This window comes from Argiope bruennichi, chromosome 4 (assembly GCF_947563725.1).
Source record: "Argiope bruennichi chromosome 4, qqArgBrue1.1, whole genome shotgun sequence".
NCBI lineage: Eukaryota > Metazoa > Arthropoda > Arachnida > Araneae > Araneidae > Argiope > Argiope bruennichi.
The window spans coordinates 46,244,530-46,483,036 of record NC_079154.1 but is presented as its reverse complement, the minus strand read 5'-3'; the positions used below and the strand labels follow the sequence as shown (position 1 = coordinate 46,483,036).

The 238,507-nt window shown below is 29.3% G+C and overlaps 4 protein-coding genes and 1 long non-coding RNA gene across 5 annotated transcripts; all 5 read left to right on the top strand.

The window, feature by feature from the left end:
• The first annotated feature begins 53,585 nt into the window (after positions 1-53,585).
• Positions 53,586-61,990, top strand: LOC129967028 (protein ATP6V1FNB-like). The gene is made up of 4 exons (XM_056081661.1): positions 53,586-53,720; positions 53,812-53,929; positions 58,365-58,617; positions 61,800-61,990. Exons 2-4 carry the CDS (start codon positions 53,867-53,869, stop codon positions 61,988-61,990), a joined length of 507 nt encoding a protein of 168 aa, XP_055937636.1. The 5' UTR covers positions 53,586-53,720; positions 53,812-53,866.
• Positions 61,991-74,677: 12,687 nt separating this feature from the next.
• LOC129967029 (uncharacterized) lies at positions 74,678-159,149 on the top strand. The gene is made up of 3 exons (XR_008784340.1): positions 74,678-74,750; positions 156,944-157,051; positions 159,052-159,149. It is a non-coding gene; the product is annotated as an uncharacterized LOC129967029 (long non-coding RNA).
• Positions 159,150-231,650: 72,501 nt separating this feature from the next.
• On the top strand, positions 231,651-234,648 carry LOC129966240 (uncharacterized). The gene is made up of 3 exons (XM_056080654.1): positions 231,651-232,800; positions 232,902-234,462; positions 234,552-234,648. Exons 1-3 carry the CDS (start codon positions 231,651-231,653, stop codon positions 234,646-234,648), a joined length of 2,808 nt encoding a protein of 935 aa, XP_055936629.1.
• A 181-nt stretch (positions 234,649-234,829) lies between these two features.
• On the top strand, positions 234,830-235,645 carry LOC129966239 (uncharacterized). The gene has a single exon (XM_056080653.1). It carries the CDS (start codon positions 234,830-234,832, stop codon positions 235,643-235,645), a length of 816 nt encoding a protein of 271 aa, XP_055936628.1.
• LOC129967027 (ATP-dependent DNA helicase pif1-like) lies at positions 235,630-236,276 on the top strand. The gene has a single exon (XM_056081660.1). It carries the CDS (start codon positions 235,716-235,718, stop codon positions 236,259-236,261), a length of 546 nt encoding a protein of 181 aa, XP_055937635.1. The 5' UTR covers positions 235,630-235,715; the 3' UTR covers positions 236,262-236,276.
• Positions 236,277-238,507: the final 2,231 nt, after the last annotated feature.

Genomic DNA, 238,507 nt, shown 5'->3' with positions numbered 1-238,507 from the left:
GAGATATATTAGAGTGTTGTTTTTCCACCTGTACAATCTGATTCGATGTTTATATTTAGAATCAGTCCACGAGTAGTTTTATAAATAGTTCGTTTGGTGTTCGAAATCTACTTTTTTGCAACAAGCGTTGATTTGATGGCTTAAAATTGAAATTAACTTTTCAGTAATTGCAGAGATAAATTTGATAAATTCTGAAATACAAATAATTAGTAGTAACGCATGCTTATTTAAATCTGCGTTTGAAAGAATAAATAGCTCACACTTGCTGATTGAAACGTATTTTTTTAGTAAAAAGCGTTGATTTGGTAACTTGAAATTAACGCTTTTATCTTAACTTTTCAGTAATTGCACAAATAAATCTGATAAATTCTGAAATGTAAATAATTAGTAGTAACGTATATTTATTTAGATGCTACGTTTGTAAAAATAAATAGTTCACGCTTGCTGTTTTAAACGTATTTCTCTTGCAAAAAGCGTTGATTTGATAACTTAAAATTGAAATTAACCTTTTCGTCCTGACTTTTCAATATTTGCAGAAATAAATTTAATAAATTCTAAAACGTAAATAATTTGAAATGCATGTTTTATTTAGCTGCTGCATTTGAAAGAATTTATGACGCTATAACAAAAGTTCTGAAAAATGTGATTATTTTTTATACTTTTTGATATATCACCAAACATGTGATAGTTATATTATTTACAAAGAAAAAAATAATCCAAACAGAAACATACTTAGAAAGATAATTGTTGTTATTTTGATGTTATTTGAATTTACAAACGAAACTTATTTGAGTTTGTTTGAATAGAATATCATTTCTAAAGAGATTAAATTTTGGAAATTTTGTTTCATGCTTTATAACGTAAAGAGGACCTACATGTAATAAAGCGAACCATTTCAGTTTATATTATATATAATTATGTTATTTATGTACTATAATTTATAATAACAATTTAATTAATATCCATTTTTACTACGGTCAATTGAATATATTTCAAGAACGGATTTTCCAAAATATTATAGTTTGTCTAGATTTATCTTTTTATTACGTTAACATCACAATTTTAAACTAAATGATAGCAGCTTTTTTTTAAATGTCATGATTGTTGTCCTTAATTAAATAACAAATATCAAAATATTAAATACTAATTATCTATTTTTAGAAGTTTAACAAGGTCAGTAAAGTTCTCGTACAACTGAACCGCATACACGATTTTTATTTAAGGATATACGTCTCGAATCATTGATCCTTTGTAAAAAAAAAGAAACCTAATCTACGCGACAAATCACACTTCACGAGGTATTTTGATATTAAGAATTGAAATATGACTTTTTATTTCTTAAGTTTTTCTTAAGTTAAAAGTAATTCAGTGTAAATAAAGATAAATCTGTAAATAATGTTTCCCTAAATGAGGCATCTCCAACTTTCTTAATATACGGAATATGCACTGGTGTGCAAATCTTAAATAATGGGTGCTTTTTCTGCCATAACTCCAAGAGAAATCATCTGAGAAGCATAAAATTCAGAAATGAGAGACAGTATTTTGTATTTAAATGATGACGAAAGCATGGTTGCTAAAAAATGAATACAATACATATAGTATTAAATGAAACAAAAAAAAACTGCTTTATTGAACTCATGGTACCGTTGCACATGATTGTCTGTCCAAGAGGAATAACAACAAGCAGATGTTTCTTAGTGTGGCTTATTCTCTCCCATTACTGCAATGATTTCTTCGCACCATTTCTCCATACTCTAAATGATGACGAAAGCATGGTTGCTAAAAAATGAATACAATACATATAGTATTAAATGAAACAAAAAAAACTGCTTTATTGAACTCATGGTACCGTTGCACATGATTGTCTGTCCAAGAGGAATAACAACAAGCAGATGTTTCTTAGTGTGGCTTATGCTCTCCCCTTACTGCAATGATTTCTTCGCGCCATTTCTCCCTACTCAGCACCAGATTGTCCAACAGTTCTTGAGGTAAGAGTGCCCATTCTTCAATCAGCATCTGTTTCAGTTGTTGGGTGTTCTCTGGAGAATGTAATCGTGCTGCAAGGCGTTCTCTCCAAAGCATGCTACACATGTTCCAGGGGATTTAAATCAGGGAGAATGCTAGCCGATCCATTTGAGTAATATCTTCCTTTTCCAGTAGTTGCTGAGCATCAGCAGTCCGATATGGCCGTGTATTGTCATCCGTAAAAACGAAGTCTGGTCCAATAGCACCTCGGGATAGACGCACATGGGAAAGGATCACCTCCTTACAATAGCAATCTCCGGTTACAGACCCTCTGTCATTCAGCATAATGCTTCCCCGACAACTCCAGGACCACCTTAGCGGTCTCTTTCCGTGATGTTACTGGGATGAAGCCGTCTCCCGATATCTCTAAAAAAAATTGGCATTGAGAATCACTTGTGGTGCTGAAACTACTCTCATCTGTAAAGAGGACACGACTTCATTGCTGAGATGTCCATTTCTACTTACACCACTCTAAACGGTGCCACCGATGGCCAACTTTCAAAGGGATGCAGCGTTCAGAACGGCGGGCGAATAAGCCACATTTGTGAAGGCGTCCACACAGTAAATCGCGACACTTGCCGTCTTATTGCTGTACGCAGTTTCAGAGCAGTGTCACTTGCTGACTGGTATCACGCTCTTTTCGCCGGCAGGACGATATATCGGCCATCCACTACAGTTTTTGTCCTAGAGCGGCCACCATCAACTTTTCTAACAACTGTACCTATAATTTGGAAGGTTTTCCAAACGGAAGAAACGACACTCTTGTTGATTTCGAATTCTTCAGTTACCCTGGTCAAACTGCATCCCTCCTCAAGTTTTCCGATCATTCTTCCACGTGTGAAATCGTCCAGGTGATTTCTTCTAGCCATATTTCACGAAAGAAATCACTTGCACTTTTAGCGAATGTCTTTAATTCCGCATCTATTCTTCCTTTCCTTGTAGTCTTGGGCTGCGTGCGCCGACTGTACGTATTTTACGTACACTCTCGTCGCCTATGATGTTTTGTTCCTGACATTTGCATACGCATTACCTTTCTACTGAATTGCGTGTTCATTGTACTGATTGCAATAGTACTTTTTCTGCAATTTCATGGCTACCTGCTTAAAATTTACATTGTTTCTAAAGTTTTGCATACCAGTGTAGTTTAAATATTTTCATTATTTTTTAATTGTTTTTATGTTTACCAAAAATATTTCACACAAAAATACTTTTTTAGATTTGTGCTGTTTGATTGATTGTTAGAAAGTTTTCTTTTTTGATCCAAAATATAGGCTCTAGGTACAATTTCAAGAAACAAGATGTAAAAAAATAAGGAATAAATTATTAAGATGTTTTATTTATAAAAACTTCAAATATATATATATATATATATATATATATATATATATATATATTATTTTACAAATAGAAAATTGTCTTTCATTAACAATTGACCCTCATTATCTGTTATCTTTATTGTTTCGTTGGAGTCCATTTTCAAACAAACACCATTTCACTTTCATTTGGAATATATATATATATATATATATATATATATATATATATATATATATATATATATATATATATATATATATATATATATATATATATATATATATAATATATGATGAATGATAATGTAAAACATTTTTAATGGGTAACAAAAAGGTAACAAGATGTAAGTAACATAGAATCTTCACTTATCTTGATATAAATTAGCAAAATAAGCAGCTCCATTTCTTTAGCAATTCGAATATTAATTATTCAATCTGCATCTTTCTACCAGCAAACGAAAAAACGTTTTATAAACTTATAATATATATATTTCAAAACACCCCAAGCACAAAGAATACAGAAACAGTAGTAAATATATTTAAAAAGTGGAGAATTACTTTCTTTTATCTCTAGAAAAATAAATTAATTTGTCATTTGAAATATAAATAATCTATGCATTAATTTTATAATATAATGTAATTCTTTTATTTACATAAAGAGCAAAATTTACATATTGCGTATTATTTCTCCTGAATAATGATATTTCAATAGACATCGGTAGACATTATATTTCAATAGACATTATATTTTCATCACATCTTACTCATTTTATAGTTAATTATTAATATAAAAAATTATATAAATATTATTCAGACACATAAGCTTATTAAAATATATTAAAAATATATTTTAATCGAAACGAGATAAATATTTATATTATTGTATTCATTATTTTCGGTAAGAAGGGACTTTAGAAGTATTAAATTTATAGGATAGATATAGGAACATTAAGTAAACAGAATTATAAAGTGTATTTTTGAGTGGATGACGAATTGGATTGGTGAATTGATGTGCGATGCGATAAAAGTTATATACGTTATATACCTTGATGCCTTTATATAATAACGATAAAAGTAACTTGATATAGTAGTCCCGAAAGGTTTCATCGCCTTTATATCTATTTAAAGGTATTTTATACCATTATATCTATATAAAAGTATAAAATACTGAAGGATTTTAATAAAATAATATTAAAAAGGATATTCCTATTTCTGGAGAAAAAATAAAGTATAGAGTTCTTAAAGAATTCTTGGATCTTAAATATTTATATACAAAATTAATTTTTGATGCTCTTGAAGTCAGATGTATAATAAAGCTTTATAGGTTATTAAATTTCTTTTAAGAAATGAAGTTGATTTCATTCAACAAATAAATGCAGTTATTAAATAAAGCTAATTAATTTTTTTAATTTGATTAATTAATGATCAATTAACGAATCAAAAGGTTTCATTGTAGTTTAGGTTAAGAAATTGAAACATTTTGATTTTTATTTCATCGAAAAATTTAACAGGAACTTACTCTAACCCACATTTCTGTGTTAAATGTTCGCGCATTACGTACGATCTTAAAATAATGATAGCTAATTACCCCTGCTGTTCTGTTCACATTTACATAGTAATCTGTTCACATTTACATAGTAAATGTGAACAGAAAATTTACAATGTTAATATCCACATTTACAATGTAAATTTGGAATTCGAATCAGTGTGATCTGAAATTTAAATACTAACTCTCGGAAATTATGTTCTCCATGTTTTTGGAAAATATATTATATTTGGAGAAATATAGGTATTTTTAACAGAATAAACTTAATATAATTGAATGATAGTACAATAGCTATTTAAATATAAAGCTTGTGCGTCTGAAAGAAAAAAGTGAAATAATGTTAGAGTAATATTTTAATTTATTTCTTTTTTTATTGGGATTTTGAATCAAATATGATGCATGGATCTTGCTGATTTGCTTTTAAATGTAATTCTTGGTCAAGATATTACATTTATTATTATTTTATATAAAAAATGAAGCAATTTAACAACTTTAATGTGCGCAACTATTTCAATGTGCCTATTTTAGATCATAATCTAAAAAGCGGACATTTATTAGTCATTCGTAAATTAATAATGGAATTGATGATAAATTTTCTCTTTTATTCTGTCATCCTCTGAACATATTACGTGATTCTTCATTTCGGGTGTGTTGTTTTCTTGCCGGATGCTTTTTTTATTATTAATTACCCAGTTCTTTTAAAATCAGCTTTCTTTTCGTCAAATTGTTTTTAATCCATTTGATATTTACTGATGTTGAAAAAATAAATGCATTTCAAGCAAAACTACCAGAAAAACTGTTATAAAATACAATCATGAGTCCGCGATTAGTTTTCCTTTTATGAAAGTATTTATTTAAAAATTGATCAATAGAATCCGTAGATCTGTTTTTATATTGTAATCTATTGGAAGTGTTTTTTGATGGTAGGTTACTAATTGATTTATTATGTTCCAATTTGTTCATAATCATAACATTCTTGTGCTTTCTTGGGAATGGGATGCATAGGGATTGATCATCTGTGCAATAGATTCTTGGTTATATATCTCTTTGTTTGTCATTTGATTAGAAAGCTCTGGTTTATATTTTTCTCTTAGCACGAGAACGGTATTTCATTTTTCATTTGAAAAAATAACCCTGTTTGTAAGCAGAGAGGTTATGCCATGTACAGTGATATCTTCTATTTTTATATAATAGACCATTTACAGTTCGTTTGATTTGTTTTTCTCTGGTTTGACATTGATATTTTTGCTGTGTAAATATGCACCACAAAAACACATGAAGTTTTACTATCTCATAAAGAGAATTTTCTAATACCATATTTAAACTGAACATACTATTCAATGGTTATTGAAGAAACTATTTGTTCATGTATTGTACCTTTTTGTTGTAGATAAAAGGGATTTGCTGAAACGAGTTTTTTTTTTTTCCCCTAAATTTCCCGAATGATGAGAGTTTATCTATGCCATGTCTTTATTGATACATTGCTATATTATCAAAGAAATATTTGTTTGGAATTTATTTTTATCCTTTATAATTAAGATAATGATGTGTAGGATAAAATTGTAAATATAAAAATAAAACAGAATTGGGTCGTATTGATCCGAATGATTCATTAATACAGCTAGAAAACCTATTACAGAAAACATAGAAATAAAAGAAAAATCTTTTTCAGAGAAGTAATATAACGCCCTCTCTAACAAGGTTACAAAACATGAAAGATAATATTGATACTAACTTTTTTTAAAGAATTCAAAACCTGTAGCAGAACATAGTGGTGAATAATAATTTAATAGTTACAACAACATTATTAGGCGAAGATGTTTTTTTTGTACGACTTCTGAAATTATTAAAATACTAGAGCATTTACTTTAATCATATTTAGTAGCCTGTGATGACCATTTGGTACTTCAGAGTTATTGGTTATATTTAAATTTAGTCAAATAGTTTAGATTAGACTTCATGTCCATAATTACATTAAACTGTCAGATATTAAAGTTGTGTTATTTTAATAAGTTGGCATATATTCTGTTCCTTCTGCATGCGACCTTTTCTAATGGACACTACCTCCATGATTCCATAATGCAATTATGTCTTATTCATTTCTAAATTTATTTAATGGTATCATATGCTCATTTTTTTATTCGCCATGCAAACTACGTAAATGTTAAACTGGATTCTTCTTTAACTTTAATCAGTGAAAGGAAATCAGGCGATCAAATATTTGATGAGACAATGAAAATGATTTCGATTTTACTTAAAAATATGTTTAAAAGTTCATTAAATTTAAACTAAAGGTTTTTACAGGAACTAAATTAACATCCTTGAATAGATAATTGTTTGAACTTTAAACGATATAAAATTATTTTTGTGAGGAAATATTTTTGGTAAATATAGAGAAAACACATCAAAATCTAGCGTATTTTTATTTATTTATTATTTTATTAATTATTAATTTAAATTTAACTAATAATAATTATTATTTAATTAATTTAATTAATTAATTATTAATTATTAATTATTTTTTATTAATTTCATTATTTATTAATTTAATTATTAAAGAGGCTCAAGGTGCATTCCTACTCGCCAAAGTATGAATGGATGAAATTTGGAAGCTCTAGGTCAAAACGTTTGGCCTGCAGAAAGCAAACACACACACTCATTATTATTATTATAAGTACATAAAACAGATCTAAGAAGAAGCGTGGAATTGCATACAATGGATAAGTAAATTTTTGTGGTAAATATACTTTAGAAATGGCTAAAATTATATTTATTTGCATTTTAACTAATATTTTTAGCTCTGCCCGGATGAATTTATTTTTGTGTTTCTTTATCAGTGAAAAATTATTTGTTCTTAATTAATTGTCATAAAGTCTTCAATAAAATTCATCTTTTAATTCAATATTTGTGAGAAAAATATGAAATTCTTATACTAAAAGAAATATTTTAAGGAAATTAGATAGTAAAAATTATTGAATACATAAAATTTCAAAGTTATTATAAGTGAAACGAATCATTACGATTTATTTTTTGAAAGTAAAAATTTGAGAACACAAGATTGAATGCAAAACTATACTTGATATTAAAACTCCAACGCAATTCCTGTGATCATAAAAAATGAACTTTAATTGTGTATAATAATTTTAATGTAAAATATTACTTTATCTGTAAATTTCAAATAACTGAGGAAAGCAAAAAACTAGTAGAAATTTTAAGAACACTACTTTACTACACATACCATGTGTAAAAAACAAAACAAAAAAACCCTTAACAGAAGCCCCTATTCGCAATTACTGTATTGACTTTGATATTTTATATTACATGTGATAGTTCATGATTTCTAAAAATGTTACCATAATAGCACTTCTCTTCCTTAACTTTCTGCAGTTTCCAGTTATGTTGCAAAATAAAATTTTCATAGAGCTTCTAGTCTCAAAAACTAGACTGATTTCTCCGCTGTGCATGCATATCTATCCAGTCAGAATGTTCTTTATTTATCATCAAAGTATAATTTAAAATAATTTCTTTGTTTTATTTGCTTTGGTTTATTAACATTTACTTCATCGAAGTTAACTTTAATGATTAAATTAATATAATTAATATGATTTCCGAACAGCTGGTCTGCAAAGGCGACTAATAAATTATTAAAATGCATGTCATTTTAATAGCATCTATAATTTTATATTAGGATAATATAAGAAAAGCTGTTACACTAGAGGGGAATTTTAAAATCTCCAAGATTTAAAACATGCTGAAAGCTAATTTTTTTCATATGTTGAAAATGTAAAGAATGCTATGAAATTTTATTGCTATTAATAGTAACTTTCATTTACAGCATGTGAAAATAATTATTTTCAACAAATATTTCAATCTACATGGAACTTTAAATTGAGTAATCAAAGAACGAATCATTTCCAATAAACAGAAATCCTCAGAAAATTTTTTTTAAATAAAATAAAGTCAATTAAATATTATTTAAACATCTATTTTCCTGTGCTAGCTGTCTTGAATTCAGTTTATTAAATAAATATTGAACGCTGTCATGTAGTTTGCTTTCGTCGTGCGGTAAAAGTAAAAGGATGACAGTTTTTAACTAATTGTCACTAATTTAATTAATTTTAACTAATTTAATTAATTTTAACTAATTTAATTAATTGTCACTAATAGCTACATTATTCCTTATTAATTTTAGTGATGCATCAATTCTTATATACAGATATTTATTAAAAATTTAATGCTCATTGGTTTCAATTTTTAAGCATAAAATAAACAATTCAATTTTGTTTACATGATTTTAACAATTTTGTAAATTTTTTTCAATTATATGACAGAAAGAGAGATTACTTTTAGATATATGGAAGGTACTAAGGAGTAATATCCGGATATTATTAAATAAAATAAGAACATAATGAATGATAACGGAAATAATGACTAATAAGACAAAAATTGAGGATTAAATGTATTTTATACAGTTCTATTATTTAGATATTTATTTAATTCAAATTATTCTAAGAAATTTTTTAAATAAGCGTTTTTTTATTCAAATTTAATTAGGAATTGTAGAAATTTTTATTATTTAGTTTTTTTTATTCAATTAATATAAATTTAATTTCAAAATTAATATTTTAAAAATTCTTTTTCGTTTTCTTAAAATTTTATTTTTATAGTTGTACGTAACATATTCAGAAAATAAGGTAAAAGTAGTTTATAGTAAAATAAGCTATTTTACAATAATTTGAAATAGAACAATTAGTCATTTTACATTCCATGAAATAAGTATACATGTAATCGCTGTGCAGTAGGCGCTAAGGGAGAAATGTTTTTAAATGCATAAATTTATTAAAGCATTACATTTTATCTGTCTATTTAGAATTAAACTATTTCATTGACTACATAATAGTTTGAGTAGGAATTTGTGAAATCTATATTTCAATATAACTTACTCTTTATCAATTTATAACTTACTCTCTAACATAATTTTCATTTCAATATTATAAGATATTTTTGTTTATGCTGAGTAAAAGTTTCTCAGCGAACTAATTAATTTGTCTATCCCCTTTTTCATTCTTATTAGATTCGTACACTATAAAGTTACAATATTTCATTTTTTTAAATTAATTACTTTTATATACTGCTATTTAGATTTTAAATTTTACTCATAAGCTTTCATATTAGATAGTAATTACAAAACACTGTTTTAATGAACCAAAACTTAAACATAATTAAACTTTAATAGAGTGAGTATTGCTCTGATAAAGAGATTTATTCTATACTAGCCACCTTTGGCGACCAGTCGGTTCGCCAATCTTAATGTTCGTTTAAATTTTAATAATTAAATGTTTTACGCAATTCCAACTTTAATAGATTCTTCATCAAAATATATTAAAACTTCAAATTTTGATAGTCATATAATTCCCTTATAATATTATAAAGGCCTTCAGTCATAACGTAATATGTATCTCTCTATTTTCTGTTACCTCTCTTAGAATTTATGCTTTAAATCAAAATGGAAAGAATTAATCTGCAATTAATATAATAATATTTTTTACTGGAACAAAGCATTTTTTTTATAATATGATTACTGATAACAGAGTCACTGAGCGTTTAAACTTTATGGGCACTAAAGAATATATTTCTTAATTTATGTAATATCTCAAGAATTTGTCAACAAAATTTTCTCAGATTCATCAGGAACAGATCGATTCATTAACAATGTTTAATTTTAAATGCATCAAACACTAAGAAAATAAAATGAATCGTTTAAAATAATCGGTCGAAAACAGGTTTAAAAAAACGATGTACTTAAAATTATAAGCATATACAAAAAAATATATAACTAACATAAATACAATTTAATTACAAAAGCATGCAACTAACCTAAAAATAATTTAAATCATCCGTTGAAAGTGGTTGTCATGACAACAATCAGAACAATGCGCATGCGTGAATTTTCTTCGCCAGTTAGGTAACGCACATGCGTGAATTTTTCTACGCCAGTTGGGGTAACGCTATGCAGATTATACATTTTTAATTTCCTTTATTCTGTGTTATTTTAAATCAAAAGTACTTCAGAATGAATCTGAAACATGGATTAATTAACAATCTTTAATTTTAAATGCATCAAACATTAAGAAAATAAACAGAATCGTTTAAAATAATCCGCCGAAAAATATTAACCCTAGCCTCATTACTGTTGGGAGAAAAAAGAAACTGGAGCCTTACTCATTTGGCGGTGGGGAAAATGGAAGATTTTTTTTGGCGGAAAAGTTGGCGGTGGGGAAAATGGAAGATTTTTTTGGCGGGAAAGTTAGTTTTTAATTAATAATTAAAATTCTAATTAAAATTTCAAAAAAAGGGACCCCAGGTGCACATTCCCGACCTCTAAGTTATACATGTACCAAATTTGATAGCTGTATGTCAAATGACCTGGCCTGTAGAGTGCCAACACACACACACACACACACACACACACACACACACACACACACATTGAGCTTTATTATAAGTATATAGATTGCATTTGATAAAAAAATAGTCTATGTAGTTTTGGAAATTTACCTCAATAATTTGTTTAACAATAGGTACAATAAATTACTACTACATTTATTTTGTTCCCATTTCCTTAATATTTAGAGTACATAAACAATGTATCATTTAAAATGCTCCTGAAAATTCTCGAATGGATTAATGATAGTATACATTAATTTTTGTCAGCGAAACAATTTCGATTACATACAATCGTTAGAGATGATTGAGATTTAAGTAAAATGGAGAAATATTTTTTTCCAATTTTAATGCAAAATTCCGAGTTTTAGAAGCATTATTTGATTCGAAATATTTAAGGATGTCAATAAGAGTACGAGTTTGCTTTTTTTTTTATTGAAATAACATCATATGAATTTTTCACTTTTGTTTCTTATGTAACATATGAATGTGCATATTTTGAAATGTGCATTATGTGACTTACGCTTTTACACGCTTAGACCATTCATTATATTTAAGCATACACACATGTTATTAATACTGTCATTTTAATAAATATTTATTTTTTCATCCTTTAGTTTTTCATATTTGTAAACGTCTTCATTGGTATTAAAAAATTAATATCTTAAATTAAAAATTAACAGCTGTATCATCCGAAATTTTAGGCATACTCTCAAACGAAAGTGTTATATTCTACTATCCAGCACACATTACAGACTTTGGGAAGCTGCAAGCCTCACAAGTACTCATTTTGCGCCTTAATTTCATTCATGAGAGCTATATGCTTCATACTTATCAATACTTATGCATTACCTCAGCGCCATTATTAAAAAAGAGTTCGTAAAAAACGAATTTTGTCATGGATCTATTGTGTGATCTGGGGTAGTATTTTTTTATCGATTAATCAATAGTATGGAATTAATACACCAGAAAATCGAATATGTGCTTTAAAAGTTCTTGAAATTAGAATTTGATGTATAATTACAATTGTAGTCATAGGATGACATACCGAATTTCATTTATTTATGCCTTTGAGTTTTTCAGTTCTCATTTACATGCTTGGGAAAGGACAGATTGACAGACTATCTAGCCCTTGATGGATTTGGCCCCAAAGTTGATACAGATATGAATTTTAGTTGCGAAATCTGTGTGCCAACTTTTATATATCTAGCCCTTTATGTTTTGTAGCTTTGTTCATTTGAACTCGGACAGAATGCTCTGAAGGGATTTCATAATTGGATAGAAATCTACTGAAAACGTTTTTGAATTGTCGCATGTATGTAGCTAGAGAGGCATACATAATTCCAAAAAAAGTGTTTTTCTTAATAGGGAATTTTATCATGTAAAGCTTCGTCAAAATCTCAAGTTGGAATTTTCAATAACTGCAATATTTTATCATTGCATACAATACTACAAAGTAAAGAACATAAAGGACAAAGAATATTGTTACGAATCTGTGATGCGGCTTCCCAGCATAGTTGGTTCCATAGGAGGTCCCAGAGCTTGGCGACCATTTGGCGACTTGGCGAAGAATTTGGCGACTTTGGCGCCAAAATAGATTATACCCGAAACATCGAGAATTTTCCCGATCCGTCCATTAGGAACCGAGATACGCCTCGAACGTCCCTGATTGGTTGAGAGGCTTCTAGAACCGACTCCTGAGACCTATAAAAGGAGGAAGCCGCAGCTACCAGAGTAGTGGTAGTCGGAAGTGATAGAGAAGAGTGGTCGGAATCGACGATAAAAAAGAACTGGCCTTCCAGAGAGCGACGGTGTCAAGCTAGTGCTCAACTAAGCTGTGCGCTACTGTCTGCAGTAGAGTCTTGTTGTATGCTGCACGTCTCGGCTAAATATAATCGTCTTCTATGCTGTATATAGTTGACGTCTTTGTGCTGTCCTGTGTGTCTTCGTGTAAATAAACGTCGTTGGTTTATTTTCTACTGCCGCCTGCTGATTGAGCACTCCCCACACCATATAACTCCCACTATCCAAATGAACCCCGGAAATTTCGTAACAATATTAAATAAAATAGCTTTTAATTTTGTGTATCCAAACATTATCTACAACTTTAGAAAGAGATATTATTTATAGGGAAAAATAATTTTCATATTTCCATATACATTTTTATTCACAAATAAATGTATGCATATTTACATATATGAAGACATTAAAACCCGCCCATAATTTGAGAATCATTCGTTTTTTCCATCATTTTACCCATTCACATCAAGCGTCGCATTATACAAAAGGCGCAAACATCTTTTCTTAAAATATAATTTTCATGTCTGGCGTGTAATTGAAATTTACTGCTTTTATTTTGTTACGATTTTATTTTTAGCAATAAAATAACCAAGCGCTATTCTGCATCGTAAATCATTATAAATTATCCTCATAATGCGATGTGAAATAGTTATTCATGGTATATCATATATAATACCATTTTATTAAATTGATATTTAAATGAAAGCAGCAATTATTTCATAAATGTATCGCAAAATTAAATTATATAGTGATAAATGGTGATGAACAAAATTTTATTAGATTCAGTTTTTCATTAAATACGCAGACAAACAAGATAATAAAATATTATACCAAGTAATAATAAACAAATAATAAATAATAATAAATAGAAATTGACGTGTTTAACGTTGTGTTTCCTCGTTTTTTAAATCTTTTAACACTTTGTGGAAAAGGATATCAAAGAAATCAATGAAAATAATTGAAACATATCTTGAACAGAAATATTTGAGCTGTTTGTTGAAAATATAAAATTATGTGAAAGTAAAATTAAAACATGTATTTTTTTAAATTTCCCACCCTAATAAAAATGTTTCAATTTCTTAATATGCTAAGATGTTTCTAAGGGAAACCGTTAAAATTATGATTAAGTTTTGATTAAAAAATCAAATTAAATTTTTGAAAACCTTTACTTAATGGATACTTCTCATATATTTTGAACAAAAATAAAACCTGGCTTCCAGATTTGTTCGTTCTAGGTTCAATACTTTGTTCTGTAAAGGGTTTGGGAAAATTTTTCCGTCTTTCATATCACAATTTCTAAATAGCAAGACAGCCCAAATAAATTTTATCATTTTAATTTAATCTAATGAAGAATTTCGACAATGTCATTTCATGAATTTCTGATGATCTTTAATTGACACATCTAGGGTACTCTACATCTTTCAAAGCTTTTTTGCGACCAGTTTGCATATCTAATTTTCGATGTAATTTTTAATGAATAATTTCGAAACTCATCATTTGCATGATGCAGAATGATGAAATGTTAATTATTTGCTTAATGTTGTATTAATAATAATAAATGTTGAGTAATGAAATGTTAATTATTTGCTTAATGTTGTATTAATAATATTAAATGTTGAGTAATGAAATGTTAATTATTTGCTTAATGTTGTATTAATAATAATAAATGTTGAGTAATGAAATGTTAATTATTTGCTTAATGTTGTATTAATAATAATAAATGTTGAGTAATGAAATGTTAATTATTTGCTTAATGTTGTATTAATAATATTAAATGTTGAGTAATGAAATGTTAATTATTTGCTTAATGTTGTATTAATAATAATAAATGTTGAGTAATGAAATGTTAATTATTGCACAATTATACCTCGATTAATGAGCATTACATTCGATTAAAGCAACACAAAATGTTAAAACTGACTGTTATAACAAGCGATGTTTCATAGAACGAGTGACAAAGAGACATCGTGATGTCACATGTAGGAATGTGATGTCACACGTAGTCGCATCAGTCAATGTTGAATGTTTATTTGAATCCTTATTTCTGCCTGTTTTCACTGTTCTAACAATGTTTCGTAGAACGAGTGACAAAGAGACATCGTGACGTCGCATGTAGGACTGGGATGCAACATGAAGTCACATCAGTCAATTTGAATGCTTATTTGAATCCTTATTTCTGCTTGTTCTGACTGTTCTAACAAGCAATGTTTCGTAGAAGGAATGACAAAGAGATATCGTGACGTCACATGTAGTCACATCAGTCAATATTGAATGCTTATTTGAATCCTAATTTCTGCATGGAGAAAAATACCATGTGTAGACGGTATGGTCAAACGCAATTTCGAGGATTTGTGCGAGTGTTTGAAACTTTAATCAACGAGATTGCATCTCTGTCCAGGATCAAAAGGTTAAAAAAAAATTGCAATGGTATCGATGAACTGGTAGAACCAAGACTACCAAAGATCTTTTTGAGCTGCATTATGTATTGCAACCAAAAAAAGTTCATGATGAGATTTGGTCAGAAGTGGTGGAAATAACAGCCTCACCAAGGCAACAATTTTTCAGAGAAACAGAGATGTTGAAAGCCTGAGATGCCTTTGCATCGTAAAGTGAGGAGCATTACATTTAATCGGGCAGTAATGCTGTACATCATTTTTGCCCAATTTTGTATATCTACAGGCAAAAGTCTTTAAATAGCTTTCTTATAATAATAATAAAAAAAAAACAAGCATTATAAATATTAAATTACATAACTAGAAATTTGAATTCTTGTTTTCGGAATTGAACACATTTTTTTTTATTTTATTTTACCAGGATTTCTATGAAAAGAAAAATGGTTTCATTTAACTTGTGTTCCTCATTGAGTAAGACTCACAAATGAATCTTCTTCATTAAATGATGTTCCACTGCACATTTTGCTCAATTAAATGAATTAAGAGAATGAATAAATTTTACTCAATTAAAAGAATTTAGCGAGGTTTCACTGTACATTTTACTATAAATTCCTTTTAAAAACCTAGGAAGTTCTGTACAGTATTTCCATGCTTTAATGCTTTTCTTTGGGATTCCAGGCGTTTCATTTTAAATTCTTAGGCATAAGCTTCATATAAGCAGGTTTCATTTTCAGAAACCCCAACAAAATAGCCTCTAACAGGCTGTTTTGATCGCCTAGCCCCACGCTTCCTCGCATCGATTAATCGTTCCATCGGCAGCTACAAGTGACAAAGACGTCACCGACACCTGCTCCAATTCTTACAAGAAGACGATCACAACAAGGCACCAAACACAATATGTCAGCTTGTTATCACTAGTTGATGCAACTGATGAGCAAACGAAGAAAAATTCACCCAACGTTTTGATGCCGGTATTTAACGCCAGATGAAGTGATGATAATTTGAAAGAACTGATTTTTCCGCGTTTCTATGGTAACAGGAGTCATGATATTGTTGAATTACGACGATGGAATGTCGTTAAGTAGCTTTCGTTTGATCTCAGGTCGTATTTTATCTTTTTTTGCTTCGTCATAACGTTTTCTATCATCCTTTTCTGAGATTTTATTCATCGTATCTACTTATTTCTCATTTCCGATTCTTCGGAAGTAAGTGTTTTATTGAGAAGACTTTGAGGTAATGCTCGCGTTTATTCACTTTTGATGGGTATTTTTGGCTCATTTGGTAAAATGGATTTGCTAATGATAATGTTCATAGAAAATACATATATGTGTGTTGAAAAATTCTTCGTATGATATTCTGAAATTCGCCAAATTAATTTTGGCGATACTTTTATTTATAATTCTATCATTACATACACCATTGATTCTTTGAAATTTTTATTGTAAAATCCTTCGTATGATATTCTACAATTCGCCAAATTAATTTTGGCGATACTTTTATTTATAATTCTATCATTACATACATTATTGATTCTTTGAAATTTTAATTTTTAAATCCTTTTTAGTTATAAAAAATTAATATATGCATTTAATAAGAAATCCTGAAATTTTAGAGTAACAACTTGTTCATTCCAATATTTAAAAAGTAATTATTAGTCATCTTCGTCGACCAGCTTATCATCGACATGTTAAAAGCATTCTTTGAAAAATGTCAGAAATTCTGATCAATTATTTCTTATCACACTATACTATTATAAAAAGAATCACAATATACTACTGTAAATTAGAGTATCCTGAATTTTTTTAGCAACGCATGCCAAAATGCGAAGTAAATCGGCAAATAATATTAGAAAAATATGCACATTAGTTGAAGCTAATGCCTCTATACAGATTATATTTTGTGATATCTTTCAAAAATTCGAGATTGAAGGGAATTGGTAATCATCGATGACGTATGTGGGGATCACAGGCTTTTTATAAATAAAAAAATTGCAAAATCGGATCCATAGGTATGATTGGGGGATGGATTCTTATATTTTCTTAATTTTTTTCTTAAAACGTAATATTTTTTTTTCAATCTAGAAAAATTCCAAAATCTACTACCTTAGAATTTGAAAACAGTAAGAGTAAATAATATCTAATATAAGTTTTAGAACTTACTGAATTATATAAGTGGTTCCTATTTTTTTATTTAATAATTTTCTCCATTTTTGAAGAATATTTAAAAGATCTCATTTTGTGATATATCTCAAAAATTAAAGACAGAGAAAAATAGGTGATCATCGGTGATATATATAAAAATCGAAGGCTTTTATATAAAATGAAAAAAAAAACAACTGAAAATCGGATCCATAGGTATGAGTAGGGAATTGGATTTTGTATTTTCTTAACATGCAGTATTTTTCTTTCTTTTTTTTCAATCTAGAAAAGTATTCAAAACCAACTACCTCAGAATTTGTAAACATTAAGTGTAAATTTAAGGTAAAATATTTTTGCAAACGCAATTGAATTATATAGATGGTATATATATATATATATATATAATATATATTTAGAGGTTGGAAAAATATATCATACTTGAAATTTTCAGAGCACATAGCTGTTTCTTTACTTTCTCAATTTCAAGATATCTAATAAATTTTAAAATGTTTAATTTTCGGCAGAAAATATTTTTTTTACTTTTTAATACTGCTTCATTTGTTAACGATTTTAAAGGATTTATAGGCTATCTCTGAATTGCACGGAAAAAGTTTTATAAATTGCAAAAAAAAAATCTTTTTAATTTTAAAAATTTGTAAAATTGGATTAATTTGAAATTTATAATTTTTGACTTACATCTATGTTTATCATTGAAAATTCATACATCTACAGTATCTCGTATGGCAATTAGCAGGATATACTTACGGGCAAAAATTGATTCACAAAACCGAATTAATTTTATCTGCGTAATTACCAAATTTTATGTATTAAGATATTACTTCTCTTCTGAGGGTTTAAATAAGACCAAGCATATTTCCATTTCCAAAAAATATTTCTCATCTGCAGACAAAAATCAAAATAAACGTTATATCCTCAGGCAAAGCTGTCTTTCCTTTTGTTCTAGAAATAATTTTTATAGTATTCCTGCTTTTTGAGAAATATAATAACCAAATGCCATGCATTCCCTCCAGACGAGAAAGAAAAATCACGTGATATTGATAAAAATATATCCAAATAAGGCTAATTTCTCCTTTTTATGTTAATGTGCTCTCTATTTAAACATTAGCAACGATGTCTCGCCATTACAATATTTTTTATATCGGGATATTTTCACCTAAGGCCAGCAGATTGTGCGGCGCATCTCTGACACCTGTTGTAGAACATGCCAGGGATTACAAAAAGGATAGCAGACTCAACAAAGGCTTGCAGTTGACAGGGCCTTTAGAAGGGACTGCCCCAAGTCTTTGGAAGTTGCCAGATTAGCTCTGACACCTGTCAGAAGTTTCAGGCCTCTACGTGAAAGTTTTTCCTTAACTAAAGAAATTTCGGTCCTGGGAGTAATTTTCCTTTGCAAATGGTTGAATCGGAAAATTATCGTTTTCTTTCTTCCTCTTACAAAATTAAAATTGTGTAATTATTTCGAAGAATTTCCGTTTACGGAAGTGAAAATCACTTCTTTTATTTCAAGAAACTGATGAATAGAGTTTAAGAAAATTACCTGAAATATATTAAATATTTTAAATGAACAATAAAAATAAATTAATTAATTTGCTTTTGTTATTTTTAATAAATTTTGATAGTTAAAATTTATTTATTTGAAATGATTTTATGAAAAATGGGTTCAATTTTAGCCTCAGTATATACTTTAATATTTTCAGTATTTTCCAAATGAACAATTGTTTTCATGAGTAGAAAGAAGAAAGTATTGAATTTAGTGGTAGACGAAAAGCATATTAGCAACGAATTTTCAAGCTCTATGCTGGAATTTATTCTGATTTCCCTCCAAGAGAAGCATTAATGTGGTTTAGTTTCCCCTGTAAATACTCGAAGAAGGTAATTTGATTCAATGCTTTTTATATTTTGGGGACGCTTTGACTATAAGAAGATACTAAAAATTTTATTTATTATAAATATTTGACCCATAGATTAAGCTAGTGTTTTTTTCCAAATGACATTAAGCCCATGGAAACATTTTTATGTTGGCAATTAATGTTTGTCGTTTTCTTAAAAATGAAATGTTTGGATTTTGCTCTAATTTTCATATTCAAAACTAATTACTTATCTTTTCCAAATTTATAGAAAACTCGTGGTATTTCAGACCAGTTATGAAATAACTAAAGCAGTTACTAAAAATTTATCTTAACATTTTCAATCGATATCATACATTTTTTCTTTCGTGGTTAGAATTTATGTAAATTACAGAAATCATAATTTAGTTAATTGATGCGATATCAATGGCTATCAACGATGTATTCTATGTGCCTGTAAGGATATCAGAAATGTTATCATTTGTTCATAATATCCATGTCTGCTTATCTAAGATCTTTGCATATCGAACTCCATATTCAAAGATTCCCGAGAGTTCCAGGCAGTTTATCTTATGCTGCGACCAAACATATCTATGGTCTAGTTTGCTTATCTATTGCAATAACGTTTAATTATATTATTCAATTAAGTAATTGCATATAAATAAAGGTTCGTTTTGCGTCTACAATATTTGAATATCTGTTTGTAAAATTTCGTCTAAATACCGTTTTCCAAAAATATTGCAATTAGATAATTAAAATGCGAATCAGTATCTTAGCAAATATTTATAAAATTCAATAAATTCTATAATTAACTGAGCAAAAATTGGATAATGGATTAAATGATCTTTCTTTTCTTTATAATATTATACAGCTGAAATATATTAATAAAGTGTCTCATGTAATAAGCAATTAATTTCTATGCAAAAGTATTTCGAACTACCAAGGACTGCTTCTAAATAAAGATCAGATGATGACCTGAGTTTTAGCGAATAAATTTAGATACAAGTAAATAGAAGATATGTGGATTGCCTATGAACGATAAGCTAAAACACTTTAGCTACAAACACTTTCACTGCTTTGTATTTTTAAATATTTTTAATTTTAGAATTTGTTTCTTTTTAAATTTTTCTAGTTTGTTTTCCTATGTAATTCTTACACTCTAAAAATTTTGCCTTTTCCAAGAATTCGTTTATATAATTCATTACTCTATTTTATCACTTTAAAAATGCTAAGAAAGCTTGAAAGCAATCTGATTTGATTATTTTTTTTTATTTAGGGTGAACCAGGTTTTTTTTGTCAGATGTTTTTGATTGGAAAAACATTTTTTTGAATTTTTACTTTGATCGTTAGCGGATATCAGTTGATAAATATTATTAAAAATTGCAATTCGACTTTTTAAAATGAGTTATTAACAATCAAAATTTATAAATAAGGTATCATGCTCACTTCATGCCAACTGAAAAAGATTAACTTTTATTAAGAAACTATCAATCTAAAAATAATCAATATGAAAATTCACCTATACATTATTTCCTAAATCTGTATAATAAAATATACATTGTATTTAGAGAGCGCTAATGCTGCTACAACTAAAACACAAATGAACTTATCCAAATTAGAATTTTTAGAAATAAATATTAAATTTACAACCAAAAATCAAAAAGAAAGATAAAATGAATCCGGCCTGAAGACTTTCTCAAGGGTCACCATCAGGCAAGGATTCAAACCAGGGATTTTTTTCTGTGAGGGGTCTGACTTTCGTCCAACAAACTGATCCCTCGTGACCCGAAAATCCCAGGAAATTGAGGTTTTGGAGATAAAATTAGTATCACAAAAATTAAATTATTATTAATCCTATTAATTATTATAAATCCTTATCAATCCCTCAATTTCCTGTTATTTTTCGGGTTACGAGGGGTCAGTTTGTTGTACAAAAGTCAGACCCCACACAGAAAAAAATCCCTGGTTTGAATCCTTGCCTGATGGTGACCTTGAGAAAGTCTTCAGGCCGGATTCATTTTATCTTTCTTTTTGATTCTTTGGCTCTAAACTTAATATTTATTTCTAATAATTCTAATTTGGTTAACTTTGATCAATGTATTATTTATAATAATTTAATGGCATTTAAATTTGAAACCTATTCTTATTAATACATTTTTTATAATAATATACAAGCTTTTTTTTGGCTTTACAAAAATAAAATTTCAAATTTTTTACAATTTTTCACATTTTTTTTAATTGAGTGATAATGTAGAAATGTAAATGTTATTTTTTAAAGACACTCAAAACATTCTTATACATAAAAAATCCTATTTCAAGCTTTTTATTGATTAAATTTAAATCTATTTTTTTATTTATTTCGTAAGAAACTTTTTATCAATGCAAGAAAAATAATGATTATCTGAATTTTGAAATGCTTCATAAGTTTCAATTTTTTTCAAAGTTCCTATATTATTTTTCAAACTCTTTGAAATTTCTTTTATTATTTAAAACATTTTAGGGAGTAGATTTTGACATTAATATAAGAAATAATTTGATATCAAAACACATAAGTTACTTTTCATATGTATCCATATTGTTACATATCGAGTATATTTTTTACCAAAATCAATTGCTTAGCATTATTACAAATATTCACGTTAAAGTTCTATTCTTAAATTGAACATTTTATAACAATTATTGTTTCTAAATGATTAGTGAAGTTGATGAAAAAAAATCAGATGGCTTAAAGTAATTTTAGTGTGCTTGGAACCATTATTAAAAATATTATCAATTGCTATTTAATATTCTTAAAATTAACTCATATGTAAATAAAAATATTACAATAAAATTTTTATCCTGTTTTTTATGTATTCATCATAATACCAACAAGATTTTAAATATATTAGTTTAAAATTTTAGAAAATTATTTTGGAAGTCCCTGGTTAGCTTCAAATTAATTTTTGATCATCAGGAATTCATACTTTGTACTTTGTATAGTATCCTTTACAATATACCATTCATTGATTATGTTTTTTTCACGTATTGAAAACATAGCAATAAATAGTTAGACGCCATTTGAAAAAGAAAAATCTACACTTTTTTTATTAACATAAAAAATAAAACTTGAGTGATGATTTGAAACTTGAGTGATGAAAAAATTATGAGTGATGATTCTTTAAAAATATTTCAGTTTGATAAATTTTTCAATTGTGGACAGAAAATAAGTTTTGAAAATATTTCCACTTCACTTTTTAACATCATTTTCATTTCTTCATCATTATTTCATCACTCTCGTCCAATCAGTAGCGGAAATGCACCAAACAAATAAGAGGCCCCTGATTAAATTCTTGTGCGCCAAATCTTCTCTTCCGATTAATCTTGGCGCAACAAATACCATTCCTGTCACCTGTTCAGTCTCTCTCCGTCGGAAGTGCGGACTGACACTCCGCAAAGAAAAGCGGCAAAGATGATAGGTCATTAAATCTAATTGGCTCTGCGCTCGGCGGGGTGGCCGGGATTAGGTATGACACCTGTCCATTCGCTTGCTGAAGGATTAATGCGAGGGAGCCAAGGAAAAGGTTTATTTCCGTGCGAGACGACGCTAAATAATCCTCTTAGATGGAACATCGAAACCTCGCTCTCTTTCGGAAGCAGGTGCGGATGTTTTCTTCGCTAACTACCAGTGCAGTTTTTACTTCTAAGAAAAAAAAGTGCTTCGTACGTTTCTTTTCTTTGTCTTAGAAAAGAAAACACGATGTAGCATTTTACACGAAATTGATTGATAGAGTTTTTTGCTGAGAAAAATTCCTCATATATGGATGAACACATTCGTTAGCTTATTTGCGTATATTACGAATTGAAACCGATATGTAAATTATAAGGATGATGGTTCTAATTTCACATGCTCTGCCTTATTCAGTCAAATATTTAATCAGTTAATTGCGGAGTTTCTTTTTTAAAACCTTTTCACGACGAGCGTGTCATATATGCATCACCTCCGAAGGTCTCTCATGCTGGCGTCCTGGCTTAGGGGTAATGCTTCTTCCTCGTCATCTGGGCGTTTCGGGTTCGAGTCCTGGTTCGGGCATAGTTGTTCTTTACCCTGTTTCCAATCTGTAAGGTGTGTGAAAGAGCCCTCCTGTAAAAGGGGGGAGTGCCATCTTCATATGAGCTAGATGTCAGACTTATGCCCTCGGGTGCTCAGGAGTCTTTAGCTTCAGAAGCTACTGTACAAACTCGACTTAAAATCGCTGACTTAGTCAGAGATTTATCTGTGGCAAGTGCCATAAGTAACAACAACAACGTCTCTCAGAGCCTAGCGTACTACCCGTGCAACGCTGAAAGTTGAGACCAGGGGACGGAGGATGCATACTTGCATTTTAAGTTGGGATAATTTTTAAAGGTCATTAGATGGCTCCCTGTGTCCATTACTTTTGAAATGAACATATTTTTAGTATCCTGACCTTCAGTTAGGTCAAATTCTGCCTCACTTTAGTATTTTATTCATCAGCTGTTGAATGGAGGAGGGTAACATTAATGTAAATAAACAGAGCTGGGTTCTTTAATTTTAAACGGGATAGAAATATTCACGCATTTCTGGTCTTCTTTCAAATTTTATTTATTTATTATTATTATTTTTGCTACTATGCAGGGTCTGTTTGGGATTTGCCGTCAGTTTTTCTTACATTTAGTGTAGCATTCAGATGCATTACGGCTGATTCCTTTTTTATTTTCTTTATTTTGGAATGCCTTGAATTCGATTTCTTATGGTAAGAAAACGTTATTTATCAAAGGAAGAAAGTCTCATGTTGTGATTAAGGCAATTTGTGGCGCATATTCATGGTCTAAAGAAATAGAAATGAAGATTTTGAATGATTCTGATTTGGATATTTTATCAGAATTTGAGTTCACTGCGTACCTGCCTCAACTTATTTAAAAAATTCAAAAATACAATATAAAATATAATATTATAAAATGTTATTATTATTTTATATTGTATTTTTGAATTTTTTAACATTTATTTTAAAGTTTATTAATGTATTTTGTCCATTAAAACTTTAGAATAATTTGAATAAGACTTTTGAAAATTATTTCACAACTTAAATGAGTTTTTAAATATATATTTCACTGTAAATTAAAAGAAAAAGATTACTAAATGCTAATTTTAAGATATATGAGAACTGATTTAATAGTCTAAATATGAATCGAAAATTACGATGCTAGGATTTCATTTTTGCGATTTTTTTTCAAAGTTGGGCTTAGCGACGCAGAATTCCGTCCTGTGAGATGATTCCTTTCGCGTACGCTCCGTCCCGAGCGAACGTGAATACAGACATCCCGTCCCGAAAGGGTTAAAATTCCTTATGCCCTCCTTTTTAAAGTCAAGCGATGATGCACATGCACGCCGAACTCAATGCAAATGATTGCACATTATATTTTTTGCATAAAATCATAATAAAGCGAATAAAATTTTATTTCTATTAGAAAAAGAATCACACTTCGACCCTGACAAAATGAAGATTTACGTTACCATGTATATACTTGAATGTATTTGACTCATTAAGCGATTGATTTTTGATAAAGAGATGCATCTGCTGCTTATTGTGACTCTAGAGCTCTTGGTCATTCCCAGAGGTAAATGGCTGGCTTAAATCCTTTATATAGAGGTAGACTATTTCCTAGAATATATATCTCTTCAATGTGTCTTATTAAACCATATACCATTTACCATTTATATATGATCTGGTTGCATGATATGTCTGGCACAACCACAATATTCATATATTCTTCTCGCACATTGTTCTGTCAGGATGCCCTATTATAGTCAAGGATAACTCAAATTGATGATACTATGTGAATTGATTATAGAATTATTATTCTTAATTAACACTACTCATTGTAATCTAAATATAATGATAAGCAATTCATATATTAGATCAGGATTTAATATGGAGATTCTCATTCTGTACAGCGGAATTCTGCACATTGTTCTCTCAAGATGTCCTATTATAGTCAAGGATAATTCAAATAGATGATTCTATGTGAATTGATTATAGAATTATTATTCTTAATTAACACTACTCATTGTAATCTAAATATAATGATAAGCAATTCATATATTAGATCAGGATTTAATATGGAGATTCTCATTCTGTACAGCGGAATTCTGCACATTGTTCTCTCAAGATGTCCTATTATAGTCAAGGATAATTCAAATAGATGATTCTATGTGAATTGATTATAGAATTATTATTCTTAATTAACACTACTCATTGTAATCTAAATATAATGATAAGCAATTCATATATTAGATCAGGATTTAATATGGAGATTCTCATTCTGTACAGCGGAATTCTGCACATTGTTCTCTCAAGATGTCCTATTATAGTCAAGGATAATTCAAATAGATGATTCTATGTGAATTATTATTCTTAATTAACACTACTCATTGTAATCTAAATATAATGATAAGCAATTCATATATTAGATCAGGATTTAATATGGAGATTCTCATTCTGTACAGCGGAATTCTGCACATTGTTCTCTCAAGATGTCCTATTATAGTCAAGGATAATTCAAATAGATGATTCTATGTGAATTGATTATAGAATTATTATTCTTAATTAACACTACTCATTGTAATCTAAATATAATGATAAGCAATTCATATATTAGATCAGGATTTAATATGGAGATTCTCATTCTGTACAGCGGAATTCTGCACATTGTTCTCTCAAGATGTCCTATTATAGTCAAGGATAATTCAAATAGATGATTCTATGTGAATTATTATTTTTAATTAACACTACTCATTGTAATCTAAATATAATGATAAGCAATTCATATATTAGATCAGGATTTAATATGGAGATTCTCATTCTGTACAGCGGAATTCTGCACATTGTTCTCTCAAGATGTCCTATTATAGTCAAGGATAATTCAAATAGATGATTCTATGTGAATTGATTATAGAATTATTATTCTTAATTAACACTACTCATTGTAATCTAAATATAATGATAAGCAATTCATATATTAGATCAGGATTTAATATGGAGATTCTCATTCTGTACAGCGGAATTCTGCACATTGTTCTCTCAAGATGTCCTATTATAGTCAAGGATAATTCAAATAGATGATTCTATGTGAATTGATTATAGAATTATTATTCTTAATTAACACTACTCATTGTAATCTAAATATAATGATAAGCAATTCATATATTAGATCAGGATTTAATATGGAGATTCTCATTCTGTACAGCGGAATTCTGCACATTGTTCTCTCAAGATGTCCTATTATAGTCAAGGATAATTCAAATAGATGATTCTATGTGAATTGATTATAGAATTATTATTCTTAATTAACACTACTCATTGTAATCTAAATATAATGATAAGCAATTCATATATTAGATCAGGATTTAGTATGGAGATTCTGATTCTGTACAGCGGAATTCTGCACATTGTTCTCTCAAGATGTCCTATTATAGTCAAGGATAATTCAAATAGATGATTCTATGTGAATTATTATTCTTAATTAACACTACTCATTGTAATCTAAATATAATGATAAGCAATTCATATATTAGATCAGGATTTAATATGGAGATTCTCATTCTGTACAGCGGAATTCTGCACATTGTTCTCTCAAGATGTCCTATTATAGTCAAGGATAATTCAAATAGATGATTCTATGTGAATTGATTATAGAATTATTATTCTTAATTAACACTACTCATTGTAATCTAAATATAATGATAAGCAATTCATATATTAGATCAGGATTTAATATGGAGATTCTCATTCTGTACAGCGGAATTCTGCACATTGTTCTCTCAAGATGTCCTATTATAGTCAAGGATAATTCAAATAGATGATTCTATGTGAATTATTATTCTTAATTAACACTACTCATTGTAATCTAAATATAATGATAAGCAATTCATATATTAGATCAGGATTTAATATGGAGATTCTCATTCTGTACAGCGGAATTCTGCACATTGTTCTCTCAAGATGTCCTATTATAGTCAAGGATAATTCAAATAGATGATTCTATGTGAATTGATTATAGAATTATTATTCTTAATTAACACTACTCATTGTAATCTAAATATAATGATAAGCAATTCATATATTAGATCAGGATTTAATATGGAGATTCTCATTCTGTACAGCGGAATTCTGCACATTGTTCTCTCAAGATGTCCTATTATAGTCAAGGATAATTCAAATAGATGATTCTATGTGAATTATTATTCTTAATTAACACTACTCATTGTAATCTAAATATAATGATAAGCAATTCATATATTAGATCAGGATTTAATATGGAGATTCTCATTCTGCACAGCGGAATTCTGCACATTGTTCTCTCAAGATGTCCTATTATAGTCAAGGATAATTCAAATAGATGATTCTATGTGAATTGATTATAGAATTATTATTCTTAATTAACACTACTCATTGTAATCTAAATATAATGATAAGCAATTCATATATTAGATCAGGATTTAATATGGAGATTCTCATTCTGTACAGCGGAATTCTGCACATTGTTCTCTCAAGATGTCCTATTATAGTGAAGGATAATTCAAATAGATGATTCTATGTGAATTGATTATAGAATTATTATTCTTAATTAACACTACTCATTGTAATCTAAATATAATGATAAGCAATTCATATATTAGATCAGGATTTAATATGGAGATTCTCATTCTGTACAGCGGAATTCTGCACATTGTTCTCTCAAGATGTCCTATTATAGTCAAGGATAATTCAAATAGATGATTCTATGTGAATTGATTATAGAATTATTATTCTTAATTAACACTACTCATTGTAATCTAAATATAATGATAAGCAATTCATATATTAGATCAGGATTTAATATGGAGATTCTCATTCTGTACAGCTGAATTCTGCACATTGTTCTCTCAAGATGTCCTATTATAGTCAAGGATAATTCAAATAGATGATTCTATGTGAATTATTATTCTTAATTAACACTACTCATTGTAATCTAAATATAATGATAAGCAATTCATATATTAGATCAGGATTTAATATGGAGATTCTCGTTCTGTACAGCGGAATTCTGCACATTGTTCTCTCAAGATGTCCTATTATAGTCAAGGATAATTCAAATAGATGATTCTATGTGAATTATTATTCTTAATTAACACTACTCATTGTAATCTAAATATAATGATAAGCAATTCATATATTAGATCAGGATTTAATATGGAGATTCTCATTCTGTACAGCGGAATTCTGCACATTGTTCTCTCAAGATGTCCTATTATAGTCAAGGATAATTCAAATAGATGATTCTATGTGAATTGATTATAGAATTATTATTCTTAATTAACACTACTCATTGTAATCTAAATATAATGACAAGCAATTCATATATTAGATCAGGATTTAATATGGAGATTCTCATTCTGTACAGCGGAATTCTGCACATTGTTCTCTCAAGATGTCCTATTATAGTCAAGGATAATTCAAATAGATGATTCTATGTGAATTATTATTCTTAATTAACACTACTCATTGTAATCTAAATATAATGATAAGCAATTCATATATTAGATCAGGATTTAATATGGAGATTCTCATTCTGTACAGCGGAATTCTGCACATTGTTCTCTCAAGATGTCCTATTATAGTCAAGGATAATTCAAATAGATGATTCTATGTGAATTGATTATAGAATTATTATTCTTAATTAACACTACTCATTGTAATCTAAATATAATGATAAGCAATTCATATATTAGATCAGGATTTAATATGGAGATTCTCATTCTGTACAGCGGAATTCTGCACATTGTTCTCTCAAGATGTCCTATTATAGTGAAGGATAATTCAAATAGATGATTCTATGTGAATTGATTATAGAATTATTATTCTTAATTAACACTACTCATTGTAATCTAAATATAATGATAAGCAATTCATATATTAGATCAGGATTTAATATGGAGATTCTCATTCTGTACAGCGGAATTCTGCACATTGTTCTCTCAAGATGTCCTATTATAGTCAAGGATAATTCAAATAGATGATTCTATGTGAATTGATTATAGAATTATTATTCTTAATTAACACTACTCATTGTAATCTAAATATAATGATAAGCAATTCATATATTAGATCAGGATTTAATATGGAGATTCTCATTCTGTACAGCGGAATTCTCTATATGAAATTAATATTTCTTTTTTCTTTTTTTTACAGAAATTTTATTTTCCTATATGTCTGTTTTGTAAAAGCATGTATTATATCATTTATCAATAAATTTCTATATGATGCTATATTAACCTTTTGTAGTACGAGCAGTAATAAAATTCATAATTACACGTATGTGAGTGTAAGGATTTCTTTAGAGCTTAGGTAAGCCCAAACACTTAGTTATAGGTTTGTTATAATTCTTAAAAATAAATATCATAGTACAGCTTTTATAGCAATAATCATCTAACAAGAATATGAAAAAGGTTCACACCTCAGAATGTGGAGTCGGATTCAACGTTGGACTCGAATGTCTAACCCTTTGCATCGGAATGTCTTCTCTCAGTCATCATTCAAGATGGTACCTGATTTTGAGAGTTTATTTATTTATTTTTCAATTTTAACTGTTAAAATACCTACAGAATGTTAAAAAGACGTAGATTTATTTTTCAGGGAAATTCAACTTAAAATAGTTGCATGTATTTATTTTTTGGTGTAATAAACAGGTCCATGTATTAAGTGAATAATCATACATCGAATTACTTTTCCGAGTGCAATGGGTTAAATTATTATTAATAATAGAATTCATCTATATTTCATATTAGTTATTCCAGATATTTTGTTAGAAGTTTTAAATTTTATCTGTTAAACACCACAGCAAATATTAAATATGCTAAACTATGAGCCAGACACACTTATTTAAATTCGTAATCACTTCACAATCAGCCCCTGTTGGGCAGACATGTAATGCAAATATAAAAGTAAGATATATATTAATGAAATATGTCAGAATCTGATTCAGTCGAATGTGGCCAAATTTGAGTGAGTTGTTGCGAAATTCTGTGCATCCTGTTTTTATATATTTCAGCGACTTGTTTTCATGGATGTTATTTAAAAGATTCTAGATTATTTATAAATTTTTGTGCATAGCGTTTTCCTTGAAATTTACTTTATAGAATAATATATTCTATATCATTATTATATTTTGGTGATTATAATCTATTCTCTTTTTATATTTCGTATAAGAGAATGTAAAATGATGTTATAATAATCATGCGACTTACTTGAAGCAAAAATAATCTACTATTGTACAACTTTGACTCCAGAAATATGCTTATCGAATTTATATTAATAATAATTTTGGTCCGCAATATATTAATTTTATAAAAATAGATTGCGATTTTTGATGGGATTTTTTTAAAATTATTTTTCTGTAATCGGCATTGGAAAAGCTCATAAAAACACCATTTATTTATGCACGAAATATCGGTATGCGCAAAGAATTTAAAACGATGGTTCTTATAAAAGAGGGAAAAAAATTATCCATGTCAAAAATGATACACTCTTAAGTCCTGACCATTAGCTTAAACTAATCCTTTTTTCCCTTATCGTTTGGTTAAAACGATCTTCATAAACTCTTCTACAAAGGCCGATATTTAAAGAGAGATGAGTTATGCGTGAATCATGACAATTATACGGAAACATTTGTGTAAAATTGATCGTATTTCATTTATTTATTTATTGCTCCTCTTTAACATTTTCTAATGAGTCAAATTACATACACAGAGCCAATTTATTTTGAAAAATCGTAAATTTTTAATGATTCCTTGTTCGAGAAAATTATGCTTTTCCTTTTTAAGACATGTTTCCCAAAAGATCACATTATAATAATAGAAATTATGGCTTATTATATACGACTATATTCTTTAAAAGTAAAAATTTAATTTCACAAATTTTGCCACCAAATTTTCGAGAGAAAGTCTTTGAAAAGGCGTCTTTTTTAAATAATAGGGGCATGCTTAAAGATAAGCAAAAAAGTAAACAATCTCATTATTTTCCTTTATTTGAATATGAATTGTAATTCATTTCCTCTAACAATAACACAATTCCTCTAATAACTTCCTAATTCCTCTAAACAATATTATACTTAGAGATCCTGAAAACATGATACATTTATACTTTATTTAGATATCGAGATCTCAGCATTTTTAATATCTTAAACATTTATTCATTTCGAATTTTTAGAATTAATGATTGAATGCATTATCGAAACATATTTGATACTTAATTTGTTTTATATAACTAAATGTGGAAATAGGAATAAAATTCTAATTAGAACTGGATTCATTAATTTTTGGAAATTTCAGCTCACTATCTATATTTTATAAAGAGATACATAAAACGGAGAAGACTTGAACTTTCCAACTACTGGCTATACTGCACAAAACGCTGGAAAAGCGAAACTGAAGGTGTGTTCATCACATTTTTTTTTATGTTATTGACAATACAATAAAAAAAAATGAGGGACGAAATCTCTCTCCGAGAGTGGTTATGGAGGGCGTCACGTGATGTAAGTAGCCACGTGTCAACATCCATTAGCTGCACAATAGTTCCCACGAGGTGGGAAACCCGAAGGGGAGGGAGAAGGTACGCAGCGAGATAGCTGTGCACCACCAACTGTTGACTGATGCACCCCGGGGAGCAAGGGGCACGAATTAAATCTGTGAGCGGAAGGTGTTTGCTCGAATGACAAAAGTCACGGTTATGAGTGCTTGCAATCTTGACTAAAGAAACTGTCCAAGTACACGAATTAAAGTTTTCGATGCATGCTTTTTTTATTTCTAAAATGCTCAGGGCAATACAGTTGAGAATGCAATGACTTAAATTTTTCCTAGTCATAGTATATTAAAGTATTTTTAGGATTGAGATTGGCTTACGGAAAGTAATTAATTTAGCTTATAAAATAAATTTAATTCGTTGTGGTAATTAATTTGGTTAATAAATAATTAAGTAACAAATTATGACATATCATTTTGTGTGAGATTTGGAACTGAAGCATCTTTGTTTCAGACTTATTGAAAAATTTGTTTGAACTTTTTGTGTATTGAGCAATTGTATTGAACTTTTTATGTCGACTTACATAACTTCATACAAAGATTGATGAATTTGGTAGTAAGCATACCTCCCATGGCTCTAGAAAAGGTTTAGTTGTAAAAATAAATAAATAAAATACAAGTATTTGAGAAGAATGTTTATGGAGCAATTCTTTTGGATTACCTAGTATGGTCAAAAATGTATTTAAATTTATTCATTGAATAAGCTAAGTTAAGAAAGGAGGAACTTTCAGTCAATCATAAAATATTCATGATTTAGATTTGGTAATAAAATTTTTTGAATTAAATGCTACAATATATATTTGACCTTTTAAATATTTTGATACGCAAAGATCACAATAATTATACGCACGTTTTATGTGTAATGCTGTTTTTAAAGAATTACAATATTTTAGTATAATCCCTATTTGAAGTAGACCAAGTTCCATTTATTTAATAGTAAAGATTATAATTTATAATAAGGTTACAAAATAGCTGAGGTTTTTATTACGTAGGTCATAGCCTGGGAAAAAATACTTTGACTATAAAAACATATATAATATACCAAATATATTTGTTTATATATCTTGATAGCTTAAGATGATTGAATTTTGCAATATAATAAAATTTACTTTCGGTTAAAGAAGAAAATTGATTTAAAAGTGTCAAGTTGTAATGAAATAAATCTACCCAAATTTTATTTTAAATAAAACGCATTCATTTTATATTCCATATTTAGCGAGTGATACGTGTTAAATTTAAGAACTGTCGAAAAGTGCACTCAAAGAAATTAGAATATAATTAAACAATCAAAAGGATATCTTTCCCATTTATTAAATTTATATTTACATATAAATGACATACCTTTCGGATTTATATATTTATATTATTTTCTATTTCATTTTCTCAGAAAATTTGGAATTGCGCCCATTGCTGCTTCACTGAAACTACCCAACTAGTATAAACATTCAAAATCAGTAGTAGGAGTATTTTCAAAACAACCGTTATCACTATTTTATAACAAAATCCATGTTCAAAGAGTCGAACTCAAATTAGCAACGTGCTTATGTAGGGAGAATTTTATTTTTATTTTGTGTGAACTAAATTTTTGAAAAATATGCTTAAAATATTTTTAAAAATTTATCAAAAAAATGTAATATATATATTGAGAAAATGATTTAATGGAACATTGAAATTGAATTGTAGTAGAACAATGAAGCATATTTTTGTAAATAGCTTTCATTTTCTTTAAATTTGGTAAAATTACATGGAATAATTGCATACGGAAGATACAATATCAAGATATTCTTCAAATTTTCAGATGATAATTTTTTTTAAAACCAAAAACCATGTACTAATTTCTTAAATAATAAAAGTACTAATTAAATTTTTTTAAAAAATCTTTCTGATGCCCTCACTACTGTTCAATGTCCATTCTAGGAAAATTTGGTTATTCTTCTACTGCCATTATTAGTTTTGTTAATCAGACTCGCCATTTTATATCTGACAGAAAAACCTGAAACTTCACAACTGACCTTAAACCTAAAACTTATTGTCTGACTTCTTAACTTCAACCTGAAAGTGGCGAGAAAGTCGAATTATCAGAAAGAATGGAAAGTAAATTTTGTCTTTGTATTGTAAAATAATATTTTTACTCTATTTCTTCTCCAAAATCGTTGGGAGTAGTCTCGCCTAAACTTTCTCGTATAATCTCTAATAAAATTGTCCCCACACCCTTCGCATAAAATTGAGAACTTCAGATGAATCTGTGAACGTCATAGAGGACACCTATTGTTAAAAAAAAACTCGAAGTATGTATTTTATGTTAATTTTTTTTTCAAAAGACTGAAACCAATATTTCATGTAGAGTTGTAAGATGTTAATTAAAGTTGTAAGATTAAAATTTCATGTAAAGATGTACTCACAAGATGACATGCTAAATTTCATTTGTTTAAGTCACAGTGCGTTTGATCTGTCGGGTTTACATGGATGCGAAAGTACAAATTGACAAACAGTCAACTCTTTGAAAGATTAGGTTCAAAATTTCAAGGGGATTTATATTTTAAATATTAGATTTGACCACAAATATCTATCATAGTACTATTCTTAACCACTTTGTACCTTTAACCACCTATCATGGTAACTTGCACTCGTGCAGATAGCAGATCAAAGCTCCTTTCAATATTTGATGGCTCCAAATCAATGATTAGATGGTTCCATTTAATATTTTATGGGGGATCTACAAAAATGGTATGCATACCAAAATTCATCTATCCTGCTCGAAGTGGTTCTGAGCTTTCGTGTTCATAAACAAACTGGCATAATTCAATATATATATCTGAAACACGAAATTCATCAGAATTTGAAGTATGAATTTCTTGACGACTACAATGTTTTATTTTTTTATACTTCGCATGTAGGAACATAAAAATCATCTGCATTTTTGTACATCGTTATAAAAATTTCTTTTCTACTCTATAATCGTAGAGAACACCTCTACGAAGGTATTCTTTCTTTCTTTATCTGCGACATATGAAGATTGGAAATGAATAAATCTTTTCTATCTCCACAAGTGTGTTTACTTTTTTAATACAAGTTTAGCTGTCTTAATAATAATACTGCATATAAATGACATTTCGTTTCGTTTCAGGCATATTTGAATCTATTTGCAGACATTGAATCTAAATGGCGGTTTAAAAACTTGCAAATATATGATTAAAAATCTTCAATTCCCCATCTGCAAAAATGAATAATAATAATAAAAGCAACAAATCATTGTATCATAGTTTTACATTTCCATTTAGAGTCGCAGAGCATTTGAAAAAATGATAAATTCCGCGGAAGTTATATTTTTTTGCAACATCAATCTTTGATTCCAAAGAAATTCCATAAAGTGTTCCATGAATAGAAATATACACTGCTTCTAGTATATGAGTGACTTCCTAACCCCAGTCCGAAAGCAATTTTAAAATCGACTGTTTAAAATAGAAAAGAGGATTTTAAGCAATTCTTTAGGATTTGTAAGAATCACCATAAGAAACCAATAACAGAGCTCTGAAAAAGAGAAAGAAAAGCTCGGTTCAGAGCTCAGTTTATCGCTGAGGAAGAACCGTTTCCTAAATCCACACATTTTATAGCTTTAAGAATTGGAAATATTACGCATGCGCGTCGGATGGCTGTAGGTACGGAATAAGATTCGGATTTGTCATTCTTTTCTTCTTATTTCTGAGGAGTGGAGAATATAGTTCGTTTAAAAGTGGTGTGCGATTTTTAAGCAACTGTGCCGAAAGTGGGCCTCCAGGGCTAAAAGTTCGCTTGGGAGAGAAATGCATCTGAAATACTTTACTGCATAAACCCTTTAAATATCCATCAGTATTTTATTTAGAATAAATACTTCCCATTTTAAAAGAGATCGGTTGCTTGTTGTTTTTGAGAGTGCATGGATGTTTCTGAACAGCAACTAGTTGTATGAGAAGTAGAAGCACTCAAATTTTGAAACATTGCATATTTGCATACGGAATATGCAGCAATCCTGTCCTTAATAGTTCATTTAATTTATTTTTTGTCAAACTGGTTTATTTTAAAGGAAGTCTTAAGCTTAGAATATGATTGGGTCCCCCCCCCCAACAAATATATTTTCAATGGTAGTGTGTAGATATGCAAGGTGTTCATTTTATTAGTGGTCCTGCAATTAATTTCTAAATCGTTAGAGATATGCATGCATTTCAGTTTGAAAGAAGGTTTTAAAATATTTTATATTGATTAAGTCAATAAATATATTTTTAAGTATCTATACGTTTTTTACTTTTTCATATACGTAGGACAGAGAAAGTATAGTAATCGTCAAAAAATTCGGGATTTTGACAAATTTCCACATTTTATTGGGCCGCGGTGGTCTGGTGGTAAGGTCTCAGCTTCGGAACCGGAGGGTTTCAGGTTCGAGACCCGATTCCACCGAAGAACCGTCGTGTAAGGGGGTCTGTTGCACGTTAAATCCGTCCTGGCCAAACGTCCTTCCGCTGGTGTGCTGTGGTGTGGAGAGGGGGCTGCCAGCTCAGGTGTCGTCCTTGTCATCTGACCGTGGTTCAAAATGACGAGGTCCGTCCCAAAATAGCCCAAGTGTTGCTTCACACGGGACGTTAATATAACTAAACTAAACCAAATCAGACCACATTTTATTCTTCCCTAAGTTCGATGAACACATTTTAAAAAATGTCTGTCCGTCCGTTCAAGGATAACTTAGAAACGCTTTGAGCTAGATGGTTGAATTTTGGTGTATGATCTTTAAATCAATTGTATATTTCTAGTAAATTTTGAGTAAAATATGAGTTTGAATATAATTAACACAATAATTACAAACTGAAGAAGAGCTAGATATATGAAATTTTATACTCAGGTTTAATATCTATAGCGTAGAAACCTGCCAAATTTTGAGTCATTTCCAACTACGACTTGACTGTCCTTAGGTCTATAGTTTCAGAAACATGCAAACGCGACACTGAGATCTGTGATTCAATCAGTTGAGAAAAACTTGTCTAAAAATTTAATTCGATTTTTGGATTCTATTGGCGCATGCTAGTGATTAATCGCCAAATAACTCGCTAAACCTGATACGATAGATTCAATAGAAATGCTGAATTCACGCCAAAAGTTAATACTTTGTAACTATTATATGACAGTGTTGAGCAAGACATTCTCTGGCATGTCAAGTTTATTAGAGAGTATACGAGAAAGTTTTAGGGAGACCATTCTGGCTTCTTATAGTTTTAATTATGTAAAATAATGATAGCCAAAATTTCATTTTTCTGACAATGTTAGTTGCAAATGAAGTGGAAAATGTTTCTTAAAATGTCAGAGTGGCAAACATATTTTTATGGCTATGACTAATATGACCAAGAACTGTATAAAATGCTGGAATTTGTTATTTTTGTCAGTATATTTATTTACTCAAATCCTTTGAAATATAATTATCTACATCATTTAAATCATTTTTTGGAAGTGGAAAAGCATGCCTTAAAGGTTAGCGGTTGGATCACGGTTAGAGGAAGTGGTAATGTTTATATTTTTAAATACATATTTAATGTGAGACGATCATTCAGTTTTCTTTTACATTTGTGATTGTCAATAGTATAAAAAAATCTTATTTTTTTCTTTAACCATTCTTGAACCAATTGGTATTACCTCTGGTGGTCTTAAGATGAGATTCTATTGCATTAAGAAAAGAAACAAACTCGCCTAGGAAGTATTGAAAGATGTCCAAGCATACATTTACTTAATAACTATCAACTAACGGACATCCCTTGAAAATATGCGCTGTCATTGCAGATTTTGAAGGAGATAGGAAGGGTTTTTTTTTGGAAGAAAATCTTGACAGTTTCAGCATTTCGAAGTACCTGAATTTGAGTAATCTTTAGAATAATAGATTTAATGAAAATTTCTGATTTAAGTCATTTTTTTTCAAACAATACGAAATGCGATCATGCAATACATTATTATATAATATCTAAATTATATATATATTAAAATTAAAAGTCTTTGTAAATGTAATTTCGTTTAAGCTTTCATTATTCAGTTACTTACAAACATCTTTTTTTTTTGTTTTCAAGAAAATGCAATAACTTTCTAGAAATTTATTTTTCATTAAGTAGTTTTTGACCTACACTATTACAAAACACTTATTTTGGAGTCATTTAATGAACTCCAATAATAAAAATCAAAATTTAACCCTAATAAAGCCAGGTTTAAGATTTTTTCTTTATATTGCCTTCACAGAGTAATTGAATTTCATTGGGAAAAGCCATTAGCCATTAGTTACCATTACTAAAAGCCATTAGTTACCCATATTTTCATCGTCTTCTATAGCTTTTTCAGATATAAAAAGTAAAAACCTCTGAAAGTATTGATTAAACTACATATTACACATTAATTAAAGGTGATGTTGCTTTTCGCAATGCGATTTAATGACAAAATTCTAAAATCTAAAGTATTTTTGACTTTTCTTTCATCTATCATGGAAGATGTAATTACGACAGTTATTCAGTTCGAATTCTCGTCGGTTCTTGCCACCCGTGGTATGGGGTCGACTACCCCCTACCGTTGACGGAACGTGCTTCCTATGGGAAGGGTTATACCGAGGTCGTGATGGCCTTTAGGACAAACAAATGTCTTTTCAACATGCGGATGATATATATAAAAACAGGCAGTTTATCATTTCGCATCGCTGTTGCTAGAGGCTTCGATTAAGGCTACGATTCCATGAAGTACCTTACATACCACCCTCTCTAAGATATTTCTTTTAGCTATAAATGTTCATTCGATATTGAGTACTCAATAATTTTGAAGAGTTTCGCTACCATTTGTATATTCATTTATTATATTAATATTTAATAATTTTAATTAAAAATACTACATTTTTGCCTATAAATTTGTTTAGTGCAAGCATGTGCTTAGTATCTATAAAAAGTTCAATGCTTCAAGGTTGAAGCTGTTATAATATTTTTAAAAAAAAACTAGGAATCTGCTATAAGGAGACTAAGTGACAGCGGTTACTGTGAGAAAAAGTTTCTGAAATACTTTAAAAATTTGCAATAAAAAAAATTTCATTTTATTTCTTTTATTCTACCTGCTCTCTGTACTTTTTACGTTTTATATTTCTTTAAATTTTTTAATAGAAAAATATTTTTTACTTTCAAGAACATTTATAAATATGTGTCGAGAAAATATTTTTATTATTATTTTCGGATTAAACTCAGGTTATTTTAATGAAGAAAAAGGAATTTCATTCTCAAACAAAAGTCACTTCCACCTACCGAAGCATAAAATAACTCCCATGTATATAACATCCCACCAGTTGCTCACCCCACATCCTTCTTAAGTCTCCCACCACCCCGTCTTTCTTCCTCTCGAGGCCTCAAACAAAGGAGAAGAACAACGCAAAGAAGAAAGGTGTGAAAAGTTTTGCCAAAGAAATCAAACCCATCTCTAAGTAAGCCAGAAAATGAAGTGGTCCAGTTCCCTCAGGTGTCTCTGAGGGAGCGGCGCTCAGAAGAAATTCCTTTTCTTCTTCTTCTGTGAGATATTGGACTCTGATATCGATGAAGAAGAAGCAAGAGTGTCTACGCAGAAGGCACAACGCGAGAAGAAAAGAGCCAAAGAATGGTGCAGAAAAGTCGATATTGGGCAAGACGGTATCAACAGTTCGATGTGCTGCTATACGCCATCAAGTCCCTCGCCTGCTTCTTAACTTCAGTTTATTCAACAGCTGCGGACTTTTGCTTTTTGGTGAAGGGGGGGGGGGGTAGATATATCTGCTAAAGTCGAGATATGTTTGGCTGGGACCATTTTCTCAGATGAAAATGGCATTCGAGCACATTGCGAGATGGTATTGGTGTGTGCAATATATCATGTGTAGGCATCGAGATTTATAGAAGAATAGAACAAATATATATTGTCTGAAAATTTGTTTATTAAAATGGGCTGAATGGGAGAAAGGGTTTTTTAAAATAGTATAGGAATTCGAGAATAGTTTGTAAATATATAAAAGTAGATACAGTATAAAAAAGGATAGTTCGTTTAAAAAAATATATAGGAAAAATCTATATTCATGGTATCAAAAATATTTCGATTTATATTACCATCATTGATTCCCTCGGTAAACATAAAATGTAATTTAAGCCGAATTGTTACTATCTTCACTGAAAATGTACGAAAAAAATTTCCAAAATAAACAAAAACTTGTTTATTTTTATTCTTTCGAGTGGAAAATTAGTTCTATATAATGAACATATATTTTTAACATGATAATGATTATAACCTGGAATATTATTTGTAAATTATGACTTAAATATAACAATTATAAAGATAAAAAATAATGCAAAATGACGCTTTATAAGTCTGATCGTTTTTATCTAGAACTACCAGATCCGGGATTTAGTAATTATCAATACTTACCAATCTTCATTATTCATTAGTGCTGAGTAAGAAAGATTAATTGTAGGAAGCTGTCTATTATCTCAGATTGTATAGTATAATTTGCAATATTATATGCTATTACATTACAATATTCATTATTCAATACAATGAACATTGTTTAATATCATATAATCTATCTATATAAAAAGCTTACGTAGACGCAAAATCAGACAGAATTTGTTAGTCGCCGTTTGGCAAAACTTCGACCTTGCCCGGGAACATCAACAAGCGGTTAGATAAAATTTCAAGCGAACGCTATTCTTGCATTGGTTTGAAAAATTTTTTAAACAAGAAATTAATGGTCAAAAAACAGACAAAATATTTTACGATGAGTTTAAGTCGTGCCGTATCTATTTTAAAACTAAATTGTCGAAAAAGAGAAGACTGTTCGAATGAAAATGCTCAAGTATCGTTCATAAGAAGATCCAGTCGTAATGAACGAGATAGGGTTAAATGCTTATGTGTACGGAGCGAAGTTTTCGAAATACAGGAGCATAGTTCTGGGACTATGTCAGAACTCTGTTATTTTTGCCAGTTGAATATTGAAAGACTTGCTGATCAGTGATTCAACCTAAGGAAGAAACTATCGGAAACATATAAGAAAATATAATTCAATTGCCAACATATTTCAGGACATATTCTCTTCCCTAACATGTCCTTTTGTGTTTTCTGCCGTTGATTGTTCATGCTTCAGGCCACCCTTTCTCTAATATTTTTTGTAAAATTTATTTTTTTTCTTCTTTTTCTATGGTATAGTTCCCATTTTTGTGGGAACTATGCCATATTTTCAAATACTATAGTATGGTATTTGAAAAATTGTGAGAAAAGCAGAATTTTTTTGAATTTGCTTCTGTGGTAGATGTATATAGTTCCTAAATGAGAAGTTATTTGTGTTTACGAAAAACTTTTCTAAAGTTCAATTTTCGATTCAATTTCTTTTAGCCTTACATTTTTTTATTTCTTTCATTGTTTTATCTTATTTTGGAATGGACTGAATTTGAATATAGCTGCTTTGAGACAATTTATTTTTTCTGTAGTGTAGCTTCCAAATTTGAACAACTGTGAGAAAAGAGCAATTTTTTTAAAAAATTGTTTTTTTGTAAATATCAATTTTTTATTCTGTTTCTATGGTATAGTTCCCAAATTCGAAAAATTGCGAGAAAAGCTCAATTTTTAAAACAATGTTTTTTTGGTGGATGTATATAATTATTTAAATGAAAGGTCATTTGTGTTTACAAAGAACTTTGATACAGATTATTTTTGCGAGTGTACTTTTTGCTTTACATTTTTTTTTTTTATTTCTTTCATTGTTTTATCATATTTTGGAATAAATTGAATCTGAATATATCTGTTGCTAGACTAAAGTGGTTTAGCTGATGGCGAGAGAGAAAAACGAGCTTGGATCGCTAAGCGATCCGAGAGGAGCTGCATTAGAAGTTACTGGGGGTTGGCGAGCATAAGCGAGCTGGGGGTGGAGCCCCCTAGTATTATATAATATACGAATGTCACTGGGAATGAAAGGAATTTATTTTAAATTTTGATTAGACTTTTTATTGAAAGACTAAATAAAACATTGATTTTCTTTTCTATGTCTTTTGAGAATATTATTGCACAAAAACTACTTTGCACTAAAAAATTCAGAAATTAATGTGGCATTGACTTTCTATTTTTACAATTTATTTCTTATTGATAGTAAAAGTTGAGGTTAAGGTTTTTAAAAATATTCTCAAGCATAATTTTTTTCACAACAATACTTTTTTTTATCCCTCTGGGGAGGACAGCTTAAAAATGAGAATGAGAAGTTTCTGGTATGGTGGTTAGTTCTCGCCCCCTAGTGGGTACAGAAAAAAGTAGGGGTTGGTCTCGTACTTTTCAAGGAAAGGGTTGCACCGTGGACGGTGTTGGCCCTTAGGACTCAACCACAGTTCCCGCCGTTGTTACTATCCTGATGGTCCGGTCATACAGTTTTATCCATGTATCTTAGAGCGGGTCAGAGTAGTCAGTTTGTGATTACAACCATGTTTTCCGTTGTTTAAATTACTGGATCGCGTTTCGCCGATTCATAATACATTTTGTGCATTTACGTTTTTGATGTCACATAATTAAGAACAAATTTCATAAATGATCATTATAGACGAATCAAATTTAAAGCATAATTATATCATTCTAGTATATTTTGAACTCCATGTTCAAATAATTTTATTTTCTATAAGAAAATCAAATTTATATTTATAAAAGAATAGATTACAAAATAGCATTATTATCCCACTGGAAAAACATTCAAAAATTCTAAGCTCAAAATTTACTGATTTGTTTCAGAAAATTTTACTATCAGTTTTAATAAAAAAATATGTATATAAGAAATTATAGTGTTTCTACTAAAAATATAAAATAACTCATTGATAGCAATTTGAAGACAACTTTCTTCATAAAAATGATCTATCATTTTTTCCAATTATATTTACGTATAATTGAGTTCCGTCACCCAAACAATCTTTTTCTGATTAGAAACCCGCTAAAAGTGCACTCAATATCTTTCTTTACGTTAGCTGAGTTAATATCATGGGATTTTAAAATTATTTATCGATATATTTAAAAAATTCTGCTATTAAGAGAGCTTCCCGATTTCATGTATTTTATATTATTTTAAGTATTTATAGATATATTTTTTCAAATGATTAAAAAAATTGTTATTTTAAACGCAACAATTTTTTTCAAATAATTTTTAAAAGGAGATGTGACATTGAAAATATTAGTAACTGAGTTCAAGGTCAACCAATTATTTCGATTATTTAATAAAATTAGAGAATATTGAGTACATTTTTAAAAAAAAATTCCAACGCCAATATATACAAGAATTCAATCATATATACAAGGCATCAATCATAATTCTATAGCTGATTTCTGAAAAGTTAAAGATAACTTGTGCGCTCCTTTTTGAAAAATTCCTAAATGATGCAAAAAATTATATTTTATATTTTTATATCAGTAAATGATACTCTGGAAAAATTATGGAGTTTAAATTTTTATATAATCCTATATAAAAATATTTATTAAATATTCTAGACATGCTAATATTTTTTGCCAAAAAATTCCATACATCTGCGACTAAAATTGATCGAATAAAGTAACTTTAAATATCACCTTTTATAAATGATTTTAAACTATTTCAATAGCACACACACTTCAAGAAAAGTCGATAGTAAACCGATGTCACTATCTCTCGGCTGCTAATTGAACTTCATACTAATTCTATCACAAAAGAGTAGAATATTAACTTTTACAATTGTTTTGTGTTATGAATATTTTACCAAATATGACTAATAAAACTGGAAGAATAAATAAAATTTTAGATTCCACCTTTTTTCGCTTGTGCATGTATTGTTTCAAAAAGCATAGAACGAAATTACTTATTTCATTTAGAGCGTTTTTCCAGCTGGAAGCATACATTTATCTCTACCAGTTTAAAAACGATCTATTGGACAAAGATTCGAAAAGTGCCCTATATATTCCTTTCCAAATAGAATGATCTTATAATTGCTTGTTAATATTAAATATATTTAACATTTGGGTATCAGTTATAAGATGTTTAATATCTGCCTTCAAAATGTTAATATTAAATATATCTCTGCCCGTTTAAAAATAATGTATTGGACAAATATTCGAAAATGCAGTTGATATATATCTTAAAAATTGAATTATCTTATAATTGCTTTTTAATATTAACATTCGATATTAACCTTTTGATACCAGTTATTAATGGTTTAATAACTGTCATCGATATTCAAATATGTCAAATTTCCTTTAAAAACCTTTCTAAAATATATAGTTAATGAAAATGTGTTCCAATTTACTGAACGTATTAAAAATACTCCGGCGTTAAAGTATAACCTGTCTGGCATGGAATTACCTGAGAAATCTTCAAAGAAAATACAAACATAGTGATTTTAATCCTACATCTATTTTTCTAATAAATTTAGTTACTTCCATATATAATCGGAAATATCCGAAAAAAGATTATTTTTCTCAAAAATATTGCTGTACTTGTGAACCTTGTTGAGTTTTGTGCTTTGATTTATCTTATCTTAAAATCGAGAGATGATGTTGAAGATTCCCATAATTATGTTCAAGCTGAACTAGCTACATCCGTATCTCCACTGAGCCCAGTGCATCTCGAGATCTTCTCATTAGATGTCGAATTTTCTTTTCATGTCCATACATACCCCCTTCCCCTTTCCAAAAGCCAACTCCACTAAGGACGACTCGTTAGTCTCTCCATGTGCTCCAGCGCAGAATGCAGATTTCCAGAGAATTTATCGGCAGGGGCCTTGCAACGATTATGAATCTCCTGCGTTCTCGTTTCGGCTGGAAATTCCTGAATGGCGGATGGAGGCGAGGTGTAACTAAAGGCTGCAAGCCCATTGTCGGAAATTGAAACGGGGCTCCCCTTCAAATAAAGGCACGCAGGGAATTAGACATCCTTTTAACAAGATCGGCAATTTATTCGAATAAAGGAACAGAATTTAAGACCATTACCTAAATGGCCCGCCTTTCATTCTTCTCGTTTCCTGCTCCAGTCGTCCACTGAACCCACCCCCTTCCTATGCCGATACAAACAGTGGCTCGCCTTCAGTGATTAGTTTTAAATGTTTTAAAGTCACCTTTTGTTTCCACGATCGTTGCAGAGATGCGGGCTGTCTAAAGTTTGGCGAGAAATCTCTTCTGGAAGTGCCAAACCGAAGCCAATGAAGACAATTAAGTGTTAAAAAGCAAACGATCTGCTAATTTCTAATGCATATCTCTTATCAATGATAATATCAATATTAAAATTATGAGCTTACTATATCGAGAAAAAATATCTTTTGAAATAAAATCTATAATGATTTTTATAATCTATTCATGTATTTTCAAATAATACATTAGGAAAAAAGCCTTAGTTTAAGTTATTTTGTGTAAATAATTGAATAGACTGGTTAGTTTTCTTACACACATTCATGTACTTTTGATGCTAAGAACTGAAAGTATTTATATGAAAAATATAAGTCGCTTGTTAATTATATTTATTTCCCTATATTATGTTATTAGCCATCTTACGGGACCAACTGAATATCGGTGCGTACCAACCTTGAATGTCGGTTGCATTTAATTTCAAATAAATATTTTATATATATCTTAATATTCATAATTCTTCTAATAAGAATTTTGTAGCATCAAATTGTGATATACATTAGTGTTGTCTTACGAGGGGGCAGCTCGTAGTTGAGGATGGGAAACTTCTGGCATGGTGGTTGGTTCTCGCCACCCCTGGGGGTATACGAAAATGTGTGAGTCTGGCTCTTCCCACATCGATGACGGAACGTATTTCCTTAGAAAAAGGTTGCGCCGTGGGCGGTGATGACTCTTAGGACTCGGCACAGTTTCCACCAACGTTGCTGTTGCGGCGGCCTGGTCATTCAAGTTTTTCTGTGTGCCCTCGGGCGGGTCGAAGTAGTCAATTTATTATATACATTAGTGTCGTGTAGTTTTATTAATCTTAGAACTCTTTTGATAATTTTCTACACGAACCTTCCTAATGGAGTAATAAACACAATCTTAAGTATTTAGTTTTCTCCTACGGAAGAAACTTATACGAATAAATATTTAATAAAACAGTGAAACGATATGAATTTCATTGCAACAATTAAATTTATTGTTAAAAATTATGCAAAATATTATATTACAAATAAGTAAAATTCAGAATTTTTTTTTATTATCACAGATGTCATTAAAAAGATAATTTGATAAATTTTAAAATAATCATTTTTTGCACTAATATTTTTCAAAAGTTGTTGCTGGAAAATGCTGAAATCCCAATTTTTAATTGATTAAAATTATAAATAAATATAAAAGAATTGACATGAAATCGCGCATGTCAATCTTTCAATCTTATATTTTTAACAATTTTTTTAATTCTAGGAGAAAGCGGTTTACTTTAAAGAGTGCAAAATTAAGCCCACACAATCTTGCTTTTTAATTTCTAATTGGAATTCTATCAGTATGCAGTATGCTTAAGGTATATGTGTGGCTGGATGTCTTCTGAAATAATTTATTTTTTTTACAAAATTATTATTATTCTTTTTATTAAAAAAAATAAGTTTGTCTGCATCTGACTTTAGAACATTGAAATTCAATATTTTTAAGAATGACAAACTTTTTTAAAGTTTAATAAGGAAGGATTGCAAAAAGATGTTCTTTTAAAATATCGATTGTAGACTTTCAAACAATACGCATTGATTATTTACTTCAAATCAAATTTTCGCAGCTATTTCGAAGGGAGAGAATATTAAAAGTTAATTGAATTTATAAAAATAGGTAAATTTTCCAGTAAAATAAAATTAGCTTTGAATAGAAAAAGAGTAGATTGAATATTAGATTATAACAAGTAGACTTTGAATTGTAGATTATAATAAGAAAAATATTTCTTAATCAGCTTTATTTTCCTTCTTTGAATTTCTTAAAATCTCTTTAAAACTTGTCACGAAGATGCAAAGAATAACAGGTCACAAAGAAACAATGTATCAAATTTATTAGCTTTAAGCAACTCGTAACATGCAGGCGAAGAATTGATCCAACTGCTTGTGGAACTCAGAATTTACACATTTACAGAATAATCTAGAATTATAAAGAAGATTGTAGAAAGTTCTAGAAGCTTCTAGAACATTAACAAATGAATAATAAGAAATTCGAATTAAAGTTCATCCTTTAAATTAATGCGATGCATGCGGCTGGGATTTGAATCCTTGACCTTGTGCGTTGCAAGTGCCTACTTTACCTCTCAGCCACGCTAACTATGTGCAGATTTTCATTTTGCGACAAATGACCTAAAAGGCTTTAAACACCATGAGATTATGCAGGGAATATGAAAACTATAAAATCGAACATTACCACCAAATGATGAAAACTTTTCAGCGAATGCTGACTATACTTTTTCTCTTACCAAATAGATATGGGTTTCCAAAAATTAAGAAATAAAGAATATGTTAGGATTAACATATGAACTCTTGTCGCTTTCTTCAACCAGCTGATCGCCTGCTATAAATGCATTAATTTAATTAAGTCAGCTAAATTTGATAAACTGCATTTAATTGCATCTAAAAGAAATTTTATTATAAATTATATTTACACAATAAACATAGAGCATTCTAAATTATTATGTTTGAAAGGCGGTGAAATTGGTAAATAAAATTGGTGAAATCGCTTTATTTGTTGCAACTGGGCTCTACCAAAATCTTTACGATATATCTAGAAACTGGGATATTTTACAATATATCTCAATATCCGGAGGAGGTAGTTTAGTGCAGAAGGCCATTCATTACATAACCGAGAGTTATAAATATCAGTATAAAATAAAAGTTGGCGAAATTGACAGAGTGGTGATGGCTGGCATCTCTGTCAAGGTATTTTTCAAATAGAAAATGTGCATTTATGTAGTGATTTCCGATATCCCTTGAAATTGGAGAATGGTGATTACTTGTCTATGTATCTAAAAGTATTTAACCCTCTGACAGCGTAATCTTTTAAAAGGACTATTTAGATGCAATGTTTGCAAATACAAATATTTTTCAAACAAAGTGAACTGATACTATATGTTAGATAATAATATGATATAATAAAAATCTGTAATCTTAAATATAAACACACTGAACTTCAAAAATTCGCGAGATGTGATAGAAACTGGACTGATTGCCAACCCGCTGAAATCGCGAGATAAACAGCTGGAGGGTTAAAATTAATTTTTAGGAATTCCTTGATTCCACGAAAGATGGTGCAATATGTAATTTTGATTAAACACAGATATTCGTGTCAATTTTTTTTTGCAAGTTCTTGCTTGGTTAATGATTTTTTTAAAAATATTATAAACTATTGCAAATTTCGTAACATTATTTAAAATAATCAATGTCTACTAGATCCCTTAAAATAATTAAGATTTTTCATCTATTTCCATATTCTGAAATTAGCAAGAAAGTTGATTTGTGGAAGCTAATTATAGATGATCCTAAAAGAGATAATTTATGTCTGAAATTAAACATGACACTCGTAACTATTAATACATATCCCCAAGTGAATGACTGCGTTAAAAAGATGCATCGTTCAATCCATCAACCATCATTAACTACCGCCAATATTAACCAGTTGCATTCTTTATTTTTGGCGATGTACCACTCATCGTCGCCAGACAAATAAATAGATGCGTTGGGTTACGGCAGCCCTGTTGCTGCACTGATGGTGTATTGTGAGCTCGCTATCCGGCCAATTCATGCATAGTAATTAAATAGGGGACTGTTTTTGGCTTCTCGGCTCCGCTTCATTAACGCTAATTGTATTCATTACCAGATCCCTAATCACTCGCCCAAATCACCTCCATCCCCACCCTCCGACTTCGCGCCAAAAGAGTTAAATAGTCATCACCATCTTAGGGTTGCCGAGTTGAAGAGACGTGCCTCGAATCACATCCGAGCACCAAATAGTGTCGGGCAAAAAAATTAGATCTTCTAGAAGTCCATTTAAATGGTTGTTGGATAGAGCTTCATGGACTGACGGGAGAAACCAATACTTAAATTTAAATCTTTCGGCCTTGTTACTTTAAGTTGAAGCAATTGGGGATTCATGAGGATTGCGTCTCGGGCTCGGCCATAGGTTCGATTTTTCTCCGTCGAATATTGGAAAGTTTCGGTTAGTTCTTGGTTTAATAGCACAATTCTTGCACTAGGTAATGTCTGAGGCCATTTTAGAGGTTTTACTATTTCAATACTAATCCTTACCTTTCAAAATCAAGAATTTTTGAAAAGAATATTACTATAGGAACAATTGTACAAGATATGCGATATGGAAACAGCTATTAATTTTTGAATTTCGAGTTTGTATAGTCAGAGAGGTAAGTGTATTTATCTTGCTAAATTTATTGAGACAGCGCCATCAGCATCAAAATAATGAAGTTTCAATAAATAAATAAAGAGATTGACCAGAAAGTCCAGTTAGAAAAATGCACACGATATCTTAACGGGAAAAAACTTCATGCACTTATCAGAAAAATTGGCGGATACCTTTGCAATAAAAATTATGACGTATGAAAGCCTCCGTTTTAGATGGTTCCTTCATTAGATTCTCTTCCCCCTCTCGAATGCGCTTTTAATACTTTTTTAATTATTATTTTTGTTTACTCTCTTCGTTGCTTAACTCGAGAAAACTGTATGATAATATGAAAGAATACATTTTACAATTTTTGGGTGAGCTATTTTTCAAGTCACTGAATATTCGTTATTTATAATTGCCAATATTTCTGTGAACTTTGCAGATTCCATGAAACTTTTTCCTGTCGTTTTACTATGGTATAGAGTAGATTTTTTGATGGACTTTTTGATCGATATCTACATTTTTTTAAAATTTTGTTTTGTTACTTTTTAATTACACAACTAAATTTGCTGTAATATGTCTCAATAAATTCGGCATAGTCACTTTACCATAGGTTACCTTTTATTTTTTTGACTATATGAAGCGGGATGTTTAGAACTTAAAGATCCTTAAAGAACTTTATCAATCTCCATGTATACATAAATAAAAATAAAGGTAGAAACTAAACGTACAACAAAAATCAAGGGAGGACGTACAATCTAAACTTACAATCAAATCAATCATTACATGGTAAATCAAGGGAGCTAAAGTATTACTTGTTCATTAATGAATAAAATTAACGTATACCAAAAAAGATATTTTAGTATTTTCTACATACTCTATAGAATAATTAAGTAAAATATGCAGTTTTCACCCCACACGCAGTGGTAGATGAGTGCTGTTAAGTGTCAAAATATTGTGCTAATTGGAGATGCAGTAAAGAAATTAAAAGATTGATGTAATTCAAATATTAATAGAGATACAATAAGAAGAAATTAAAAATTTTAATCACAAAATAGGAAAGAACAACACTTAAGAGACAAACTTTTTCAATATTAGATGAATGTTTTTGCAGTTGTTTAAGGTCAATGAAGTTCCAAGACATTGGAGATTTTTTGTGGATGTTACCGGAAAAATGCTAGCAAACTGTTGATTGTTTAAGAAAGAAGTAATTGAATGAAATTAAAGAATAAATAATATTTAAAATAAGAACACAGGTGATTTGGAATGAAATGCAAAAAAGGAACATGTTCAAACGAGTCATTTTTTATATAAAAGAGTCGAAAACTTTTGAAGACAAGATATTTGGGAACCATTTGGGACAATGTTTATATTAGATGATGTACGCTACAATCACTCTTCTGCAATATGCAATTGAGTTAATATAATTCTCATTTATAATCCTTCATTTGTGTTTTAAAGCCATTGAATCAAAGGTCGAAACCACAGGTGGAGATATTGATAAAAAAGCTGCTTTTTAAATGCTTGATTACTTTTTTAAAAGAATTGGATTCCTTGCATATTTTATTAATTCTTATAAGTTGATCTATGATAATATTTTTGTAAGTTTTTTATGAGATAATAGAATTCTAAAAATATATCTATTAACACTAAATTTCAATTCGTTCCTTTTACCATAAATATCAAATTTTTAAGTTGTTTCGTTCTTCCATAATTAGATTTAAAAACATTGTAAGGATTTGACAGTTACTTTTTTATTAGTTTTATTTCGTCTCGATAAACAGTTTTGCTGAAAAAGAAGATATATTTGAAGTTAAAAAAATTAAGATATCAATGTATTAGAAAGAACATTAATATTTTGAATAAAAGTCATTTCAAAGGTGAGGAAATAGGCTTACTATTAGAGATGAATAGCTGGTTACCTATGAGATGACTTTCATTTGTTGTAAGATATTTTATCCGTTCAAAACATACTGTAAATACGATAGGTGGTAAGATATTTCTTATAAGTTATTGTGATGCTAAATAAGTTTTTAAAATTATGGAAATGGTTTATTAAAATTTCTTGGAACTTGTCTAATGGCGTTCTTAAAAAAAGATTAGGAAATCGTATGTTACTATTCAATGCATTAGCTTTTGTATTGTTTTTTATTTTCCATGTGTAATTTTCTTGTTTAATAAAGTTGTGGATGATATTCAGCAGTTTTGAGAAATCGTATCATGATTTTGATTCTTTGCTACAAAATATCGAGAAAAAACTTTTGGTAAAATATTGTGTTTAATTTGTCAGTTGCTTTATCTGTACGGGTAATGATTCATTTCTTTTTGTAGAAGTTTGATATTATTTTTAATACTTTTGTGGTTATATAATTCGTAATTTGAATTAATTAATCGGTAATTATTTCTTTAAAAAATGTTAAAATTAAAATGTGTTCATGTCCTTTAGAATAATTTAGATCCAAGAATTGAACTGGTATATTATATTTAGCAGTAGTTTTTAAGCAGAAATTGTCTAAATAATATATACCCAATCCTAAGTCTACAACTAATTAATTCCTACTAGAATCAGTTTGCGTTGATAAAAATTGCTTATTTTCATTTTTTGCTGTAAAAAAAAAATCAGTGTCTCATCAGTTTCTTTTCGGCAAATGAAAACAGTGCAGGGAAAAATTTATAAATTTCATTGTTTTAAAAATAAGTTAGATAAATGTTTGCCTCACAAATATGTTTTCTTAATTTAAAATATGTTTTTAAAATTTAAATTTATATCCATTTTTTTGTTTACTATGTAGACATCTGCTGAAGTTATAGCAAATTAATTTCTAGATTTATGAAGTCTTTTTTTTTCAAAAAAGTTGTAGTTTCTTTAATTATAGTTGAAATCGTCTGCTAACAGCAAATAAACTACGACACAAAATTGCTATTATCACTAAAATAGATATGTGTGGAATTTGCTCTTATGTATAGAATTATCCACTCTGATTTTGATCAAAGAGTTAATTTATAAGCCACAAAAAATATAAACTAACTATTGAATATGTAAAACATAAAGCACATTTTCAGTTGGAAAAAAAAATACTTTAAATGCCACAAAATTTAATTTTTTTCTTTTTATTAAATAAATGTGCTTCTGAAAAGAAATCCAAATTCTAAATTTTTATACACTTGATAGGTACGATCCGTCGTATTGATTAAAATATTGCAGACGTAGTAATATTTGAAACAAAATCTTGCAATATTCTGCGATTAAAATTGAACAAAAACTAAGATTTGAATAAGCCGATATTAGAAAATTTCATGGCCATTTCAAAAAATAATTGACTCATCATCGGTGAAATTAGAAGCAAATGTTTCTGGTTCAAAAGAAAGATATTGATAATTTCACAATTCTATATTTTTTTAGATTAAGAAGAGGGGAGTAATTTTTATTCAAATTCTATATGTTCTAATTTTTTAATTAAATATAACTTACTTGAATATGAGACAATTATAAAAAAATAATTAACAATTTTAATCACTGCTTTTATTAACTCAAATGAAATAATTTTGCCTTATTTAATTTCATTTTCATACTGAAAGTATATGTCCATTTCAGAATGTTTTGAAATTAGCTACAGCGCTACGATAAAAGTAAACATCCTGTGTATGTATATGCTGTATCTGAAAATATTTTTATAAAAAAATCATATTATATTGTTAAGTGTTTTTTCAATAGGTTTATTTTTATATCAAGTTCTGATGATATTTGCAAATTCTTTTGTTTTAAAAATGAATAAAATAAAATTCTAACTGCAAAATTATAGCATATTTTGAGTGCACAATGCTTCTAATCTGGAATGTTTTAGCTTCCCAGCTACTGGTTGCTACTCACAGACATCTATTGGTCTTTATTATAGGTTAACCTCGATATCTAAGACAAAAGATTGCCTGAATGAAAAAAAATCAAAACGTTGCCAACGGTTATTCAGTACAAACACTAAGAAAATCGTTGCCAATATCAAAAACTTAATTCCATTCCAATCATAAAAGTGAATGGATTCAATCTTTTGTCTTCACAGGAAACGCTAAGAGAAATCTGAGTGGTGGCATGTTCCAAGACAGTTCTCGAAGAAGATTTGCGTGCAGATAATCATTCCCTTGTAGATTTCCGATATTTTCTCCGTCACGGAAACTTCTGCTTCTCACTAATCTTACAACATCTCTAGAAACAAAACCAGTTTCCCATCAGAAAAGCGTGAGTTTTAAAATTTTTTTCCCCTCGATCTCTCCGCTTCGAGATTTCTGGACACGTGTCTTTCAACTAATTTTTTGAATCTAAAAATTAGAGATGTGGTGAAGAAAGAAGCCATTCAATCGCTCGTTGGTATTAGATGAAGTCTAATGGATTTATTTGATCCAAAAATTTACAAGGCATGGAATGAAGCAATTATTAAAGAAAAGAAAGTAAAGTATCTTTTATTTTTAAATTTTTCACCAAATAAAATTGATATTGTAGTAAGATTAATGTATGGTTTATCGCCTAGTACGCCAAAATAATGCCAATCGTACACAGATTCAACTAAAATTCGGCATCTTAGATGGATACCAGAAATGGTAACATGGATTTTAGGGTTGCAATAAAATCACTACGATTATATTTGATGAGAAATCTTCCGAAAAGAATTCAACTTTAGTGAACGTACATTATTATTAAGTCTTGTTGATATTGTTTAAATGTTTTTTGGTGTTTTCTTTAGAAATTTTTATATTAAACAAGAAAAGATAAAATTGGTTCCTCTGAAGAATAATGCATAATCTTCAAAGTGTAATTATTTTGGCGATTTCAGGCCAAATGTATCGCATTGCATATATACATATATATTACATATATATAATTTATAAAAACAGCTTTTTACTATTTCTTGTAGCTATGAGAGATTATGGTCGTTTTGCGACTTATTTGATAACTGGTGCAATTTTATTGGATTTAGTTTAAAACCGAAAATTATTCTTAAGTCGTAGTATAAAATCTTCATATCTGTCTATTCCGTAACAAAGTTATATCTATTTAACGAAGTATCAGATTTTCATTAAGTATTTAGATTATAAAATAAATTCATCTGGTTTGAAGTATATATACCGTCGGCAAAATAGAATTTTTCTACGGCGATAATATACTTAATGTATACCACTTAAGATTAAATTTGATTTTTGTTCCAACTCGAAATTTCTTGACAAGTTTGGCACAGTTTTTCCCGTATTGATGTTAAACAGGTAGAGAATACTTTCTTTTTAACAAGGATTTTAAAGTTAGAAATTTGCAAATAAAGTAATGACATCGAGAAGCACAGACATTATTTGCTCACAATATCCCTTTTATTGACATTAACAAAATTCTAAACTGTAGGAATGTTTGTAATTATATTTCGGTCTTATTTTAATCTCCATTCGCCAAAGCTGAAGATTTTTGAGGATTTGGTCGGATGTAATACTGACTATTTTATATTGTAACCTAAAATGCTTTATCAAATCTTCCAAATGACATCCAAAATGTCAGACTTTTGGCGGGTTTTGAAAGGTGGATTGAATTGTGTTACGTTTCATGAGAAACCAGACATTAGTCAATTCATTTCTCTTTTTGGGGGGCAAGTTTATTGTAAATTTTTAAATAATTATAACATTAAATGATACCTTCTATTCGTTTTGTAAACAAATACTGTTATCCTTAATAATTGCGAATTTTTAATAACATTTTTACTGTCATTTTTACAACCATTGTAGTATCTTAATTACTTTCACAATTCTTTGCAATATGTCATGGTGCAACATAATTTAAGTAACAATAATAACTTCATCAACTTTTAGAAAATTGAAGAACTTTTACCTTCATCCATATACTTCAGATTTTGCCATTTTTTAAGACAGCCACTTTGGCTGATTTTTTTTAGAGTTTCGGTAAATGAAAAGTCGTGAAGCATTGAAAAAAATAGCCGGGAAAATTTAGCCAGAAAAATAAAAACATTTTAGAAAAAGAAAAGCATTATTAATTTTGGCCCGTTTTGAGATTAAGGTTAGTTCGCTAAAGCTGAATTTTTCTAGGGGCGATTTTAAGCCAAATGTAATACTGAAATTTTTTATTGCAACCCTAACATGCATTTATCCTTTTTTGTAGCCATTCAAAATTGAGAAATTCTGGCTTATTTATGGATGAATGTTACAATTTTGTCATTCTTGGCAAGAAACTGTCTACTAATCTTATCTAATTTTTTTAAGGAGTATCCTTTAATATCCTTAATAGTAAATATCCTTCGAAGTATAGATTCTGTGAAACATTCCTTTAAATAGAAAACTCATTAAACAGAGATTTCCCTTTATCTCATATAGAAGCTTCATATTTTTATAAAGAATTAAAATTAATGATTTAATTTTTATCGTTATCAATATAATAAATGCATCCTATGAACAATTTAATCAAGAAATTATTCACAAACTTCATTTATCTTAAATATTACGTAATGCATTTATACAATTTTAATCTTTATCCAGTAATCCTTCAAATAAGTTATATCAATTTAAATATTTTTATGATGGACAATTAAGTAAACATTATGAACGTATTCATTTTAAAGTGATAATAATTACAGATTGAGATATAATAACTTTCTATAAATATGTTATTGGCTATTCAAGCTAATATTTTATCTAGCATCTATTTTTCTTTCGAATCCATTTAATTTTAGTTAAATATATAGTAATTAATCTCAAGAAGGGCTCTTTCATTACTTCTTAATTTATTAAAATTAAAATTGTTATTCGAAATTTAGAGTACACTTTCTAAATATAGTTTCAGAAATAATTATTATCAGGATTTTCATATTAAGAATTCTTTTGTTTCTTTTTTTGTTTATTTCCTTTACAAATGAATGAATTGAAATTGATGCAAATTATTTTCTGCTAAAATCTGTTTCGGATTTAAATTATTAATAACCTTTTGTATTCATTCGTACTTCCCCCGCAATAAGCATTTATTTTAAATCCGTTCAAAAGACTGAAAGGCCAGACTTAAGAACCCGGTACTGTTCTAAAAATTATCGATTTTTTTCAAATGATAATAGAAAATTTGGTGTTAGATTTTACATCCTTATGATTTAACTGCTATCAATTTTGGAAACTGAACGCAAAATGTTGCAGACTAGGTGAAGGAGTCATACCTTGTTTTCAGTTTAATAAACAACCCCCACGACCCACTTTTAAAGAATATTCAAATTTAAAAATTAATGTAGATAAATTCTCAGATTAAGCGAAATCCATGTTTAAAAGCTTCCAAAAAAACTTGAAGGAATGTAATTTATCATCTAACTTTCTATATTTTACCAAAGTGATCGAAAATTTAGATAAATTTAAAGAGTAGTTTTTACAAATATATATATAAGATATAATACCAGATATGATTTCACAAATAAAAAATTAAAAAAAAAAATGAAAAGAAAAATTTTCAAACCTTGGCGAAATACCATAAATTACATATGAAAATTGAGACATTTGAATTACGCCAAATGTATTAATAATCCTTTTAAACCTTTTCACTTTCGCATATATAAAGTATAGAAAGAGAAGGAAAAGCAATCGTCAAAAAGTTTCAACACAAGATTTTGACGAAACCCTACGTTTCAGCCATTCTTGAGTTTGAAAAACTTAATTTTGTAATTATTTCTGTCTGTCTCTCCTACTATTTGGTTGTAAAAAAAATATCTGAAAAGTGCTTTAAGTAAAACAAACGAAATTTGGTACGTGGCCTTTAAATTAAATTTATTGATTTCTATCAAATTTTGAACACAATTCATTCTGAGGAGGTCTTTTTGTCTGATTACCCGAGCAGAAAGGCATATATACGATTATAACAGAAGGTAAAAAAAGGGAAGAATCAAATTTGTCACTCAGATTTAGCAACTAAATTGTAGATCTGTATTAGATATCTGTTCCTTTAGACGCTAAACCAAAATTCAAATCCGTTAAGAGATTAACTCTCTATTGGTTTGATTAGATGCAGATGTTTCAATTTATTCAGAAAATGCATATGCATTCTTAATTATTCTTAATCGTACTTTAATGTTAAATCCCCACATTCTTGTAATAGGACAAAAGAATGCTCTAAGTACGTTTATAAATTCTGAATGTAGCAATAAAAATAAATCATACTAGAAATGCTGAATTACCCTATAATTTTTTTTAATCTTCTTTATTCGTTTTAATACTTGTTATTAATAATCTTTCAGATTTATTTAAATGATATAAGGAAATACATTTTTATATAATCGCCGATTTTACAAATGGAGTGTTATATAAACTTAATTGCAGCCGGCTACTCCGAACCGCCACTAAGGCACATGGGTTAATCTGTTTGACTGGACGGTCGCGACAGCAACACTGGCGGGAACTATAGTGGAGTCCTAAGGGCTTTCACCGGCCACTGTACAAACCTTTACGTGGGAAGTAAGCTCCATCATCGGTAGGAGGTAGCCGACCCCAAACATTTATCTACTCACCCAGGTGGCGAGAACTCACCACAATACCGGAAATTTGTCATCCTTATCTTTGAAGTGTCCCCCGGTGAGAGGGACTCTACACTTATATTGAAAAAAATCATAATTGTTTCATTGAAAATTTTAACACAGAGAAGGTTAAAATGCCACCAAATGTCTTATATGTAGCTACCTTACCTCTTAAAACATGAAAGTAGTAAATAGTATTGGACGTATAGCTTCTGTATTTTTTCGCAGTTAAGTGATTTCAGTAACGATAGATTAGTGATATTTCTTAGTATTTGTACATGACAGTAACTGAAAAATATTTCTGTTAAGTTTTTCTTGAATTGTTTATTTGCTTATCTTTCCATCAGATTCGAGCAAAATGGCATGAGCAGTATGGCACTAAATTAGATAAATTCGCCGAAGATTTGGATGAAGAACAAGTTGAGGATACCGAGTTACCATGCACCTGTAAAGACAAAGAAAAATGGGATAAACTCTCTGAAATACAATTCGATTTTCCTAGAAAAGGAGCTACTGGTACAAATACTCTAATCAGGATTGCAGATACTCCATCGGAAATGAAAATACCACCACCAATTGTGAAGAGCAAGCTATATGAAGGTTGGTAATTAGAGTTTAAAGGAGCATTAAGAGATGTTTGTATTTTTCCATCAACTCAACAATAAAAAAAGAAACACGTTCAAAATACATACATCATAAAATGTGCATTTTTTTGGCAAATAATTTACTTAATATTGATCTATTTGATCAATTGACAATACCTATGGTGGTAACGGAAATAACGAAAAAACGGTCTTCTCAGTAAATGCCGCTCCATAAGCAGTCGGATTCTTTTTCAGAATCCGCAGTCATCATTTTGAGTTTCACAGCATATTTAAGAAAATCGAGATTGCATTATGAAAAACTTTTTTTTAACCAATTGAAAGTAAAATTTGACACAGAGTTACCTGAATAAGTATTAATACAAAAACTTTGTAGAATGAAAATACAGAAATTTGTAATTTTGTTTAAAAAAAGGTAAATTTTTGTAATTTTTATTTATGTCATGACCTAAGCACGCTTTTCTTTACGTTTTTACATATAAAAGAATGTCGAGGCATTGGTTTGATGTTGTATTTTTGAAAGTAATAAAGTAATTCTATAAATAAATAAAGTTTTAAGAAAAGATTAGTATCTTTTAAAATTTGCAATCTAAATAAAACGTGGAGATCACTTTTATTCTTGAAAAGTATAAGCTTTAATTTTTTGTATTTTATCAGAAGAATTATTGTCTAAGAATAAACAATTCTGATTTACGAAACGCAATGCAAAGAAGAATTATATTACATTCATTATATGTCATAAGATAGCGGAATGGGGCTGTTAAATCTACCATTAACTTTAGTCCCATTTTATATTAGCAGATTCTTTAAGGTTTTGAATCGTGTAATTTTATTTTTCTTACAAAACTCCTTTCTATAATTCCATCAAGCACTGTTACTTCTACTGTTGAAATAAATCTGTGTTTTAATGAAACGAAACGCTATATGAATATCCAAACGATATCCAAATTAGATATTGTTATGGAAAGTTCGTCCGATGAATGAACAGAAATGAGTCTTGCAATTCTGATAACATAATGCTTTAATCCTCAAGAAAATGAAAAACATAGATACTAAAATACAGTAAAATACATTTGCAAAAATCAATAGCAAACACGCAAGGTTTGAATTATTAATTAAATAACAACACAGTACAAAAGCATTCTTATTCTGCCCTCCCCACTTTATACAGAGAGTTAACTCAATTCACATTACTTTCTTTATATAGGTTTTCCGATATAACATTAAATCTTCTAGACATTCTTGGTATCTCCATTTTTAATGGCGATATCATCTTAATTCCTGTACTTTCGAGAAATGTCATCTTTGTATCAAAGTCGCCAACTATATACCAAAATTGTTGCCTGATTCGGAAATCATTGATCTGGCATCCATTCAGCATCCATTAAAATATCTGTAAAACTCTCTTTCATACTATTGAGATCAGCAGCGCAAGCAAATAATATTACATTTTCGTAATCATACATTTATTTCTGCATCAATATATTTGCTAAAGACTTCCTTAAATGAATTAATTTGAAATTGCTATGGTTATTTGCTCTGAAAAGCACATAAACGATTCCAACCTTACCCTTTTTATATTATCTGCACAAATTCATAAGATGTGAAAATTTCTTAAGAATATTATTTGTGGAAAGATAGTTGTTATGCAAAATTTTACAAATAAAAGCCACGCTTTGCAGTTTGCAACGTATTCAATCTGTGGCTGTAACATCAAAAATGCAGGATGGTTAAAGTTAAATTATCTCCATTCAGTTATCTTCATTGATTTAAAAAGCTAGTTGCGTGTGGGAATTCGAATAATAGAAAATTTTGCTGCTGTCAGAGAACTGGGCTAATGACTCAGGAATAATTAAACATGCACCTGAATGCATGAGAACAACACTTGGAGATCTATTAGATGATTGCTTAAATTAATAACAGTTTCTCATTCTTTTGATGTTATCTATGACCTCGATTCCATTTATTTAACATTGGCCTACTTTTAAAAAAATAGATTATTGTTGATTTAATTAGCTTCAGTAACTTTTAAAGCTTTTTTTCGGATGTTAAAACTTCGGCAAAATTCAGCCTTGGCCTCCCGAACTTAAACATACATATTTTCTTAATTTACAGAGCCGAGATTTAAAATATAAATATTTAAACATATTTATTATTTATTTGCAAGCTAATGAATAAAATACAATTTTATACGAATATTTTTTAAATACTTTTAAATCTAAAATTTAAAATCAAAATAATATCTTAATGTTAAAACAATTAAATTTTAATTAAATATTTGAAGCTGCAAACCCTATGTGGTTGCCGCTCCAATGCTGTTAAAAAATATTCGTTTTAAAGATTAACTATAAAATATTGTTATTTTACACTACAAGCTTCCCTTTGCGTCTATTAAAGAAATTATCAACTTTTTAAACCAAGCAAACCCTTTTTCAAAACATTTACCACAGTTTGAATTTCAGATCTCTATGGCATTCATTGTAGAATATAAGGAAACGAAATGCAAATAAATAAAATCAGAAAACAGGAATTTTCTGATACAATTTACTGCTTTTTTATTTCAGAATTCTTTATTTTTTATACATCAATTAAATTGATATTTAGGTTCGATGACAATCATTAATATGCATAGTATCTACTATTTATTTCTATTAATAATAAAGACGGATGTGAGTGTGACTGTATGTGTTAGCACTTTATAAGTTAGACAGAATACACATTTTTTTTAAAAATAAATTCTGCAGAATATACGAGTTTCAGAAGAGAATAATTCTTTTCTCTGATCTTATAATTTTAAGAATAACTGCGATTCAGTAAGAATATGTAGGATTAATTGAATGTTAATCATTTCTTATTTTAAACTAAAGTACAAATTCTTTTCTCTTGTATACTAATCATTAATTTTCAGGAATTGTTTATGAATCATCTGTTAGAGATCATAGTTTAGGTGATATTTTGTCTGCAGTTCTATGATTTGAAATATTTTATCTTTACTCACATTGTATATTTTATAATATTTTTATCGAACTCCTAGTATAATGCTGAAGCTATTGGCTATTATTTGAACAATATTCTGTATCACTTCCTGCTTTCTTGAAATTATAGCAAATATTCATCATACACATTATTTTTATGAATGAGAAAAAAAAATCCAGATGTGAATTTGTTCTGTCTTTCCAGGCATAAGTCATGACGGAAGAGGACGAGCAGATTACTTGAAAACGCGTTGGAAAGAAGATCCAGAAAATAAATTTCATAATCGTGAATGCAGTTCATGGGAATATGGCTGGAACTATGGGAAAGAAAACGAGTTGAGCTGCAAGGATCCAGACCACTGCAATATTAGAGAAAGAGCTTTTTACCAACCATAAACCTGGATTCTGAATCATAGGCTCTAAAATACAATAAAAATTTAGAATCACTTTAGTTTGATTAAATTAGTTTAAACTAATTTATTAAAGTAAGTAATTAGTTTAGTTTGCAGTAATAAAAAAAAATTGCATGATTCTTTTTGTATTATATATAATATAATATAATATCAGATTTGATTAAATGATAATGGATAATAAAAATAATGTTGTATAAAAATACTCGTTAAATTTGGTTAAATGATAATGGAAAATAAAAAAAAATAATGTTTTGTAAAAATAGACATTAGATTTTGTTAAATGACAATGTATAATAAAAAAAACAATTATATAAAAATACACATTAGATTTGGTTAAATGACAATGTGTAATAAAAAAACAATGTTATATAAAAATACAGATTAGATTTGGTTAAATGATAATGGCTAGTAAAAAAACAATGTTATATAAAAAATACATATTAGATTTGGTTAAATGATAATGAATAAAAAAAATGTTATATAAAAATACATATTAGATTTGGTTAAATGATAATGGATAATAAAACAAAGAAGTTATGTCATGAATGTTATGAAAACAATCACACAATATTCATAAAACCATTTAGTATAATTTATATTAATAAATAGTAACAAGCGACTGATTAAAATTGACATTATTAATAATTAACGAAATAATATTTTACCAACCAATGGATTTTGTTCATCATTTATTTGAAGGTAGATGTAATTAACTGATTACAGTATAGATTTATTAATTTGTGTTTAGAAAATCTACAAATACTTCGATAATAATCATATCTTTTTACCTTGTGTTGGATGACAATGAATTCTAAAATGTATAAATTCTGAATCTATAAATGAAATTAAAAAAGCCAGGTAAATAATTACATGAATATTTTCTTGTTTTAATTTGCTTCTTAAAACTGCAATTTATGTAATTACTGCATTTTGAGAGATGCATATATTTCGTACCGTTTGTCTGTACATTATCTATGATACTGGCGTCTATTCATTTATCAGTTTACTTTAGGAAATAAATTGAATAGATTTGTTCATTGAAAACCGTTTCTTTTAAACGTAGGCTATTTTTTTTCTTCATTTTTCTTATTTTAACTATTTTGGGGGGATTATTTAAACTAGGTAGAATTTATATTTAAATAACATCGGTAGAAATATTTTATTCGCTTTGATTGGATTGAATCTTTGATTTACAGATTTACATAAAGAATGAAATAAGCTACCTAATAATTTTGTAATTCACAGTGGAAATTTTATCAAATATATTCAAATTTATATAACACTAAAATATTCCATATCCTTTCTGAGAGTATGTGTTTTGAGTTTATTGCAATAATTGTAATTCTCACTAGTGAAATGACAGCCCAGAGAAAAATTATTTTCGCAATTTCCATGTCTAGACCATATTCTTTTGTTCTTCGTTTTATTACTGAAATTGTTTAGTGTTCACTTATACTAAATATGGATAGAAAATAGCATTCATTTCCTTGTATTGCATGCTAAATGTTAATGGTTCTTACACCTTTTTTCAGTTTATGATTTAGAAACGAAAAGCTGTTAGACTGGTATATATTACCGTTATGACAATATGCTCATAAAGCGAGAGAAATATCTTTTTTCAACGCCGATGTTAGTTAATTTCTTTTTTTTTCTGAGTTACATTAACGTAAAACGGCAGCTGAATTTAAACAATGGCATCTTTTGTCTTTCATTTTTATGATGATAAAATGCCCAAGACATAGAAGCATGTAAATGAACGAAGAAATGAGCATACTGAGTCTATTACAATTTATTTTATGATTCTTATTAAACCAGAATGATTCATTTGTATCATCGTTTTGAAACCTCATTTCTTCCATCAAAATTATAATAATTCTTTGATTATAAAAGTTGTTTTTAGGTCTATTTAGGTATGATAATAATTTCCAAACTTCATCATCTTCAATAATTATAATTTTTCCATAATATTGACTATAGCATATTTGTAAACTTATGTTTATCAAGATGTCATAAATCTGAATATTACTGTACAGAATATTTTACAGGGTGTAAAATTACTGTACAGAATTCCATCTAAAACACGTGATTATTTATAAATAATTTTCTTGTGATGATGATTGCGTAGCATTTTTTACATATTAGTATTATTTATATATAATATGTTGTATTTTTTATAACATTCTCTAATATTTATTTTTACAATAAATTTATAAAACACTAAAATAGAGTAAAACTAAGGAAAGTTTAAATTTTTCAATGAAATTGAATATTCAAACTATAGCATAAATTTCCAATCATGGGATAAATAATATGAATGGGATATTAATTTGAAGTGGTATAATTTGATAGTAATTTGTACAAGACATTTATTGATGAATCATATATACTATTTAATGAAATATTCAATAGATTTTTCAAAGAAGTTTGTAATTATCTTTTTTCCTCGAAAAATGTAAATAAGTTTGCTAAAGTTTTATTGAATTTTATCAACTTTATTACTCATTTAAACATAGAGGTGAAAATATGAATAATTAAAGAAGGCATTTTCTGTCATAGGCAATAATAATACAGTTGATCTTTATATAACAGATAAACATATTTTGCTTATGATAAAACATTTTTATTTAGCTGATTAAATGATTTTAAGTAGCAAAAAATCGTGTGAAACAATAGAATTTTATTTTAAATTTGAATGAAACTCTTTTATTTATTTTAAATGAAAAGTTTGTATAAATATCACCGAAAATACAAATTAAAATTGTATCATAAAACTTATCTTCGTCATTTGCCAAGTTTATTGTAGCATGCTGGAAATGTGTTTCATTTTTGAATTTCACATTTATATCGGCATTGCACATCGAAGGCGAACTACAGTTTAATTTTTAAAAACCAATTTTTTGATTTCCTTAAGCTATTTCAAGATACGTTTCATAGCATCAACTAATTTTGTTTCGAAACAACTTCATCCTTAAACAATGGTAAAATATTTACATTAAACTTTTCATCATTAAAGCAGCTTTTCTGAAGTATCATGAGCATTTGTTGATTTTTTAAAAACTATGTTTTGAATGCTGACGTGGAATATCTAATACTGGAGATGTTCTTAATATGATAAAGATTAACGCTTATCACAATTTTGTCGAATCAAGATCCATTATTCCAGAAGATCAAAAACATTCCACACCTAATATATACCTAATATTGGTTCAAAATCCATGATTTGGTTCTATATAAAGTTTATTTATTACGATATCAGCTATTTACAATCAACATTCTTGTATTTGAAGTTTGATAAAAATCACTCATGTAATTTCTGTTATCAATATTTTCTGATGAAAATCGTTCCGAATAATATTTGTATTTCTTCTTATCCTTAAGTAAAAAGAAGCTTTCGGAAGATTTTTTTAGATTTCTTCTTTAAATTTTTCCATTACCATTTCTTTTAATTAAAAAAACTATATTTAATTATTATAATTAAACTTTTATTACTATTAAAGCGAAACTATATTTTTTTCCAAAACCTTTTATTCAGAACCCAAAATATGAAAAGAAATGAATTATTTTCAAAAATAAATCATATTTATAATAACCATTCAGTATGTCTTAGTGAAATGTTAATTATACTTTATCTTCCTTTCAATTTTTTCTAAGAAATAGTAGCTAAACCGCTTTGGAGTTTCCCGAGATCTCAGGATTATATTATATATATATATATTTGAAGTCATGACACACAGCATAAATTACCGTACTGTATGTGCAATTATGGCTGTCGAATTACTTTTTCACTGTGTCTTATCGTTGACATGGTCTCCCTATATTTTAAGATATCGACGACTTCATGCCTAGCAATTTTTATGAATATTCTTGCTTTTCCGAAGATGAATTGAAGGATGGAGTGCTAAATATTAGAAATTATCTATAGCCTTATATATTGAAACCAAACAAGTTTCGTGGATAAAATGATATGAACTTACGATGCCATCGCTTATGGAATATTATCGAACCTACTACAAGCTACCAGTATTATGAAGGAAAATCATCTTCTTGTCTCATTGGGGTATTTCAGTATGTTATAATTCGAAGTGAAGAGTGAATAATTAGGAAAAGGTTTATAAAATCAAAACATTTTACGTCAGTGAGATAGGTTGAGAAGTGAGATTTTTTTTTTGCTGATTTAAATCCGAGATTATTTTTTATTCTTTTATTGGAAATCGGAGGCGTCATACGGTTTTATCTTATCCCTCTGAGGGGGATACCTCAAATATGGAAATCATAAGCCGGTATGGTGATTGGTGTTGGCCGCCATGGTGGGTACAAAAGTAGTATGGGAGCGGCTACCCCCTAACGATGACGGGACGTGCCTCCTGCGGTGGGATTTTATCGTGGTTGGTGATGAATCTTAGGACTTAACCATAATTCCCACCTATGCTGTTGAGCATCCTGATGATTCGAAACCCGGATCATTTCGATCCGGGTGGGTTGAAAGGGATATTATTGGTTGGTATGGTTTTATTTTCAATAATCAGGAGATATAAAAATAGATTTTTCAAGGGGTTTTTCAGAAATAAATATTTAATTGCAATGAAAATGATGAAAGAAAAAGAAATTATATGGCTGTAATTGTCCATTTATTTTGATAAAAGAAAATTTTCAATTTTTAAATTAGTTATTACAGAAAGATGAACCTTGTTTTTTATTTTATTTAGATAGGAACTACAGGAAATATTGAAAAATGAGAGAAATAATAAGGAAAAAAAACCTGTGATTTTCGATACTTTTTGTATGTTTACTGATAATGATGTTGCTCTCCTTTCCCCATCTTGTATAAAAATTGTGGACTTAAAATAAGGCAGTGAAAGCCAGATAGCTCCGATTTTTATTTTCAACGTACCACATATGAGCGTTTTGTGCTTCTAGTATGGAGCGATAAGTATGTATTTTAGAAGTCTTTTTTTCATATTGATAAAAACCAAAATATGACAAGAGCTACAATATTTATTATAATGCCACATGCTTATTTCATTTATATAAATTGCGCTTAGTTACAGCAGCATGAATTATTGTGTTTACATATATGCGCATAGACGGAATGAAAAACGGTGAACCCCATGACGAATTTGATTTAAAAACTTACGTGAATCTATTCTTTAAATACTAAAATTGTATTCTACATTTTATTTATTTAGATTTTTGTTTTAGTCATTATCAAATTCACTTGAACTTGTTTGAACTGATAGACAAATTTCATCTAAATTTATTTAATAACGTTTTGTAATTATACTGCTCACAAAAAGGTAAAACGCTTGGCAGATAGATTGATAATTTCTGAAATGCATTTTTCGAGCTGAGAGGATTGGACTCGACTCAAACGTGAAGTTTGTTCAAAATGTCGAGTTCGAATTCTTTAATGTAAACAATTCTTTCTATTCTTACATTTATATTTGCAAAAATTTTAAAAAAATCTTGTTTAATTGTTTAATACGGCAGTTTCTCAGGAAAAAGAAAAGCAGTTTTTTTTCCCGAACAAAATACCAGTAATCAATAATTTTTAATCCCTGAAATAAATCTAAAATCTTTCATGAGAAATGATATTTAAGAAATATCAGTTAATAAATTTCGTAGAGTTTACTATTATTATGGATTCGTCCTCTGCCCATTTCATTTCACTCTATTTCATATCCATCTGAAATGACAGTAAAACATCAAAAGGTTTTATGTACGGAGGACATTAAATGGTGATATGTAAACTATACAGCATTAAACATAATTTACCTTTGCCCTGTTTTGTATTATATGAAAAAAATCATCGTAAAAATGAACACAGTTGCAAAAGTTTTTAAAAAATATGATTCGAAAAAATGAATGGAAAATTTTAGGGATTATTCCCACACTGTTAATTTCATCCATTTCTTATAGAAAAATTTGAATTTAATGACATAGAGACGCTTTACAAAAAGAACATAATTATGAATAGTTGTAAAACACAAATTAAAAAAAAAAACTAAAAGAAAACATTTATGTAATTAAATATTAACATAATTCTATATTCATTAAAAAAAGATTTTATTTATCTTATTTATTTGTTAAAACTAACAACTCTACAGTGTTTTTCGAAAAAAAAAAAAAAATCAAAATGGCCACTTAAAACGTAAATTCCAACAACTTTCTAAAAAAGAGGGAAGAAAAAAAAAGTGCGCACAAGATCTATGCCAGTATCTTGCAAAGTGGTCTTAACTGTGACGTCTGCTAGCAATTTCGATGCATAGGAGGTTCATATAAATATAAAAAGAAAAGCAAGGAAAAAAAAAGCCAAAGAAAATAATTACACCGTATAATTCTATATTTATTGATAACAGACAGATTTTATTTATCTTACTTGTTTTCAAGAAATCTGACGACTTGACTGTTTTCTTCGAAAAAAAAATTGAAAGTTCCAGGCATAAATGTTAACATCTTTCCAAAAAAAAGTTAGAAAAAAAAGTGCTCACAAGATCTATCTGGGCCAGTATCTTGCAAAGTGGTCTTAACTGTGGCGCGTGCTAGCGATTTCGGTGCACAGGGTGCTCACACAAATCTACCCCTCCCCCTAAGACCCAGGGTGGGAGAGTAGGGCAGGGGATGACGCACGAGGGGGAAAGAGGTGTCTGAGTCACTCGGAAATGTTCGTATCAGCAGTAGAGCACGTGTTGCGAAATCAACACGCATGCAACAGCTGGCTCGGAGAATCCGGGAGGGCTGGAAATCTGCGTTTCCAATTTCATATTCGGATTTAATTTTTTTCCCCTCCCGCCCTTCCTTCCTGGTTGATGTTGCGTGACGGCATATCAAACATCGGCTCTGATTTTGCTTCAAGAAACAAAGAAAATGCATTGGTTTTCATTATTTCTCTTTCACTTTCGATGGGAAGATGGATTGGCCTGGCGGTTGCACACGAGAGCTATAATATATAGGGGGAAATGGAATGTAGATAGAAATGTGTATTTCCTTGCGGTTATTTTATATTTATTAGCATATCTTTCAAACCGACTGAATTGTTTTGAATTTAGAATGCGATTACAGTTGTTTAAAACCAGGCTGGGTTTAAATATTGATTCTTTTCGCGAAGATACTTTTGTTTGCATCGTGAAACAAAATATTGTCCGGTATTTTAATGAAATGAAAATAATATTACTTGAAAAGTTTTAATATAAAAATTGTATAACGATAGTAACTTGAATTGTTTATAAATAAATAATGCATAAACCAGAGGATTTTGTCTTCCAAAAACTTTCTCGTATACTATGTAATAAACTTGTCTTGCCAGAGAACGCCTTACATGTCACTGGCTTACAATAGTTACAAAAGATTCATTTTTGGCGTGAGAGTAGCATTTTTACTGAAATTATCGTGTCATCCTTCCCTATTAATCCCTTGAATATGTTAATAGTATCCAAAAAGCGAATTTGTGTTTTAAACACGTTTTTCCCAACCGATTGAAATAAAAATTTGAAACAAAACTGCACTTGTAGTCACAAAATCCCATAGAAATTTGATATATTTAAGTTATTGTGTTTTTAAATTATCGCTTTTGCATATTTCTGACATTACAGTCCAACAGACTGTGAACCCGTGGTTGGATTTGGTTTAACATTGAATAGGCATTTTCATTATAGATGTTAAATATGTTCACCTGATATTATCTATCTGATTCTCTTCGTTTTGTAATGAGCGTGTTAACTTCTATTAGAATGATCGGACAGACGGACTTCCTCAAAACGGAACCCGCTCAAAGTTTGATAGAAATTCGAAAATTCGGTATAAGGACCATATTCCTAATTTCTTGTTTCTAAAAGTATGTTTTTCTAATCAAGGGAGGTGTAAAACGTGGATATTCGTCCAAGTCTCGAGTTCGAATTCTTGACGATTACTATACTTTCTCTGTTCTACTATAACAGAAAATAAAAATGTAATAAATGCATAAATAAATAAATGCTTGATAATTAATACATATTTGTATTGAATACAATGGAGCTAACAAAACATATAAGTAGAATGATATGGGAGCTGAAGTAAAAAACATCAAAATATTAAAAATGAGTATAAAAACTCATTAATTATTGTTTTCCATATTGATAAACTACACATATGGTTTCCATTCTACAAAAGTAGTCACCAAGTTCCATTTTTCCTCGCAATCTCAACCAAACAATGGCTCTTCTGTTTACGAGGTTGTATTTATCATTCAGTATTTATTATTGAGTTTCAGTAGTGATAAATTTATTAATGATTCAAAGGGTCCTTTTTTTACGGCGAAAAATAATATAACACCAGGTTATGTACAGTTCAACTATAGAAGTTCATGAAAGATATAGTGACACAGGAACGTTATGGTACCATTGATGAAATGAAGGTCTATAGAACCAGGTCGAGGTATACGACGTACTTGCATTCGTGTTATTTCAGCTATGCTTCGAAAATTTAGCACATAATCTCATTTTGCCCTATCCTTTACCTTATTATCGAGGGTTCATGGATAATTACTGTAGATCATTAATGGGTTATGTTATAGTTGATGAAACTCAGGAATTTATACCGCATGATAAATACGACTTTTTGTACAGAAAAATGCATAATTTTTCTGTGCAAAAAGTTTACAGCTGTTGCGAGTAATGGGATTTAGCCTGCAACCAATATACAGGGAAGTCACAAAGTTTTTCCCTAGTTAAAAAAATACAATTATTTTATAGTTGGTTCCTGAGATTTATTAAAAAGACTTTTATGATCAGTAAATTCTGATGATAACTCGAAGAATGTGAAAGCGGTGTATCAATTAACACCAAGTATTGTTCCATATTTCGGCTGTCACAATAGGCACAACATCTATATGGCAGATTTGAGTTTTTCAGTATCTTCAATTGAAGTTTAAACGCTATGTACTTAATATAGTTTGAAAACAGATATTGGATAGTAATTACTGATTTATATTCATAAAAGCAAAGAACACACTGAATTATTTTTTTTGTTGATGCTATTTTGATAAAAATTGAATGTAAAATTAAAATTTCTGCATATTTGTTGGACTAAAAAATTTTTAAAGCATTACTATTACATAGTATAAATTTTTCAGTGATACATTTGTACATTTTTTTATATATATTCAGAGAAATATCATTGATATAGTTGTAAAATTAAGAATCAGAAGATAAAATATGAGTTTTTTTTCGGACAAAGGGAAATTTTTCACATAATTCGAAGGTAATATTATGACACTAGCTTTAACTGAAAAACGTTAAGACCGCATACATAATTTTTCCGATTTTGAATAGAGTCAAAATCATCTTGAAATTATTTATCGAAAATGAATGAAAAGAAGAAAAATGTTTTCAGGTTTTCAATGCGGTTAAAAGTTGAATAAGTAGCTGTACAAAGTATATATTTTAATTCTTATTTATCCTACATAAACCTTGTTTAAAAACAAGGTCCTATAGCCATTTTTACGCAATGGTTGCTAAATTTTGTGCTCCAGACATTTCATATTAAACTATTGAGAGATTCAAACCCCGAGGTGGATTAAATAATGAATTTTCGCTTCGCAAGAATACTGGCAGATCGATTTCTGTAAAATTCATCGACTAATATTTAGGAAAACTTCAATGTCTTATATATATATATATATATATATATTTAGCATTTTCTAAACGTATGTTTTACATTGATACATGATGCATATTTCAGATAATGAATTTATTTTAGTGAATATGCAATTACTTATATGTAACAACTCACATATAAGTGCATCAGTTTGCTGAATTTCAGGTATTTAAATCTGGAATTAAATTAAAGTAGCGATTAGTTTAAATAAAAAAAATAATTGCAAGGATATTCTTAAGTACATATATTATATTTGTTGTGCTGATATTTTTTTATTTGTAGTAAATTTTTTAAATAGACTGTGTTAGCTAATTAGAAAGTTAAATAAATTCTTGGGCCAAGGAATTAAATGTTGTTGAAATTTTGATTGGGACTTTTTCGGCAGAGAACATCTACGAAACTAAATAGTTGATAAAGAAGGTTTACTTTGAAATTTAGGATATTATCTGATGTCAGATTTTTACGGAAAGAATTAGCGGTTTTCATTATAAAATTGCCCAAACACATTGGTTTTCTAATAGCATAACAAATGGGTTCCTTGATGTTTTGTTAGTAAAAAGTTGAAACGTTCAGAAATGAATTTTAATTAAAATCGTTCCAAATTTAAACAATGTACGAGTAAAGGTTCAATATTTACAATGAACATGTTTGAATTTTAATACATGTAAATTTAAAAAAATAATAAAAATTGAATCGTTTGAAAATTTATGAATACAATCACGGTACTTTTCATTATAAATAGTTCTTAATCCTCTGACTACGTAATTTTTAAAAATCACTATTTAGATGCGACATTTGCAAATAAGTTCAAATATTTTTCAAACAAAGTGAACTGATAATAATATGATATAATAAAAATTTGTAATCGTAAGTATAAACACATTAAACTGCAAAAAACGCGGAATGCAATAGAAAATGGATTGATTGACAACTAGCAGAAAACGCTGGATAATTAGCTGGAGGGTTAAAAGGACACCATTCTCCAGAAATAAATAAAAATAGATCTAAAGGAAGTATAATGTTTGAAAAGATTATAATAGAATGAGATTTCCTATAATTGTAATAAAAAGACTTTTATTTAACCATGATTCGAAAAAATTATGCAAAAAAAATTATATCTATTCAACATAGAGATAATTATGAACATGTTTTTAAAGTTGACTTAGGGTCTTCCAAACATATGCAAATTATAAATTTTTGTAATCCACAAAATTTGTCAGGTTTTTGTAAATAATATTAAAAAAAAAAACTTTTTTTACAAGACTTAATTTTTTGGAAATACCTTATAGCTGTGAATTCAACAGCTGAAGTTCTCTCCCGTATGTTTAAATATCAAACAAACTTTGCATTGAAAGCTCTCTCCGAAAAAAGAAAAGCAGATGATACGGAAACATATCACCCACTTTTTGAAAAAAGCAAATCACCTGCCCGCACTTTCCATCACCTTATCTTACCCCGTCTATGGCCCACGCTAACGAGGATGTAGGGACCCCAACACGTGTTTTCAACAAGTTCGTATGACAGGAACCGTGCGCGCTGGATATGCACACGCAATCTGTCTGCGACACGCATTTATGGAGCGACGGCTGGGGTGGGGGGAGGCAACAAAGTCTATCACTATCGGATATGAAGGGAATTCTACTTGGAAGGGGGGGGTATGAATTCGCTGGGGGTATTTTTCGAGATTTCTGCGAAACTGCGATTGAAGGATTAAAACTGACAGTCATGAGATCTCCTGATGAATGGATCCACAGAGCCGAGGACGACAACTGATAATTATCTAATAGTGACTGAGGAGAGAATGGAGGGGGGGGGAGGGGAATTTTAGGGGGGTAACGATGAGGGATAATAGCAATTGGTTACGATTACAGAGCCTCTTTTCTAAATAAGGGATTTAAAACCGAAACATTTTTTTATTCTCTTTTTTTTGTTTCTCTTTTGCTGGAAATAGATCCCCTCTTGACAGCAGAATTGTAAGGTTTTAGTTGGAAGGTTTGTAGCTTCGCCCATTTTGGTATGATTTATTGTTCTTTTTTTAAATCGTTTTGTGTGTGTGTGTGTTTTTATTTCACATGCAACAGCTACAGATGTATCATTAGATATGATCCCTGTACTTATTGTGTAGAATAAAATATTATCTAAAAAGTTCCAGATTATCCTTTCTGAAAAAATTAGTTTTGTTAAACCTCTGACTTTGTGCTAGCAATGTACTCTATTATCTTTTTTATTTTCGCTCATTAAAACTTTACACCGCATAATTTGTAATTTTGAAAATTAACTTATAAGTAAAACAAAATTAAAAAAAAATATAATATGCATAGATATTGGCTCTTTCCAACTCTATAACTGTCTTGCCTTGTGTTTCTTATTCAATTAGACGCCTTCCGTTTTGATCATCTGCTACCGAGGTGATTCAATTAATCCTAGAATATTTAAAGTGTTCCTGGTAGTTTTAGAATCGGATTATAGCGCCTTAGAATCCTTTATAGATTTGAGTGTCTCAGCGTCTTAGAATCCTTTATAGGTATAATTCCTTTTATAGATTTGAGAAGTAATAATTAGATGCTAATATAAAGCATGGATCTAATAGTTAAGTGATTGGTGAAAAATACAAATACCTTTTAGACTAAACAAAAGAATAATATTGAACAAAAAAAGAAAAAAAAAAGGGAATGAAGATAATAATTGCATGATTTTTAAAAAAATTGCATAGATTAATGGACATATATTTTGGGAGAAACAGATTCAAGATTCTGGTAATTGTGTCTCATTCAAATTAGGAATTCATTAATTCATTTATATAGCACTTATTCTTTACCTTCTGCAAGAGTGTTTCTGTTCTTTAAGATTAATGCTTCTTTGTGAATCAAGAATAGCTGCTTTTGAACGGACTGCACAGGAAAAAATATATACTGCAAAATCACATAAATAAACTTTATGCTTTACTCAACTCTAAAGATTCTAAGGACTCTGAATTCACAATGGTAATTTTACTTTACCCCAACCTTACACACTCGGTGAATTATGTAGGGAATCAGATCTCGTATCCTAAACCGCAATGCCAAGATTTAATCACCAAGTTACAACAACCTCCATGCAATGGAGAAGATATGGTGAGTATTTCTTATGCGTCTCTGTGACACATAATTCGACATTTATCTAATTCTAAACAAGATACAAGATAAATTATTAATGGAATATCTTGAAATATGTTCGCTAATCTGAAACAATATTGTCTAAACTTTTATGTCATGGATGCTAAAATACTGGTACTTTTATGCCATGGAAATGATGTGTATTTCTCAAGCATGCCCATGAGATATAATTGTGCATTTTAAATTCATTCATGGCGCATTGTATTCTGCTCATTTTATCTCCATACTAAGTTTTTTTACTGATTAAGTTAACAATAAGTATGAATTTGTATTATGCAATAGCAAAGATTCATTCATATATTCAATGATGGGTTCCCTTTGTTTAAAAAAAAAAAAAATCTGAAAAATGTAATCTGAAATTGCCATTGCACACTATATTTATTCCCAGCATTCTCTTTTACTTCGACTTTGCGTTTTAAATATATTGAAAATATAAATAATTCTATGCATTTTTGCAAGAAACAATCAAAAAAGGAATTTTAATACTGAACCAAATTAATCTTTCTCATATCACTGGCGCTGATACGAGAATATTGGATTATACGAATAGTTAAGATTAAAATACATAAAATACATTTTTTTAATCACACAATATACTAAAACTTTAATTGGTATCATGGCTACTAATTGTGGGAATTAATCAAAGCAATTACGTTGTCTTTTAAGGAATTTAACTTGCTATTGTGACCGGCAAAGCATCATAAGCATCTAATTAGATTTTGATTCCCAAGGAGTATTAAATATTAATAAAAGAAATTGGCAACAGCATATGTCATGTTAACATGCTTCACCCTGTCTATTGATGGCATGTCATTTTGGAATAGAGGGATTTAAGTGCTAAGCCCATTCTTATTCTAATTTAAGAATACATCATTACAAGCAATCCATGATCAAGTATCGATCAACAAATTGATATTTGTTGATCAATAACCAATAATAAACTGCTATCAATTATCAAGTAACATTAAATATAGTAAAAATAGTCTTTTTTGTTACCTCTGTTCCACGAATAATTCAGTATGGTTATATATTTTGTGCAGGATGATTTCTAAATATAATAAATATCATCTTGTCCTCATTTGATTTTCTATTGATAACATTGCTCTTATTGCTACCATTTTTTTAAATATATTACACATAAGAATATCTAAATGCAGTCAAATGAGAGGTAAAATGTTTTATTTTCTATGCTTTTGCTTTTGATGACCTCTGATACTTGATGATATTAAATTCGAGAACGCCAATTTTTAATGACTATTAATTCAAGCAAGCTTTGTATCATTTCAATACTATTATTCTCTACAACATGTTCATCTACCTTACAGAGTAACCATCATCATCTGCCTTCCAGAGTAACAGGTTAGCGCTTCATAAAAATCAGTATATATTCTGATTATTGGATTTACGTTGTTTGGAATCATATTTTCAAGTAATTAATATAGATTACTAAAACTTCATTGTGATGGAAATACATCTAATTGTATAATCGAATCGCATTTCTTTATGTAAAAAATGATCCTTTTAGCATGTTGACTGCCGAGATGAATTTCTTACAGTGCTTATATGGTTACAGTTATCACGAAAGTTAGAGAGTTAATTATAAGCGGAAATAATATTTGTCTGTCAAATAATTGATTGCTTGCATATTTTTGAATTGTCTGCACAAAGCAGTAATCTTATTTGTGATATTGTTTCGATTATTATGGACAAGTTTCGTGATTCTAGATCATGGTTGAATAAGGTTGTTGAACTTATTCCCCATTATTGACTCATTACACCATAGCTTTTATCTAAAACATTAATGAGCATCTGCTCCTTGCGGTAGTTTTTAAGGCACAGATGAAGCCAGGATCTAGGATCTGTAATCCTAGTAATACTATGATAGCTGCACAATACCTGTAAGAAATCAAAACTATTTATCAATATTGTATGTTTTGAATATTTCGAAGCTTTGATTAAAGTGACTTCAAATTTAATTCAAGAAAGAATATTCGAATAAATATCTCACACTCTTTATCAGAGTTCATTAAATTGACGTTTAATCACTTGATCTGACTATCAAATTATATTCCAGAATCCTGAATAGAAGTATCGTTCAACTTAACTGCCTCTTATTACCAGCCACTCTACATGGCAGCCGGGCCATTACAAAATCGATATCCCTTCCTCCTCGGGCAGGAAAACCCTCGACAAAATATTCCATTAAACCCTCCCCGGGCACTGAACGGGAAAAGGTGACAGCCACCCATACTTCCAGAGAAGAACTTGTCGATTCGGAAAAACTCCAAAAGTACATTTTCGTTCTCGTTCTGAGGGATGGCATCGTTCAGTCACCCCCTTGAATCCTTCACACCACCCTCCATCAAACGAGAAAGGCATTTACTTCTAAATATCATCGAAAGGTGACTTTTGTCATGTGGCAGCATCTTGTACAGCCTTTCTTCTCTCGCAGTATCTCCACGGAGCCTCCTGAAACAATGTGGGGGTCGAGGGGAGGCTGGAATGAAGGCGGGAGTATAAAGCCCAGGGATCAACAGGCAATATCGTCATTTTTTTTTCCCGTTCTCTTTTACTTGGCCTGCTAGCTTTTCTTTTTCTCGTCCTTTCTTGATGCCTTTCTTGGCGATTTTTTTTACATGCTAGCAGGAAGATAATGGGAGACGGGGATTGCTACTAAGTGCGTTTCTAGAGCACTTGAAGTTGTTTTCGGCTTGCTTTGTGCGAAAAATTTGCATGCTCTTTGGCGAGAAGAATGCTCCTTTTTACAGCTTAAATTTAAGAGATATTGATTATTTTCAGCTTTTGAAAGGTTCGTGTCAAAGTTCGTATTTGATTGGATATATTTTAACATTGATTGTGTAAACATGAATATTTCAGACTTATTTTTGAATTTAACAATCTTTTGGAATTAAGGGCATGTAAGATGCTAATTACAGACTTTAAATGATATGAGAAAATATTTGGATGGAATCTAATAAATTTTTGTTGAAACTTTAATTCAAAAATTGTAGCTGATTATTTTGTTTTTATTCAAACGTGTGCAGTGAATTCAATGTAAATAGAAACGTATATTTATCGAAGTGCATAGAAATTACAAGATCTTTTTAAATATTTTTTGGTATGAATTCTTTGATTGTTAATACCCTAGTATGTGAAAAATTGCTAAGTGATGTTATTTTACGCAGCCTCTTCTAATGTTAATGATAATTTGCAGATTTAAAAATGATTTTCGATAAATTTTTAGGAATTGGAGCGAATTTTTATGAATATCTGAAAAAGCAAATGAATTATGAAGTGACGGATTATCTATGGTTTTTGAATTTCGTTCTTTGAAGCATCTAGTTCAAAGAACGAAATTTAATAAAAAGTATTTATGTTTTCTTTCCTAATAATTATTGGAAGTTTCCTTTGATGTCTAAATATTATTTGGATGTATTATGATTTGTGAGCTCAGTTCTTTACTTAACTCTTTCAGGTAAGATATATTTGGCTATAAAAAGCCAATTAGGTTACGTATGTAACACCATTATGGCTAATTTTGTAGAAATACATATCACCAAAACATAATTAGGATGGCGATATAGACTTTACTGAAAATTAATCATAATAGTATATGAAAAACATATTTGATAACCGCTATAAGACAAATAATATGATGTGTATCAAAAAGCATAAATAAAATTCTTGCCCGTAATTTAAACTTGCTCTTTGAAGTGAAACTTTCTTTACAGCAATTATTTGTTTTTGTTTTAAGAGTTGTTTATTGGATTGTATACACTTGCAGTAAAAATTAGTGATGTATCAGTTGAAGACTCCTTTACTAAAAAAAATGAAATGGTCGAAGCTTTATTCTAGCATATTTTCTCATAAATGCATATTTGTATATATTAGCGAAAAATAGTTAAGAAAGAGCCTATTAGAGTATTGTCTTTAGCAAATACTTCATGGGATGTTGTATGTACACAAATACCAGAAAATCAAATGTATATTTTAGATTCTTTTTTTTCCCCGACCAATTGAAGAAAAAATTTGATACAAAACTATAATTACAAAATCACATTCGAAATTACATGCATTTAAGTCATTGCGTTTGAGCTATCACGTTTACATGCCTCTAGAAGTACAGACTGACGGACAGTTATTCTTTGTCGGATTTCGATTCAAATTTGAAATATCTTTACACTTTAGATGATAAATCTGTGTACGAAATTTCATTCAACTAATTCCGTTCATTTTGTATTTATCGTTTTAACTTATATTCAAACAGCTGGACAGACATACTTACTCTGAATGGATTTCATATTTTGATTGAAATCTACAGATTTAGGCTTGAGAATATTTATCAAATTTCATCCGCCTGTCTCAAAGTTGTTTTGAGTTATGCAGACACGATAAAAAATAATTCCAAACAGATATTCAGAAATAATTCCAATGCATTTTTTGGAATCTGGGAAATCTAAAACTTGGATTTTCGTCAAAATCTCGCAGTCGAATTTTTCGACGATTACAATATTTTCTATTCTTATGCTTCCTATACGAAGAAGTAAAGATATAACAGATTGACATATACAAATAGGGTAGTTTACTTCCTTGTTATCTCAATGAGATTTTGGTACGTCCTAACTTGTAGGACGTTTGTTCTTTTATGGATAAAAAGGGGACAAAAATATTATTTTAAATGGTGAAAGTATACTGATTGGATAACAAAAATAGCGGCGTATTTGTTATTCTAAAAATGTATTACTAGTGACATAATCGTCCCGTTATTGTTAAAGCCATGAGATCAACATTTCAATCCTATTTCAAACTCCATTTGAAGTCAATCTTTTTTATTTTTCCCACAAATAGCTTGCAACTTTTGTTTTGTCTATAAATAAATATATATTGATAAATCATTTCATTTCAATTGCATATTTTCTACTTATTAGGGACAATTACCACAAATTCTATTACTTTTATAAGTTTTAGATAATAGCATTACTATTCTATGGAAAATGAATCTACTTATTCAACATATGTATTTTTTAAAGGAATTTTTTTGTTTTCTAAAAATATTTATTCGATAATGTAGTCAGTAACCAATTATCAACAAACAGCAATTTCAATGCAAAGTTAAAGCAATCAAAAAGCAAGGATTGAATATGCACAGTTTATTTTTCTGATAAGAATAATTGTCTATAACATCGTTAATAATATATAGGAAAATTACTATTAATTACTATTGAGAAACGATATCGAATCAATATAATTTGAGTCGTTAGAAATTAAGATTGCATTTCGTCATTCATTCTGTATATGATTTTGTTGGCTCAAACGTTTAGAGAATAATTATGTACTTGCAAAATATTTGACATGCTAATTACATTTTTAATAGAAATTATTCTATAAAGGTTTATTGCAAAAACTGAATCGAGAATCTCCCCTAATTGACTAATATTTATTTCAGAGAACATATTAATTGACTTCTAGATATATAAAATCAATATTTTTATGAATTCTTAAATTAATTCTTTTTTTTTATTACATAATGATGAAATCATTCTTTATTCTTGAATTATACGAGTTTCGTTCAATTGCTTTTACCTACAAACAAGTGATAAACGAAACATTTTAGTGGCTACAGAAATAATTGATGGGTTCATAACTTCTACATGAAATTAATCCTTGACGATACTCGTTAAGCTTTGACCTTCTGGTTTGAAACATATTAGTTATTAGAGAAACGATACCATAAATTAAGCTTGTTAAATATGATTAATTGTGCAAACATCTCTCCCAATAATCTTGTGTACATCTGTAGAAATTATAAATCAGATAGAATTTTGAAAAAAATCAGATGAGATTGTGCATATATTCGTCAGCAACGTCAATTCCACCTATGAAAATGTATATAATTTGGAAAGGATGCACAGTAAAAATAAAACAGTGGCAAAGGTCACGTTAATGAGTCCTATAAAATATTTTTAAAATAATAATTAGCAAACAATAAAAACCGTACCCATAATAGTATAACATCAAAGCTAGAAAGAAGATCAAGGCTCTCCAAGTCACATTTCCTTCTTGCCCTTGCGATGATGACAATAAGATTAGTGAATTTCTTTCCTATTTTAAAGGTAAATATGGCGAGAAAAAGGATATACAATTTTACCCAATTGTCATTAATTCTTTTTATGCTATTGTTTCCGAATTTCTCATACTTTAATCATTGGAATGTCATTGTTTTCACAATTATCTATTTCCTTAGCTAATTTATAGAAAAGTCTGTTGGAGTGGTCACTCCAAAACTTTCTCGTATATTCTCTAATAAACTTGTCATGGCAGAGAACGCCTTGCATGGCACTGGCGTACAATCGTTACGGAACTTTTAATTTTGGCTTGAATTCTGCCCTTTTACTGAATTTATCATGTCATCCTTGATTAGTTCTTTTGGCGATTAAACCCTGGCACGCAGTTAATAGAATCCGAAAATCTAATTTATGCTTTCGATACGTTTTTTCGCAACCGATTGAAACAAAAAGTTGATATAAGGTTATATTTGTAACCGCAAGATCCCATATCAAATTCTTTATATTTAAGTCGCTGCGTTTTTCATGTCCCTGAAAATACAAACCGACAGACAATAAACATGTTGTTGGGTTTAGCTCAAAATTTTGACAGGTGTCAGCTTATTAGATAGATGTTAAATCTGTGTACTGAATCTTATTTATCTAGTTCTCTATTTGTCGTTATCGTGTTAAATTATATTAGAATAGCCGGACAGACAAACTCCCTCTGAACAGAGTTTGCTTCACATTTGATAGAAATAGGTTAATTTGATGCAAAGATCGTATACCAAATTTCAACCAAATAGCTCAAATCGGTTTCTGTTATTTTTATCACAGACAGAACAGACGGAGATTTTACAAAAATGTGTTTTTCGATTTCAGGGAGATCTAAAATGTGAAGATTGTTAAAATTTCGAATTCGAATCTTTTGAGGATTCCTATACTACGTATACGAGAAAGTAAAAACATAAAATATAATATTACTCAAATATATTCTCTAATAATATGTATATAATATACTTTATTAAGATAAAACTGTAGATATCCCCATTGTAACTGCAGCGGTGTCCCCTTATGCGGTTGAGAACTCGACATAATGCGAGCAATATGATCCCCACCCGTGCTTCAAGTGGGCAAGCAGCGTAAAGAGATCAACTGGTGCGTCTCAATGGGTCCCAACAAATCAACAGCAATCCTCCTGTCCCGGCAAAAATAACAAATAAGGAGAAAGCGGCATGAGATTACGAAGTGAAGGACATCTTTCTGAAATGGTCTTCCATTCGGATAGCCTTCTTAATCGTCATATCATCTTCGGACGAAATTCCTTTGTAATAAATGCTGAACGAATGCTGCTTATGTGGCTAGCCAAGGGGCGAATTCTTCCGCAAAAAGGACGTTGTCATTACTATAAATAATGGCAGTGTTGTCTCTTGGGGAATTTTAGAAGATTTCATGTACCTTAATAATACCTGTGCTTTATGGAAGTTAAATAACAATTTTTTGAATTGCTATAATTGTTAAAGGCTCTATGGGAGTTATTATGAGATCCAATGAAACTTAAAGACACCAAGATATTAAATTCCCGTTCTTTGATTATTGGAAGACTTTCGGATTCCTATGTCAGTTTAACATTCCAAAAGATAGAATTTTAAAAATCTACATTTAGAGCAATATTTACACATACATACGCCTACTTCTCTTATGATTTATCATTTATATGCAACGTTATGAGATTATACCAAATAAAAATTCCCACACTATGTAAAGACCTTCGATTTCTGTTGTCAGTTAAAACCTCCAAATGAATTTTTTTTTTAAAAAAAATCGCCATTTTGAAAAGTATTTACGCTTACATAATCATACTTTTGAAATTATCTAAGTCGTCATGTATGTGTCACATTATGAGTATCCAAATGACCAAATTTCTTCATTATGTAAAGATGTTTGACAGGTGAAGTAAGTTTAATCCTCCAAATGGCATTTTTAATTTTTTTATTTTTTTTTTATTTAGATACTATGTTTACATGCAGATCTTTAAAATGAAACCATTTGTCATTTATATTTACTTATAAGGATACAATGTTACTGAATGCTACAATAATATTATGTAAACACATTATCCTATTGAAATCGTAGAGTTCGAGAGAAACATACTAACTGCAGACTTACGCAAATTCCAAGTTAACTAATTGGCGGGTTAATTTGCACTGAACCAAAGAATACACTTTATCTTTTATAGAATTGAAGGGATCTGAAAGCCCAGACTTTACTGTTTGGTCACCTCTACTCTCAGAAAAATTATCGCAGCCCACAGTACAAAATGTCCAATATTGAAAATAAATGTGGTTGAAATCCATTAGTCAGTAACAGTTCATATCGCCAGCGGATGCCAAATCGCCCATACAATCAATCAATCGTCATTGATTTTTCATGTAAGATTTTATAGCTCATGCATTGAATTATAATGTAAACCATATTATTAGCATTTAGCCGAATTTGCAATCATATTTGGGGAAAATATTGATGTGTTTAATTAGAATTAAATCACTAATTCATAATCTGATACTCATGATTCCCTCAATAAAGTATTTGTAAATATCAAATTATGGTTAATATCGAGGCTATATTATATTAATACTTTAACACCTGATTTGTTATTTGTGCATAAGAAGCTCCTTAATGGACTAAAGTCAAATAGCTTTACAGGAACATTAAAAGTGTAATTTTCCAAATAATCTATCCTCAAATTACCCAATGTCTTCAGATTGCACTTTCTTTCGCGCGTTAATTGTATAGATGTTCATCTTAGAAGAATAAAATAATTCATTTTGGAATAGTGGAAGATGTCGTCCTGGAACAATAGAAGATTTCCTGTTGGAATAATGGAACAAACTCATAGGATTAAATATTTGATGAAATAATGAAATTGCAAATACAAATTTTGATGACTACGTGACTAAAAGATAAATCATTGCAACAATGAAAAGCATCGTTAAAAATTATGCAAGACAATTATGTATTTCAAATAGCTTCCTAGACTTGAGCATATTTAAAATTTATGAATGGAAACTAAACAATAATTATAAAACTTAATATTATTTAATCAAAATACTTATAATATAATTATTAAAATGATTTGGAAAAATTCAAAATTTAAGAATAAATAAATAATTATCACTTCCATTTCATTTACTTTTATTCCATAAGACTAGCATCATTATTCTTTGGCAAAAAACGGGCCCAATCTTGAATAGTTTTCATTATTTTTCTATTAACAATAATCATTATTCATGTCTTAGAACTAATGCAAGTGAACATAAAAAAATAGCTCCTGAAAAAAATGAGTTGGAAATAATTAAGTAACAAACTAATACAGGACTAATCCTTTATAGATGGTAGACGCAGTTCTTTATCATAAACAAACATTAATGTCAAGAAAATAGCCTCTACCCTATCACAAATTCTATTCCACGCGGGAATGCAGACATTGACGTTATCAGAGTTGCACCGAAATGCATTTGAGCCTTAAAAAAAGGGACATTGCCTGTTGATCTAAACCTTATAATTAGTAATTAACGTCAAATAATGTGAAATAGGAATAGCAACACCGTTGAAATTCACCACTTGTACTAACACGATAAAGGCTATTTCCCGCTGCTGATGTTATAGAAAAAAACCGGGTCCAGAGAACATTAAATTTCAATTTTATCGCGCCTACCGCTCTATTTCAGCCATACAAATTCGCATAAAAGCAGTTTGTGGCGAATTTTTGTAATTTTAAAAACCTCTTTAAGTGTTTTAATTTCGCACCGGCGAGTTGAGAGCTCGCGCACTTTCATTATCATTATCCCAGAATGCGATAATGAAGCGGTGTCTCATCCAAAGGAACGTCGTTGATTTTAATGGGGCCTTTATCGGCAATTTAAAACACAATAAATGTCAGCCCACGGGGGCGATAAGAATCGGAAATTCTGGATGCAGCCTTCTCCATGTTCGCTGGAAATCCAGAGGGGAAAACAGGACAAGTTTTACAGTGCTCTCTCCCTTTTAATTTGTTTCGAACTTTGTTGTTTTTAAGCGCGCCGTGATAGTTTCAAAGTTTTCTGCTTGTTAATTAAAGCTGATAACAAGTAAGTAAACGCTTAATCAATTGCAATGGATAAAGGCTTTTGATGCTCAACATTTTATAATAATTTAATAATGGTAAATTATGGTTATAGTATATTACTAGCACTACAGCACATTTCCCTTTATTTTAATTTTATATTAAAAAAGATGTTTTTGAGCTTTAAACTATAAAATGAGCCTTTCATATCACCATTATTTTTTTTCAATTCTTTTAGAATAGATTATCAATTGATGGATAAAATCAATTTAATATTACTTCCAATTTACAAAAATAAACACGCTTTAATTTTTTTTTATAAAAAAATGATTTTTATAAATTTTAAATTAAAATTAAATTAAATTTTAAATTGATTAAATTAAAAATTCAATGTTATATATTTTATTTTTTACATTTCAAATTTTAAATTTAATTAAGATATGTGACTACTCTGAAAAATAATTTTTTAAAACCAAAATATCAACATTTTTAATTCAATTTTCTTAATTTCGGAGCAATTATCTACATAAAATAGGAATTTATAATGACTTTTGTGTTTTCATAATACACTTTTAATGATATTTTGCATTTTTCCCCTATGATTTTTAATTTTGGTAGAATTTTCTACCGAGGAACTTCTTAACTTAAAATCTATATGCACATTCCTTCTTCAAACTATGTATAGTGATTTCTCAGCATGCATGGCAATTCCTGAACTTGAAAACAAGCAATCTGTTCATTTAGAATCATTCTTCATTTGTTTTAATGATAAAGAAAGTGCGAAAAAAAAGGAAAATAGGTTATTTATCTGTCAAAACCCAATATCTAAAGATCGAATAGAAATAAGCTTATTTATTAGTTTCGGAATTATGCAATATATATTGCATAAAATATTTTTAAAATTTTGAACAAATCATCTGACACCCCCCATATATATATACATATATATATATAATATATACACATATATTTTTTCAATCAGAAGGCAATTTTGACGACAGTGAAGAGACTTTCGAGTTTTTGATATCGTTTATTTCATCCCGGAGTAGTACGTATTATATACAAGCACGAGCGACACCCCCCATATATATATACATATATATATATATAATATAAACATATATTTTTTCAATCAGAAGGCAATTTTGACGACAGTGAAGAGACTTTCGATTTTTTGACATCGTTTTATTTCATCCCGGAGTAGTACGTATTATATACAAGCACGAGCGACACCCCCCATATATATATACATATATATATATAATATATAAACATATATTTTTTCAATCAGAAGGCAATTTTGACGACAGTGAAGAGACTTTCGATTTTTTGACATCGTTTTATTTCATCCCGGAGTAGTACGTATTATATACAAGCACGAGCGACACCCCCCATATATATATACATATATATATATATAATATAAACATATATTTTTTCAATCAGAAGGCAATTTTGATGACAGTGAAGAGATTTTCGATTTTTTGACATCGTTTTATTTCATCCCGGAGTAGTACGTATTATATACAAGCACGAGCGACACCCCCCATATATATATACATATATATATATAATATATACACATATATTTTTTCAATCAGAAGGCAATTTTGACGACAGTGAAGAGACTTTCGATTTTTTGACATCGTTTTATTTCATCATGGAGTAGTACGTATTATATACAAGCACGAGCGACACCCCCATATATATATACATATATATATATATATATATATATAATATATAAACATATATTTTTTCAATCAGAAGGCAATTTTGACGACAGTGAAGAGACTTTCGATTTTTTGACATCGTTTTATTTCATCATGGAGTAGTACGTATTATATACAAGCACGAGCGACACCCCCATATATATATACATATATATATATATATATATATAATATATAAACATATATTTTTTCAATCAGAAGGCAATTTTGATGACAGTGAAGAGACTTTCGATTTTTTGACATCGTTTTATTTCATCCCGGAGTAGTACGTATTATATACAAGCACGAGCGGCACCCCCCATATATATATACATATATATATATATATATATATAATATATATAAACATATATTTTTTCAATCAGAAGGCAATTTTGACGACAGTGAAGAGACTTTCGATTTTTTGACATCGTTTTATTTCATCCCGGAGTAGTACGTATTATATACAAGCACGAGCGACACCCCCCATATATATATATATATATATATATATATATATATATATATATATATATATATAATATAATATAATATATAACATATAATTTTTCAATCAGAAGGCAATTTTGGCGACAGTGAAGAGACTCGATTTTTTGACATCGTTTTATTTTATCCTGGAGTAGAACGCATTATATACAAGCAGGAGCGACAAGCACACACACGCAGTACAGAGAGAAAAAAAGAAAAATGAAGGCAAACTGAACATTTTATCCCTGATCTTATATAACATGAGATTTCTGACACGTGTCGATTCCGATTGGAATTTCTCACACGTGTCGACCTTGACAAGAGAAACAGAGGGATCCTTTAGAAGAATCTGTTTGCATCAACGATTCTCTATCCTTTCACTCGGCACGTGGAACCGCTGACGCAATCATTTTTACAAGGCTTCATTTGAATTGATTAGCAAGAAAAAGTGGAATAGTATCAGTAAATAAGAGAATATTTTAGAATGACTTTGACATGGGCTGAATTAGGCTAAAAAAAATTAGGAAATTAATTAGGATTAAATTAAATTTTAAAATATCATTACATTATATATATATATATATATTCGAAAACTGTCTGGCATATTGAGAGTAAGAAAAAAAATATTATTAACATTTTAGTTTATGAGGTATTTCGTAAGGAAACTTTACCAAAATTTAGAATTTTAGAATATTTGTATTAAATGTATTAAAAAATATATTAGGCAAACATAAAATTGAATGTAACTTCCCAAAGAATTAATATTTTTCAAGAAATTAAGATTATATAACTAAAAAAAGTATTCTATATTTACGCCAAAAATTGTTTTCTAAACGTTATCACCTACCTTAATGGAACATGCAGTTTTGAACTTGCACTAAAAATAATAAAGTAATAATTAATTTAAAATATTCTTGAAGAGTAGATATGGAAGACGATATAACAAAGTTCTATTAATTTATAAAAGGCATGAATTTGAAGAGGTTTTAGATTTCAAACTAATGTTAAGAAATAGATAGATTTTGGCGATTGATTTGTCGCCAAAACTGTGCATGTTATGTGAAACCATGATAAAACACTCTCGAAAGCGGTTCTTAGTCAATTCTCTTATAGAAAGTCTTTCAAATTCAGTAAAAACTTACATAGTTATAAAAAATACTTTTTAAAAAAAATAAATCCTTAGATCATCAATGTTTGAGTTGCCTACAGCATTTTATAAAATACCACTGGATAAAAATCACTCAGGATTCCAGAATCATTTTAAAATTATGTTAAAATACAAGATTACCGACTTAAAAAAATGTCTTTTAAACCATAAAAATAAAAATATTGGAACATAAAAACATCGAGGCTTAAGATCTTCCCTTTTTTTCAGTAGGTATCCCTCGTGATTTATTGTTTTTAGGACAAAATAAAAGAAGATTCGACTCGCTTGACCATCGATTTTAGAGGCTGAAGCAGGAAGCTGAGGTGGAGAGAGGGGAAAATGGGTAAAAATAAGAAAAAAATACTTGCTTCCCTAAACTTAAAAGAGAAGCACCATCGGAAATGTTTGGCTGTATATATCCCAATGCAACAAGGGGATTATTCCACCAAATTAGTTGTCTTGAGGCTAGACGGACCCGATGGGTCCCCCGAGACGGTAGTTCCCTCTTTGAGGCATTTGGCGAAAAAAAAGGGTTGCCGCTACAGTCACGTCAAGGTAAATTTATTTCTCTTATGGTACCTTTATTTTTATTTGGCGTCTTTTTTCTATTTTTTAGTCGATTTATTAGGGCTTCGTTAGCTTGTTGAATCTCCGATAGCGGTAGAGATCAAAATCAGCCGCACAATTTTTCGCTAGGAATCTCGGGAATAAATTTTTTTTATTCGATATCATCAGGTGAAATCGATATCGGCTACTGACTGTTGAGTTGAGCTTTCCGATGAAGGGATTTAGCTTGCATTATGATAGGAAAAGAGCGGATTTATTTGAAATGCTGAATACAATTTTGAAGTTTTTTAAATGGCGATTTATTATCAGTTCATGCATTTTTTTAAAATTCCTTCACCAACCGGATGCAGATCGAAAAAAACGTATTGCAACTTTCTCTCTGCTCTTATGTTTGTCGTCAGTAAAAGATAATTTCATCTGAAAGAAGATATCACTTGCTTGCCTGTATTTTAATCAGCGACATCTATTGATTAATATGCGAAGTATCAATATAAACGACATTGGTTTGGGGTTTTACCAATTTATTATTACTTTATTGTTATCATTTTGAAAGTTTTCCATTTAGTATTATTGAGTTATTCAGTGTGTAAAGACCTCCAATCATGGAACGCTCCAAATTGCATTTTAGACATTCATTGCTTTTTTTTTGTTTGATTTGAAGAAAGCTGCTGCTGAATCCCATCATATACTTTTAGAAACTTATGATGCTGCTGCTCCATCATATCAAAATTTTCGGTTTTGGTTTCAACGATTTAAGAGTGGTGATTTCGATGTCAATGATAAAGTACTGCCTAGAGGACAAAAGGAAAAAAAATCGAAGACAGTCAATTGCAAGACTTATCGGAAGAAAATGGGAAAAGTATAATGTAGAAAATAATGGAAAATATTTTGATTTGAAATATATTGTACCAATTTTTCTCAATAAATGCCTTTTAAAAGTGAAAAACTGATCAAAATGCATGCAAGAACTTAATAGTAACTGACCATGTTGTTTTATTAAATTATTAAGCATACACGGTATTTACAATGAATACATTTCTTATATGTTTTAAATAAAAATTTTCTCTGGGAATCTCGGGAATCAACTTTTTTTTTTATTTATTCCATAGCAACAGGTGAAATCCATATCTGCTACTGACTGTTCAGTTGAGTTTTTATGATGAAGGAATTTAGCTTGCATTATGATAGCAAAAAAGCGGGTTTTTAATAAAATTGTGAAAAAAAAATTCGACGTTTTTTCAAGTATTTCTTTTTTCGGAAATTTATTATCATTTCACATGTTTTTTAATTCCCTTCCCAGACAAATGAAGATCGAAAATGCAGAGTAGTTTTTATTTAAAATAATAACTGCATCTCTCTGTTTTGCTCTTATGTTTATACTCAGTAAAAGACAATATCATCAACTGGATGAGATCAGTAGCCAATCCTTTTGACTTATTAGCGTATTAAACATATATGGTATTTGGAAATAATATATTTCTTATAGATATTGCAAAAGAATTCTCGAGTTATTTTTTATGACGTCTCGTATGAGAAGTGTGTATATTGCTGACCTCATGCTTCATTCGTTGTTTTTTCCCTACGACAAACGATGTGCACTATTCTGATAGGATGGTCTTTTATAATATTTCATTGCATTATGCTCTCGTTTCTTCACTACTCAGCTTCAACAGTGTTAGGAAAAGGATTGATCGTCTTATTATAGAAGCGAAGAATCAGACTTAAGCGATGATAATTATCATTGTATATGCTATTAAAAAATAGGAGCCTCTTTGTGAATAATTAATCTCTGAGGCATTCATTTAACTAAAAAAAGAAAAAAAATTAACTCTTCTGCCGTCTATCTATTAAATGTGAAATTAAAACGTCAACTAAACAACAAATAAATTACAGAATTCATTTTTTTAAAATTTTTTGGAAGAATATGTATTTACTTATATCTTTTAAAAGCAAGTTTTTTTAATATAAGTTTCTGACAGACGATCTGCTCCTAAGAACGCAATTTTAAGGAAATATGCAAGAAATAATCGAAAAAAGAATGGCATTTCTAATAGTATTTATTTATTTGTTTAAACCTTACCTTTGCTTAGTTAATTTTCTAACGTTTCTTTAGGCAGCTGCATTAAGAATAACAACTACAGTAAATTTTAGCAAACGATATTTCTTGCTAAGAATCGTCAGGATTAATCTGATTTTTTTTTCCTTAGCAAGAAATCGTCTGAAGTATTAGTGAAATTAATTAAAATTTTGCTGTCGAATTTTTATCTTATACTTTTCAAATTCATTGGCTTCCTTAATGAATATTATCAAAAAAATATCTTTGTTTGCTAGCAATTAAATTATAAAATGATTTAAAGCAGTTTTCTTCACCCATTTCTTGGACTTCTCTACCTTCTTGCATAGGCATGATCTTGTAGAATCGACAGGAAAAATCAATGTTTTCTTCTTCTACAGAATGCGGAAATCATTTGTAGAAGATATGATTTTCGCAATTTTCTGTTTCTTGCTTCCAATCATTGATAGTAATAAGCATGAGCGATTAGTTATCAAACCTTGTTTCTATTCATGCAATGCATTTTTATAACAATAAAAATTTGTATTCTTTATAAACGAAGATTGAACAGTAGGATCAAACTTATTTATTTTCTTAGCACTTTGTTTCCCCCCCCCTTATTTAATAGTTCATTAATCTTTATAAAATTGAAATCAGGCGAAATTATAAAAGAAAACTAATATCAAATATTGTTTATCGACTACTTTTATAATATTATTAGCAGTATCTTTGTTATTTAAGTTGAATTTGAAGTGCATAAATGATTTCAATGGGGGAAAATTTATGAATAATAAATAACTTAACCGTATTAACTGATATTCAATCATATTAAAATAAAAATTATGTCAAAACTTAATAATATAGAAATTAATTGCATTAGTAGACGAAAAATTGACATTTTATTTCGAATATTAAATCTTTTGAGTTTTATCGGATTAATCTTTTTCATTCCTGAAATCATTCGAGTTCAGGTGTCTCAGAATACAGGAATACTTATATTTCGTTTCCAAAGAAAAAAAATCCCTATCCCCTTCCTCAAAAACGTAAAGCCATCTCGAGATCCTAAGGAGTTGATATATGTAAGTGATATTTCTATTAAGAAACGCATCCTCTGACATTTCTTGAGAGTATTCAGAAAGCAACTCTGTCTACCCAAACCCATTTGGGCTAGCATAAATAATGAACAAAGCACGCGCCTCTGGTATTCAATCAATCATATTTGACGTAAGGAGGTGAAATCTTGGAGTGATATTCAGGTGTCTCGAGAGTAAACTGTAGTTTTGTTGAAGGGCATTTTGAGACTTTCTGTATTGATAGAGGTAAGAGATTAAACTTGTTAGTAAAATTTTCATATTTTTAAAATTGAAAATGGAGTTTTGTGGTTATTTTCTTGGGGCAATTAAGTCATTTTTAATTTGTTGAGCCAGAAATATTGAAACGATATTTTTTATGTTATTAATTTTTACAATTAATGTTACTTTTATTACAATACTTATTTCGTATTCGATTTTTCTGATTATAGAACTAGTATTTATGACGTTTGTGGAATATAGTTTTTTTGTAGTGCAATTTCATATAATATTTGGATTTTTTCAATTTTTGTTCGTATGTTTGAAGAGGTTATCTCGCATATAGGAAATGAAGATCTAAATAAGCAACAGCGATATTCACATAGAAACATTAGAAGCGAAAATATTATTGTTTGGTTTCAAAATTGAAGTTAACGACAAATGTTTATATCAGAGTATGTTTTTGTTAATGATATAATTTCTTGTCAAATTTTTCAATAAAACTGTAATCGTTTTCAACAGTTTTATTAGCTGTAAATTCTTAAGGATACGTAATCACAAGCGAAGTTTTCTTAAGCGATTTTTTTTATTAAAGAGATAGAAATCTGATACGTCTTTTTAAACGTTATATTTTATCAATGATAAATATTTTTTGCCGTTCTGATAGCAGAATAATGATGTAAATAATGCATTTTTATAATTTTTTGTTATATTCTAGAATTTTGTCGATAATCATTACATTAGATAATGTTTTCATGTAACGATTACAAATTATAATAAGATAACTCGAATCATTTGATAACATATAATCAAAGGATGAAAATTATATATATATATAATACGAAACAGTCTCATCCGATTTTATACAGATTATTTGAATCTTGTGACTAAAAATTGCTATCTAAAAAAATATTTTAAATTATGTAAATACCAAATGATTATCTAATTTGTATTTTTCAAAAGGAGAGTAAAAAAAAGTTGATTACATACTATTTTTAATAAATACGATTAAGTATAAAGGATATATTTCATTACAAAATTAATTCAAAGCCAGATCTGTTTAACTTGCATAATTTAACTAGAATCAAATTATAAAAATTAATAAAGATATGAGTTCATTTTGTAACGAATGTGAATTCTTTAGTGAGTTTTTCATTGAAAATAATTAAATTATAATTTAAATAAATTTTATTTAGGATCATATAAAATCTATTACATTAAAAAATGTTCATTTTAGTTTCCATAAAATCCGATTGCTATTTCATTTACTTTTCAAGAAAAGATTAACTTTATTTCATTCTAAAGGCCGAATTCTTATCTGTTATAAATTTATATCTTAAATATTCTATTATTCATTTCAAAAGATAAATCTAGTAGACAATTTGAATTGAAATTTAAGATCACTAAGGAATACCTTTTTATTTCAGAAACTTACCAGATTAGCAGATAAATAAAGTCATGAATTCTTTCTCTTTCAGTTTGGGCCTTGGTATTAGAAGGAAATTACATTTAATTGGTTAAACGCAGACCAAAAGTTAATTTTTGTTCATATTAAATAATTATTACTTCGGGTAAAGGACAACTAAAAAGTGACCAAGTTAAATTGTGTTTTTTTCTCTCTCTCTCATGGCCATACAAAGGTGTTCAAAAGCAAATTTCTAAACTGTTGGAAATGTTCATATACTTCAGTTTGATGATGATATTAATGAGGTAAAGTATTATATTTTATATTATTTCTGTCGATAAATGTAATCCACAAAACAATATGAATTTAAAATATTTTATGCACTTTCTCTGTCCTAATAAAAATTTCTTAATGAGAATTTTCACAATGGTTACACCTTTTTTCCCTTTCCTGCAATAGGCAGGTCAATAAATTTCAGTTACAGAAGCTCTAAAATTTTTGTTTAAAAATTCAACATGAAGAATATTTTACAAATTTAGACAAATATGATCGGATGACTACATGAAAAGTTAGATTCGATAAATTATCAGAAATATATTTATTGATTTAAACAAAATAAATTATAACAAATAAATAAATAAATATTATATAACACGTAATTCAGATTATTTTAGCAACGACAAGTATATACCTATTTCTAAAAGTTTAAGAATTCTCGAGTAGGCCGCGCTGTAACATCGAGAGAGCAATTGAATCCAGCATACAACATTAGCCCCTAACTGTCATTAATTGTATGGCATGTGTAAATGATATCTTGGCCTGTTTTTAATATCTCATATTTCATTATATTTGATTAAATAACATATATAATTTGTGTCAATGATATCCGGGGCAATTGTGCTCTTATTTTCTCCTGACGCTCTGACATTGAGATCACATTTGAAGATGGCAACTTGTATAGGAGTTGGAATCAGGGCTGGGTTTTAAATAGAAAATTGATACCAGGCCCCATAACTTTGGGGGTCTCCCCAGACTTCCCTATTTTTTTTACAGTGCTTACAAATTTTGCGTTCTCATTTACATAAGAAAATGGCCGTGTTTTGGAACTTATTCAAACTAAAACTCAATATCGTTTAAATTTTGGAATATTATTGCTACAATATTACTAAAAATTTTTTTTGCACGTTTTATACTGTGTTTTTATATTCTAAAAATTCTTTATTCTTCTTCTAGTTCTTCTAAATTCTTTATTCTTTTCCTTCTAATTTTTACATAATTTAATAAAATCTCGATTTTTTTATTATTAAATATAATTTGAATTTTATTAAAAAAATTTAGTTTTTTTATAATTTTATGCAAATTACTTTTTAATATAATTTGTTTTTATTCTTCAGAAACTGAAACCACTTTTCTGAAAGTGGCTCACAAATAAAATTTTTAAGTATTTCATCATATTAAATTTTTCTATTTAAAACTGCTTTTACAAAGATGAAATTAAAATTCATTAAAAGATCTAGTTTTGGACGTTAAGGAAGAGAACCTGTACCCCAAACGCAAAAATTGACTCTGGGCCTCCGAAAGAGCTTACTCCCTTCTATATTTAAATACGGATAAATGAAGTACTCTTAATGAATAATTTTTAAATGCATCTAATTTCTACTATTTATTTCATACTTTAAAAACTATTTATATAAAAATAAATTCTTCAAACAGTTCAAGTTATTACTTTATTACAAAAACAATATTCTACATATATTCGAACATAAAAGGAGCAATATTTCGCCAAATCGGCGAAACAATGCCAAATCCAAGGAACCACCTGCAAAAGGAGTCGTCCAATTCTGTATAAAGAAGCAAAACAAGGCTGAAGAGGTGGTCTAGCATAAATAGGAGGTCTATAGGACTGAGGATGCGACAGGTGTTTATAAAAATCTCTTGGGATCTCGAAAGAGGACCTGTTTTTGCACTCTCTCCAGGGAAATTGCGATTGGTTCTTTCTGTCGCATGTCCTCTTTCTCCTTCCCTTCCCGAGCTTTTTCTGAGAGAAAAAAAAGTCCTATAAAATAGAGATAAAATTCTTTCTAGGCGAGCCTTTTATGTCTTACCGCATGGAAGTGATATCCACTGGCCATTTCGGAGCAACTTGATCTGTTCACTCTTTGGTTTAAAAATTATTTTTTTCATGTCCTACATGTCAGAACTTAAAAGATTTCAAATGGTAACTTAGTATTAAGTTTCATAAATCATTGGAATTGATTTTGATCGTATTATCATGAATGAAATTAAAATAGATTGTTATTAAGAAACTTTTCATTAAAATGAAACAAAATTAATTAACGATGGCTTCGCTGTAAAACATTTAAATACTCCTAATGTAAAAAAAAAACGTGGCATATATAACTAATAACAGGAAATTCGACTTTGCTCAAATTTTATTATCGAAACTTGTGAGATTGTGAATGGTTATAAAAAAAACTGTTAATAAATACACTTTATTTGAGGTATAGCCGACATTTGCAGTCAGATTCTCCACAGGGAATATTGGTATATAAATAAGGCAGCACTATATATTGGTATAAGGCTGTTAAACTATTATTATGGAATATATATATTTTACTTTTATATTTGATAAGCCAAAAAAAAAAATGAATTATATGGAAACTGTCTACTACTACAATTTCAAAAGTGTATACGTTTCAGTCAATATGATTAATTGGTTGTTACATCTACTACTAATGAAAATGTATGCGAGTGTGTGTATGTGTTGATACTCAAAGGGCCAGAGCCTTTGAACTACAGCTACCGAATCGTTTATTTTTTGAAGGGTGTAACTGTGCATCTCGAAGAGATTTCATTCGAATTTTTAACAGAAATTTTAATTAATTTAAAATGCATCTGAATTTCGGTTTTTTTATGCAATAACTTTCGAAAATATTATTGTACAAAAATATATTTAGCATATTTCAAAATTTAAAACATTGTCTTTTTAATGATATTAGTTTAAAAATGGCGGATTTTTTTCCTCAATTCCAGCAATTCAGCAAAAAAAAAAAAAAAAAAAAAAAAAAAAAAAAAAAAAAAAAAACGCTTGATTTCTAACGGTATATTCCGTTGTTGTCCTGAAATTGAAGCATTTTCATTGTTTCTACAAATATGCAATTCCGCGTTTTTTTCCCAATGTTGGAAGAAAAAGGAGGCATATTATTTTTAGTAACAGTATAGATTACAAGATGAATAAAAAAACACAGCACAATATCGTAAAATTCAGAAGATAAATTAACTGCGCATTTGCTATTTTTAAAGCGCTATGTTGTTATGATATTAGTCCCTACTAAATAAGTTCATCTTATAAATAAACAGAATATATGTTCATGCTATAGATAATGCCTGATATAAATGAACTATAATTAAATGCTATAAATGGACAGAATATATAAAAGCCAATTAAAATAGCATGATCTTGTCTGACTTTGATAAATCATGGACATGAGTTTATCTAAACAATTTAACGGAAGTTAAATATAACCAGTATCCTTAGCGAACCAACTGGTCGCCAAAAGCAGCTAGTAAATAGTAACCACGATTACTGTTAATAATGGCTAGCGATTATTCATTCTTATCAAACTTTAATATCAATTATTATTAACAATAGCGGCTAATCATATTGATCTCAACATATATACTACATAATAAAAGTGCTGTGAAAATTCTGTTTCATATTTAGCATTATGAAGAAATTTTTCATCTCAATTCTGGCAAAAGCTACAATTGAATGACTTGATAAAACAATGAGCATTGTTTGCACTCTATCAATAAAAATATTGTTAGAATTGATTCATTATTTAAGTTAAAATGAATTAAAGAAATGTATGAGAACAAAATTGGCTGTATTAAGAACGTTCTTAAAAAATGAGCCATTTTCACGATTTAGATTAGGTTGTTAAACGGCCCATATTTGTTAAAGCTACTCTAAGGATGGACATCACAATAAAGTATATGAAAAAGAAGATATTTGAACTAACTATTCTTAATATTCAGATTATTCTCATTGCAATTTTTACGCGAATCTAATGGGATTCTATATCGAATTACTATCATTTCATTCCGTTGCCACTCCTTCAGAACGAAGTTACCTCGAAACATTGATATTACTATAAATATAAGTACATCCATTCAATCAATTTCAAGTATTGTTTTAAAAATTAAAGAAATAATACATATTTCAACATTCTTTTTTCAAATATAAAAATGTGATTAATATTTTCCATTAGTAAAATCAATCATAAGTAAAAATTACATCTAAGCAATTGGAAAAAAATAAATATTCAGGTTAACATTCCTATTTTTATCTTAAGTAACTGAAGAGATCTTTTCACTATAATATTTTTAACATTTTGATACCTAAGCTGGCATACTACCTGTAACTTGAGATGTAAAAAAATTCTGCAAAATTGTTCTACAGGGTGAGATTGTAGAAGCTTGAGCTACTAAGTTTCGCAGGTATTTATTTCTTAGTTAATAAACTTTTATTAAAGAATGAAATTTTAATTATAAATATATCGATATTTTAAAATTTTTTGTAATTTTGTAATTTATTACTTCACAAATATTATTTTTATTTACATCAAAATTAAGAAAAAGCCATTTAATTTATATCAATATTATTTTCGTAATTTTTATCAAATTTTAATACATTTTAAAATTTTTAGCTCATTTTACAATAATGTTTTTTGTTTTTTTAAGTAAAAGTATGCATAGATGTATTACAAGAATATTAAGTACATATTTAGTGTACACGTTACCTTTTCTATAATTAAAATTAAATTTTAAAATTAATGCAAAAATAGAATGATTAATCATTAAACATTTATTATGCCTCGATGCTTCAAAATAGAAGTCTAAATATTTTTTCATTTTATCTTTTTAAGTTTTGAATCTCGAATTTATTCAATTTTATTATTTCTTACTTTCTTTCTACTTTGCTTTCTTCTAAACACGAAGAGAAACTTTTGTAAAATGTACACGGAACTTTTTGTTGGCTTAATAAGAAATTAAAACAAATTGCAACTTATACTGCGGCTTAAGAGGGATGAAACGCCATCTTTATTCTTTTAAATTTCAAGCATGAAAGAGTCAAACGCATGAGTCTGTCTTTTTAAAATTACTATTTTTTTACCACCATCTCTTTCTTTTAACTTGTTGAATTTCAGTCTAATCACATTTTTTCCATTCTCTTAATTAAGCCAATCAGGACGACAGATAATTGAGACTTTCGGTAGAACGGATTTAACAGGCTCAGAGACCGAAGCATACTTTACATACGAGCAAACTTTTTTTATACCAAATGATCTTATTATTTCAGTTTCAAAAGCCCAGCATAGAGGTCATAAATCTTTATCTCAAACAGGCTTGCTGATAGGGGCCTATTTGGAAAAAAAATTTCCACTGAGGAGTATTTCCTAACTCGAGTAGCTAATTGTCGACCACCTCCAGGGATCCACGCATACAGAAAAAAAAAAGATCTACCCATCTCTTATCTTCCCTTATGGAATCAAGACTGGGGAGTCTCCCACACGGAAAAAACTCTCCTGCATTGGATTTGCATGGGAGCCTTATCGGACCAGGAATTCTGCAACAATGCCTAGGAAGTCATTGTTCATCCAACAATGCACACTGACAATAGGCCTCTGATTATACAAAGCTAGGACTTCTTTCTTGCCGTCAACGCGTGATCTAACTGCAGCCAAGAGGGGTTGCTACAAAGCAGCTCGGCTCAGTAGAGGGACCGCCAAACGTATGGCAAGGATTGGGGTTTAAGATCGTTGACTTATGGCTATTGTGATGTAGAAATAAGGCTACTGAAGAGTCATCAGTATGTATATATGCCATGCTAGAATGATTAACCATTTAATGCTAGTGATGATTTTTGGATAATTCTGATGGGTTAAGTAGAATTTTTAATGGGCATCATTCTTACACTAACTAAAAAATTTATTTTATATCAGTTGTTCGGCATTTTTATAAAATGACGTCATCTTTTGATGTTGTTATTAATTTCTTTATGGTTTCTTACTTTTATATAACTAAACTGACGCCTCCAAGAGTCATAAGATTATTGTCACTTTTTTTGTTAATTTACTTCATGTATAATTTTTTTCGCACTCTTGTAATGTGAGACTTGGATTATTCTTTGGTAACTTTTTTTAGCAACTACGTTATAACTGTGCTCTTAGGAATTGTAAGTGTTTTAACAATATATATAAATATTAGAATATATTTAAGTTGCATTGTATTCATTGGAATTTACTACACATACAATAGTTTCCAAAATATTCCAGTAATAGCGAACTTATTATTGAATAACCTGTTACTACTTTTTTGCTACTTTCAACAACTGCAATAAAAAACACCAATTTTAATGTAAAATTCTTCTTATTACAGCACTATTATTTGTTGATTCCACTTGAAGATTTAGTATTGAAATAAGTGAGTTTCCGAAATGTTAGTAGATAATAATGAGACCTAGTAAAAATTGTAAGAAATTAACTATTATATTAATATATTTAACAAGACTAGCTATTGATAATTTTCCTTTGGCAGTTAGGAAATTAAATTCTAGATAAGATTATTTTAAGAAAAATAAAAAGATATTCAAGATTAAAGGAAAAGTAGATTAGAGTCTTATATTTTTTTCATATCATGCTAAAAAAAAAAGAATCAAGTGACATTTAATGAATTTTTAATTTCAAAAAATTGAATGTATATATAAATGTATGTATTAGGCTTAAAAAACTGACGAAATAATTTTCAAAGTGAGCATCATATTGTCTTGCCCTGATTACAAAATCAAGGCAAGACAGTACTCATTTTGTCATTGTCATTTGTCATTGTATAGATCTGTTCTAAGAATATATATATATATATATATTTTCATTGCACTAATTCTGAAGCTAAAACACACATGTAAGAGTGAATGAAAAATTTAACGAAATTGAATTGTGAGCAGAAATTGCAATTATTTTTGTGATTTCATGGAATGAAATCAGCTATTTCTGTTCATAGTTAGGTCAGATCATAATCAACCATTAAAAACTTACACAGTGACTGATTTTTTTGTCTAATATAACAGTGTTAAAGATGTTGGGAAAGGATATTTAGAATTGTATCTTGACAATTTTTGAGCTACAAAGAAATCACTCATTAAAATCTGACGTGTTAATTGATCTTACTTGCAAAATACTTTGCTAAAAAACTGCATGTTGCATGCATTGCTAAAAAAAACTATATTGCATGTATTTAATAATTTCTCAGATGTATTAATTTTTTAATTTAAGGTATGGTAAGAATCCTTTTTTGGACTCCTATGCTCCCATTTAAGAAATTTTAACTTTGTTATATAAACTGATTTGATAATCAATTTTTATCTAATTTTATCCCGATTCATCCTTGTTTAAAGAATCTATCTTATTGAAGAAATTCATAGATATTACATCATTTTTCAAGATTCATATATGGTAAGTTTCTTTTCCGAATTCCTATATGGCATCGCATTGAAGGAAGTCTGCTCTAAGCAATATATGTCGGGACAACACCCAGCTACCTTATTACTCATGAAGACTTCAAGTGCACTGGTCCAACAGTTGGGGACAGGAACCAGCAAATACAGCGGGCGTTGCACTATTGACTCACCACGGCATTCAGGAATGGCTTACTATTGACTTACTACACAGCCGACTCGTTAGTGAGCCCGCTACCCGAGTATACGGAGGGTCCAAATTTCGAGTTCACCTCCCTGCCTTCATTTAATACGATCGATGGTAGAAACTTTTTTTTTCTAAGCTACGCTTTTCCTGTGGTGACTCTTTTCTATTTGAAAGTGATTTTCATGAAGATGTTGAAATGCTTGCCTATTTAAGAATTATTATTTGACAAAAATTAAATTTGTGTTGCATATCGAAGTATATGATAACATTCGTAAATTCTCCCTTTTGAATTCATTTTTAGATTTAGTATTTGCAAACTGAACTATTCCAGTGATGACGGTTTTTTTTTCATATATATATATATATATATATATATATATATATATATATATATAAAATAGATGTTTTGTCAAAACTGGAAGAGTATTTACTTTGTAGCAAACAATCATTAGCAAAGTTTACACTCTTATTACAGAAAGATATATAAATAAATAATCGTTGCATGTTAAATTTCCTGCCTTCATTTAATATTACCAATGATATATTATGTTTTTTTTCTTCGAAACTACATTTTTCCTTGAAGTTATTTTTTTTTATTTAAAAAATTTCTAGTGAAAATGGTCAAAATATTTGCTCTGTAACAATTTATATTTGAAAAAATTTAATTTTTAATACATTATAAAGCCTAATACAATATTCGCTTCGTATCTGTATTGAAAAATCTGGTATGTGTTTTGATATTTTTCTCAGCATTAATTACATATTGGGAAAAAAGATAATTTTAATAATTAACTAAAAATGAACAAAAATTTATAAAAATTAATTGATAATTTTTAATTTTAAAAGATTGTCTTCTGTAACAATTTTTTGGAATGAACTTATATTTTATTGAGCCTCTATGCTTCTCTAAAGTATAAAATATCTGAAAAGAAAAATGTATAATATAGCTCTAAATTTAAAAGTTTCTATAAGATTCCTCATAAGACATATTACTGTTATATTTTTTTTTAACTGAATCACTTAAACTCAATGCACGTCAAATATTCCCTACCAATTTAGTTTCGAGATTCTTTGTCTATTTTGAAATAGCTGGCGAATTAACATTATCTACTCTAATAATAAAAATGAAAGTATATGTTGCAAGTAACCGGACGGTTTCAGGTTCGAGACCCGATTCCATCGAAGAACCGTCGTGTAATCAATCCGGACCAAACGTCCTCCCGCTGGAGTAGTGTGGTGTGTGGAGAAAGGGGTGCCAACTCAGGTGTCGTCCTCGTCATCTGACCGTGGTTCAATATTACGAAGTCCGTCTCAAAATAGCCCTAGTATTGCTTTAAAACGGATCATTAAAATAATTGCCAGATTGCAACATTTTTAATTTTAGGAGCTTTTTAGAGTCCAAAATTGCCAAACATCTTCAAGAGTAGGAGATGATTAATGATCTAGCACTCATTCAGTATCTTCAATTATGTCTATAAATTTCTTTTGCTTTCCAAGAAACTAAATGTGCAATAAAGTAATTTTACGTACTCGTAATACTATTTCATTTAATGTGATATCAACGTTTGTAATAAAATAGAAAAATAACGACAATAATAGCATTTATCCAGAAGGCAAAAATTACTTACCTGTAATTTCTGACTAAGAATAATACATACTTCCATTTCTACTTATTAATTAAACGACACCCCTTTTAAAAGTAGGAGGAAAGCAAATGTATCCCTGTGAAACATATTAAATAATTGCCGAACTGTTAATCTTGAGAAAAAACGCATGGACCGAAACCTCATAAGTTTTAGTGTTTCTGAGGGTTAAATGCATTTGTATTTGTGAAACTTAGAGATTTAATGATATTATTACAGCAGTCAAATATGACAAACCTGACTGCAATTAAGATTGGCAATAGCTTTTTTTCTTAAAATTTCGTTAAGTTGAAAATCATATCAATCGAAATATTCGGAAAAGAGTAAAACCCTGGATAAAAGATTGTGCAAAAATGGAATGAATAAATATTATAAATAAATTTTAGAAAACTTAATAAATACATCAATGTTACATAATTGTTTAAGTATTGCTCTTATATGAAGGGAAATCTAATAAATATATGTTACAGCAAGAAGCTATTATTGAATTCCTTCGATGCTTAATTAATTGCTTTTCTTTATAGGAAGGCATTTGGAACATGTAGTTATATTCTCTACATATAGTGTTATGAATTACAATCAGCTTGATAGAGTGGAATTGACGAAATAAGATATGCCGAAATATAAACTGGCATGGATATTTGTTATTCTCATAATTGGCTATTCCCATATCTGGCAGCGTTCATCATTTATATTAATGGGTATAAGTAATGAGTAATCATTGAATGTTTTTAATTTATAATGTAACAAGTTTCTTTATCGACAAGTTGGTTGTCGAGAGTAAGGATTATTAAAAATTACAATTAAGTAATTTGTGCAACTTTTTCTTAATGGTTTCTTCAATAAAATTTTTTAAACTTTCGAATTTTGAAGGAAATAAAACTTATTTTAGAAATCCCACACGGTTTTGTTCAACATATTTTGCATTTCGTTAAATTTATGTAAAATTACACATGCAATTATATCTCAGGAAAGAACAGCAATATTTACAAATGGGTTACTTAAAGAAAATGGAAATTTTGTTGTATTTAATTATAAATATAACAAAATTTCAAAATCAAATCACAAGCATGCTTTATATTGAAACCTATTCAACATGAAGAAATAAGTTGAGCTTTCTAAATTGATCACAAAAATGGGGAGAAAGGTAAAGTGAAATAGAAATAGTAACAATGAGAAAGTTTTCAAATCAATAATGAAATATATTGATGCAAAATACATTTGAAGTATTTTAAAAATTAATTAAAAAATAGAAAAGCACCTATATTTCAAAAAAAAAAAATAGTGTAATTGAAAAGAAAAAAATTTGAATTTTAAGTTGTTGTAAAAATTATTTTTGTGATGTAATATTTTTAGACTTATCCTTGAAAAACTTTCGTCAATTTTTTACTGAATTAAAAATCTTAAAGTTTCAAAAATGACATACAAATAGTTGCTCTGATGAGCATGACAGAAAATAGTTGCTCTGATGAGCATGAAAAAAAATAGTTACTCTGATGAGCATGACAAAAAAATAGCTGCTCTGACGAGCATGACAGAAAATAGTTGCTCTGATGAGCATATTTCTTTCCTCCAAATTACGTACGTACCAAGTTTGGAAACTCCAGGTCTGGCCTGAAGGATACTAATACATATACATTCGTCTTTATTATTTGTATAGATAGAGATGAATATATTATTCATTTTTGCCATTTATATATACTGTTAGTATTTATTGGCTTGATGTTTATGTATGTCAGTCATTCCTATACCTGACATGGTTCTGCACACGTATTAATGAATATGCTATAAAGCTTCTATGAAGGTGTTAATTTTTTTAATAAAATATTATTCATTCTGAATATTTATAAATTACTCCATGAAATGGATTGGTTCCCAACATAATTAAAATTTCGATAATTAACAATCGACGCTCGTAGAAATCTTGTTAATAAACTGTATAATTCTTTTTCCGCATAATAGGCGTGGCATGCTTTCAACAAACATAAACTGGTCTGTGCAAGAGGCTTAATTGCTTATAAAGCTTCCCGAAAATAATAAAGAAAAATTGGGAAAAAAAATTGGGAGGAAAAAAAACATCATATGCTCTGAATCAGAGCACTCATCGATCAATTCATTCTGTACAGATGTAATTAGGTAATTTATGTGTATGAGAAAAGGTAAATTAATTACATGCTGAGGAATTAAATTAAAAGGAGTGCCCTTGATTAAAGCCGCTCATTAAAAGAAACTTCTTATCTTTCATTGTTGCGCTAAAAAAGAAGTTAGGCGATTAGCGCAGTAGTTTAATTGATGTGTAAGTACTTTACCAGTAGTGGATTCCGTATGTATCCTCCTTAATATCTTTTTGATCTTAAAGGATACAGATTATTCTTTTCGTATCATCGCTTACAACAAACGATCAACACGTGACCGTTACCTAACTTCACTAGCAGCACCGAGCATTGTGTTATTTTTTCTCCCCCCTAAAGTAAGAAATAATGAGGGGATGTTTTTTGGGGGAAAACTCAAATCAATTATTCAAAGAGAAAACGACCAAGAACGGGGTAGGAAAAAAAAATAGAATTCGGCGTTGATTAATGTAACGACCGGTGCTTAATTAAATTTAATTATCGGTAAAGTAGAAATCGGCTCATCAATTTCATTAAAAACGTTTTTAGGCATTTGTCTTTTTATTTTTTCACCGTGCGATTTGGCGACTCACAGCGCTAATTACAGTAATTACAATCAAATACCGACCTAGGACTTGGAAGTTTACCCAAAAGTTTTGACACCGCGCAAGAAAAGTAATTAGTTCTTCCTCCTCCAAAGAAAAGGAGGCAGTGAGTCCAACGGAAAAACCAGTATGTAAGAGGAAGAGAGAAAAAAAATATATAAAGACATTCTTAGAAGAATGATTCGAGAGAAGGACATATAAAATGAAATGACGCGTAAAGCAGTTTTCTTTCCTCTTTTCTTTTACATCTAAAAGTAAAGAGTCTAAGAGTGAAAGAAGTTTACACAAAGAAGACAGGGATTAGTGGTGTCAGTAGTAGCATAAACGTTATTTTAAATCCTTTTTTAGTTTAGCGTAAAATACTTCCTTCGTATATTTTTTTCTTCTTCTGTGTGCCATGAACTTTTTCTGGGCATTGTAAATAACTTTTATGATGACGCAAATGGTGGAAAAGATGGATGAAGTAACCTGTGTCCTGTAACTATGTTCGTCTTGTAAATTAGTTGCTTGACAGAGCAAAGCTCATAGATTCGGAGGAAAAAAAATCATAATAATTTTCCTGCGCGCTCTTTTTTTTTTTTACTTTTCTGGAGAAATAATCATTATTCACGATGTACGGTTTCAGTTTTTAGAAAGTTAGTAGTTCGAATTAAATAAAAATGTTGGCGCATTTTTGCATCGGACATTTCAAGGACCATTTGGTATAATTTCGATTCGGAATGATTTATGCTTCTTTATTCTTTTCACTTATGACTAATGATCCACTGATTCGATATATATTATATACGGAATAAGAATAAGGAAGGACAGGATAAGCATTATATAAATTAAAAGCCCTGGACAGAATTAATCAATGCATTATTACGTACAATTAAATAATTCTGAATATGAGCTTTAATTACTTACAAATTGATTTCCGCATTCGATCACTGAATCATAATTCTATTGCGGTGGTAAAAAATATTTTTTATATCTATAAAATTCATGAGAGATATTAAAGTGTTGTATCTTTGATATCATGCATCTATATGAAGGAAAGTAAACTTGACGAATAAGTTTTGTAATGTTATTTTTAAAACTATAGAAGAGGCATTTAAGCGTGTACAGTGTAATAAATGATAAATTAACCTGCATTTATCAAAGGGAGGGGGGGCATTTAAATGCCAAAGAAGCGAAATAAATCCTCTTCAAAATAATATTGGTTAACATTAATACAATTTAAGGACTAAATGATTAATATAATATTTTTTTTTAATTTTAAATCCAGTATTTTTTGGAATATTAGGTCCTTATTCTGTATGTAAATTCTTGTATATTAATTGAAAATATACTGAAATACAAAATATATATTTTCCTGTGTGCCATGAACATTTTCTGGGCATTGTAAATAACTTTTATGATGACGCAAATGGTGGAAAAGAGGGATGAAGTAACCTGTGTCTTGTAACTATGTTCGTCTTGTAAATGAGTTACTTGACAAAGCAAAGCTCATAGATTCGGAGTAAAAAAAAATCATAATAATTTTTCTGCACATTCTCTTTTCTTTTAAATTTATTTTTCTGGAGAAATAATCATTATCCAAAATGTACGGTTTCAGTTTTTAGAAAGTTAATAGTTCGAATTAAATAAAAATGTCAGCGTATTTTTGCATTGGATATTCCAAGGACCATTTAGTATAATTTCGATTCGGAATGATTTATGATTCTTTATTCTTATCGCTTATGAATTATGATCCACTGATTCTATATATATTTTTATATAAGGAAAGGAAGGATAAGCATTATATAAATGAAAAGCCCTGGGAGGTATTAAGCATGACATTATTACACAAAATTAAATAATTCTGAATATGAGCTTTAATTACTTAAAAATGATTGATGTGAACTTATTACAGAATCATCAGTCTTCTATTGCGGTGGTAAAAATTTTTAGAGAAGTAAAATTATTAATTTTTTATACTCATAAAAGGTATGAGATACTTAGTGAAGTAACATTATTAATTTTTTTATATTCATAACATAAATGAGGTTATTAATGAAATAACATTATTAACTTTTATACTCATAAAATACATGAGATTAGTATAATAACATTATTAATTTTTATACTCGTAAAATACATGAGATTAGTGTAGTAACATTATTAATTTTTTACGCTCATGAAAGGCATGAGAGATATTAAAATGTGCATCAACTGCATCTTATGTTGATGTAAAGTAAAGAAAACTTGATGGAAAAATTATATAATTTAATGATCTTATTTTCAAAAATATAGAAATGACTTTTAATCATTTGTAGTTACAATAAGTGATAAATTGACCTTCAGTTTTTTAAAGGGGAAATATATTACTTATATGCTAAATAAAAGAAATAAATTGTCTTCAAAATAATACTGGCCAAAATTAACACAATTTTATATTCTATAAGAGGGAAAATTTTAATTGAAAGTATGAATGATTAATATATTCTTTTAATTAGAAAGCAGTCAAATATTTTTTTGGAATGTCAAGCCTTCATTCTACATGTAAATTCTTGTTTAAATTATTTTCAATTAATCTACATTTCGTATTTTAATTTAAAATATCAAACTTTCATTCTGTATGTAAATTCTTGTAGATTAATGGAAAATAATTTAAAAGTTCTGTATTTTAATTTAATCTATCAAGCCTTCATTCTATATGTAAATTTTTGTGGATTAATTGAAAATAATTTAAACATTTCATATTTTATTTTAATATGTCAAGCTTTCATTCTGTATATAAATCTTGTAGATAAATTGAAAATAATTTAAATGTTTCATAATTTAATAAATCAAACTTTCATTCTGTATGTAAAAGTTTGTAGATTAATGGAAAATTATTTAATTGCATATTTTAATATGCGTAATTATTCATATTTTATTAACAAAAGGATCAGTTTATTAGCCACCACAGAAATTAATAAGGGAATGTTTTGACTCCTTTCCATTTATGGAGCCGTAGAGTTTTTGTTTCCATTTAAAAACTTTAAAAAATATCTTTCGAATAATGAAATTAGACTTCAAATCTTAAATTTTAGTTTTAGACATTTTGTGTTGTTTTTCTTTTTTTAAATTTAAAAATCTGTGGGAATTGCGCATTCACTTAACATAGAATTTACCTATAATGCTTTCTCTTCAGTTTTTCTTCAATTTCAAAAATCGTAACTTTTAATTCCTGATGGTGAAATTAACTTGAGAATTCTTTTTGTATTTTTTCTCAAGATATTAATTACATATTTAAGTTTGCATTCATCTGCAAATATAAAAAATAAATTATTCGAAAAAAGTGAAATTTGTTCTATCATTTGATTGAATTTATAAAGAGACTTGAAGCAAAAGATTACAAATTAAATTAACATTAGTTTAATTGCAGCAGAAAGATATGATGAAAAAAAAATTCTGAATAATTGTTTACTTATTTTATAAATGAACAATTACTCAGAATATATAATATAAGAGCATAAGTTCAAGAATTATATAAATTATTACTTATTTTCATACGCTTAAATTAACAATTTACAAAAATATTGAATATTTTGATACAAGATAATCTAAAAATATATATCATATTTTCATTATAGATGATTCATATTTATATATATATATATATATATATATATATATATATATATATATATATATATATATATATATATATATATATATATATATATATATATATATATATATATATATATATATATATATATATATATATATATATATATATATGAGTGAGAGAGAGAGAGAGAGAGATGTAATGATATTTTAAAATCTAATTTAAACTTAATTAATTTCCTAACTTTCAGTTTAATTTAGCCCCTATTCACTTCATTCTAAATTATTTTCTTCTTGATCCCATTCCACTTCTTCTATTTAATTAATTCAACACGAATTTTAAAGTTCTGAATCGGCTAAAAGCCGATAAATTCCCACACCTCTGAGTAAAGGGATAAAAAATGACAAGTCTAGCACATTGTTTTAAAAAATCCCCATAATTCCCTTGATTGTGGTCGGCGCATGTAGGAAATCCCTATTAGAATCTCATAGTATATATTCACAGGGATAAAATGTTCATTAACTTTTCCTCATTCCATGTTGTGTTGTTCTGTTTTGTGCTCGTCGCTTCTGCTTGTACAAAAAATCATGCCTCTCGGGATGGAAATAAAATGAAATTAAAAATTCAAAGTGTCTTCTCTGACTTCGGCGATGATTCTGCTTTAAAAATTATGTTTATATAATAGTAAAAGATAATGTGCATATGTCCGTTATTTGATTTTACTCAACTGACTCTAACCGTTTACGAAAGAGCTATAAAATTCGGCACATAAATATTTTGGACGATCTCGGAGTAATTTTTCAAATGTTAATTAGAATCTTAATTAGAACAATATAAGCAAGTGTTTTTGGTATTTTTTCGCCATATATTTCAAAAATATTAAACATAGAAATGTTTTTAATATCTTTTTAAATATCAGTAAATTATCTTTTCAATGGCACTAATTTAACTGCTGTAAAATTCTTTAGTCTAAATTCAACTAATTTTTAATATATTTTTAAGTATATTTTAATGCAATATTTTTATCGTTGAAAAGGAATTTTAAAAATTTATAAGCGTTCAGTTTCTCTAGGCCTGGTAATAAGTATATAAAACTACATATAATGCATTTCTATGATTAGCAGAATGTCTTCTTATGATACTAAAACGGAAGACTTTTTTCCTGTTTTGTTAAACTTTAAAGAATTTAAAAATGAAAAATATTTAAGAATATTTATTACTAAGAAGTTTATTAACAAAACCCATTTAATTTCTAAAAGAGATTAATTCCATTTTTAATAATTACAGATATTAAAATAATCCAAAAGAATGCATTTAACTTTTATACTGAAAAGTGACAAAAGTGATTGTATTTTACTATAATATATATTCGAATCGTATCATAGATCTATAGAGTGAGTAACACAGGAAAAATTACACGAATATCGCTATTGGAAACGATCTTTTACTTCGTATTCCAGTTATTAAAGAAATTACAGCTCTAAGAAGAATATGAATGGAATGTACTTTTTTAAATGAAGAAATTTCTTCCAATACCTTAATTCTGAAACATGGAAAACGAAAATTGAGGGAACAATAAACCGTCCTCTCATATCGAATTCTTTATCAAATTTCGAGAAATGGAAACTTGAAAGAATTTAAATTAGATCACATTCCACTGGTTCTATGTTAATAACCAAAATGGACTCATTGCGTTATGGATTTTCCCTAAATGCGTAATTTAGAGCCGGTTTTTTTTAAGCTAGCGTCACATGGCAAGAATATTGATATTTGCCAATTTTTGCCAGTTTCATCTTCAAAAATTGAAGAAAACAAAACAAAAAAAAATGTGTTATTCAGAGGAAAAGAATAATGGATATACTTTTGAGAAAATCAGTGGTTTGTTTCAAAATTTCCAATATTCAACCTATTGTAAATTTAATTAGACTTTTGATTCTTCGATTTGGAAAAGAAAAGAGAGACAGAAATAAAGAAAAGAAAAGAAAAAAAAGGGAGTCCGTAAAGAGGAAAGAAAAAAATTAAATAACTTCAAGATTAGAAAATACCTCACAAAATATACATCTGAATAAAGAAAATTAAAATACGAGCGACAAAAATCTCTCGTTTTTATTCTGGGGTCCACGATTTTTTTTCTTCTCTTCATTCGCTTTATTTTTATATCCAAGTTTATTATTTGCAAAACGTAAGAATTAAATTACTCCCAATACACTACGCTTCCATTTTCACCCCCTTTTTTCTTACTTTTTCTCTTTGAAAAGACAACTAATTATGGGACTCAAGAGATGATGGGGGGCCAAGGGGAGTTGGGGGGGCGAGTATGAATAAAAAGGAAGTTGCAAAAAGCCACTGCACCGGGGTCGATATGTAATTATAGTCTAGAGTAAGAAAACTTAAAAACTTCACCCGAAAGAAAGAAAAGAAGAGAGAGAAAAATCAAGGGGAAAAAAAAGAAGAGATTCTCGAAAAACTTGTTAGAAAACTGAAATATTGTTTTAATTTTGGTTTTTATGATGATGATAAAATTTTTCGTTCTTTTTAGTTAAAATTACGTTAAAAAGTGCAGCCGTTTGAAATGAATCCCTGTCATAGGCCTGACATCGCAATGCGAGTTTTATAAAAGAATTTTTTTTTCAGTTAATTAACTACGAATTCTGTTCTTTAAAATCAAATCAAGTCGACACAAATAGTCATTTTTTTCCCGCTGAATTGATTTTATAAATATTCTATTAAATTTTCTGATCTAACTTTTTCATATTAGAAAAATAAAAATAAATTTTTTCACCGATGGAATAAAAAATATAATAGACTATAATACTTGGAAATAAATTTTATAAATGATATTTAAAATTTTTCTCGCATTTCGTTTTTATTTACGCCCATTGTAATCGTATTTTTTAACTGCTCTAGTAAATTATTTTGCGATTAAACTGTGAATAATTTTGCATTTGAAATTTGAAAACGATTTTTTAACACTGTATTTTATTTTCATTTTTTAAAGCTACGTATATATCTGCATTTCTCTTAGCTAAATATTTAAAATTGCTGTTTTATAGATTTTTAAAAATTTAAAACATATGGGAGTGTTAGAATTATTAGCATATTTTAGTGCTTAATTCCTTTTTTACTTTTTCATATAGGAAGTATACAAAAGGAAAATACTGTAATCGTTAAATTATTCGAACATGAGATTTTTACAGATCTCTGAGTTTCAGACATGCCTAGAACCGAGAAACCCATTTTTGTAATTCAGTCTATCTATTTAATTTCGAATAAGAGAACTCAAAAATTCATTGAGCTATCCTGATTAAATTTGTGAAATTTTTACCAATTATGTTAATATTTATCAAATTTTAAACGAAATCTATTCTGAGGAATTCAATTTATCCCATTTTCCATATGCAAATAAACTCGATAATTAAAAAACGTAAAGGCTAGATAGGTAAAATTTGTTACACAAGTATATCATATTTTGAACTGTAATCCCAGAAAGGCCTGACCGTTTTTCGGTTTGTACTTTTACTTGCTTGTAATGTTGCAATTCAAAAACTTATTAATTCAGGTTTATGAAATTTGGATCACAATTTCAAAACCTAAAGAATAAATTCTTATAAAATTTTGAAATAAATCTCACAATTTTTCAACGGAAGTACATTAATAGTCTTTTTTACAGTTTTAATAGTCGAAACAACGCATAAAATATGATTCTACGTTGTCATCCGTCGTAAACAATATCTGAAAATATCTTTGGATTATTCTAAATATCTCTATAACAAGCTGTACATTTATTCAGTATAGAAGATTTTTCTGAGTAGAACATCAGTGGCATTGTTAACCTGGTATTGCAATCTGTTAACTTACAGCCTCAATGAAAAATTTAACCAGCCTTGAAAGAAACAGAATTTTTATCTTCCCATTAATTTCAAGTAGTTTGAAGAATTGATAAGGTTACTTTCAGATTAAACGTGGAGTAGATTTGATCATCCATAAAGCTACTTAACATAAAAAACATGAGAATTAAAGTTATTGCCGTATGTTTAACAAAAATATGTGAGATTCATGTATGCTTCATAACTCCTTGGAATATACTTGGTTGTATCGAATATATATAGAAAGTAAATGATTGTAATGTCCATTGATTTTGTATATATAATCCTATGAGTAAGGATTTAGCGCAATATCTTCTGTTAAACACTGTGATCATGGGACTCTTAAATAGCATCTGAGGTGGAAGTATATTTTAGTAGCTATACATTGGAATACGCTACCTTCTTGTGAAATTAAGAGAGATTCTTTCTTTGTGTGTAAGAAATTCCTTAAAAAAGTATATTCAATCTCAACAAAATGAGACTCAATCTCAACAAAGCTATTCGTTGCTAAAGCGCGTACAGTTCCATCAGCTTTTTGGAATGGGCAGGTTTAGTGCATTCAAAATTTTAAAAAAATAATAAAAAAATCCCTATAGTCTTTCTTCAATACATGTGCCTTTGCCATACCATGTCTTATTCATTAGACCAACGGTAACCATGCGGTAGTCCATTGGAGCAGCTTTTGTACCTTAAAAAGCATCTCAATCTCAACAAGGTAATTCGTTGCTAAAGTGTATACATTACCATCAGCTTTTGGAATGGGCGTTTAGTGCATAGTCAAAAATTTTAAAAAAAGTTCTCTTCCTTTGAGTTCCTCTGCTATACCATGTCTCGAATCCTAAGACAACTAGTAACGATACGGTAGTCTTTGGAGCAGCTTTTGTACATTTTTAGTACCTTCTAAAAGTTAGTTACTAGTCCTCTTTTGAGGTAGAAAAGAGGTAACCTCCTCTTTTGTACCTCGATAGACAAAAAGCATTAAACACATTTATGCAAAATCATTTGTAGAATCTAGTTGCAAGAATATTAAACCACGCTCATCATTGTGCCTTTCTCGCGACCCATGGAAAAAGCAGACCACAATGAGTGTGTACGGCGTTTTGACAAGGCGGTATTAATTTTCATTAGTCTCCCAATAACAATCTGACTTTGGAGTTGGGGGTCCCTTTAATTCCTTTCAAAAGGGCCATCGCTCTTCGCATCCCGGTGCGCCGAGAAGTGGCGGGAGACGCGGATTACGGAGTTAATTGGGCGGCTGACGTTTATGAACCCGGACACAGATTTCCCTCATTTCGAAGGTGTTAATACCGCCTCTAATCCACCGCCATTAGTGGTGTCATTTTCGCATCATTTCTGCGAGCCAAAAGTTTACATGGCACGAGTTGCGCCTGGGCGGTGCCACTTTTGGCGGAGATGGACACGCTCGAGGGAGACGGAATAAACTGCTTTGGTGATACACTGGGTGATGTTTATAGTCTAGAGTTTATGAGGGCTGATGGAATGTTATCTTAAAATACGCGTGATATACAAAACAATCTACTAGTAAAAAATATTATGTTGTTGATCTGCAACCTTCAGGATAAGCATTGATAAGGATAAAGCAAAGCAATGATGGAAGAAAAGCAATAGTCTGAAGTTTATGCAGGTTTATAGAAAGTAATTTTAAAATAAGTGTGATCTGCAAAACAGTCCACTATAAAAATATTATATTGCTGATCTTTAACCTTCAGGATAAGCAATGGTAAAAGAAAAGCTGTAGTCTTTATAAGGGCTGATAGAATGTAATTTTAATATAGGCGTGACGTACAAAACGGCCTACTAGTAGAAATAATATGTTATTGATTTGCAACCTTCAGGATAAGCAATGACAAGAATAAAGTAAAGCAACGATAAAAGAAAAGTAGCAGTTTGAAGTTTTTGTTGTTTTATGGAATGAGTTTTAATATAGGCGTGATATACAAAACAATCTAATAAAAAATATTCTATTGTGGATCTGCAACCTTGATAAGCAATGATAAGACTAAAGCAATAATCTGAAGTTTATGGAGTGTAATTTTAAAGTATTATATAAAAAAAGTATATTTATGAAAATATTATATAAGTATTCTGCCAATTTTTAGATAATCAATAATAGGAGTAAAAGATAAAACGCCTATCCTCTAAAAGATAATTTTTGAGAATTGTTTCTATTTATGGTAAATGGCATACATGTAGGTTTAATACCAAAAAGGAAGTCATGCAAGATTTATTTTTCCATTAAACAATATCATATTTGGGGAGAAAATTGCAAATATTTTTATTTATTTTTTTATTTTAGCATACAATAAACACATGCTTTGCATTCATATCTTAAATCTATGTCATAACTGATACAATACATAGGTTTCAGAACAAGGTTACAATACCTTACGGAAACATTTGATTTTTTTTTCAAATATTTTATCGCCTTTCCTTCTGGTGAACTTGGTGGAGATCGTTCCTTTTCAGCATTTAGTTGTAGTTGACTATCATGCTGATATTTCTCCTATTTTAGAATCTCCTTTCCTTATCTTTATATTTGTGAAATATTTCACCATTCTCTTTACTGAATATAACTAAATTTTCAATCAGAATAGAAAAAAAAGTGAATTTTTAAACTCACAGTACATCTTAACATCCTACATCCTAACATTTTGAGATCTTAATATCTTGAACATCCTAATATCCTGAAATCTGTTAACATCCTAATATCTTGAATCCTAATATCTTGAACATCCTAATATCCTGAACATCCTAATATCCTGAAATCTGTTAACATCCTAATATCTTGAATCCTAATATCTTGAACATCCTAACATCCTGAAATCTGTTAACATCCTAATATCCTGAAATCTGTTAACATCCTAATATCTTGAACATCCTAACATCCTGAAATCTGTTAACATCCTAATATCTTGAAATCTGTTAAATCATTTTCTAGAAAAGAGTTGAGAATGAAAGTCTGGATCGAATTTTCTTCATTTATAATAAAGACAAGTGTGTTTATAACGTATGTGATGGGTTCTACATCACGGATCGGTAGAATTATGAAATATGGCATAGGTATAATTTAGAAAATGGGAATATCAGCTTTGAAAGAACTTTTTCAAATTCTTAACTAGGTTTTTAATCAATCAAAACCTAAATAAAATTTTAATATTTTTAAACCATAATTTAAATAAATATTTATAAATATTTTTTTAATAAAATAAATATTAAAAAAATATTTTTTTTAATTATTTCATTTTTGTTGCTGTACAATGTTTGTTGCCAGTTTTAAATAAGGTTTTTTTAAATATATTTTAAAGTATATTTCACAACAATATATTTGATTTTTGAAATGAAATTCAAATCTTTTTCATTGTTATTATGAGTTTTTCCTGTAATTTTCTTCCCTTTCTACAAGATACAAAATTGATTTTAATCTTTAATAAGAATGTAAACAGCTGTCTTTGCTTATACCTATTAAAGATTTAACAAGGCAAACCACAGAATCCAGAAAATCCAAAATTTATTAAAATATATTATATAAAGTGAGAATACTCCTCTCACTTTTGAAAGTGGTATAAAAAAGAATAATTAATTAAAAAAATATGTTTAATTTTCAGTTTTATTAAAAAAATTAGGAAATATTTTCAGACAAAATTTTTTTATCACCTCAAAATTAAAAAAAAAAAAAAAAAAAAAAAAATCCGATACCAATTTTTTTCGTGAATCTTGAAAATGTTTTAAAAATATTTTATATCTTAAAAATTTTCACATTTAATACAACAACGTACAATCGCGAAAAGAAATTTAAGCTAGCTTAATTGTTCTTATAATTTTTTTTTATCTCACGTTTTCCTTCTGTTGTTGAAAGCTAAGGAACGGACGTTCTTCTGTTTAAGTTTCATATTCTATGTCGAGTTGTAATGAGTTTTGTCTTCCTTAATTTATTTTATTCAATATTTTATTTCTTATTTTATTTAATATTTTAGTTTATGTAAGTGTTTAAGCCTGTCACATTGAAAAAATTAAAAATAATGTGGAGTAGGAATAATTGCTGAATGACCAGATTTCGAATACAATATGCCGAATAATTATATTTATTATTCTTTAATTTTTTTATTAATGCATTTTATTTTAATTAATTTTTTGTTCTACGTCTTCTTATGGCACACAGGAATTGTTCCATTTTAATATTATAATGAACATCCCGTTTTTAGCAAGTTACAAGAGAGTGAAATTGGAATACCAAAATGGCATACAATCACATGCTACAGAAGTGTTTTTCATGTCATAATGACACACAATTTGATCCCATTAAAAGGGTTTTATATATAAAATGAACTGAACAGATATAATGATATAAAAATAGCCTTACTCAAATCTTTATCACAATTTGAAGCTTGATATATTTCTGAAAGATGTCATAAGAGAATTAATCTCTTATAAAAATGAATGTATGTGATTGTTAGAGCTCTAGAGAACACACCATTAAACATAAAATTATCAAATTTTGTAACTATATAGTTTGAAAGTTGAAAATGTGCACATAAGAAAGATTTTTTTTTTAATTTTTAATAAGTTGCAAATTTATCAACAATTTTGCATCTTTCTTCTATAGCTACTGAAAATACTACAAAAAAAAAATTAAAATTGTACATTATCAAAATTTAAAAGATTACATTTTTTAGGGTAAAGATCGTGCATATTTTTCAATTTTTAAAAATATCTGTACCCAATTTCCAACACTGAAATTCAAAGTGTTGTTTCTGTTTCACAAAATATTAAATAGTCTGATTTTCTTCTATTATTTAAAATAACGGAAGAAGGATTCAATTTAATATATGTGTAATTTACAGAAAGAATAAAAAGTGAAATTTTGAATACCGTGAAAGTTAGAAGAGTGATGAACAGGTTAGCTGAGTTTTTAATAATATTATGATGTCATGGAACTGATCACCTTTAAGAAAGTTCATGAATACACTATGTATATATACATATGTAAAACCATGTAAGAATATTATAATAACATTTTAAAAAATTTCTGATAATTTTAAGAAATCATAAATATGAAATAATGTCTAGACGGTTTAATTGAAGTTAAACATAATAATATTCTCATCTAATCAGGCTGGTCGCCAAAGGCAGCTTCTTGAAAATAAATGCATCCAGTATTCCCGAAGTACTAACCAATCACCAAACGCAACTACTACCAAATACGATTAAAAAGAAGAATATGTTACTATGACATAAGCGCTATTTCGCTTTACTACGTCGCTAATATTGCCTATTTAAATATCTATTAAGGTTCATAGAAGCAATTACGTGATTTAATAATGGTTTAGTTTTTTTATTCATATATTTTTTTCACACCTTTATTATGTTTTTAAAATTATGTGCATTATTTTTAACACAGCAACACATTATTTCTTGCTAAAATATTTAGCTTCATAAATTTGTGGCTTTATAGCTCTAATTTGCGTTGATTTTGAATATGAAGTGCTAACTTCCGTGTTGTTGAAGTGGTGTTGTACACGCATAAACAAATTTGGCTAACCACAATGAAATACGTGACTCCAAAGCAAATTTTAAAATGATTAAAGCAGCCAAATTCTCTCTGAAATTGATTAATGGCAGGACATTGTTTACATGCATGGAAGAGGCAGTTTTTGATTGCGCGTGAAATTGCAATTCATTCGTGTCTTGAAGCAATTATGTTGGTCTCAGTATATTATTATGAGATTTCGATAACAGTAGGGAATTTATGAATCCATTTATAAACAGGTTGTTTTATTATTGGTGATTTTTTTTCCTTATCAAAATCTTTCCCTTGGGTTAAACATTAGGATAAAAATATGCATTAGACAAATATATCAATCAAAGATGTCAATTATTAAACATTAATCGAAAGCTAGTATCTGCTTTCAAAAATAACAAATTATGTCAATTGAAGCCAAATTTGACAAGGAATTATCTATGTCATCACATTTAGAAATAAATTATTTCATATTAATTGTTTGATTTTAAAATTTTAAAGAAATTGTTAGAGAACACAAGGATACTTAGAGACAAAAATAGTACTATATGCCTTTTAATGTATGAAATAATGTTTAGAATGAATTGTTTTTGGAAAAATGATATAAAATATCTATAATTTTGAAGTTTTTTACAACGTATATTGAAAAGCACTTACGAATCCAAACTATTTCCTTTAAAAATCAAAACTATTTTGTACTTAGGCAAGAATTATAGTATTTTTTCCTACAAAATTGTAAAGACAAAAATCACTTTGGGGAATTTTTTTTTTCAAATTCTCCGTTCAAAATCATGAAGATAACTTCAAAAGTTGATTCCTGAACTATAAAATAAACTGAATTTGTATCCATATTTAAATACTTAGATTCGACTGATAAATAACTTGGAATTTTAAATTTTTTCTTATAATCATACATTAAAACAACAGTAAAAGGATTTTATAAGGACAGATTTCTTACTCTGCAGTTCAGAAATTAGATATCTTGAAAAATTATAGCTCCAAATTTGAACTGAAAATGCACATTATATTTTATTAAACTTTAAAGTATGGAAAGATTTCATCAAAATTTAGAATCTTGGAAAAAACAATAACTATAGATTTAGAATGGTATTAACTATGTAAATATGAAAATCAATGTCACTCACCAAAGGATAGGTGTGGAAAAAAAATTTAGAGAACTTTAGAGAGAAACCTGTTTAGATATTAAAAATACTGCATAAAAAATGTGTTCGATATTTCGCTAAATATTGACTTTTTAATGTATCCACCTACAATAATTTTTAAATTATTATAGATATTGATTCATATATTACTATTTTCTATCTGCTTTTATTTGTTCAGTATTTTGGTGATAACAAGCAAAACATAAATATTTTAAGTCGTACAATATTGATATTTAACTCCATAATAAGTTTTAATTACTCAATTATAACTCGATACAAATCTAAACATTTCATATAAGTAACTTTTTAGGGCTCAAATTTCGCACATATGTAAAGATAACTTCTTATTTACACTCTAGAATTTCACAACATATAATTAGCAATTGAAAAATCATTGAGTTTTAACATTTAAGTTGCCTTTTTAAGATAATTAAAATTTATTTTAATCGTATAACAATTGCAATAGAAGGCTTGGTAAAGAGTTTTATTTACCGATTATGATCCTTGATATAATAAAAGTATAATTGATATAATAAAAGTATAATTGATATAATAAAAAGAAAAATCATTGCAGCATTGATATAATAAAAGCAAATAATTTATATAATAAAAACCAAAACCATTTTCATATTAACTACTTCAAAAGCAAAATTCGAGCAATTTTTACAGTGCTTTATTTAATGATCATTCGAAAGCTGATGGAATGGACAATTTAGTTTTTTGGGAACTTTGATAGACTATAGCTAGAATGATATTTGCAGTATTCGATATTAAATATTTTTTGGTTAATTCGATTTTATATTTTCCCAAGATATACCGCTCTTGTAGCTCAACTTTAAATCCAGGTATTCTGATAAAATAACGTTATCTTTGAGGAATTTGGCTATTCTTTCAAAATATGTGCAAAATAAGTGCCAACATTTACATATTTTCTTACATATAGATCTATAAAAAAATTCAAATTAGTACTTTCTTGCAATTTAGAGCGACCATAACTTAGAAGTGGAAAGAAAAAGAACAAATTGCTATAGTGTTTTATCATCCTCATCTGCTCTACTATCACCTTCTTTCGTTTATCAAATAAAGTCAACTCACCTTATGTATATATATGAGAAAGAAAGTCTGTTTCAATAAGGTTAAAAATTCATCTTCATTTTAGTGATTTAAGAGACCCATTTTTGCCAAGCGGCTTTAAAGTATTTTAACATTAAAAGTATTGAATGAGGTCAGCATTTCTGCCTTGCATGTTTAACTTTTCTTTCAATTATGGAATAGGATGATAATGATAAATGAAGCTATTATACAGTTGTATACTTACGTTTGATATAGTTTGCAAAATATATATCATAATATAGCGTATTTACTATCATTTGTCCTAAATATCTGTTGCTGTTTGAAAAATATTTATTGCTTTTTCAAACTTTAATAAGCTTCTTTGGAAAGTTATATCTTTCTTCTATTATTTGGTATTTAATATATTTTTATGGTTTTTCCTCTGAATTAATTACTTCACATGATTTTTTTGATGTTATCACATACTAACATGATACTTTTTATATGAGGCACAATATATGTGCAGTTCAATATGTATGTTGACAAACATGTTATTTAAAAAACTTAGTGATAATTTTTCAAAATTTTAATTACGACAATAATTAAATATTAATCCTAGTTTTAGAGTTTTCTTCAATAGCTTTAGGCTACATTATTGCAAAAAAAAATCAATTTTTACACTATTTAAAAATTAAAACAATTTTTTCTTTTATTTTAATTAATTTTCAAAAAAAATTATTTAAGTATATTTAATATACATTTTTCATTTCTTTATTTACTGAGCTTTCCTTTCTCATGCGACAATAACAGAAAGTAATATTATGTAATTAAGAAAGAAAATCATAAGATTAAAAATAAAATAGACGAAGGAAGCCATAAACGTTATCAAACTACGATGTTCCAGACAAGAGATTGGAATATTTTAAATTTTTTTTACTTTGAGGTTCTCTATGAAAATTACGATGGAACTCCTATATGTAATAGTTGCATTCTTCATCGATATTTTATCTTTTCATAAATCTCAGATTTCTTCTACTGGAAGTAATTGAGACAAAAAAAAATCTCATCTTTTCTTTCAAAATGTAGCAATACAGAAACATTACTGTCAGAGCATCTGAATGATACATTTACTGGTTAAATAGAAATGGATTGTCATTTCCAATGTTTCAGTGAACAGATTTATTTGTATCTGCAAATTATTGATTAAAATACAAAATTGCTCTTGCAGATAAAATGGAGCAAAATAGGAAGCAACAAAATGTTTTCTGAGAAAATTTGCTTCACTTATTCAATCTGAATATTTATATATGTTTAAATACAAGTTATCTTAAAATTAACGAGTAATTAGAGTAATTATGAAATTAATAATTTGCAACCTACTTTGAATTTTCTTAATTCTGATATTTTACTAAAAATGTAAAATCTTGTCGGTAATCGCCCGCGTTTGAACTTTTGTCGTTACTACTCTCCCATTATTAATAATATCGAGCAAATAAATTTACATGCAGAGATAGCTTGTTAGATGATATTTGAAGACAGTCGATTTCAGTGAATTTTCTCGACTTGCCAAATGTATTTCGAAGTGAGCTGAACATAAAGCTGAAGTCGCTGAAAAAATGCTTTATTACAGAGAGGAATCTAATGGGGGTAAGATCGTGAGTGTGCAAATGAGGGATTCGACATTATTTTCTCTCCGATCTTTTACTAACTAGAAACCTTTCAAGAAAAACCTGACGTTGCTACTGAGATAAATGTATTAATTACTTAAAAAGTGTCCAAAATATATGTGTGCTCTTTAGTACTACTGAATCAATCGCATTCGAGCGATTAATCTATAGAAAATCAGAAAACTGGTACTCTAATGGGCTTTTTCGCTAATCGTTCACTATAACATACTAACCGTTCTCCCATAACATGCAATTGTTAATGCACAATTATATCTATTAGAAAACATTTGAGAAAGTTTTAGGAAGACAACTCCTGTTGGTTAATTGAGCTACCTGCCTTAAGAATTCCTGTTTATATTTATTTAGCAGTTTATCAAAGTTTATCTACAGCTTTAGCGCATTTTATAATTAAGTTAAATTCTGACCAGACTGATAAGAATGAACTTAATAAAGAATCTGTGAGAAAAAGTACTCGCTGTGCAAGCCCAAGAGTGCGAACGAGCTGCTATCAGCTCCATCAAATGCTATCCATCACTTCCCTGCAAATGACAAATCTGGGACCGCTGAAAGGGGATTCCTCTCGTTCAAACTCCCAACGGTCATAATCGATCTTTCAAAAGCTGCATCAAGTGCTAAAGGGGCTTGCCTTTACTTTCTTCTGGAAATTTTGCAAGCGTAAGCTAGAGTGAATATTCATATCATTATACTGTAATGCTCCTAACCCTTTTCTTCTTCTTCTTTCTTTTTCTTTTTTTTTTACTTATATGAATAATATGGATAGACTTTAATTTACTTTAATTTTTTAATATTTTCTGAGTAGCTTATATTATGGTATAGTTTTATTATAATTAAACCATCGGCGAGTTATCCTCATGAAAGTTTCTTCATACTCTTTAATGCATTTTCTTGTGTATTATTAACCCAATGCTACTGGCGCCCATTACCTGCGAAAGACCCTATTAGCGTGCAATTTTTAGCCATTTTTTTTTTTTTTTTTACTTTCTCATACATGTAGTAAGTCAGCCATCTGACTCTCCAATCCACCACGAAGGCACGCGGATTTAAACCATAAAACTGAATAACCAGATCGCGCAACAGCAACACTGGCGGGAACTGTGGTTGAGTCCTAAGGGCCATCACCGGTCACGGTACAACCCTTCCCGTAGGAAGTGCATCCCGTCATCGATGGGAGGAGTCAGATCCCCCACCTATTTGTGTACTCACCAGAGTGGCGAGTTCCAACCACCATGTCGGAAGCATCTCATGCTCATTTCAAGCTGCCCCCCCCCGGGGGTATCATATACGTAGTAAACAGAAAGTGTAGAACCCATGGAAAAAATTCGAACTCGAGATTTTGACGAACTGCCACTTTTAGACTACCCTGGGTTCGAAAAATACATTTTTGGTAAATGTCCGCAATAAAGATAACTCAAAAGCGGTTTGAGCTAGGCGCTTAAAATTTGGTATGCGGTATTGAAGTAAATAATATATGAATTATAATATAATTCGTTTCAAAGTAAATCACTATCCAGCCCTAATTCTAGAAATTTTCATCTATATTGTATAATTTTATATAATTCTCTATACTGCGAGTCTTGTACATTTTTACGTCAATAATTTTAGCAAATTTTTTTACAGAAAAAATTAGTAATTCCAGATTTTAAAAGTTATAATTCAACGATATAAAAATATAAAATGCCATGTATGATTAAAATAATTATTTAAAAAGTGTGAAGAAATAATGTTTTGTTATATTTTAATACATATGGAAAATTTCAATATATTATTTTAAAACAATTTGATTTTACTTTAATACGTTTTATTCTTTTTCTGCCAAAAAATTTAAATGTTATTAAGGAACTTTGCAGATTTTTTAAAAATATTAATTGCATCCTAAAACTGCTATCAAAAGTTCAAACAGTATTTCAGAGATTGAAAAACTTTATTTGATACATCTACTATACAATAAAGTAATTGCTTTTAGTCTCTTTAAAGGTTCGTATAAAATTAATAACTACATATTTATTTCTGTATATATTTTTGTTAATACTTATTTTAAATTATGCACATTTCCTTTTAAGAAACCTGGTAACTTCTTGCTAGAATATTAATTCCATTTGTCAATTTGTGATTTTTTAAAAATTTTAGCCAGTTAATAAACAAATAACTTTTTGATTATTATCAACATTGTTATTTCTCTTTTAATAAATTTAATTTCAGAATGAGAAGAAATTAAAATGCTTTCATTTCACAGTTTTTATCTTTAAATTTTTCATCAATTTAAGTTATATATAAAACTTAATTTATGACAAATTATATTTAAAATAGATACTTTATATTAGCTTTATATATTTTACGAATAAATATTATTTAAAAAAATATTTATTTCCGGGAATGCTCTATCATAACTCATAACTTTGTCTTATCAATTTTTTTTTAGATACGACATTGCTGAAGAAAAACACATCAGTACAAAGTAGTCATACATGAAAAAGAAAACAAAAAAGATATATAACTTCTACAGAATAACATTTAACACTAATAAACATGATACATTACATTTAAAATAAATTCATAAACTAAATTTTTATTTCAATTACTTTCCAACCTAGTGTTTTTTTCCCATTCTATCAAAGTTAAATTCATCCAATACATCAAATTGGTATTATAAAGGAAAAAAAATAATAATAATAAAGCTCCCTATTATGTGGCTCATTTTCTTTCTTCTTTTCTTCTTTTAGCTATTACTTTTACGCTTCATTTTACACATATTTGATGTTGGTTGTAGAAGAATGCCATAGCTGCTATTGATGTTAAACCTTTTCATCAATTCAAGTCAACTTACTGATAGTTGTGCTGAATTCGCACTGAAATGTCTATTGTATCTCTATTTCATTGGCAATTTGTCTCTCATGCATATTAATGTTGTTCTATTTTTTTTTAATTTTTAAAATATTTTTAAATCAAGAAATGTTCTAGGTCTAATTAATCATTTTTTTTCATTATTTTTTAAAATGCACAAAATATTATCTAAGCAAATATTGACTAACTGAAATGAATGAAAAAGTTACTTTCCTTAATAGTATCATCAATTATTCCTAGTTGGATAGATAGGGCTTCTTAGCAGAAATATACTTTCGAACAGAAGTATACTTTTACAGGTATAAAGCAAACATTAAAATTTTATTCCAGGAGGACTCAAAATAAAATTCATGTAAACATTGAACATAGTTATGAATTGATAAACCATAACAAGTCAATATAATTAATTATTGTGCTAATTTTAAATTTTGTGGATTTTTACTTGTATTAGAGAGAAAACGAAATCTATAATAGAAACAAATACATTAATCACCGAAAATTTCTGCAGTGTATTTAATTATTCGTGTTTTTAAAACCAAATCCACGAGTGATTCTGAACACAGCCATGACTTAAAGCGGAAAAGAAGGGGCCAATTAAATTTTTCATGATAATTTTAGATTTTGGACCAATCTTACCTGTGATTCCAATAAAAAAATGATAAAATGTATGGCAGGAGGGAATGGAAGATATTGGCATCGAAGGTAAACAGAAATGTATTAAAATAATACTGCTAAGTTTTAAGGAAAAAAAAATTTAGTTGTAATTCAATTTAAATAAAACGGAAGAAATGTAACGTAGCATAAACATTTTTGTTCAATAATGAAAAAAGGTAAAATTGTTCTTGAACAAATGAGTGAATTATATTGTTCGTTTCAGACAGGGAGAGAGAGAGAGAGAGACAGAAACCCACGATTATCAATTTTAGATAATTTTATCTAACGATACCTGATAGTACTTTTACGGAGTTCTTTGTTACACGAATTTTTTTGCTAATTTTCTCCCTATATAGAGATTTATTTTTTTAAATCTCACTAAATCGTTTTAATTCGTAACTTCTGCAATGTTTCTATATATTGATTAGTAAAAAATATCTCATTATTCACCTTTCGATTAGTCCTAATTTTGAAAAAGTCAAAGTAGATTGGTAAGTTAATAAAAACAGTACGGATTCTGCGCATGAAACTAAAGAGCAATTTTTAAAAAAAATCGCAAATATTTATGTAAATGAAGTAAAAGAAAACATCTTCTCTGAATGTATATTCATATTTTTGCTTTAAAAATGATAAACTGCAAAATATTGTTAAACGAACAATAATATAAAAGAATATCCCAATATTCTTCATTATAAATTTTCACTTTCCTCATTCAACTTATCCAAGAATTCATGGGATATAATAATTTAAGTTTTCTTTATTTTTAGTATTTCTATATATTTAAAATTATTTTAAGTGCTTCTTTATCTATGATATAATTTCTTTTTGACAATTTGCATAACTTAGATTTTTCTGTTTTTCATTCAAAGATTAAGAGATATTTTTAAGCATTGCATCCAATACGTTTTAAATGAATTTATAATCCAAAAGTCACGAAATTGTTTCGACTTTTGTATAGAAAAGCTAAACCGAGAGTAACGGCATGTTCTTTACTTAAATAAATGAAACTGACGGCTTTCTTTTCTCATAGAATGCTTCAAATCTTTCCACCTTTCCCCTTGAAATCCCCAGAAGGTCTATAAAAGTCAACAGATGTGCATGATTGTACTTTTATTCCCCATAGACTGATTTATTTTTTGGGTACGTTTGAAAAAAGCTCCTCTTTCAAGAAATAAGTTTTTCTCAATTTTAATTGAAATAAATTTGAACACTGAAAAATTATTGGGAGTGTAACAGTCATTTCCATATACTATGTTTGCTATTTAGATTTATTTTTTATTATTTATTTATATTATTTTGTCTATTTTTAAAAAGTTGTGAAAATTAAATACCTTCATAACATTTTTAAATGTAAGAAAACCTACTTTCTTACTGTTGCTAAAGTTATTTTTAAAAAAAAAAACTAATCACCCTAAGTATCAATAACAAATATTTTAAACATTATTCTCGCACGAAAATTCGTTGCACCTGCATATCGAGACATCATCCAAAACTGTATAATATATATTGAAAGGAAACGAATGGTTTATGCTTTTTCTATAAATTATTTATTTTCTGGTTCTCTAAAGGTGTCGTGAAAAAATGGCTTACAGAATTAAAAACTAACAATTATTTACAAGCAAATGATTAACATTTCTAGCATCTCTTGTAATTGCAGATTTTTAAGATGACATACATCAATCTCTTTATGTGTCAATGAATAGTTTTTAGTATTAAAATGTAAGTGTTATTTTTCTGGAAGTATGCATCCATTCGTTTTTATCAAGCTCTTTATAGGAGGCTTTATTTTTTAATATAGTTAAAACTTCTACACTACAATTACGCATATACTTATATACATCATATCAGAATTGTTAGTTTTAGGATAGTATTGGAATTTAAAAAGGAAGTCATGTGTTGAATCTATTTCCTAATTGTTATATAATTTTTCAAATTAAACTTCATGTAATTCTTTGGATTTTGAAGTTTTCTACATCGTTAGATCAAAGAATGCTAAAATTGAGTAATGCGTATATCAGATGATGCTCTAACCATTCATTAAATAATAATAAAGTCACACAGAAATGTAAGATAAAATTAATTTCAGAGCAAGATTGTGAAATACAGATTCAACTGACTCTACAAATAAATAAGGAGAGAAATCTCAAAATATGTAATATTTTTTAGAGTTATAATTTTGTGAAGAAATAGAGAAAAAGAAATAGAAGAATAATAGAAGAAGAAGAATAGAAATCATAGAAGCACCGAAAACATCTTGTTTTCCACGACAATGATTTCAAGTCATGTTGACTTTTAATGATAATGTATCTTCACAAACATCGAGACATTCAGGACACGATATTTATATAAAACAGTTCATAGCTCAAACATTCCGATACTGGGTCCGGTAGGACGTTGGATTCGCGTTCCTTGGGTTGCGAGTTCGAACTCCGCCGACCGAAGATTCTCCGTGTTTTTGGTGGCTGGCCCACGTATAAATATGTTGTGGTCATAAAATCCTCCATTTCGAGAATAATACTATTGGGGGTACTGGATTAGGGATGATTGTTCTGTGATTCAGGTCTAAATTGCGATCTGTGGATGAATGATGAAATGCATGAATGAAACCGCCCCGTAAAATGGGTTGTGACGTGTGTGTAGCTAAGTCGTACTCTTGGCCCTAGATGGCGCTACCGAAAAAACAAGAGACGCACCCTTGGCTTAAGATCACTGACTTCTAAAGTCAGTAGGCTTGTCTATGACAAGTGCCATTAGAAACAACAACAACATTCCGATACTTGTTAGGAAACATTTTTTTTCAAAGAAATTGGTGTTTAGTAGTAATTTCTCAACAACTGGACCTCCCAGATACTCTAAATTGGCTGCATGGGTAATATGCCTATGATGGTTTTTATAAGACCTGGTTTATAGCGAAGATTTTCATTATCTCTTTTTTTTTATTTCTGTTATAGGAAGTATAAAGAAAACGTGAAATATTCTATCTCAAAATTTGGACGGATCTCCACCTTTAGACATCTCCGAGTTCGAAAAACACATTTTTGTAAAATGTCTGTCAATCTGACAAAAATAACTCAAAACCTTTTTGAGACTGATGGATGAAATTTGGCATTTGGTCTTTGTAGATTTCTATAACATTTTGATTGAAATTCATTCAAAGAAAGTCTGTATAACAAGATGTTTCAATACAATCTAACTCGATAATTACAAAAGGAAGACACCTAAATAGTTAAATCCAGTACATGTGTTTAAAATCTACAATGTGAACCCCTTTTAAATTTTGAGTAAATCCAGTAAGGGGCCGAGTTCTTCTGAAATGTAGTTCTATATCAAATTTTGTTTTCAATCTATTGGAAATAACATATGTAAAACGCAAATTAAATTTTTTGATATCATTAACCATATGCCAGGGATCAAGCTCAAACGAAGGAACCACCATTATATGACATATTCAGTAAAAAAGCTATATTATATTCGCGCCAAAGTTTAATTTTTCGGAATTATTGTACGCCAATGATCGCCAAGTATGCATGACCTTCTTTGGCTTATCCAAGGTCCATAACTTTTTGAGTGGGATGGAATTCGAGAGTATGCGAGAAACATTTGGAGAAACTATTCTCAGTGGTTACTATTTTGCATTTCTTTAATTTTCCATTCTTTTTATTTAAAGATGGCGAACGCATTATCTGAAATTATTATTTAAATTTTTATTTAAATTTTAGCCCCATACAAAATTTTCTAAGTTGATAAACTTGAATTCAAACAACTTGGTACCCTGCGATACAATATCATTGAATTAGCACTTTAAAGTTTAAATTGATCATAGATTACAATTCCTTTTTTCCCCGTTTATTCAAATCACAGCCATTTGACTCTGCCCGAATCCATCACAGATTGGCGGTGCGACATTTAATTTTCCAGAACATTTCTCTGGCACTTATTGGAGAGACACATCCCCCCCTTAAACGTCGGCAGGGCGCTCGGAATCGCTGTTGCCGACTTGGGAAAGGCAGTTTAAAAGAAAGGCTTTTTATATTTGCATGCAGTGCTAAGAAATATGGCTTTGGCAGATATCGCTCTCCTATTCATCACCGAGCCAATAAAGACGTCACATGTTTGCCGCCCTACCCCTTCTTGCGCTGAAAAGATGGCTGACGTTTTACCATCCACCCCCACCCTACCCTTTTGCACTCGATGCGATATTTTTTACCTCAACCTTTTTTTTACGACTTGAAATATTCTGCGTCTCGTGGATATTTTGGTGTTGCCAGATATTTGTACTTTCATTTTTGAATGCTTGTAGATATCGTTTGGCTAACTTTTATGATTTTAATGGGTTCAAAAAAATCGTTTGCAGTATTTTAGTACAAACACAACTTATAGCTATGCAATCAACTTTGTTTAAAGATAAACTATGTGTCAACAAAAATTTAAATTTTGTGTATTATTTTATTTGTGGTTGACTTTTAAGGGGAAGAAAAGATTCTTTTGAATTTTGTTATGTACTTATTGATATACCCGGATTTACTTGGGATTAACCCTTTATGTATCAAATTATTTTATCATCAATTTTTTAAAATTTATTTTTGGACCATTAGTTATGTTTTGGTACAGAATAAATCCAGGAAGAAAAAAAAATATTTTTTAATTAATTAAAATAATTTAATTGATGAAATTAATAATAAAAAATTTTAATTGATATTTATTGCTTTCTAATAGAAATACGTTTTTCATGTTCTTTCAAATACTGTTAGAAAAAATAGTCACATTATGGAAGCCGGACTTAAACGGTACTTTAAAGCACCGTAGGTAAGTAAAGAGATAAAACCTTTTCATGCATAATATTTTTAGCGTGCAAAATTCTTTTTTAAAAACTATTATAATATGTAAAATTCTTTTATAGTTATAATTGTTTTTATTTAAAATTAGAGTATCAGTTGAACAAAATTAAATTTTTAAAATTCGTTGATATCTAATTTTTTCCATAATTTATTGAGATATATGATTGCGCTTGTTATTAATGTTCTTAAATAGTTATATTTTTGAGTTTTTGCATAAAAAAAATGGAAAAAAAAGCACGTATGAAAGCAAAATATATGTTTTTGAATGTTCACTTTGTAATCATGAATTGTATATTCCCTTAATTCTATTGCTCCACTTATTATATTTGAATCGATTACTCCTAGAACAGGTAACATAGAGTATCGGTTATATTATGCTCCTAATCGGCACATAAATTCAAATAGAGGATAAACAGAACACATTTACAAAAAATTTATAAAATTTTTTAAATACTGCATTTTATATGTACACTGACTGATTTATTTAGATATATTTTCCCGGTAAATGTGTTAATTATAGATACAAATATATATTTAATGTAATTGTTTGAAGTATTTTAACTTAAGAAAAACTTATAAAAACTTATAAAAAACTTATAACGATGTAAACTGTATTTAAACGGTATAAATTTATTTAATTTCATTAATTATTTTGTATGTGATTGAATTTAAAGGGGATGGAAATATATTAATTTAAAATTTAGTTATATATTAGTTGATACGCTCAGCATTGCTTGGGATTAAAGCATTTTTCTATAATATTTTTATCGTTAAAAATACTTTCGTATAAGCTTTTATAATATGCAAAATCCTTATATAGTTGCAATGGTTTTTTATTTAAAATTAGAGTATCATCTGAACCAAATAAATTTTTTAAGTCATTGATACCTAATTTTCTCCATCATTTATTAACATATATGACTACATTTGGAGTTAATTTTTGAAAAAAACTCTCTAAAATAGTTATATTTTTCTGTTTTTGTATTCAAAAGATTTTAAAAATGTGCATGAAACCAAAATATGTCGGTTTTTGATGTTTCACTTTGTAATCATGAATTGTTTATTCACTTTGTAATCATATTTTATTAATTCCATTTTCCATACATCAAATTTGAATCTATTATTTCTAGAGCAGACAACAAAGAAACAAAGAATATGGGTAAAATTGTATTTCTTATGAGTTCATAAATTTAAATAGAACCAAATCTGTACACATTTATAAAAATTGGATGAAAATTGTTAAATAATGATTTTTTAGATACACATCGTTCGATTTATTTAGATATCCCTTTCAGAAAAACAAGATAATTATAGATTTTTATATAAACTTTTCCATTCCTTCTCTTTTATACTAAAAATATATAGTTAATAGCATTTTAGACTAGGTCGTATTCATTCTCCAGTATTTTAAATCATCATCCACTTTTTAATGTTTTTATAAAAAAAAAAAAAAAAACTATGCAATTCTAATAGTTATATTTACTGACAGACATCTTAAAATTTAAATCTCAACTACTTATAAGCTGGTTAAATGATATCTTTATTTAACTTTTTTGCTTATTCTAGTAATTTTCTTGAGTAACCAAACATTAATGAAATGTTGATTGCTTTTGGATCGTTTTTTGAATATCTGGCACTGTCACAAATGTTTTTATTCTGTACTGATGTGGCATTTGACAAAATGATCAGCATTTTGTAATATTTTCACGATTCAAAAGTCTATATGAGCCTACCGAAAATTTTATAGAATTCATTTTAATATTCAACCATATGAATAACGAAATATGATAGTAAAATCGCAGTATATTTTATTAATTTCAAAAAAAGTTTACATTTTTTATCTGTGTAAATTCAAAATTCAATCATGCTTATTTAGCAGATGTATGAAAAGTGAAAGATAGCTTTCATTTTTATCAATTAATTATGTACATCTATTCGTATAAAAAAATTATATTAATTTGATTTTATGTATCGCTTGGTTGAAATTAAATTTTTTACATAGACTCCTCAAGATAACTAAAATTATTATTTCGATTATATTAAGGGAAAGTGTTATTTTGATAGAAATATTTTACATGTAGTATTCAAACGGAGAATAGAAAAAAAAATGAATGTTTATACAGATATATCAAAAATTTTATAAGCATAAAAAGGTAGTGAAATCATTTTTCCATTATATAAATATCAACAAAGTCAACCCAAAATAATACAGAACTTACATTTTTTAAAAATTTATTATTAAATCTTATGATATAACAATTTTTTAGAAAATTAAGTATATTAAAAGTCAATTATTGATTATTATGAAATAATATTTTTATCTAATTTTCAAATATCTTTTGTTGACTAAAACTAATATTTTTGGAAAAGGAAATAAAGTATTAACAGATATGTTAAAATACCGAATTGATAAAACATAGTATTCGGTATTTAACAAATGAAAGACATACAATGTTATTTGAAGGAATATTCATATGAACAAAAATAATTTAATGTGTTCTTATATATAAAAGAAAAATTGTTTTTATGAAAAAATTAGTTTGCACCACTATGGATATCAGTTTAAGATACCATAGTTGCTTATACAAAATATTTTTGATATACCTATACTATCGATCGAAATTCGTTTTCTTTAAATTCTCGGGCGTTATCTTTCCGAAATCCCTAAATATATTTTCTCTGCAGGGAATCTATGGTTGTCGTAAAACATGTTTTACAGATTCCAGGAGGGGAAGTCACGGCAGTTCGAATCGACGAGCAGATTGCCAGTTAGGATAAATCGAAGAGGCAGAACCATTAATGTATTAAATCGTGAATCATACAGGGTGTGTACCTGTAACTTTATACAAAAAAGAAAAAAAAAAGAAGTAAGCTTGAAATGCGAAAGCAGTGTTCATCCAATATTAAAGTCGCCAAGTGATATCATCTGAAGAATAATCATGAAAAATATGGAAAAAGTACATTGTAACATTTTTATTTTCTTATATTGCTGAATTGCTATTCAAAAGAATTTTCTCTAAGGTTGCAAGCGGATCAGGGGTTGAGGGTGATGTAAATTTTATCACCACTTTTACACGTTTAAATGAAGAGCTATTAAGCTGAGAGAAAGGGCTTAAATTAAGAAGTAGTAAGTAATAAAATGATCCATAAAATGCGCTTTAGAACGTGATAATAGTTAATTAAATTAGGAATATATTGTTTAAAAAGATAAAAATTTAAAAAATATGCTTAGTTAGTTTGTTTTTTTTCAAATTTGAACGAAATTTTTAGAATTCAACTAAATTACTCGTCATATAAAAAGATAAAACATGTAAAAAAAAATCTGAACTATTAAAAAATTCCTTTCCTTTTATTAAAAAAAAAGCGAAAATGGCTATAAAATACATTTTAATAAGTCAGAAAATCACATTTCCAAAAACTATTGTTCTAAATGTGTTGCTTATGAATTTCAAATGTATTCGTAATAGTCATAATTCAAATGTTTCGTATATATCATAATACTTAATTTTTCAAATTATATCGTCGTGATAATTACTTTTCAATTGGTATCATAATAGTCGACTTCTCAATTCTCAAGACTTAATTCATTTTTTGAAGCCCATCCCGATCATTGATTCCTATTACTCAATATGCTTCAAAAATCAATCGGATTTTTTTTTTCTTTTCAGTAAATGTTTCTTTAATAAAAAAAAGTCTTCCCGATCAATACATTTTTAAAAAATTATTTATGATTTAATCAAACTATCATTAGTTTTCATAGATCATCGTATAGATCTCATTAATACCTATACATTTTTAATTAAAAATTTTCCTCTGATTAATAGTTTTTTTTTTTTTTTTTTTTTTTTGCTTAAAAGCGACGTTGAAAATGCCACCACCCTCTTCCCTGTAACATATTCGATTGGAAATTAAAAAGCTTGTTTTGGACAGCTATCTGAACAATTTAAGCCTATAAAATTATTGTTATGTTTCAGCATTTTGCTATTTTTTGTAGCAATCCTATTAGATTATAATAACGATTTTCAGAAAATTCTTAATTTTCACTTCCTGAATGACATTAAATACTAAAAGTAAAGATTCGGAATTTGTCATACCGGACGATAAGGTTTCTGATTACCACTTCGAATAACATTGCCGGCTGTAATATTAGATCGACTTTAACTTCCACCTTATTCTGGGATTAAAAAAAATCGCATGAATATAAGTCGGGTTCTCTATGAAGTAGGGCACAAGCTCACGTACAGCACAACACAGAAAATCTTGATTAACGGATTGATTAAATAATTCGAAAGAAATATAGGGAAGGAAACGAAATGGAAGACAAGAATACCGAAATTGTGACAATGGGATATAAATATTTAGACATTCCTACTTTATATTTTCCTTTAAAAGTAAAGCAACCTTCAAGGGATTTCGTTCTGCTCTTCAAAGAAGTTCCAGAAAAATTCGGAGCTCCAAATAATCGTTAAGATAAGTCTCACATGAACAACATTCTTCGAAGAAACGATCAGGAATCTGGTTCACCGTTGTGACACATATATGATTTTTCAAGGTGCTCATGTCGCAAAGTAACTATGTTTATACATAATTTTTGTTAATAAATTCACAATATTTTTACCATTTTCCTTTGGTCTACTGTAACTTGGAAACAAACGGAACTCATGTATCCGTGAAAAGCTAAAAATAATATTAACATGTATAACACGGAATAAAAATAATGTTAGGTATGACATGGCATTTAAATTTTTTTGCATCAAGATATATCAAAACAACAGTAAGATATTTTGTTTTACAACAACAGATTGCTCATTCTACTGTTCCTCAACTGTACAATATATTTAAAAATTATCTTGCTAAAATTTTTAAAAAATCAATTAAAATTAGAATTAATTTATTAGATTTATAAATTCCATTAAATATTAGATTTCTAATTTTTATATTAAAGACGATTTAAATTAGATTTTAATAAAATTAGAATTCAATTTATTAGATTTTTCGTTAGAAAGTATTACCAACATTTAGAACTTGAGTTAATAGGAATTAAAGAACTAAATTAACCAATTAAAACGAAAATTAATTAAATATAAAATTTAAATATTTTGGAGGAATGAACGTACAAAAAACAATTTAAATTGTTTTATAAAAATATTCTTAATTATAATAATTTTTTTAAATATTATTCAATGTTTTCGTAAAAAGACCATTTTCCATGTTGATCTTACCTAAAGAACCTTAAAGGAATTCATGTACGAAAAATTTGGGAACAAATTATATAAGTAATATAAATTTGGGAAAAATTATGCAAGTACGCTTTATTTTCGTCCAATTACAGAACATAAACGATAGTAATATATAATGCTCGATATTGTAATTCCGCCTAAATTGCGACTAAAATAGCATTGAGAATCCCCTTTCTTAAATCAAAATACAAGATTAAGAAATAGGGAAATAAAGAATGGGGAATATGCTTAATTTACGAACGATCCAATCTTATTGTGCTTTAAATATCCCCGATGCACTTTTTCATGAAAGATCACTTGCTTCAAAAACTTTTATGAAAAGAGAAGAAATCGGAAGAACGTTCTCTGTTGCTTCGGCACTTTGGACAATGCCTTCTCTTGGGGGTTGGTAGGGGGGTCGTGTGAGACGCGCGTCGTATATCACGTGGCATTGAAGTCGGGGGTGGGCAGAATATACGGCATCCTATTCGTCACGTGATAAATCCCGTCCGTTCTTTAATGGAGCTGAATCTGCAACTGCAGTAATAATCGTAAATTTTATGAAAAAGGACAATAAAAAGAAAGCATGATGGATGTTTCGGATTTCAGATATTTTGTTACTTTTTCTTTTCCCCCCTCCCCCTTTTCTTTCCCCCCCCCTTCGTCTTCCCAGTTGTTAAGATTTTTTTTTTAGTATTTTAGTTGTTTGAAGAAAATTCCGATTTATTTCACGTCTATCAATTTTTAAAAAGAAAGACATGAAAATAGAAGTGTAAATGATAAGTTTTATGAGATCCCATTGATTAATGGTTCACTCAAATGAACGTATAAAAAAATTTATGGATTCATGAGAAATTTTACTACTCTTTTTGACTATTTCAACGTTAAATGTGTTAAAGTAGATGTAGATCGAAACAAACATTTCATATTTATTCTGCTTTTTTTGTAACAGTGACTGATGAAATTAATATTAAGGGTAATATATCTTTGATTTATGTAAGCACTATTAAGAATTATTGCATTGTTGATGTCAGAAAAAAAATGCAATAAAAATAGAAGTTTGTTTTGACATAAGTTGCTATTCTAGCTAAGTGAATCCTTGCCGGATATTATATAGTATATTCCTACATATATTACATATCAAAATCATAATTATGAATGTGAATTTTGGTAAATATTATGTACTAATCAGCTTTAGCGACTAGCTGGTAAATCGAGAATATTCGTTTTATTTCATTTCAGATGAACCGTTCGGATATAACTAAATGTGCATAGTTCCGTCAATTTGTTTGTCACTAAAGCTCTGTTATTTTATTGCCTTACTTCAGTTCAGTTTATTGAGTACATGATTCTTGCTAATAGAGACAATCCTATAACATTATAGCTCTATTAAAAGTGTTAATATCCTGTTCATTTGTTTTTTAAATTTCGTGATGTTGTAACTCATTTTTATTTAGTTTTTAAATTACAGCGATACTAAACATAATCTTTCTTTGTTTAGCTTTTAACAATGGAAGATTATCACGTGATTAAATATTTGAAAAAAACAATGAAAACAGTTTAAATTTTAGGACGGTAATTAAAATTTTAAAAAATGCACATTAAAAAATGCTAAAAGTACACACAAATTATTAGAGGGACAGATTCTCAAAATTTAAGATATATATGTGATACGTTTGATAAATGGCCTCTAGATCGTCGCAGATATGCACTCAAACATTAATATTTATTATTAACAGATATTAATGCATTGCATTTTTTCTGCGTCATCTATTTTAAAATTCATTCACCATTTAATAAGTGATAAACCGGACACTGGATACCTCTAATATGGCTGAAACATTTTAGAGGTATATATATGTCTGTGTGTGTATGTGTATTAATTTGTGTGTGTGTGTGTGTGTGTGTGTGTATTAATTTATATGTGTGTGTGTGTATTAATTTATATATGTGTGTGTGTTTGTATGTATTTTTAGCAGTCTTATAAATCATCTAGTATGGCACATAATGAGTGATATATTAGATGGTGTATTTCATGGATACTTCTTTTTACAGCTAATTGTATAAAACAACTAAAATGTGTCGGATATTATATAAAAAAATCCCAAAAAAAATAATGGATATTTGTTTTTATCTTGATTTTAAGGTTTCTTCTTTAAACAGTATTTATAAGTACAGATATTGAATATAAGATTTAACAGAGAAAAAAATTATGGTTATTTTTAAAGATTTCATAAGTTTTTTCAACCAAAAATATACTTGATTTTTTTAATTAAATTACTCATTCCATTAGGGATATAACAAATGACAGTACAAAAAGACTCATTTGAGATTTCTAAGCATATGCAAGTGATTTTTTTTTATTTATTGCTGCTTATTGTTAGAAATGATATAAAGCACTTAGTTTAAAGGGAAATAAAACTTTTTTAGACGATATTTTGATAGAACGAAATAACTCTATTAATTCTGGAATTATCGGAGCTCAATTGAATGAATCGAAACATAAACTTTTGGGTGCCATATTGTAGAAAGGAATATCAACTAAGTTTTCTCGTTTGTTATATTTATCAAAATTCGCATTTATTTGCTTTACAATCAAGTAATAACTCACCTAAAATTGAATATGCCATCAGTTAGAAAATTTCTTGATTACTATGTTGCTTAAGATATTTTCTGAACACTTTTACCCATATTTACTCAATAAATTGATTGAAATGTTTATCAACTCACCACATATTCCTAACCACCTCCCTCCCCTGTGTCTATAAGTATTTATTTCCTAAACGCGAAACACAATACTGATGTGAATTAAAGTTCCATCGCCTAAATCGAAACTGTCATTCCCTAGTGCTGTTCGATTCCGATTCAGTCAGACAATCGTCATCGACAGGGAGAGTTACACACACACAGAAACAGAAACGGGCAACACTGGCAAAAGCCTTCTTCTTTCTTTTAGTCTCTCACTCTTTCTCTCTCTCTCTCTCTCTTTCTACTAGAGGATATTTGGCGCAAAAGCACAACAGCAGCACTTAAGCGGCAAAGTTGCGCCATCACAAAAGAGACCTCGCAATCTAGCAAACTTAATTTGGTAGGTGATCACGACACGACGCTCGAAGGACACAATGTACCAGTGCGGATATTGCGGGGAAAATAAGCAGGGATAGTAAGGGAGGGGGATGGATATGCGAATCGATGTCCTGCCCCCCTTTCCTCCCACGTATCAGATCTTTATCCGCTGATCAAATTATGAGATTCACGATTCACAGACCTCGCTGATACCCTTCATTGAATTCGCTTCCTACAACCCAGTTCTATTGAGAGGAGGCAGCATTTGGTTCTGCTACCTCCTCTCTTGCCTCCTACCACCCTAGATGTGTTCTTGCTCCAGTGATTTGGAAACCCCTGTGCAACAGGAACACAGTTTTTATTAGTGTTGTTGCTGTAGGAGGAGGTTATTTTTTATCGGAGAGCTCCTTGCTGGATTTTTTTTCTTAAATCACCGATGTTTACTTGCTCCTGCACCCATGATACCTAAACAAAAGCAAGCATTCTATTTGGTGAAGCTTCATTTTTTTCCCCATTCTTATCGTGTTTTGTTTAGTTCATATTAAATCAAATACTCGAGTCCTCTGTTATGACTTTTTCTTTTATTTTGTGGCAGTTATGTGTTGAGGTTGGCAATAAAGTCGTTCGGTCATTTTTTTTTAAATATTGGGAGGAATTGAATCAATTTGTGGCACAAGAAAGATTTCAGAAGTGGGCTATAGTATGCAACTAATGGACGTACAGAATGCCTTTGGTAACTTTTTTTTAAATGACTCAAAAGTATAAATTACTAATTTATATTTAGGTCATAGAAAAATCATAAATTTTCAATACAAGTACATATATCTGTTCAAATATATAACTACTATATACTCTTTTCTAGCTACTTTAATTGTGGTGTGACAGTCTATTTCTAAATATTTGAAGATAAGTGTAAAATTTCAGCTTTAAGATTGATTTTAAATGATGCAAGGATATGCATTTTGTCATCCAATCATTAAATGAACCGCTGGAAAAGTTTAAAAAAATTAATTTAAATACATTCTGATAGTTCCCATAGCCATATTTCATAAAATATTCCTGGAATATAAGTATTTTAAATATTTTTTTTTCTGCTTTCAAAATTTACCAGGTTAAGAAATTTCGAATTTCATTGTTTGGACCAATAAGTGGCCTTGAGGAGAAGAAGTGCATTCATTGGATGATCTTTATTTATACAATCATTGAAATAATTGAGTTAATCTAAAATATTAAGTTCTATGGATTATAAAAATTTTCTTTTCAATGTAGTCAATTTATGCCCTCTGATATGAAAATATGATATAATATAAGATGAAATATAGAATTTATGTTTCACTATCATTATACACTGTCACAGTTTTCACAGTTTACATGAATAAACTACTACTTATCCAATGTGTACAAAACAATAAAAATATTGCTTTTTTGGTGTGTTATATATTTGAAAACTGTTGAGACCCTAAATTTTCTCTTGGAATTCGGGTTCCAGGCATTTTCTACTTTTATCAAATGCATAAATATCATGTAAAAATTTTAAATTCTGATTTAAATATATCGATTAGAGAAATTAATTTTAAAAATAAAAACATTAAATTGATAACTATTTAGAAACAAAGTCATAATACTAGTAAAATTAGACATTTAACTAAATATCATTTAGGCTAACCAATTTATTCCTGTCTCTATATTTCCAATATATACTTGCGGAATTTGTGCAGCAAAGAAAGAATTCCTTATGTGAACGTTTTCCAATAGTGACACATTTATTTTCTTCCATCAGATAGGGAGGGATATGATAAAAAATATTTTAAAAATGAATACAAAAACACTGCTTAAATTGAAAATAAATGAATTGAAAAGCAAATTTAAATTGTTATTCAATGAATGCAAATGAAATTATGGGAATCGTGATGATTTATATAATGAAATGGTCATAAAAGCATTGAAAAATATGAACAAAGAATAATTTTAAAATATCGATACTGTACGAGTCTAAATAAAGATTTTTATTATTTATTCAACTAACAGAAATTGCTTGTTTTAAAGTGTTTATAATAGTACATATTCATTGAACTAAATATTCAAAATTATGCATTAAATATTTCATAATCAAAATTATGCTGCATATTCATAAAATTGCATATTGATAGTTTCATATTTATATATATATATATATAAAATGTGTTGCCTCTTTTTCAGGATATGTATATTTTGTGTTCAGCTTTGTAACGTAGTGAACAAGCGGGAAAATAGGTGTGAATTTGCACTTTTTCTCTTTGACGAATGAATTCTAAATAAGATACATCTCTACCATTTCGATCCAAGGAACATAAATATATTAAAATTAATTCATTGAATTAAATATTCAAAATTATGCATTAAATATTTCATAATCAAAATTATGCTGCATATTCATAAAATTGCATATTAATAGTTTCATATTTATATATATATATATAAAATGTGTTGCCTCTTTTTCAGGATATGTATATTTTGTGTTCAGCTTTGTAACGTAGTGAACAAGCGGGAAAATAGGTGTGAATTTGCACTTTTTCTCTTTGACGAATGAATTCTAAATAAGATACATCTCTACCATTTCGATCCAAGGAACATAAATATATTAAAATTAATTCATTGAATTAAATATTCAAAATTATGCATTAAATATTTCATAATCAAAATTATGCTGCATATTCATAAAATTGCATATTAATAGTTTCATATTTATATATATATATATATATAAAATGTGTTGCCTCTTTTTCAGGATATGTATATTTTGTGTTCAGCTTTGTAACGTAGTGAACAAGCGGGAAAATAGGTGTGAATTTGCACTTTTTCTCTTTGACGAATGAATTCTAAATAAGATACATCTCTACCATTTCGATCCAAGGAACATAAATATATTAAAATTAATTCATTGAATTAAATATTCAAAATTATGCATTAAATATTTCATAATCAAAATTATGCTGCATATTCATAAAATTGCATATTGATAGTTTCATATTTATATATATATATATATAAAATGTGTTGCCTCTTTTTCAGGATATGTATATTTTGTGTTCAGCTTTGTAACGTAGTGAACAAGCGGGAAAATAGGTGTGAATTTGCACTTTTTCTCTTTGACGAATGAATTCTAAATAAGATACATCTCTACCATTTCGATCCAAGGAACATAAATATATTAAAATTAATTCATTGAATTAAATATTCAAAATTATGCATTAAATATTTCATAATCAAAATTATGCTGCATATTCATAAAATTGCATATTAATAGTTTCATATTTATATATATATATATAAAATGTGTTGCCTCTTTTTCAGGATATGTATATTTTGTGTTCAGCTTTGTAACGTAGTGAACAAGCGGGAAAATAGGTGTGAATTTGCACTTTTTCTCTTTGACGAATGAATTCTAAATAAGATACATCTCTACCATTTCGATCCAAGGAACATAAATATATTAAAATTAATTCATTGAATTAAATATTCAAAATTATGCATTAAATATTTCATAATCAAAATTATGCTGCATATTCATAAAATTGCATATTAATAGTTTCATATTTATATATATATATATATATAAAATGTGTTGCCTCTTTTTCAGGATATGTATATTTTGTGTTCAGCTTTGTAACGTAGTGAACAAGCGGGAAAATAGGTGTGAATTTGCACTTTTTCTCTTTGACGAATGAATTCTAAATAAGATACATCTCTACCATTTCGATCCAAGGAACATAAATATATTAAAATTAATTCATTGAATTAAATATTCAAAATTATGCATTAAATATTTCATAATCAAAATTATGCTGCATATTCATAAAATTGCATATTGATAGTTTCATATTTATATATATATATATATAAAATGTGTTGCCTCTTTTTCAGGATATGTATATTTTGTGTTCAGCTTTGTAACGTAGTGAACAAGCGGGAAAATAGGTGTGAATTTGCACTTTTTCTCTTTGACGAATGAATTCTAAATAAGATACATCTCTACCATTTCGATCCAAGGAACATAAATATATTAAAATTAATTCATTGAATTAAATATTCAAAATTATGCATTAAATATTTCATAATCAAAATTATGCTGCATATTCATAAAATTGCATATTAATAGTTTCATATTTATATATATATATATAAAATGTGTTGCCTCTTTTTCAGGATATGTATATTTTGTGTTCAGCTTTGTAACGTAGTGAACAAGCGGGAAAATAGGTGTGAATTTGCACTTTTTCTCTTTGACGAATGAATTCTAAATAAGATACATCTCTACCATTTCGATCCAAGGAACATAAATATATTAAAATTAATTCATTGAATTAAATATTCAAAATTATGCATTAAATATTTCATAATCAAAATTATGCTGCATATCCATAAAATTGCATATTAATAGTTTCATATTTATATATATATATATATATATAAAATGTGTTGCCTCTTTTTCAGGATATGTATATTTTGTGTTCAGCTTTGTAACGTAGTGAACAAGCGGGAAAATAGGTGTGAATTTGCACTTTTTCTCTTTGACGAATGAATTCTAAATAAGATACATCTCTACCATTTCGATCCAAGGAACATAAATATATTAAAATTAATTCATTGAATTAAATATTCAAAATTATGCATTAAATATTTCATAATCAAAATTATGCTGCATATTCATAAAATTGCATATTAATAGTTTCATATTTATATATATATATATATAAAATGTGTTGCCTCTTTTTCAGGATATGTATATTTTGTGTTCAACTTTGTAACGTAGTGAACAAGCGGGAAAATAGGTGTGAATTTGCACTTTTTCTCTTTGACGAATGAATTCTAAATAAGATACATCTCTACCATTTCGATCCAAGGAACATAAATATATTAAAATTAATTCATTGAATTAAATATTCAAAATTATGCATTAAATATTTCATAATCAAAATTATGCTGCATATTCATAAAATTGCATATTAATAGTTTCATATTTATATATATATATATATAAAATGTGTTGCCTCTTTTTCAGGATATGTATATTTTGTGTTCAGCTTTGTAACGTAGTGAACAAGCGGGAAAATAGGTGTGAATTTGCACTTTTTCTCTTTGACGAATGAATTCTAAATAAGATACATCTCTACCATTTCGATCCAAGGAACATAAATATATTAAAATTAATTCATTGAATTAAATATTCAAAATTATGCATTAAATATTTCATAATCAAAATTATGCTGCATATTCATAAAATTGCATATTAATAGTTTCATATTTATATATATATATAAAATGTGTTGCCTCTTTTTCATGATATGTATATTTTGTGTTCAGCTTTGTAACGTAGTGAACAAGCTGGAAAATAGGTGTGAATTTGCACTTTTTCTCTTTGACGAATGAATTCTAAATAAGATACATCTCTACCATTTCGATCCAAGGAACATAAATATATTAAAATTAATCTTTAATGTTTATTACATTTTCAAATAACTCTTTTTGTATACTAAATATACTAAAAGAGATAGACTGACAAACAATCTACCCTCGATGTAATTGGCTGAAAATATGTTACAAGTATTTAACTTTGGTGTATGAAACATATATTAAAATCAAGTGATTTAGCCGGTACCAATTTTAAATTATCCATTTCAAAAAACAGAAAGAAAGAGAAACAAAAGAACATAATTATAGAATTAGTTTTTCTGACATAGGGAGTCAAAAAATATCAAGAAAATCTCGAGATCAAATGCTTTAACTATTTAAACGCATTTTTTGTTATGTTCCAATAAAAATGTCATGAAAGATGACGCATTGATAAATTATGAAACATGCAAAATTATTCATTGAAATGAAACTACATCTCAAAATAAATGTCTTTAATTAGTGTAAAAATTTATCTTTACCTTCTTCGTATGTTCTATTGTAAAGAATGATTTCTATGTCGAATATTTTAATGCATTTAGACATTGATGCATCCTCAATTAGTGGAAGATCCCTTGCTTCTTTGAATCAGACAAAAGGAACGGTGACAGAAGCAACCAATTAGCGAAGAACACATAACGAAGTCGAACCGCAGCGCCCGCCGCAAATTATTGCTAAATTCAGTTTAGACTTCCCCTTTTTTCCCCGGCCTTTTCCCCATTCCAATTTACTAGAAAATTAAGGCGAAAAGTGGGGGAGAAATTAACATTAATTTGTTATGGCGTTCAGTGCTGTATTGTGAACAGTTTCGAAAAAAAACCCCTTTTTTTTTCTTTCATTAAAACTTTGCACTGGACTAAGTTAAATCTGGAAACGGACAAAAAAATCAGTTAATTTGAAGTACATGTTGCTTCAAATGAAATAAAAAAATGGCCATTTGTTTATTCATTACCAGCGCTTATGCGATTTATTTATTTTTTATTTTTATTTTCAATATTTATGTTATGACTTCCTGTGCACATATATTATTACAAAAGCCTAAACATAGTTTTAACTTGAATTACAATGTTTTATTTTCCATTTGTATTATTTCTTCTCCTGACCTTTTAATCAACAATTTTGCATAAATGTCACTTTCCCATCATAAAACTATTTATAAGTAACAGTTAAGAGTTTCTTAGTAAAACTGAAATGTCTTTTAATATTCACTTTAATTTTGTGTTGTTTTGAAGATAATTACTGAGGTAAGTCCAAGTGGTTTTGAAGCATCTTCAAGACTAAAACTCATGTCATTCTCTATTTTTTAGAACATATATTTATATTTATGAAAGGATATATTAAAAATACCCAGATATTCATTATATATATATACTAGCTGACCCGGCAAACGTTGTTCTGCCATATAAATTATTTCTAGTGAATATTTTGGTTGTTAATTAAAAAATATCGAATGAATTTACGTGTGTGGTGATGGGTTCTATGGCAGAAACAGGAATGGAGCTCTGTAGACGGCGATGTAATATATTTTTTATCCTAAAGCATAAAAATGAAATAAAGAAAATCAATATTCATTTCGAAGAGCAATTGAGTCTACAATATTTTTTGTCAGTCCGTCTTTAGCCAATACAAATAAGCTCGATGGTTTGCCCACACGAGAACATGTCGCGTGTGAAAAACATGGTGTGCCCAAATCTAAGCCGCAAACGGACATCTTTTGGCTTGGCGACTTATTGATTGTCATTGCGAATGCCAATCTAATAGGAAATTGAACGCGTTTGAATTCATTTGGCACGTCTGTGAGAATCATTGTAATTTGTGGCAGCAAAACATTTTCTGCTCGGAATTTGCCATTCAAAATGGTGGCTTCGATAACATTTTTCATCAGTGTTTTAATGACCAATCGCGTGCCATTGCACAGCCATGGTGGCTTCAAATTCCGAAGTAAAATAAACGGAGATTCAACGTTCAGTCGTAGAAGGTGTGGTGACATGCCTGGCAAATCCAGCGAGTTAAAAAACTGTTGGATAATTTACAGCTTCGTTAGCATCGCAAATTTCTGATACCAAGACACTTGGCAATGACTGCTGCATCTTGAAGTTTCAATCGTCCACATTTTTTTGCTGCCAAAATGGCTCTTTCGGCCAGTCACGCGTGATTCATGTATTGTGTGTGTGCACTGGGAAATATGCGGGCAATGCTCTCATTTTGCGAATCAATGATAATGCAGAAATTAGTGAGCAATTTTATCCATCCAGTATTTTCATAGACAACAACTTTACCATCGTCGATATCTAACAATTGGTCCGAAAATGTGACAGCAGATGAATCTTGTAGCATTTGGACGCGCATGTTCATTTTTTGACTGGACTTTTTATAACATTACACCACATTGGCGATGATTTCAAGCAAACGTTGATCTCATCAGCGTACTTGAACGTGGAATGACGGGATAGGCAACCTAATGACAACCTAATTACCTAGCGTTATGAAATATACTTTACAACCTATTCTCATACCTACCAAATACACAAAAAAACTTCATAAAAATCGGTCGAGCCGTTTCGGAGGAGTACACCGTGACATGAGATTTATATATATATATATATATATATATAAATAAATTATATATAAAAATTCTATTATCCTATCCTGGAATATATATATATATATATATATATATATATATATATATTCCAGGATAGGATAATAGAATTCTGCTGTCACATTAAATGCTCCAAAATTATTTATCAGGAATTTAAATAATGGCGAAGTTTAAACGAAAGTGGATGATCAGAAAATGAGAAATTGCTACTAAAATTCTGTATTATATATGGAATTTCATTTTATTCTTGCTTCAAGATTCTTACTTTTCAATTTCTTAGCGAACTGTCATCTATTTGTTGCTTTAGTGTTTATAATCTTACAAAATAAAAAGAGTGTTTCAATTATTTTTTTAAAAAAATATTTTGTATCAATATTTTTCGCAACATTTTAGATTGCTAAAATCTTTAAATAATTCATTCATACCAAAGACAATCAATGTTAAGAAATAATTGTAATAATAAATAATAATTTTTATTATAAGCAATTCTATAAAAAATTTCGTTATTATTTTTTTTATTTTAATATCATATGTTTTATGTTTTTCTACCATTATGAGTATTGATTTCGCATTTTCACCGAATGTTCGCCGGGTAACCCCTAATATACGCTTGTCACAAATTTGTGCTAGACATTTGAAAACTTTTATATCATTATTTATAACAATACCCTGTTTTAATATCATTAGAATTTAATTATCAGATAATAATAAAATATCTTTTTATTTCGTACCAGTGGCGCCACCTGATACTGAGTTTAAGAACCAATAGATCTCAAAATTTAAAGTATTATTTAATTTAAATGGAAAAAATTTTGCTCTTTTGAACACCCTTAAAAGTGCTTTAATAAACACTGATAAAAGTGCTTAGAACACTGATAAAAGTATTTTCTAAAGGAGTTTTACTTGTTAATGCTTAAATAAAATGCAACCAAAATTTTATCAAATTTACAATGAAAACGTTAAAAGTATGTTAAACGTAAAAGTTAAATGTATGGTAAATGTTCGCCATCATAATTCTAATCATAAGGAAAATTGATAATTTTCTTATTACTGCAATTCAGAATGATGCTTTTTTTTTGTCGAACGGAGCGCATTCTTTTGTAGTTGAAACGACTATCATTTCAAAAATTAAAAGACGTATCTCATAAAAAAAATTCACACTACATTCTAAACATTTTCTGATATCTTAAGTTAATTTTTATTCATTTTCCTTAGCCCATTCGTTTATCCCAATAAAACGAAAATAACAATCTCAAAACTAAACGAAAGCATAATTATTTTTTTTAATTCGATGTTAACGAAATTTCCTTTAAAAATGTATCCAATTCCAAACATCCCCGATGTAATAAACGAACCCCTCTAAATAACCTTCGACTCTTTGTTCCTAACAACGTACTATCAGCATCATCTGCGAAAATTTATGAAAATTCTCCGCGTCTTACTCCCCCTTCCCTTTTCCATTATCCCCCCCCTCGAAAAATTATCCAACGCGCAAATGCGTCGAGTATCCTACAATCGCATCGCCCAAAGACAACAGAATAAATATTATCCGTTCTTCCTATTTTCTCATTTGCATACTTGTTGAACATAAAAAAGCGAAAGCTGTGTTTGCCGAGACGCCCTTAAGCGTCTCGCACCAAGCGGGCGAATTGTTTGAAGAGGCGAACCTGCTCTTAAGTGCTCCTGCCGAAACAGTAAAATTTAGGCTGATTTTGCCCGGGAGGCACGGATGTTCTTAAATTATTGGGTGAGAACAAACAATGTGCGAGATGCTTTTTTTTTGTTTGTTTTGCTGCTGTGCATTGAACTCTTCATTTTGTCCAGGAATCGTTAAGCTTCCGCGATGTCGGAAGGGTTGGTTCTGGAGGAAACGCGAATGCGGGAATTGTTATTGGCGTCTTTTTGTACGACCGTGTTATGAAATTGCTTCGAAATGTTACGGTGACTGCTCAGTTAATTTTTTTTTAACGCTTGGTGGAACAGAAGTGGAATATTTAATAGAAAAGAGACTGTGTGCTTTTTATTCAAGTGCTTTCGGAAAGTAAATAAAAATGAAAGCGGCAATCTGTTGTTGCTAATAGAATCTTCGTATTTTTCATTTAATAGATACATATATTTACATAGTAGCACGTTGTACCCAAGATACTTATAACATCCAGCAATTTAAAAGATGTAAAAGAGTTTAAGAAATCCACTCCGTAGCCCCCCCCTCCGTGTATACTACCCTATACATCACCCCCATTTAAAACTACTTTATAAGTAAACTGTTCAAAGTATAATTTTAAGCATTTTCATAGATTACAATTCTAAATATTATTTATACAACTGAATTGAAAAACAATAATTTTGAATGCTATAACAGGGGATAATATTAACATTTAAATAAATAAAAATGAAAATTATCTCTATTAATAATAAGGATAAATATGCATGTATCTGTTTGAGTCGGTGCTGACGTACTGTAAGCCATAACATTTGACCTGAAGCTGCCACATTTCGCATTTATGTAATATTAAGGAGGGGAATCTGAACGATTATTTTAGGTAATCGGGAATCGGGACGATTATTTTAGAAATTTTAATTAATTAAAAAAATTAGAAAAATTTTGGCTCTTCTTCATAATAGTGACCGAAAAATATTGCAGCAAGAAAATTATTATTTTTTTAATCATTTTAGAGTCCGTGAATTTATATATTTAATCTCTCACTACTAATACGCCCTAAACCGGCCGTGAAAGTTTTATACAAATGGGGCCCTTTATGCACCAGTTTCTGTATCAAACAAGGAATGCAGTATGTAAAACAAATTATCATTAAGAATACCCTTACTTACTTTATATCATCAATTCCTTGTTTGAAAAAGAAATTGACTCTGTTTAGTAATGAGAGGGTTAATGGTATCAAGTTTCTACCGTATTATGTTTTACTTTAAACAAATTTTTAATGAATTTTAAGCGTATTATACAATATATTTCTTTGCTGAAATAGAACCCAATTCGTTTTCATTGCTGCTACTAGAATTTCCTCCTAACATATCTCCCTATTGTTAATAACCAAGATATCAAGATTAGATTTATTTTTTCTTAACGAATAGTTTCAGCATATTTTCAACAACCTCTGTGGAATTTTGTTGTACTTAAAATTGAGGTTTAACTTCAGAATCAAGTAATGGTGAAAAATGCTTTTAAATCGGTCCAATTCAAATACTGTTGGTGTTTCATGTGATACAATTGGATGTATGAAGATATAGAAAAAATTAAGGAAATGTATAGTGCACCTAGCAAAATGATGCAAGACTTCTAAACGTATGTTATATGTCTAAAAATTTAAAGTTTGAAAAACTTTTGTTGAGTAAATCATTAAGATAAACACAAAATATATATTGCAATTTTTATCAGACAGCAAATAGCAAATGGCAGATCGCATATACATAAACACTATTAAATATTAATAAAAAAAGAAACTATTAATTAAAATTTACAATCCCAGTGAACTAACTAGTCGCCAAAAGCTGCTAATAAAAACGAATTAATGTTTACATATAATACAAATCCAACATTATTTGAATTATATATATATATATATATATATATATATATTTGGAATTAAGTTATTAAAAATATGCTTCGGCCATTCCGTTTTTTTTTTCCTGTATAGAACATTTTGTATCAGCCTCTTTAAATTAGAGAAAATGTTGAGATAATTACTATGGAATACTTTGTTAGAGCCATGAAGCAGCCATAAAAGGGAATAATAAGCTTAATAATAGACATGTTCATATGAAAAAAAATTAGGTTCAAATTTTGTGAAAACATTTCTCTTCGTCATTTTATGATATTGTCAGCCAAAATAAATCACGAAACTTGTTGATGAGGTGATAATGTTTTCGAATATTTATCTTTATTTTAAATTTCTAGAAATGTGCTTGAACTAAACATATTAATTTAAATTGATGGATTTATCATGAGCCACTGGGAGCTTATGATAAAATTTGTTGTATAAGGAAGACAGGTTCAAATGTGATTCCATGGGATGTCAGTTATAAAACATTGTATCTCGTATACATTTGATGTCATCACAAATTATAGCACAACTGTTTATAACTTGTATTATTAAACTAATTGATTTGCAGTTACAATTGAATAGGATGACGTTGCGGATGGAATTGAATTCAAACACTGATGTAGATAATGTTTAAGCTTCAGAATATATATAATATAGGATGCCTCGAAAAATATAGAACATGCGTTTATTTTATTAACTATTACAATTCTTAACCATTTAACATACACTTGTCATAGGAAACTTTCATCAAATAAAATACTCAATGATGAGAATGTTTCGAATTCTGTTGAAGATAATAATGGAAAATTTACAAAAATTAAATTTTTACATGGTTTTCCATAGCTAAAAAGTGTCAAAGAATGAATCATTTTTCTTACAATCCTTTATAAACATAAAAGTTTTAGGCTACTATATATAAAATTTTCTGAGATGTTAAAAGGTAAATTTATTGACTTAGACCCTTTTATCATATTTTTGATTTGTATATAAACAAGCCGTTAGGTGTATTGTTTGCCAACGAATTCTAAAACCCTCAGTGTTTTTGCACGAGCATTAGGATGGGTTCTATTCGACATAATAGGGGTGAGAGGAAAGATGAAAGGAAGAGATGTTTACGTTAAATAATAAACTTAATACCGGAAATGGGCACATCTTTCGACTTCTGACCCCTTAGTCATATAGAATCGTCAAAAAGTGGTAGTCTCAGAATAAACGAACAGTAAATTTGAGGAATAATATATATATATAATGTTTAAGATTAATAAAAAAAGTGTTATCAGAAAATAATAACAGCGCATTCTTCGATATATATATATATATATATATATATATATAATTGCATTCTTTTAACAATGCTTCGTTATATGAGATCCAGTTCATAACTTGTGGCATATACATATATATATTTTTTTAATTTTCCGGCTATCGTGCATGTACTTCATATGGAAATATATCTATTTGGGACATAATACCAATCAGAACTAACTAAATTTATCGATAACTACCCAATATACCGTTGAAAAAATGGAACTAATCGAGTTTCTAAAAATGCCACAACAGCCATTTATAAAATATTGCTACTGATGATGAAACCTTTGTACAAAAAAAAAAAAAAATCGTTCCAAAAGTGATCTTATGGAAGATTAACGGTTCTTCTTTCGATTAAAGAGACAATCATCTGTCGAAATTACAATTCTGAGAAATGTAATTTGGTCAGATGATGAGCCTTCAATGCCCAATAAATTATCTTAATGTTTTAATTTCACCAGCAAAAGAGCTCAATAGTAAAATTTCAGGCGTAGTTTTCACAGTATCCATATAACTGTTTTAACAGTTTTCGTACTCCTCGAATACTGTATTATAATATTCTCTACCCTATAGTTTTTGGAATGTTGAGTTTTGAATTAATAGTTCTTTATCTCATATGAAGATAACTTGGAAACGTAAGTCAAAATGTCAGTTTCTGCATCAGTCGTATAGCGTCTCCTGTTCCTGTTCCTCTCCAGAGAAATAATAGTTTTACAGTTCATTATCTATCAATCTATTAACAATTCTATAAGCATACTTCCTGGCAGGATATCGAAAAACTTTTTAAAAAAAGATGTTTTACATTCTTCTAGGGTATAATTATGATTACATACGGTATAAATTATTAGCATTTTCACATGTTGTAACTGAAATGTGTTATTATTTTAGAAGGCGGAAAATTGTGAACAATGCATTTTAATTTCCTTCTATGGCATTTTAATATTTCTCTGAAATATCATAAATGTTCATTTTATTAAATTATCTTTCTTATCATGTAACAGCCGACCAATCGAAGTAAAAAACATTATGCTTTAATAGCAAATTTCTTTCAAATCATAGTGATAAAATGATTTATATATGGACAAACTTTCTCAGAGGAAATGGTTTTTTTTAATTGAATAAATATGCCTAGCAAATTTTTAGCTGCCTTGCAAATTTTTCAAGAATATTCAATTTTTATTTTTTATTTTCAATTTTTTTCAGTAATGAATTTCCTTGTTGCAATTTTGATTGGGATTTTTGTGCCATTTACATTGTTTCGTCAAATATTCATTCATTCCATTTTCGATTATTGTTGAAAATCAAAGAATTCTATTTGATATTTGTATAGGAATATCAAAGCAGAATTACCACGAAGTCATAAGAGGGATGAACCAAGCAGTTTCGTTTTCAATGGCACTATAATCCATTAAAACGATTCATATAAATAATAAACAGAACAACAATAAGGCTAACTCGGTTTTAGTGCTTTTACAATTTCTTTTACAATTTGATGCTTAGTGATGCTCTGTGTGTGGGGGATTATATACAAGAAAATAAGTATTAGAAATTTATTTATAATTAAATTTTGCCACATAACCAGCTAGTCAACAACGGTAGTTAGTAATATAATATAATGTTAATAAAAATAACATAATGTTGGCGAAGAAAGACTGAATACATAAAAGTTTATAAAAAACAGCGCAAAATTGTATGAAATATATACAAATATGCCTTAAAGGTGTAAATGTTCTTCTAAACACGCATAAAAATTATTTATACAGAACATATAAAAATGAATACATGGTATACTTGTGTATTAGGATATATGATGACAAATAAAAAAAAAGAGGAAAATATAATGAAACATTAATAATTGCTTTAAAACTGAATGAAGATGAATAATCTTTTAATCAGACTGTATTAGTTGTCTCTCTGTAATCTGTATTAGTTGTCTCTCGGAAACTTTCTCTCATATTTTCGAATAAGTATTCTTGTGAATTATTAACCCTATGCCAGTGGTAAATAATAGCATGGATACTGTTAATACATAAGTACCAGAAATCCGAATATATATCGTAAACCCCTTTTTTTTCAGTAGAATTTAAACTAAAATCTGAAGCAGAACTGCAGTCGTAATCAGTGCGGTCATATAAAATATATTTATTGCGCTTTAGAGCTATCACTTTCACATATTTACGAAAGTACAGTGCGACAGACTGCTACCACATTGACAGATTTGGTTCAAAACTTGATGAATATTTACAATTTAGATGTTAAATCTGCGCATTCAGTATTAACTATATCACTCTCTTCGTTTTGTACTTAATATAATAACTTATATTCGGACAGCTTTACAGACAGGTTTCTTGAATGGATTAGTTCAAATTTGAAAAATAACTACAAATTTGGTGTAAAATCCAAATTTTATCCATATAGCTCAAAGCATTTTTGAATTATCATGTTTACAGATAAATATAATGAAAAAAAAAGGGTTTTTCAAGAAATATTTTGGAATTTGGACGTCTGAAAAGTGAAGATTTGTCAAAATGTCGATTTTTAATTTTTCGACGATTATAATACTTTTCCTTTGTATGCTAAGTATACGCGAAAGTATAAATGGCTATATGTATAGTAAATAGTGTTTCTTTTATTGTTTTGATTAAAAAAATAAGTGATTAATTGCACTCAATCTGGATTGAAGACGTTGGAATTTATACCTACAGCATTCTCATGCATTGCTCCACAAAAGATGGTGTTTTGCTTTACATAACTGTATTTTTGCACATTGTTGTTTATATGGCTATTCAGTGAAAAGTCCAAGCTCAGAAAAATAGAGAGTAATATCCTTTTTCCTTTTTGTTTTAAAGGAGCGACTATATGAAAGATGATTCATTTGAGCGACTCTTTTAAGCAAGACCCTTTTCAGCAGTTAAATGTTCCGATGTATTTATCTACTGCTGGTTTGAGAATGTTTCGATACCTAAAGAATTTCAAAGAAAATGTGAAAATAAAATGTGAAGCAACATTCGTAAAATCAAAATACCATCCTGTTCCTATAAACTATTTTAGAAATAATTCGTTTTGAAGCAATGTTGAAGTGTATTTATATTACTGAGAATTACGCTTATATACATTATTCCATTTAATCTATAATTTAGTTCATTAATTAGATGTTCCTTTTTTGAATAATTTATGAAGTAATTGAAAACATGTAAATAATATTAATTTTCAATTCTTAGCTAGTAAGATATTTTAGAAATAAAAAAAAATCAAAATCAGTGTTCAAAATTTCCCCTGTAATTATGCCAATCAGTATAATGCTTCAAAAGGTAAAAATATATGGATGTCATAACTATGTTATGAATTATTTCATTCTGACTTTAGGATTGAATATTTTTATTGTAAAATTAACCAGTGAAAATAATGTCCCCAAAACCTTCTCGCATACTCTGTAATAAAATTGTCATGCTTCAGAATGCACTTACGAATAATCATTGGCGTCAAATAGTTACAAAATATTAACTTTTGGCCTGAAATCAGCATTTTTACTGAATTTATCGTGTCATTCTTGGCGAGTTCTTTGGCGATGAATCCCTGCCTTGCAGTTAATAATATCAAAAAGTCAAATTTGTATTTTAGACACATTTTTCTCAACCAACTGAAATAAAAATTTGACACAAAGCTGCAATTGCAATCACAAAATTTCATACCTGATTTGATATATTTAAGTCACTTCATTTTTGAATGATCACGTTCGCATGTTTCTGAAAATACAGATGGACAGACAGTCAACCCGTAATTATATTTAGCTCAAAATTTGGCAAATGTCTACTCTATAGATGGTGTCTTTGTTACCGAACTTTATCTATCTAGCTCTCTTCATTTTGTAATTATCGTGTTAACTTATATTCAAGCAATCGGACAGGCGGACTTCGTTTGAACAAATTTTACTCAAAATTCGATAGAAATCTTAAAATTTTGCGCAAAGTCTATACAAAATTTCAACCGTCTAGCTCAAAGCGTTTTTGAACTATGTTTGTCACAAACAAACAGACAGACGGACATTTTACGAAAATTTGTTTTTCTATCTGAGGGAGGTCTAAAACGCGGGGATTCGTCAAAATCTCGAGTTCGAATTTTTTTGACAGTTACTATCTCTATACAACGTATACGAGATTGTCAAAATCTCGAGTTCGAATTTTTTTGACAGTTACTATCTCTATACAACGTATACGAGATTGTCAAAATCTCGAGTTCGAATTTTTTTGACAGTTACTATCTCTATACAACGTATACGAGATTGTCAAAATCTCGAGTTCGAATTTTTTTGACAGTTACTATCTCTATACAACGTATACGAGATTGTCAAAATTAAGTACATTCTTATAAGTTAAAATCATATTTATATCTATTTATAAAAAAGTAGGAGATATATTATATTATTAAAACTGTTCTTATTCTGTTTATAAAAAGAAAGAAAATTCCTCAAGAATAGGATTACAGCACAAACAGCTAGTTGATAAAAATAATATTTCTGATAAACTGTCATCTCCATTTCAACGCAATACCGAAAATAATATCAATTCTCCGAAAAACGCAACACGTGTTCCGACAAAACACACATGAAAAAGGTAAAATAGAAAAACGTCGATAAGAAAATAAAATGTTAAAAAAATACAAGTCAGACTAAATAAAAAAAAAGAAAGAGAAACATGCTGGCAAGCCGATGAATCGGCAGTATTGTTAGTTTTGCTCTTGGAAGGTTGTCATTTTCTTTTCCGTTAGGGCAACCCGGATGTGATCGGTAGCATAGTGTACTTCCGGAAATTACTAGCTTCGGTTGACGTTTGTTCACTTCTTTAGTTGATCGATCTATTCTTTCCCTATAGGTTCCCGGTTGGCGGACATTGGAAATTGATTTTGGCGAGCTGAGTTTGCGGGCTGATTGGATAAATTGCTCTACCTGGATTCCGAAAAAGAAGCCAAGCAACTTGCAGGTAATGCCCTGATTGTGTGCAACAGTTCGTTCTGAAAGCTGTTGGAGTAATCATAGAGAGGAACAGTTTTATGGCTTTTGAGGTTGCGACTGTTACTCACCATAGCTGTAAAAAGTGCTACGTCGGCAGTTTCTTTGTTTTTCTAAGCCTAAAAAAGAAGCCTGCTCTGTAGTTAAAGTGTATTTCCGGATTGGTTTCACAAAGCAATCCTATAATGTGAATGGCGAGCTCTTTTTTTTTCCCTGCGGAGAACTTACATTTCACTTTCAAAATTGGCTTAATTATAATTTTCCGAACATCGATAATAATAATGAAAAAAAATTACCGGGGCATGCATGTTTCTAAAAGCGTAAGTGTCCAATTACGTTAGGGACCTTTGGGGGATTTTGAGAGTTCTACGTTGAGGATTTTTTTTTTTTTTGCCCAATGTTTGATACTTTTTTAAACGATCTCATTAAAAAATAAATGTCAGCAATGTATATACTTTTGTATTTAAAATTATTGATATATTGACTAGTGACTGAAATAAAAAATATAGGAATAAATCAAGATTTGTGGAAATAGAAAAGAGTTTTAGTATAAAATCATAGACTTTTGTAGCTGATGTATTTCTTTGAAAATGGTACCAAAGGTGCAACACTTTGCATTGGTTAATCATTCATTTATATTTTGGTTCATAGCTTAGATAACATCATAACCTAAATGTATGCCAAATTTTAGATTGTTATTTGTAATAGTATTTGAGAAATGAAATTTTTTTTAAAAAGTCACATTTAAAAAAAATAAATTTTTTTTGTTTATAATTTTGGAAGAGATGAAAAAAATTCTTCAAAACTTCTTAGACTAGTAGGCTATTCCTCCTTATTTTTTAATGCTACTCATTTTTTAAAAAATTTACTTTTGGAAATTGTTTCTTTTTCTTTATTCTAATGAGTATGAATTGTGATGTACTATGTAGCTGATATCAGCATATTTTGATATTTTTTCAGTTTTTTATATTGAAAATGTAAATTAACTAACTTGGAGATACGATTATCAATTAATATTTGTCGTAAGTACAATTTAAATACTTTCCGAACCTCTATTGTCAGAAATTACAGCACCAGTGAAAAATCAAGGTAATTTAGCAATTCAGCATCATCTTAATTTGCAATAATTCCGTCAAAAATTTAGATATTTCATATTGAAAATATTTCTAAATAGTATTTAATATATTACAAAAGAAATGAAATAGCAATAAATAATAATTTTTAAATAAACTAAATAAAAGTAATAAAAATCCTTATTTATAATTATGTTTGCAGTTTCATTTTCCCAAGCTAAGTTCTACTGAACGTAAGTAAGAAAAAAGTGTTGAAAATATGAAATAAGGGATTTTTAGGTACAAAATTTAAAAAATTATTATTGTTGGTTAAAAAGGAGGTTTTCAATGGAAAGAATTACCATAGAACTGAACCCCGCATTTTGTATTATAGAAGTATCACATTTGAAAATGAGTGTTTAAGGAAAAACAATTTCGCAAAAAAAAAAAAAAAAAAAAAAAAAAAAAAAACAAGATAGTGATGGTCCGATTTTCATGTCCTTGCTATATAAGATGTTCATGGTTTTTGCAATCACTGAGATGACGTTATTATTATTATTTTTCTCAATAGTGATAATTTTGGACATCGATTCTGAATGAGGGAATGGACAAATTAATCGAGAAACAGATTAGGGCTTTGGGATAATAACGTAATGTAGACTGATTCCTGTAGAATTTAGTAGCAATACGAAACATTCATTCAGGTGCACCATTAAAGTTGTTTTTTTTAATAAATTTTATTGCTCAAGTTAAGCCTTTACTCACATGACATACTGATGCGTTATCAGTAGAAGTTTTATCATTACTTTCAAGTTGGTGTAACTGCTGCAGTAGAAAATGTGTAGTATTTCATAACTTTCACCATCCCATGTTAGTTCGAATCACCTGGCTAATCATTTTGTTGTCTTTCCTTATCCAGTTACTCAGTGCGTTTCAATCTGGCAATCATTGATGAGCTCTCTCATCAGCAATCCATCTACCCACGATGAGAAGATGGATTACTAAAGCCAGAGAACAAGAAAGATTGTGCTATAGAAGGTCAAGGAAGGCTAGAAAACTTACTTTGCAATAATCTAATAGTGTTGAAATTCGCTAACTTGTCTTTTCTTCAGATTGTCATGGTGAGAGTACTATATCTCATTTTCAACTCCAAGATGGGACTAACTATTTTTATACAATAGTAAGAACATTTTGGCTTGGAAATACCTGAAGCACTTCTTGCAAATACTTCTGCTATTGAATTATCAAAATAAAAGATTAAATTATGAGGAAAACTCAAGCTTTGAGCTTAAGGTTCAGATAGGTTCGGTTTAATTTAACTGAATTTCCATATTATAACACCCGGGAGTTGTAGTATATGGTACAAGCATATTCAACAGAATCTTAAAACAAAAATGAGAGAAATGACTGATTTCATTTGAATGAAGACAAATTGTGAAATGACAAAATTAAATATATGCACGATCTGGAAGAACAAAACGAAACCGGAATGAGACGCGAAGCATGGTCAATCAATACCTCTCATACATAATACATGCAACAACAAACAATAACACACTCAACATTCGCATGGTAATAAATAAAAAAAGGAACAAAAATGGGAGGGGAAAAAAAGAAAAACACTCCCGTTCTGCTTGTAGTCATGTGAGAAAAAACCGTTTGCAGCAGTTTCCGTTTAAATCAGAAATATATTAACGGCAAATATTTTTTGACAAGTACAGCTACAAGAGAGAGACTCGAAGAAAGGCAGAAGAATCGGAATAGTAAGAAAAAGCTGTGCATAGACTTCTCTTCGACAAGGAAAAAGATACAAAGTGATGCTTGGTAGGGGAAGGACCCACTGAACAATAAGGAGGCTACAACAGAAAAAAAAAACTAAAAAAAAGCGGATAAATATGCGCATTTTTAGCGGACAAATCCTCTTCGCTTGGTTAACATCCTCCCCCCTCCTTCCCATCTTTTTCTTTTCTACATCTTCTATGTTTATTAAGTGGGTATTTTCAATCGTAGAAACAAATGAAAAGAATGGGAATGTTTTTACATTATTTGCTAGTTTTTTTGCTGTCTTTTTCTCCTCTCTCTTTCCGTTCTTCCTGCTGCTCCACCCTCAACCCCCCCTCCTTTTAGCAGTGTTGTTCATTGTGTTTCGTGTTGCATGCTCTTTTGTTTCCAAATGATGTGTCCGACTGCATCGAAATGTGAAAAATATTGCCTCGCGTTAGAAATATTATTCCTGTCCTATAAAAGCGGGGATTCCGAATTAATTGCGTGCCCTAAAAATAAATTACGTGGGGGGCGGAGTGTGCGTGCGCAGGATAGGAGAATGTATTTTACGTATGGTTATGGTTTCATAACGACAGGTTCAATTATATTCTGAAGCGCGTCTTTAAAAACCATGCCACACTGCTTTTAAATTGAATGTTTAAATAATTAATATCATAAAATTTATTTAGTTTCTTAAATTATACGAAACAAAACAATTGGGAACTGATTATAAATTTATGGATTTCAAATTGACTGTTAAAAACTATTTTCCAAAATAGCATTTATTTGCATAAAACCTTTTGCATAAATTTTGTATAAATTTATGAATTTTAGACTGACTGCTCAGAACTACTTTTCACTGTTAGATTTCTTCGTATTAAAATATGCTTGTATAAATTTATGAATTGACTGTTCAGAATTACTTTTCAAAGTTATATTTGTAGATATAAAAATTTTCTTGTGTAATTTGTATAAACTATGTATAAAGCTATGTATTTTAGATTGACTGTTCAGAATTATTTTTTGAAATTACATTTCTTTGTATAAAAAAATCATTGCTTCTAATAGATTTACCGGCATTAATAATCAAAAATTACTATAAATTATTATTCAAGTTACAATTTCATAAAGAATTTTCGTCAATCTAATTAGCTAAAATTATTTTCATGCGACATGAAGCTTAATTGAATTGTTCTATAAAAAATAAATTTGAATAGAAACATTTTGTTCTTATACTTAATAATCGACAAAGTCAATGCCCTTCCTGTAAGTTTCATATTCTATCACTTTATTACTTTTTTATAGCGTATTTACTTTACAGAGATAAATGACTTCGTATACATATGCAGCAACAATTTTTAGACTTATTTTATAATTTACTCTCTTTTTTTCATGAAATTTTGAATGCTTTTAAAAATTCTTCTTTTTGTTAAAATAAATTATTTCACCCCATTTTAGTTGTTGAAATATTTAAAAACTGCCTTTCTTCTTTTCAATTTATTATTTTGTTTTGTACAGTATTATGATACATATGTATTATGGAACTCGTACGGAACTTTCATACATTCAGTTATTTCTTCCCCTAATTAAAATATATTATTGATATTGAGAAAAAAGACTATATTGATAAAAAAAGGCCACTCTAATCGTGCCCGCAATAATACGCAATCTATAACTCTATCAGTTTTTGTTTTTGAAGAATGTTATTTACATGTTTTAATTATGTTCATATATTATATTATTAAATATACTATATTATATGCTTTAAATATTTATTTGATTGATAATATTTACATGTTTTCTTTTTTTTTATTTAAAGTGTTAGTATATCAACTATATATATTAAATAGGACCAGTGCTCTATATAAAAATATAAAAGAGAAAATGGATACAATGCAATAGTCCTTTCATTGATTTAAGAAACATTAAATTATAATCCTTCACGTCATTTAGAGCATCTAACTAAATAGTATATTTATCAACAGCATTTGAAAATTAGGTATTTGATTATGTTTAAAGTATTAAAAGCGTCTTAGAAATTTCAGACAATCTGTTGCTCAGTTGGCGATAATTTCGACAAAACTTGGCTACCAAAACACGCAATAATATGTTTACAACCCTACTAAAGGAGCGGCACCGTGTGAGAGTGTAACTATCATAGAAAAAAAAAGAGTAGAGTGAGAATCTGCAAGCCAAAGAGCACACAAACAACGCAAACTTACACAAAACACAGCCTCTTGAAAAAAATATGGGAAGGAAAAAAAAAAAAAAATCACACAGCGCCAACAAAGCAACAATAGGAATTTTCCGAAAAAGGCCGAGCACACCAAATATTCTCATACATTGGAGCGAAAGTAAACGAAATCGAAGATACAGAGCTCGGAAATGTAGAAGAGAAATAAGAGCAAGGAGACGAGGGTTAGGAAAAAATATATGAGAAAAGAAGAAGGAAATATTGTGGTTGAGCAAAAATGTCAAGTCCTCTAGGGGAGGCTCAGTTGAATGAAAGGGGGAGGAACATTCTGCTCTTTTAACAAAAAATTCTGTTTTCTTGATATATGAAGAGTTGAATCAATGCTGTAAATTAAACATCCAAAGATACAAGACTTCTATTAGGGCTTTTACAGTCAATTAAATTTAAGTAAATGATTATAGATATATATACATACAGATTATAGATATATATATATATACATATATTATACAGTGTACTGTCAGACAACAAATAATGAGTGTCGACAGAGTGCCTATGTAAAAAATTTCAATGCATATCGAATATCAGAAAAAGTAAATGCTCTCTTTTTACAGTTTGCTTTGATGTGAAATAAACTGATTTGTGAAGGTCCGATCATCTATTAGGTGCTTGCATGTATTTGGATCATTTTTTTCAATTTAAAAAGGCACTTATTGAGAAAAATTGGTATAATATATAGCAATCAAAATATTTACCATCATTTTCTACAACTTTTGCCTATTTTCGTCTAATAATTTTTGCAATTGATTGTCTTCAATTTTTTTCCTTCTCCCCCAGGCCATTTTTTTGTCATTGACATCGAAATCACCATTCTTAAATCTTTGAAACCAAAACCGACAATTGGGATATGACGGAACAGCATCACCATAAGTTTCTAAAAGTGTCTGATGGGATTTGGTAGCAGCTTTCTTCAAATCAAACAAAAAATAGCAATGAATGTTGAAAATGCAATTAGGAGAATTCCAGAATTGTGGTCTTTATACGCTGAATAACTCAATAATACTAAATGGAAATCTTTCAAAATAATAACATTAAAGTAATAGTAAATTGGTAAAATCCAAAATCATTGTCGTTTATATAGATACTTCGCATGTTTGTAAATAGATTTCGTTGATTAAAATACATGCAAGCACCTAATTCTACAATATTTCACTTAGATAAGCCAAATCCATTTCCATTTACTAAGGTGTGATTGGGATATTAATGTAACAAGAAACTCTCAATTCTCTGTCTTCTAAACTATTTCAGCATTCAAGTTTCATCTTGAGCCGCTTTCCCACTATAAATGAGCTTCAACACTATCTTATAAATTTAAACGAATAATTCCTATTATATAGGAACGAACATTCCTATTCCTCATTATATATAACGAATATTCCTATTCCTCATTATATATAATGAATATTATATATAACGAATATTCCTATTCCTCATTATATATAATGAATATTATATATAACGAATATTCCTATTCCTCATTTATTTCGTGCATCTCGGAAACGGCTCTAACGATTTGGATCAAATTTTATATTTATATAAGGTTTTGCTTTTTAAGCTTATCTATATAGGTGCCTTTTCTAATAAAAACGCTATTTTACGCACATACAGAAAAAAAACCTTTTTTTATAACCAACTATTAGAATAAGTACATTCAACTTTCGCTTTGAAGTGTAGGCAGTGCAATATAATGGTCAGAACAGCATGAATGTTGCATGCTTTTAGGTCCTCGGTTCGAGTTCCGTTTTTTGCTTTATTTTTTCACCTATGAATTTATAGTTAATATTTTATAGTTAATATTTTCGTTTTTTAAGTTTATCTATATAAATGTCTTTCCTGAAAAACCGTGATTTTACACACAAAGAAAAGCATTTTTTATAACTAACTATTAGATTCTTTTTCTACAGATTATCATGCTTACAATGTCATATAGTGCCACTTCGGACTCGATTTCACCATGGTAAATCTGAGAGTAAGTTCAAAAATATAAGTAATGATAGATAAAATGTAAAATGAGTACTATAATATAGCAGATTGCTTCGAATAACGTGTTCAACTAAATGCAATCAAGATTTTTTTTTTTTTTATTTAAATGACCAGTTCATATCTAGGTAAGAATGAAAAATATTTATATGCAATCAGTATGCGATTCGTTTCTAAATATTTTTGTCGAAAACAATACGATTTTACGGGGGGGGGGGACCTGCCAAACGAAGTTCGGTTTTTCAGATATTGATAAATAATCCCATCTTTTTTATATTCATCCACAGCTATCAATTAGAAATGTAGAAGTTTTGAAAATAGTAAGATTCTAGCTTCTACACTAATCTTTTTCATCGGATATAGAGGTGGTTTTCGAATCGGCTTACTAGACAGCTGCCATGGGCCAGTGAATTCAAAGGATCGCAGGGAGGATAATGTAAAAATATTATTAGCTTAATTGCCAAGCAAACAAATTTTATGAATTATAATTTATAAAAATAATGGTAGTAATTTGTCAAATATAATTAATAAGATTTTTATCAGTTTTATTAAATTTATTTATTTTTACAGTATTTATAACACTAAGTTTCAGTATAAACAATATTGCATACAAACATGAATTCCATCACTGTCATAATAAATAAATCATATGAAATGGCGAAGGGTTACTTAAATAAAAAAAAAATCGTCAAAGGCCAATTAAAATTTAAATTCATTATTGATTGTATTAAATTGATATTATTCGTAATAAGAAGTAACATGAAAGGAATTTTAAAAGTATAAATATGTTTTTTACAAATTATAAATTTAAACAATGGTTCTTCAATATTTAATACTTCATATTCTAACTTATAGTTAAGCTGCAATTGTATCCCTTCAAAGTGTGTTGAATTTAATATTCTCCCAGAAAATTTTTAAATATTTAAATAATTAATATAAAATCATTTGTTTTGTATCTCTTAAATTGGAGAGAGTAAAACAAGTAGGAACTAGTTACCTAATTATTTTATGAATTCAAAATCGAATTTGAGAAAATGTGCTTAAGTGCTTTTCTGGAATCGAGCTCACGGATTGCGTAGAATACAATAGTGAATTTTGAAGTAAGAAAAGGAGAACCAGCTTTGCATTTTTTATAGTGATATTTTGGAAACAATTCTATCCCTACATTTTACCTTGCAGTCATTGTTGCATATGTATATAAAATTATTTATTTTAACTAAATGATGACATGTTATTTTGATTCATAGAATTCATAGAATTTCATAGAAGATTTATAGAATTTCGGAATCAATTTATTTTGATTCATAGAATTTCATAGAAGATTTATAGAATTTCGGAATCAATTTATTTTGATTCATAGAATTTCATAGAAGATTTATAGAATTTTGGAATCAATTTATTTTGATTCATAGAATTTCAAAATTCCGACATAAGTAATTAGCATTATTTTTCGATTCATTCCTTTTTTTAAAATGATTTTTAGGGTTCTAACTAAATAGTCCTAAAGAAAAAATATTTTAATCGTCAAAAAATTCGAACGCGAGATTTCAACGAATCTCCATGCTTTGGACCTCTCCGAGTCCGAAATATATATATATATATATATATATATATATATATATTGGAATTATGCATGTCTCTCTACGAATATGAAACCTCTAAAACATTTCAAACTAGACAGATGAATTTTATTATTATTGCCTTTATAAGAAATTTAATGATATCTATCAACATTCGAACGAAATCTATTCAAAGGTAATCTGTCTGTCTGGTTGTTCGAATTTAAGTTGACATAATAACTACAAAAAGAAGACACCTATAATGATAAAATTTAATACACCGATTTAACATCTACAGTGTAGAAATGCATCAAATTAGGAATCAAATAAGTCAAGGCTTTTTCTCTCTCTTTGTCTCTATTTTCTATCTGTATTTTGGTAAATGTTATAATTCAGAAAGGCAATATTCAAATTTAGTAAATCGAAAATTTGGTGTGAGAAATTGTGATTGCCTTCTGTACGAAAGTTTGGTTTCAAACATGGAAAGAGTGACGTCCAACGTGTATATTCGTTTTTCTAATACTTGTGCATTAACCGCATCATACTTATCATTTGCCAAGAAAAAATTACCAAATAACAAAAAAGTAGTTTCTTTCCTAACTATTGTTTGGGAATGGCATGTTGTTAATAATACACAAGCTCATTTATTTGAGAATTTGCCAGAATTTTGGGGGCAACTAAAATTTAACTTTTAATTTTCAACTGTATTTTTCATTTTTATTGTATTTTATTTATTTACTTCCTGCTGCCTTTCATGTTTTCTCCTTTTCCTATCATCCCTCTCTTCTACTAATTTGAACCCGCCTAAATGAAGTTTGGAAATCACAGCATTAAAGGAAATATGTTTTCTAAAACAACTGATATCCTTTTCTTCTTATTATATCCTGAATGAATTGTCAAAACTTTATTTATCTATCAGAATTCCTTCTAAGTTATCCCCAATCAGAACAGCGCCTTACGCCTACCCCTTTCATATTACCCCAATCCGATACCCGACGTTCCATTTTGTGCCGCGCGATTTATCCCTTCGAGGATGCATGCAAATATACGATAATTGCAACGCCGGAACCGATTCCTTAGTTTATGCAGGCACTGGGTGACGTTCAATTTAAAAGAGTTAAAAACAAATTTATTTTCTTTCTTTTTTTCCACCCTTTCAGCCACCGCCTGCATACGCCGCCCCTTTTCCTCCGAGTCCATAAATAAATAAGCTGTGCAGGGGCGGCTTATATTTATGCCAGCAGCTTTTACGCCCGTCAAACACTGCCTTGCAACAGTTTCCTGTAACCCCATGAAGCACGACCTCTGGTATTCTAGGCACGTATTTCACAGTGACGACCCACTGACGTCAGGAGGTCATTCTAGCCCCCCCCCCCCTTCTACCCTTTGCCGTTTGCTTTATTAGGCCGTTAAGGGAAATTTACGAGTAAAATTCCACGAACGCCCTAGAAATTTCTCTGATCGCATTTCCTTCCTTTATCCAAATGTCGCTGGTGGTTTAACTCGGTGTTTTATTTTATTCAGTCATTCGACTCTCTGGAAAGGTTTGTATGAAACATGCGACATACGTTACTATATATGAATAATTAGACAACCATTATCATCCGTACGTCTTTAGTATGATTTCAGATTAAGGATGGATGATGAACAGCAGATTAACTTCAATGGAGGAAATGGGTTGTTCTTTGAATAGATAGCAAGATTGGCAACTTTTTCCCTATTGTAAAAGAATCTCTTTTCGAGGAGATAGTTCCTCTCTGAAAGACACTCATCAGTGAAAAGACATTTTGAAACCCTTTGTTAGGAAAAATAAGAATAGAGATATATTTATTGGATATCAAAATTTTGGAAGTGGTCTCCACGAGACTTTCCTGAATGTTTTCTAATACAGGTGCTATCCCCCTCTTCAACGGTAAATTCGTGGACCAATGCCATGAATGTCTTGCATGGCATTGACGAATACTAGTTACTACATTATTGAATTTAGCAATTTAGGGAATCCGTTGTGTGACCCTCGGCAATTGCTTTGGCGTTTAATTTCTGGCATTTAGCAATAGATAACAAAAAAAAAACGGAATTTATGTTTAACCACGTTTTTTACGACACGCTGTGTCTAACCAAGTAAAAACAAAGTTTGACACAAAACTTCAATTGAAGACAAAAAATGGCGTATCAAAAATTCACATATTTTAATCATTGCATTTTTTAATTATGCTTTGGAATCATTGTGTGTTTGAAAGTAGAGACCATTGTGCTTTAGAGAAAGTAGGACCATGAAAGTAGAGACCATTACTAACAACTGTGTTTTGAAAGTAGAGACCGTTGTGCTTTAGAGAAAGTAGGACCATGAAAGTAGAGACCATTGCTAACAACTGTGTTTTTGAAAGTAGAGACCATTGTGCTTTAGAGAAAGTAGGGCCACGAAAGTAGAGACCATTGCTAACAACTGTGTTTTTGAAAGTAGAGACCGTTGTACCTTAGAGAAAGTAGGACCATGAAAGTAGAGACCATTGCTAACAACTGTGTTTTTGAAAGTAGAGACCGTTGTACCTTAGAGAAAGTAGGACCATGAAAGTAGAGACCATTGCTAACAACTGTGTTTTTGAAAGTAGAGACCATTGTGCTTTAGAGAAAGTAGGGCCACGAAAGTAGAGACCATTGCTAACAACTGTGTTTTTGAAAGTAGAGACCGTTGTACCTTAGAGAAAGTAGGACCATGAAAGTAGAGACCATTGCTAACAACTGTGTTTTTGAAAGTAGAGACCATTGTGCTTTAGAGAAAGTAGGACCATGAAAGTAGAGACCATTACTAACAACTGTGTTTTTGAAAGTAGAGACCGTTGTGCTTTAGAGAAAGTAGGACCATGAAAGTAGAGACCATTGCTAACAACTGTGTTTTTGAAAGTAGGAACATGAAAGTAGAGACCACTGCTAACAACTGTGATTTTGAAAGTAGATACCGATAGAAAGTCACACCCTAAATTGATATGGATCAAAATTAGATAGGCATCCACAATTTAGATGTTAAATCTGTGTACCAAGTTTTATTCAGATACCATTTTGGTCTCATTTTTACTTTCTTCATTTTGTAGTTGTCCAGTTAACTTATATTTGGACAGCTGAACAGACAGACTTCCTTCGAAGGAAATTGATAATTCTACAAAATTGATTGATTTCATGAAATTTAATAGAAATTTACAAATTTGCTGTAAAAACTACTTACCAAATTTCATAAATCAAAATGTTTTTGTATTATTTTTGTCCCAGATACATATAATGCCACAGATGTGGGCATCGAACTCAGGGAAGCCTAAAACGGGGAGATTTGTCGAAATCTTTAGATTGAATTTTTTGACTACCATAATACTTTGTATTTCGTATACGAAAACTTTGTAAGAAGAGATACGTTTTTTGGATGTCAAAATAATTTTTTATAAGAAGAATGAATAAAAAATAGCGATTTCTGTAGAGGATTCAATGATCTTTTGTGTTAAACTATTCAACATCAGGATTTATAACTATCGTCGCTTGTCTTCACAAGTTCAGTTATATTCTTGCAATCGATGCCTTTGAGAAGTTGAAATCATTCTAAACGCAATGCCATAGTGAGAGTAAGGAGTTTCTATAGAATTCTCTCACCATTTAAAAAGGGCCGCGGTGGCCTGGTGGTAAGGTCTCGGCTTCGGAACCAGAGGGTTTCAGGTTCGTGACCCGATTCCACCGAAGAACCATCGTGTAAGGGAGTCTGTTGCGCGTTAAATCCGTCATGACCAAACGTCCTCCCGCTGGTGTGGTGTGGAGAGGGGGGTGCCAGCTCAGGTGTCGTCCTCGGCATCTGACTGCGGTTCAAAATTACGAGGTCCGTCCCAAAATAGTCCTAGTGTTGCTTCAAACGGGACGTTAATAAAACTAAACCAAACCAAACCTCACCATTTAAGAAAGAGATCGTTTTGACGTTGTATTTATTTATTTAATCTGATTGTTAAAAATGCCTGCAGATTGTAAAAAGATGCAAATTAATTAAACGGTAGAATTTAGCTTGTAACAATCATTTATATTTATTTTTCGGAGCAATAAACAAGCCTTTATAGTAGGTGAATAATTATGCATCGAATTACTTTTTCGACTGCAAAGGGTTAATGAATAGCGCCATCTAGAGTTCAATATTTTAACTATTATTTGTTTGTAGTTTTGTTTTCGCCATGACCCATGTAATGCAAAAATTAGGTTTTAAGGAAGTATACTAAGACAAAGCCTGCTCTATATTGGTCTGAGGGAGTTCATTTTAATTATAGTCACTTTAATTATATGTTTTAAACATCAAAATAAAAATTTTTGACTATTTTTCGAGGAATAAATTATTCAAATAATCTTGGACAATCACCATTGTTTCTATTGATAAGAACAACCTTAAATACTTAATTTAAACAAAAACCGTGTATAAATTAGAGAAAGAATTTTCCATTCATATGTATTTCAGTGGACATTTAATTTCAACAGCCAAATAAGACTAAATCATTTGAGGTTTAGGGGGAAGATTGAAAAGGCGAAAGTAAGTACGTATTTATTGGTATGCAATTATTTTTCTTCTGAATATCTAAAAAAAACTACATATAAATGGATGTGTTTCACCTCTATAGATTTTATATATATAATGTAAGTATATATTAGACTATATGATATGTATTTTACGCCTGTATAAATGTTTTCAGAAATATATGCCACACATTATAAATCTATTGATAGGTTTTCCGATATATTTTATACACAAATACGTATTTAATTACAACACAAATTATATGTCAAGTATTAATACTTTTACAATGAATGCATTTTCTTTTAATACGTTACTATAAGATGATTTATTTGTGTAAGCCATGAATTAAATGTATTCAAAATTAGAATAATGTCTGCTACAGTCCTGAATATCTACAGGTTAATATGGTTACCTCTCACTGTTAAAATACTGAATTATATTATAAAATTACAGAGTAAAATATTGTGCAGTCATAGCACAAATCTGTATACATTTCTGCTTAAAATATTTTGCAATTATAATATAAATCATTACACAATTATTAAGTAAAATATTACACAAAGGTTAAATCCCTAAAAAATTATAACATGAAACGTTATATTATAGCTACAAAAGTCATTACAGAATTATAGTTCAAACCATTATATAATTTCAGCGTTACTTTACACGCATATGTTGAATTATATAAAAATATATCTGGTTGGATCTATTTGTATTAAATAAAAGTCTGGAGATTTAAAATATCATGCAATTCCTTTTTGTATTTTTTTTAAATAATACAATATTTTCAATTCAAATCAAATAGCGCTACTATTCATCTCAAATATTTTGAAAATTGTAAATAACTATAATATTCAAGCTTTATTTTGTACAATTGTGCCGAGTCAAATTAAAATCCTTGTACAATTATGTCGAATTAAATTATAATTTCAAAAGTAGTGGGAACTATTTTCTAATATTGCATCTAAATTCTGCAGTTGGTAAGTTAAAAAAAATCATGCATCTTAAAGCTTTATGTGTCTTAAATAAAGATAATACAATATTTTCCAATATACATCTCAAGTATTATTATATCTCATACTATCTATTCCAAACCAACGTATGAGTGGTCCCTAACAATGAGATTTAGCCTTCAAGAGAGGGAGACAAAAAAGAAAGGAACGCAAAAGCGGAAAAGTTTTGTTAGCTCGTATCGCCGCCGAAAACAGCAACATTACGACGTCGGTCCGACATCAAATTCCGGTCTCTGCGGTTTAAACCAGATTAGACCGACGTGGAGCGGCCATCTTTAACGGGGAGGCACCGAATCAGCAACCGATTCAATCAGATTGCGGATTTGAAGCCCCGATAATTTCGGCTCTCCCCGCTTTCGAACTTTAATTTCAATCCATCGCCAAAGCCTCGTTTTCCGAATACTAAGTGTGGGAGTTAGGAAGGGCCGGTCTGTAATTATCGTAATGTAACGGAGGAAGAGGCAGGCAAGGGGGGGCTTTGGACAAAAGGTTTTCGTATCCAGCGCACGTTGTCCGATGGGCCCGTTCGAAATCGTCGCCGATTGGAACCTTGGAGCTGCCCGGGCTTTGGACGAAATTGGATTTGGTTTATGTAACGATGATGACACACATGGGATCAGGAGTGACACAAACAAGGAGAGATTGTTTGAAAATGTAAGATTACGTTTGAGAATTCTCTACTTATTTGAAATTTAGCCAAACCCTGTTGCGTGTATTGGCAATTTAAATTTTAGCTACCATTTTTTTAAGTAGAACTGATGAATCATTAAGCTTGTCGTAATAACTAAATCATTGTATCATCATGACAGATAATTTAAAGTAAATGATGATCTAATATCTAGACTAAATCATATGGCTACATATACAATCAAAACGACCTTGAAGTACGTAGATTACAAAGGAAGTCTGATTCGATAATCTCAAATATTTGGTGATAGGTTATTTCACTTTAGGAATTGTAAGAGATGGATTCTAATTTATATTTTTCTTGGAAAATAAATGAAATATGAAAACACACACACACGCATTATTTTATAAATTCTTGTGCAGGCAGAGTACAGCATTCGTCCACATATTCATGTGAAGTTTACAAACTTCAATTAAATATGGTTGATTAAATTGATTAAATACTAAATGCGAATGCTTTGTCCATGAAAGTAACCACTCACGCTACTCCGCCCCGCCTAATTAAAAGCATTCGGATTAAATTTGAGTAATTGGACCCCCACAACAGCATGGGCAAAAACAAAGGTTGATTCCTAAGACCCATCACAGGCTACGGTACAACCCTTCAAGTCACTGATAGGAGGTAGCCAACCCCCAAGATTTCTCTACCTGCCAAGGTAGCGAGAACAAACAGCCATACCGGAAGATTCTCATCTTCATTTCTGAGGTTGTCCCCTCGGTGGTTGTTGTCCATGAAAGTAAATTCCCTTGAAGAAATTAAGAGTCGAAGTCTTTCTCATGGATGTATTCTTCACATTGGTAAAAAAAAAAGCATAACTCTCTTTTACATTTCAGTCATGTAAGAATATTATTTATTATTACTGCTTTTGAAGCGAGAGGAATTTCACTCATTTTTAAAAGGGAAACTTGGCTATTTTAGCATTAAGTTTCATGATTCAAAAGCTCTCAGAGGGTTAAAGACACTCATTGGTAGAGTTTTTACTTTTTAAAAGCAGTAGTCTTTAAAATCTTATTGGGTTTCCTCTGATGTAAATAAACAACCTTTTTTAAGCAATAAAACTGACTTTGTAATTCTGAACTGTGGTAAAATGAAGACATCCTTCAAACACAAATTCTGCCTCAAGATTCTACGCCTTACCGTAAAGACTTTCGACCTAAAATGTACAATTAAGTACATCAGGTCCTTATATATGGCAGATATTTGGTCACGAATCAGGAATCACATTTTTAATCATCCGATATGGAAGTGAAAACTGATATTAAATTGAGGGAATGCCGGCGTCCTTGTATAGGGGTAGCGCATCTTCCACTTGATCTGGGCGTCCCGGGTTCGAATCCCGGTTCGGGCATGGTTGTTCTTCATCTGTGTTCTGTCTGTGAGGTGTGTGAATGTGTCCCCCTGTAAAAAGGAGTTGTGCAAGCGAATGTGTGAGTTTCATCTTCATATGAGTTAGAAGTCAGACTTCTGCCCTCGGGTGCTCAAGGGTCTTTACCGTCAGAAGCTACTGCACTTCCTTTCCGTGGTAACGCGGACACGACATCATCATCATCAAATCGAGGGAATCCAGATAAATTGTTAAGTCTAAATTCTAGCTTTGTTAATGTAAATAAAAGAATGTTTAATGAAGATCAATTCTAAAATTGTGTGTTACCATATATTACTAACATGTAATATAAAATTGCATGTTTACTTTGCAACTTTGTAGTAGTTTTACCACAGTTGAAACCATATTTAGTAGAATAACCAGTATGGTTCTTTCAGTAGAAGATTCTTGGTTTCGAATAATGATTTCTCTTGCAGATGGATGTAAAATATAGATATAAAGCGAAAAGCTAGTTTGAAATTGTTTCCCACTTTGACAATAGAGATGCTTAGATTGAACGAACAGGTATGTCCAAATGAATTTTATTTATTTTAATATTATATTTTATTAATATTTTACTATATTTTATTCTTATTCTTAAAGCAGTTGTAAAATAGTTTAGATAAAAACTATGCGGAAAACAGAAAAAATTCTGCTATCAAAAGATAGAATGAGAAATGTTATTATGCACTTTGCGAGGTTAAAGTGATTTTAATTATTCTCTTTAATTTATATTAAGTTTAAATCTGAGATTTACGTCTCAATTCGAATAATTTATGTAATAAGATTGTCTCTTCCTTGCTTTCTTTTAACAGTATTAGTGAGGGGATTATCCATTTAGATAGTGGATGTGATTCAAAACAAACTCACTCGGCAGCTAACGATTTATATTTATTAATATGAATTCTTCCGAATAGACTATTTTTGATAGGATCACATTATAATTGCGAATCTTCATTCATATTTTCATTCATATCTCACTCCATTCAGCTAGCAGATTGATAGATAGAACTTTCTGTAGTTTACATTCCAAATTTTGTTTGATTTCTACGATATTTGTAATTATAACATCTTCCTATTAATTTGCTTGATTGTGAAAGCTTCCATCAATTAAACCTAGTCTGTTCCTTAATATTTTTTGAAGCAAATAAGTTTTATTAAATGGAAATCTTGCAAACCTAAAATTAGCATATTTTTTATGGTAGCTATACATGTATGGAACTTTTTGTGGTTATCACTTGACGGTAATTTTATTGTAATTTTCCGTTGTATATTAATAAAAGCACAGCGAGCTTTTTATAATTATAACAAAATATAAATATACATTTGATTCATATAATTTATCGCACCACACCAAACAAAAAAAAAACTGTTTATACGATTAGATTTCATGTTTCTTAAATTTTTACTATCAAAATATATTAAAAATATTATTTGGAGTATACATGATGAAATAACAGTTTATAATTATATTTTTAACTAAGCTATGTGTTTTTATAACATAAAGTAAAAACTAGATTATCATATTTCTTTCCATTAAAATAAATTAGATTTTTATTATCATAACCGCTATAAGCTGTCTCATATTGCCGTAGCGTTCGGGAACATTGGATATGGATCATCGTTGCGATAGCACTCAGGAAAAGCCGTGATCGTATCCTAATAGCTATCATTGGTTACCGTATTACTGTACATAGCCTCCTATAGGAAGTATATCCCGTTCTCGGTATGGAGGCATCATCATTATCAGCAATAATCACATCATTATTTTACTTACTAGGAAAGTGAGAACCAAATACTTTACTGGAAGTTTTTTCATCCCCATATTTTGGGTACCCTCTGCGAAATACTTAAAGTGTTATAAAAATGATCGAATGCATGTTTAAAATTATTTCAAAAAACATTTACTCACGTAATGGAGATTTTCAAAACTTGACATGTCCATCTGGTAGCTATTGTGATAGGCGAGGAGTGAACTCGCAACGCTTAGGTTCATAGCCGAGTAACAAGACCACAAGACAAAAGTAATTACTCGTGTCCTGTAGATGTTATCTGGCTTATAAAGCTTCATCACATTACTCCCGCTCCAGTGAGTCGGTGGTGAGATGAATGGTATTTTTTCCTGTTTTTGCGTGGTAGTTTTGGCTGTTGCACCTTACCCATTTTTTGGCTGATTATTTATCAGCTTTTATTTATTTATTTTCGAGTTGAGTACGAAGCTGAACGAAAGTTTGCGTATTTTCGTCATCGGGTCACCAATGAAGCTATTGGCGATAACGAGGACCAAACTCGCAACGCTTAGGTTCATAGCCGAGTAACAAGACCACAAGACAAAATTAATTCCTCGTGTCCTGTAGATGTTATCTGGCTTATAAAGCTTCACCACACATCCAAACAAGTTCTACGATTAAATTATTGTAGAAGTTATTATCTGCTATAAAATATCTATGAATAATGGTGATGAATGCTGCTCAAATTCGATTATACTCTTGCAAAATTTGACAATTTCGCTTAAATATTTGCGTTACCTTTGACTGCTTTCTTAAACGATAAAGGTTCGAAATTAATCGTAGTTTTCATATAAGTTGCGTTAGTATGGTATAATATAGCCTATCTGGTTCTTATTTCATTAAAGCTTCAACAATTGACCAATTTTCTTTTATGAGAATTACAAAAAAAAAAAAAAAAATCTTTCAGATCTACTTGTAAAAAAAATGTAATCCCAATACATTGAAAATGTTAATTTATTCTTTAATGAATATTTTATTCTTTTAAAAATTAATTTTGTTGAAGAATATCCTTAAAAGCTCCTAATTTAGTTGAGTTATATTTATTTGCATCTGATTTCGAAGCAGCAAAAAGACTATTTTAGGATGGATCTCATAATTTTGAAAATAGTCCGATATCGAGGATGGTACCTGGAAAGTCATCCTGTCTGCTCTTTTTTTAGAATTTTCGCACTATACCTACGGGTTGATATTTCGCTCTGACTGAGGGCAAAGTGGTTCTTCTATGTAATCAGTTACACATAAACAATAATAAAAAAAAAAAAAAAAAAAAAAAAAAAAACAGCCGATCTCAAAATCTTGCCATTAAACCATAGGACAAAAGCCATAGATAATTTCACTATATTCAATTTTAATTTAATGTCAGTTACGCTTAAAACTATTTCTCCCAAAATATGACACATTAGTCATAATAAGGATAATTATTTGTGGAATTTGAATTTTCATTTTGTACGTTTCTGCGGTACCACCTCTGATTCGAGCTGCGTGCATCACAATAGAAAGAAATACCTACATTTTTTAGCAGAATTTAAGTATAAGCAAGAATTAAGTAGTAATAAGAATTATTTTCTAATGAACTTAAAGATTGGATAGAATTAGTTCCAAAATTTATCAGCTCTAAAATGGCTCTTTTTTTTTTTTTTTTGATTTTCTGAAAATTTCATCTTTAAGCTATTTAAATTTTCAGTGAACTTATATAACCATAAACTCAGTATTTTGACAAGCATGACTTTTAATTTAATTGTTGACGTTTTGATTCATTCAAATTTTGTGAATTCACATACTACTTCTTGCCATAACTTCCACTGCAACATTTTCCACTCTTGTCCGTCCACTCTAAGCCGAAGAAAGATCTGATCGAGGCAGAGATAACTTTTCACATAAAATTTTTACTCTTTTCCCCTTCTTATTAAGTTACTGGTCGCATTGCCTACAGGGCCCAATCGACTTCTAAACCAGATGCTTTGCTTTTCTTGCTTTTCCTCTGTGGGGACAAGGAATTGGAGTGAAAAGAAAAAAAAGAAGAAAAAAAGAAAGGGGGTGGACAAAAGAAAGAATGATCCAAAAAGAGCATACAGTGATCGGAAAGCAAAATAATGAAAAATAAAAAAATGGAGGAAAATTGTGGTGAGTTGCTCGGAGCAATGTCCAACAAGACTTGTTACGTGATCAGCACTTGCCCTCGACAGGTGATATTGCGCCCTCCCGTAGGAAGGGACCTGCTTCACTCCCACCCTGACACCTGCGCCTCCTCCACCCGACTGAGATTGCTTGAGTGCCGGGCTGCCACATTCGCAGCGGAAGTTTCATCCTTTTGGCGACGGAAATGAGTTTCTTGCATTGCAGAGGTTATTTTAATATTGTATTGCTCATAGGCTTTCATAAATTTGTAAATTGCGTCGCACGTGGCGAGGTAAAATAATTCAAAGTACTCTACAGGGAATTCAGTAGAATTCAGTGACAACAAATTTGTATATAATTAATATTTAGATAGTATATAAATACTAATAAATGTGTTTTTCAAACTTTTTATAAGATTTTTAAAATTTAATTAGCATAGTAACGTATTTTCTTAATATCTCCGTCTCATTTTCTTGTATAACAATAATCTTCATATCATTATAAAACTTAAAAAAAATTATAAGAATATTTTTAAATATATGTCGGAAAAATACTTTCTATTGTTTTAGTTGTTGGGCTTTTATACATGCACTTTTAAATAATATTAAATACACTATTTATGTGTTTATTATTCCTGCTATCTAATAAATAACAAATTTCAATAATAGGTTATAGTCAAATGAATCAAAACTGAAATATTATCGTGCTACAAATATTATCGGGTTTTAATTAGAGGTTCGAATCTCCTATTAGTATGTGGAAAGAACATACCTATCTGCTGTTAGTGTCACTTCAAACTGAGAAAAGCTTTTAGGCTTATTAGTATTAATAATGCAATTAGCAATAATTAGAAATGAATATGCTTTTAATAAATTTAAAGCATTTCATATATTTGATAAAAGTTAATTTTTAATAACTAGAAAATCTATATAAAACAAAATATTTAAAAAGAAATATCTCTAACTTTAAGATTTTTACATACACTTAGAAACACTCATAGCGTCACATGTTAGTCATTCAGTAGCTACTATCTTCTCAATGCATTGTTTATATGAATTTTTACTGACTAAATTATACCATCCAACCATAGAGAATTTTAACTATTATCTACATGAAATACTACCAATTTCTGAATGCTTTTTAAACGATTTGTTATTTATACTCAAAACAATAATACTTAAAAATAACCACTCTAAATCGTAGAGACTTAAAAAATTTAGATTTCTTAATTTTAAAAAAAATAGTTTTCAAATCCGTAGGAACGGCTGGTTGTTCTGTTAGTGAGTAAATTAATTAAAAAAAAATATTATTAAATTTGTTATTTACTCTCTGTAAAGTTATACCTGACTGTTTATTAACTCTCGGCTTAGAAGGAAGAAAAAATTGTATCAGTCATTAAAATGTGCTTCTAATTCCATTCGTATTGAAACTGCAACAAATACAGTAAATTTTCGCTTCATTTTGCCATTATGTACGTTTTAATATATTCAATATCAAATTCTGTTGAATGTATTCAAGGATAGTTTTTTTATTATTATTATTCCGACAAAAAAAAAACAAAAAAAAAAAAAAAAAACAGCGAAGATGTTATCAATGCGTTCGTTTGAATATTCAAGAGTTTGTGTGGCATGTCATTTCAGAGTATCTTGCTTAAATATTCTTGCGTAATTTCCTAACCATAAATTAAATCAAAAAACAAATAATGCTATAGTAATTTTAATCCCCACAAAGGCATAAAATCGATTAAATATATGAGTAAACTTTTAAAATAAATTGTAATATGTAAGAAAATATTATTATTTGCAAGCAAATTTTAAAAAGTATACGCAATTGAGTATATATACTATTTTTTGAAGCAAGAGTCAGTGATATAAATTTCAGGTAAGAAAGAGCAGCGCGAATGGTATTGGATCAGTCATACCGAGTGGTCGCGCCAAATTTCCCATCATGCTCTCTAATAAAGATCTTAACTTCTTTCCCCCGCATAACCTAGTGTATTTTAATTAAGGCAATGAATGAATACCTTGCATGGCATTGGTAAGCAATTATTTTGGAATATAGATCTTTGGCAGAAATCTAGCATTATTTCTATCATGTAAATATACATTTCGTAAGTCTTCTTTCCAGCCGATTGAAACCAAGATTATTAAACTAAAGTTACAAATTAGAGCCACAAAAAAAAAAAAAAAATAACAGTTGTAATCATATAGTCACATACAGAATATCATTGTTTTAAGGATTTGATTTATTCAGTTTACATGCATGTTAGGATACAGAACGACAAATGGTTAACCCATTAATAGGTTTGGCTCAAAATCTGATAGGGGTAAACATTTTAGATGCTAAACATGTACAGTTTGCAGTTATCATTTTCATTTTGTCGCTGACACAGGACTTGCTCTAGATGGATTTGAAGCAAATTTTGACAGAGGTGGTATAGAGTCTAAATGCCAAATTTCATTCATCTACCCAAAATTCCTTCTAAGTTATCACATTCATAGATAAACATAATTCCAAAGACATATTTTTCGCACTCATGAATATCTGAAAAGTGAAGATTTTATCAAAATCTGGAGTCTGGAAAAAGAAAAGTTTCCTTTTTATTTACGTCATATACAAGAAAATAAAAACTGAGTTTCAAATCCAAGATTGAATAATCTAATTCGATTCAAGAGCCCTTTTCAAGCTAGACTTCTGTATTTGTTTTTAAAAAACATTTTTCATTCATACTAATTATCTCCATTAATAAAATTATAATGGAATATGTGCTTTTATCGAACATTTTAATTTGTGGCGTCTTAATTCATAAGCGACAGGATGAAGTTTTCAATGATTGTAGAATTCTAGAACCTAAGAGAGGCGGTCACTTCTAGAATTTCTAATTTACAAACAAGATAAACATATTTTGAGTTGATCCTCGTCTCATTGTGAATTGAATGGGTTACGCATTTTGGACCTGTTCTACTGACCGATAGCGATAAAAATAGATATCGATTAAAATATTTCTGAAAATATATCTTTTCAGATTTCAAATTCGCTCTGCCCTCTCCGTTATTGTGTTTAAATGTAGAGGGATAGAGAATCAATTCTATAAATGATTTTTAGATTCAGTGACTCAGTGATTTTGATGATTCTGATTTTTCCTCGTATACGTAAAAGTAACAATGTTAGAACTTCTCATAACACCATTGTTTTTAGGGAAGCATAAAGGTCTTCCTTCTACGAGTAGATGATTATTTGGCATGGTATTGGCGATATTTGAGCAACCCTTGTGGGCCCGATCGTCCACTTGCAGTCCATCCCTTGAGGGATTACTAGATTTAATCACGAGTAGGGACAACGGGTGGAAATTGGCCTCTGGCAAAAATCTACCAAACGAAAGAAGAAGGACAGATAAAAACTGCAGTTTTAAAGAGGCTTACTTATTGTCACTTTTCCTGATAAATGACCAAAAACTTGTTTTCTCCTTCAAATCCTACAATTCCTCCACCCTCTTGCCCACCTTCAACCCCACTTTGATCAACTTAAAGTAAAAATAATACGATTGTTCGGATTTTCGAGACAAAATGAGTTTCCTATACGAGAGAGGTTTATTCTTTCATTAAGATTTTTTGGGGGAAAAAACGGTTTCGGCATAAATAGAAAAGCCTCGAGCGACAGGTGCCTTAAATGAATTGGGATTTTCCTTCTTTGGAAATATATATATTTTTTTTCTCTCTCATCTTGAAAAGAAAATGAATTTCTGCCGAGAACTGCAAATTATTTTCCTTGGCCGTAATGAATCATTGAGGGAAGAGAAAAATTGCTCCCGTTAAAAAGGAAATAGAAAGCTTTTGCTTATTGAACGAACCCTGGTAATGTGCTGTGAGGTATGCTGTTCTAATTGAGCTGATATTTTTTTTAAAAACACCCCGACAGTAATTTAAAATATTTAAAACTAAATGTGTGCTTAGATGAAAGGAAATTTCTTCTAGAGATGTGAGTGACAAGACATTGTAAATGTTTAAGGTGGTCGCCTTAAAGGGACCTTTAAAATAATATTTTTGTTTTAATTTCCAACTTATTCATTTGAAATTTCCCAGATATTGTAATATGTTTATTTCTGAGTCACAGTCAGAAAGATATGAGTTAATAAAACTAATATTCTTAAAATTAATACTTGGCTGAAAATGTTACATAAAATATCCGCAATCCGTCCATCTGTTTTACGGTAAAAAAAAATCCTACAGGCTCACTAACATATACCACTTTATTCGTAACTATTTATAACTCTATGATACCACTTTATTCTTAAACACTAATACATAATAACAAAACACAGCCGACGCATACATATGGAATTTGCAATAAACAAGCATAAAATCTGTATAAAAAATGTAACAGTACAAGTAGCTGAGAGAAAATTCGCAAAAGAATTTGCTTAACTACTCTCTGAAACTCAATTTCACTAATTCCCTCACCACTCTATTTGCTGAATACTGACTAATCTCGGGATTTTATAATTTCTGTGACAGTGCAAAAAAGTTTTTGGAATAACGTCGGAACTTGAATCAATTGCTAAGATTCTCACAAATTCCCTATCCTTCATTTTTTCGCTCGAAGTCATCAGTTGCCAAATGGCCAGCAAGTTTCTCGAAAAGGTGAAGTCAAGAACTTGGTACCCATTCATCACTCAGTACTATATGTCAAATTGATTTTTACTGAACTGTAATCTATTATTGAGATCCAAACATGGTTTAGAAGCAGAATTACAATGTAAATAATTTTGGAATCTCGCATCCAAGTGTGTGCAAATAACTGTGAGACCTAAATAAAATTTCTTTCACGAAATTTATTTTCTCTTCTAATGGTGTCCTGTCTCAAGAGTGAATTTGACATATCTATAAATTTAAAGAAAAAATTTTAAGACAAAAGCTGATCTAAAAATGTTTTTAAAAAAATGCCATCAAATTCTCCAATACTTTTCAGTTTTGTAATCACATAAACTTAATATTTTGGACGTTTTTAATTATCCTCAAAGTTTAGAGAATCCTTGTATATGCATAATGTGTGAGAACTTGCATGTCTATTTAAAATTAGAATATACAAGTATTTTTTGTAGCTTTTATCACAATCTTCTTTGAAAATGAAATCAAAGTGCTTATACCTCACCACAAGAAATGTACAAGGGATGTTCAAAAGAAAAGGTACGAAACGACATTATAGGTATAAATGCAGAATTTATTCTAAGTATACACCAGAGGCCTGAACACAACGATCCCATTCATTAACGAGCCGAAGGATCCCTTGTTCCCAGAATTCCTGTGACCGTGACGAGACCCAGTCCTTCACAGCGTCTTTGAGTTCGCCGTCCGAGTTGAAGCGCTCCCTTTCAGATGATTTTTCGGGGGACCAAACACATGAAAATCGCAGTTCGACCTGTCCGGGCTGTACGGCGGATGCTCGAGCTGCTCCCGTTTGAACTTGGCCAGTTCTGCGTGTCTGACCCTGGAGACATGTGGACGCGCGTTATCATGGAGCAGAACCACACCCTCCATGAGTAGTCCCGGTCTTTTGTTCTAGATGGAGCTGCGTAGTCTTCGGAGTGTCTCACAGTACTCATCAGAGTTAATGGTTTTTCTGTGCTCGAGGAATTCAACAAGTAGTAGACTTTGGACGGCGAACTCAAGGACGTTGTGAAGGATTGGATCTCGTCACGGCCACAAGAATTCTGGGAACAAGGAATCCTTAGGCTCGTTAATCAATGGGATCGTTGTACTCAGGCCTATGGTTTATACTTTGAATAAAGTCTTCATTTATCCACAGTGCCTTTTCGTATCTTTTCATTTGAAAACCCCTTGTATGTTTTTCAGTACCCGAACTACAGAATAATCAATATGTTTATTTAAAAAATTATAGTGGATTTAATAGTCTATTATGAAAAAAATTAAAATTTCGCGATTTGTATAAGTCGAACCCAGTATTTAAAAATTTATTAGAAATAAAATACATTTTATAAAACCTTCAACTAAATTGAAGAACTAAATAACACTATTTATCTAGTTATCGGCAAAATCTTAAATTGATAATCTTATTATTTAAACTAGAAGATTTTTTGCTTTGTATTTCTTTTTACACAAATTTTTTATTTCTAATTTTCAAAATACTTTTGTCATTAAATTGTATACTTTTTCACAGGTGTTTGTTTAAAACCTATCTTAACCTACAATTTAAATATTTTACAGAATTTCTCCTAAAATCTCATTTTATTATAAATCTAATATCATTCCGAAATTAGGGACATAATTTAATGTTTATCAAAATTTGGTGCTAAAATATAGTGTTTAGAGAATAAAACATCAATTTATGCATAATGAATTTAGTTAAATTGATTATAACCAATATTTCTGTTGATCATTAAAAGTGGCTAATTTTGGTAATTAAATATTTTGTATTGAAAGAGCAAAACGCATGTATAATCGAGTTCAAATACTAACGTATTTCTTTGCAACAAATCCATGATCCTTTTACTATTCCGAATTTTATTTAATGTGAGAAATAATATACTTAAAGCTGCATAATACCTAATCAATTATTGAAGAGATACAACTAATCCGAAATTAACATTCAAACCTTCTAACCCTACATCATCACATTTCACAAATAATTTCATATCATTAAATTATGAACGGAATTGACTTCCTCGAAATAAAAGCCCCAAGCTGACTTAACGGTGAAATAAAACACCAGTCAACAGGTTTCAGGGCAAAATAAAACAGCATTTGATTGCCCGAGAAAGCCAGACCTCCTACCACCACAAGGCCGATCCACGCCATCTACATCGAGGAGACACCCAATTAAAAAAGCCTCTAACAAATTTAAAAATTCGACCTGAAACTTTTATATTTATTACTTCATTATTTTCTCACGATGTGTAGTCGCAAGAGAAGAAGATGATTTCACGCATCGCTTGCCCTAACCTCCCCATCCTATTCCACTTCTCCCGCCGACCACCCCTTTTACATCCCTGTATGACTTCGAACTTAAGTTAATTAGCAGATCCGCTAATTAAGAAATGCTTCTTTGTCAAGCAGTGCGGAAAAAGTTGACCCTGCTTGGAGTTAATTCGTTTATACCATTCTTGCACGCATTTAATGAAGTTTATTTTTAGTAAAAATAATTACTTAGTTTTGGGATAGAATGTGGTTCGGAAAATTCGAACGCCTCCTCCCCTTCAACCCATGAGGGAATACCCCTAGTGCTAGCTATCCGATTATAAGAAATCCATTAATAAAACGTGTCTTTGTTGCAACTCAAGAGGGGGAGGAGAAATGTCGCTTTGTGGTTGCTGTTAGTGGTTTTGTTTTTGTTTGGCACAATAAGAAAGTTTGCATCAATATGCTACAGCGTGTAATTTTTATTGTAAGAAAGGGGTACTTTTTTTTCTTTTGCACATGCGTATGATGTCATTAGTTTCACTTAAGGATTCTCGACTGATTAAAGAATGTGGGGAAAAAATGGAAGAATCCTGATTCTCTAAATATTCACACCGTCACTTAGGCTCAAAAACAAGTTGAAAATTCTGTGCTCCGGAAGACGGATAAAAACGTCGAGATTGCGGGTGTCTAAATAATCAGGTGTCTTCGGCAGATGAAACTGAGAAACTTGGTTCTTGAGGTTGCAGTCATTAGGACAAAACAAAAGAAGGTTTTATAAATATTGATGCTACTATTTAGCATAATTTGACTGAAAATATTTGCATTCATTTTTCAGTTAATCATCAAATGACATGGAAAAATATTCTGATAGTATAAATATTGACACTCGGTTCGGTTGAAATAATCGAGGATGAAGTTATTTAAAATAGGAAACAATTTGAATCAATGTTTAAAGCAGCCTTCACACAAGGCCAACTATTGTGCACAATAGAAAATCACACAAATTTCAGGAGGATAACGTGACTCCAATAGCATAATGATAAATGGTTGTCTCAGCGGGACAATTAGTTATTATTGTCCCATTGAGATCATATGAGGTAGGCGTGACTTCCTATTGCGCACATTAATTGGCCTTGTGTGAAAGCTGCTTAAAAAATGAAACATGATATTACGAATTACAGATACCTTAAAAATGATTTTAATTATCTAAACTGATTTTGAAATATGCCCTGAGTGGGATGTTAGCACTAATCATTTACACTAATTTATTATTCTTACAATATTATCATTTTTAAAAATATCTTTCAAAAAGTATTTAAAATGTTTAATTCTACTTTTCTACGTTTTCTCTTTTCCACATAGAAGGTAAAAAAATTTTCATTCTGAAAACTGAGAAGGCAAATTAAAGTTGAATTTGCTTAAAGTATCAAGACTATTTGATCGTAGTGTAAATGAGAAACAAATGCATGTTAAAATAAAAGAAAGGTTTATAAATATATATGCATTATTTTACGGATTTATTTTTTATGGATTCTCATTGTGATTGAGAATTTTAGCACTAATTATTCACAGTATTGTCAAAATAAATTACAGGTTGCCTAAGTACAAATATTATCGTGCATACTTTAGATGATATGATTAATAAAAATATATAATTCCAATAACATTAATTATAAACGACCATACCATTCTTTGGGTTCCATGTTTTGCTCTGATTTTCTACATTTAATGAAAATACAATATTATATGTGTCTGCCAAATTTTTAATAACAGAAAATGTATAAATATTTGAATTTTGGCATGAAATACTTATAGAGCTTTAATCCCTAATTTCATAATCGTATAACTTTAATAATGAATGCGAAAAATAAAGAAAGGTATGAGATTATCATAAAACCTTTCTGACTCGTCTTATTGCGCGTCACTCCATAGTTCAAACTGTTGTATTTCCATAGCGAATATGTAATATCAAATCTTATTGAAAATTTCTAAATAAATATCAATATAATATTTAAATTCTTCACAAAGCAATGTAGGTTTGATTATTTTAAATAATCACAAGCAATGGATTACATTATAAAGAATATACTTTAATTTCACCTTAAGGAAAGTACAGATACTTTATTTCGGAATTTTTACAATGCGATAATGGGTTAGTAGAAGAATTTTTCCAATATATGTCAATTTTAATAAAGTTGGTGCTTTCTTTATCTTAATGATATATTTTATTAAGTTCATTATTAACATCATTTTATTTTTTAATATAATATATTTTACAATTTGATCTGATTTTCAAGCATATTTCAGTTGTTGTATTAGTCTTGGCTTGTTCTTTGAAAATTATATATTGGCTTAGAATGACTTATTTGTTGACTTGATTTATGATGCAAATTGTTACTATTTGATTTTGATCTGATTTTCTGTCTAGACCTATGATGCAAATAAAATTAAAAAATTTAATTTCTCACCATATGCTTGGCGCAGTTCAATCTTAAATGATTCTTGAACCAGTAAACTCCATCTATTCAATAAATCAACCAAGTTTCATTAAAGAATGGTGACCATAATAATGAATTACACGTACTGATCAAAGAAATCGTGTATTTCTATTTACAAAAATGTGAAAGAACAACTTTGCTTTTCTTAATCAAAATTCTCATTTTATGAGATTCTTTAAGATTGGAAATATTAATACATTAGATAATAATGAAAGATAATAGGTCCTCATTATTATCTAATTATCATACAATTATGGAAAAATCCTGTCCGTAAATTATGTGGTTAGAACTACAACATGCTCCGTTAAGGGATAACAGAACTTTTTTTCAATGGAAACACGAATATCAGTGACAAACCACAGCGAAAGCGTACACAAGAGCGTACTTAGAATAATTAAGAGTACTTAGAACAACAACAAACAAATAGCTAATCCCTCTTAAACGACTTTAACAGCATAGAGAATTCAAAGAACGTGCAGGAGAACCAATATCCAAAGAGATATTTCGCTTAACTACTCACTTGATCTCTACTCAAAAGACTCAATTATCTTCTTATAGCTCTCATGACAGAGGATCGAATATTCTTGAGCAAATGATGAGAACTCATAGAATTATCGCCAAGATTCTCAAATATTCTGAGCTCTTCATTTTTATTGTCACATTCGCAAACTCTTGCAGCATTCCAGATATCTGAAAAATTCTCTTTCCTTACTATGGATATAATATACGGGGAAAGAGTATTAAACATTCGTAACTATTCATACTATGAAATAATATATTGATTCACTACTTCTAAAATAAAATTATAAAAAATAATATTTCATCTCAATAGATTCAAATTGAAATTATTAAAAAAATATGTGAAATGACTACATTCAAAATGAAGTCACAAAACGAAATAATATGTGAATTTATTGCATTCAAAATGAAAACATTAAAAATAATAAGATTTTATATTACAAAAATTAAATTTTCTGCTCATTTATTATGTTCATATTTTTTAAAAAACCGAATATTATTCAAAATGGAGACAACTTAAGTTATAATTATATTAATAAAATGTTTTTTTAGAATGAAAATATAGAAAACTTAATTTTTACATTTTTTTAAAACAAAAACTTTAATACTATTTCCATTCACAGATGAAAATACTAAAATTAATTTTATTGATTAATTAGCGTTGCAGACAATTTAGTTAACAAAAATTTAATGAAATACTCATTCATATTTGAAAATAGTTTGAAAAGTTAATTTTATTTAACTCCTCAGATTGTTGACAGTTATTTAACTAACAAAAGAGGATGCGGCGATAAAAAACATTCAAGAATTCGATTTATAATAAAAAGAGTTCATTATTTACGAATAGAAAATTAAATAATTTATTATTCACTGTCGAATATTCTTCATCCTAATACCCTTCAAACTCAGGGTATTTACAATTCAAATAATCCCCAGCTCTCCAAATTCATATGTAAATACAAGAATGTGTAAAATAAATTTACTCTCTTTTTCAATGAAAGCAAATTCATTTTAATCGATAACAACAGGTCAGGACTGATTCGAAAAATAATGCTAAAGTGGTTCTTAAAACAATTTCACAGAATAATCCACAGAATTCCGTAAGAGGAGAAATATCTTGGCTTTTCTTCATTTCTTTTTTTTTTTTTTTTTTTTCTTTTTCTTTCAGCCCCGCCAACCCCACTTGCGCTTAAAAGGTTTAAAGTAAAAATAAACCTCATAGTGGATTGGCGGGATAAAATTTAAAATACAAAGATAAAATAAAATAAAAAAAGATACTTGAGGTGGCAACACAGACTAGGCCCTCCCCAGAGCCTTTGAATAATACATGAGCCTTAAACTTTTTAATCACATTTATAGCTTTCATTGAAAGGCCCCTATCGTACAAGTGGAATTAACATCTTTACTAAAAGCCTACCGGTTAGGGAAAGCCGAGATCTAAGGGTTGCCAAGGGTTGGCGAGAACTACACTTAATACGCCAAGCGACTTTGATTCTAATGTTTTTTGCATTGATTCATTAACGTTATTAAAAGTACAATTGACGTTGGAGCCAAATTTTCTCCTTACTTAAATTATTGTTTTAAAATTTTCATGGAAAATTAATTATATCAATGTAGTGTTGCAAATAATTTTTCACCAAAATAACTTTTGATAACTTTTTATTATTATTTTTTATATTTTTATTATTATTATATATTTTTATTTTATTATTATTATTTATTTTTATATTAATTATTATTTTATTATTTTTATTGATAACTTTTTATTTTTTGGTAATTATATATGTATATATATATGTAATTATATATAATATACTATAAAGCTAATTTGTGTTTCATGCATATTAAAATAGAACATAAAACTATTATTTCAGATTTTTTTAAACAAACATTTTAATTCTGCACAAGCACAATATTTTTCATGCTTAGCTTTATTGAAAATACAAAACTTGAATTATTTGATATTTTTGAAACATTTAAACAAAAATTATTTCAGTTATATTGCTCGAAGTCTTTTGTAGAAAAAATGTAAGATTAATAAAGGAACTGTCCATACAAAATTGTAACATTATAAGTTTAAACAGCATAATAGGAAAGTTTCAGATTTGAAAACTTTTTATTTTTAGATAATTATATACTATAAAATTAATTATGTTCCATGCATATTAAAATAGAACATAAAACTATTATTTCAGATTTTTTAACAGATATTTTAATTCTGCACAAGTACAATATTTTTCATGCTTAGCTTTATTGATAATACAAATTTTACTTCAAAATTTGAATTATTTTATATTTTTTAAAACATTTAAAAAAATTATTTCAGTTATATTGCTCGAAGTCTTTTGTAGAAAAATTCTAAGATTAATAAAAGAACTGTCCATACAGAATTGTAACATTATAAGTTTAAACAGCATAATGAAAAGTTTCAGATTTGAAAACAAAAATCTGCTGCTCATAATAAAATTTGGATAGCACCATAAAACGTCATTTTGAAAAAATGTTAAAAAATATATTTAAATGGTTCATACAGAACAGACACATAATTAAAACAACTTACTTTTGTTAAATACATATTTTTACTAAAAGAATTAATGCATATTTTTACTAAAAGAATTAATGTTCTTATAAATATACGCAAATGCATATATAGTACTCATATGTATGAAAATAAAACCGAATCATATTGCATCTATCTAAATATAAACAAATGAACACTGAATCCTGATATCAATACAAAAACAGTCATAAGCAAACGAATTCTATTTGCAAACGATTACTCTCAATATAACTATCGATAAAAAAAAAAAACGCAGTTTTAATCAATTTTCACATTTTCAGTGTCCATTGTGACTTTAAGGAAATTATTATAAATGGAGCAATAGTTTGTAATTTTAGGTCTGGAAACCTTTAATCCTTATTCATTCAATGATGTCAGACTTTTCAACTTAGTTGTCGTATTAATACCATATAAAATACAAAAGGAATTTAAATGTCGAAACTAAAATGATGATTTAACAATATTTTCGAAAGTTTGCAAATGAAATTTCACTTTACTCGTGAGGCCAAAAGAATTAAGTGGTCAATTTTTAGAAAAATGCATTAATTATAAGCAAAATTTTCTAAAATAACACTAATTCGCCTTGTTAATGGAACATTAATTGTGACAATTGATGCTATTATATTTACAAATAAATTCACTACTTCTTACAAATAATCTGCTTGATTGTTTTTACATATAGTTTAAAAAAATCATGATTAGAAATTGTTTTATACGTTGCCTTTATTGCATTGCATTATTTATATAAATAGCTTTAATACATTTATGTTTCTAAAATAAAGCAATAATATTAAAAATAATGGCATTTATTACGTTCAACTTATTTTCTTTAATATTTCTGTACGTAAGATATTGAAATATAATAGGTTATATTTACAATATCAAAAATTTTAGAAATTTGCGAACAATTTTTTTTTTGATAAACATATGAATAGTTTGAGGTTTATTTTAACATATTTCATAAAATTACGAAAAATTATATATTTTTTTCATTACCGATCTGCCTGACAGTAAACGTATTAAATTTTAATAACTTATATCCTCTGTAATCCATTATGATTTTATTATATCGTAAATAAAATCTAGATATTATGATGTTAATATCTCAGGATTTCCTATTGTTTTCTGATTAAGATTTTGAGTTCCAGTTCCGCTGAAAATAATTATAATTCATGCACATTAGGGTTAATAATTGTCTTCATGTTGGTGTAATATAAAAGTCTGAAAACTTATGATTTTTTTTCAAACTTTAAAATTATGCCTCATTTATATTAAGTATATACATGTAATTCAATAAATTTAAATAAACCTGGAAATATGAACTTAAGAACACAAAAAGCAGCTAAATCAAGAATTGTGTAAGAACCCGAATGAAAGAATAGAGTAATTTAATCTTCAATCAATTTTTTAAAAATAATTTTAATCAAATTTTTTAATTCCTAAAAGGAATTCAGAGGATTTGTGCATACGAAGAAATTGATTTTCAAATTTTAGTTTTATAAAGCAATGAACATTTCAGTTCATTTTTTTCTCAGTTTTATATATGGAAAATATACATAGGCTTGAAAAGTTGAAATCCAACTTATAAAATGTTGCTTCTAGGAGCCCCCTATGATTTAAGATATATTATTATTTTTTTTCTCTAAGCAATCTTAGTAAAATTTGATATGCATATTTAAAATTACTTTTATTATAATTTTATGAAATAAAATGTAATTATACTTACAAATATATATTATCTACCCATCTGCTATATCTATTTTAATTTGTTTTGCATGTGTTTTGTTATTTATTTTCAAAAGTCTCTTTTTAGTAAAAGACACAATGTTTATTTTTTTAGATTTTCAAGGCACATGGTATTTTATATATGTATTTAGGTAAAAACACACGCATCCGGTGTGATTCTCTGCAGAATTTTGTTTTCTGGGTAAAATGATTTGCATTAATGATCATGAGGATTATTGTATCGCACCATATATTCGATTTTTTATTAAAAGCAAATAGTACAACAACTTTTAACAACTTTTCTTGAACTTACTGTATTTTATACCAGATATATTATTTATTTGCAAAAGAAAATCCTCTTTATTTGGAACTCAATTTTAAGCAACTTTCATTTGCGAGAAGATTTCAATTCTATTATGTAGTAAACAAAATGCAAGTACTTTTTCTTTTAATTCCGCAAAAAGAGCATCCAATTTACTAAGCGTTTATGTTCTTGTAAAATGATAGATGCACAACTTCTCAAATCGATTTAAAGATATGCGCAATGAAAGACATTTTTTTGCATCAAATTTATGCTATTTTTTAAGAATGCTTTGTTTTCTTTACGTGATTAATTTACAATTACATAGTACTTTAGTTAATTTTTCTCATTTACGTCTTTCAAAATATGCGAAATTCCATATAATATTTTTTTTTTGATATAGTTCTCATTTTTTCAAGAAAAAGTTTTTTTTTATTTTAAATTTCTTACAAGAAATTTTTTCAAACATTATTTTTTATTATTCTTTTAATACAGCTATTATGTCATTCTTTCAAAATTAAAATAAATTTTCATAAAGTTTGCTCTAAAGAAAAAAAAAATATATCATTATTGCTTTATTCATAAAGTTCCTTTTGTTGAGTAAATAGTTTTTTTTAACCTTTTCATTTTAATTCCGTTTAATTACTTGGAAGGTATTATTTTCATAAAAGAAAAACTTGCTTTCAAAAAGTTAGTTTTTGTAGAGACTGAAAAAGCGCTGTGTCGCCAAAAAATGCACTTCAGTCCCTACCTGCTGGAACACAGTGGAAGAGGTTTTTCAGACTTTTATACCGGAGTCTTCGCTGTCTTTCTTTCCTTTTATCCATTCATTCATTCATTCTGGGACTGGTAATTCAGTCCGGTGTCGACTCTATTCATTTCACGGTCCGTCGCCTGTAGAAGTGAAGTGAAGGGAAGATATTCCAAGATACCGCCTGGGGAGAAGTACTTCAACTTCGACTAAGTCTAAAGGACCCCCTCTTCTTCTTCTTTTCCTCAGTCAAACAGAAAAAAAGTTCCTCCTGAGCGCTGTTATTGGTCAGTTTCGGAAAAAAAATAATATAATAAAAGATAAATGTTGCAGCTTATTTGCATTCCCATTGGCTGGTTCTGGAAAAGATGTTGTACTCGCAGATGTGGCCAGAAGCTTTTAATATATCGGCTTTTCAAGGGCTAGTGGCACTTGGACTAAAACGGAGAGGAGGATTGTAAAAAAGGGTTGAACACATGCATATGCAGAGGTTTTGCATCGTAAGTTTTGTGTGCGTTTGTTTAGACTTAAAAGGAACAGCGGGGCCTATAATATGCAAATAGTTTTCATGCGGAAAACTCTGGCAATTACTGTGCGTTTCTTTAGTTCCGTGCACTCGGCCGCTTTGCAGCAGGAAAACTGTAAATGTACTGCAGCCATAAAAAAGAGTGCGCTTTACGGAGGCAGGGTGTATGAATATTAAAAAATGAATAAAGTAAAGTATGGAGACTCAGATGTAGGGGGTTATTAACTACTGTGGTTTCCCTCTGTTGGAATGAATGACGATAAATGGAACCGTTTTACATCCCGAATTTAGAAATACTTATTCTCTTCCTCTGTAAAATTTGCCTTCAGTATAAATTTGTTTTCAGTAGCAAACTACAGAACGATAGCAACATTGAGTTAATGTTTTTACAGAAAAAATGCAACTTCAAGGAATATTTATTATATAAAATTGGCAAAACTTACCCTAAATTTCTGGAACAAATTCGATATTTTAATAAATTGGATGATCTGAAGCAATATTTTTTTTTCAATCAGGATGTTGACTTTTAAATAATGAAAATAAATTTAATAAATGGCATGAGGATGAATGACAAATAAAGATAAAATTATTATAATTAAAAAAATAAAACCTATCAAATTTTAAATAAGTTGGCGATTAATTTGCTTATGTGTTTATTTATCCACGACAGTTTTATTAATTTTTAAAATATCCCCATGGGTTTGCTGAATCATATTACTTAGATATGCAATAAAAAATATCACAGTTTATCAACGCAGTTGTTCATAAAACACTCAAGCATAGTTTTAAAATTCATATGAACTCTAGATGTAATAAATTATTTTCAAAGAGTAAAAAATACTAATAATTGCATATAAATATAATTAAAAATACTATATCGGGATACTTATGATGAAAATATCCATGCATTAATCCTATATTTACCGACGATGCTTTAAAGTATCTTTTAAATCCGGCTGAAATCTTCACAATATGACTATTTTTTCTAACTGTATTTGAAAGAACACGAATAACTCATTTCGAACAGAAAGCAGTAGATTTCAACTAAAAAATAACATTAAAAATCTTTATTATTAATTTAATTAATTTTATTATTTTAATTATTTTTTCAAATTCTTCTTTTTGGGTTCTGTTCTAAAATTTAACTAATGGTTCAAAAATAAATTTGAAAAATTGATGGTAAAATAATTTGGTAAATAAAGTATTAAACTTATAATTCTTAAGTCATAGATATCCCTTAATGATTTTGTGAATCAGTAACTGATAGTTCGAAATAAATAATACAATTGAAACGGTAAAAACAAACTCTAGGTTGTTATATGACAACTTGAATTTTAATTGATATTTTGATTTTAATTTTGTTTCTGGACCTCGAAATAAAAAAAAAGAATTCTAATGGCCGATAATTAACGGTCTAAGTTACCTTTAAGAGCTATAACTAAAATGTCTGTTTAAAGATGACTTTAAAAATTAACTTTTAAATGCTATTCTATAAACAATAATTTGTATTAATTTTCATTGCCTTCCTAAATATTTTCCTTCTCTTACAGTATTTTCTTCTACCTTTGCTTACGTTTCTATCTACTGTTTCAAAAAATAAGTGTGTATAAAAATTTCACGTGAAATCAATTAAAGATAGAAATAAATCTTTAACAAGTTTTAATCCACCAGTGTTGGCGAGAAAATAAACATTTCTTGACATAGTCATCCAAATCGTTAAGAAATCTTGTTTTTATAGGAATATTTATTGCACGCTGGAATGTAATTTACATATCAGTTGGTTTTAGAATGACTTTTGCATAGCAATAGATATCCGTAGAGAGATTTCTCTTTTATTTTATAATAAATAAAATTTCTACAGCTAGTACAGCTATTGTTCGTATTTTCTGGAACGTGCATTTAATTTGTATATAGAGACGAATGTTTTAATTATTTAACTAAACATTTGCACAGATGCCACTGGCAATCTACCAAATATATCTTGTTGACATGCAGTTATTATAATTTCTTTCTATTACTAAATAGTAAAATTTTAAATTATAAGTAATGGAATGAAATAGATATCCATTTGTAAGAAATAGATAACCATGGAAATTTTTTTAATGATAAATAAATTTTCTAGAGATTGTACATTTATTGTTTGTATTTTATGGGGTGTGCATCTAATTTGTAAATAGAAACCAATGTGTTAATTCCTTAACTAAACATTTATACAGACGCTAGTGACAATCTACCAAATATATCATGTTGACATACAGTTATAATAATGCATTTTCATTGATAAGCATTTCAAATTTTTAAATGCTAAATATGGAGAAAAAAAATTAAAAATTATGAAAGATATTTTTGAAATTCTGAGACAGAATTTTTATTTAATGGATTACGGGTTTTAAGTACTAGTTTATTACCAAAGGAGAAAATTGAAATTTAAACCCAATGTATTCCTTACATCAGAAGCAGAAATGCATCCAAAAAAATATTTTTTTGAAAAAATCATGCAACTTTATATTTAACTTTCCGAAATTCTAGATTTCCCAGTAAAAGAGGACAGAATCCATAGCTAAAAGCATTTAAGTTAAGCGTTATCCTCCGGTCATCCGAGCTAAATCTAGTTCGGCCCAGGCCATTTGCAGAATACTAAACACGGACATTCCTCGGAAGTTCTCTGTTGTTTTTTTTTTCCTCGCGAGACACTTTCGGACACTTGCTTTTAGCCACTTGAAGGGTGGATTTAAGAGTTTTATATTCCCGATATTTCCTCACTCGACAGTTTTGATATAAAGTTGCGTTAAAGTAGCTCAGTGCTTTTTTTGTCAGGCGATATTTCGTGTGATATGTTTCTTATGATATCTAATATTTAGGCGATTTCTTATAGTTATATCTTGGAAATGTATTTGGTTTATCAGAATATGAATGGAAATGGGTAGTTGTTATATTTATCAGTCTGTGTTTGAATTTAAGTAGATTTTAATGGTTCAAATTTCGTTTCATATTACAGTTTTTCAAAAATTAAATATATTCTATTTATTGCTGATCCTTTGTCCTGAAAGTCAATTCGATTTAGTATTTTTACTACATATTCGCACACTATAAAAGATGGTAGAGGGATTAACGCCAAAATAGGATGAAGAAATTCCAGAAAGATATGATAATGGCAACATATATGTGCAGATGGATTTGGATGAGTTAATCTTAGAGAATCCAGAATTTATCTATGGGTCATTATAAAACATAGTAGACGGCTTAGTTCCAAAATTGAACGAAAGAATTCTAGAAAGATATTATATTGGCAACAAATAGTGAGAATGAATTAAGCTTAGAGAAACCCGTATTTATGTATGGGGCATTATAAAAGTTGGTAGAGGGCTTAATGCCAAAATGGAATGAAAATATTCCAATAAGATATTATACTGGCAACGAATATGTGGAGGATTTAAGCTTAGAGAACCCATAATTTATCTATAAAGCATTATAAAAGTTGGCTGAGGACTTAATACCAAAATGTGATGAAGGAATTTCAACAAACTATTATAGTGGCAACAAATAGTGGGGGTGAGTTGAGTTTACAGAACCCAAAATTTATCTATGGATCATTATAAAACATAGTAGACGGCTTGATGCTAAAATAGAATGAAAGAATTCTAGAAAGGTATTATATTGACAACACATAGTTTGAATGAATTAAGCTTAGATAACCCAGAATTTATCTATAGGGATTTATACAAGTTGGTAGAGGGTTTAATGCCAAAATGGGAAGAAGGAAATTCAGAAAGGTATTGTAATGGTAACAAATAATGTGGATGATTTAAGCTTAAAGAACCCAAAATTTATCTGTCATGGAGATAAGAATTCAAAATGCAAAATTCTCTGGTATCTTAGCAATTACGGTTCCCAGAATTCAGATTTTATATACAGTGAAAACTGCAAAATATATTTCAACAATCAGCTCTTGTGAAACGAAATAAAAACACGAAGGGTTGACAGTGTTATTATCTTTTTTCAATACTTTAAATATAACACATTTCATAATGTGAGTACATATCCAATGGAAGAAGTTACTGTTTATTATTATAGTCAATGCACACATGATCAGGAAACCCAGACAGTACCAAGTACAGGGTTAGCAAGAAATGTTATCCTTTTTCAGAGGGCTCTAAAATGCATTCTATTGGTCCAAATAAGATAAAATTTGAAATACAGATTATACAGATGATTCACTTTGCATTTATTAATTAAAAAATAGTACAAGAATTCAACAATAGATGGCGCTGTAACAGCAATGGCCTTTATTTGCATATATTAAAAATGTGAAACATAATCTGCGTTACAGCGTAAGTTTATTACCATTTTTCTTTCGATAAAAAGAAGGTGGATTCTGCACGAACATTAGTTTCTTCTCTGTTCGTCATGCCTACGTTGCAAGAAAAAGCGCTACTGGTAAAATTGTTAAATTAGAACCAACAAAACACAGTTGCAGCTCTAAAGAAATTTCATCGTATGAAGCACATACGAAGAGGCCCAATGTCTCCAGGTGTACTATGCAAGATGACGCAGAAATTTGAAAAAACTGGGCAACTTGGCATTCTTCCAGGTAGATGAAGAAAAAAAATCCCGTCTTCCTGCTTCGAAAATGTTGCGACCGCGCTCGTTGAAGCCAGTCAGTCGCCGCATAATAAAGTGATTTTGCCAGTTGTTTCCCGTATTCTGGATATACCTCATTCAACTGTACGGAAAATTATACTGCAGATTTTGCATTTTTATCTATACAAAAGCAAGACTGTGTACCTGTTTCAGGACGGAGACATAGAGGTTCGTGAAACTTTTGCACTTCAGTTCCTTGTTCGAATGGTGGTTGATACAACTTGGTATGGAACATTCTGTGAAGTGATGAGGCCCACTTTTGCCACAATGAGCAAGTTAACACCCACAACTGTCAAATTTGGGCAGAGAAAAACCCTCACGTTATCCAGGAACAACCCTTGCATCCTGAAAAAGTGACAGTATGGTGTAGTTTTACAGCTACCTATATCATTGGGCAGTATTTCTTTGAAGAAATAACTTCAAATTGAATCCAAACCTGTTCCATCACAGGACAACGGTACCACGATATGCTTGAGGGATTTTGCAATCCCAATTCTTCTACAGCGTGATTGCCTTCAAGACATCATTTTCTTGCAGGATGGTGCACCATCTCATATTGATCGTCGCGTAAAGCGATTGTTAATACAGCATTTCACAGAAGCACAAGTTATCAGTCGTCATTTCACAATAACATGGCCTCCTTGCTCGCCGGACATCACTCCTTGTGACTTTTGGTTGTGGGGTGATATGGGGACAATATCTACCGTCAAACACCATCATCTCTGCCAGATCTGAAGGACAACATTTGGCGCCATATTCTTAATATTCTGGCAGACTCACTCCGGTCATCTATAGAAAATATGATTCTCCGATTAGAGCATATTGTTGAAAATACTGAGAAATTTTAATTTTACTTTATTTAATAGTTATAAACCATGTTAAATGGTTTTATGTGTATTACAACGCTACCTAACGGTGAATTTTTGTACTATTTTTTTTTATTTAATAAATGTAAAGCGCATCATTTCAATAATCTATATCTCAAATTTTATCTCATTTTGACCAACAGAACGCATTTTAGAACCCTCTGAAGTGGGTAACTTATTTCTTGCTAACCCTGCACTTGCCTCGAATGGACAGCTGCATGCTATTTTCTCTTTTTCTTATTTTGCGCATTACAATGCTGGCTTGACTTAAACTTTGAGAGGATTTTAAGCATAGTCTTTGGAAGCGGAAATCATATTAAATATGTCTATATGGAGTAAATTCCGTTTATGTTTTATTTCATTTTCTTTTTTGTCATCCCTTGAATGTTTCTACTCTGTCGGATAAGAAATGTACAAAGAGAAAATGTAAAATAGCCGAAAATTCTAACTCTAGCGTTTGACGAATCTGCTGACTTTCTTGAGTTCGAAACGCAATTTTGGAATTAAATTTATCCATCTGTCTGTGAACACGATAACTCAAAAACATTTTAAACTATGCGGATGAAATTTGGTTCATGTTTTTAGAATTTCTATCAAATTTTAATAATTTTAGAAGTTGACTGTCTCTCCGGTTGTCCAAATATTAGTTAACAGAACAGCTACAAAACAAATAGAGATAGATGCATAAGTAATATTTGATACACAGATTTAATATCGAAAACGTAAATATCTACTTCATTTGGAAACAAATCCATCATACAGTGACTATCTATCTGCCTTTACTAACCCAATCATGTAAACAAGATAGTTCAAACATGCAATGATTTGAATATATAAAGGCATGTATATTTGCTACTACAATTGTACTTCTTTGTCAAATTTCGATTTAATTGACTGGAAGGAAAACATTTAAAATGCGCATTCAGTTTTCTGGTACTTTTGTATTACCCATATACCAGCGATTAATCGCCAAAGGTCGCATCTTAATAGGTTTTTTTTGCAGTTACTGTTTTCCAACGCCTTTTAGTTAATAATACAATTACATTTATTTGGGGGTATATGAAAAATTAAAAGGAGACCACACCAGCTGGTTTTCCATAATTCTTTTTATATTGTTTTATTAATAAAAACATTTGAAACTAGAAAATTTTCTTCCTTTCTTTCAAGATTTCTACTAAAAATGTTGTCATCAGTCATTCTACCAAATTTGAAGTATTCCCGATTATTAAATCAAGCTACAGCAGATTCGAATTCTATCAGTTTAAAATATCCTGTTTATCAGAAATATACTGCATATGGTCAAAATGATTTATCGGTTATATTTAAAATTAACTGGCAAATGAGATAAAATCAATAATCATTTTAACACTTTATTATTAATAACTAGCTGGCTTTGGCGACCAGTTGGCTCGTCGAGGTATCAAAATATTTGGTATCTTCAAAAAGATATATATTTTTTTAATTTTGCGATGCGAGAAATTCATTTTTATTCTAATATTTTCTGGAGTTAATGCTGAAGAGTTTAAACATTTCGCTTAATTTCTAATTGCTTAAATTTTTAACTAATATTTCAAAATAATCGTTCCGTTTTGCATTTTCTCACTTTCCATATATGCCAAGTTTGATAGTTCTAAATCATATGGCCTGTTCTACAGGATTCTAACATTCACACACACACACACACACACACGCACGCAAGCACGCACGCACATTTTCATCTTTATTATTAGTACAGATTGAGATAAGCGATTATTCACATATATCGTGTGATATATACTTTTAAACTAAGTGAAAAATTACAAATCTCTTAAACTTCAAAAAGTAACCCCCAAAAGTATTTAAAAATCCAGCCTCATTTGAAATATTCGTATTCATTGTTTGAAGTATTGAAATTTTTTGTTTATGTCGTAATGTTTACTGTTCCTTTACACAAATTGTAATTTTTTTCATTTGAACATTTTTGAGATTAGCGAAAAATTATCCCGGAGTTTTTTTCGAAGGATATTCATGTTTCTGATTTACAGGAATTCGAAATATTTATTTAAAAAAATGTTTTTCGGTGTTTCTGTAAATGTTATAACTTGAACACCTAAAAAGTGAGATGGATTATATCCATTTTAAAAACTCTATATACAAATTATCGTTTTGTATCAAATCTTAAGTGAAATCCATTAAACAGGAAAGTGCCTTTATCTCATATCTTATATTTTATTTCTGAATGTCAAATATTTCCCTTTTTTAATTGTTTAATACAAATTTGAGCAATTTTCATTCCAACGCTTCTCGGGATAGTCAGTTTAGTTTTCTGCTGATTAAAGATTTTTAATTATATTTTAAATTATTTTACTTATAAATGCTATTATTATTTATTACTTTCAACTGTAAAAGTTTTATTATAATGCTTGAAGGAATTCTTATTTTTTTAATACGTCAAAACAATACATTTCCAAATTTTAAGCATTTTATCGGAAAAATAGCTAAATAGCTAAATCAAAAGCATAAAAATAATCATAATCGGCTGCTCCGATAATGATTATTTAATTGAATCTTTTACAAAATTTTTATGATAAATTTTTGACTTATAATTATGCCTTATGCTTTCTTTATAATACAGAATATATAAAAATTATTTTTCTGGCAAAAGAAAAAAAGAAAGTCAAATTAAATATCTCCTTTAACCCTTTCTAAGGCCGTGGGAAGTATGCTTCCCACCAAATTTGTCAATCTTTGTATGAAATTTTGTCGGTTGGTATAAGTTCTGACAAATTTTTTAGAAAGACAGAAATTTAGATGCTTTAGTTCTTTATCTCAATCAAAATGATGTGCCTTTATTTGTTACTTAATTACTAATTATCAAATTAATTAATTAATCAAATTAAATTTATCTAATAAGCTAAATGAATCCCTTTTCTTATTCTAATTTCAAGCCTAAAAATATTTTAACATAATATGACTAGAAAAAAATAGCCCTTTAAAGGGTTAATGAAAGAGCTCATGGTGTTAACGATGTCTCTAGCTACACTGCTTAGGTATCCTTTTCATTGCAAGAATAACTGTGTTACAATTTACCGCCACTTTAAAGAATTTTTATAGAAATTTTTAATATACGACTTATTTTAGGAATGTATGGGTACTCATAAACAATAAAATATGTATTCCGATAAAAGTTTTTTTAATGGTATATCAGCAAAATCATGACAATATTCTTTCTACCTCTTTTCTGGCGTATTTGCTCTTACCAAAGGCAATTATACCTCCACATCATCATATCGAAAACCACCGTCTTGAATTACATATTTTAATTTCCACATTAATACAGAGGTGGCTCTCAAACTGCTGCTGTATGTGGTTGTTTTTGAAACAATAATCGGAATCTCAGTTCCAAGAAGACATTCCCCAGAGTCTCATGCCCCGACATCCTCGAATGAAAACGATTTCCTCGGAAACGGACGAAAACTCGGAAACCCTCGGCAACCATAGGACCGTTGGAAGGCCCTTTATGGTGATTGAATCGCAGAAACAGCCGCGAGGCCGTGGCCCCAAATCGGCCCATTTTGGACCCTTCTGGATCTATGGCAGGATAATAATTGACGTGGGTGGTTGGATACGAAATGAGATAACTTTAACTGGCCTTTAGAGAAGGGTTGCTGTACCGAACACAAGGTTGAGCCAAAAAGAAAGCCAGAATCTTTTGAATTTTCATTCCTAAATATCGTTTACTTCTTACGTTAAAAGGTCTATTCAAAGTTTTGCTTTCAATTGAACCGTAGAGTGTTTGAGCGAGTGCAATATTTCAGAAGATACTGCTTGTGTGTTTTCATTTAAATTATGCATATGGTAACATCTAATAAATTCATAATAGTAATTTCAAAGAAAGAAACTAGAGGAAACCTCAGCAGAAATTCATTCTTAAAATGAACATAGATTTAACCGATTTTTCAAATAATGATAGACAAGAGCCCTTAATGTGATGACACAGTGTTCGGCAGATAAGTGGTCTATTCTTCGTAGAATGTTGATGGAAAACAGGTATGTATTTTGGACAAATTTTGTTTCGACCGAATGAAGCCAAAATTTGACACCAAACTATAATTTTGGTGACAAGACCACATATCAAATTTTATTCATCTAGCTTGCGTTTTTGAATTTCCTTGTTTATTTGCAAGCGAAAGTATAAATTGTTAGACTTATAAAGACAACACATTTGGTTTAAAACCTGAAAAAAATCCTCATTTAAATTGCTACAGATGCCAAATTTTATTAATTAAGCTCTTTACAATTTTTCAGTTAACATGTTCAACGATATTCGGACAGTCAGACAGATAGACGTCATATATATCGATCTCATTCAAAATTTAACAGGTATTCAAAAATTTGGTGCAAAGACTACAAACCATATTTTATCCGTCAATTTCAAATCGTTTCTGAGTTGTACTAATAAACAGACAAAAGGATGCAATTAAAAAAATATGCCTTTCCGTCTCAGGGAGATTTGAAATATGGAATATCGTCAAAATCTCAAAAATAGAATTTTTTGACGATTGCATTTTACGTGTATAAAGAACTTTTTATACTTTATACACGAAAATGTAAAAATATTTTCATTTTTTGAAGGGACAATGTTGTCCTTAAAGCGATTGTATCGTTGATCATTTCTGTCTACGTTTGTTCTTATTTTAAAGAAAGTTTTACTTTAATAAATAAAAACATTTATTTGATTTCGAGTAAAAAAGAAAGTATAAAAATGTCACACTTGGCCTCTTAGCTTTTTTTTAAATATTATTACGAAATGATAATAGTGTATGCATACTGTAGATAGACTAATAATATTATTTTATGTGGATTTTGATCTTTCCATCTTTTTCTAAAACGAGTTATAGAGAAATAAATTTGAAATGTAACTTGTTAGAATTTTGAACACCATGATGAGTTATTCTTTTAAAAAATTCAAAAGTAAAATATTTTTTTTTTTACTTAGAGGAGACTAGCGATACTTCTTCCAATATCATTTTTTCAAATTGTGTAGAAGATGATAATATATACATATAATCTTTATTTGATTATTCGTCATATGACCTGTTGCAAGAAATTTTTATTCTTGTCTTAAAAATCACCATTGTAGTGGTGGGAAGATAAATGTGTTTTGCATAACCGAATTGAATTTTCTTTTTCCATTGGAAATTTATTCTTCAAAGGGAGATAAATTAAAACATTTTTGAGATTTAATCGTACTTTAATCTATAATTTGATGCATGATATTTCCCAAAACATCAGCTATAAATAGTTTAGATTAATTTTAGCTTTTTCTGATGAAATATTATTCGATTTTTATATTGCTTTTCAACCTTTATTTAATAGGCTTTAGATTACCTTAAAATACTATTTTTCTTCAATTATTTAAGCATTTGATCGATCATATCCGATCAAGTCTAGAAACACCTGCGTAGCTACTCCTTGACAACCACGGAACTGGTGTGGCATTTCCTGTTTTTGAGATAACAGAAAAAAATGATGTGATTATCATGACCTTTCTTTCTCAAAATGATCATCGAATGCAATCCATTCAGGGATGTATTTGGCCCATTAAAAACCTATTACAGCCATATGGAATGAATGTTAACACTAAATAATAGTTGTTAACCTTTCATAACATATGATGTGGCTGAATGGGCATACTTAATGAATGACTAAGCAATTGCCTGTAAAGGTTCATTACTTTAGATTTTGTTCCCTTTAATAAGAATATTCTTATTGATGATGAGTTTCTGACTTCATTTATAACTGACAGGCCGCTGATTGATTTAGATCCCATGCATGATTCAGCCATTGCATGATCAGTAACACAGATGCTGATTGAAACTGAACATGTCATTGATCTCGTCAGTTATGTCTCTTGAAAAAGGAGGACTGTCTTCAAGGCTCAGTAATGAAAAGATAAATTAAAAAATTAAAAATTTTCACTATAGTGTTAAAAAAATTAGCTTTCCAGGCATTGAAATCAATTGATGCTCCATTTCCTTTCCAAAATATATTGAAAAGGACTCAAAAGAAACTGCTGATTTAACAAACAAAAAAAACCCCTTAAGAAAAATAAATTCTGAAAGTAGAGTTAATTTCGTTTTCACATTATAAAGTTTAACAAATATTTTCCCCATTCATTAAATATTAACTTTATGAGTTTACTTTAAATGGAACAAACTTTTTTTAAACTATAAACTCTTGTAAGTAACTTTTTTTCGTGTATAAAAACTACAAAATTAATGATAATCGTCTTATCATTTTATGTGAGGAAGGCACAACAATCATCTTATGATTTTATTTTATTCCGCATCATCATGAGTACATCTGCTTATTATGAGGTTGCTTGCTGTACTTGCAACGAAATGCACGATACATAGCGAAATTGGATTCACTATTTGCATATTGCAACATACAAAACATATTCTCCTGAGCGCCATCTATTTTCGTTGACAACTAACAGTACCGCTTTTATTGTTAGAAATTGTCAAAATTAAATTTAGAATTTTCTTCTAGAGAGGGATGTATCATGTCTCTATATCTATTATCATTTATTAGAAATAAATATTTTAAATTTCATCTTTGTATATGACAAATTAAACTATGATTTAAAAAAATTAGTACTTTTTAGTCAGTTTTTTTTTTCTTGCCAAATGATTTTACAGTTTTGGTTTCCATATATCATGAATTTATGAACATGTATTGCTGTTTCTAGTTTATTGATAAAAAAGTAATTCCGCTTTTTAGTTCACTAAATAAGAAAGTTCTCAATTCTTTTTCATTATTTTTAACTTTTTAATTTTCGCTATTTTTTCCATAAAATTTTATCACAGATTTTAAAGAATATTGTAATCAAGTTTTACTAAAATTCACTACCAAGCTGCTGAGAATCAAGGTTCAATAAAAATCAGTTGATTGATAGATAATTACAATTTGAAAATATTCAGTTACATTTAGAAATATTAAAAATATCAAAATTTCAAAACTTTAATACACTAAAAAAGGAGTAAAACGCTGGTATTAAAAATCGCAAAAAAAAAAGTTAAGGTAGATGACTACGTTAAAAGGCCGATTTCTTGCGAAATTTTGATTTTTAAAAAAAAATTAATATTCTTAATTTTTGAACATGTTTCTTTATAAAACCTTTAGAAATTTTCTCTAAGTCTGGTTTTGAGAAATTACACTGATTTTTATATTTTTATTCAAATACTTTTTAATGCTATTTTATATCTTTAAATGCTATTTTCTAAAATTCTAATCTTTGATAGCATTTTCTTACAAAATTTATGTATATATGGGAAGATAATTAATAAAATCTAATGTATGTTTTTATTCAAATTTGGCATCGTAATTGATCGATATGTTTTGCAGTCGTTGTGTTGTGACTTTTAACACTTTACAAGCCCGCTGATTGTTATCTGTTAGTGATTTAAGCCGAGTGAGCGTCTCTTGTTTTTTCAGTAGCGCCAACTAGGGCCAAGAGTACGACTTGGCTTCTTCATGCGTGACATTCACTTTCACGGGGGGCACATTCACACACCTCACAGATAGAGCACAGAAGAACAAACATGCCCGAATCGGGACACCCAGATCACGTGGAAGACGCGCTACCCCTATGCCAGGACGCCTGCATGTCCTGCAGTTCCTGAACTAAAGAATAAGTAATATATTCATTACGAAATATTTTATAGCTGTTTTAGCACTTCAGGATGTGGAAAAATTAAAAATCCTTTATTATCTATCCCAATAATCAAAGAAATGATATAAATAAAGCTTAATTTTTTGTTCAGAAAGTAGATAATATGTTTCCTAAGCTATCTCCAAAATTTTAGACAAAACATTTGATAAACCTCTAAATTGGATATTTTTTGTTTTATGCCTCTTTTCAGCCTAAAAACTTCCCTTTTTCCAATTAAAAAAAAAAAAAAACACTTTTTTTCATTTATATGGGATATTTTGGTTTCATGGATATTTTTTTCAACTTTTTAAAGTAAATATTCAAAAATATAATTACTTTCGAACTTTTTATGAAAAAAAAAATGATCCTAAGCGTATTCACATATCTTTAGTGAAATAAAACAGTTTAAAAAATCTGCTTCATCTTTATGTTCATGTTAAAAATATTACTCTGTATTAAACTAAAATCTGCCTTCCACAAATCCAACTCAGCATGATTCGGAAGTGATAATCTCAAAAAAAAACCAACTCATGATTCTCATTGTATATTCAAGTAGTGTTTTCATCGCAAGGTCTCTCTCTTTGTCTCTGTTTAGAGGTAAAACAAAACAGAGAATGGAACAAAGAAAAAAAAATATAAAGAAACACAAAAGGAGGACTAAAAATGAATCTGGATTCTGCGCACGGGACCTCGATTAAAGGGGATTGCCAAAAAAGGGCACACGTGATCGCTTCCGGTCAGCTGGGCGAAACGACCGCCGGAAGTGGGAGCTATAAGCGCCCCCTTTCGTCCCCGGCTGAGAAATCGGAAGTGGGGAAATTTTTCTTCAAATCGTCGTATGTGCTTGGATTTCGAAATTAGCCCAGAGGAAAAGAAATTGCGCATGACAAAAAAAAAAAAGTGTCGCCCAAGAGAGGGCATGAAATACAGCTAGACAAAAAACGGAAAAAAATGTGGAAGTAAAAATATCAACTTTAATTTTGTGGAAAATGAAGTCGTTTGGTTGGCGGAATTGCAAATTCAGCCCGTGTAGGGTCGTTTTTATCGAAAACTAGATATTTGAGTTTTTCCTCTTCATCTGCTTAATTGATTTCCCAACAAAACATTACCATAAATATTCTGTACAACAATAAATAACCTTCTTTGAGTGAAAAAGTGTGATAAGGTGGGCATTATAAATTGTGTTTGTTGCATTAACAAGGAAAAAACCTTGTAATTTTTTTTCTAAATGCGTAAATTATACAAATGCCACTGACTACCAAATACATTAAGCACTTGGTAGTCAGCGTTAAGAATTTCAAGTGAAAAAACTTGCAGTTAACGAAACAGAAAAAAAAAAGAAAGGACAAAATGTCGCGAAATCTTAATGATTTACTGTTCAGAAAGTGAGAAAATTAATGGCAACTGAACAAAAATTATTTTTAAAAAATGGACGTTCTCTAGTACAAATATCGGATATATTTCAAATAATTGATGTACTCAGTGATGATTGATAGTTTGCTCAAGAAAATTAAATAAACAAAATTATTTTTAAAAAATTGTAAACTTTTTCTAAATGCTTAAATTATATAAATGCCGCTGACTATTAAATACTTTAAGCACTTAGTAGAATGCGTCAGGAGTTTCTAATGAAAAAAATGTACAGTCGCTGGTGTTGACAAAACAAATTTAAAAAACAACGACAAAAGAACAAACTGTCGCGAAATCCTAATGATTTGCTGTTCAGATGGTGAGAAGGTTAATGACAACTGAAAAAAGCTGATTACAAAACAAAAGAAGAAAAGTAGGTATTTCCTACTACAGATATCGGATAAACTTCAAATCATAAATGTAATGAGATACGGATTAATATCTTGCTCAAGGAAATCAACAAAAATATTTATTAACATGAAATACGCAAATATGCCTGACGATCAAGTTTGTCACCATTTGAGGCTAATCTATATATATATATATATATATATATATATATATATATATATATATATATATATATATATATATATATATATATATATATATAAAACGCTAACGCACGTGTCACAGAAATCACTCTTATTACTTATTAAGGATTGGCAACCATCAAATGCATACTTATCGGTATACGAACGCTTTAGATTGCTGTATTTAGCATTTTTACAGCTGCATTTGATTCACTATTTCGCTATTTAAAAAATTATTTTATTACTCTTATGAATTATTATGGAATGGCAACATTCAAACGAAAATATAGTGATATAGAAACATTCCAAATTGCTTTTTTAGCTCTTTTACAGTTGTACTTAATTCAACACCTCCTTAACCCGTTTGCGCCCAGCGTCATATTTATAGGACAGTTCATTCGTGGAAAAAAAATGGTATTGGACAATTTTTAACCCGAATTGTAGACATGGCTGTTGTAAATACCTGCGTTATTTACAACATGATAAATGCAGAGAAAAAGAGAATCAAAGAAATAAGAAGACATATTGCACTAGCCTATTTAAAAAAAGTCAACACAGGACAAAAACAAATCGGTAGACCAAGTTATACCATTTCATCTCGAGTGAAGGAAATAGACACTGTTAGACGTGATGGAGTTGGCCATATAATTGGTAAAAGAGAAAAACAAAGACGATGTCAAATGCTAAATTGTGCGGGAAAACCTGTTACATTTTGAATGAAATGTAATGTAACTATGTACCAAATGTTTTCCAAATTACCATAAACAGTGTGAATATGTTTAAACTTAATAAAAATGTCAAATTTATTTGTATTTCATTTTATTTAGCATTAAATATTAAAGTTCAATTGTTTGGGAACAGAAACATAATCAAGTAACTAAAAACAAAGGAGAAGTACCAAGAGTTCAAAAACTTCCATATTCGCCCAGCGTCCTATTTATAGGACAGTAATTATCTCGGTTCCTAAATTAATGGTGTGGAATTTAATTGCATATTATATTTAATTTAAGTGTTTAAAACATAATTTAAAAATTTTTTAACAAAATTTCAATTTTAAATTAAGTTGGGCGTTAACGGGTTAATTGAATAAAATTGTTTGTATTGTAATAGCATTAATACAATAATTTAACCTTCAGAAGATGTAAGAGAAATTGGGAAATATGCATTACACAAAAAGCTTAATCGAGGAAGAAAATATGCTCATCCGTCAATTGATGGATACTACGCAATACATGCAATATTATACTATACTTACTTATGGAAACTAATGATCATATCTTCCAAAAATATTCTGTAATAAGGATTTTTCAGTATCTTAAAACTCAGAAACTCGTCACTTTAATGGTATCGATTTCATTTCTGTACAGTGTTTTTTATTACTTTTAATAAACTCTCTAAGTTCAATTTACATTGTTGCGATGTTTTGAATATTATGAAATTTAAACTCGTCCATCAAATTATTCAATCGCTTGGTTTACTGACATTAAAATTAAGGAAAAAAGACGCTTTTCTGGTTATTAATTTCGAAATAGGATTTTCGTTCCCTCCCTTATTTCGTAGTGTATGCACTTTTAATTTATGTCTACAATAATTTACTGACATTGATTCAATTAAATTCATAATTTTTATTTCTTATCAAATAAACTGGAATTAAAAAAATTACATATTATGCATTCCGTATATTCATTCCCATATTACAGCCTAAAAAGCCAATAATCTGCGTGAGCAAGCTGGTCGCCAAGGGCGGCTCGTTTTAAGTAATTATAAAGGAATTCAGAAGAAAAAAATTTAAAAAACTATAATTTATCTAAAAAGAAGAAATTTTTTTAAATGGTCGGAAAATAGTAATTTCATTTACTGACTTTTATAACTGCCTTTTAGACGATTATAAAAACTATTGGCAATCTATTATATATTGCTACTATTTTATTACTGCACAATGGCTAAAGAAAACTACATATTGGCAGTCATGATAAGTTGACAAGCATAGAATTTGTTCACGTATTATTATTTTTTATGAATATTAAAACGGAATTCAACTGATATAAATCTCTTAAAATCAAATACTTAAGATTCTATCAAATGAATAAAAAATTGTCCCCCACCAAAAAAAAAAAAAAAGCCAAAAACATCCAGTCATATGCATACTCTAAATCAAGCAACATCGCTCAAAATTCCAGAAATGAAAATTCTTTTCATTCGCTCAAGAATTATTGTTCCAATATTTGAAAATAAGACAACTTCCTCATATATTATCCTACAAGTCCATTTGTACCATTTCATTTTCCGAAAAACTCTTTTATTTAAGTTTTCTTCCTTCAACTAACTACGCAAAAACAAACTAATCTTCCCTTTAAAAAATGATAACACGTCTCATTCTGGCTCGAAAATCCGTAATCAGACGAATGAAATGATCAACCTAACGCAACAGCGATCCAGAAAATCACGAACAAGCATCTTCCAATGACACGTCTTCACGGTGCCTTCAAACCCTTTCCTTCAAACCGTGCAATTACTGTGTTACGTTGTAATCTTCTCGCATCGTCAGACAGAAACGGAAGCAGATTATTATTGGATGAAGCGTTCCCAACCCCCGTTTCTTCGTTTCAAAGAACGAAAGCCAGTAATTAGCGATGATCGGACCGGCGATATCCTGTGTCCAGGCTGTCGAGGGAGGACTGGCAATTGTTGTTATTAGACTTTTCGCATTGTTTCTTGGAGGGTTTCGTCCATATGTTGCTTTTAAAGGGGAGAGGGAACAGTTGAGAAAATTACATTAAGAGCTCAAAGAGTGATTCGATGCCTCAATTATTTCATTCTTTAGTCTGAGTGAAGACGAGAGAAAGGACATTTATTTCTGGGTTCTGGCGATAAACTCTGAAATGCCAAAAAATAAATATGCTATTTTAAAATGAAGAAAATATTTACTTATCAACGGTTTTTGTTAAGTATCTACTTTTATTTTAATGCAAGTTGATTCCTTCTAATATTTTGGATTTAAAAAAAATGAGAACGATGGAAATATGAAATAAAAGTGGTTATCTGAATACGATCAAATTGATCTGAATTCTATATTAAGTAGGAATAATGTGCTCTTCAAATATAATGAAATTGTAGCAACTCTTAATTTATTATTATCACTTGTGAAAATCAGTAGGAAAAATGGCCAAGTTGTTTGCTGATAGTCATTTGCTCAACAGGAAAGCATTCTATAGATTTTAATCCTTAAAAAAATTAAAACGATGGAAATCTGGATTTGAGTGCGATAAGAGTGATCTGTAATTCATGTCAGATAAGTAGAGTGTGCTCTTCAAGTATAATAAAACTGAAACAACTATTAAGCCTATTATAATAGCTTGAGAAAAGTGGAAAGGAGAATGGCATTCATTTTTTTTTTATTCTGTATAATTTATCTGAATTAAATTATACTTTCATAAAATATGTTCAACAAGAAATGAATTAAATTGGTTGAAAGGAATTTTGTTTTCTTGCCACTTTCGCCCAAAGCTACACATTAAACACATTAAGAATATCAACCAATTCTCATGAACTACATTATCGTAAGTTAAAAGTACTATTTTAAATTAAACATGAAAAAAACATAAAAAAAATCTTTATTGGTTAACAAATGACTAAAATTTGGCGAAATCGGTTTTATTGTTAAAGCTTGAGAATGATCAAAAATTTTATTTTACGGTATCTCTGGCTGATGTGGAAAAGGGGGGGGGGGTATTTGAGACGATCTACTACTTTAAATTAAAAACGCCGTTTGTGACGATCTGTACTGTTTTAAATTAAGCCTGAAAAAAAACAATACAAAATCTTGATCGGTTTACATATGGCTAAAAATTAGCGATATCCGTCCAATTGTTAAAGTCTGAGAATGATCCAAGATTTTATTTTGTCGTACCTCTGGCTGATGGAAAGAAAGGGGTAAGATAACAATTCGTGGCGTATTTAGGAATCATGAGCTTCCATATCAAATAAACGTTATTGAAATAGGTACGGTGATTGTAGCTAGAGAAACGCATCAACGTTTTTTCCATAGATAACGTCTAATGAAGTAATGTGTCTGCTATTTCTTTCAAAAATAATGAGTAATCATGTTATCAAGTCATCATTGTTTAGCCATTTTAGAAGTTATGAGTTTTCATATGAAACAAAAAAATTGCGGAATCGGAATCGTAATTACTTAAGCGGCATTCGATTGCAATGGACAGGACATTAGTCATAAACTCAAGGAAAAAATTTACAGACTTCGTCAAAATGGAAAACTTTGCCAAGTTAAGAAAAGCTTTTTCAAGTCATGTTGCTTACTGTTAGTCATTTGCTCAGAAGGATAACATTCCATTGATAATTCTTTAATTACCAAAATTCGTTATTAACGTACTCCTTCTTCGGATCATTGAATTACTCAAAATATTGGAACACCCTTTTAGAAATAAGAAAAATATCTTATCCCTCCAAAAACACCAGTGACAACTTGGTTCTTAGCGAATGTTTTTATTAAAGAGAATCCCTCTTAATTGACAATTTTTAAGCAAATGTGTGCTTTGAAGTTTTCCAGAAACTTCCCTCTTCAAGCTCATCTAGGTGATTGTCTTTAAAGACCAAAGTACGCATCATAAGTATTAAATCAATAAAATTTAATCGATATGATTCAATAATTATAATCGATATTATAATAATCAATCATATTTCGAAAAAGGAAGAAATTTCGCAGAGATATCCAGGCCTCTTAGGCGTCTGTCGTAATTTCTTTTAAAGGGCGTTTGGGATCTTTCTGCATCGACTGACTTAAGAAATGTGGTTTAAATAAAACATCTGGAGATATACAATCTATCAGTTATTGTAAAAAACTGTTTCCAGATTTCTATTAAAAAAAGACGCACTTAGTTCAAAAATTAAAGCTTAAAATATCATTTTTATCAACTATAAAACCAAAAACATGTTTCCAAGGAAAAATTAGCAAATTCAAGCGAATTTGAATTTTTATTTGTAAATTATAAAGTAATTCATCTTATAAATTAGCAGATGAGATATGAATGATCATGCACATAAATAAAGCATATAAATACCCAATAATATCCCTAGCAGCAATTAAAAGAGTTTAAAGAGAAATAGTTTCAATGGAAAAAATGAAGGGAAACCATTTAAAACATCTCAGAATAACTGACAGATTAAATAAAGTAGAAATAAAATATAGCTTGCCCACTTAAAAAATAAAATGAGTGAAAACCAAGAAACAAATGAAACGTACTTTCATTGCTTTCAAAAAGAATTAATACTTTTAAAAGTTTTTTTCTTGGGATTTTTTTATTAATTAAATTAGTTAGCTTCGGAAGTATTAAAATAAAGTATTTATTAATGAAATTTTTTTACTACATATTTTTTTTAATTATTATTATAAGCATCATTATTTAAATGTAACAACAATAATAAATGGTTGCATATTCTTTTTCTGTTTTTCTTGCATTAGGTTCATGGATTCTACAGTCTATATGCTACGATTCATATAAAATCGTAAATATATTCTTCTTTTAAATTCATACTCTTTGAAAACTGATTAATTTGCTTCGAGACACTTTGAATTTATGATTTTTTTTTTCATATATGTCAATCAATTCTTCATATAACGACAAGATTCTAAATACTTTTTTTTGTTTGATTGTTATCAGTAGAGCAAAAAATTTTTTTTAATTTCACTGGCTGTATTAAATACTGTTTCAAGGCAATAAAAAGAACATATTGTGACAATTTTTGCAATTTTAAAATATAATCAGACAGTAAGCAAGATAAATGTACATCGAATAATTAGGAATAAATGTACATCGAAACATAATAGAACTGGACCACATTGTCCTTCAGTTCGAACTTTAGGCGAAAATTAATCCGAAATGCAAGTACTAGGTCATTAGAAAGTGAATTAATGTCTGTTTAAGGAACTAAATATTATAGTTATTATAGTTTTAAAGTCATCATTTTTATTGAAACCAATATTATATTTTTATTTTTTAATTGACTATGATTCGCTCTATATACAAAAGACCTCTCGAAATCTACAAGTAAAGTTTGAAATAAAGAATCAAATTTTTATTAATGATTATTTAAGAAATCTTTGTTTTAATTGTAGGCTGAAGTATACTTTATGAGTAAAAGAACAGTCGTTACATAATTAGATATGATTGAATCATAACAACATAATGTCTCATAATGAGCATCTGAGCAGGATATAACAACATGATTGATACAATTTGAAATAAAAATCTTAAAAATTGCTTAATAATTGGTTGCCAATTTCAAAATATAGATTCTTTTAATTTATAATTAACCAATTACCATAGAAATAACCATAAAAATAACCATAGAAATAACCAATGATATTTATGCGCAAACTATCATTATTATCATGTGAGAACATGATGTTATTTTGATTAGAGGGGAGGGGGGTTTGAAGCTCGAAATCGCTTAGGCAATGAATATTGAAGCTCGAAATCGCGTGGGCGATGGATATTAAAGCTCGAAATCGCGCAGGCAATGAATATTGAAGCTCAAAATCACGTAGGCAATGAATAAATAATAACCAACAATTTTCATCATCATCTTTTAATCGCTGATATATTGTACCTGTTTTTACCAATATTGCATTATTATTGTGCATGCTTCTTTAAAAGCAGATGCTTTTTTAAAAGGTTGACCTGCTTTTACCAGTAATGCTTTATTATTACTTATGCTTCTTTGATAGCAGATGCGTTTTTAAAAGGTTGACGTAGAACTATAACATCATAGTTGTTATTTCATCTCAAAATCGGTCGAGCTCCAAAACTTTGTTTACCAGCTAGAAAAATTGGAGATAAAAGTTTAAAAAAATTATAGAGATATAAAGAGAGAGAGGTATAGAAACCGATAGAGAGGTCTCGTGATTGTTTCAAACCGGTTTAAACTGGTTAATGACTTAAATTAATTAAGACAAATCATGACTTAAAAATAATAATGTTCTCACTTGATAACTTGAAATTGAAATCGTAGATTTCATTAAATTTTTTAAAATTATTTTAGTTCATGATTTTATTTGTATTCTCAATCAATTCCCTGATAACAAAATTCATGAATAAATATTGAATTCAATAAGTCGATTAATCAAAAATAAAGAAAAGAGATCGAATTTGATTACAGCTGAAAAGAAAAACAATTATTGTCCATAAAAAGTAAATAAACATGACGTTATTGTTCACGAATTTTATTTTATATCAGTTTCCGTCCTATTATATTTCTGTTTGAAATTTTGACAAAATTAAATGAATATACATAAATAAACTTTCTAATAATATTCCTTCCCATAGAGCTATTATTATTTTTTGATATATTTGATTTAATATTTGCTTTGAATCTTAAGGAGACAGAAAATTCAGCACTGTCAATCATTATTTGTAAGGGTCTAAATTTACATAGAATTCATGTCTTAGTTTTTTTCTAGAATAACAAATACACGGAAACATACGATTGATAAATACTAAATTAATGAAATAAATTTTCGACAAAATTCATCTAATTGAAATATTCATCATACTTTAAATCTTTCAACTGACTTCAAGTCGCTTTTTGACTACTGCAGAAATTGTCTAATATAATTATTGCTGAGTACAAGCAAAAAAAAAAAACTTATACTTCTTAAATATTAGTTTTAAACAGAAATTAATCATCTCTCGAAATATATTGAGGCATACGTAATGCAAAATACTTTGCAGGATGGTATTAAATTCATAGGACAATTTTTAAGAGTAAATCAGGCATACAAAATTTAATCATTCCAATAATGGAACAATTGGCCGATAACGCAAAATACCGCCACTTTTGGGTTACCATTCCAAATTAATTAATTGAAAGAAACGAATGAACTAGATTAAATATAAGGCACATGGTTTAATGGAATAGAAGTTTTTATAGCATAGAATGTAGATTCATGAATGGCTACATTAAAAATCCTTTAATATGACAAATACAAGGAAAAGTATGATTCAATATCAGCAACAAATGTGTGGATTATTCTAAGCAAATGTTAAAACAAATCTTACCGTAAGAAGTGATAAATATTTTTCATGTTCAGAAAATTTTATTGTATTAAAACCTTTTTTTTATTTTAACTAACTTGTATGGTATAATTTTTCTGGTGTATATTTTTTAATTAAATTTACTAACAAATGTAACTTCTGTAGTGATCTTCTTTAATACTTCGAACTTATAAAAATTGCTTGCTGAGATACTCTTATAACTTTCAACATGATCTTAGAATCATCCTATAGAATTAAAATATTTATACATAGTTCCATAAATTTTAGTATTATTATTATAAAAAAATGTTAAAAATCCTTAGAGAGAAATTGATAAGAAAAAAAATTAAAATACAAAAAAATATCAAATATGAGATTATTTATCGAATTAATATACTTATTCGCAAACTATTATCTAAACTATATAAGCCATAATTCCGCATTTTGTTTCACAACCCATGCCTTCATTACCGATTTTATGACTGAAAGCTATGTAAAATTAAATCGATGAATCCAAATCAAGGAAGCGAGCTCGGATTTGTTTAGAGCTCTACAGGAAAGCAGCAATTTCCACTAGGCATAGACACGCAACAATTAAAAGATGTTTTTAGAATCATTGTATAGAATTAAAATTTTTATATACAGTTGCATGGTTTTTAGTATTATTACTATTACCAAACAAAAATGAGGCAAAAATCAGTGGATGAAATCAATAAGAACTGTTTCCTCTAGGCATAGATTCGCAGAAGTTGAAAAATGCTTTCAGATTCATTGTACAAAATTAAAAGTTTTATATATATAGTTACATAATTTTTAGTATTATTACTATTACTATAAGAATGGGGCAAAAATCAGTGGAGGGAAATTAATAGGAACTGTTTCCTCTAGGCATAGATTCGCAGAAGTTGAAAAATGCTTTCAGATCCATTCTACAAAATTAAAATTTTTATATATATAGTTACATAATTTTTAGTATTATTACTATTGCTATAAGAATGGGGCAAAAATCAGTGGATGGAAATCAATAAGAACTGTTTCCTCTAGGCATAGATTCACAGAAGTTGAAAAATGCTTTCAGATTTATTCTACAAAAATTAAAAGTTTTATATATATAGTTACATAATTTTTAGTATTATTACTATTGCTATAAGAATGGGGCTAAAATCAGTGGATGGGAATTAATAAGAACTGTTTCCTCTAGGAATAGATTCGCAGAAGTTGAAAGATGTTTTTAAACTCATTCTATAAAATTAAACTTTTTATATATAGTTGTATAATCTTTAGTATTATTACTATTACCAAACAAAAATGTGGCAAAACTCGGTAAATATAAATTAATAAAAACTGTTTTCTCTCGGCATAGACTCGCAGAAGTTGAAAGATGTTTTTAGAATCATTCTATAAAATTAAAATTTTTGTATATAGGTGCATAATTTTTAGTATTATTGCTATTACCAAATAAAAATAGGGCAAAAATCAGCGGATGAAAGTTAATAAGAAACTGTTAGTTTTTAAAAATAAAAAAATTCAAATATAAGATTATTTATCGAATTACCATACTTATTCGCAAACTATTATCCAAACTATTTAACCCATAATTCCACTTTTTGTTTCACAATCCATGCCTTCATTACCGATTTCATGACTGAGAGCTATGTAAAAATAAATCGATGAATCCGAATCAAGGAAGCGAGCTCGGATTTGATTAGAGCTCTACAGGAAAGCAGCAATTTCCTCTAGGCATAGACGCGCAGAAGTTAAAAGATGTTTTGACTTGTTTTATTTAATATCAATTTCCTTCCTGGAAGGAAGAAAAAGATGGAACTGAAAAGGGGGAGGGATGGAACGCAGAAAAAATAAATAAATATCCATAAATAACTTCTCGTAGAATTGACGCATTTCTAATTATTCTGCGTCGTTTCACAGAACTGTTATTATTCGCTTCCAACATTCGATTTATGAATTTTTCGGATCTTAAAGGCAGGAATCTGAAATAAAACTGGAAGGAAAAGTAAAGGAAGGAAGAAAGGGGAGGCAAAAAAAAAGTATATATTCTTGCATTTATTCGCTACATTTATTAAAATCGAAGATCGTTCGTCTCGCCTTAGTAAACAAAAGCAATTCGGAAAATTTTTACTTTATAACAATACAGTGGAATCGGGGCTGGAAAAAGAACAATCGATGCACTGTGCTCTTAGCTGTGGTAAATTACCTATTTATTTAAAAGAATCTGGAGATCAATCGAATATCCATTAATTACGCGTTCGCACGGCCTTTCCTTCGTGATCGGAGGGGGCGTCGCCAAATTTAAATTATGCAGATGTCTATTTGTCTTGCGAGATAAGCATCGCTATAACTATCATATAAGCTTTAGAAATCAGAATGAGGGATTGGCATTGGTGAATTTAGGGGAGCTAACTTATGTGCAAGGCGTGTACAGGAATAACAAATAGAGACAATAAGCGTTATTATTACTTGATGAATTCCTCATTTCTGGTTCCATTCATGTAATAGAACATGCACCTTAACATTCCTTATTTGTGTATGATTTTTCAAAATTTCTATGGATCAATATCATATAAGTTTAAGAAACCCGAATGTGGAATTGATTTTAAAACATTTTTAACCGTATATAAAGTGGAAAACAAATTCCTTACTAACTTATGTGTAGGGAGAGTACAGATATCATAATTAGAGACAATAAACTTTAATATTACTTGATGAATTCCTCAATTCTCGTTCTATTCATGTAATAGAACATACACTTTTACATAACCTTATTCGTGTATGATTATTCAAAATTTCTATAAATTGATATCAATCAATTTAAGAAACCAGAATGTGGGATGGGTTTCACAACGTTTCACAACTATATGCAAAGAGGAAAACAAAACTCATACATAACAGTTCACTGGTATTTAATAAATAAATCTGCAATAAACCGTCATTATTACGTAATAAACGCTATAATTCTAGTTCCTGTCATATAATAGATTTCATATAATTTTTGCAAAATATATCATATAAGCTTTAGAAATCGGAATGAGGGATTGGCATTGAAGATTTTAGTGGAACTAATTTATGTGTATGGTGTATTCAGGTATCATAAATAGAGACAATAAATGTTATTATTACTTAATTAAATTCTCAATTCTAATTCTATTCATGTAATAGAATATGAACCTTTACCTAACCATATTTGTGTATGATTATTCAAACTTTCTATGGATCGATTTCATATAAGTTTAAGAAACCCGAATGTAGAATGGATTTCAAAACGTTTCCCAACCATATATAAGAAGAAGACCAAAATATTTACTAAACTTATGTGTAGGGAGTGTACGGGTATATACACTTTAATTAATAGATACAATAAATATTATTATTTGATGAGTTTCTCAATTTTAGTTCTATTCATGTAATAGGACATACGCCTTTTCCTAACCATATTTGTGGATGATTATTCAAAATTTCTATGAATCATTATCATATTAGTTTAAAAATCCCGAATATGGAATGGATTTCAAAACGTTTTCCAATAAGGTGGAAAACAAATTCGTTGTGCACTTATGTGTAAGGAGTGTACTTGTATCATAATTAGAGACAATAAACTTTAATATTGCTTGATGAATTTCTCAATTCTAGATCTTTTTATGTAATAGAACTTACACCTTAACATAAACTTATTTGTGTACGATTATTCAAAATTTCTATGGATCGATATCATATAAGTTTAAGAAACCCGAATGTGAAATGGATTTCAAAACGTTTTCCAATCATATGCAAGGTGGAAAACAAAAACCATACATAACAGTTTACAGGTGTCTAATAAATAAATATGTAATAAACCGTTCTTATTACATAATAAATGCCATAAATCTACTTCCAATTATGTAATAGATTTCATATCATTTTTGTAGAATATATCATATAAAGTATAATTATTATATAAGCTTTAGCAATCGGAATGAGGGATTGACATTAGAGAATTTCGTGAAACGAATCTATGCGTAAGATGTGTACAGGTACCATAAATAGAGACAATAAAAGTTATTATTACTTGATGAATTCCTCAATCCTGGTTCCATTTATGTAATAGAACATGTACCTTAATATAACCTTATTTGCGTATAGTTATTCAACGTTTCAATTGATCGATATCTTATAGGTTTAGGAAACCCGAATGTGAATAGGGTTTCCGAACGTTTCGAGGGACTAACTCATATATATGTTCTTTGCAGTATCTGATAAATAATCATGTAATAAACCATTATTATTACGTAATAAATTTCATAATTCTGGTTCCCATAATGCAAAATATTTCATATCACTTTTGAAAATTATATTTAAAATTTATATGATAAATTAAAATCTTACATCCATGAAGTAAAATATGTATAAGGGATTTAGAACCTTTTACTAACATTCAGTATTTTATTAAAATACTAGCTGTCTTTGGTGACCAGTTGATGTTTGACCAGGATTAATAGATGCTATAATTTCAATTAATATTTTGTGTAATTTTAATATTTTTTCACAGAAAAATATTTTTAAAATTCAACTTTTGATAAATATATCATTCTTTCTATTGTTGATGACTTATATCCTTTTATTCTATTGCAAGGCATCTGCCTAATCTTCTATTTTTATCTTTATACATTCATTTATTTCTGGGAAAGAAAAGTAGTCGAATCCTTTAATGCTCCATGTCAGCTTGATTAACTTCCTCATTTTTTAAGGTCATTTTAATTCAAATGTCACAGATATTAAGGTCATTTTAATTCAGGTATTTATATCAGATATTCAGCTTCTGTTACAAACGTTAAAAAAAATATTCTCATTCCTTTAAAAAAAACACAGTGAGAACCCGTATTCTTAAGGGACTGATGTACAAAAGAGAACCCGTTAGTTGATAATTATTAAACAAATATATTCTTTAACATCCTTTGAATATTCTCGGAAAAACCTATTCGGGCGAGCGTCTCCGATGAACAAAGCACGCGCCTTGAATATTACACTTTATGAAATTAGGAGGAATTTTGCAGATATATTCAGATGTCTCGGGCGTTCATCGTTGAATGGACGATTATGGCCTTTCCGTACTGATAAGTATGGATAAACATATAATTAACATATATAAACCCTTATTACATGTCTAAAACAGATGAATCGGAAGAATATATGAACTATTACTGTATTCTTAACTATATTTAGAAATGGGTATAGAGGCTTGCATTTAAACAATGAATTGTCCACTTCGTTCGGGTGGGTTTCTACTTATTTTCGTGCTATGATGGACTGAATGGGATTAGAACGAACTTCTAATTATAAATTTGCTCCTTACCTTTATTCGAAATGCTTTGAATGCTCTGAGAATAAAAATAAAAAATATAAATAAATAAACGTTAAAAACACAGCAAGTGCAAAGTTTTCCTTGCAGCAAAAAATAAAAACCTTTCTTATCGGTTTTAGCATTATAAATTAATTGTGAGTATTGTCTAGCCTTGCGTTTGAGTTTTCTTTGATTTTGTTTCATGCACAAACAATCTTATAATCATTCATTGTATTAGGACGACTTCAAACATCTCGCCTAATTATTAAAGATAACTATTGCAGATTTTCATGTATACGGCCGTGATCAAAAAGTAGCAATGTCTCATTTAAAACATATGCATACTAGGAATCATTTAGAATTTTTTATGAAATATTTTCTAAACTTATATAATTATTAAATAACATTGTATTAATAATTGTACTGTATTTCATACAATCGTATGAAAATAAACTCGTTGTTAAAATGATGAGAATTTTAACTTTATCTATTTTCGATAAAAAACGAATGAATTTAGCAAAAAATATGCATCAAAATTGTTTCTGCAATACAAATAAATCCTGCAATTTTTCTATAAAAATATTTTTAAAAGGTTTTAAGTACAACTATTAATGAAAATAGAAGAACAGAGTGTTGTAAAATGTTTAAAGAGTAAAAAGAACCCGTCATTGAATAAATCGCCCTCCGATAAGTCAACCCTTTGATCTAAATATAGCATATCAATTAAGACAGATAACTTAATATTTGCGGCTTTTTTTTAACAATTTGAAATACTATTGATCAAATTCGGAAAGATCTGAAGGTAAAGAATTAATTCGTGAGTTTTCCAGCAAAATTGAATAACTAATCACCATGCCTTTATTTTTTGTGAATTTGTAGTAATAGATTTTACAAATATGTATATAAAAGTTCCGTTTCACCAGAAATTGCGCCCAAAAATTCTTATTATTTTTCCATTGTATAACTGCATTTTTATGTTCCATATTTCGATTCCATTAAAGCAATCCAATAAAGGGTAGTACGTCACGAACACTAAAGGGGTCTCTCAGAATGAGACCTTGAAGCATATTTTAGGAATAATAAACCTCTTATGAATAAGCAATCCCAAAATTTATATCTATCACAGGATAATACTTTATAAGATATAAAATAAATGTTCATAAGTACCTTCATATCTTTTAATTATGTCAATTATTGATACATTTTGATCTACTTATTTTTTTTATAAATATGAAGAAATTTGTTTATTAAAATATCTTGATTTCCTTCCATTTGTTGTTTAAAATTTTAATCTTATATTTTTAATATGTTACGATAAATTTAAATGTAGCAGAATAATTAAAAACAAATCAATGCTATATAGAAATCTGCAGGTGGAAACATTGTATGTGAGTTAGGAATCTACAGATAAGGACGTAGTTTTTGCGCATGTGCAAGAGAGCTTTATTTGGCTTAGAATAAATGGGTAAAATAAACCAAACGATTTCACTATAGCGATATAACAATTTAACATTGCTTTCAAATATTTTGTGTATGCGTATACGAAATAGATAATTCAAATGCAGAAATTGCGTTATGTTTATGAGGTGAAATTTACAAATTAATACATGCTGAGCCATCAATTATTTACACCTAAATTTGTATAAGATGAGATTTCCAATTATTTACATTCAGTTTGTAGAGCATTCTTGCGTATAAAGCCCCTTTCCCAATGTTATGAAAGCTCTGTTTAATAAATCTTTTTCGTAAATCATAATCTGACCGGTGAAAATATATTTCCTTGTTATTCTTTTCTTTCTTACTTATCTGTAGTGTACAGGCATTCATTTCGCTTAAATGTTGTTGAATAAAACCAACTTCTTTAATATACTTTACATATCATATGCATGACCTCCTTTGATTATTGTGCATAAACATGCATTCTTTTAAAAGGCGTGCACAGAATAAAATAATGAAATCGTAAATAGTTAATGAAAAAGAAAGATCTGAATTTTTCATTTAATATTCCAAACTTTGCCAAATATTCTGTTAAATATCTCTACGCTGACAGACAAAGATTCATTTACATTCAAATAATTATTTTTTATCTAAAAAAATTCTTTTATTTATAAAGGATAGCTACTGGAATATTAAAATTTATTTTACTGTTATCAGTTTCCCATGAATATTTGTTCAGAAATTCATACTGTTGAGGATAGCTTTATAGATTATAATAAATTTATTTTAGTTAAAATTTTACGTGAGTGCGATAAAATAATTAATAATTCTTGCACATTTAAATTTTATGCCTGAAAAATTAAATATAAAATGCTTTTCATTTAAAAAAAAGAAAAAATATGTATAGCAACTCTAATTTAAAATATTCTAAGAGGACCATGCTTTATGCTTTATTCATTTGCCTTGTCTTCATCTGGCTTGACAACATCAGCGGTTCTTTCTTTTTGTAAAAATTCTGATATGACACAATATATAGAAAAAAATCCGCCTGAAAATATTAATAAAATGGAAATACTATACTGCCGTTTTAGTGAAAATAGAAATTCTGGTTGGAAATTATGTACAACGAAGGCATTTTTTTTTGTCATAGCGTTACCATTGGAAAAATATGTGAATAGAAGATTTGAGGAAATAATTATGAATTACTGAAAGATGGGCGGAGGGTTTGAACTCAAGTTTCTTTACCTCCAGGCATTACAATAGAATGGAGAATATTAATTAATAAGATGGCTGCATTTCATAAATTCAAATAAGGAAATAATGATATTAATTTGAAACTAATATAATTAGTTCCTCATTTGAATTTCATATCGTAATATTCTAAATTAATATAAATTATATGTTAATTTTCTTAGATTAAAAATTATGTTATTTGTCTAGTAATTACCTCAGAATTTTTTTGAGACAAAATGGCAACTTTCGAATAATTTTAATTAATTATTAATTAAAATCTATTTAAAATTTTAATCCTCGTCAAATCTTCTGTCTGTGAGATTTTACTACGGATGAATGAAGCTTATGTTAACTTTGGTAGCCTTAGAACCCAAACCCATTGGACAGTGAATTTTATGAATTACGTCTCCGTTTACATTCTGTTTTCCCAATTTTAATAATAATTTTCAGGACGTACATCAGCAATGTATTATGTTTATATGATTGATTAAAAAATAATATGTTATCAATGTTGGATGACAAATAACTATGTCTGTATATTCGCATAAATAGGTTTATCCCTTTGACGGAAATAATAAATCACCTTAATACCGATAAGACATAAACCTGGAGTCCTCAATTTACTAAATCATAAGTCTATGGGTGAGTGCAAATATGAGAAATCTTTGAGACCACATAATTATTTAGATTGATTTTCTATCTTTGTGATAATATAAGTTTGTTTTGCGTCTTTTCCTGTTACACAATAAGAAATAGTTTTTTTCTTAATCCTTTATTTGTCGACGGTATTTAAAGTTGCTGTTTAAATCACGCTATCTTCTCACTATGTCTATTTGCTTCTGGCGATATTCTAAAAACACGAAGAGCCTACCTTCGACAACAAGTAGTAGCTATCAATTTAAGGCATAAATTATTTTTTAATTATTAATTAAATTATTTTACTCAATTAAATTAAATTGAAAAAATATATTTTTTTGTTGAATTTTAAGATAAGATAAAAACTATTTTTGTGCTATAATATTTTAGGAAGTTATAGTGGAAAGATACCAAAATTTTGTTTATATTTTAATTAATGAAATTTCTGATTGAAATTTCAAAAAAAATAAAGAAAAAAAATCTTACCGACACATTCACACACTTCAAAGTATGTATGTATAACGTTCGGTATTTATAGGCCAAATGGTCTGGCCAACAGAGCGCTATTTAATAAAATCTGATACATACATAATGAACATAAATAAAAGTTGATGATGATGAAATGAATAAAACATAATGATAAATATTTAGCATGATTTGTATTGCCACTTTTAAATAAATAAAATAAAACACATTTAAAATAACAAAAGCAGACACAACTTTTGAAATTTTCTAAAGCTCGTCATTTTTTATATAATGTTGCCTATAACAGTGTTATTTTTATTTAATTAGTTTTATTAAAATACATATATGAAGATATATATATGAAAGTTTGCTGAAGGTAAATAATTAGGTCCGCATGAAATTAAATCATTTCAAATTTAAAAAAAAGTGAAATAAGTGTAGATATATTTTTGTAATTATTTTTTATTTAACTGTTCCTAAAGTTATGTTAAAATAATCAAATTTAAGAGATGAAAAGTAATTTTCAACCCCTTTTAAGCAAATGCAAGTATCAAAAACATTTAATACAAAAGCTGTTCGTTTTAATGAAACACTAAGTCTGTCAATTGAATTTATCTTTCTATCAAAAATCATAATAGGGAAAGGAAAATTTCAACACCCAACAATTTCTATTTCCTTTGAGCCAGATGGCTCATCTGCAAATTCATCCAAAATTTTTGCTTATCTTACAATTCTAAGGCTGTTAAAATCCAATCAAATCAATGCGTAAAAAATAACTTGAATTAAACTTTATATATATATCATCATCATTAAAAATGTGAAGATCTACTGAAATTTTCTCAAATTTGTATTATAAGAAACATTGCAATAGATAGCTTTTGTGTAAGAAATCTACCTAAAAGCGAATTTTACCTTTGGTATAAACATTGCAATCAAAATGAATATAGTGATTATAGTGCATAATATAGAGATCTGCTCATTTGTATCAATGATGCTTTATTGGAAGTTCATTTTCTCAAACTGAGTGGTTTACTATGTTTACGTTGAAGATTTGAAATTTATATCTTATTGTTAAATTCAGAAAATTCCATTTAAAAATGTTTATGTTCTTGTAACCAGTTAATCACTGAAACATTTAAAGAATTTTTTTGTTAAATTCCTTCGCATATCAAGAAGCAGAAAATATTGTTTAAAAAATAACGTAATTATAATTGAGATCTTTCTAAACCACTTTAAATAGTACTTCACAGTAAAAAATGCGTTTTATAAAATCGTTTAGTTTGTTTTAGGAAACAAATTCGATTCCATCATTTCAACTGTAATGCAGTAGTAATAATATTAAAACCAATCTTTTGATTCATTTTTTTAAATTGAGGTTTCAGAAAGTTAGTTTGGCTTTATATGTACTAATTTTAACAAATTATCCTTTCTAATAATTATTCTTTGATTACCTATGGAATAATATATATCTTGAATTTTTTGAAATGGAGATTGACACCCTGGAAAATAAATATTCTTTATTCCTTCTTTTTTATGTCACAAGAGAGCTGTCATATCTTCGATTATTCTTGTCTGGTCTATCTTGAAAATGAAAAATCTATTCTGCTGCACACTAGATGACATTTTTGATATATGGAATGCAACGCTTTATTTAAAAAGCTAGAGTAGTTTTAATACTATTCAGAATAGAATATCTAAGGAAATCCATGGATCGAATACCAATGATAAAGTAGAATTATGACATTTTCTTTGAGGAAACTAATTAGGTTTCCTAGATAGGTGCTGAAGAGAAAAAAATAATAATTAAATTTTATTATTTTGGAAATAAGTTGCTTTCCTAGAAATATTTTCGAATAAATTGGTGGAGAGTTTTTCTTGAGAAGATTTACAGCAGCATTACATTCATTACAGAAGCATATGATATATAGCAGTTTTTTAATATTTAATAAGATTACGACACTTAACAAGTAAAATAGAAAAAATGAACATTTATTCTATCTATTCCCTATTAGCAATGATTTTCTTTAGTTAGTAAGTGGCATTGAAATTTATTTCATTTATTCGTCACAAATTTATTATTTGCTATTCCTTGAAATTCAAACTTATCTTTGACTTCCTGTTATTAGGATTTATTGTTGTTAGTTTTTAATGTTTCAACAAGCTCTTCAATTTATTCTATTTTTTTTCCTCATTTTTTTTTATTGGTTAAATTTTTTGTAGAAACAGAAAAGAATAATAAACTCGTTTTTATCATATATTTTTTTCTGACTATCAGACAATTATAATGATGGTTACATCTAAAAACAGCATAAATGATTTTGACGAAACTCTTTATTTATGACAAAAATTTCTAAGACAATGCAAATTTCTGTTTAAGATGAAGAGAATTCCTCTTGTTCCTATGATGAACATAATGTATAATTGCGATCCAATATGCAAATATTGTGTTTCTGATTTGGTTCTCATTGTATTTGGGACAATGCGGTTAATGCTATTTTAAGAATAATTTGTATGCCTTTAAATGTAATTATAAAAATAAAAACTTTAACCATAAAGTTAAAAGCAGAAATTTTCATCTTTTGAAGCATTTGTAGTCATAACTGATAAACAGAATGAAAGCAAATGCCATACACAATCTATAAATTACATGGAAAGACGTATTTTGGGAAAAAGAATTCCGTATTAAAACGTCTTTCACAAAAGAAAAATTTCAATAAAACATAGTAATAAAATTAGCATTCTAAGAAATTTCAGTGCTGTCCGAACGAAAACACTGCAATCAATAATTACTAGGGTGAATCAAAAAGTAAGCTACAGTTGGAGGCAATTGATGATATATTGTAAATAGATAATTTCAAGGACCTTTAGAAAATATATAAAATCTTCGAAAGGAAATGTTCAAAAGTTCAATAAATCTCATTATTATTCTAAGGATAAAAATTGAATATACAGAAATGAACGCCATGCATAATGAAATGCATTGAAATTATTATTTCATTAATCATCCTTAAGATAGCATTCTCAATATTCTAATCTTATTTTGATGTATCAGATATTAAATCGACAACTTATTTGTGTAGAATTCAGATTCATGGACTGTCAATAATCTACCATTTCTTTCTGTTCATTAATTTAAATGCAGATTCCTCTAAACAAGAAAAGTTATTTTATAATCCTCCTGAATAAGGTATTTTTTTTTTCTATTTGTTTAAAAGTGAGTCTTGAAAATATCATTTGAAAAATGGAAGAAAATACCGTATTATATTAGAAACATATTTAATGACTTCTTCAATACATAAATGCAACATGTAACCAGAAAGAGTGGTCCAACCCTCAAAAAAAATTTTTTTTCTCACATACTGTTTAATAAACTAATCATACATCGACACTCCTTACATAACATTGGCATATAATAGTTAAGAAATATTTTTTGGCGTCAATTTAGAATTTTCACTGAATCTATCGTGCCAGACTTGGCGAGGTATTTGGCGACAAACCCTGATTTGCGTTAACAGTATCCAAATTTCGAATTTGTGTTTTAGACACGTTTTACTCAAACGATTGAAAAAAAAAATATGATACAAAACTGCAATTGTACTCATTAAATCTCATAGCATATTTGATATATTTAAATTATTGCGTTTTTAAACTATCACATGTACTTGTTTCTGAAGGCACAAACGGACAGACAGTCAACCATAAGTTGGATTTCGCTAAAAGTTGACAGATATCTATCTACACTGTAGATGTTAAATCTAAGTAATGAATTTTATCGATCTAGCTCCCTTCGTTTTGCAATTATGTTTGTTACAGAAGGAAGACATTATATATATATATATATATATATATATACTGGGTGTCCCATAAATTTGTAAATATTTTAAAAATTCATAAAAATTGAAGGACTGGGTATATTTAAATGCGGTTTGCGAAACTATAATTCTCATAAAGGGGGATTTTTTTTAAAAAAAATAATAATAATAATTCAAAAATTTGTCAATAGAGGGCGCTGCACACAACGTAATCAGTGGTAATATGCAAATTAAAGTCTTAAGAAAGGCAGAGGGAACGATTAACACATCATTTCTAAAGGTTTGTATAAGGTTTGTATTAAGATGTTGACACTGGTGGATAAAGCACTATTGGTAAAGTTGTTTTATGTCAGCAACGAATCGGCGGCTGAAGCCTTACGAAAGTTTAGGACCCAGAAAAGATTGAAGAAAGGTTCAGGTCCGATCCCTCCTGCTGGACTTGTTTCCCTAGTACGCCGTTTCGAAGAAACTGGAAGTTTGTGTCATCGGCCACGCAGAGGTGCACCTCGTTTAACGACAGTCCGTATCCCCGATGTCTCTTCGCAAATGGACAAGCTAAGGGAACAGTCTACAAGTGTAGTCAGTAGCGCACGAGAAGTGGCACGAATAACTGGTATACCAAAGACTTCGGTGTACCGTATCCTTCATGGTGTATTGCAATTGCACCCATACAAATTGCAATCTCTACATCAGCTCTTACCAAATGATACAGAGATTGGAATTCTCAAATTGGGCTTTGGCGAAAATTGAACATGATCCGCGATGGCTGCTGAAAATATTGTGGACAGATGAAGCTCATTTTGCTTTGCATGGAGCAGTTAATACCCATAACTGTAGAATATGGGCACATGAGAATCCACATGCTTACACTGAGAAGCCCTTGCATTCACCACGGGTTACTGTTTGGTGTGGTTTCACTGCATCCATTATTGTAGGCCCTTTTTTCTTTGAAAAGTCCTGTAAAAAAACAGGATGGAAGACATGTTCAGTTAATGGAACTAGTTACTTGGAAATGTTACAGAAGGAAGTGATACCGTCCTTATTGGAACACGATGTCCTTGACACAGTGACATTCATGCAAGACGGGACACCTCCTCACATCGACACCGAAGTGAAGGCATTTTTGAGAAGAATTTTTACTGAAGAACGGATAACCAGCCGTCATTTTACACATGAATGGCCCCCACGCTCACCAGATTTAACACCCCTTGATTTTTGGCTATGGGGTTACCTTAAGTCTCGGGTGTACCACCATAGGCCAACTTCGTTAGTGCAGCTAAAGGAAGCCATTCACCATGAAATATCATGCATTCATCCGGATATGCTGTATGATGCAGTTACCAGTGTTGTCTCCCGCTTCCAAATTGATATTTGTGGTGATGGCGGACACATAGAACAAGTGCTGTAGTAATGGTGTGATACACATGTAAACAATTGCTTGCATGCAAATAAAAATATTTTTCCCGTAGAATTGTATGTTTTGCTTATGTTTAGCGCCCTCTATCGACAAATTTTTGAACTTTTTTTTGTATGAAAAAAAAATCCCCCTTCATGAGAATAACAGTTTCGCAAACCACTTAAAATATATCCAGTCCTTCAATTTTTATGAATTTTTAAAGTATTTACAAATTTTTGGGACACCCGATATATATATATATATATATATATATATATATATATATATATATATATATATATATATATATATATATATATATATATATATATATATATATAATATATAAAATTCTCGTGTCACAGTTTTCGTTGCCATACTCCTCCGAAACGGCTTGACCGATTTTGATGAAATTTTTTGTGCTTATCCGGTATCTATGAGAATCGGCCAACATCTATTTTTCATCCCCCTAAATGTTAGGGGTAGTCCACCCCTAAATTTTTTTTTTATTTTTTAGACAAAATTTTTAATTTCTATTTTTTTATGATACAACATACAAAAATACATACAATCCTCACTTTTCCCCCTTCTACGATCAACCCTTATTTTTTAATAGCCATTTTAGTAATTTAATAATTTTTCCTCTCCGGTCGAAAACTGATCAATCGTCATTTAATTAGTTATCCCCGCCAGATGTCTACAGGTGTCACTTCTGACCCAGTAAACAGCACGGAGTAGGGATGAGAACGAAGCCGGTCTCCTTTCTTTCTCACTCCCTACACAGCTGTCGGCCATCATTATTGTTTATGCATCAAGTGTAGTAGTAACGTTGACAATTATTATTTTGCTATCTCAGTGTAACTCTCATATTAACTTTTAATCATTCCTATTTTATCAATAATAATTAAATTATCAATTTTGAGTGTATTTTGCACGATTAGTTAATCAAGTGATTTTATAACCTCAAAAGTACTCAACACGTGACACAAGCTTCCAATAACAACGGATTTTGTGTTGTAAGTATACTTTTTTTTATTTATATCGAAAACGTTGTTGATCTTATAAAAATGTAATTTTAATTTAATTTTATTAAAAAAATGTAATTGAACAATTAAGATTTTCATAGTTTCAATTTTTACAGTGAGCAATGCCAAGAAAACGCAAAGGGGCTGATTTGAGCCGCAGTACAAGTAAAGCTCGAAACTTGCGAAATAGCAGATCCGAAAGAACAGAAGAACAAATCCAGCAACAAAATACTGATGCACGTGTCAGAATGGCGCAATTGCATCGAGAAGAGCCAGAAGATACACGAGCTGAACGCAATGAAGTCAGAAGATTAGAACAACGACAATCACGCCGTTTCACAGTCAATAGACGAAGAACAAATGACCAACAACGACAACAGGTACATCGAGCATTTATATCCGATTCATTCCTGCGTCTAGCATTCCAGTATGAGCTCGATATTGAATATTATGCTCATTCAAAAGTGGTAATTGGTGCTATGGACAAGGAATGTCCGCATTGTCATGCTCTGAAATTCAAAAATGAGCCAGCTGGGATGTGTTGCGCGTCAGGAAAAGTGCAACTACCTGAAATTAAAACACCACCTGAACCATTGAACGGCTTACTTATCGGCACGGATCCAGATTCTAACGTGTTCCTGAAGTCAATTCGAAGATTCAATTCATGCTTTCAAATGACATCGTTCGGAGCAACAGAAATAGTTCGAAATACTAATGCAAATGGTCAACAATTCAATTCTACATTCAAAATCAGAGGCCAAGTTTATCATAAAATCGGCTCACTGCTACCAATGCCAAACGAACCACATAAATTCTTACAAATCTACTTTATGGACGGCGAGGATTCCGGAAGCGCACTTGCCAATCGCGTGAATGCACGTTGTGATTATAATTACCTTGATTCACTTTATGCCAGGCGCATCGTCAGCGAGCTAGATGCTCTTTTGAACGAGCACAACGAGTTGTTGAAAATATTCAAATCACATATGCACCAATTACAAAGCGATAATCACGCTATCGTCATTAATCCTGATAAAACACCAGCTGGAGAGCATATTCGTAGATTCAATGCACCCGTTGTTGATGATGTTGCTGGAATCATGGTTGGCGACTGTACAGCTGCACGAGAAATTCTGATTCGTAGAAGAAATAATAATCTTCAGTTCATTGCTGACACACATCGTTCATATGACGCTCTCCAATATCCGCTAATATTCTGGAAGGGACAAGACGGATATTGCATGAACATAAAACAACGAGATCCCGTATCAGGTACTTCATTCATTATTAATTTGATCATTAATCATTTAACAAAACAATTAAATTATTGAACGTAATAAATTTAAATTAATTTTTATGAACAAATATTACAGGAGCTGAAACAAACAAGAACGTTAGCTCAAAGGATTATTATGCGTACCGATTAATGATTAGACGTGGCCTGGACAACGTCATTTTACGATGTCGTGAGCTTTGTCAACAATTCATGGTCGACATGTACGCGAAGATTGAGAGCGAACGACTACGATACTTACGATATAATCAACAAAAGCTGTGCGCGGAAGAGTACATTCATTTGCGAGACGCTATCAACAACAACGCCGACGTCGCCGAAATTGGTAACCATGTCATTTTACCATCATCGTACGTAGGCAGTCCACGTCATATGCAAGAATATATACAGGATGCTCTGACTTTCGTGCGCGAATATGGACGACCATGTTTATTTATCACGTTCACATGTAATCCAAAATGGCCAGAGATTACATCTTTGCTACTGCCTGGCCAAAATGCAATACATCGCCATGACATTACAGCACGTGTGTTCAGACAAAACTTGAAGTCTTTAATAAGTTTCATTACTAAATCACATGTATTTGGTCCCACACGTTGCTGGATGTATTCGGTTGAGTGGCAAAAGCGAGGATTACCTCAGGCACACATTTTGGTTTGGTTCATCGACAAAATCCGTCCTGAAGAAATCGATAGTATCATTTCTGCGGAAATTCCAGATCCATCCACTGACCAACTGCTGTTTGATATTGTTACAACAAACATGATTCATGGTCCATGTGGTACTCTTAATAGTTCATCGCCTTGCATGGCTGATGGAAAATGTACTAAAAATTTCCCTAAAGATTTTACCAATGATACGGTCACAAATGTCGACGGATACCCAATATATCGTCGAAGAAATCCTGAAAATGGCGGACAGTCATTTATTAAAAATATCATCAACACAGACATTGATATTGACAATCGTTGGGTGGTGCCATATTCGCCTCTGCTGAGCAAGACATATAATGCTCATATTAATGTTGAGTTCTGCAGTTCTGTGAAGAGCATCAAATACATTTGCAAGTATGTCCATAAAGGCAGTGATATGGATGTGTTTAGAGTGGAAAATACTAATGTGAATGCTCCTCCAGTGAATAAAAACGATGAAATAACGCTCTACCAAATTGGTCGGTACATCAGCTCCAATGAAGCTGCTTGGCGTATCTTTGGTTTTCCAATTCATGAACGGGATCCAGCAGTTGTTCAGTTAGCCATCCATCTTGAAAACGGTCAGCGTGTATTTTTCACGAACGAGACAGCGATTGATCGTGCAATAAATCCACCTAAAACTACACTCACTGCATTTTTTGAATTGTGTAATCGTGCGGATGATTTTGGTGCCTTTGCACGAACATTACTCTATTCACAAGTACCACGCTATTTCACATGGACTCAAGCAAAAACATGGATGCCCCGCAAGCAAGGCTCACCAGTTGCTGCATGTCTCAATTTATTTAAATCAAACGCCTTGGGGCGATTATTTACAGTCAATCCAAGACACACGGAGTGCTTTTATCTTCGACTGCTGTTGGTTAATGTTACTGGCCCATTATCATTTCAAGATATACGTAAAGTGAATGGGCAACAATATCCAACGTATAAAGATGCATGCCTTGCACTCGGCTTGCTGGAAGACGACAACCAGTGGGAATGCATGCTTGCTGAAGCTGCATTGAACTGTACAGCAATACAAATTCGTCTACTATTCGCTATAGTGTTGACTACATGTTTCCCAGCCCGAGCACAGATATTATGGGAAAATCACAAAGATTCAATGACTGATGATATATTGCATCAACATCGTATACGGTGCCACGATCTAACCATAACATTCAGCGACGAAATGTACAATGAAGCATTGATTGCTATTGAGGATCTTTGCATTGTCATTGCCAACTTACCACTTAGTAATTTCGGTATGAATTCGCCAAATCGAACTGCATCTGATTTAATGAATACTGAAATGAATCGTGAACTGCAGTACAGTACTGTAGAAATGGCAGCGATTGTTGCCCGCAATGTCCCACTAATGAATGAGGAACAAAGAACCATTTATGATCGCATTATGCTCGCAGTTTCAGCTGGACAAGGTGGGTTCTTCTTTTTGGATACACCGGGTGGAACTGGCAATACATTCGTTATTTCGCTAATTCTTGCTGAAATACGATCAAATAATGGCATCGCATTGGCCGTTGCATCATCGGGCATTGCAGCAACTTTATTGGATGGAGGTAGAACAGCTCATTCAGTATTTAAGCTGCCACTAAATATTCAGAATAACCCTGACGCAGTATGCAACATTAAGAAACAATCGTCCATGGCCACTGTGCTGAAACGGTGTAAAATTATTATTTGGGATGAATGTACTATGGCACACAAACATTCACTTGAGGCGTTGAACAGGACATTGAAAGATATTAAAAACAGTGACAAACCATTTGGCGGAACTCTGTTGGTCCTTTCAGGTGATTTCAGACAAACACTTCCAGTCATTCCACGTTCAACATACGCTGATGAGATCAACGCTTGCTTAAAATCATCTCCATTGTGGCGTAATGTTGAAAAATTACAGCTAAAAATAAATATGCGCGTTCAAATGCTTCAAGATCCATCCGCTGAAACATTTTCAAAACAACTCTTAGATATCGGTGATGAAAAAGTTGCTATAGATGAAACTGGATACGTAAAATTACCGACCGATTTCTGCACAATCGCTGATTCGCAAGATACTCTCATTGAACAAATATTTCCCGATGTACACACAGTACATAAATCATGAGTGGCTTGCAGAAAGAGCGATTTTAGCGGCAAAAAATGTAGACGTTGACAATTTAAATCTGAAGATACAAATGTTGTTGCCAGGGAACTTGGTATCATATAAATCTATTGATACAGTTTGCGACGACAGCGAAGCAGTAAATTTTCCCACAGAGTTTTTGAACTCACTGGATTTGCCAGGCATGCCACCGCATAATTTACAATTAAAGGTTGGATCTCCAATTATCTTGCTTCGTAATTTGAACCCGCCCCGGCTGTGCAACGGTACGCGATTAGTCATTCAAAAATTAATGAAAAACGTGATCGAAGCCAGGATTTTAAATGGCAAGTTCAGAGGTGAAAATATACTCATACCACGGATTCCTATTATACCTACAGATGTGCCAATTCAATTCAAACGTATTCAGTTTCCGATTAGATTGGCATTTGCAATGACTATCAACAAATCCCAAGGTCAAACGATGTCTGTTTGTGGATTAGATTTGAGAACACCATGTTTTTCACACGGACAATTATACGTGGCATGCTCTCGAGTGGGTAAACCATCCAGTTTGTTTGTGTTAGCTAAAGATGGACTAACAAAAAATATTGTTCACGCTATAGCATTAAGAGATTGATATTGTTTAACAGTGTTACTGTCGTAATTGTTTAATTAATGATATATAATTTTAAGGAATAAATTATAATAACTTAAAAATAATGTTTGCCTTTTGTTATTTTTATATTCCCTCATCGTTCACAGCGCTCCATGCTTATTTCACGCATATACCACATTCTTACATACATACAATATACACATTCTAACATACATACATACTTACAATAAGTAAGCTATTTTTTGTCTACACTAGAAATTACTAGGAAATTATTTATATGGCAAAACAACGTTTGCCGGGTCAGCTAGTATATATATATATATTTTGAAACAGCGCGTAAAAAACTTGAAGATTCTTCAAAATCTCGAATTCGAATTTTTTGACGATTACTATACCTTCTCTATACTGAGTATACGTGGAAGTAAAAATCAATTGCTTTTAAAATACCACGTGTAGATATTTTGTGCGTGCTATATAGTGTCAGTTTAGCACAAAACGACAGCACAATGCAAGAATTACTATTTGAAATTTTAATATTGCATTTAAGGATTAACTAATTTATTCTTTGTTGATTATTTCAAACTCTATGAACCATGTAGAGATGAAGTTTTTCAGTTACAGTATTTCCAAGTAAACATATACTCACCTGTAGAACACTTTGTTCCTGGAATATATTTAAGAAGTTTTAATAAAGAGGCTTGTACAGGGAATCAATAGTAAACTTGAAAAACACTTGAGTTTCACTTGAAAAACACCAAAAATTCTCCAAATAAAAGCAATCGATTATAATTTCATTACAAAAGAAACCAGGAAAATGCTATTTAGGATATCTCCCAGACTGAAAGCTCGGTTGGTCTCGACCTGAGTATCAGTCTGGAACATTACCAAATGCATTTCAGAAAATCGAGAAATACGTGATAGGAATCAACCCAAGCATCAGACCATCATTTATAAAACAGTAACTAGACCATTAAGTGACCTAAAGGACATCTTAATGGTTTTTACAAAAATCAATTGCAAAAAGCTTGGCAGGAAATACTGAACAAAAAGAAACCTTAGTCAGATCGTTTTCAATAAGCAGTCAGAGATTTTTTTTTCTACTTCATTTCCAGCTATAGAGAAAGATAAAGACAGTTACAGTTTTTCAAAGTTGGGTATAAGCCTCTCTTCGTACCTGATGATTTAAGGAAAAGAAATTAAGTACAGAGTTTCAATATAATAATATGAGACAAAACCTTAAGTTCAAACTAGTTATTGCAGATATCTGACACTTAAAAACAGTTGATTTAATTTTTAAGTTTTATTGTTTCTTACTGTATATTTGTTATTTATTGTTAAACCTCTGGTATAAAGCAATATATTATCATTTCAAGCTTTCATAACAGAGCTCTTTATAGAAATATGAAAAAATAAAAAGAAATTAGAAAATAAGAAATATCACTTAACAATAAGAACAACCCAAATAAAATTTTCGTAATATTTTAGTCTATAACTTTTGTAAAGATGTCTTTATAATGGTGTCTTACTTACACTTCTAAATCAATTCTGACATTAATCGTAATATTATTAGGTTTTTTTTTTAGTTCGCAATAGGATTATGAATTATATTTTTATATAATGTTTTATAGTCTGCTTCCCTTGAGATTTCATACTTTTAAATTTCATCCGTATAAAATTATCATCAATAATTTCATATGGCTATATTATGTCTTCGTTAGTCAATGTTAATCAATCATGCATATGTACACATATATACACATTGAATAAGTTCTAGAAAAAAAAAGAATAAATCATTCCTTCCCTTGTTATTTGACAAATTGATTTTATGTTTAATAAAAATCATAAAAACATGTAATAAAATATTTTAGTGAAAAATATTGACGTGAATAAAGTGAAATTTAAGATAAATTATCTTATGTTTTATATGACAAATTATAGATTTAGCGCCTATAGCAGTGTAATAAAATAAAGTATTCTATGAGAAGTAATTTATTGCAATATTCTTACTATTAAAGTAAATATATTGACGTTGCAATTTGAACAATGAAATGTTTTGTAATAAATCAGTGTTGAAACAAAAAAACATAATAAAGTATGGAAAAAAAATCTTAACACTATTAATTTATTATTATATATATTTTATAAAATAAAAACGCATTTTCTTCGTATTATTTATTGAAAGATATTTTTATGAACTTTCTTGTCTTTAACATCCCGGCATGAACATTGAAAGGAATACATTTTCCTAAAATGGCGAATTATTATTT

Coding starts and splice junctions, on each gene's coding strand:
- LOC129966240 (XM_056080654.1), top strand. CDS start 231,651: ATGCCAAGAAAACGCAAAGGGGCTGATTTGAGCCGCAGTACAAGTAAA. Junction 232,801..232,901: donor ACAACGAGATCCCGTATCAG/GTACTTCATTCA, acceptor CAAATATTACAG/GAGCTGAAACAAACAAGAAC. Junction 234,463..234,551: donor AATGGGCAACAATATCCAAC/GTATAAAGATGC, acceptor TGAACTGTACAG/CAATACAAATTCGTCTACTA.
- LOC129967028 (XM_056081661.1), top strand. CDS start 53,867: ATGGATTTATTTGATCCAAAAATTTACAAGGCATGGAATGAAGCAATT. Junction 53,930..58,364: donor CAATTATTAAAGAAAAGAAA/GTAAAGTATCTT, acceptor TCTTTCCATCAG/ATTCGAGCAAAATGGCATGA. Junction 58,618..61,799: donor GAAGAGCAAGCTATATGAAG/GTTGGTAATTAG, acceptor CTGTCTTTCCAG/GCATAAGTCATGACGGAAGA.
- LOC129966239 (XM_056080653.1), top strand. CDS start 234,830: ATGAATCGTGAACTGCAGTACAGTACTGTAGAAATGGCAGCGATTGTT.
- LOC129967027 (XM_056081660.1), top strand. CDS start 235,716: ATGTTGTTGCCAGGGAACTTGGTATCATATAAATCTATTGATACAGTT.